This window comes from Castor canadensis, chromosome 10 (assembly GCF_047511655.1).
Source record: "Castor canadensis chromosome 10, mCasCan1.hap1v2, whole genome shotgun sequence".
Taxonomy (NCBI): domain Eukaryota; kingdom Metazoa; phylum Chordata; class Mammalia; order Rodentia; family Castoridae; genus Castor; species Castor canadensis.
In genome coordinates, this window is record NC_133395.1 from 148,122,466 (window position 1) to 148,351,007 (window position 228,542).

The 228,542-nt window shown below is 45.2% G+C and overlaps 6 protein-coding genes, 1 long non-coding RNA gene and 1 other non-coding gene across 14 annotated transcripts; 3 read left to right on the forward strand and 5 right to left on the reverse strand.

Moving 5' to 3' along the window:
• Positions 1–35,185: 35,185 nt before the first annotated feature.
• Positions 35,186–100,136, forward strand: Rab7a (RAB7A, member RAS oncogene family). 2 transcript variants are annotated; one of them, XM_020179549.2, is made up of 6 exons: positions 35,186–35,380; positions 81,962–82,022; positions 84,732–84,858; positions 93,192–93,410; positions 94,239–94,367; positions 98,725–100,136. In XM_020179549.2, the coding sequence occupies exons 2-6, from the start codon at positions 81,970–81,972 to the stop codon at positions 98,818–98,820; spliced, it is 624 nt and encodes a 207-aa protein (XP_020035138.1). In that variant the 5' UTR covers positions 35,186–35,380; positions 81,962–81,969; the 3' UTR covers positions 98,821–100,136. The 2 variants fall into 2 exon arrangements, with proteins under 2 accessions (XP_020035138.1, XP_020035139.1); XM_020179550.2 differs by having other exon boundaries at positions 35,189–35,315.
• On the reverse strand, positions 82,297–82,400 carry LOC141413110 (U6 spliceosomal RNA). The gene has a single exon (XR_012437934.1). It is a non-coding gene; the product is annotated as a U6 spliceosomal RNA (small nuclear RNA).
• Positions 98,743–115,458, reverse strand: LOC109696475 (uncharacterized). Its single transcript, XM_074042900.1, has 3 exons — positions 115,393–115,458; positions 113,836–115,303; positions 98,743–113,133 (listed from the first exon to the last, which is right to left on the reverse strand). Exons 1-2 carry the CDS (start codon positions 115,456–115,458, stop codon positions 114,548–114,550), a joined length of 822 nt encoding a protein of 273 aa, XP_073899001.1. The 3' UTR covers positions 98,743–113,133; positions 113,836–114,547.
• H1-10 (H1.10 linker histone) lies at positions 115,257–116,204 on the forward strand. Its single transcript, XM_020179546.2, has one exon. The coding sequence runs from the start codon at positions 115,457–115,459 to the stop codon at positions 116,063–116,065; it is 609 nt and encodes a 202-aa protein (XP_020035135.1). The 5' UTR covers positions 115,257–115,456; the 3' UTR covers positions 116,066–116,204.
• A 42-nt stretch (positions 116,205–116,246) lies between these two features.
• On the reverse strand, positions 116,247–121,222 carry LOC141411557 (uncharacterized). The gene is made up of 3 exons (XR_012436408.1): positions 121,126–121,222; positions 120,935–121,039; positions 116,247–120,832 (listed from the first exon to the last, which is right to left on the reverse strand). It is a non-coding gene; the product is annotated as an uncharacterized lncRNA (long non-coding RNA).
• A 3,767-nt stretch (positions 121,223–124,989) lies between these two features.
• Positions 124,990–140,871, reverse strand: Hmces (5-hydroxymethylcytosine binding, ES cell specific). Of its 3 annotated transcripts, XM_020179542.2 has the most exons (7): positions 140,708–140,866; positions 140,277–140,491; positions 135,934–136,077; positions 134,622–134,747; positions 128,902–129,083; positions 128,048–128,240; positions 124,990–125,576 (listed from the first exon to the last, which is right to left on the reverse strand). In XM_020179542.2, exons 2-7 carry the CDS (start codon positions 140,457–140,459, stop codon positions 125,355–125,357), a joined length of 1,050 nt encoding a protein of 349 aa, XP_020035131.1. In that variant the 5' UTR covers positions 140,460–140,491; positions 140,708–140,866; the 3' UTR covers positions 124,990–125,354. The 3 variants fall into 3 exon arrangements, with proteins under 3 accessions (XP_020035131.1, XP_073900698.1, XP_020035133.1); XM_074044597.1 differs by having other exon boundaries at positions 140,277–140,866; XM_020179544.2 differs by lacking the exon at positions 134,622–134,747 and having other exon boundaries at positions 140,277–140,871.
• Positions 140,872–141,627: 756 nt separating this feature from the next.
• Copg1 (COPI coat complex subunit gamma 1) lies at positions 141,628–165,039 on the reverse strand. The gene is made up of 24 exons (XM_020179535.2): positions 164,862–165,039; positions 163,906–163,958; positions 163,431–163,511; positions 163,110–163,181; positions 162,857–162,936; positions 161,694–161,769; positions 161,408–161,500; positions 160,991–161,077; positions 159,900–160,057; positions 159,668–159,801; positions 157,917–157,984; positions 157,516–157,704; positions 155,597–155,692; positions 152,732–152,975; positions 151,575–151,650; positions 149,990–150,093; positions 149,438–149,563; positions 149,108–149,176; positions 146,709–146,851; positions 146,308–146,479; positions 145,675–145,772; positions 144,316–144,454; positions 143,802–143,900; positions 141,628–142,034 (listed from the first exon to the last, which is right to left on the reverse strand). Exons 1-24 carry the CDS (start codon positions 164,896–164,898, stop codon positions 141,904–141,906), a joined length of 2,625 nt encoding a protein of 874 aa, XP_020035124.1. The 5' UTR covers positions 164,899–165,039; the 3' UTR covers positions 141,628–141,903.
• A 43,156-nt stretch (positions 165,040–208,195) lies between these two features.
• Positions 208,196–219,780, forward strand: Cnbp (CCHC-type zinc finger nucleic acid binding protein). 4 transcript variants are annotated; one of them, XM_020179539.2, is made up of 5 exons: positions 208,196–208,356; positions 216,884–217,021; positions 217,120–217,212; positions 217,382–217,580; positions 218,788–219,780. In XM_020179539.2, the coding sequence occupies exons 2-5, from the start codon at positions 216,898–216,900 to the stop codon at positions 218,903–218,905; spliced, it is 534 nt and encodes a 177-aa protein (XP_020035128.1). In that variant the 5' UTR covers positions 208,196–208,356; positions 216,884–216,897; the 3' UTR covers positions 218,906–219,780. The 4 variants fall into 4 exon arrangements, with proteins under 4 accessions (XP_020035128.1, XP_073900701.1, XP_020035130.1 ...); XM_074044600.1 differs by having other exon boundaries at positions 217,120–217,210; positions 217,377–217,580; XM_020179541.2 differs by having other exon boundaries at positions 216,884–217,000.
• The last annotated feature ends 8,762 nt before the right edge of the window (positions 219,781–228,542 follow it).

Here is a 228,542-nt window from a genome sequence, read left to right on the forward strand (position 1 = left end):
ACTGAAACTAGATCCATGTATATCACCCTATACCAAGATTAACTCAAAATGGATCAAGGATCTTAATATCAGAACACAAACTCTAAAGTTGATACAGGAAAGAGTAGGAAATACTCTGGAGTTAGTAGGTATAGGTAAGAACTTTCTCAATGGAACCCCAGCAGCTCAGCAACTAAGAGATAGCATAGATAAATGGGACCTCATAAAACTAAAAAGCTTCTGTTCATCAAAAGAAATGGTCTCTAAACTGAAGAGAACACCCACAGAGTGGGAGAAAATATTTGCCAACTATACATCAGACAAAGGACTGATAACCAGAATATACAGGGAACTTAAAAAACTAAATTCTCCCAAAACTAATGAACCAATAAAGAAATGGGCAAGTGAACTAAACAGAACTTTCTCAAAAGAAGAAATTCAAATGGCCAAAAAACACATGAAAAAATGCTCACCATCTCTAGCAATAAAGGAAATGCAAATTAAAACCACACTAAGATTCCACCTCACCCCTGTTAGAATAGCCATCATCAGCAACACCACCAACAACAGGTGTTGGCGAGGATGCGGGGGAAAAAGGAACTCTCTTACACTGTTGGTGGGAATGTAAACTAGTACAACCACTCTGGAAAAAAATTTGGAGGCTACTTAAAAAGCTAAACATTGATCTACCATTTGATCCAGCAATACCACTCTTGGGGATATACCCAAAAGACTGTGACACAGGTTACTCCAGAGGCACCTGCACACCCATGTTTATTGCGGCACTATTCACAATAGCCAAGTTATGGAAACAGCCAAGATGCCCCACCACTGATGAATGGATTAAGAAAATGTGGTATCTATACACAATGGAATTTTATGCAGCCATGAAGAAGAACAAAATGTTATCATTCACTGGTAAATGGATGGAATTGGAGAACATCATTCTGAGTGAGGTTAGCCTGGCCCAAAAGACCAAAAATCGTATGTTTTCCCTCATATGTGGACATTAGATCAAGGGCAAACACAACAAGGGGATTGGACTTTGAGCACATGATAAAATCGAGAGCACACAAGGGAGGGGTGAGGATAGGTAAGACACCTAAAAAACTAGCTAGCATTTGTTGCCCTTAACACAGAGAAACTAAAGCAGATACCTTAAAAGCAACTGAGGCCAATAGGAAAAGGGGACCAGGAACTAGAGAAAAGGTTAGATCAAAAAGAATTAACCTAGAAGGTAACACACACGCACAGGAAATCAATGTGAGTCAATGCCCTATATAGCTATCCTTATCTCAACCAGCAAAAACCCTTGTTCCTTCCTATTATGGCTTATACTCTCTCTTCAACAAAATTAGAAATAAGGGCAAAATAGTTTCTGCTGGGTATTGAGGGGGTGGGGAGAGAGGGAGGGGGTGGAGTGGGTGGTAAGGGAGGGGGTGGTGGCAGGGGGGAGAAATGACCCAAGCCTTGTATGCACATATGAATAATAAAATTTAAAAAATAAATAAAATAAAAATAAATAAATAAAAAAATAAAATAAGAGGGTGGACTTGTACATCCTGTATCTGGATGTACTGTCCTTTGTCTGGACGAGGATATAGGATGCTAACACTACACCCAAGACTAGTTTCCCTAAATTTACTTTAAAGATTTGGCTAATAACAAAGTCATTATTATTAGAGATTATTAAAGATACCCTTTAGAGGTAAACCTAAAGCCTTCAATATCTGAGTGCACTCGGAATTAATGTAATTGTTTTGTGCATCATCATGTGAATTCTGTGTCTCTTGTATGATTAACTTATTAAGAGACAAAAATCTGATAGCTATGGCAACAGTCTTATTGGAGACTGAGACTGACTCAAAACACTTTCCTAGAATTGATGCTTCAGCTATCAAGCCACTCAAAATGAGTCCTAAAAGAACAGAATGGGACACATCTCAATCTGCTCCTAAAAGTTTTGTACTTGTGGCCACTTAGGTTTTACACGTTCTTGAGCTCTTGCACATTTAAATTGACATTTATAGCATGCCAGATTTAAAGCTTTTTGCATATGCGTGTGTTTGAACATCTTCAGGATGATTGTTATTAGAGATAATGTAAAAAAATACTTCTGTTACCTTCTCTCTCCCACCCCTTCTGCTGCTACTTTTAAGAAAAAACAGTTTTTCAAAGTTTTATGTCAATCAGGTCTAACTAAAATACAGGCATTATTTTATGGACAGTAACATTAATCTGTTTTTGTCATAAGTGTAATTTTCATTCAAGTCTTTTATAATTAGACTTTAACAACAGTGTCTTTGAGTTACTTATTGTATAGACAAACAGTTCAAAGTTGCCTTTGTTCATGATAGTAAAAATACAAGGCCAATTGGAGAAACAATTTTATTTAAATTTAAAATTCTTATAAAAGTTACTTTAGAATACAAGTTACAAAGTCAACAAGTAGAAAGTCATTGAGTATGGATTTGGGGAACAGAATGTCGTATGACGGTCCTGAGTAAGTCTTAAAAAAGTGTATGATAAAAGCTTTGGTGTGTGATTAAGTTGACTATAATTTAAGAGTTACCTAGGGCTGGTGGAGTGGCTCAAGTGGTAGAGAGCCTGCCTAGCAAGTATGAGGCCCTGAGTTCAAACCCCAGTACCATGTCACGCTAAATGAAATAAACCAGTCATGAAATACAAACAACTGTACACTTCAGTCATCTAAGACACCTAAAGTGGTCACAGTCCTGAAGACAGAAGGAATGCTGGTTACCAGGGGACCGGGGAAGGCGGGAAGCCCAGCTATTATTTAAAAAAAAGAAAGGAGTTACCTAAGAGATTTTCTAAGGTCATGTTAAACTAGAACCTGATTCTCTATGTCCAAAAAATGACAAGCTATCTTAATATTGCCTTGCTCTGAGTAATATCAGTTAAAAAAAAACTGGTTTAGGGAAAGATTTTATCAAAATAATCATGTTTTCTGTTATCTTGTCAAGCTTTTAAATACTTAAAAAACTAAACCTTAAATAAATCAAAGTTAATTTAAATATTTGCTCCTGTAAAGTTAAAAGTATCAGTTTATGTAAAACGACCAGCTAAAGCTAGCTCTCTTTTATCCAAACACATTACATCTAAACCTTTGGCACATAAAATGGTTAATAAAGCTTTTGACAGTTGTGCTGTTTGTAATCAGTAACATTCAGAAAAATTTTGCCATTTGGCAGTCCAGCTATTTAAAACATGCCTATATTTGTCTTAGTCAAATGTATAATGTACTTGTTGTGCATTAGAAAATAAGGCTATTTGGGATCCCAGACACTGTCGCCCTAACTAAAGAGATCTAAAATTAATGATGCTAGACGTTTGCAAGCTTGTGTCCATGTGTTCCTAATTGAAACAAGGAGCATTTAGTGCTGCTGTTTTAATGCTGTTAGTCCTAATTCTTTTCCTAAAAATGCAGTCAGCATGGAAATAACTAAATGATCTGACAATTCCCAAACTCTTTTTTAGTATTTTAACCATGGCTATTCTAAGTCTTGTCATTCATAGCCTGGGTCCTTCTTTGGAGCATTTGCAATCAAACCCCAAAAATGACTCTACCAAGTACATATTTCAATTGAGTCAGCCTTTAAGATGTTTGCTTTTGTTGGTTTTTTGCAAAACTTTTAACTGTCATCTGTTGACATTCTGCAGCTTTTTTTTTTCAGTACCAGGGCTTGAACTCAGGGCCTACACCTTGATCCACTCCATCAGCCCTTTTTTGTGTTAGATATTTTCAAGATAGGGTCTCATGTCTCATGAACTGCTTGCCCAGGCTGGCTTTGAACCTCAATCCTCCTGATCTCTGTCTCCTGAGTAGCTAGGATTACAGGCATGATCCACCAGTGCCCGGCATTCTGAAGCATTTTAAAGTTGTCAGGATATCATCTATAGTCCAGACAGAATTAAAAATGGATCCCAGATAGGCCCACTTCTTCTAAACCTCTTTTGTTGCTTATTATTTGGCCAAATTGGTCTTAATTGGCACTGATTCCCACCTAACCTGCCTGATGCTTCCCCTCCAATGTCAAAAACATACAGGAAAGCTATTCTTGCACCGAGAGACTTTCATTAACCAGAATGGTTAATTGAGAAATTCTTCAGAGGAGACTCTTCAGAGACAGTTTGGAGACAAGAGGGGAAAGCTGTCACAATCCAGATGGACTCACCTGTGCCAGACCCCACAAAATTTACTAAAGCCAAGAGGTTTTAAAGAAGTGATCTTACACAGGGCTACTAGACATCCAAGCCCTTGCAGGCACCTCTGACAGAAGGCAAACTCATATTTTTGGCCAAGGCCTTCTATTTAAGTAAAGACAAGTTATTTTTGCTGGCTCTAAACTTACCTTTTTAGAAGTCCATGCTCATGGAGTTATTTTCCTCTATGCAGTATATTTAACTGAGAGTATCTGGACTATTCTATCAAGTATTTGACTTGATAAAGGTGTTTCCAGTTTTAGACTTAAGTACTTATGACTTAGACTTAAACTGCTTTTGCTGAAGAATGAAACATCTTCCAGATAACTCCAGAATCTCTCCCAAAACAAAAACTGATATAATGACCAACCAGGCCACAACTGTGGCTGGGACTATTTACTCTACATACCTTTGTCCCCTGCCCACATTTCTTTTGTCTACTTAAACTTATAGCCAATATCTGTGCCCCAAGGGATCTTGGTTTTTCTTTTCATGCTGATTACCATTGGCCCATGTGTGTTTAACTGCATGCCTCACTTTATCTCCTGAAGGCTACATTCCTGCACACAGGTTGCCACTCAAAACCTTGTCCAAAGAATGTTGTTTTTATGTCAATGCTGCTTTTATGTCAACCAGTCAAGGATCGTTCATAATGCCACTAAAAGACTTCAGGAACATGTCACCTATCTCCAACAATGAACAACAGACAACTGGGAACAGTGGTCTTCCTGGGCTAAGTGGATGCCAGAGGTACTCCCTCTGCTGGGACCCCTTATTTTTTCCCATTGTGACCTTGCTCCCTTTGTTTCCCAGAGGCTCCAGGCTTTTGTCCAGGACACCACCCACAAGCAGATCAACACAGTTTGGTTCTCCAACAGGCCCGCTACAATTGTCTAAAGCAAGAATACCCGCTGATACCCTCTCCCCTTAAGAGACCTCAATGCCCCTGTTCAGCAAAAGCAGATAGAGGATCAGCACCCTTTCTCATCAAAAGGCAGGAATGTTACAGCAAACAAAAGGAAGCCATGTTGGAATTGGACCCTCCTCCTCTTTGAAGGTGACCTATTGAAAACGCTCCACCGGGCCCTAAAGAAAAATAGACATCCACCTTAAGCCATGACCCACCTGAAAGCCATTATCTTGGGAAGGTCAGAGGGTCGTTGAGGATTATCCTATCCAGTGATCTTCCTGGGACTTCTCTGCCCACCTCCTTTATCTGTCCCCAGTCTGTAAGTGGCTGTGGGCTCCAACTCTCTTGCTGGGGTCCCCCTCCACAGCGCCACTTCTCCATAATAAACCCTCTGCTGGTGTATGAGCTGTCTTCCTGTCTCTCCATTCTGTACTTTATTTCATTCTAATAGATAGCTTCTATAAAGATATATGGCAACCGGTATCCATCTGTTGACTATTTTAGATGGTAATGTTCAAGTCACAGTTATCCTCTGTGGATAATATTTTTTTCTGTCAAGAGTAATTTATGTTAGTTAGAGCCAGGATCATACTTAATTATGCGGAGTGGGGGGGGTCATTGGTTTTTCCCTTGTAAGGGTAAAGTTGTTTATAGGGCCCACTGAAGTTACAATATTTCTATAAACAAAAGTTATATTGTAAAAAGTTACAGTACTAGCCTTACAATCAAATATAAATAAACTTCCATCTTTAATGAAAACAAATAATGTTCCTGGAATTATGGCTCCCTTAAGTAATTTTTGATCCAGCAATACCACTCTTGGGGATATACCCAAAAGACTGTGACACAGGTTACTCCAGAGGCACCTGCACACCCATGTTTATTGCGGCACTATTCACAATAGCCAAGTTATGGGAACAGCCAAGATGCCCCACCACTGATGAATGGATTAAGAAAATGTGGTATCTATACACAATGGAATTTTATGCAGCCATGAAGAAGAACAAAATGTTATCATTCACTGGTAAATGGATGGAATTGGAGAACATCATTCTGAGTGAGGTTAGCCTGGCCCAAAAGACCAAAAATTGTATGTTCTCCCTCATATGTGGACATTAGATCAAGGGCAAACACAACAAGGGGATTGGACTTTGAGTACATGATAAAAGCTTTAGCACACAAGGGAGGGGTGAGGATAGGTAAGACACCTAAAAAATTAGCTAGCATTTGTTGTCCTTAACGCAGAGAAACTAAAGCAGATACCTTAAAAGCAACTGAGGCCAATAGGAAAAGGGGACCAGGAACTAGAGAAAAGGTGAGATCAAAAAAAATTAACTTAGAAGGCAACACACATACAGGAAATTAATGTGAGTCAACTCCCCGTATAGCTATCCTTATCTCAACCAGGAACACTTGTTCCTTCCTATTATTGCCTATACTCTTTCTTCAACAAAACGAGAGATAAGGGCAAAATAGTTTATGCTGGGTATTGAGGGGATGGGGGGAGAGGGAGCAGGAGGGGGCGGAGTGGGTGGTAAGGGAGAGGGTGGGGGCAGGGGGGAGAAATGACGCAAGCCTTATATGTACATATGAATAATAAAACAATAAAAAAGTAAGAGAAAACATAAAAAAATTTAAAAAATTAAATATTTAAAAAAAAAAGTGATTTTTTTCTGTCTTACAGCTGGGATAATCTTGTAGGCCTTCAGGGGGAAGAGGAATGCCTGCACAGTCCTGGGTGTTTCTATCCTATAACAAGTCACATTTGCTTCCCCGTGGTCATAGGGAAATGATTCTGGTGGGGGCCCATCATAGCAGTGGCCTCAATTTTAAGAAGGTCCCTCCTTTCAGGGGCAAGAGTTAGTTACAATGTGGCCAGGTAATTCACCTTTAGTTGGGAGATCTGAGCCTTTTTGTGGAGAGGCCCAGTACTATGTAGATCCCAGGAATTTAAGATCATCTGCATACTGTAGTAAGACTCAAAAGTTTGGAAATTGCCTTAAACAAAAATCTGACATACTACACTGAATTATAGAGGACAAAATTTTATTAGGGTACAGCATTAGATTTAATGTTTTTATCCCTTGCAAAAATAAAACCAAAATAGTAATTAACAATTGAGGTATCATGATGGAGTAGATTTCATTGCTAAGAATAAAACCTCTAATTAAATTGCCTATTCCAAATACCCACACATAAGGACCCATTCTTTTTAACCTCTTGACTTGACTTGGGAAGGAGTGGCAGGAGTGAGTCCATTTTGCTGTTGGTTTACTTACAGGGCCTTGTTACATAGTTTAGGTTGGTGGAGAACTCACGCGGTAGCCCAGGCTGGCCTTAACTCATGATCCTCCTGTTTAGCCTCCCAGTCATTTGGATTACAGGCATGTACCATCATATGCAGCATGAATTTATTTTTATTCTGACAATTTTCTCCTTGTTTCTAAATAGTTTCCTTTTGAAGATATCTATTGGCCAATCACTCTGGCCTGGCTTTAATTTTCCCTGTTGTCAGGATGATCTGATGTGATCCCAAGTTGGGGACAAGTGTCACATAGGTTGAGTCAGAGCTAACAAAAACTTTCTGTGATCTATTTAAGCAAACTGAGAGGTTTAGAAGAAGCCTTTATGCTGGATGTATAAGGCACCCATTTTTAAGTTTAATTTTTTTGCTCTGTAGGTAGCATGTTAGCATTTTTAAAAATGCTATTTATGTTGTACTTCTGCAAAATGTTACACAGAACAGTTACAGTTTTACTAGGAGAATACAAAAGAAAACCAATAAGTGCAAATATTTAAATAGACAAATGTTTGAGAAATAGATACTTGCTAGATACATGTTCTGGGCATTTGATTATAATTGCCTCAAAGAAGGATCCAAACTGTAGATTACAAAAACATTTAGGATAGTCACTGTTAAAGTGTTTGTAAATGTTTAACAATCAAGACAATTTTTATTGCATACAGCATTTTAGGATAATTATGATGGATAACATTAAGTAGTACCATTAAGCTCTCCTTATCTCTGAAGTATATATTTAAAACTCTTATTTTAGTGTAAAAAATGACATAATATACATCTTATTAATAAAGTAAGCTCCCCTTTTAATTTTTTTCTCTTGAATAATTTTAAATAAGTTACAATATGCTTTTTATTACAGATGTACTTAATGGATGGTCAATGTTCAACCCTTAAATAAGTAACATGGCTTATTGTCATTTTAGAGAACACGCTCAGAGAATGTAAGTACATTTAACATTTAAAGAAGCAATGGTTAGCACCACAGCCACACACATCATTATGTGTTGATTTGGATTTTACCTTTTAAGGAGGATTTAGGATTGTGGCTAAGTAAGATAATAGGTATGCAGCACTAACAGAAGTCAAAGTTTTTAGACCTCTTACATGCTTACTGAGACAGTGCCAAGGCCCCCCAAATAGACTTGTCTTCCTCTTTTTTTTTTTTTCTTTTTTCTTTTTTGGTGATACTGGCATTTGAACTCAGGGCCTTCATCTTGAGCCACTCCACCAGCCCTTTTAGTAATGGGTATTTTTGAGATAGGATCTCACGAACTATTTACCCAGGCTGGCTTTGAACCACAGTCCTCCTGAGTAGCTAGGATTACCAGCATGAGTCACTGGCACTCAACTTAGACTCCTCTTTTATTGAAAAAGCACTGGTCACTTTGTATTAAACTTATATTATTTTTAACCCTGTAAACTTTTGTATAGCATATACATCAAGTTTAGACATATTTTTAGGGTGTCAATGTATTAAAATCACTGAAAGACAGATACTTAAATAAACTGATTTGGTTAGGACCCAGTTTCCTACAGAGTTAAAAGCCTGATGAATTCCACAAGCAATTAATTATCTTGATAAAACATTAAATCTCTCCTATAAGCCAGTTTTTAGCAAATATTACTAAAAGCAGAATATTTTTAAGATAAAATTGGATGCTAGCTTTACATTTTACTAGATTTTGGCCTACTCGTAAATTTTGCTGCCTTTTTAACATTGAGGTTTTGGAACAAGCCTTAGAACAAATCTTACCCTATAAAATCCTTTATTTAAAAGTCATTTTTTTCTGCCTTTAACTTTTCTTTCCCAAAAATATACCCAATACCTTTTTGTATTTTTTTTACTTGCCAAAATCTTTTAATTTCTATTAAATGTTTAATAACATAAATAAAATTTATTTTCCAATAGAATACAGTACTTTTAATCCTATAATTTAATAGGATTAAAATAATCCTTTACAGAAGACCTGTAAAGAAAGCAATCTTATTTCTTTAAATGACAATCTATAAAAACACATTTGCTATACACCCAAATATTTTAAGAGTAGGATCTGAATTATAATTTCAATAGAATTAAACACATTAGGGTCACTTGTCCACATGTATTTAAGCTGTTTTGTATCGCTTCATTTAAAATAATTTTTACTTTAATCTTAGTTAAAAGTTACCTCTAGAATACCTGTTTTGTTAACCTTGAATATCACTTTAACCTTATAGCAGCAGTTTAAGAATCATTTTGAAGATGTTTTTGTACATACACGCGCACACACACACACACACACACAGAGTTTTATGAATTAGGCATATCAATTTAAGTGCACATAAGAATTCCAGGAGCAAATTAAGTTTTTGCCCAATGCTGTTTTAGAACTCATTTTCTTAGAGGCTTATTTGGGTGCTAAAGCAAAAGTAAATCTCTAACAAACTGTTGTCTTTAGAATCTTAGCTTCATATAAGTCAATCATAAACACAAGACTATTAGACATACACAGAATGACAATAAAAGCAATTAAATGCACTCTCAGAAAAACCTTTCAAACCATAGGTGTAAGTTAGATTTTTTCTTAGGGTGGAAACAAGGTAAGCTCATATATACATATCACAACAGATATCCTTAAACTTCTTATTTTAGTGTGTAACATCCCTTTCCTGCTAAAGACCAACACAGAACCCAAATTTCCCTTTTAGACAAACTGCAGAAAATCAAAATCAGTTTAAAAGTACACAAATGGCTCTTAATACCAAAGTTGCAATTAGTGTCTTTTAAGGCCCAATTTTGGGGCATTTTAACCTCAGGTTTAGCCATACATTTTTTCTCTTCATGCTTCCTTTTAAAAATTTTACACATTTATTAGTACTCTTGGTGCAGTAAGCAGCACTCATAAAATCCTGAGGGAGAGTCACCAGTACTACATTTTCTCCTATATTGTCTCAATTTGTGCCTGGAGGAGGAAGAAAAGAAAGAAATTGAGCCGTGCATAGCTGCAACATTCGCAGGGTGATTGGGGAAGATTCCTTCCCCCCACCTATGCCTCTCGTTCCCTTATTTGAAAAAATTAATCTATACCCTCAGGCAAATCATATTTTAAAGCCAGCCCGGGCAAATAGTTCCAAGACCTTATCTTGAAAACAACCCTTCATACAAAAAAAGTGCTGGTGGAGTGGCTCAAGGTGTAGGCCCTGAGTTCAAACCCCAGTACCAAAAAAAAAAAGTTAATTTCAGAGAAGGGGCCTCTCATAATCATAAAAACCCAAATGCCTTATTGGATCCATAGCAGAACCCAAGAAGGGGGCTGTCCTTGTTGCATTTTAGCTAATGCCATAACTTGGAATATTTAGGTCCCAATTTTAAATACACGGAGCTTAGGTAGAAAATTGAAATTCCCACTTTGGTCCCTCCAGCTTGTGTGCACATGAGGCTGAGGGCATGGGTCTGTCACCCCAACCGCGTGGTGCCTTGGCCCAGGAGAGCCAATGGGCCAGCCCAGGGTTGCTGCCTGCAGGGACCTGGATATGACCTGTTCCCTCTCCTGGTCTTGACGTGTCTGCAGTGGGAGAACGACCCATCTCAAAAACAAGACTAAAGGAGAAAACTGCTATGGAAAGGTGGATTTAGAGACTTAGCATGAGGTGGAAAAATCCATGAGTCACCCAAGAGGCTGAGAAAACTGCAATGCAACTTGAGCAGGACTTCGCACCTTTCCTCTCATCCATCTTTGTTTCTGTTGTGCTCATTCGGGTGGCCAGTCTTGGAGTGGAGACAGGAGCAGGCTATGGAGGAAGGGACGTGAAAGAAATCTCCAGCATAGCTAAGACAGATTCAGAGAGAAAAGTTCAAAAGCTAAGGGCTTTCTGTACATTGTGAGACTGAACTCCAGGCTCCAGCTCACCAATTTATGTCACCAGAAGATGGATGAAGGGGTTCCCACAGCTTCCCATTTTCCATGCAAAATCATGGGTCCTTAAGATTCACGAATATGAAAAGCATTTTGTTAGATTGAAAAAAAAAAGGTGTGGAATGAGAGATGGCTCAATGTGTCAAAGCAACCTGTGGGGGTAGTTTCCAGCAAGAGAGCTAGAACCGACTTGCTTACAGACTTGGGGGTAGTTATAGGAGGTTAGTGGGAAAGTGCCAGGAAACTGGTTAGGCCAAGAAACTTTTTGTGATTGACTTGTTGCTAGGGGTAGCAAAGGGGATAAGTGGTGATTAGGTCAGTCGGTTGCTTAACTGACTCCTCCCCCCACCCATTTCATTGGTATAAGATATATTTCTATTATTCTTTGGGGCCAGATGTGATTTTTCTGTTAAGTGGTGTGGGTATGGGGTCTGGTCCTAACATGGCAGTTCTGTATTCACCCTAGAGCATTTCATGGTGTCTCACAACAAGGAGTCTTAGAAGGTGGAAGTTTTAGCAAGGATTTATTTTAGTACAACAGGATAAAGTATAGGCAAGGTGGGGGAGGATGCAGAAAGAAAAACATTTCCTGTTCCCCATGCAGGAAATGGGAGCAAAGACTCAAAATGGTGGTTTGGTGTCTATGGTCTTATACTTTTTTAAGAGAAGAGAATCCACATTTCCAGAAGCCTAGCAATGCTAACCATTAGATAATTGTTCTGAGTACCCAAGATGGGTGCTGTTTATTCTTGTGAAATATGGCGATATTACCTAGACCCACACAAAACACAGGGACAATAGATGAACTTTAAGACTTCTTTCTGCCTTTTCTCCAACCAATTCAGGGATCCTTGCAACTTGTTAACATCTCAAATAGGAAAGCAGAAGCAGATAACATGTTTCCCTGTACCTGTAACTCAACATCTAAAAGGAGATGGGAGGGGGTAACTGCTCTGCCTCTCCAGCCTTTACTTCCTTCTTCCAATGTCTGAGCTTGTCCCTTTAAATATTTATTAAACTAATATAATTTCCCTGACTCCTCATTTATCTCTCCTGCCTCATTTTCAATGCTTAAAACTAAAGTAGAGCTAGGAGTGATGACTCATACCTATAATTTCAGCCACTCCAGACACACCACCCGAAGCATAAACATGAGACCCTACCTGAAAAATAACTAATACAAAAAAGAGGTGGGGGCATATCTCAAGGGACAGAGCGCCTGCCTAGCAAGTGGGAGGCCCTGAGTTCAAACCCCAGTACCAACAAAAGAATACATACAAATAAGGTAGTAGCAGTTTGCAAATTGGCATTGGTCTTGGGAGTAACATTCAAGTGTGAAAGAAGTATCCCAAAGCAGCTGACCATACTTGAAACTGGAGTTTTGGACCCAAGACCCAAACTCCTGGGATTCCACCTGCCAGTCCACCCACTTAGCACTCTATGCCAAATAAAGAGGCAAGGCAGAGAGAGGAGATTGATTACACAGTTCAGGACACGCAGTGGGAAGAGTAAAGCACTCAGCCCATCTTCAGCCACCTTCCAGGGACAGATGTGAGCTTTAGCTTTAAACAGACAAAGAACTGGAGGCAGGGGACCAAAGGTATGCAAAGGTAAAACAGTCCTCATCACAGGTGTGACCTTGTTCTTCTGGAGATCCAGACAGGTTGTTAACCACAGTCAGGTGACAATGAGGAGGAGGCTCTACTGTGAGGGGTAGTTTTGGTCCCCTGTCATGAAGATGTTAGTGTTACTGGATGGGTGGTCTCTGGAGACTCTGGCCAGAAGATTTCAGGTACTTAGACCCTGAATGAGAAAAATTCAAGCAAGGCTAAAAAATGTAAAGTTTATTGAAAGTAAGGGGAAGGCGCCGCAAGACAAAGCAATGGAGGGCCTGGCCAGGTGAGATAGAAGCAAGCCCTTTTTGACTTTGAGATAGGGTCTCTTTATATGGCCCGAGTGGGGCCTTGTGCCTCAGCCTCCAGAGTAACTATGATTACTGTTAGGGTGAACAAAAGGAACAAAAGCCGGGCACAGTGGCTCACACCTGTAATCCTAGTTACTCAAAGGCTGAGATTGGGGGATCACTGTTCAAGACCAGCCCAGACAAAAAGTTCTTGAGACCCTATCTCAACAGAAAAAGCTGGGCATGAGAGTGTGTGTCTGTCATTCCATCCACAGCAGGAGGATGTCTTCCCAACACCAGAACCAAATTCTGTGTTTAGAGTATGAGTTCGAAGTTTGGAAGATGCTTAACAACCATCCTGTGCTCTCAAGTCTTTCCCTCCTCTGCAGTGCCCAGTCTCCCTTGCACCCAAGCAGCAGGGTGCTCTCTCACTCACAGGAGGCCTGCTCCATTTTGGAGGTACTCTGGCTTTAGGAAAGATTCTCCCAACTGGGCCCAAACTGATCTTCATTTTCGTCCTCAGAGAGGTGCTAGATATGTCTGTCCAGACTGGGGCAGGCACTAAGGGGCTAGCGGAGTGTCCACTGTGAAGCCTATGGTCTGTTCTTTGCTAGGTCAGATCTCTTTCCCAAGCTCCAGACTCACACACCTGTCTCTCTCCTCTTCTACATTTGGGTGTCCCACAGGATCCTCAGACTCAGCATTTCTAGTGGGTACCCAAAACCTGAGTGTAGTAAGTGCTATTTATTGTAAAACCAGCAAACAAATTAGAGCTTTATTTTTCTCCTTTGTAAAATAAATTTGGATTTATGCTGATGTGATAGTCCATGGTGCAACCAACGACCTAGAATCCTCTGTTTTTTTGACAGAAAACTCAGCCCTTGGGCTGGGGGTGTAGCACACGGGAGGCCTGAGTTCGTCTACATCCCCAGGCTGCGTCCCAAATGAACTCAACACATAATGACTTAGCCAAATATGGATTTCACTTTTCTCATAGATTGAGTACAGTCACCATAGAGCCATCAGGAACCAGAGCCATTTTTGTGCTTTTACCCTGTGGGTTTCACCCTCATACGTGTTACCTCAGGATCACAAGATGACTGCGCCACTTCCGCTATCACATCCATGTTTCAGAAAGGAGGAAGGGGGAGCAAAATAGCAAACTGCACTTTCTAGCTGAGTCAGCCCTTCTTTTTCTGAACTTCTTGGGAAGCCACACCCAGCAACTTCCACTTACATCTCCCTGCTTAGAACCCTGTCACCTGGCCACCTTTCCCTGCAGGGAGAGGTGTAATTCCTTATCTGGACACATCATTGCTGGGAACAGACCAGGGTTCTGTCAGAAGAATAAATCCAAGTAGATACATACCGTGGATACAAAAGTGAGCAGTGCCTGTCACAATGTTACAGTAACTCCATTTTATAACTGCAGGACTTCTCAAAGCCTTTAAAATCCCAGTGTTTGCCAGGGGCCAGAGTCTCACACCTATAACCCTAGCTACTCAGGAGGCAGAGATCAGGAGGATCATGGTTCAAAGCCAGCCAGGGCAAATAGTTCATGAGACCCTATCTTGAGAAAAAGCAAAAAAGGGCTAGTAGAGTATCTCAAGGTATAGACCCTGAGTTCAAATCCCAGTACCGAAAAAAAATCCCAGTGTTCAGTGGGATGCTTCAGGAAAAGATTTGCATTCACAGAACCCTTTCTACAATGGTCATATCACAGTAATAGTGTTTTATAGCCCGTGTTTCAGGAACTAAAGAATGAGCCACCCCAGCGGAGTGGCTCAAGTGTAGACTGTGCCTAGCAAGCATGAGACCCAGAGTTCAAACTCCAATACCACCAAAAAATAAAAAACAAACAAACAAACAAACAAAACACCTATTTCATCACCCAAGGGGTGGTGAAGCAAGAAGACAGATGGGAACTCTGTGTCTGATTTTCTTTTTTTAATTTATTTTTTGGTAGTACTGAGGTTTGAACTCAGGGCCTTGTGCTTGCTAGGCAGGTGTTCTATCATTTGAGCCACTCTGCGAGCCCTTTTTTGTGTTGAGTATTTTTGACAAAGGATTTTATGAACTATTTTCCTGGGCTGCCTTTGAACCTCATCCTCCTGATCTCTGCCTCCTAGTAACTAGTATTACAGGCATAAGCTACTGGTGCTGGACTGTCATTGAAATAGTTTAAAATTGATCATCACAACATACAATTCCAGCTAACAGAAAAAGGAAAAGACAAAGGGCATATTCCTCTTTTAAAAAATTTTTTTTTCAGTGCTACAGATTGAACCTAGGGCTGTGTTAAGGCCAGGCAAATGCTCTTGTGTAAGACCCTGGGTTCAATCCCCAGTCAAGGGGCACATAGCATGAGTGTACTTTCTGTCTGTGAGACAGAGGAAAACCAGAGTATTTTCTCCTACTCTTGGTCAACCCTTATGACACCAGCTGTGGGACTGGGTCCTTACACACCAAACTGTCAATTCCGCCCATCCTCCAGCAGACACAGCTGGTGTGCTCTAATTCAATTCAGTCTGACACTACCTGGAAGTAGTGTTGGATCTCACAGGTTGAGAACTCAGACCCACAAGAGAGGACCTACCTTCAGATGTCAGATACAAGCATAGACTGTGGCCTGTGTCTCAGACTGACAACGGTAAATCAGGGTTTCTACAGCCCCTCCCTGGGTTCAATGAATTTGCTACAACAGCTCATAAAACTGACATTTACCCATTTATTATAAGATAAACAGCTACATGAAAGGGATGCAGAGGGTGAAGCAAGAAGACGGGTACAGAGCCTCCATGCCCTGTCCAGGCAGGCCTGCAGCCCTCCAAGAGTGGCTACACGTCCATGTCAGGAAGCTCTCCAAATCCCATCCTTTGAGTTTTTATGAGGTTTCATTATATACCCATGACTGATGACATCATTAAGCACTGATGACCAACTCCACCTTCAGCTTCCCCAAGATTTGCTTTACTAACATCAGGTTACTTCAGGTTATTTTCCTTTCCTGGAATAAAGCAGAGAGAACTTCCTTATTTTGCTGGCTCTGGTTGAGTGGACCCTGTTTAGTTGGGGCAACTGTTTGATTGGAAAACTGGATAGTTTAGGTGTTCATCTAAGTTTCTCAGAAAGGCAGGGATTTGGGGTTTGTTTGTTGTATGTTTGTCTGTCGCAATGCTGGGGATCAAACCTAGGGCCTCACACATGTTAGGCAAGCACTCTATCACTGAGCCACAAAAGATGCTCCAACCACCTGGGAATTCCAAGGGTAACAGTTAGTAACTGTGTCAGGAAAGGGGTAGTCAAAGATGTAATGTCAGAACAAAAGCTGTACTAGCACCTCCATCATCATTCAGGAAATTGAAAAGGGTTCCAGACCTTTGGGTCCAGATTGGAGGCAGAGACCAATATGTATATTTCTTATGATCTCCCAACACCATTGAGAGCACACTAAAAAAATCTCACACTGTTCAGTACACATTATGGAACAATGCTCTTAAAACAGTCAAAATGGTAAATTTTGTTGTGCATATTTTTCCAGGAAAAGGCCAGCAAGGACACTGTTTCCATTTTTCTTCAGCTTTCAGCATTCAGCATGCCAGAGCGCCATGCTTTCAGGTTCCTTGTTTTTTCTGTGGTGCTAGGGATTGAACCCAGGCCCAATGACACACTAGGCAAGTGTGTTAACCACTTGAGTCATGCCCGCATCTCGTAGGTGCTACTTTCTGAGCCTGACATTTGCTCAGTGCGTTTGCTGAACTCATTCTGTAAAGTCTGAAGTCTTTGTTAGCACTCAGCTGCCTGGGGTCCTCATGCTCTTCCTGATAGAGCTCTTCCAGCTTTGGCACTCAGGGCCCTCGAGTGCCCAAGGCCTAGGGGCTGCACTACAGACCCAGAGGCCCACAGCTCCAGGTTTTAGCCGCAGAGACCATGGCTCTAGGCGCCCAGCTTGGAGGCTCTGCTAATACTCAGTGACAGCGGAAATGTGGTACCTGCTAAAGTTTCAGCTCCTGAAAGTGCCTGAGACATAGGGACCCTCTGGTGCCATTACTGCTCTGCTGTTCCTGTTTATGTTAATAGCTCAGAGTACCCTACCTATAATAAAAACCACTCAGAAGCCTCTTATCCGACCTAATGTTCCCCCACCAAGAGAAGCACAAAGAAGTGTGCCCATGTGGACTCAAAAAGTGGACACACAGCCTGTTTATATAGTCAGAAGGGGGGTGTGGCAAGGGTGTTTGCACCAATCACAACAGATTTTCATGCAAATAAGGCCTTTGCACCAATCACAGCAGCCGCTCCTGTACAGGAAGGACTGTTTGTGGACCAATCACAGGCCTTCTGCTGGGCCACAGGAGAACAGCGCCCCCTCGGGCCTGGGTGGGAATGGCTGCAGGTCATCCAGACTTCAGGAGGTTTGCAATGGCAAAAACCTGGGCACTAGCTGTTTGAAACACTGTGACAGGGACAGTGTCTTCTGGAGCTGGAGCTGCACTGTGGTCACAGTGTGGCTTCCTCAAGGCCTCCGTGGAGTGTTCAAAGCAGCGGGGCTGCTATGAGGAAAGGATGACCAGCTGCTGGGCTGACAGTCCTCTGCTCAGGCCAGCGGGGCACCAGGGAAGTCTAAAATTGTCAGTTAGGGAGTTGAGTCACCCCGACCCCCCGCCCCAGCATCTTAGCTTATTTACAGGAAAAAGGGTGCTTTTGTTGGAGGAGTTTTAAGAGTAGAGCACCTGCCTAGTAAGCATGAGGCCTTGAGTTCAAACCCCATTGCTGCCAAAACAAAAGGTGGGGGGTACTTATGATAAAGGGTCCAATGTTCACATTAACACATGCTGACAGTATTTAGGGAGCTCTAACAATGCTTAGCTCCATGCCTCCAGTCCATTTCTTGCTGTGTTTATTTTGGAGATAGGGTCTCTCCAACTATTTGCTGAGTTTGCCTGAAACCACGATCCTCCTGAGAAGCTACGGTTACAGGTGTGAGCCAGCAGCCACCGGTCAAGTTTTATTCTATTTTTTTACTTTTGTGGTGCTGGGGGTCCAATCCAGTGCCCTAGGCATGTACTTGAACACCAAGCTACAGCTCCCAAATCCTTTTTTATTTTTGGTGTGAATTATATATTTTTTAAAGTAAATGCCTAAGATTAAAAAAAAAAAACCTAAATAATATTAAAGGATTTTAATAAAGGCCTTTGCCTACCCATGCCTGTCCCCAGGCTTGTTACTCTGAACAATCACCCATCACTGTGTTTTGCTTGTCAATTTTGCTGTCCTGGTGCTTGTTCTGCAGCTGTAAATAATGTGTTCTTCTTGCTATTTCTGGTTACATTGGAACAAGGCAATTGGCTTCCCTCTCCATCTGGGAGTTTGGCAGCATTTTCAGTCCTTCTTGCAAGTAGACCCTAGTGTTTTATTTCTCGCCCTATCAACTGGAGACAGTATCTGAGTCCCAATTTTATAAGACATGGCTATCTGGCTTCTCTTTACCGGGGCTCATGACCTGCTATTCAAAGCGTGCTCTCTGCCATGCTGAGCACCTTGAGCTGAAGGACATTAGAAGGGTCTCAGCAGCAATGTCTCTTTCTGACCTTCTGCTGTTCTTTCTCCTGCTTCCCTTTCTCCTCCAAGACAAATCATAGGAAGCTGAATTCCTCTTCCCCAACATGGGTCATAGAGACTAGAGCCCCTCTTCCCCAAAGCCAGCCACAAAAACTGTAAGTGTTTGTCTAATCTTCTCCACCTTTCTGTGTTGGAGCTGGCTGTGAAGATCTTTTCTGACCTACTTGAGTGAAGGTGGCTTGTAAAGCCCTCATTCCAGAAGGTCCTGCCCTGTGCCAGAGGGAGGACTGCCATGAAGAGAGGCCCAGGAGACTGGTAGGCCTTGCTGGGTTTCCCCTTCTCTGTTTGTTAGCATTGGATCATTCGTGTTTTACAGAGTCACATTTCTACTTGGCTTTCCATTCTTCATCATCTCCAAGTTCAAACATGAAAACAGACCATTTTTCCTGAGTCTTGGGGGTCTTCCTTTCTGACTACTTAGATTAAGTAAATCTGTTGTGCTTTTCTCTTAGTAATTAATCTGACTTTACCTTATAGGAATGTCATTGCCTGTGACACTTAGGATTGAGTGAGGAAAGGTGTAACACCTCTTCACGCCTCCACAAACAGTACTCGACAGCACAATCAGTAATCACAAATCCTGAGGAAGATTGGTACAATGACAGTTTTAAAACCGGGACCATCAAAACCTTGGAGAGCTGCTTCTGATAACGACTGAAAGCAGCAAGGCCCAGCCCAGAAACAGCTGCCCAAGGAGAATAAAAGGAGTCTCCCCAAATCCCTGGAGTGGGGGGACACCTGGTTTTCAGACCCTGCTGCTCCAAGCACTTCTCTGTGTAAGGGCAGCCTTTCACTTTCACTTTTTGGCAAAAAACCCTTTCTGTCTTTTCCTTTGCTGGAGTTTTCTATCTTCAATTCATTAATGCTGTAGAAAATAAGCTGTGTTGGCTGAGCGCAGCACACCCATGCCTCATTTCTTGGTGGCCTTTATGGGGATTCTTCCACTTCACAGCATCTCTATCACTGGTCCAAGGTCAGAATGAGTCATGCCAAACTGGGGAGAATGCCTAGGAAGTGACCGTGATTGTCTGGTACTCCAATGGACTTCTCCAGGGCTTTCCCCCCGACCATGGCTTAGCTATAGCCGAAATCCCTGGCTCCCTGGCTGACTGATCCTGTCTCTCTCTCTCTCTCTCTCTCTCTCTCCCTCTTCTCTCTGGCTTTCCTCCCAGGGAATGACAGAAGCTTCTCCTGAACTCACTTTGGCTACTCCAGCGGCAGCCAGCCTGTGTCACCCAGGAGTTTATTCTGGGTCACCTACAGTTCATGAACAGGAGCCCACTATCCTCAAAGAGAGGATGGGGTTCAGAGCAACTGCCTGATCCGGAAGCTTTCTCTCTCATGACCACCCTATTCCCTCTGCCTTCCCAGGATGAGTGGCTGACCTCTCTGTCACAGACCACAGTGGGTCAAAACTACCCCACCCTCAGTAGGGACTCTTGAGGCCCATCTATGTCCCCAGAAAAAGCTTTGTCCCTTCTGTGATGCCTCCTTTGACTGGAGTCTCCTGTCAGACTTCCAGTTTGCCACATACAGTAGGCACCTAATTGAGCACGACTCCATGCAGCACCAACAGAGAAAGAGATTTTTCTTTGTCCCCGAGAGATGATTGTGTTTGTATCTCCTCCCCCTTACATTATTAGCAGGGGGCTTTCCCCTCCCCACTGAGGGAAGAGTTTATCTGCAATATTTCCTAGGCAGACATTATCTGTGAACAACAATCCAGTCCAGTGTCAAAACTGGGGGTTTGTCTGTCCTGGATATTTCAGCCCAGAACCAAGACTCTATGGCTTTCCTGCACCTTTCGTTTCCAGCCCTCCTGGGGTTTGACAAAGACCTCTATTAAATATCGAAAACCAGGCACCTGCCAGCCAGTTACATGTGAATAACAGGAGTTGTTGGTTTAAAGACTCTGAGTGTGATGCTTTGCTGGGATATGTCAGCTCAATCCCCCGGCCAGATTTCCCTCCAGTTTCCTTTAAGAGCTAATTTTCCAGGGAGGGGATCAGCAAATGGCCAGTGAAACGGAAGTTTCCCTTCCAGCTGAAAGGGTACTTTGGCTGGGGCGGCTCCCCAGTGGGACCCAAAGGCTGAAGGAGCAACTTCCTGGCCCGTCCTGAGGCCCCAAAGTGCCTGAGTATCAGAACCCCACCAGGTGTCCCTGAGCTACACAGACAATCAGATCTCTGCTCTTCTTTCACAGCTCCTGTGGCCTAGGAGTGGAGGCCGCCTCACTCTCAGTGCTCCGACACTGCACTGCCTCTGGCGGATCAACCCGGGAAGAAGTGGTGTAATAATCCAATAATGCGCTGAGCCTGGAGGCTCTCTCTCTCTCTCTCTCTCTCTCTCTCTCTCTCTCTTCCTCCTTTCCTCCCTCGCTCCCTCCCTCCCTCCCACTGCCCAGCTTTCTTGTGTTCTCCCTAAGGATCCCTTATAACCTCTCTTCTTGCTCTATTTACTTGTCATTGCAGAGGGAGGGATTAAAAAAAAAAAAGGATTTCATAACTGGCAAAAGTTATCAGGTACTTTTCTTAAATGTAGGGGCTACAAGAAATTCTCCCACAGGGTGATGGAGCCTAATCTTGGGCCCCTCCATGTGGTTTGGAAATTAATGGATTGGACCTGTAAGATGATTATATTTCCTAGTGGCCCCTGGAGGAATATCAAAGCTTCTGACTCAGGCTCTGGGTATATGTAACCCAAAGGCGGACTCTGCCATCTGAGACAAGCTCCGCTGTCATTAGACATTTTTCAGAATTACCTCTTGATGCAAGGGGCTCATTTACTGGCCCTACCAAAAGCAAAAAAGCACCCATTTCCTATAGATTAAATACCACACTCCAGAAGAAAGAATATTTTTGTGCAGACCCACAGCTTGACTTTTCAGGCAGATGCAGCTGTTTTAGGACCTTCAGATGCATGACTAATGACCCCCACCAGGAACAAATGGGAGCAGGTTTTCTCTCCCTTAAAGTTGAACTTCCAGTCTTCTGGTTAGGAGGAAGGAGTCCTCAAGAAGGCTTGATTAAAAAATGCAAAAGGACACAGTGACACAGTGGGCACTGTACACAGTACTTAGCAGAACATGTTTTTGTGGTCTCCCTCTTAGGGAAACAGCTTAGACTCCAGAGGCGTGATACTCCCAAGGAATGCACAGCACTGTTTATGGGTTTTATCTCAGGTATCAAAATGTAGCCACCTCTGTACCCTGATGATCTATGCACTCCCATTCCACAATGTCCTGGGACCCATGTTACATGGGCCCTCTTCAAGAAAATTCTTCCCCTAACATCTATGCTAGCTCTCCTTGCTGTCCTGAGACCCATTTTCAATAGAATCATGTTTAAACTAGAGGCTCTTAATAATTGGAAAATGGCTAGATATACAGGTCATAAAATAAATAAGGGAAACTTGGTCAGGGTCACACCAGTACCATCTAAGATGTCCTCTTTTGCAGTCAGTTTTTTTTTTTTTTCTGGCTGTATGGGGTTTGAACTCAGGGCCTCATGCTTGCCCTGAGAGAGTCAGGCACTCTCCAATTGAACCACTTCCTCTGGCCCTCAGTCAATCTTTACTTCAACTGCCCACCTCATTCCTTGTGGTGTAATTCTGCTGTCTTAACAAATATCACTCTTTTAAAATAATAAAATAAAACGTCACATTTTAGCCAGGTGTGCTGGTGTGCAATCACCTCTAGTCTCACAGACTCAGGAGGCTGAGGTGGAAGGGTCAGGAGCCCAGGAACTTGAGACCAGCCTGAGCAACATAGAGAGACCCCCATCTCAAAAAACAAAAAACAAAAAAACCGACTTGGTGGTGTACAGCTATAATTCCAGATACTCAGACAGTGGAGATTTGAGATTCAAAGAGTCATGTTTCAAGGCTAGCCTGGGCAAAAAATTAGCTTAACCAACAAACTGAGAGCAGTGGTTTGTGTCTGTAATCCTAGCTACCCAGGAGGTATAGGTAGGAGGACGGAGGTCTGAGGCTGGCCCCAGGTAAAAACACAAGACCCTGTCTTAAAAATAACTAAAGCAAAAAAGGGATGGGAGCATGGCTCACGTGATAGAGTGCCTGACTAGCAAGTGTGAGGCCCTGAGTTCAAAGCTCAGCAGTTACCTTTAGGTTATGTGATTGTTGGTGCTGTATTTTCTTGTTCGCAGACTCCTAATTTTTTCAAAAGATTCAGTAATGAACATATATTGCTGAAGGAAACTCAGACAAATACTTCTTCAGAGTGTCTCCTTTGAATATTGAGTCCATCGTTGTGGTGATACTCGATTCTTAGCTACGCTTGGCTAGAATACTAAAACAAAGGAAGGTTGAATAGCAGGTGTTGGGGGAGCAGTGGGTCAGGCCCTGGAAAGGGCTGGGATGATTATTCTACCTGGCTGCAGGGAACAGGGTCAGGTGGGAGGATCAGGAGGCCAGAGGGGAGAATGTTCTGGAGGATACCCTGCACATAAAGAACCCTGGGAAGGGAGACTAGGGTACTGTTTCACAGTGCCAGCGTAACTGATAGCAGGTCATTTTGAAAGTTTACATCGCCATTTAGGAACAGAGACCTGGACTTCCAGTTAGTTCAGCAATGCACACAGTGGAAGAGAAATGTGTACATGGGGGGACAGTGTTGTTTGGTGTTCGTCACACTACAGTGTGATGTAACCAAGGGGACCTCGCCAGAGGCTGAATTGATGGAGCCACCCAATCTTGAACTTTCAGCTTCCAAAACTGTGAGTTAAGCAAACAAACCTCTTTTCTTTATCATTATCATCCTTGGGTATTTTGTTGTAGTGATGACAAATGGACTTACAGGTTGGATGTGGCCTGCAGTCTCCACGCTGGCCCAGCGACCCTGTCTTCCTGTTTTTCCTGTCTCTTCTCACGCTGAACCAGAGCTGTGTGGTTGCTGCGTGTGCTGAGCACCCCACAGGGTGTGGCCTCTGAGGCCTGGTAGTACCAGGCATTGCAGCTTTTGCATGGTCCTTTGGATTGCTCCCTCCAGGGGAAGGTCAGCATCGACATCGTGAGCCCACTCAGGAGCCCAGTGGGTAGGCACCAGGTGGCCAGCTTTGTTGGGGGCTGCCTTGAAAGCTGATGCTCCAGCTCCCAGCAAGCCTTGAGAAGGTCCCAGGCCCTGCCTCTGGAGCCTTGTAGCTGAAGCTCCAGACATGAGGAGTAGAGATAACGCACGAGATAATAAATAAATTAATAAATGACTGTTGCTTTATGGTACTAAGTTCTCAGAGGTTAGTTTTGCAGCTGTCACTAACTAGAACCACAGTTCCAGCCCTCTACCCCTGGGCCCAGACTGACTCTGGGCAAACCCCACACATTAGCCTCCCTTCCTCCTCTCCTTTCCTGCTGCAGGGGCAGGGGGCATGGGGCAGAGGTCAAGGTCAGCCCGTCTGCTGCCCAGTCACAAGCTCCCTGGGAAGGAGATGCCCATCCCCCTGGCTTGCCCTCCCCCCATCACACATACCCTTTAGGAGCAAAGCTCTTAGAATCATTGTGTGGACAATGCGGGGGAAGGAGAGGCCCAAGCCGATACTGCCCACCCAGGGGCAATGGCCTGCATGGACACCTCTCCTGGCCTCACCTCTCATGCCGGCTCACACTGGGCATGTGAGGACTGATTGTGGCAGGCAGGGCTCTGCCACCACGTGGTGCATTCATGGGACCAGTTCTTTCCCATCTTCACTGACATCCTCTAATCATCCTTTAGATGTGACGTTTGTGTCACGCCGCCCTCTGGATTGCCATCGTCAATAACAGGAAAACTGAAAAAGTTCTGTCAACATCCCAGGCTCAGCTTGCAAGACCTCCATGACTTGGTCTCTGCTGGGGTTTCCTTTCCTCTCTGTTCCCTCGGCAATGTGTACATCAGTTCTGAAGTGACACGGTCTTAGCTCCATACCTCTGCACACGTGTGTCCCTCTGTTGGCAAAGACCTTCCTCTTCCTTTGTTGGCAGATCTTTGCTTGGTCTTCATGAGTCACCTGAGTGCTGTCTTCTATGGGAAGACTTCCTGGACTACAGGATAATCTTCTGGGTTATCCTAGCTCCTTTCTCCTTTATTATGCTGGATTTGCGGTACAGGCAGAAAGTTGTCCACCAACAATTACTCTTCTTCCACAGCATGGGGTGATGGCTGGAAAGCACCTGCCCTCAGAAGTGCTGGTTCCCACTGCATGTAGGTGTGACCACACGGCCAGCTCCTGCAAAGGTGTGCCAAATCCACACTGAGGCTTTTGGGAAGTGGGTGTGCTGCTCCCCACTACCCCATTACCAGCCATACTTACAGGACTACACGCCCACGGGAATGGAATTGCCTCAAGGTGGGAAGGGTGCAGACCCAGGATCATGGATGGAAGAAAGCCACCTGCTTCTGTTTTATTTGAAATAGAATTTCCTGGAGCTGTATTTGTGTAGCAGCTAGCATTGTCTGACTTAGTGTGTTATGGTAATTCATGTTCCCTCCTTGCTAGACAGGTCTTAAATGAAAATGGGGAAGGGTCAGAAGAGCGATGACCATTTCCGTCTGTGGTTCCATGTGTTCTGCTGTGTACCAGTCATGTCCCTGGGCACTGCTGCAGGCTGACAAGGCCTGGATCTCATGGATCTGAGCTCTTGGGACATTGAGCACTGAATACCTCGTGGAGGATCTTTCTGAGTGCAGCAACTGGAGAAAACGGTGTAAGAAGTAAAGAGTGGCCAGGAAATGGCATTTGATGGGTGATCTGTGAAAGACCCCTGTGATGCAAACTGAGGGGAGCCTGGGATGTCAAGAGAGAGCCAGCCGGGTAGCCATCTTTGCAGGGGGAAGGGGGAGGGAAGAAGCTGCCTGTCCTGGATATAAGAACTGGAAGAATGCCCCAAAACTCATGTTGGAGTTTAATCCTCATTGTGAGGTATGAAGAAGATGGAAACACTCCAGCTTTGGTATTTGAAGGTGGAACCCTTAGGGGTGACTGAGATTAGATAAAGTCATCAGGTGGAACCCCAGTATTGATTCCTGATGGCTTTGTAAGAAGAGAAAGCAGTATGGGCATGATGGTACAAACCTGTAATCCCAGCACTCAGGAAGCTGAAGCAGGAAGACCATGAGTCCAAGGCCAGCCTGGGCTGCATAGAGAGACCCCGTTTCAAAAAGAAAAAAGGAAGCTAGGTGCCAGGGGTTCATGCCTCTAATTGTAGACTCAGTAGGCAGAGATCAGGAGGTTTGAGGTTTGATGCCAACACCAGTTTGAGAGACCCAATCATGAAAATACCCAATGGAAAGAGTGGCTCAAGCGGTAGAGCACCTGCTTAGCAAGTGTGAGGCCCTGAGTTCAAACCCCAGTGGCACCAAAAAAAGAAAATAGAAAAGAAGAGGAAGAGAGACCAGAAGACAGGCACGTGACATCCTGCAAGAGGCCGGCACCAGATGTGGCCCCTCCTCCTTGTACCAGAACCATGAGCCAAAATAAAGCTCTTTTCTTTATAACTTACCCAGTCTATGGTATCCTGTTATTACCAACAGAAAACTGACTAAGATGAAGGGGAAAGGCTGAGGGCAGGAATGAGCTTGATGTGCCGGAGAACAGGAAAAAAGTGCCACAGACAGAAGACCAGGGTTGCTCCCCAGCCTGCTCCCCAGCTTGGTTTTCTGCATTGCAGTCATCACTGTCTATGAGCTATGTATTTCCCTTCTTTTTCTGTCTCTTCCACCAGAACGCAAGCTCTGTGAGGGCAGGGGTTCTTGTCTGCTTTGTTTGTTGAGGTCTCTTGGTAGACAGTGCACTCATGGGACCTGTTCTTTCCCATCTTAACAGACACCCTCTAATCATCCTTCAGATGTGACGTCATGCCTGCCACATGGTAGGTTCGAGCCATGCTTGTTGAGTGCATAAATAAGTGAAAGATAGATCCAGGTCAGATCACATAGGGCCTTCAAACCTCAGGGTCTTTCTAGGCAAAGGGAATCAGAGGCACACACAGGTGGACCAGGAAAAACCACCCTGGTTTTACAGTCAGGAGGAGCCAGAGGGACTTAAATCCTCATGGTAGAAATACTTGGTAGTAGGAAGCCATTCTGGCTCCATTGACACTCGCTAGTGTGATGTGCAAAGCCTCAGGCAGACAACTGAGGTGGTCTGATGAAGTAGTGTGAGGGGAGACATCACCTGGGTGGAGGGACTGAAAGGAGCCCACGGCCACAGTCACTCCCCACTGAGGCCCATTGGCTCAGTGTGGCCGGGGCAGCTCTGGGGCGCAGGCTCCCGCTTTCTGGGATGTTAGCATTTGGATAGTGTACAGCATGGACCCCATCTGGTGGCACTGGTGAGAGATGACTGGGTCATGAGGGTGCCAACCTTGTCATCAGGCTAACCCACTGATGAGTTCGTACTAGATGGACTGTGAGTAGGAAGGGCCTGTTGGAGGAGTAGGTCACAGACATGTGCCTTTGAAGGGCATACCTTGTCCCTGGCACACACACACCCCAGCCCCCCTGCTTGCTGCCTGCCTCCAGGTGAGCAGTTTTTCTCTGCCATGCCTTCTGCCAGGATGTGCCAGCCTTGCCTCCTTCCTCCCTTAATTTGTTTAGGTCCAGCTTTCTGTCACAGAGATGGCAAAGTGACTAACACACAGGGTGACTCCAGTGGCCTGTTAGCCCTGGGGTACCTGCCCAGGAATTGCTATCCTCAACCCATGGAAGAGGGAGCCATGGTGAAGTTTTCATCGTAAGAACTCTTTCAGATGCTTGGGTCGGCTTGTCTACACTCGGCTGCCTTGAAAACAGAGCCTGAGACCAAGCCCAGCAAGCTGTCACTTCACTGTGGTTCAGTCCTGAAACAGTAAGAGCAGAGGAAGTAGATGAATGAAGGACCGGTGGTGAGGAGGAGGAAACATAGACACAAGGGGTTAACTGACTGGCTGCAGATTCTCAGCAAACACAGCTGGGCGCTGGTGCCCATTGAGGACTGCCAGGTCAAATGCCAGCTAAATTTGAGTTTTAGATGAATGCAAATAATATGTTAGCATAAGCATTGATATTTGCTGATTCTGACAACCCTGGTTCCTGTGAGATGCCTCCTGGGAGGTAGCACAGAACAGTCCCCTGGGGAGGACTACATTTCTTAGCACCTCTGCAAATCCTGAGTCTCAGTGCTCAGAGTTTTGTGTTCGTAACAACAAAGAATTGTATTGTCAGCTTTCCCTCACAAGAACAAATGCCTAAGATGAGCATCTTAGAAAGAGAAAAGGTTTATTTTGGTTCACAGGGCCAGAGGTTCCAGTCCATGCTCTGTTGGTCCCGTTGCCGCTGGGCCTGTGTTGAGACAGCACACCATGGTGGGAGCACATGGTGGAGCAAAGCCACTCACAGCATGGCCAGGGAGCAAGAGACAATTCAAGGCCACATCATAACTAACCTGAAGACCTCCCACCAGGCCCACCTCCCAGTACTACCATTGTGGGGCAAAACAGGGGCCATTGTGAGGCCCAAACTCCAGCAGGAATGCTCCTTTTCCTGCACTTCTGGGTTCTGTCACTGACTCTTCTGGGTAGCTGCTACAAAGGCCAAGACTTCTATCTGTCCATTCTGGTAGGACCTGGGCACTCACTGCTGCTGTCTTGCTGAGATCAGCAAGAGGTGAGGAACTGAAAATGGGTGTAGAGACCAAGAGGGAAGGGAGAGGGCAGGTGGACTCCAGCATGGCTGGGTGGAGGTGCCCAGAATTTTAGCACCACAACAAGTCCATCTCCTTGTTTTCCTTATTTTGATTTTGGCTCCTTCTATGGCCTAAATGGTGGTGTCTTCCCACCCTCACCAAATATATATGTTGAAATGTAGCCCAATATGGTGTCTTGAAGAGATGGGGACTCTAGGAGTTGACTAGGTCATAAGGGTAGAGCCCTTATGAGTAGGATTAAGAGCCTTATAAAATGGCTAGAGGGAGCCTAAGGGGCTTTCTGCCCCTCTGCCAGTAAGGATGCAGCAAGAAGGCCCCATTTTAGGGGAGAGGGCAAGCTCTTAACAGACACAGAATCTGCTGATCCCTTGAACTTGGACTTCCCAGCCTCCAGAGCTATGAGAAATAATCTTCTATGGTCACAAGTCTCCCTGCCTAAGGTATGTCATTAAAGCCAGCAGTCATTTCTCTCCAGGTGACAAAAGTCCCTCAGCAATATTAGACATGTCTTACTCTTTATTTCTTCCAACAGATGTGCCTCCTTCCACACCATAAAAGGAGACTTGAATTATTGGCCTGGATTGCCCTCAATGAGGTCAAGTGCCCACCCCTAAAAGTCAGTATGGGGAGGGGCTGCAGGATGCAGGAAGGTTTTCCAGAGGCAGCTGTGGTCAGTGTGCATGAGGAAGAGTGGGGTCACACGGTGGTGTGATGTGTGCTTGTCTTTCTGTGATGTCCCACGCATTCACAGAACTGGAATCCAGAGCACCAGGACTGTAAGTAGTTCACCTTTGATCCTAGGACCATACCCTGGAAGTTAAACATTGATGACTTTATTTATTTATTTATTTGGTTGGTTGGTTTTTTTTGTTTTCTTTTTTTTTTGGTGGTACTGGGGTTTGAACTCAGGGCCTCCCACTTGCTAGGCAGGCGCTCTACCACCTGAGCCAATCTGTCAGCCCTTTTTTGTGTAGGGTATTTTTGGGATGGGGGTCTTATGAGCTATGTGCCAGGGCTGGCTTCAAACCTTGACCCTCCTGATCTCTGCCTCCTCAGTAGCTAGGATTACAGGCGTGAGTCACTGGAGCCCCACTATGACTGATCACTTTTGAATGAATTAATGAATGAATAAACCTTCACTTCCTTATAATATCTAGTCGAAAATTGCCTGAAGCCACCTGGGATTCCCCTCACTGGCAACTGTCATAGACTGTCCATCGTCCCTGTGATGTGATAGAGCCTGCTAAAAATCACACTCACATCTGATTCTCACAGTAACTCTGAGGGGAGGTTACTGTCACCATATCAAGTGGAAATGAGTAAACTGAGGCTCAGAGAGTTCAAGGGAATTTCTCCAAGACACAGGAACTCAGCCTGGAAGCTGGGCTGGGCAGGGCCAAGGATGAAGGCAAGGCTGGGGCTAGGCGTGTGGGCACAGTGGCTCCTGGGTTATAAAAGTCCCCGGGGAGGAATCCTGGAGCAAAGCCAGCTGCTGTAATGTGATTTCTTTCTCTTTTTTATTTGCATATATTAATTGTGCAAAATAATGGATTTCATTGCTATGTACCTTCATCATACTCACACCTGTCCCCTCTGTTACCACCCCTTTCCCTACCCTGGTCCCCACCCTCTTCCCAAGCAGTCCTTCTTCTACTTTCATGTTTTTCTTTTCTAGATTCTGCATATGAGAGAAAAGATGCACAATTTGTCTTCCTGATAAATCTGTCTGGTTTATTTCTGTTAACAGTAGGATCTCCAGTTCCATACATTTTCCCACATGACATGGTTTCATTCTTCTTTATGGCTGAATAATACTCCATTTGTATATACCACATTTTCTTTACGCTTTCTTCAACTGATGGGGACCTAGGTTGATTCCATACTTGGGTATTGTGGATAGTCCTCCCTAGTGCTGAGATTGCAGGTGTGCACCATGATGCCTGGCTTCTTTTTGTTTTGTTGATGATAGCCATTCTCACTCAGGTGAGATGAAATCTCAATGAAGGTTTTTTGGGTTTTTTTTTGTAGTACTGGTTTGAACTCAGGGCCTACACTTTGAAGGGTTTTTTCAAGATAGGGTGTCTCCAGATATTTGCCTGGGGCTGGCTTCAAACATGATCCTCCTGATCTCTGTCTCCTGAGTAGCTGGGATCACAGATGTGAGCCACTGGTGTCCACCTCAAGACAGTCTTGATTTTCATTTCCCTGGTGACTAAAGATGTTGGACCTTTTTTCATGTATGAATACCATTTCAAATAGGAAATTCAGAGAACTTTATAAATTATGCAGGGCTTGGAGGCATGGCTTGAGTGGTAGAGCACCTGCCCAGTGAGCCTGAGGCTAAGTTCAAACCCCTGTACTGAAAGAAAAGGAAGGAAGGAAGGAAGGAGGAGAGAGAGAGAGAGAGAGAGAGAGAGAGAGAGAGAGAGAGAGAGAGAGAGAGAGAGAAGACAGAGAGAAAGAGAAAGGAAGAAAAAGAAAGAAACCATGAAGAACTATGTCATGAGAAGACACCCAGTGCTCTGCTCGGTGTGAATTGCTCAATCACATGTTCAAACTTGCCCATGGGTGCTGGGGACATTGAGGCAGAACAGAGCAAGTCTGGCTCTCCAGGAGCCCCAGGCAGATGAATAAACAGAGGGTGAGTGAGCTGTGCCTGGGGCTGTGGAAGGGAGACCAGGGCTGTGCAGCTCACTGTGAGCAAAGAGGAGGAAAGGGAAAGACACATATTACATAGTCACACACCTCACACCATACATGTCATACACCACACACCGCACACCATATACACCACACATGGTTGCACACCTCACACATGGTCACACACAGTCACACACCTCACCCACGGACACGTCTGACACACAGTCACACATCTCTGCTTAGAACTGAGCAGGGCACAAACTTGCACAGCCTTACCATGACCTGGGACACGCTCTGGTGTCCCACCTGCCCACTTCTCTCTCTCCCCCACTTGCCCACGTCTCTCCCCTGCCCCCTCTGCCCAGCCTCTTGTCTCTGAGCAGAGCTCCTGCTGTCTGTCTACCTGTTCCTGTGTTCTCAGTAGGCTGGCTCTATGTCAGCAGGTCTGCTCTAGTGTCACCTCCTCACAGAGGACTCTCTGGCCTCTGGGTTTTACTACTTAGCCCAAGGCTTGAGCTCCAGCCTTCTGAGTGCTAGGATTATAACAGTGAACCACTATGCCCAGCTCCATAACCACATTTTAGCAGCTGCACCCTATTTCTCACTTACAGATTCCTTTTCAGCAATTGCAACATTTGATAGTTAATATGATCTCATGGTTAAAGATAATACGTGTGCACCGAGAGCTGTCCTACCCGTTTCATATTCAGGTCTAGTGACGTTTTGTGTGTTGAAGCTGGAGCCTCATGTCCCAGAATTCTCTTCTCCAGGTGAATCTGTGTTTGCATTGGTCATAACAGAAAGTTTGCATGAGCTTGGGAAGGGAAAGTGAACCAGTGATCATGGTGTTTGTGCTCTGAAGGTCCCGCAGCATGCCAGGCTCTAGAGCAGCTCCTCACAGAGTCACTAGTCTGCTGGTTGTTGGCATGGGGTGGCACCTGGACCTGCATCTCCTCCAGCCCCCAAATCCCCCCTCTGTTTCTCTGAGGCCAGCGCCCAGCATGTGCACAGAAAGTGCCAGGTTCTGCGGCAGGTCACCCCAGGCCACTGAGGTCGAAGGTGATGACACAGGTTCCAGCTGTCCTTGTGGGTGTCTCCCACTGTCCTCCTTGGTCCAGTGTGACATTGTTCTCACCCATGTCCAGCTTTCCTCCTGAATGTTGGTCTAACTAGCCTGTAGGGGCTGCAACACTAGACAGAGACTTTCCATCCTCTCCCAAGATTGCATAAGGTCCGACTCCTGCCATCAACCCCTACCCCAGTCACTCAGAGGGGCTCCCTGATTAACCTTATTTATTTTTTTTTTTGGCAGCACTGGGGTTTGAACTCAGGCCCTCATGCTTGCTAGGCGGGCGCTCTACCACTTGAGCCCCCCTGCCAGCCCTCCTGATTAACTCTTGCCAGACCACATAACCCCATACATTCTCGTCGGCACCTTGCACTATACAAGGTCTATCTTTTTTGGGTGGGACTTGGGTTTGAACTTAGGGCTTTGTGCAAAAGCAGGTTCTCCACTGCATGAGCTGTACCGCACCTCCAGTCTGTTTTGGAGATGGGGTCTTGCAAACTATTTGCCCTTCAGGCTGGTCACAAACCACAATCGTCTTCTCAGCCTTCCAAGTAGCTAGGATTACATGAAATTCTCTCTTGGAGGTCTTTCCAGACTGATGATGAGAATTCCCCTTTCTAATTTAGAGTTCCATAGTATTCCACTGACCCAGCACACCATACTTTAGCCAGTTCCCCCTGAAGGAAGTTTGGGTAAAATTCTCCTGTGTGTGTTCATGGTACACAAGGACCTCTTTTCTCCGGTGTTCTAACAGGCTCTCAGGAGGCAGTCTGCAGGAAGGAGGCACCTCCACACTTTCTCCATGGGGGAGCTTTTGTCCTATTACTTTCATTCCCATCTACGCCCAAACCTCTTTTCCAGCCCAGGATATCCCGAAGGACTCAGAAAACCAACTGCCCCATCTCTGCCTCTGTCTAACACACCTGTCACCTCCAAGGTGCTTCATCTTGGTGTTTCCAAAACTGAGCTCATGGTAAACGTTTTCCAGCCCACTGCTCCTTCTAGGCTCCAATCATCCCCCCAGTTTTTTTTTTGTAGTACTCGGGTTTAATCCCAGGGCGTTACACCTTGAGCCGCTCCGCCAGCCCTCCACTTATCAGCCACTCCAGATAGGCTCTCATGAACTATTTTGTCCAGGCTGGCTTGGAACAGTGAGCCTCCTGATCTCTGCCTCCACAGTAGCTAGGATTACAGGCGTGAGTCACCTGTGCCCAGCCCATTTTTCCCCTTTGATCTGTTAAGCTCGTCCAAATACCAAGTGTTCCATCCATGTTCCACAGATGTGACAGGCTTACGTAATCCTTCCTTTTTTTTTTTTTTCCTGAGCTGGGAATTGAACCCAAGGCCTGGCATATGTAAGCATTCTACCACAAAGCCTCCCTCTGCCCTTACTACAGAATTCTAAGCAGCTGTGATAATGTCATTTCCCTAGCTAACAACTGTGAGATACATTCCTAACAACCTGCTGTGCTGAAGGATTTTACACACCTCTACCCTTCCTGTCCTGGCTGTCCACTGCCGAGGAGCCAGCAGCCTGCTGTGGTTGGATGTGGTTTGGGTATGTCCCCCTTGAGTTCCTGTGTAGGAGGCTTGGTCCTCAGTTGGTGGTGTTGGGAGGTGATGGAACCTTTGAGGGTTAGCACAAGGTCACTAGGAGTGCTAGCCTTGGAAGGGGTCTATACTGGTCTGTTGGATGAGTTAGTTCCTGAGCGAGTTATTATAAAAGTTATGAAAGAAAAAGATTGAGCCAGATGCAGTGGTACTCCCCTGTAGTTCCAGTCACTCAAGGGGCTGTGGGAGGAGGATCACTTGAGTCCAGAAGTTTGAGACCGACTGGGGAAACATAGGAAGTCACTGTTTTATTATTTGGTGGTACCACAGTTTGTCCTCAGGGCCTCAGACTTGCTAAGCAGGCAGGCACTCTACCACTTGGGCCACTCTGCCAGCCCTGTTTTGTGATGGGTATTTTTGAGATAGGGTCTCATGAGCTATTTGCCCTGGCTTGCCTCAAACCTCAGTCCTCCTGACCTCTGCCTCCCTAGTAGCTGGGAGACATGGGTGTGCAGCTTTACTTTTTATTTTGTACAAAAGCTAACGATAAGGCTGGCCCACTAGTAAGAGCTCTGCCAGGTCCATTTTTTTGCAGCTCTGATTTATTTATTTGGAGACAGGGTCTTGCTATGTAGCCCATCCTGGCCTCGAACCCCTGCCACTGCTTCCCAAGCGCTGGGATTACAGGTGTGCCCCACCAGGCCCAGTCTTTTGTGTGCCTTACTTGAGTTGAGAGAGCCATCAGCTGCTTTTCCATTTTATCGGGCACTCTCTGGTCCCCACCACACTCCACGCAGTCAGTCGTCTAAGGTACCCTGGAAAGGTGACAGACCTTGGTCCCATCCTCGTTCTGCTACTTGCAGTGTGAGCTAGGTCCTGGATCCCCATTCTTCTTGGAAAGTGGTGATAACAATCTTTCCTCAAGTAGTTAAGTGGCACAAATGGGAACAACCCAAAAGGAGGAGTGCGATGCACAATAAACACGACTGCCCTCCTTTCTGCTCTGTGCGTCCGTTAATGACAGCGGGCTCTCTCCCACTCAGCTCTCCATGGGAAAGTCCTTTTCTACAGCATGGGGCACAGTGGGACTCCTTGGAGTCCTGGTCGGTGCACTTTGCAGGGAGACGCTCCTGGGAGGGGGAGGGGGAGGGGGAGAGGGAGGGGGAGAGGGAGGGGGAGAGGGAGGGGCCCACCCACCCTCACTCTCTCTTCCCTGGTATTCTTTAGGCGGAGGAATCGGTTCTGGATCCAACATGGCGCCGTCCTGTTCTGTACGGAATTCAAAGATGGCGGCTATCACAGGGGGCGGACATGTTCGCGCTACGTAACGCAGGCGCGGGCCCGCGAAGGCCGGAACGTGACGCAAGGTTGGGGCGGGGCTCCTGTCCGTACTTTAGCGTCGCGCGTCTCGTGACAGGCACTTCCGCTCGGGGCGGCGGCGGTGGCGGAAGTGGGAGCGGGCCCGGAGCCTTGGCCATAAAGCCCGAGGCGGCGACGGCGGCGGCGTTGGAGGCTGGTAGAGCGCAGAGGAGTCCGCTGGTGCCGGTATTTGGACTTCTCTGCCCCGTCCTCTGTTGCGTCTCCTCGGCGAGCCCCGCGCAGCGGCCGCGGTGAGCAGCGGGCCCGCTTGGCCGACGGCCTGCCCATCCCCCGCCGCGGCCCCGGATCGCCGGGCCTGGCGTCCTCCGGCCCGGGCCTCACGGGGCGTCACGGCGTCACTCGGGCCCCGAGCGGTGGGCGGGTCGCGCCCGGGCGGGGAGAGGTCAGGGGTCTCCAGGTGACCTCCGGCGGTGAAGTCGAGGCTGGGCCCGGGGTTCCGAGCTGGCGGCCCGGGTCCTCGGAGCCGAGCCTTGCCGGACCGGGCCCCGCCTGCTGGCCTGCGGTGGGAGAGGTTCCCCGCGGCAACTGAGTCAGGGCGGCCAGCCGCGTCACGTGGCCTGCCCTCCGCGAGCACGGGTGTCCGTGCGCCGTGCAGCCGGCTGGGAGACGCGAGCCGTCGTAAGCGTGTAGCCCAACCTGAGGAGTTTGCAAAGTTCCTGCGGGAGAGGAGAGGAGAGGAGAGGAGGGGAGAGGTGCTGGCGGGCCGAGGGCAGTGCTGATGGGTTCATGAAGGGGTACCGAAGGGTGATCGCAAAGGTCCGAGCCACAGACCGTCCTGTCTAGTTCTCGGAAGGACCCCTGCCGTGCCGCCTACAGAGGGACGGGACAACAGAGAGGTTAAGTTATTTGCCCAAGGTCACACTGTCGATGCCGTCTAGCCCCGGCACCAGACTCCGCGCTCGCATTGCTTTTAAATGCCCTAGCAGCTTGCCACCTGGTGCCTGTCCATCACCGCCTCCCTCCACCTCCCGTGTTTCTAGTGCTGTCACTTGAGAGCCTCGCTGGTAGTAGGACTTCTACCTCACAGCCATGTTTCGTTTGCAGTTGTGACTTGCAAGGCATGTTACCGTAGTGTAGTGTCACCAGATTAGAAGCTCTGGAACGCTGGCAAGTGGTTAATTGAGATTTTCAGGCTTTTGCCATCTAAATCTTTTCTCCTTTGAGTTAGGTCTGGCAGACTTGCCATGTGAATCTTTCCATTATTATTGATCGTGCCCAGCTCTTTGGTTCTTCCTGTGACAACACTGCATCTTGGGAGTCCAAAAGAACAGGCTCTTGTCTTTTCCTTGTGACTTAAGCAGCTGATTAGCCGCATGACTTCTCATCCATTAATAAAGTATCCTGTTAGTGTGTTTCTCTCTACAAACTTTGGAGGGTTTCTTGAGATCTGAGTCTAAAAACTGGGGAGTTATGAGTCCCTCTTCTGAAGATAGCTGTCCAAGCTAAAGCTCAGTCCTCACAACTCTTTTTTTTTTTTTTTTCGTGGACTGAGCTTTGCAATTGGGGCTTCTTGCTTGCAAAAACAAGTCTACTATCTCCTGTTGTCTGTTGTTTTTTTACCTTGCTAGCCAGGCTGGTATATTAAGTGAGTAATAAGTGCTGCAGACTTATGTAATGTTTTGAGTGTAGAGAAGAGCAACGATGAGCACCGTTTCACTCATTCATGAAATGTTTTGAGTATCTGCCATGTGAGGATCAGACATTGCTGGACACTGACTCAAGGAGTTTTAAAGTGGGGTGTGATAATGGCCAGGAACACTGATATGGAATGACTTGGGGATAAAACGTGAGGCTTTTGTAAAGGAGTTATTTCCCATTTGTGTAGGTGGAACATAGTAATCCGAATGGCCTGGTGTTCTGGCTAACTTGAAAGCTGTGTTAATTTTAATAATAGCATATATATGGTTTGCTCTTGAAAGTGTGTAGGAGATAGTACTAATTCCTAATTGGTTAGAACTTTTGAAGAATAACCTTCAACACTAAACTTGTTCCTCTTGTTGTGCTAGTGGCATTGTTTGTTCACTCCAGGGAATCCGTGCATGGTTATAACATTGCACTACGGTGTCTTTGAGCAAATGCAAATGGGACATGCTGGATTTTTTTCCTTCAGCTGACAGAAAAGCTTAACATAGTCCCTACCGGACACAGTATCAATGCCATTCTAGATAAGAACCCTCTGCTTCTGATTTTTTTTGCCTGTGATACCCTATCTCCCACAACTTTCTCTAAAGGGGGATCTGGGTTTTAAGTTTGTGGTAGAGCTTCATGAGTAAACAAACAGAAGGGTGGAATGAGATGGAGTCACTCTAAAAATAATTTTATTAGCACAGACAAACCTCCAGGTAATTCTGCACAACTGCTTGGGGTGACTTTTTTTTCTTCTTTTTGTTCCTCTTTTTTCCCCTTAAAGGCCAACTGTGCTCCATTTATCAGAGCACTTAAGCCCCATAATTGAAGAGCATTCCTTAACCTACAGTTTTGAATCTAGTTTTCTGGCTCAACCAAAACTTTGGTCGTTTGGTTAGCTTTTAATATGTTTTCAAAAAGATGTGCACTGCTAACACTTTTGCCCTTACACTTGGCATTAACCTTTCTGTGCAAAGGTGGGGCAAACCTAGACCACTCATGAATGACAGTTATCTCTGGGTTTAACATAAATCCTTTCCCATTTTTTGTATGATAAGAATTTAACTCTATGCCTATTTAATCAGCAAGTATGGCTAAGAGAAATTGTTAAGCTGGGCACCAGTGCCTCATGCCTGTAATCCTAGCAATTTAGGAGGCAGAGATCAGGAGGAAGCCAGTCCAGATAAATAGTTCCACAGACTCTGTCTCCAAAAGCCCATCACAAAAAAAGGACTGGTGGAGTGGCTTAAAGTATAGGCCCTGAGTTTAAACCCCAGTAACACACACACACACACACACACACACACACACACACACACACGCTTAAAGTATAGGCCCTGAGTTTAAACCCCAGTAACACACACACACACACACGCTTAAAGTATAGGCCCTGAGTTTAAACCCCAGTAACACACACACACGCACATACACACACACACACACTCTTAAAGTATAGGCCCTGAGTTTAAACCCCAGTAACACACACACACACACACTCTTAAAGTATAGGCCCTGAGTTTAAACCCCAGTAACACACACACACACACACGCTTAAAGTATAGGCCCTGAGTTTAAACCCCAGTAACACACACACACACACACTCTTAAAGTATAGGCCCTGAGTTTAAACCCCAGTAACACACACACACACACACACACACACACACACACACGCCAAGACTTGGCTGGGAACTTCAGGCAAGGTTTTCCTCGAGAAATAAGGAATCGGGGGCGTCCTGCTCAGGATGAGTAGTGGCTCCCCTCCCCGCCCCCCCAATTTTTTGGCCGCTGGCTTTCTGCTGATTCTTGCCTCCCTATAGGGTTGCCATTCCATTCTCAGGTATCCATTCCTTTGGGTTATCAAAACACTTATTTGTTAATGTCATCTAATAGGTCTTTGTGTGTCGCTGTCTGCAGTTTCTACAGAAACATTTTGCAGTGTGTTCAGTTATTTGCTCTCACATCTTCCTTGATTTTTTTTTTTTTTTTTGGTGGTGGTGGTACTGGGGCCCTCATCCTTGCTAGGCAGGCACTCTACCATTGGAGCCATTCCACCAGCCCCTTTCCTCGTATTTTTTTTTTTCTCATACATACACCATTAAAGACTGGCAAATACTATGCATTAATATTTTTAAAACTTAAAAATTAAAAAAAAATTTTTTTTTGGTGGTACTACGGTGTGAATTCAGGGCCTCATGCTTGTTAGGCAGTCACTCTATCACTTGAGCCATGCCACCAGCCCCCCCTACAACCACTGTGGTGGTTGTGGACGGTGACTTGTAAATCACAGGTGACTTGAAATCAAAACAGGCTTCTCAGGAGCCTTTCTAACTAACTACTTTCAATTTTAGTACTACAGACTGATTCCAAAAACAAATTGAAGACTAGCTACTTGGACAGTGTCTCCTTGGGGGAGGAAGAAGGCTTGGGAATTGGTTCCATTGGTGACATACCTTATTGGTTTATTCATTTGCTTGAAGATAGAGTACTTAATGCACAGGCTTTCAGTCCACAGGGGCTCTCTCTGTCTTGGTGACATCATCACTGCTATGGAGATCTGTTGGCTTGATTCTGTTGTCCATTTCCTCGTTGCCTAGGACTGCCTGGATTGGCACGGAATAAATCTGAGGAAGTATACTAAAGTCTGAGAACCTGGGCAGTCCGTACGAACTGGCGGCCTTGCTTTCTTATGTGACTGCTGCCAAATAGAGTGAAGGCAGTTGGTTTTCTGTGCTCCTCCAGCCTTTTAAGTAAAGAGGGCTTGCTTCTTACTGAGAGTTTCTCATTTCACTTCAGGGGCCCTTTAAAAATTACTGAATGAGGTAAATGGTTACACCATCTGTTTCCAGTCTCTTGCATGTCAGTGTGATTTTTTTAAAAGTTGATTTCCATTTGATAAACTTTTTAATTTGAATTGTCTTAAGAGTGTGTAATGATAAAGTTACTATGCATTAATCTTTAAAAAATCTAGCATGGGCTTTATAAGAAAAATGGTACCTCTTAAATACAGTCTACCAACAGTTCTTCATGCACTTACAGATCTTGGGACCTTTGAAATAGCTGTGGGTTGGCTCAGCCAACCTTGATAAAAGAGACACTCTTAAATTCTACAACATGTGCTTGCCATTCAGTCCATGGTTAAGAGAGCAGGAACTTTCCTACCGCACATTTGTGTGGTGTGTACAGTTTATGTGTGATCTCACTTTGTACTCACAGCTCTGTGTTCTTGGTGGAGGCTGGTCTTAGGTGGTAAAGCTGGAAAGGGAACCTCAGTGTGCTGATACGCTTAGGGTTCTGTACCCCTGGCTGCCTCTACCATTCTTATTGTACATGGTACTATTAAGGCCTCTGCAGTTGTAACCATGTATCTTTCTACTACATATTATTTAAAATCACACCTCTTTTTGCCTGTTTTAAAATTAAAAAAATAAACTCTGAAGTATAAAGGAGAAGGATTTGCAATTCACTATCTAGAGGAAGACCACAGTGTAAATTGGTTATTTTCTTCCTTTGAATATACTTTCTTTAAAGAAATTGAGCCCCCAGTAGTGGAGCTTTTAATTGTGGAGGAGATTGATGTTCTTGGATACTTTGACCTGTACTGCCTCTCTTGTTAGACCTCAATGACACAAAGTCAGGGATTTTGCCACTTGCATTGAGCCTGCACCTAGCAGTAAATATTACTACCTAGTAGTAACATTTTTCACATGTTTAGTGGTGACAGGTGAAGAACCTGAGGTATCCAGCACCAGAATCAGGTTTATTTGCCATGGTAACACTAGGTAAGTAAAGTGTTGCCCTTTTATGTGATTTATGTTTCCGTATTTTAGTAATCGTGTATCCATTTAGAAAAGTACACAAACAGGTGAATGACTTGGGGAGTTTTCATAAGTTCAGAAGCCCCCTTGTGTCTTGTGCTGTTGCCTTCCCTCTACCCTGGGTACTGATTTTTTTTTTCTTTTTGACAGTACTGGGGTTGAACTCAGGGTTTCATGCTTGCTCGGTAGGTGCTCTACCCCTTGAGCTATGCCTCTATTCTTAAGTATTGTTTTAGTGTGCTGATTTTTATTTTTTAATTTTTAAAAAATTTAAAACTTTTATCCTTAATTAACTTTTTTTTTTTAAATATTGTTGTGCTGGAGTTACATTGTGGCATTTACAAGTTCTTACAATATATCAATAGTTGAATTCATCCGCTCCATCATTCTCCTTTTTCCTTCCCCCTCCCCCGCAAATGTTGATTTTTAACACTGACTAATTTTGCTTGATTTGGACTTTGTGTAAACAATGGAATCATACACTATGTATTCTTCTGTATCTGGCTTCTTGGACTGTGTTTGTGAGACTTCGTGTTATTTTGTACAGTTTTAATTCCATTTTTATTGTTCCATAATATTCCGTTATGTGATGTATCATAATGTTTTTAAAATCAACTAGATTGTGTGACCTGCTGAGAATCTCCCTGCCCTTAATTTTGTGAAAATAAACCTCGCAAAAAGCCAGTGGTGTTCAGAAAGCAAAGTAAAAGTTATGGTAGTCCTCTTACACCAAAAAGGGCACGTTGTAATGTGCTTAATTTAAGAAATAAAGTGAAAATTTGAGGTTTAGTGGAAGTTGGTCAGCGTTACGGGAAAAATGAGTCAAGCACCTACACTATAGTAACATCTTGAGCATTTTCAAGTTTTTCCACAACCACCGTCTCCTTGGAATCACATGTGTACAGATACTAAGGGTCTACTGTAAATAAAATTAAATAGAAAGCCTGAGGTTTATTAAAATTTTTGTGGCAATACTGGATTTTGAGCTCAGGGTCTTGTGCTTGTTAGACAGGTGCTCTACCAATTGAGCCATGCCCCCTGCCCAAGGATGAGTTATAGGATATGTATGTGTATTTGTTTGCAAGAGCTTTCTTAAATACCATGGACTGGGTGGCTTAAACAAAAGAAATTTACTTCCTCAATTCTGGAGGCTATAAATCTGGGATTAAGGGGCTGGTAGAATTGGTTTCTTCTAAACCCCTCTTGGCTGCTGATGACTATGGTCTTTCCCCTTATCATCTCATGGTCTTCTCTTCTTTGTGGCAGTGTCCTCCTCTTGACACCAATCATTGATTAAGGGCCACGCTGATGGCCTCACTTAACTTTAATTGCTCCTTTAAAGGTCCTGTCTGCAAGCAAGTCACATCTGAGGTAGTGGAGGTTGGGATTTTAATAAATGAATTTGGAGGTTGGGGCGGGGCGGGGCGGGGCGGGGGGGGGGCACAGTTCAGCCTGTAACAGTATTCTGCTTTAGTGGATAGTATCAGTTGTACCAGTTTACATGCATAGGGGAACTCCAAATATTCCACATCCTTGCTAACGGTTGTTACTTTCTGTCTTTTTCATTTTAGCGGTTTGGTAGGAACCTGTTTTTTTTTTTTTTTTTTTTTTTACGGCTCCATAATATAGCCTGTTTCTTTACAAGGGTAGGGAAACCTTAAGGAAGTGGGGAAGTTGTTCCTAGAGTAAAATGTGTCGTAGTTTGAGATTCTTACCGTGCTATTTAGGTGTGTTGAGGTTAAGATTGAAGCTGTAGCTTCAGTGTTAGAGTGTTTGCTTAGCCTTTGTGAGGCCCTGGATTTGATCCCTGCCATCACAAAAATGGAAAAAAATGATAAATTGAGGTTAGACAAGCAGAATGGCTCAGTCTGTTAAGTGAGCAGATAGCCCTCTATACTTGTGGGCAGCTTTGCTTTTATAATCTGGACCCATTCCTCATGGAATTGGCCCAAAAGAATCATTTGTGGGGTATAAATCTAGCCATAGCAGACAGTATTTCATACAAACTTATTTTGGTTCTTAAAATACTGAATTTCCTCATATATATGTAAGAAGTAGGCCTGTTTTGCATGCGCTGATTGACCATTCAGATATTAGCTGGCACCTGACCACCAGCTTTTTGCCTTGATCTTGATCTGTGAACATCCACTTTAGACCTTAGTGTGAATGAAATACATGATTCTGCCCTTTCCCAGCTCTCAGCCCCTGGAGGGCACGGACGAACCATTCTCATGTAAAGGATATTGAAATACTACTAGCTAAATTTTTGCTTTAAAATCTTGCAGTTCTAACTTTGCAAAGTAAGTTACTGTTTATAACTTGTAAGTTATGCTTCTGGGCAGGTGATTAATATGTATAGCCTTTGTGAATAATAAACTGTGTTTTGTGCTTCCTTTTATTGTCTGCTATAAGAAAACACTGCTGGCAGCTGTGGGAAATGTAAAATAAGAGCCTTGGAGGTTCCAGAATAATTGCAAAAACAGGGCAAATGAGAGTCATACAAATAGTTTAAGAAAATGCTAGAGTTGTTTTGATGTCTGGAGTGGGGTAGGGAGGGGCTCCAGATTTCTTGATTCAGTTGATATGGGGGGGACTTGGGAAAAACATTATATTTGGATGGAATGGATGCACGGATTACAGTGTCTCCACCACAATGCCATGTTAAAACTATTATTTTTAACAAAGTGATGCTTCATTTGGTAATGCCACACTGTGTAGAATTCTCCCTTGACCTTATGACCCTTTTGAATAAGTAAGATGGTAGCCCAGTTCTGGGTGAAGACTTACTTTGATATGGTCATTTGTCTAAAAAAAATTAGATTAGTGGGGGATGGGCAAGGTGGTACATACCTGTAATCCTAGCACCAGAGAGGCAGAGGCAGGAGGATTGAAAGTTCAAGGCCAGCCTGGACTATAGGGACACCCTGTCTCAGAAAACAAAGCATAACAAACAAAACCCTAGGAGATTAGCGGTGCCAGGATTGAAGGTAAGTGTTGTGCTGGGATGTTGTTCTGAAGTGCTTCCTCATAATTGCCTTTTAATAGTAAGCTAAAAGAGCTGATTTCGGGGAGGATAGGATGGAGGAAGAGAGCAGTTAGTTTTGTATTTCCTCTTTAGCCAGCCAGCCAGCTATGTGGCTTCTCTTAGTGATTTATGGTCAATCTGCTTTATTGGTTGAAATGCCTGTCAATACCTAGAGTTGATACCAAACCCTTTGAGCTATTGAAAATAGTCCTTATGTACCTGCCTGTGTACTCGCTGTCTGCTTTCCAGTCTTGTTGTCTTACCAAAAAGATAAAAAGGCACCATCACCTTTGTCTCTTCTTAAATAAAACACTCTTGACTCTTGGTTTGGTACCTGGATTTAGAAAACTTTGAACAGGACTGGGGATTCAGATATGTGGTAGAGCCCAGAAAGTGCAAGTCCCTGTGTTGGATCGCCAGCACAGCCAACAAACAAACAGAAACCACAGCTGAGAATAATAGGAGAATCACATTCAAGAGTCCCTTGTTTTGGTCTGGGGCATGACCCAAATGGTAAGAGTGCTAAAGGTCCTGAATTCAAACTCCAATACTGGCCAAAAAAAAAAAAAAAAGAAAGACTATTGTTCTGAGGCAAAGACCTTTTAGCAAAAATTGCTTTCAAGGAACTTGATGCTTTGTGAATTTGCCTTTGGCCTGTCCACCCCCCCCCCCACCCCGCCCCTGCCCCTGCCATGGGAATGTGCTATCTGGAACAAAGTGTATATGTGGACAGTCCCTGTATGTTTTGTAGAGCACAACTGTTACTTCATTCAAGCTTCGTAAGTTCAAACTAGGCGGCCTGATTTGTCACCCTCTTTCAGATGAGGAAACTGGTGGCAAAGAGACAGGCAGGGTCAGGGATCACTGGGTAGTGGGGCTGGGACCAGCACCTAGAGTTCCAAATTTGCAGATGGTCCAGTAACCCCAGTATGGAATTTTATCCTTCATTTTTACTTAAGGGTTTCTTAAAGTCAGTTGCTTCGTAGAGTATACATTTCAGGTGGTGAATTTTCAAGCAGTGACAGATACCACAACCTCAGTGGGCCTTGTGCATGCAAGGCAAGCACTGTACCATTGAGCTACACCTCCTTTTTTCTGCCCTTGCTGCATGTTCAGTTTTTTCAGAGGCTCTGTCTGCTCCTTCCTTTCTTCCTTCCTTCTTTCCTCCCTCCTTCCCCACCTTCCTTTCATTCTCTCCCTCTCTCATTCTTTCTCTCCCTCCCTTCCTCTCTTCCTTCCTTCCTTCCTTCCTTCCTTCCTTCCTTCCTTCCTTCCTCCCTCCCTTCCTTCTGCTAGCGGTGGAACCCAGAGCCTCACACTTGCACTAGGAAAGTGCTCCACCACTAAGCTATATCCCCAGCCCTATATCATTCTTACTCCTGATGGACTGCTCAGTGGGAGTGTAGCTGGGTGTCTTGGCAAAGGGAGAAAGAACTACTGGAGGCTCTTGCTAAGGTTAATCATTCTAACCTGGAAGTGACATATCACTTCTGCTTACAGCTCATTGGCCAGAATGAGTCACCCATAAAAGTCATCAGGAAGTGTGATACCACTGTGTATTCACCAGGCCCAGAATTGGAAGAATGGGGAGCACAATAGTGTCAGATGTAGGTTGTGGCATAATAACTGTTGGAGGAAAGAAGCTCTCTTTGGGGGTTCTTGTTCCTGGCAGCTGGCAATTTTTTTTTTTGATAGTTCTCGGGTTTGAACTCAGGACTTTGTGCTTGCTAGGCAGACTCTGTACTTAAACCACACCTGTCATGCACACCTGGCAATTTAAATGCTAAAAAGAAGCCAGGTGCTGTGGCTCATACCTGTAATCCTTAGCTACTCAGGCAGCAGATAGCAGAAGGATCACGATTCAAGGCCAGCTTGGGCAAATAGTTCACAAGACCCTCTCTCGAAAAAACCCTTCACAAACAAGGCTGGTGGAGTGGCTCAAGGTGTAGGCTCTGAGTTCAAACCCCAGTACCACACACAAAAGAAAAAAGTGCTAACTAGAGCTTAGTTCTTTGTGGGTTGTTTGTTTGGTTTTGTATTTGTTTATTTTTTGGTGGTACTGGAGTTTGAACTCAGGACCTTACACTTGCTAGGCAGGCGCTCTATCACTTGAGCCACTCTACCAGCCATGTTTGTTTGTTTTTGAGACAAGGTCTCCATATGTAACATTAGGCTTGCCTTACATCCTCCTGCCTCAGCCTCTGAGTGCTGGGATTACAGCTAAGCAGCACTGTTCTAGTCTCCAGAGTTTAGTTCTGGATACCAAGTGGCTTATCTTCACTTATTACTCTTCTTCATATCTGAAGAAATTTGTTCCTTTTCAGTGATTAAGTGTGATAACCTCAATTCACATGCCTTGGAGTGTCCTTTGCACAAAGTAAGCATGAAAGAAATAATCCAGTCTGAGCCCTCCCTTGCCTTCCATAGTTTTTAATGTTGAAATCCTAGACACTCTGGGTATCTTTTTACTGATTCCTACCACCTTCCCACCCCATTTTTCTTGAAAGTGCTTCTAGACAGTCTTGAAATCTTAGGTCCTCCTGTGTTTTGAACCCTGTGTTTTCCCATTGCCCTTGGTTGAGGCCCTTTACAAACTGTCTCCAGCTTACCTTCCTGACTTTGTCCTTCTTTTGATACAGACCCCCTGCCCTGAGTTGTTTTGCTCACCTTTCTCTTACCATATTTTGTTTCCTGCTTCCTTCATCTTGATTCTTCCTGCTTTGCTTCATCTCTGTGCTCCAATTCCAGTTCGCTCTACTTGTCGGCATTTGCCTGACACAGTACCAGCTCCGTTTTTAGTGCTTTTCCTGACCTCTTAATACTACTTTTACTGAATCCCTGTGAGTTGCCACAGATCATGTGGCTGGATTTTGTATGTGTTATAGCCTGCGCTAGGAGAGAGGGCCTTTAAGGGTAGGTCTGGACTGATTGGTTATTTTTCCCCAAAGCTTCACCATTTTGAAAGAAGTGAAAGTGTGTTCCACAAGTGACTTTTGATAAAAACATACACATTTACATTTGTCATGATCCTTGGCTGAAAAAAGAAATACCTATAACTTCTTCACATTGTTTGAAATTAGTGGTTCAGAAGCTGTAGGATTTCAGAAGCTTTTGTATGCAGAACCACAGCTTGGTTCTTAAGTGTGTCACTAAGCTTCAGTCTCCACTCTGAAAAACAAGAGAAGTAGATTACCTGCCCTTTTGCATTCTGACCACTCTTGGGTGCTTCATAATTGAGGTGGCTTTTGCAATATCCTAACTGGGAACATGACACCATCAGAAACTTAAAGGATCCTGCTATAGCCATCTTTAAAGCAACCTATGTAGAGCCTTGTCCATTCACTTCTTCATGAGAGGCAAGGATAGTCCTGTTGCTGGGCAGTTAGATTGGCCTCAAAAAATGGACTGTTTCTAAGTTATAGAAGCAGTATAGAAATCTTTCATGGATTTTTGTTGTTTGCAATACTGGGATTAAAACTCAAGACTGAGCTTGCTTAGGCAGGTGCTCTACCATTTGAGTCCTACTCCCAGCCGTTTTTTTTTTTTTTTTTGCTTTATTTTTTGAATAGGATCTCATGTTTATGCCAGGGCGAGCCTGGACTGTGATCCTCTTGTTTATGTTTCCTATATAACTGTAATCACAGGTGTGAACCACCATGCCCAGTTTTTATTTTTGAGATGGGGTCTTCTGAGAACTTTGTGCCCAAGTTGGCCTTGAATCCGCTCCTCATAACTAGGATTATAGCTGTGAGCCACCATGCCTGGCTCTTTCATGTTTTTTTGGTCTCACTATTTACTTTAAGCTAGTCTGAAACTTTTTTTTTTTTTTGGTGGTACTGGGGTTTGAACTTAGGGCCTACACTTTGAGCCATTTTACCAGCCCTTTTTTTGTGATGGATTTTTTTTCAGGATAGGGTCTTGTCATCTATTTGCCTAGGCTGGCCTTGAACTGTGATCCTCCTGATTTCTGCCTCCTGAGTAGCTAGGATTACAGGTGTTAGCCACCAGCACCTGCCTTGTTCTGAAACTCTTGATCTTCCTGCCTCAACCTCCCAGATGCTGGGATTACAGGGGTGTACCACCATGATCAGTTAGTATAGAAATCTTAATTTAAAGTCAATAGTTTTCTCCATTATCCTTCTGGATAATTGATGATAATTCAAAACTTATCATTTAAATGGGATCACACAGTACACACTCTTCTGCAACTTGTGTTTAAAAAATTCCACAGTATATAGTAGAAGTTTTTCCTTATAATTACATACTGTTGCTAGTATTGTGTTTTCATGGTACTGGGGATGAAACCCAGGACCTCACATCTGCTAGGCAAACACTGTACCTCTGAGCCATATCTCTGGTCCAGTTCATACTGTTAATGCTTTCATGATACTGCATTTACCATCATTTGTTTAGCCACCTTCTAAATGAACATTTCACTATTTCCTGCTCGCTGTAAGAAAGTTATTTAATGTTTACCTTTTTTCACTTATTCAACCATTTTCTTAAGGTACAGAAATATATATTACTCATAGTTAGCATTTGGTTTTCTTTGGCAAGTGGCCTCTAGGAAGGTGGAATACTTAACATTTGTAGTTTGAGAATTCCATTTATGTTTAAGTCTTTGCTGGTTTAATAAATGGGAAGGTTTCAAATGATGCCTCAAAAACTTGTATTTCTTTGATAGTTAAAGTTTTAAAAATATATCCATTAACCATTTATATTCTGTGAATTGGCTCTTGTACTCCAAAGCCCAAGTGAGGTGCCCCTCCCCCATTTATAATTGTTTCAAATGGCAAGAATTTTGATAGTTTTTCATGTTGTAGACATTGCTCTTGGCTTGTTTCTCTTGCTTTGGTTGGCCAGCTTGTCTAGTATATGTCACATCTGCCAATGTGTTTTATTTTGTGAGTTTGATATTATATGATCTTTTTCCCATCCCAAGAGAATAAAGCATGTTTTCTTCTAGTCCTTGGCCCACTTGAAATTTTCTGTGTGATGCCTGCTTGAGGATAGTTTTCCCAGTCTTTACTGTATTGTCACCCTTTCTTCACTGACTAGAATTTATTTTATCACACACTAATTTCCCACCTACACGTGTCTTTTTTAAATTCTTCTGTTCCATTCGTTGCCTTTGGGACATTTCCACTGCCTTATTGCTTCTGCTTCATAATGTATTTTAATAAGCCTGGCAATTTCCCATCTTTTACAAAACTCTGCTGAAGTTGAGCTCAAATGCAGACTTGCTTCCAGTCCTATTTCTGTGCTTTGTCCTGGTCTTTGAATCAGTTTGCCCAGAAGACTGCTTCATCTAGAGGTTCAGAGGAACCTTTCCTAAGGTACCCCAGCAATGTCTCTGGGACAAATATAAAATGGTTTTATTGAGAAAATTCCCTAGGCCTTGTGAAAGTAGTAACTGTATAAATGGTAGAAAACCTATTCCTAACCCCCAAGGAGCCCTGGGTTGTCTGGGCAGCAGTGCATATCTTTTAATCGGGTATATATTGCTCAAGAAGTGGATTGAATCCAAGTATTAGATTTTAATTTATGTTCATGAAGAATCTAAGCATTTCATGTTTTGCCTTTCTTGGTCTTTTCTTGCTGTATTTGAATTTACACAGTCACTTTGTAATCTGTTTAGGTGGATTGTTTGCTGTTAGTCTAACTGATGGGGAATTAGATTTTTTTTTTTTTTAGTGGTACTAGGGTTTGAACTCAGGGCTTTGCACTTGGTGTGCAGGTGCTGTACCACCTGAACCACTTCTGTAGTTCTTTTTGCTTTGGTTATTTTGGAGATAGTGTCTCACTTTTTGCCTGGGCTGGCTTGGATAGTGATCTTCCTTTTTATACTTCCACCAAAGCTGAGATGATAGGCTCATGACACCACACCCAGCTTCTTTCCATTGAAATGAGGTCTTAGAACGTTTTTTGCCCAGGTTGACCTGGAACCAGGATCCTCTAGATCTCAGCCTCTCATGTAGCTTGTAATGACAGGTGTATGCCATTGTACCCAGCTGTTGGTTGAGATAGGGGTCTTACTAACTTTTTGCTTGGACTGCCTTGAATGCCATCCTCCCAATCTCAGCCTCCCAAGTAGCAAGGATTATAGGTGTCACTCCCAGTGCCTGACTGAATTAAATTTACCACTCCTGACAGAGGGTTGCTAATGGTGGATTCCATACAAATGTCCCTGGCTTTGCATACTTTAAAAACGTTTTCTTTCTGCTTTGTTACCAATTTTGACAGATAAAGTGGGGTTTAATTAATTTTCACAGATAAAGTAGACCTTTAGGCCAAGGCTTTTGAGGGGACGCTGGTAGGTGAATTGGGGAAAATAGCTTCTAGATGGGAAGAGAGTGCACTGAGTCAACCACATCTTCTCTTTGCTTTCTGGTTATCTTTCGAAGGTGTACTAGTCATTTCTGCATGTTGGTATGTGAAATCCCATATACATGCAGCTCTCCAGCTTCTGCCAAATGGCTGGCTGTGGCTTGAGGTTCTTCTAAAGTTGCAGAGCGCCCATGATCTGCTGTGGACCAGCCTTATGGCCAGGTTTCTATTAGCCAAGTGGGCAGGTGAGCCTGGGAGTATTAAAACGATTTCCTTTATGAGTGTATGAGAGGGAGGAGGTTGTGTGCTGGCCAGCTCTGTACTACAGCCCCCCCAGATGGTGTGTACAGTTAATGAATAACTTCACCTGTTCAAACAATGGTTGTCAGAAACTGAGAAGTGAGTTGGTTTTCCTGCTTCCCACTGCTGCTGTCAGGAACAGCAAGTTCTAGACCTGGGGATGCAAGGGAAGTGGAAATGTAGTCAACACGCAAACCACTCTCAGGACAAATTGTGCTGGGTGCTGTGTTCAGAGAGGCCCAAGGAAGGAGGCAGTTTGTGCCCTGGGGAATTTTTCTGCTTGACATTTGACAGGTGAAGTCATCTATAAGAGAAAGATGATGAGATGATGTAGTATGAGAGAAGTTAAGATTTGGTAGTGGACTTCAGGACAGTTTTATTGTTGTTTTACTACTATTATAGTTTTGAGAATTGATCAGAGTACCCTAGGCATTTTTAGGCAAGGTACTCTACCACTAAGTTCACTAAGTTCTCCAGTCCTCCTCCCTACTTCCTCGTGAATAGAGAATGGTACATTGATAGATCAGTTACACAGAAGGAAAGGACATCTTGAAAACAAGTCTTTGTCTCATTTCATTCTGTACCTACTAGGAGACAATGCTGATTCCTATAAAATCTTTGGGTTTTGATCTACCAAAATGATGGCTTTACAGAATAATAAACACAAAAGGGAACACAACTTGTTTTGTAACCTACTTAAAATATTTATATATGTATGTGTACATGCATATTTGTACAGAATGTTTGCTAATAATACATGTAAGTCAGGCTTACCTACAATAGGTGTTTTGGATTGAAGTAGGGGCAGAGATTTTCCCCCAAGTTGGCTTTCCTTGATCTAGAGGGTATGTGCAGAGCAGGTTGAGAGGTGGACCCATGACTTTTCAAATGCATGCACATTGCAGAACCTGGAGCTGACATCTAGGTAAGCAGCCACTCTTGGGCAGAGATCTGTGATGGTGGTAAGCATTGCAAATGAGGAGAACTCAGACCTGACTGCAGTGAGAGAACGTGGCCTGCACACTGCTCAATGATCTCAGGTGGGCTTCACCGTTCTCAGGAAGTGCTGTGATATGGTTAAAAGCAAAGGTTTGCGGTACTCATTTCCACTTTACCATGTTTCTTCATGATCATCTGCCTAAAGGAGTTGAAAATGAGAGCTGAGGGAGATTATTCTGGAAGAAAGGATTTGCAGCTGAAATAGCACAGGTGTGAGATGTGGCTGTGACTGTAAAACACAGGAAGCCTGTTGGACAGGCTGTGCAGAGGTGGGCATGGGCAAGCTCAGCGCAGCCAGGCGATGCAGGCCTGACAGCTCCTGAAATCAGGACTAACATCGGAGCTGGGCAGCCCAGGTGCGGTGTGTTCCCTGCTGCATGTCAGTTTCCAGTGCTTCAGAATGGAGGCTGTTTGCTTCCCCTGTTGCTGTTTGTGTCATATGCGTGGCCACAACTCCCCTGCTGCTGTTTGTATCATATGCATGGCAGTGCTGGCTGTTTTGGGAGAAAGAACTTTAGTGAGAATTGCTAAGTAGAAGTTAGAACATCAATTTTCCAAATATGTAAGTCTTAGTTTACACTGCTCACACAAATTAGTCACCTCAAAAAAAGGCATGTTTTGTGAGCACTATGGTGCACTCCTATAATTCTAGCTGCTTGTAAGGCGGAGATTGGGAGGATCCAAGTTCAAGGCCTGCCCAAATGGCAACCAGGTGTTGAGTGCAGTGACTAATGCCTGTCATACCATCTGCACATGAAGCATAAATAGGATCCCAAATTTTTTTTTTTTTTTGCAGTACTGGGGTTTAAACTCAGGGCCTACACCTTGAGCCACTGTACCAGTCTTTTTTTTTTTTTTTTTTTTTTTTTTTTTTGTGAAGTGTTTTTTTGAGACAGGGTCTTGTGAACTATTTGCTATTTGCCTGGGCTGGCTTCAAATTGCAATCCTCCTGATCTCTGCCTCCTGAGTAGCTAGGATTACTGTTTTTTTTTTTTTTTAAAGAGATAGATAAGTAAATTATTTATTTATTTACTTATTTAAGATGGAAAGAACTTGAATGTTTTATTTTTATTTTTGGTGGAACTAGGGTTTGAACTCAGGGCTTCATGCTTACAAAGCAGGCGCTTTACCATGTGGGCCATACCTCCAGTGTAACCTTCCTTATATGTAGAAAGGATGCTAAATATTTCAGCAAAATGTTAAAGTTCTAATGTGCTGGTTCCTGCAGCATCAGACCACTGGGCCCTTGTTTCTAGAATAAAGCCTCTTCAAAGCCTGGTGTGGTTGTGCATGCCTGTAGTCTTAACACTGGAGGTTGAGGTAGCAGGATCTTGAGTTCTAAGCCAGCCTGGGCTACATAGTGAGACCCTGTCTCAATGAATGAATGAATGAATGAATAAGTAAAGTAAGTATCTTGATATAAATTCTGTCATCTTCCTTCTCAACCATCTCTCTCTCTCTCTCTCTCTCCCTCTTTTTTTTTTTTGAGATGGTCTTGCTCTGTAGCCCAGGCTGGTCTAGAACTTGAGAACCTCCTGTCTCAGCTTCCTGAGTGCTGGATTATGGGCATATGTTCAGCACTAATCTGTGTCTCTCTTCTCCCTCCCCCCCCTTTTTTTTTCCATTACTGTAGCTTGAACTCGCGGTCTCACACCTGCTAGGCAGGCGCTCTACCACTTTAGCCACTCCACAGCCTTCTTGTCTTCCTCTTCTCCCTCTCCTTTGTGTTTCTGTCTCTGTTTCTTTTGTCAGTGCTGGGCATGGAGCCCAGGGCCACACATATGCTAGGCAAAAGCCATACCCAGCCATCTCTTTTTTTTGGGGGGGGGGGGCGGGGAGGGTACTGGGGTTTGAATTCAGGACCTTGCACCTGCTAGGCAGGTGCTCCCTACTTAGCCATGCCTCTAGTCCTTTTTTGCTTTAGCTATTTTTTGAATAGGGTTTTACATTTATTCTCCAGGCTGACCTGAACCATGATTCACCTATTTATGATTCCTGCATAGCTGGGATGACAGGTGTGCCCCACTTGGCCTTCAACTGCAATCTTCCTGACCACCTCCTGGGTAGCTAGGATTACAAACGTGAGCTGCCTCACCCAGCTTTAGCCACCTCTTTAATATTTTTTTTTAGTTCTGGGATCTGGACTTAGGGCTTCATGCTTGCTCGGCAGGCATTCTGCTGCCCAAGCCACATCTTCAACCCCAAATTTCTTTTTCTTTTAGTACTGTATATTGTTTCTAGTATTTTAAACAGTGCCTAAACCCAGGATCTTCTTAGTTTGACATATTGAGCCTTTTTTTTTTTTAATTACTGTTACTAGACTATCTTTCTTTCTGCCGCATTTCAGATCCTTTCCTGTAGTAGTCTTCTGTATTCACACATGTATGGAAAGAGTTACATTAGTGACTCATGACCTTCCTTTATGGCATCTAGAAAACAGATTGTCCAACTGGAATGCACAGACTAGCATTTTCTACTGAGAGAATTAGAGATTCAGTAATTGAATGAGTTTGGTCAAGGTCTGAAATCAGAATGGACCACTGGTAGTTAAATTAGAAGACTCCATTCTGCGCATGTGTCATTCAGAAAGGGTGGAATAGGAAGGTCTAAGGATTGGTCTCTTCACCAAATGGAGCTGGAAAAAGTGATTGGCGTCAACTGTTTTGGAACTCTAACCTGATTGGGCACTTCCAACAACCCTGGGAGAGCTGCGTGAAGGAGAGGCTGCTGACAGACTGTTCCAGCTCTCGACAAGCAATAATCAGCAATCTAAAATGTAGGAGAATCACATTTCCAGATTACCCCATTTTTATAATATTCAGAACATTCATTTCTTAACAACAAAATGGCAAAATATGCAAGGAAACAGAGTATGGCCCATTTGCAAGAGGAAAGAAATTGATACTCTTCAGGAAGCTTGGATTTTGGAATTATTAGTCAAAGACATGAAGTATATGCTTAGGGGGGGGCTGAAGGAAATATTGGAGAAAGAGCTAAAGGAGATCTGGAATATAGTCTTTGAACAAAATAAATTCTAAAGTCCTAAGAAAGACATGAATTAAAGAGATACAGAAAAGGCTGGACAACATGGTATGTGCCTGTGGTCTCAGCTACTCAGGAGGCTAAGTTGGGAGGATTACTTGAGCACAGGCATTGGGGTCAGCCTGCACAACATAGTGAGACCCTGTCTCAGAGGGAAAAAAGGTGAGAAAAGAACCTGGAGTAATACTGGAGTAGAGAACTACCATGTGGTAGTCTCCCCTTCCCCCAGGACACATTCTAAGACACATGTGTACACCAGTGGATGCCTAAACCCTCAGCTAGAACTGAGCCCTGACAAGTCATGTGCTGAGTAATGATGTTTTGGTCATGTTTACTGCATTCATGATGGTGATCCCATGAGGTTATGTTGCCTTGTGACCTTGTAGCCCTCTTAGTCTGTGAGTACACCCTATGACATTTTGCACAGGGATGAAATTGCCTAATAACATATTTCTCAAAACAATCTTGTCTTTAAGCAATGTGCGACTGTATGCATGTACAGTGTTGTCCGACACAAAACGTTCTGTCAGTTGGAACATGTTTTCTGTCCATGTCCTTCACTCATAAATTTAATGCCTTTTCCACCACAATATGTACTGTGGCTGCAACTTTTGCAGTTTGAGGTATGATGACATAATAGCACAAATTTCTTTTTTCTTTACAATTTGACAGATTTCCTCTTACATAGATCTTTGCAACCTCAGAATGTGATTTTTTTTTTCTTATCATTTTCTTTGGCAGTACCGGGATTTGAACTCAGGGCATTGAGCTTGCTAAGCAGGTACTCTATCACTTGAGCAACACTCCCAGCCTTCCCTCCCATATTAAATTGGGAACTTTCACCTTTTTACTTACAGGAACCACTTTATGGCTTCTCTAGCATATCTGAATTGCCAGTACTACTTGTTTGCTTTGGGGCCATCAGCAGTAAGGGTTGATTGAGCATCAGCACTGCTATGTTGTGGCAGTCTGAGAACTGAGAGGATTGCTGAGTGACTGATGGGTGGGGAGCATACATAGTGCGTGTATGCTGGACAAAGAGTGCTTTTCATTTTGTTTTTTCAGATTAACTCCAAATACTATGTTATTACTGTGCACTGCTGTAACTGAAGGGAACATACCCCCACTTTTGTGCGAGGAGGATGTGAAACAGCAGAATATCTATGGTCTGTTTTTATCATCAAAACTCTAAGTTTGAAGCCAGATGCCAGTGGCTCACGCCTGTAATCATAGCTACTTAGGAGGTAGGAGGATCAGTGTTCGAAGCCAGCCTGGACAAATAGTTTGTGAGACCCTATCTCAAAAAACTCATCACAAAAAAAGGCTGGTGGGTGGCTCAAGGTGAAGGCCCTGAGTTCAAACCCCAGTAGTGGAAAAAAGCAAAAAACAAGCAAAAACTGTAAGATTTGGAAGAAGCAGTAATTTACTAGGAACCTTCTCCCCTTGCCCAGAATCACAGAAGAAAACAAAGGGAAGAGCCAGGCAGGGGAAAGTGTCCCAGGAAATGGTCCTGTGGTCTGCTGTATCTTGCCGGTGAGGCAGATGGGTGGCTTGTCTCCAGGCTGCTCCAGACCATGCTTTCACCTCCCTCTCCACACACAGGGTGCTTTGGAAACTAGGTGCCCTCCTGGCTGAAATCCCATGTCGAGAAGACTGCAGCAGTTTGTGCACCACCTTCCTAAGCTGCCCAGAAGCCTCTGGGCTGGGCTGGCTGAGCACACAGCATGTGGCACGTCCTCCCTGACTCCCGGCTGCAGCTGTTTGAGTCCACACCTGGCTGATCCTCCACACCACAACATCAGGATCCATGGTTCTCAGAGTCTTCTTGCTCTCCATTTAAAATGCAAGGAGACATTTGATATTTCTCTGTTTTTATCATCAAAACTCTTAAGATTTGAAGCCAGATGCCGGTGGCTCATGTCTGTAGTCCTAGCTACTTAGGAGGCAGGAGGATCAGGGTTTGAAGCCAGCCTGGGCAAATAGTTTGTGAGACCCTATCTCAAAAAACCCATCACAAAAAAAAGGGCTTTTTGGTATATGCAGTGCTTTATTATTGACTGTACTCACCATGCATTGCAAACAGATTGTATCCTCTTATCTATCTGAAGCTTTGTACCCACAGACCAACCACTCCCCATTCACCTTCCCCACCCTCTAGCTACAGTAACTATCATTCTGCTTTCTATTTCTGTGGGTTCATCTTGTGGATTCCACAAGTAAGTGAGGTCATATGGTTTTTATCATCATATGATTAAAAACTTCTTTCTGAAGTTAATAGATAATGTTAATTAACTTGGTTTAATCATTCTACATTGTATATGTAGCTAACATTTCATTGCAACCCATTAATATACAGCATTATAACTTGCCAGTTAAAAATAGTATTAATAAAAACAAAAAAATAAAATTCAGAAAGTATGACTTGACCAACTTCCTACTTGACTTATGTCTCTCTTCTTTCTTCTTTTAGTTCTTGTTTTCATTTACAAACCCTTGTGTTGAGGGCTGACTTTCAATAGATTGCAGCAAGGGAGCTGCTCTGCAACATTTGAAACCCTGACCTAGAAGCATGCAGGTCGTCTAGGAATGGTTTAGCACCAGATTCCACACGAACATGTGATGGGTGAGAGGGTGGCTGACCTTTGCGGCTGCACCCCATTTCCCAGGACGAAGGGCTCTCTGCACTGGATCTCTGGTATCAACGCAGAGTGCAGGGTGGCCTCTGCTGCTGACAGGTTCCGGAGGGGACAACAGGGGAATGGCTATCCGAGGCTAACTGAGGTTCCTCAGGTGCTGCTGTATTGTGCCTGGGCGGGGTTCTGATTTAGAGGCATTCAGTCATAATTCCACAGATGGTAGCTTTGCCCCATTGGCTCCTCAGCCAAGCACTTGGCTTATGTCTCTGCCTCTGTAGGCATGATGGCTCTTTTGTTGCCCTCTGCCCTGACTGTGGTCCTCCTTAGGCATTGCTGTTCAGAGGGTGTGAAGGGGAAGTGGGAGGGAAGGACAGCCTCACCAGCACCCCTCTCTAGGTGGAGAGAGGTGGTGGGTTGAATTGGGGATGGGGAAAGACTGAGCTGCTGGTTGGATCTGCTGAAGCAGGGGCTTCATTGTGGTGGTGGAGTCTTCCACCTCTAGTTTCTTACAGCTTAGTGTTAGGCACAAAGCCGTGGCTTTATCATATTCCTGGCTCAGCAGATTCTAGTCTGATTCCTGGGTCTGGTATGATGCCATTCATACTGTGAGCTCAGTGACTCAGTGGATCCTGGTAGTTGGAGAGTGACCTTAGTGTCTCTTCCTGGCCTGTGTCATCCAGGACTGCCCTGTGATGTGGTCTAGGATGGGCCTCTCCCTAGGGTCAAGGGTCAGAAATTTGTTCATGAGGCTTTCCAGTTCTAAGGAAATGAAGAGCAGGTTCTCGTATGTTCCAGACAGTATCTGCTCCTTCAGCTCCACAGTCTCCAACAAATGGCAGGTACCTGGTGACCATGGTATGGAGAGTGACTTTTAGGCCCCATGTATACATGGGGCCATTACACTTTTTGAGGACATTATTACTGACTACAGAAATGATTTTTGTAAAAGAGTACTAAGAACATCTGTTTGCCAATTAATCAGGTGACCTAGAACCTAGCACCTGCCTAGTAATGAGATTGAATTAGGTACAAAAAAAAAATCCCGATGATGAAAAGTCCTGGACCTGATGACTTCCCTGGGGAATTTGAACAGTTAAAGAACTTAGACCTGTCCTTCTCAAACTCTTAAACTAAGAGGAAGGAATGCTTCCTAATTTTGTTAGGCCAGCATTGCCTTGATATCAAAGTTACTGCAAGAAGACAAAACAATAGACAAATGTCTCTTATGAACATAGATGCAGCAATCCTCAACAAAGTACCAGCAGTCCTAATTTAACAGCACATTAAAAGAGTTTTATGCAGGATGACCAAATGGGATTTATTCCTGGAATGTAAGGGTAGCTGAGCATCCAGAAAGTGCTCTGTATAATGCATTAACAGAATGAAAGGGAAATAAACCACATGGTTTTGATTGTGATTGGTGTACAAAACACATTTGACACAATTTAACATCCTTTCATGATAAAAATCTTAACAAATTACCTCAATATGGTAAAGACCATATATAGAAAACCCACATCATTTTCAGTGGTGAAAGACTGCAGGTTTTCCCTCTAAGGTCAAGAACAGGCAAAGATGCTTCTGCTCGTCTGTTCAGCATAGTGCTGGAGGTTCTAACCAGAATAGTTAGGCATGAAAAAGAAAAAAAGCACATCCACACTAGAAAAGAAACTGCAAAATTGTCTTGTCTGCAGGTGACATGATCTTAATGTAAACATCTATAAAGATTTCACAAAAAGAACCTTGAGGCCTGATAAACTAATTCAGCAAAGTTGCAGGATACAAAATCCACATGCCAAAACCAGTTGCATTTCTGTACACAATCTCAAAAGGAAATTAAAATAATTTCATTTATAACAGCATAGAAAAGGATAAAGTACTTGGGAATAAATTTAACCAGATAGGTAGATGAAAACCTTGCACACCACAAAACTTCGCTGATACACACACACAGCAGAGCATTTGCCTGTCATGCATGAGGCTCTGTGTTTGATCCCTAGCACCTCGAAAGGGAGGAAAGGAAGATGGACTGAACAAGTGGACACACATTTCATGTGCATTGATTAGAAAATTTGCCATTATAGGGGTCACATTACTACCTAAAGTAACAGACTCAGTGCACTCCTTATGAAAATTTCAGTGCTGTCTTTTGGTACAGATGGGAATACCCATCCTAGCCAGGTGTGGTGGTGGGATCCAGCACTCTGGAGTCTGAGGCAGGAAGATGGTGAGTTTTGAGTTTGAGGCCAGCCTGGCTGCAGAGTGAGACTCTCAAAAAAAAAAGAAAAGAAAAGAAAGGGCTATGGGCATGGTTCAAATGGAAGAACTCCTGCCTAGCCATCATGAGGCCCTGAGTTCAAATCTCAGTACCACCAAAAGAGAGAGTGAAACCCATCCTAAAGTGGATATGGAAAATCATGAGTTCCCAGATAGCCAAAGTAATCTTGACAGCTCAGAACTAAGTTGTGGAGGTGTCATTTCCCTGATTTCAAAACTTACCACAAGGCTACACTAATGAAAGCAGTGTGGTAGTGGTACAGGGGTTCAGACTTGACTTAGGGTCTTTTTTTCTCCTTAATATTAGTACTGATAATAGTAACAATAACAAATGTGCCAGGTATAATTTTTTATTGTGATAGAATGTATGTAATAATGTAAAATTTCCCATTTAGCCCTTTTTATTTTGTGGTGCTGGGGATATTCTATCTTTTTGTTTAGTTTTTTGAGACAGGGTCTCACTGTATAATCCAGTCTGGCTTTGAACTTTAGATCCCACTGCGTCAGCGTCCTGAGTGCTGGTGCTTGGGTACTTTAGAGTTTACTGTTTCTTTAAGGAGACTAAAACTTTGCATCAACAAGTAGACTGGATTGAAATGAGGAGAGACAGGGATGCAGTCTGGAAAAAGACTTTAGTTGTTCCCTAGAGTAACCTTAAAGAAAATGGTGAATACTGTTAAGTATGGCAACAGAAGTTGCAGGGCTTGGTCATGACTGATTTGAAAGAATAGGGAAAAGTCAAAGTTCTGTATAAGGTTTCATACTGAAGGAGTGTGAGGGTCATGAAATGAGCCTAAAGAGACAATTCCTTTCGAAAGAGGGACTGTTGGGATGTGTTAAGTTTGCATGTCAGGTAAGTAGACATGGAGAGGATTGTCTTCTGTCCCTTTAAACTGTTTTGTAGTAAAGTCACTTTTGAAATACAAGCAAAGTGTTGTGAAACTTTTGACATTCTGTTCCTTAGTACTTCCTCCTCAGCCTAGAGGTCTTGAGTTATGTTTAAGCATTGCAACAACCCTATACCTCAAGTGGGTGCTTAGCTAGGTTTTCATGTCTATCTAGGGGGTGGTTGTTAGTTTTATGTGTCAGCTTGACATCTGGTGCCCAGATGTTTGGTTAAAACATTGTCCTGTGTCTGTGAGGTGAGAGTCTGAATAGTACTGAGTGAGGTAGGCTGCCTTCCCTAATATGGGCCAGCCTCATCTAATAGAGGCCTGAGTAGAACAGAAGGCTGAAAGTGATTTTGTTCTCTCTGCCTGAGAGTCTTTCAGATTGGATATTTGAATTCTCTAGCCTTTGGACTGTGGACTCTGACTGGAAGTTGTGTTATCAGCCCTCTTGGGTCTCAGTCCTGTGGACTGCAGATCCCGGGACCTCCCAGGCTCCACAATTGTGTGGGGCAGTTCCTCATAACATACCTCTTTATACAGAACTTTGTTGGTTCTGTTCTGAGGAGAGCCCTCCCACTCACACTTTTCCTAGAGATGTGTTTTGTTTCAGAGCATCCTGATGTGGATCCTTTCTATACCTCCACTTTACAACTGGTGCTTGCAGGGCACGTCAGGGAGGTCTGTGAGTGCCCAGATGGACTGGTAAAAAGGTGCTTCAGTGTTGGTCACCTAACCAGCTCCTTGGTTGTTGAGCCAGTGTGTGAGAGTGAGGAAGGTCATCCACGAACCGTAATAGGCAAAATGCAGAAATGAAATAAAAGGTGGCTTACAGTTGCTTTGCAAGAGCTTCAGAGATGCGCTAAGCCAAGTTAGGAACATAGGGGACTAGTGGTGGTCTTGAAGTCCTTTCTGGTCTAGTCCCTTGCTTAGAAGACCACCTGTATGTACAGCTGAGAACTCAGCATAAAGATAGCACTCTTTCTGAAAGCTTTCTCTGAGCCCTCACGTAAGATTGGGCTACATGGTTTCTCATCACTTTCAGCCTTTTATTTTGCATTGAGAGTTTCTTTTTATTACAGTTGCTCATTATTTTAAAAGTTCAACTATGGCAACTAATCTATATACTTGTAAAAGTCAGAGTCCTCTATAGTTCCCATGTCCTTTTTTCAGAAGAAGCATTGAGCAGGGTGCTGGTAGGTCATGCCTATAATCCTAGCTACTCAGGAGGCAGAGATCAGGAGGCTCGTGGTTCAAAGCCAGCCAGGGCAAATAAATTGCAAGACCCTATCTCAAAACTCTTCACACACACAAAAAAAGCAAAACTAGGGCTGGTAGAGTGGCTCAAGGTGAAGGCCCTGAGTTCAAGCTCCAGTACCTCCCCCGCCAAAAAAAAAAAAAAAAGCATCGACTATATTCCTCTGACATCACACGGACATCATTATCTCCCTGTTTGTTTAGGTGCTGTCTCATTAAGCCAGACTCAGAGCAGGGAGTCTCTTAGTTAACTTTGTAACTAGCAGTTGGCCTTCTGCAGGTGCTTGGGAAATGGATCGCTGCCATCCCAAGGTCACCAACCTCTGGATAGACCTATGTTTCAGGGCTTCTCCAAGTTAGCATGACCTCTGAGCTAGCGATCCGCTATTTAGGTCTTCAAGACTAGGTTTTATGCAGCAGATTCTTCTGCAAAGATGAGGCACATCTACTTTACAGCAGTAGCTGTCAGTTTGTAAATTATGCTTTAAAAAATAATCGGAATTCTAGTTAAATTACAGGGACAGGTTTTTACAAAATTCAAGTAGTATGTTGAAATAGTGATCTGAGTAAGATCACCAGGCATTGCTGGAAGGCAGTGGAGCATTTAATGTTCTCATTTGTGTCCATGCCTGCCAACCTGTGGCATCATTCCCATTGGCAGACATTCGTGATGTCTTACTGTGCAGAGTTTAGAGCTTGTGCCTTAAGGTGTTTTCCTCCCCGGACTGGGCTCCATGTCTAATCCCCTGTTTTGCTAGTTGCCTTAACATGAGGTTTTAAATATTGTAAAGATAGAAATAAACATCCTGATACCTAATGCCCACTGCATTGTACACCTACCAGTGGTTAAAATAGTAAATTTTATGGACATTTTACCACAGTAAGTTATATGAGTTATAATAAAGAAGGAATATTTTCTGTAACTTTATAGTAATTATTTGAAATCTAGAGGGAACATTCTCCTGGCAGTGTATAACTAAATGATGGGGCAGTTTGTCCTAGGCTATAGGTAGACTTTGCTGTGTGATTCAATATTAAGAAGGCTATGGGGAAGGAAAGGGGAAAAAGTTTTTACTATTCCTCAAGAATTGGAAAGAGTACTTACAAAATGTGCCATTTCCCATTAAGGTTCCCTCTTCCAACACAGTAAACCAGCCAAGTCACATTATTTATTATAAATCATATATTTTTCTTAACTTCCTGAAGGCTTATCCTTTCCCAGCCCCCTCCCCTAAAAAAAAAAAAAAAAGCTGGGGAGAATTAGGAAAGACTTGAAGGACTACTTAAAGTTGAATGAGGAGTGAATGCTTTGACTTCTGGAAGTGGGATAGGGTAGGGCAAATGTGTTAGCTAAACTTTACACTTTGCACTTGGCAAGGTTTCTACTTGTTGAAATTATTTGGACCAAGTCTGCCTATCCCAGCTGTTGTGATCTCTGACATGCAGTAGCCATCTTGTTAACATACAGAAAGTACTCATGTGCACCCCCCACCAGTTTCGACAGTTAATGTTTTGTCTGCTCTCTTGGTTGAAGTAGTACGAAGGAAAGTTGAACACCATGATGCTTTACCTGTACATACATAATCTGGAATGTGGTCTCCCTTCTCTTTTTATGTCACTAAGTTTGAAAGTATAAAGTTAGGTGGCTTAACATAATGCTCCAAATTCTAGTTTTGGCCAGTTGCTTTTTTCTTTTTTTGGCAGTACTGGGGCTTGAACTCCGATCCTACATCTTGAGCCACTCCCTCCACCAGCCCATTTTTGTGAAGGGTTCTTTTGAGATAGATTCTCACGAACTGGGCTGGCTTCGAGCCTCGGTCCTCCTGATCTCTGCCTCCTGAGTAGCGAGGATTACAGGTGTGAGGCTCCAGTGCCTAGCAAGTTGTGTCTTTGTGATGTTTAATGTGTTTCTCTGTTCCTCGTGTCTCTTGTGAAATGGGTATAGGTAAAGGCTTGGGTAGATTTAGTATATATATTTTAGTGTATATATAATATATATAGTGTTTTGACAAGAATACTTGAAGATATTTCATAATGTTTGATCCACTATTAGTGACCATAGCCCATAATCTTAATCACTGTATTAAGGTAGCCACAGCCATATCACTGCATTGTGAACATGTTCTTCCTGCCCTTCTTGTATGTAATCTCTGATCATGAAGTGATCTGCGGGGTGTCAAGCTTCAGTTTCCCATCCATCTTTTACCCTATTGTATTAGCATCATTGATGATCTTTGCCTGAATCTTTTGCTTTTTTAAGGATTGCAAAATTATTTCATTCTGATGCCTTTTTTATACTGGTATTCCCCTGTTAACCCTCCCACACATGCACAACATCTACTGATATAGGGAGTTATTGTGTGAGGTATTCATCATTAATGAAATACTCTTGTTCATCAGAATGTATGCCTTGTTGGTCTTGAGTATAATTTTTGGTTCAGGAAAGTCATGGTCAGCTTCTGATTTTTATTGAAACAGTCTTGGAAGCTGATTTTAAAGTCATGAAGGAGTCACACAGTACAGTCCATTCTTGGGCCATCTGCTCTGATGAAAGACCCATGTTCTGCTTCCCATGACAGTACTTTGTGGGCTGTCCCACTTTTGTTGAGAAACAGGTAGTTACTCTGTTTTGTTGACTTGGAATCTGCTGGTTGAACAACTGGCTCAGGTTCTGTCTTTTTGAAGCAATGCAATTTAGCAAACATTTTTATATCATGAGGTGTCTTGTTTGAATTCCTCTTTTTTTTTTTTGGCAGTGGTACTGGGGTTTGAACTCAGGGCCTCACATTTGCTAGGCAGGCACTCTACCACTGAGCCATACCACCAGTCCTTGAATTCCTGTATTCAGTGGAGCACGTCAGAGTAATGATTTTTTTAAATTGTTTTTTCTTTTACTCACATGTGTGTACATTACTTGGCCCCCTCCCCATGATTTTTTTTTTACATTTGTTCATATATACTCTGAATATTGGTCACCCCTTTTCCAAAATTCACATGCTCTGATAGTATCCAGAGGTAGGGCCTTTTGGAAAGTGACTAAGTCATAAGGGGTATGAATGGGGTTAGTGCTCTTATCAAAGAGGTTGAAGGGAGCTACCTTATCCCCTCTGCTATCTGTGAGGAATGGCCCTCCCCAGACACCAAATCTACTGGTACCTTGATCTTGGGCTTCCTTGCCTCCTGAACGGTGAGCATTTAATTTCTGTTTTTTATAACTTATCCAGCCTAAGGTATTTTATTATAGCAGCTCAGAAGAACTAAGACAGAGACCAACTAAGTAGGCGGGTGAATATGAGCAGCAAGGATGGTAAGGAGTGGCAGGAGGATTGCTCCATGTAAACACAGTGTCACGGGCAGAGTCAGAGGTAGAAAAGTCTAAGGCCCTGGAGCAGGGACTGATTTGGCAGTAGTGAGAAAGCCGTGGCTAGAGAAGCTGTTTCAGGGGCACAGATGGTGTGTAGTCACTTGTATTGGCTTGGTGGGAAGAGCTCTGGGGAAGACACAGGGAAACTCAGTTGGATTTAAGTTGCTGGATTTAAGTCACAGAGCATAAGAGATGCCCCTTCTAGGAGTGTGGGGCTGGGAAAATGTGGCAAGGCTGGTTGAGATGGAAGAGGAAATTGGGTATGGCAAGCAGGTAGATAGACCTGTACAGTGTGTGCCTCAAAAGGGATGTGTCACCAAGCTCTTACAGACCTGAGGAATTAGCCCATGGACCTCTGACTCAGTAGCTAGTCCTGTATGTGACAAAGCAGGCTAGAGTTGAGTGGAGGGAACCTGGGATAAGAAGTCAGGCTTGAAATCTAGTGTCTTGGGAGGTGGAAGCAGGAAGATTAAGAGTTCAAGGGCAGAGGCCAGCCTTTGGTTGTACAAATGGAAATAAGAGATTTGGAGATTTGTATAGGTGGAACTAGACCAGCTGTGATGGTTGGGATACAGGAGATGGTTTAGACTGTGAGAACAACAGAATGTCCTTAGGACAGATTTGGGCAAGTAGAAGCAGCTGTGTGCAATGTGATGCTAGGTCCTAACAGAACACATGGTACAGGTGTACGTGGCAGATCATTATGGGTTGCCTCAACTGGAGTCCAGATTTGGCAACTTAAATGAAGTGCAGAGTGAAGACCACTGCTGCTTCTATGTCATCTCTCAGATATCTGTAGGCTGTTAGCCACTTGAGCCACTCTTCCAGCCCTCCATTTTCTAAGAACAACCAAATTGGAGTATAATTGCTATACACTTTTAAATTATATACTTTGGGTTTTGGCATAAGTGTATGTCTGTGAAATCACTGCCACAATCAAGATACCATGAAACAATCCATTATCCTCAGTTTCCCAAGACTCCTTTGTAATTCCCTCCTGCTCGCTCCCCATTGGCTCCTCTTCCTCCCCTGATAACCACTGATCTGCTTTCTGATTTGGGTTTTAATATGTGAGTGGTGTTTCATTCACATAATTTCATTGTTTATTATTTCATTTATCACAATTTGTTTAGCTATTGTGATGATGGACATTTGGTTGATTCTCATTCCTGTCTGTTACAGCTGAAGCTACCATGAACGTTAGTACAAATCTCTATCTGGACCTGCATTCTCATGTCCTTCGGGTAGATATTTCAGAATGGAATGGTTTGGATGTATGTTTAACTTAGTTTGAAACATTGAAACAGTTCATATAACATGGAGTTTGTGCAGTTGAGTGCTTTTTTAAAATACATTCCCAAGGCCATGTAGCTACCACCACTGTCTGATTGGAGAACATTTTTATCACCCTAAAGTGTATGTCTGTACTGGAGGTGTGGCTAAAGCTACAGAATGCCACACCCCCACTACAAGCACAAATTCCCAGTACTGCCCCCTCAAATAAAAGAATTTTTAAAATGATTTATAATCACACACCTACCAGCAAGCAGTGCATGAGAGCATTGCAGTTTGTTCTATATCCTTGTGCTTGGAATGACCATTAAGAGTTCTCAGCCATTCTGATGAGTGTGGCAGTATTGTAAGGCTTCAGTTTGTGTTTCCTCATGGGAAATAATATTGGACAGCTTTTTACTTGGTCTTTCTTCTTCTTTTTTTTTTTTTCTTACTGAGTTTGAGAGTTCTTTTTATGTTTCATGTTGATTACATGTCTTTTGTCAGGTAAAAGATTTGCAATGTTTTCTGTATGTCTTTCCATTCTATTAACAGTGAATTTAGAAGAGCAGAAGTTCTTAATTTTGATGATGTCCAGTTTGTCAATCTTCCTGTAGAACATTCTTTTGGTGTAATAGCTAAGAAATCTTTGCTTAAACCTAGGTTCAGATCACCTTTTGAAATAGGACTAGTTTAAGTTACATGTCATTTTCCCATAAGGAAATTCCCAAAGGATTCAGAAGCTTGTGGAAGAGGAGTGAAAGGTAGTTCCAGTGTCAGTTACTGAAGTGTTGTCATCAGTATGTGCAGCATGTCTCTAGCCAGCTGACAAGATGTGAACTTCCCTGACTCCCCATCTGCCTCCGTGACCTTGGGTTTTTTCTCTCTCTCTCCCTCTCTCCCTCTCTCTTTCTCTCTCTCTCCCTCTTCTTCCAGGGTCTTGCTATGTTGCCTAGGCTGGTCTTGAACTCGTAGGCTTCAATGATGTGATCTCCTGCCTCAGCCTTATGAGTAGCTGGGTCTACAGGTGTATGGCATGATACCAGGATGACCTTCTTGTTGTTGTTTTCCTACAGGAAAGCAAATAATGACATCATTTTCTGTGAATGTTGGAGAGCTGATGGCTTGTTAAGGAAACTTGAATGCTCTGCTGCTCTCTCCCCTAATCTTTAAGTGTTAGGAAAAGAAATGTGACAGTTTAAGTTCTGTATCTAGTGGGAAATTTCCTCAGTTTTGGTACTTGTCTTCAGCAAGGAGAGTGGAAAACTAAGTAGGTTGTGTAGGGCTGTGGTTAGAGGACAGTGAACCCCACTGCACTGGCTGGAGATGCTGAGCTGGGTGATAAGGGCTCAGGTCATCTCTCTAGTGACCAGCAGTGTCCAGCTTCAGGATCCCAAGAGGTAACTCCTGTGCCTGATAGCTGTGAGGCACCACTTGCTGGCTCCTTTACACCTTTGCTCCCATGCCTTTGTGGAGTGCACAAAGATTAAACCACCCACCTTGCATAGATTTAGGAATTCAGTGTAAGGCCCAAGGAGGCCAAATTGCTCAACTTCTGCTTGCACAGCTAATAAGTTTCAGAGCCTTGATGTGAACCAGAGCCTCTCAGATCCCAAACTTTTGGTAGGTCTGCTACACCAGAGTTATCTTGTTTGTTGTAGTAGCCTCATGAATTTAAGTCCTCATGGTGACATGTTAGGCTTAATTTGTTAATTTATTTGGTGCTGGGATGGAACTCTGGGCCTCCACATGCTAGGCTCTCCACATGGTAGAGCACATGCTCTGCCACTTAGCTGCAGCCCCCACCACCGTGATATTTATTTTAAGGGTGATACACTTGGAAGCATTTTTTGCTTTACCTATCTGTTCTGAGGATGACAGCCACACAATGAACTTCAGTCCTTTTGATAGATTGTCAGAGTTGTAGTAGTCCTGTGTTTGTATCTGATTTGGAAGACTTGGTTAAGAAAGAGTTTAGAAGCCTGTTGACCCTTAAACTGTTAGATAAGAGTTTGCTGTTCTAACCCCTTCCTTCCCTCTTCCTAATGTCAGAGAAATAAAGCCTGTATGCCCAAAGTCTTGATTCTCTTGATCATACTCTGTGTGTGTGTATATATATGGAAGTGATGGGATGATGGCACAAAAATTCACCTGAAGAAACAAAGTAGGCTTCCAGCTGTCCCACCTGCTGAACTAAGGGCTCTTGGATACCCTGACAGGAACATTGACAGAAAGCCCTTTCTGTGCCTTTCAGGTCAGTGTGAAAGAAGTGGGCCGTTGTGTGGGATGAGCCCTGGTTAGCACCTTGATTGGAGAATATCTGGAATTCTGGGGGTAGAGACGGGATGAAGTCTTGACATTTGTAGGGTGGTCTTTGTCCATGGATGTGTAAGATGGGAACTGAAGGGTTCTCTGACTGTAGCCAGGCTCTTCACCTTGTCTTGTTTTGAGCCCATTTGTCCTGGTCATCTCTGCTTCAGTCTGTCTTGTCAGTATCTGCCCTTTCCTCCACCATGCTTGCCTTCGTGTGGCACAGCAGCCTTGTCTCTTCCACTGCTGACCTCCTTTCTCAGGAGCAGTGCTGGACCATTCTCAGAACTCTGGGTCATGAGTAAGAGGAGTTACAGTGTTACAGTTGGCATCATTTGCTGTGCTGATTTTGGAACTTTAAAAAGTTTCAAGTGAGGTCTGGTGGAGTGGCTCAAGTGGTAGAGCATCTGCCTAGTAGGCTTGAGGCCCTGAGTTCAAGCCCCAGTACCACAAAAAAAAAAAAAAAAATTGCAAGTGAGAGCCTGGCGCCAGTGGCTCATGCCTATAATCCTAGCTACTCAGGAGGCAGAGATCAGGAGGATTGCAGTTCAAAGCCAGCACGGGCAGATAGTTCTGCGAGACCCTATCTTGAAAAACCCTTCACAAAAATAGGGCTAGTGGAGTGGCTCAAGGTGAAGGTCCTGAGTTCAAGCCCCAGTACTGTAAAAAAAAAAAAAAAAAAAATTCAAGTGAGGTTGGAGGCATGGCTCAAGTGGTAGAACACTTGCCTAGCAAGCACAAGGCCCTGAGTTAAAGCCCTCATACTGGGGGGAAAAAATTCCATGTGATAGGTGGGTGCCCATTGCTTATACCTTTAATCCTAGCTACTTGGGAGGCAGAGATCTGGAGGATCATGGATCGAAGCCAGCCCTGGGCAAATAGTTCATGAGATCCTATCTTGAAAAAAAAAAAGCAACACAAAAGGAACTGGCAGAGTTGCTCCAGTGGTAGAGCGCCTGCCTAGCAAGCATGAGACCCTGAGTTCAAACCCCAGTACAACCAAAAATAAAAAGTTCCAGGTGAGGAGACAGGTAGACAGGATTTACCTGACTGAGTTTATTTTACTTGAGGATGGTATTCAGAAAGTAAGCAGAAAGAGTTTGTTTTGGAGTAGAAATCTAGCCATGTGAAGTGCCTCACTCAGTTCACTGTGGTTGCTGTTCTTAAAAAAGAAAAAAAACTTTAATGAAAGTATACACATTGGCTATATCAAGCTATGTGATGTTATCACATTCCACTTTTTTGTGATGAGAACACTTAATCTTTCTCAGCGCTTTTCAAGCATGCAATGTGTTGTTACCAACTTAGTCACCAGGTCATACAACCATTCTCTTTAACTTACTCTTTTTGTCCAACTGGATTTTGTTCAATCCTTTGAACAACATCTCCCTAACCCCCTCACCCCCACCCCCGACCAGTAGTCATCATAGTCTCCCCCAACTTCCGTAGCCACCAGTTACACTCTGCTTATGTTGCTTTGACTTCTTTAGATCTCACATGTAAGATCATGATGTATTATCTTTCTGTGCCTGGTGTATTTCACTTAACATAATGTTTTTCAGATTCATCTATGTTGTTGCAAATGACAGGATTTCCTCCTTTAAGGCTGAATGGTGTTCCAGTATGAATATATTCATTAGTTGAGGGATACTTAGGTTGATTTCCTTATCTTTGCTATTATGAATAATGCTGCAATGAACATGGAAGTGCAGCTCTCCAACTTATTCTTCATAGCCTTTGAATATACAGCCAGTAATGGAATTGCTACATTATTTGCTAGTTCTGTTTTTATTTCTTTTGAGGAGCCCCCATCTTGTTTTCTGTGATAGCTGTATTAATTTACATTCCCACCTACATAGTGGAAGGGTTTCCTTTTCTGCACACCCTTGCCAATACTTAACCTTTTGTCCTTTTTTTTTTCAGCCCATCCCTCCTCCCTTTTGTCTTTTTGATTAACTGCCATTCTAACACAGCTTATTTGGTTTTTAAGTCATAATTCCTGGTAATTAGTGATACTGAGCATTTTTCATTCATCATTACCTATTTTCCATTCATATGTCTTTAAAATTTTTCTGTTAATGTGTTAATCCCATTTATATATTAATTTGATTTAGTGATTTTCCATATATGCATATCGTGTGCACTGATCAAACTCAGTCTCCTTTTTCCCACACTCCTCCAAACCCTTCCCATTCTCTAGTAATTGCTATTCTACTTTGAAGTTTAGTGTTTTTTAGCTTCCACATATGAAGGAGAACATGGGATACTTGTCTTTCTGTGTCTGGCTTATTTCACTTAACATAATGTCCTCCAGTTTCATCCATTTTGCTGCAAACAACAGATTTCATTCTTCTTTATGGCTGAATAATATCATTTTCTTTATCCATTCATCTGTTGATAGACTCCAAGACTGATTCTCTCTCTTTTATTGTGCAGAGTGGAAGTACTTTGTGGCATTTACAAAAGTTCTTATATCAGATATATCGTACTTGAATTCACTCCTTCCATCATTCTCCTTCATTCCCCCTCCATCCAGCTGTTGTGAGTAGTACCACAGTGAACATGGGTATGTGCAAACATCTCTTTGACTATTGTATATCTTCTCAAAAGACAGATATACACCTGTTTGGGCTCTTTGCCCATTTCTAAATTGGGTGATTTGTTTTCATGCTATGAATTATTTGAGTTCCCTATATATTTTGTCATAACCATTTTTATTTTACTTTATTTTATTATTTTATAGTACTGAAGTTTGAATTCAGGGCCTCACGCTTGCTAGGCAGGTGCTTTACCACTTGAGCCACTCTCCTGGCCCCTATATGTTTTGAATATTAACCCCTTATCACCTTTCTGTAGGTGTCTCTTCACTTTGCCAACTGTTCCTCGTGGATTATGTACTTGATAATGAAACTCGTGTGGCATATGTGACTGCTTGCAGATTTCACAGAATTCTTAAGAGGATCTTCTCCAATCTGTTGAGACTGTGTAAACTGTCACTAGCCAACTTTCACACCTAATGAGGGAAGAATTGGTGTTATGCACAATTGTAAAAACTTGCATTAGGTTTTACTCAGCCAAGGATCCTATAAAAACTGTACCACTTAGTGTGCTCAGTTCTGGTCCTCCATGTTCCTTGTGTATCCGAGTGGAGCTTGGCTGCTGTGCTTGCTTCAGGGATGACTGAAACAGTCAGCTACTAAAGCACAGTCTCAGTGGGTTGCAGATGATCTCAGCACAGGGTTTTGATGCTTTTCTTCTGCTAGGACAGTGTACAATACTATGAAGTGCTTATGATGCAGCCATTATCCTGCTGTTCATAGCATAGTATTCTGATGAAGAAGTCACGTTAAATAATACCTAAAGTTTGCCATTGAAGAACCAGTGTCTGTACTGTGCTTTCAGGAGTCATTCTAATAATGAAACAAGAAATGGTCATAAATTGAGACTTGAGATGTCTAGCTAAGATGCCCCAGAATGTTTAGACCAACACTGTACAGTAGAACCTTTTCTGCAATGTGGACACGTTCAGTACCTTCACTACCTTGTATAGTAGCTTCTAATGACTGGTAGTTATTAGAGTGCTTAAAGTGTGGCTAGTAGGACTGAGGAACTGTATTTGATGTCACTAAATACAGCCACTATGGCTAGTAACTCCTGTATACGTCAGCTCAGGTCTCAACTAGTGTTTCTTGACCCTTTTTCATTGTGCCTCCCTCCTGCCCCGTAAGTGTTTTCAGACTTTTTTACTTTTTCCCTAATGTCTCCCCTGCCCCAGAACTCTACCACTGAGCTACATCTCCAGCCCCCACTGAAAATTTTAATACCTCAGATGTGCTGTGTATGCACTGTGGCTATTAGGTCTAGGGCTACAAATCACTGAATAGCACCCTTTTGGGAAATGCATGATCCAGACTAATTGAGGGGTAACATCATAGTGAAGCTTACCCAAATGTTGTATATACATGTTGGGCGTCATAATGACTATTAATATGTGACTAGTACAATTCTGAACTTCAAAGCTTAGAAAGATTTTGGAGGGTTTGTAAAATTCTCAAACTTTTTTGTGCTTAGGTGACATTCTTACAGTATCATGCTGTTTTAGTAGTGGATAATACTTGCACAAAGATGTAGGCTTTTTAAGAGACATACTAGTTGGTCAGGCCTGGTAGTTCATACCTGTAAATCCAGTTACTCTGGAGGCAGAGATCAAGAGGATCGAGGTTCTACACCAGGATGGGCAAAAGGTTAGCAGAACTCCATCTCAATCAGTAAGCTGGATGTGGTGGTTCACGCCTGAGGTCAAAGATACTTGGGAGGCCATAGATAGGAGGATTGTGATCTGAGGCTGGCCCCAGGCAAAAACATGAGACCCTACCTGCAAAATAACTAAAGCAAAGGCTGGGGGCATGGTTCAAGTGGTTGAGCAACTGCCTAACAAGCCGGAGGTCCTGAGTTCAACCCCCAGTTATTGCCAAAAAAAAACAAAAACAGAGAGAGAGAGATTGTAAATCTCATTCAACCAGATATGTAGGCAGCCAGGAAGCTAGGGATCTAGAAGCACCAAATTTCGTGGAGGACAGTTGGGAAACCCAGTAATGTTCAGCATGCTGGTGGAGAGGGTGCACATCCCCAACCGAAGAAAGATGAGGTCAGTATGGCACCACTTCATACAACGTGGTAGGTAGACCAATCTGATTTGCTAGATCACAGAAGGTGGGGTGTCTCATCGTTCCTGGAAGTGTTGTGGGCCAGGTATCTCAACTGGTGGAGAGTTGAGATAAAATGACTTCTAACCATCCCTTTATGGTTGAGTTTAGCATGCTTTGCGTTTGTTCTGCAACTGGCATATTTCTAAATACATACAGTTGCATAGATTCTCTGGTCCAGTAAGGAGTTGTGAAGTAGCCACTGAATTTAACCATTGAAGTTTCCACTTAACAGCTTAATAGAGAACTAAGATGGCCTCCTTTTGATGTATAGAGGAACTTGTATTTTCTGTGGTTCACCCTTGTCATCCAGTCCAGTAATGGACACTTCATGGGTATCAGCAAGTGTTAGAACTGAACTAGGGCTGGAGATGTGGTTCAAGCAGTAGAGTGCCTGCTTAGAGAGTACAAAGCACTGAGTTCAAATCCAAATACCACCATAAAAAGAAAAGAAAATGTCAACAACCACTGGGTCATGGCCAGTGATCACTGCTCCAAAATTTAAAATGGGAGCATGTGATTGGATATGTAAACTCTAATCAGTGGATTGTAGAGGAGGGATGTCAAGGTTTTCACCCTGGATTGACAGGATCATGTGAGCAGTGACCATGCCCTGAGGAGTTGGTGCCTATGAGAAGGCTCTATACTGGTCTGTGGGAATGAGTCATAGAGACCCAGGGCCCATGCTTCCAGTGCTGCTTTGTTTTTCTGTTTTGGTTAGTTAGAATTTCATAATGGTTTCTGTGTAGCCTTCTCAGTTGACAGGAGGCTTAATGCTAACGACAAGTCTCTGCTAACATATGATGCATTGCATCCAAGCTGATTATGTTAGGGCTTGGGGTAGTCCATGAGTGAATGTGTACTATATTAGAATGTAAGTAATACAAATATCAGACATGTAGAAATAGCAGAAATCATAAAGTTTGCATGAGACTGCGGTCATGCGATTTGGAAGGAGGAATAATGCTTGCTGATTAGGTACATTGTTCATCTAAGAAAAGCCCTCATGTTAAGTTCCTTAAGCATCTTCTCTGAGCAGAGCAGTCAGCCAGAAGTATGAAGTACAGGCTAGCTTGCTGTCAGGCTCTCAGATGCCCATGAATGTTTGAATGCTAGAGAAGGGTTCTTGTAGGAAGATACCATTTAAGAGCATGGACTTGAGCTAGACGGCCCATGTTCACATGCTGGCTTTCCAGATGACTAGCTATGGAGTTAAGCAGGTTACTTTGCTGTTCTTTGAATCCCTTGAGTACTAAGCAACATTTGAGTGGAAGCATGCACCAGACACTGCCTTTACTGGGGGGAGAAGGGGTATGCATAAAAAAGGTAATATTTCTACCTTTTTAAGTGAGAGCACAGACAGTACTTACTGCTATTGCAGCTTGATCAGAGCTGTTAACTACTTGGTGTGGTGTTTGTGATGTCTTAAACTCTTAAACTCTTCTTTTGAAGAAGAGAGAAAACCTTGCATCTCCAGTCATTAGGCCAGAAGGCACTCATGGGGCTGCATCCTAACAATGTGCATCTCAAGGAAGAAAGATTACTGTTGGCTATTGTCCTTTCCTTGGCCTCTGGGTGTGTGTACTGCCAGTACAGTAGTTGTTTACGAAGCCCTTGACTTCCTGCTATGAGCACTGAGGGAGATGGGAATTTAGGGTGAAGGGGAGCACGTCTTCAAGGAAGCGTCTCCTCCTGCCTGCCTCTCTTCCCTACAGGTGTTCCCTGCTCCCAGTCAGGTAGGAGTCATGATCTGGTATGTAAGTGGTTGGTGTCCAGGAGGACGGGCTTTCCAGACTATCTGGAGTTTCTCTGTGGTAGTCATGCTCCTTGGAGAAGAGCAGGTCTGCCCCTGGGCATGAAGTGTTTGGGACTGGAGAGAGGTGGATTCTGAAGAAAGGTTGTGAAGTGTGACTGTTTGTCACCCTCAGCATGTCATTTCCCTGTTCAGTCTCAGGCCACCTGCCATGGTGGACCCAGGTCCTCTGGCCTTGTTCCTGCCTCCCACATGTCTCCATGGCCTCCTCCTCACCCCCATACTCAGCTGCATTCTAGACCTGGACCCTGGCAAAGGTCCTTTTTAACCTTTTCTACTGTGCTTTCAGGAATTCCTTAGAACCTTATAAAGGATTAATAACAAGTAAAATGTCTTGACCAATTATTTTAGAAGGAATGATCAATCTTGCTTTTGAAAGTATTCAGGTTTCTGCTATTAAGTTTTCTCACCTTTTCTGTGCTGTACTTGTACTGCCTGTGTTGCAATTATGTCATCTGGCCCCCAGACAGCAAACCCTCTAGAAGGCAGGTCCTGCCATCTGCTTCCTTTTATGCTGCATTCTGTGTCTGCTGAATGCTGACATTCCCAGTTTAGCACAGGCCTCTAGACTTCAGTGGTAAAAATCTAGCACAAACAAACATTCCCTCAGCTAACAGAGAAATTTAGGATGCAACTGAATACATCCCTGCCTCCCCCCAGTCTCATGATGTAGCTTGGGCTGACCTCAAACTCTAGATCTTCCTGCCTCAACCTCCCAGGTGCTAGGATTGCAAGCGTATACCACCATGTGTAGCCAACCATATAAATTTGGTTGCTAGATTACCCCCAGGTGATAACATTTACCTGAGCTGCTATTTTTCATAGTATAGGAAGTTCCTATAAATTGTAGCATGGAGATAACTGAACATGAACTTGAAGGTGTTCCATACCAAATCCTTGAGTCCATTGAAGCAGTGGATTTTAAATCATCCAGAGGATGCAATCCTTTGGCAGGGTGATCAGTTTCACAGGCCCTGGTCTGTGTGTTCAGGGGTGACCTCCTCTTTTGGCAGAGTCCACTCTGGTCACAGCTTGGCCTCACCCACAGTGTCTGCTTTTAGTGGATCCTTCCTTGCAGTGTAAATTAACTGTTAAATCAGATCAGTTGTCACTTCTGTGTGTGGGTCGTCTGCCTTCCTCACTTACACACTAGATACTGAGTGCATGAACCAAATAAAGCATGGAGTAATGAGTAGAGACTCTCTTTGTTGTTGAAAGGTACCTCAAATTTAACATGCCTAAAACTAATCTTCCCCCGACTAAAAAAAAAAAGACTCTTCAGAGTTCTCAGGCCTAAAAAATGTGCTTGGTCTCAAGAGACACAGACCCAGGCGACCTGCTTGGTGTTTCCCGTACTTCCCACCCCTTCTTTCTAGCCCATTGCCTTTGTTGTCCACCTTTCCTTTGCCCCTGAAGTGTCTGTTTGCCTCCTCCTACTTTCACCACTGCTGTAATAGTCCTGGTACCTCCCTAGAATGAGCCTCCTCGAACTCCTGGACTCTGTGGCTGTGGCTTCCTCCATTTTTTCCCCCTCCTTCACTTTCTTGTATAGAACCTGCATTTGGTTCCTTCATTTGGTGCCATCCAAATACGGGATTTCCAAACATCTCCAGTTTGTCTTTTTTGGTGGTTGTTTAATTGGTAGGAAATTTTTGTTACTGTTTGAAATTATGGTTTCAGTTTTAATTCTCTAGCTTCCCATTATTTAATGATAATGTTTTTCTTGCCTCTCCCCTGGCTTAGAAATTGTAAGCCATTTTTATTTGCAAGTCAACCCTGTCATGTTCCTGTCTCCTTTCCTCTTCCTTGTAATAGTTTTTTTCTGGATTTGCTTAACTCTTGGTTATTGAAGTGGCCACTCATCAGCTCTGCCCCTCAAAGCAAGTGCTGACATCCTTAAACTCCTTCATCTGTGGCACTAAGTTGTCTTAACTGGCTTCCCCAGATGAGACAGTACAGGTATGACTCATACCTGGAGACAAGCAGGCCAGGCCATTGGTGAGGAGGGCTTGTGCATATCACAGTGGTTCTTCCTGAGTGGGGCCCTTGCTGCTGCCAGTCTTCCTTCACTGTTTTTCACCAGCCTGTTCTGCTACTTCACAGCCCACAGCATGCATTTAGCCATCAGAATCGATGGCTGGTATTTGTTGAAGTCTTACTTGTTCCAACTTTTCTTAAGCCCTGCTGGTATTCATAATACCTCTTTCTCCCATTCTTCCACAAGCTCATTTTAGAAGCTACCTGTTTTTGTCACAACCATAACAAGTTTTTACTTAGATTTCCTTCTTAGAAGGTATATATATGCTAGAGGCAGTGGCAAAACTGTCTTGCTCCACCTCTAAGCCAAGGGCTGATTATCAGAGATAGGCAGAGAGGATTATCAAGGCTTAATGTGGGATACACTTGCCACAGAAGTTTGTCAAAGGCTTTTTTTTTTTTTTTTTGCAATGCTAGGAATGGAACCTAGGCCTTGTGCAAGCTAACCAAGCACTATACCACAGAGATGCACTCCCAGCCCCTATCAGTATTTTTATTAATGAAAAATAATTTTTTACATTCTTTATTTTTCTTATTAATATTCCTGGTTAAAGTATGAATTGCATTTAAATTTTATATGAAAAATTTCAAAAGTAATGGGAACTGTATTTATAAGCCCTTTGTACTCATTGTCAGCCTCAGTTACCAGCTCATGCTGGTTTTGTCTGTCTGTGGCTCCATCTCAGCCTCTGGAGTATCTTGCAGCATGAAATACCTTTTTATCTTGATACACTTTCCCTCCCTCCCTTCCTTCTCCGTTTTTCTTCTTCTCCTTTGTTTTTTCAGTACTGGGGATCAAACCCAGGGCCTTGTGCATGTTAGGCAAACACTTAACCACTGAGCTAGCCCCCAAATGGGATTTGTTTATTTATTTATTTATCTATCTATTTTGTGGTTCTGGGTTTGAACCCAGGGCCCTTTGCTTGCTAGGCAGACACTCTACCACTTGAGCCACTCCACCAGCCAGGAACACAGTTTTAATAGACTGAAAGTGGGTCATCTCAAGAATGAGAACGGAAAAAAAAAAAAATGAGAACAAGAACTACCTGTCCATTGGTTTTGAGAACAGAGTGACTGCTGGTCTTATCTCATGGTCAGGTACGGAGCATAGAGTCTTAGAAGATAATAGAATGGAGAGACATGTAGCAGTGTTTCAGACTTTTTAAAGTGTAGGATGGTACTTTAGAATCTGCACAGAAGCCTGTACTGGGTGTACCAGTACTTGCCTGTGGTTCCAGTTATTCAGGAGGCAGAGGCTGGAGGATGGCTGGAGCCCAGGAATTTGTGGCCAGCTGGGCAGCATAGCAAGACCCCATCTTAAAAAAATGGGTGGTGGTCTGTGGGGTGTAGCTTAGTGGTAGAGTGCTTACTTAGCACTCTGGAGACCCTGGACTCAACCCACAGCACCACAAAAAAAGTGGGAGATGAGGGAGGTCACACTACCAAAATGATGTCCCCTCCAGTGCTGTGTTTAGGTCAAGTGTGCAATAAGTCATAGCCTAGCAAGTGATGACAATGACCATCATCAGCAAACTGAGCAACAGTACATGCTTGCAGTGTTCTCATCAGAAGTGCAAGTCAGTACTTTTGACCCTCTTGCCCAGCTGTCTGAGTAACACTAATTGTGCTTGTGATAGCTGGAGTGTGGTGAGATGGGAATGCTGGATCACTGCTGCAAGGGGGTGAAAGTAAAGGTGTTCTAGAAAAATAACTTGTTGATCCATGTCAAGGGCCTTTACTTCTACTGTTTAGCTAAGTGATCACAATTTGTTGAACCTTTGGTTTGTTCAGGTATCTAGTGCCACTACTGCAGTTTCTGACATACAAGTCAGAAGCGTGGTTGTAGACTTTATGTTAGTGGTTACCAGACCCAGGATGGATGAGGAGTGCTCAGTCTCTTGTGAGAGCTAGAGAATGGCATGGTAGGGAATTGTGACATGCCTGATAACTCCAGCTCTGCCACTCAATTGCTGTGTGACTCTGGACATGTAAACTACCTGGCTCAGTTTCATTCCCTGCATCTTACACTGTCATCTCAATGGCTTTGCAAACACTTTGCTTCCCATCCCTCAGTCCTGCAGTACCACAAAGCCTCCACCTGCACTTGAGCAGTCACTGTGAGGTCTGACAATCACAGAATTGTTATCTCAAGAGGTCAGACTCCCGACATTGCCCACTGGCCCCAGCTTCTACCCCTCTCTGCTGGTCCCACATTTACCATATGGTCCACTGCTCTTACTGCCATTTCCTGCAAACCCCCTTTCTGACCACTGACCTCTGCCTGGCTCAGGCCCTTGAGCAGTATTTTCTCTGGCCTGTGTATCTGTTGGTGTCTCCTTATTTTGTCCACTTAGATGGCCATTGGGCTTCTTTGCCTCATATGAATGTGGTTGGCTGGGCATGGTGGTGCACACCTGTAATCCCAGCACTGGGGAGGCTGAGGCAGGAGGATCTTGAGTTTGAGGTCAGCCTGAGCTGAAACCGTCTCAAAAAAACAGGGGGAGAAAAAAAAAAAAGGTGTTAGCAGGTGGTATGGTACCTATAAGCTGGCGGAGGAGGTGTCTAGCTTTTGATTTGTTATGATGTGAGAAGCATAACATCAATCAAAAGAATAGTTTCATCATATTCTTAGCAACTTCTTCCAAAGCACACCAAAGGGCTTGATGTGACAGCTACAGGAAGAAAGTGTATTCCAGTCAGAAATTGTAAAATTTGAGGCTGAAGGCTTGGCTTTCAATGGTAGAGCACCTACCTAGCAAGCATGAAGCCCTGAGTTCAAACTCCAGTACTACCAAAAAATAAATCGTTTTTCAAAATTTGTAGGATTTTAAAAAATGATTTCAGTCTTCAGAAACTCATGAAGGTGGCAGTAGAAATGTATAACAGAAGCAGAAACCGCCGGTGGACATTTTGAAACCACCTCTGAGAGAAGACTGTTTGAACTTGTTTTTTTCTTAGCTGTCCTGTAGAAGCAAGCATCTCATTCTTGATCCTGGAGAACATTAAATACAAAAATACAGCTCTGAACTTTTGCCCTATTAATGCTGTCAGTGTCCTGGTGAAAGCAGGTGTGGGGTTCCTTTGGAGTGACTGTTGACTACCATTCTACCATTTGCAATAACTCTGAAAGATTTAGCAAGTCTTCAGTGAAGGTGACAATCTGTGTCCCAGGATAGTTTGTTTTCCATGCTGAGTAAGGAAGATTTTTATCAGAAAAATTTTTGAAGAAAGTCTACAGATTTGACACATTTTCTCTTTCTACCCAAACTTGCTAATATTTGTGTGCAACCCTTTTACTTCATTTACAGCCATCTTTATACTTCATCTTTACTGCTTTGGGAATCTCTTTTTGGAAGATCAGTGTTGGGACTCTAACCTTCATTAAAACTTTTTGACTCCCATTATTTAGGGAATTTTTTACCTTTTCACAACTGAATTTTACAATACTGTGTTTCTCAAAATCATTCACTTCTGAACTCTTTGATTTAGCCCTATTCCCACCCCACACTGTTGACATTGTTTTTTGTTGTGTTTTACTTTTGAGCCAGGAGCTTGCTATGTTGCTCAGGCTTATCTCAGAACTCCTGGGCTCAAACAGTCTTCTTGCCTCAGTGTCCTGAGTTCTGAGAGAGAGGACTGTGGGCGCATGCCGCCACCACTGTGTCCAGCTTGATGCTGTATTTTTATAAATTCTTTCTAAGATTCTTAGGGAAAGACCCTTTACCCCTTTAGGTGAGGAAGAAAGGAGGGACTTTTTGACTGTCTATCTATTTATTTATTTATTGATTGATTGATTGATTGCCATACCGGGGCTTGAACTCAGGGCCTACCCCTTGAGTCACTCCACCAGCCTTTTTTATTTATTTATTTTCAAGAAAGTCTTTTAATGCTCTAAAGTTTATATTACTGGTGACCAGATATTTCTTTTTATTTTTTTATTATTCATATGTGCATACAATGCTTGGATCATTTCTCACCCCTGCCCCCACCCCCTCCCTTACCACCCACTCCGCCCCCTCCCTCTCTCCCCCACCCTCTCAATACCCGGCAGAAACTATTTTGCCCTTATCTCTAATTTTGTTGAAGAAACCGTATAAGCAATAATAGAAGGAACAAGGGTTTTTTGCTGGTTGAGATAAGGATAGCTATACAGGGAGTTGACTCACATTGATTTCCTGTGCGTGTGTGTTACCTTCTAGGTTAATTCTTTTTGATCTCACCTTTTCTCTAGTTCCTGGTCCCCTTTTCCTATTGGCCTCAGTTGCTTTTAAGGTATCTGCTTTAGTTTCTCTGCATTGAGGGCAACAAATGCTATCTAGTTTTTTGGGTGTCTTACCTATCCTCACCCCTCCCTTGTGTGCTCTCGCTTTATCATGTGCTCAAAGTCCAGTCCCGTTGTTGTGTTTGCCCTTGATCTAATGTCCACATATGAGGGAGAACATACGATTTTTGGTCTTTTGAGCCAGGCTAACCTCACTCAGAATGATGTTCTCCAATTCCATCCATTTACCAGCGAATGATAACATTTCGTTCTTCTTCATGGCTGCATAAAATTCCATTGTGTATAGATACCACATTTTCTTAATCCATTCGTCAGTGGTGGGGCATCTTGGCTGTTTCCATAACTTGGCTATTGTGAATAGTGCCGCAATAAACATGGGTGTGCAGGTGCCTCTGGAGTAACCTGTGTCACAGTCTTTTGGGTATATCCCCAAGAGTGGTATTGCTTCCACCAGCCCTTTTTGTGTTAGGTATTTTCAATAGAGTCTTGTGGTCTGTTTGCCCAGGGCTGGCTTCAAACCGTGATCCTCCTGATCTCTGCCTCCTGAATAGCTAGGATTACAGGTATGAGCCACTGGTGCCCGGTGTGGACTGAGCTCTTGAGTCAATTTGGAGCATTGATCCAAAGTGCTAGTTCCACAAATGGAACTAGTATCTTCCTTCATCCTCTTCACAACCCCTGCCTTATTGTCTTGCCAAGAATACTGTTTATCATCAGGACTCCCTGGGTGCTAGGAACCCTGCTGTTGGGCTGTGTAGAATGGCTATGCAATGGGTGATTGCTCTGTGTTGGTGTTTCCTCAGCTCACTGTGCTTTCTCCTTTCCTCCTGTAGTTTGAAGGATGACCTCTAGGAAGAAAGTGTTGCTGAAGGTTATCATCCTGGGAGATTCAGGGTAAGTGTCTCTCATGAATTTGAGCTGTCATTTGCAGAGCCTACCCTTGCAGGCTGGCTAATGTTAGCACATGATGCTCTGGGCCTTTCTGCTCCCTGGTGTTGGGGCACAGCAGAAATTTGATGATCCCTCGATATGTACCTGTGTACCCTGTTTTTATTTTAGTGCTGAGGAGAGGCTGTTTAATTAACTGTTTTTAAGGATGAGGGGAGACTATTTGAACTTAACTACTGATGGTCATTTTCACAAATCCCCTTTTGTTTTCTTTTTTTTTTTTAATATGGAACACTTGAATTTGAGTGTCTTCCTTGCGCAGGGGCCATGCTAATCTTCTCTGTATTGTTCCAGTTTTAGTGTATGTGCTGCCAAAGCGAGCACCACAAATCCCCTTTTCTCCAAGCTGGCCAGACTGGGGATCTGTTGCCACTGGCATCCTGTGCACCAGATACGGGTTTTGCATGTACTATGTATTGTATTCCTCCTGCTGTGCCTGATTAAGGCCTGTGTGTGGAAGAGCAGGGACAGAGAACTGGCTTCTGATTCCAGATATGCTACTAACCATGTAACATTAACTTTTTACAGGCTCTTAAGATTTTTTGGTTGGCTTTTCAGACTTGGTCTCTCATGTGACCCATGGTTTTGGTTTTTTTTTGTTTTTGTTTTTGTTTTTTGGGTACTGGTGTTTGAACTGAGGGCTTCACACTTGCGAGGAAGGCACTCTCCCACTTGAGCCACACCTCCAGCAGTATTTTAAAAAAATAATAAGCATACTGGAGTTGTGGCTCAGGTAGACAAGGAACTGCCAGACAAGTGTGAAGGCCTCAGTTCAAACCTCAGTACCATACTGTAGCACAAAAAAAAAACAATAAGAAACAGCAGCAGCAGCAGCTACTGTCACTGCCACTATTTTGCCGTGCTGCTAGTGCATACCTGTAGTCCAAGCTACTCCAGAAGCTGAGAACAGTACCAGGAGTTTGAGGCTAGCCTGTACAACATAATGAGGTCCTATCTCAAAGTAATAATAATCAAGGCAGATATGCCCCTGTGTTCCATAGTTCCTTCCCCAGCCTTCAAAAAGCCAGTGATTTTCCTGTGGTGCTGGGCTTATTTGAATTGCTTGAGGAAGCTTTAATGAGTTAACATTTGCCTAGCTCCAGACCAGTGGGATGGGGTCTAGGTACATGCTCCCCTGCACTGTTGCTGTCAGGATTGACAGATACAGCTTTCGGACCTGTGTTGTCCAACCTTGCTTGAAAAGAGTCACCAAGCTCTTGTGGATTTCACTCTCTCCCTTAGAAGTTCTTTTGTTGTTGTTTGCAGCACTAGGGACCCCACACATCCTGGGTACATAAGTACTCTACGCCTCCCCAGACCGCTCCCTCCAAGTTGTGATGCAGGTGGTCTGGGTTGCGTAGCACTGCCTCAGGCTGTGTACGTCCATGTCCTCTGCCTACGAAAATGAACTTGTTCCTTTGTGAGAAAGTGAGGTAATGTTACTGGCTGTAAAGAAGGCTTGTATATTATCTTTAGGTTGCATTATCCTTTTTTTTTTTGGCAGTACTGACTGGGGTTTGAAATCAGGGCCTCATTCTTGCTAGGCAGGTGCTCTACCACTCGAGCCACTCCACCAGCCCTTTTTTAAGTAGGATCTCAAAAACTACTTGCTTGGGCTGGCTTTGAACCATAATTCTCCTGTTGTCTGCCTCCTAAATAGCTAGGATTACAGGCATGAGCCACTGGCGCCTGGCTGGGTTGTGTTATCTTGACCCTGCCCTCACCGTACAAAAAAAAAAATCCCATATCATCTTAGCGAGTTTTCTTACCTTGTAAATAAAACCTCTTTGGAGAAACATGATTTTATTTTTTAATTTTACTTATTTTTTTGAGGCAGCATCTTGCTATGTAGCTGGTGCTCACCTTGAAATTGTGATCCACCTGCCTCAGCCTCCCAAGTGCTGGGATTACAGGTGTGTCCAGTGTGCCTGGCTTGGAGGAGCATGCTTTGTGGTGGGATCTGGTCTTGTTACATACTATTGTTTTCTCAGCTTTGGATCTTAAACTTTTTTTTTTTTTTTGGTGTATGTGAAGGCTACTAGGGTTTAAACTCATGCCTCACACTCTACCACTTGAGCCACTCCCTAAACACTGTATTTTAAAGTTTAAGCAGCATGTCAGCCAAGTAGTGTGCATGTCTGCTTGAAGCCAGTGGCTTCCTCCTGGTATTACTTCATCAAACCGGATAACAACCACTAAATGGAAAAACACCCAAGACTGCAGTGGTATTTTTGGATGTTCCTTTTAGGAGTGTATTTGCTGACATCCTTTGGGAAGGGAGAAGAATAAGAATAGATTCTACCATCTGAGTTGCCTTTACCAAAAACTTAGAAACAGCTTTTCAACATGCAGTGCACATCTGTGTCCTGTTTTGTTTTTGTTTGTTTTGCAGTGCTAGGGGTGGAGCCCAGGACCTGGAATATTGCTAGGCAGGCTCCACCCTCCCCTCCCCCTCCTCCCCCCCCCCCCCCCCCCCGCAGCCACACCCTGTATTTTTGTCCCAGGAAAGCACAGAATTCCCATGTGTGACACTGGCACTGCCTTCTGCTGTGCGGTCAAGATAGGCCGGTTCCTTTTAAAGCTGCAGGTGTCACAGTTGTTTTATTCTCTTCCTATTTGACTTAGACTTGTGTTTTTTTTTTTTTCCAATTTCAGTGTTGGTAAGACATCACTCATGAACCAATATGTGAATAAGAAGTTCAGTAACCAGTACAAAGCCACAATAGGAGCAGACTTTCTGACCAAGGAGGTGATGGTGGATGACAGACTAGTTACCATGCAGGTAAGCCACCAGTCAACTGTGTTAGCCAACCTTTGTTAGCTTGTGTAGTCTTAACCCTTTTTTCATTCCTAGACATTTTCTTTCCCTCTTTCTCAAACCCCAGTATTATATTCATGGATAATTGGCTACAGATAGGATTATCAAGTAAAATACAAGTCACCCAGTTTAAATTAGATTATGTGTGTGTGTTGCAGGGAATAGAACACAGGGCCTCATATATGCTAAGCACACACTTCACTGCTGAGCTACAACTCCATCCTGAAATTTGAATTTTGTATCATACTAAGACATACTGAAACTTTGGTAAAATTTAAATTTAATTAGGCTTCTTTTTTCCCCTGTCTCTCGCTCTCTTTTTTTCAGTACTGGATATTGAGCTTTGTGCATGCTAGACAAGCACTCAATCACTTAAGCCATATCATGCCCCCGCCCTTTTGTTTTTGAAATAGGATCTCCCTAACTTAGCCCAGGATGTCCTTGAATTTGAGATCTTTCTGCATTTGCCTCCAGAGTAGCTGGAACCACATGTGGCTAACACTGTACCCCACTAGGCTTCCTTATTTTTTGTTGTCTGTTTAGGATTTTTCTAAATTTGGCATCCTATAGGTTCCTACCTGTGTTCTAAAATGTCTGACTTACCCTTATTTATTTTCCTGATGCTTTCAGTCAGAAATCTTTGTGTTTCTCCTAAATTCTTACAATAAACATTAAGGTAGTTTCCTTATTTTTCTGATTTTTAAAACCTATCCTCTCTGTAGTCTCAGAAGTTGGGTTTCTATTAAGCCAGTCTGGGTCTTTCATGTTACCAGCTTTATCTTCCAAAGGTTTCCCTTTTGAAAACTTCTATACTGGCTATAAGCTTATTTTTTTGTCCACTGAGACAGAGAGAGAGAATGTGTGTGTGACATCCCAAAGAAAAGAATGAAAGAATGTCAGGATTTTTTTTACCTTGTACATTTTTGTCTTGTTTCTTTGTGGTTCACAATACCAGCTGAGGTTGTTGGTACTGTGACACCAAATTAACAGGACAGGAAGAGGCAGATTATTCTGTTGCCTTTTTTTTTTTTTTTTGCAGTACTGAGGCTTGAACTCAGGGCCTTCACCTTGAGTCACTCTACCAGCCTTTTTGTGAAAGGTTTTTCAAGATAGGTTCTCACAAACTATTTGCCCAGGCTGGCTTCAAACCTTGATCCTCCTGATCTCTGCCTGCTGACTAGCTAGAATTATAGGTGTGGGCCACCAGCACCCGACGTCTGTTGTTTTTCTCTATGTTGAATTGCACATCAAATCTGAGGCCAGTCACTCCACAGTTGTTGGACCTGCCTGTGACGTGTACAGTGTAACCATGAATCATTATCCTAGTTGGAGGCTGGCATGGCCGGCAGAGTGGCTCAAGCGGGAAGAGAACCTACCTAGCAAGTGTGAGACCCTAAGTTCAAACTGCAGCACCACCAAAAAAACAAAGTCTACTAATTAGAGACTGGCCCATGACTTTAGTATGGCCTTTAAGAACTGGCACCTTGCTTCTCTTCCTTAGCATTGTTGATGTACCTGAGAGCATCAGCCAAGGTATCCATGCACCCCTGTGGCAGCATAGAGTGTGGAAAGAGCTATTATCCCCTTCTTGGTTTCCTGCCAATCCTTAGTCATGTACTGCTCTCACTGACCTGCCTTGTGTGTGTTTCTGCAGCCCACAGGCCCTTTTCTCATATCCACTCCTGTCTTGAAGACTCCAGTGTTTAGCTAGATGGTATCTTTGACACTTGTGTCCCCATAGCGGTTGTTCCTTCCTGTGTCACCCAGATGTCATCCCTGGAAGACCCAGTCTCTAGAGTGTTCTTACGCCTGCTACAGTTCTAGCAAACCTCTGGCAAGGAGCAGGGGCGTGGGAAAATGTGCGAATAATGCAGAATAAAAGTAGATGCTTCAGGCTGGGGGGTGAGGAGGGGGGCTCAGTGGCAGGACACTTGCCCAGCACACGCAAGGCCCTGGGTTCCATCCCAGCACTACAAGGGGAAAAAAGCTTTTACATGTGTTGGCCTCAAGCTGTGGCATACCTCTAGAGCATAAGGGTTCTTAACACCTAATTGACCACACTTCCAGAAGAGACTAATACAGCTCTCCTCATCCTACTCACACATATGCGGAGAGATTTTCAGAATATACCTAAAGTTTAAAGAAGTCAAACTTGGGCCATGGCTCAAGTGCTAGAGTGCTCGAGACCCTGACTTCAAACCCCAGTACTACCAAAAAAAAACTTGGGAGAAAGCAAGGTTCTAGACTGAAGGAACAAAGAGGAAGTGGAAGCAGTGACAGGGTCAGGAGCTCCTGCTGGTTACTGGGTGTTTATAAGACAGAGTGGCTTTCTCAGCCACCTGGGGCATGAGTAGGGCTAGACACCGTGTGGGCCTGAGGAAGGGTGTAAAAGCAGGACTGAGAGACCTGAGGCCAAGGACATAGCAAAGCTTGTGGGAAGCAAATGTGGTGTTTGCCTCCTAGTTGGAGACTTCAGTCCCACTGAGATTCCACCTGTGTGGATGCTAAGTTTGTACTCTGCAAGGATTTAGCATAAACTCCTGTCATTGCTGGCAAAAGCAAAGACCATGCTACAGGGACATTTGATAGATGGACTCATTTCCATTTGAGGAGATAATGTAGTACAAGAATGCTCATAACAACTAGTTTAAAAAAAAAAAGGATAGAAACCATAATGAAAATGGACACCATGAAATGAGGATATGGAAAACTCAGAACTTCAAGAAGTGAGAAAATAGTATTGAAATAAAGTAAACGAACAGTTAAGTTACAGAAAACGGTAAATTTTTTTTTTTTTTTGTGGCACTGTGCTTTGTACTCAGTGCCTCACACTTGCTAGGCATGAGCTCTACCACATGAGCCACCCCACCAGCCCTTTTTGTGTTGAGTATTTTTGAGATAGGGGCTCTCGAACTAGTTGCCTGAGCTGGCCATGAACCACACCCCTCCTGATCTCTTCCTCCTGAGCAGCTAGGATTACAGCTAGAGCTGAGCACATTTCTTAAAACTTTCAATTGCACAACACCAAGAGGCAGAAATCTCTCAGAACAAAGGAGCAGTGATTAGATTGAGGAGTTCTCCACCACAGTAGAGGCTGCGGGGAGCAGAGGGGCTTTCGGGTGCTAGGGAAGGTGCAGACTGAAGACTTTCTGAGTACCAGCAACAGCACCTGTGTCCCAAGAGAAAGGGACTTGTGAAACTGAGGTGTGGTTTTGCAGCCCTGTGGGCAGAGGGATTCAGAAGTCAGAGGCCAGCTCCTACTAAGTTAGAGCCTTGAGAGCTACAGGGCATGGAGTGGGGAAAGGCCTCACACTCCTGAATGGAAAGGCTGGTCCTCGTGCTTGTGCAGCCAGGTTCTCAATAGAGAAGCCAATGGAAGCCGTCATCACCTGTGATCAAGGAGTCATCATCATGATCTGAGAGCCCCATGTCATTTTCAGTCAAAGATAATAAAAGTAAGAAAGCAAGACATCGTCATAAAGAACAGCAGAACCCTTCATGGTGATTCAGACTGTTTTTTCTATTTTAGAAACAAAGTAGAAACAGAACTTTAGTTACCCAAGATGAGTGAGTCCTAGAGAGCTGGTGCCAGTGGCTCACGCCTGTAATCCCAACTGCTTAGGAGGCAGAGATCAGGAAGATCACAGTTCAAGGCCAGCAGGCAAAAGTTAATGAGACCTTATCTCAAAAAATACCCAACACAAAAAGGGATGGTAGGGTGGCTAGCAAGCGTGAGGCCCTGAGTTCAAACCCTGTTACTGCCAAAAAAAGAAAAAAATAAGTTCTAGAGAGTTGTACAGCACAGTGCCTGTAGTTATAATGCTGTGTTGCAAAAATTTTAGGTAAAGTCGATTTTATATTGTGTATTAGGCATACCTCAATTAACTGGTTTTTAATTAAAAAAAAAAAAAAAAAAAAAAGCCCTGCCCAGGCACATTATGGCTCATGCCTATAATCCTAGCTATTTGGGAGGCTGAGATTGGGAGGATTATGGTTTGAGGTTGGTCCAGGCAAATCGTTCACAAGACCCCATCTCCAAAATAACCAGAGCAAAATGGACTGGAAGTGTGACTGAAGAGGTAGAGTACCTGCTTTGCAAGTACAAAGCCCTGAGTTCAAACCCCAGTCCTACCAAAAAGAAAAAAAGCACATTGCATCTGAAGAGAAGAAACCCAGCACTGTCCTCATCAAATAAACAAAAAGCAGGCAATGTAGATTTGGGGGAAAATAAATAGAGCCTTTGAAAATGAAATACAGTAATACAATAACCAAAATTTGGAAATTCCAAGTTTTAACAGCAGGTTGTATATATCAGAAAAAGTCTGGAAGGAAGGAAGATGTCAGGAAGCATGATGAGGAAAGAAGATTCAATGAGGTCAGGTCCATTTTTAGGGGTGTGTGTGCTGGGGCCTTGTACATGCTAGGTACAAAAGAGACTCAAAAGCACCAGGGAAAAAGCAGAGCTGGGAAGGAGCAGTGGTGAAGCTGATGCTGATCTTCCCGTAGCAGGGGCAAAGACCACGGGCTGAGGATGGTGCTGGAAGGAATGGCCCCTACTGGAAGCACTTGCATGGGGGAAGACTCCATCATAGATGCTAGTGTCAGAGGTTAAAGGATGTACCTCAGTCAGAGGAGAGTGATCTCACGTAGGGATGTCTGCCATATGGAAGTAAACTGACCAGTAGAATTATAACTCTAATCTTAAAGAGTACAGGGTTGAAGTATAGCTGACTGGTAGAGTGCTAGCCTAGCATATGGGAAGCCCTGGTTTCCATCCCTATAGCACTACCAAAAAAAAAAGTATGTAACCTGTATACTATTGCAGTTGTCCCTTGGTATACACTCTAGGACTTCTAGGACATCCCTACTCCCACAGACACCAAATTCCAGAATGCCTGAGTCTCTTGTATAAAATGGCTATGCTGTATTGTTTAGGAAATAATGAAATGACAAGGAAAAAGAAGTCTTTATATCCATATCAATGCCATGGTTACACTCCTCAGGTACGGATCCCAGAGATGGAGGGCCAACTATGTAAGGAAACCAAGATTGGAAGCATCTATTTTAATGTGCAGGAGAGATGAGTGACTACTGTGTTTTTGCTTTTTTAAGTTCCTGATATTGTTCAGGAAGAAGCTAGCAATCAGTTAGTATTAGAGATTGATAGAATCAACTGTGTGAAAACTTTAAAGGGAACTTAGGAAGCTATAGTAATTTAAGCAGTGGTACTGGTACAGAGGTACAGATGAATCATCAGATGGAGGATGTGGACATAAAGCTCACCTTGCCCAGAATGCTGTCAGACAGGGAGAAAAGAGTTGTGTCTGGAGGGCCAGATAGCCAGAGGCTGCAGGACTTCAAGGTGGAAAACCACAAGTGAAAGCTTTCAGATAGAAAGTACAGACTATTTTTGACCTTGGGCATTTAAAGTAGAGTAAACACAAATTGTAAAAGATTGAGAATTGATAATAGACCACATGAAATTAAACATCTGAGCAATAAGATTCCCAAATAATAAAAATAAGCCACCAAGCCAGGAGCATAGTAGCACCCAAATGACACAGCTTGTGGATAAATGAGCAAATGACCTCAAGAGGAAACTCACAGGAGAAACCTTTATGACCCAGTGGCCTGATTTCAGTGAACACCAAATTTAAGAAGCTGGCAAAACCAAGTTTTGGCCAGGCATGGAGACTCATACCTATGATCCCAGCACTTGGGAAAATGTGGCAGGAGGATGAGAATTCAAAGCCAGCCTGGCTACATAGCAAGACCCCATCTCTAAAGGAAAAAAAATAAATAAAGATTTTGTCTAGAGTGTAGGTAGGAAAGCATTGTCCTTGCGGAGAGTATGGATGAATGGATGTGGTTTGGCTCTTCACTGTGGACATGGCTTCACCAGCAGTCTGGCCGTCCTGCCTAGGCCATGGGCACAGGGTAAGAAGATTGTTCACTGCAGCCTTATATGAGCTAGTGAAAAGCTACAAGTAACTCAGGTAACTGGGAATAAGTTGTAGTGTATGAAGACCCTGGAATACTATATAGCTTTAACTTTGAAAATACCATTTGGGTAAAACATTTCCTCAGGAGCCATTTACTTCTGGGGAGGAAGGAAAGGAATGCCACAGTGAAGATTTTACAATGGCAGGTGTTATATTTGCCACCTCAGGGCTGGGAGTGTGGCTCATGGTTAACAGTGCACTTAGCATGCTTAAAACTCTGAGTACCATCTCTAGCAACACCCCAAAGAGAAAGTTTTGTCACATCAGAGTTAGTGGGTGAATAAATATGGGTGTACTATTGAATGTAGAAAACAAAAATATTTTATATAATAAAATATTTAATTTAGATTGCATGCAGCTCAGTGGTGGAGTGCTTGCCTCGCATGTGTAAGACACTAGGTCCCACCCCAGCACCACAAAAAAAAAAAAAAAAAAAGATCACAGTAGACATGGGATTGAAGTTTAATGTTGGTAACTTAGTAGAAATAACCCCTAATTTTCCAACTTTTCTTTCTTTTTTTTTTTGCAGTATTGGGGCTTGAACTCAGGCCTTATGCTTGCTAGACATGTGCTCTACTGCTTGATTCAGTCCATCAGCCACCAACTTTTCTTTTTTTTCTTCATTCTGTGTATCTGAATTCCAAATAACCATTTGGTTCTACCTGAGAGCAACAGAGTTCTCATGCAGTACTTGTCCTGAGATTCTGTATAAGGATGTTTGAAATGCAGAAAGAGCTCCATATATGAATGTTCATTGCTGGGTTACTTTTGATCATGGGAAATTGACTGTAGTGTTTTTTAAAAATAGGAATGGGTGCTTAACTGAGTTTTTTTGAGATAGCAAGGCCATGACATGAGCTGTTGTGGGAGAGCATGCCACGGTGTCCTGCAGGGCAGAGTATGAGTGACACAGGAGGGCGTGGAGGTGGGCACAAGGTGTCAGCTCAGTCCAGAAAGGCCATGACAGGTTGCGGGAAAGAAACTTGCCTCCTGAGGAGCTCCATATGGGAGAATACCAGAGGCCCCTTTATTTTTTGTTTTTGTTTTTACTTTTGCAAAAAGCATCTTTACCAAATGTTTGCATAATATTGTTACTTCCCTAATGGTCATTTTTAAAAATTTGTCCAAGCCTAGATTTGAGTTCTGTTTTTAAAACTTTGTTTTCTACTTTCCCTTTAGAGAAATAACGGTCTGTTTCTACTTTCCCTGTGTCTGACACAGTTCTTGATTTTGTTCCACCTTGGTACCCTTCTATGAGAAAAGGGTCATTTTTCCACGCACACAGGAGGAACATTGGGAAATGAGAAAAGCACAGAGACAGCACCACAGTGACCCCTGTGGTCTGCACTGTCCCTGCAGATCCTGTCTATCTCCGTGTCCTCCCTGTTGTGATTCCTCTTGTCCTCACGTCATCGTCACATGTCTCATTCAGTCTGGATGGCTGCCAGTGATCTCAGTGATGAGGAGATCCAGCCTTGGTTTTTGAACCCTTGGATGTACTGTGGGGTGAAAGTCGCCACAGGTCTCTAGAACATGCTGTTAGCTTTAGTGTGTGCTCTTCTCATCTTTCTCCAGCTCTGTCAGGAGTTTGGGATGATTTTGTTTTTTAATTAAGTTATAAATGAAGTAAAGCATACTGAACTTTTGTTTATGTAAAAACATATAAAAGTACAATTGAGCGGGGGCTGGGGGGAGTAGCAATACTTTAAACTCAGGGCCTCATGCTTGCTATGCAGGCTCTCTGCCACTTGAACCACCCCTATAAATGCCAATTCAGTGAGTAATCACCTCCTTTTATTTCCATTACCCCTATAAAGGCTGGGCATGGTGGTGCACATCTTGTAATCCCCACACGGGTAAGGCTGAGGCAGGAAGATCCTAAGTTCCAGGCCAGCCAGGCTGCATGGTGAAACCCTGTCTCAAAAACAAACAAACAAAAAACCCCAAAACCACACCCCTATAAATTTCCCAGAGTATGTAAGTCCACAGCTTAGATTTTACATACATACCTACCCATGTGATTGCTACCTAGGACAAAATGGAAAAATTTCTAAAGTTCTAGATAAGGAACTCAGTTTCCCCCATTCAGAGATGTGCACACTTTCTCGTAAGTTGTCAGGGCCGGCTGTTTTGCATACTGTGGTGCTGAAATCTTCCTGAAGTCACTTGTCTTTGTAGGTAGCCTACAGTTGGGCTTGTTTCTGTCATACCGAGCATTCATACTCACTCATACGAATTCTCTCTCTCCTCTGGTGCTCTGCCTATATCCCCCAAGTTGCAAATGTTCTCTTGCAGATCTGGGACACAGCCGGTCAGGAACGGTTCCAGTCTCTTGGTGTGGCCTTCTACAGAGGTGCAGACTGCTGCGTTCTGGTGTTTGACGTGACTGCCCCCAACACGTTCAAAACTCTTGATAGCTGGAGAGATGAGTTTCTCATTCAGGCCAGTCCCCGGGATCCTGAAAATTTCCCTTTTGTTGTATTGGGAAACAAGATTGACCTTGAAAACAGACAAGTAAGTGCAAAAGATGGCAGGAGTTGTCACAGACACCTGCTCCTCCCATGCCTTTGGATTTGGAGGGTTCTCTATTTGACCTAGATGGTTTGGGAAGGTGCTGGTGGGAGAGCTCATCATCCTGGGGGGTGCCCCCCTCAGCCCAGCCACCTTTTGAGAATCTGGGTCAGCTGGCTTGGTTTTAAGTCCCCAAGGTGCCCCCAGCCAGCCATTGCTCCCTGAGCCTAAATTCCCTTTCTGCATTCTGAAGGGGAGGGAGTTAGGTTTTGTCATTCTCAGAGGCCAGCATGGGTCTCCATGTATGCAGATTGCTACGGGCTTTGAATAGAATCGCTCTGTTGTGTTTTCAGACATTTCTGCTGGAAACATATTCTTTCATTAATTATACCTGTTTATTTCTGACCATCTTCCTCTTTGCCCCTTCCTAAGACTTAATGCTTGTCTCTTGGCTGAAGTGGGTGGGGAGGGGGAAGGAATGAGAATGTGTGAGGCACAAGAGTTATGGAATCCTGCCACAAGTGTGTGTGACCCAGGTGCAGGAGAAAGCATTGCAACACAACACCAAGCTGCTGGGGACTCAGGAGAGACAGTTCCCTTCCTACTCCACTGCTCTTGTTCCTTCACAAATGGCTTTGAGTTTGGATTTGGATCCCAGCTGTGCTGATAAGAGCCAGCATAGTGACTTGGCAGGTCTGCCCCACATCCTCACTCCAGCTGTTTTCTCACCTGTGTACTGCAGAACAGGGATGTGACCCTTCCTGGGAGGACTGATTCAGTGCCTGCTGCATATGTTAGGAGTGCACATATGCCCTGCTTTTCCCCTTGCAGGTGGCTACAAAGAGGGCACAGGCCTGGTGCTACAGCAAAAACAACATTCCCTACTTTGAGACCAGTGCCAAGGAGGCCATCAATGTTGAGCAGGCCTTCCAGACAATTGCAAGGAATGCCCTTAAGCAGGTAAGTCTTCAGGCTCTGCAGCTGTCTGGCACCCTCTACTGATGGTCTGGCACTGATCAAGCCCTGCCTGGTATTTGTCTTTGATCATATGTGCTTATCTGGGAAGGCAATGGTGTGTTCCACCTAAGTCCCAGGAGATCCACTCTTGTGGATCTGATGACATCAGAGTCATCTGATGCCAGGAGGCCCCTGACCAGATTGCTGCTTCTGTTTAAACACCAGCCAGCCCTGCTATCACTTGTTAGATCTTGTTTTGTTGGTGGTGCGACTGGGATTTGAACTTAGGGCTTTAATCTTGATCCACACCCCCAGTCCATTTTGCTTTGGTTATTTTGGAGGTGGGTTTTCAGAAACCATTTGCCCGGGCTAGCCTTGAACCTTGATCCTCAATCCTCCTGATCTCAGCATCCAGAGTAGCTAGTATTACAGGTGTGAGACACCAGTGCCCACCTAGATCTTGTTTTTATTTGTTTAACTTTTTTTTTGGCAGTACTGGGGTTTAAACTCAGGGTCTCATGCTTGCTAGGCAGGCAGTCTACCACTTGAGCCACTCTGCCAGCCCTTTTTTGTGTTGGGTGTTTTTAAGATAGGGTTTCATGAACTGTTTCCTCGGGCTGGCCTGGAACTGTGATCCTCCTGATCTCTGCCTTTCAAGTACCTAGGATTACAGACATGAGCCACTGGTGCCCGCTTAGATCTTGTTTTTAAAGTCACACCTGCACTTCTGTCCTTCACCTGCTTTTCAGGGAGTGGCAGTGATTACATGAGGTGGACGCACTCGACTCATAGACCAGGAAGCCCCTTTTCCCTGGGATACCTAAGGAATACAGACAAGAAGTAAAATGCAGGAAAACTCCTGTGATGTGAGCTCTGTGTGCAACAATACATTAAGGCAGGTCATGAGGTAGTCACATGTGATACAGTAGGTGTGGGGCTGCAGAGAACACTTAGGAGCCAGGTGGTGGCTATAAAGGACAAGGCAGGTTCTGCTGTTGATAGCATTGGTTCTCAGCTGGACAGGACATCTGGCTATGTGGGTGGGAGATATTTGGGACAGGTTGTTCCAACAGAATCTTGGCATGAAGTAGCTGCACAAAGTGCTGTGTGATGAAAGGGACAGGCCTGCCCAACGAGGGTTGGGCACTCAAACACCAGGAGAGACCCTCCAGGAAACAGTCTACAGGTTGACTTCCATGCAAACCTGGGACCCTCCTGCACAAAAACACTTGTAGGGAAGTTTTTTCCACCTATCCTTTGTTGACCAGCATTGCTGTCAGTTTCTCCCTTACCCTAACTGTTCCTACAGCCTTGCAGTACTCGGTGATTTGAACTAAGCTGGTTCAAGTGCAGGATGTGTTTCATCACTAAGAGATGATGCCAGGTCGCTTTCTCCGGAGAGCTAGCCACCAGCTCCATCTTAGCAATGTGGGTTTTCTTTCTCCTGCCTTTCTACCAGCAAGAGATGAGCGTCATCTGTAACTGATACTGTGGCAGGCTCTGGGCATCAGTTGCTGCTTTTGGGGCTATTGTCCTCTGAGCTTCTCTCCCTGGGTTGGCTACTGGGTCCCCCTGGGTGATGGCCACCACATAGCACTTGGGAGGGCCTGTAGAAGTTCTCATCAGCTCTGATTGAATTAAAATTAACTTCACCTTCCTTCCAGGGGACTTTTCAAAGTCTGGTGGCTTTTTTTTTTCTTGCAGTACCAGGGTCTGAACTTGGATTTGCACTTGCTAGACAGGTGCTCTGCTTGAGTCACACCTTCAGCCCCTCTGCTGATTTTTACATCTTTCAGCCATAGAAAGTAAGTCATCTGCCAGGCCCCAGTGGCTCATGCTGTATGTAATCCCAGGTTCTTGGGAGGCTGAAATCAGGAGGATTGCACTTTGAGTCAGCTTGGGCAAATAGTTCACGAGACCCCATCTCCAGAATTGCCAAAGCAAAATGGACTAGAGGTATGGTCAAGTAGTAAAGTACCTGCTTTGCAATTGTGAAACCCTGAGTTCAAACCCAGTCCCATCAAAAATAAAATAAGTAATCTTAGCCAGGCATCGTGGTGCACACCTCTAACCCCAGCAATGGGGAGGTTGAGGCAAGAGGATTGTGAATTTGAGGACAGCTTAGGCTACATACTGGAAGTCTGACTTAAAAAATATGAATGTGTTATTCTGTAATCCAGCTGGAATTTGCTTTGAGTTGTGGCAAGGAATAGGAATACGCCTTTTTATTTCAGAGAACTAGCCAGTTTTTCCAATATTAGTAAGTATTGTGAAATAAATCTTTTCCTCCACCCTGTTGAGCTGAACCATGACCTGTGTTAATTTTGTTGCATTTCTGCCTTTTCCTCCCTTGACACCCCCTCCCCCAAGTAAAATCCTGCTGAAATTTTTTTCTGTTTTGGTGCTGGGATCAAACTTACCATCTCAGGCATGCTAGGCAGGCTCCCTACCACTGATGGGCTCCATCCCAGCCCATTCTGGTGAGATTTTTGTTGGATTGCATTAGTCTTGGGCTGCCATAAGATAGTACCACAGATGGTGGTATAAAGAGCAGACATCTTACTTTCCTACAGTTCTGGAGACCAGGATTATGGTGCTGGCAAACTGGATATCTGGTGAGGGCTGTCTCTCTTCCTGACTTCTGTATTCTCACAGGGACTGCCCTTGAGAGGGCAAAGGCCAGCAGGCCCTTTGGGTGTCCCCTCTCAAGAAGAGCACTAACCCTGTGGGACCAAACCTTACTCAGATAACCTAGTTTAACCTTTATTATTCTAAACAAAGCACACTGGGGTTGGGTCATCAGCACACCAAGTTGGGGGGTGGGGAGAGGGGGCACCACCATTCTGCCCACAGGAGCTATTATTTTAGGTTTCACTTTATATCGTTCAGTAAGGTAATTTCTCGAACCCTTTGCCTTTTATGTTAAATGTATTCCTAGGCACTAGTGGGAAATACAAAATGTTGCTATCTATAATAGGCAAAAAGTAGAATCACCTCAAATATCCCACCAACTGATGAGTGAATAAACAAAAGTGGTTTGTCATGTGCTAGATGTCCTTCCACCATAAGAAGGATGAAGCACTGATGATGATGCTGCGTGGAGGCCAAGTGAGGGGAGGCCAGTCGCAGAAGACCCCAGAAGTGTGTGGGGCTGGAGTGCAGCTCAGTGGCACAGTGCTTGCTTAGCATGTCTGAGGCTCTGGCTTCGATCCCCAGCACTGCCAAAAGAAAAAAAACCATTGAGACAGCAGCCTGGGTGTGGGGTGGCTGCTAATGAGCACAGGATTGCTTTTTGGGGTGATTGAAGAGGACAGTAAATACACTACAACCACTATTGTGCACTGTATGATACGTAAGTTACACCCCAGTAAAGCTTTTATTTTTTTTCTTAAATATGTATTTCCAGGTGCTTTCTACTTTTATAGCTATTCAGTACTTTCTAAAGAACTTTTTTTGTGGTTCTGAAGATGGAAACCCATGCTAGGCAAGCTGGTCTACTACTTGCTGTATCCCTGCCCTAGAGAACTCTGGATGAATAGAAACAGACCCTATAGTATCTTCAGAGCTGAGAGTGGTGGCTGGCACACAGGTACTCTGTGATGGTGTTACACAGTATTTCCTGCACCCAAACTTGCAGCCCTGCTTCTCACTGGAAACAGGTTCCTTCAGTATCAGGTCCCCACTCTGGTCTCATCATATGGGGAGTGAAATCACCTGCAGGTCTCCTCTGCTCCTGAACCTGCAGCGTTTGAGAGGCAAACCTCTATCAGACCTTGGGGAGAAAAGGAAAGTACACTGTGCACTATCAGCCCAGAAAAATGAGTGGGAGGCTGGGTGCTAGTAGCTCATGCCTATAATCTTAACAACTTGAGAGGTTGAGATTGGGAGAATTGTACTTTGAGGCATCCGGGGCAAATAGTTCGTGAGACCTCTATCTCCAAAATAACCAGAGCAAAATGGACTGGAGGTGTAGCTCAGCTTTGTAAGTGCTAAGAGTGGGAGGTGGGGATATAGGGGTACTCTGGGACCCAGATGGTATCAAGCATGGCTCCAGCCCCTCACCTATGGGAACTCTGGCCAAGGGTTGCAGGAATCCAGATCATGGTAAGTCACTAAGTACTGGCAACTTTATAAGCCATACAGAAAGCATCTGTCAGCTGGATGTGGTCTTTGAGCCACCTGACTCCGTCCTCACAAAGCATGTCTACTTCTACATGTCCTTCCAGGACGGTTAGGCTCTGTCTCTACTCCCTGCTGTGTCTGGGCAGAGGTGTGCCACTCTAGGGCAGAAAGGGCCCAAGCTGAGAACTGCAATGTCCCTATTCCTGAATCACCAACCTTTCTCTTTCTTGCTGTCCAGGAGACAGAGGTGGAGCTGTACAATGAATTCCCTGAACCCATCAAACTGGACAAAAACGACCGGGCCAAGGCCTCAGCAGAGAGCTGCAGTTGCTGAAGGGGCAGTGAGTGCAGAGCACAGAGTCCTTCACAAACCAAGAACACACGTAGGCCTTCAAACACAAGCCCCTCCTCTTCTAAACAAAACAGAAAGTGATCTCTCACATCCAGCTGCCAAAAGAAGTCCCACCAAACACGGTCCCCACATATACACAACACAAGCAGACAAACTCCAGCCCATGCCTGCAAGGGCTCCTGGAGTCAGCCACCCACCCTATGTGTGGCAACAGGACGGGTGCTGTAGACCCCGCTCTGGTGTGCAATCAGCATTGGAAGCTTATTGTTTTTGTCCACTGGAGAGAGAGAACTGTTTACAGTTAATCTGTCTAATTAGTTATCTGATTTTTTAATGGTCTTGTGGTTCCCGTCCTGTCCCCCTCTTTTCCTCCCCCAAAGGTCCCCTTGGGAAGGCTGGTGCCCATGCTTCATTACAGGCTCACACCCAGTCTGGTCAGGCTGAGTTTTGTATGTATCTGTTAATGCTTGTTACTTTTAACTAATCAGATCTTTTTACAGTATCCATTTATTATGTAATGCTTCTTAGAAAAGAATCTTATAGTACATGTTAATATATGAAACCAATTAAAAAATGTATAAATTAGTGTGAGGAATTCTTGGATTATGTGTTTAAGTCCTGTAACGCAGGTGTGTAAGGCGGAGGGTTGGACCCTGTCTGGATTGCAGAGTGTAAAGAGATGCAGAATTTGGAAATCCAGCTGGCGGCAGTATTGTGTACAGCAGACACAAGAATTACGTACGCCTTTTATCAAAGACTTAAGAGCCAAAAAGCTTTTCATCTCTCCAGAGGGAGAACTGAACTAGACAGTTCCTTTCTGTGTCTAAATTTTCCAAAAGGTTGATTTGCATAATACAGTGGTGTGTGCAATGGATAATGGCTGTTATTTCAGAAATTAAAATTCTCCCCCCCCCCTTTTTTTCCCTTCTCCACACTTCAGAACTCCCGTTTGATCAGCACCCTAGTTAGATCAGCACCCTACTCTCCGAGGAAAGGAGAGCCCTAGCAGACCTGTCCTAGTGACTCTACCTTTGTTCTAGAAGGCGCTCCTTTCAGGGTTGTGGTGTCCTAGGTTAGCAGACCTTTTCCTTCTCCCCTCCCCGTGTGGCCCAGCACTAGTCACCTGTCTCTTCAGTTGAGCCCTGGCAGCCCTGCTCCCTCCCTAGGACCTGCCCTGCATCCTGGCTTGCTTGATGGAGCACTTCCCTTTGTCCAGAGGTCTATGTTCTAGGGTGTGGGCCGAGTTCTTCTGTAAAGAGATGAACGTGATGCCAATAAAACTTAACAAGAACAAAGAATAGCTGCCTCTGCCCTGTCTTTTCTCCTTCCTGTAAACTGTTGACACTCTGGAGACAGACGGTAGCTGGTCACAGCCAGTGCTCATCAGGCAGAAGTGCCTCTTGTCACTGAGCCCTTCAAAGCAGCCCTTTAGTACCTGCCCTGGTGTTGTCTTTCTTTGTAATCTCCGTATTGGAGAGTCGGCTCCTGAACAGAGAAAGCATCGTCCCTCTGTAGTTGTACCACAATGGCTGGCCACTCCTGGCCATGTCTTGCCACAAGTGTGACCCCGTGTGTGTGTGTGTGTGTCTACAAGTGTAACCCCGTGTGTGTGCGTGTGTGCAAGTGTAACCCCGTGTGTGTGCGTGTGTGTACACAAGTGTAACCCCATGTATGTGTGTACACAAGTGTGACCCCGTGTGTGTGTGCAAGTGTAACCCCTTGTGTGTGTGTGCAAGTGTAACCCTGTGTGTGTGTAAGTGTAACCCCGTGTGTGTGTACTGTGCAAGTGTAACCCCGTGTGTGTACACAAGTGTAACCCTGTGTATGTGTGTACACAAGTGTGACCCTGTGTGTGTGTGTACACAAGTGTAACCCCGTGTGTGTACACAAGTGTGACCCTGTGTGTGTGTGTGTACACAAGTGTAACCCCGTGTGTGTGTGAGAGAGACAGAAGAGAACGAACTGGCTTAGTTGCTAAAAGGTGTCACATAGCACTGCACTTTTCACAAAAGAGGAAGATTGGGTCCCCAAGGACCTGTATCCTGACATATAAGACATGATGGGGCTTAAGGTGGGCCTCCAGTGGTAAAGCTCCTGCCTAGCAAGCATGAGGCCCTGAGTTCAAACTCCAGTACTACCAAAAAAAGGAAGAAGATCGTTCTAAAAGAGGAGCCACCTGGAAGCATTTTTATAAAAATAGTTCAGCAGTTGGTTCCTCTAGGTTGTGCCAACATGCCCACTAACTTAACCCCTAACATCTCCTGTGCTTCTCAGACTCCCAGTACTTGATTTCTTCCTGCCTCCTCTTGGCCCATGCTTCATGTGTGAAAGAGCATTCCAGCAGCAGTCACAGTGGTGTGTACCCTGCATTCAGCTACTCGGGAGACTGAGGCAGGATTACTTGAACCTGGGCATTGGGGCCAGCCTGGACAACACAGCCAGTCCCTGTGTCAAAACAAACGAAACACAGACCTTTCCAGGTCATGCTGATGTGTAACAAGAGTTGAACTGATAAAAATACTTTCTTTGAGCAGGGTGTACTTGTACACATGTAATCCTAGCAGTGGGGTGGCTATATAATGTGTAAGGCCCATTGCTAGTTCCTAAAACACAGAAGTTTGGCCCTTAGGAGAAATAATAAAGGCATCTCCAATGTGTGCTCCAGCCCTCGCCGCCACCAAGTTGCAACCCTGTACATATTTTGCTTGACCCACTTTCCAACTGACATGTTTTGTCTTTTCTATTGGGGATTGAGATTGCTAGAAACTACCACTTGAGCCAGTCCTCCAACCAGTATTGTTTCATTGGAAGTTCACACTCCAAATCCACTTTTCTAGCCTCTTTTTAAAAATTTGAAGAAAACATAATGATTGCTTTCCTGAATTTCTCAGTAATGAGTAATTGAGCTCTGACTTCATTAACCACCTCGGGGCGGCGGGGCCGGGGGTGGGGGTTGTGCTGCCAGTGTGGCTCAGAAGTTCAGCACTTGCCTAGCACGGGGGTGGCCCTAGATTCCATCCCAGCCCTGCAAAAACGAGATAAACTGACTGGTTTCAGTGATTGATAGTGACAAGTGAGTGGAGTGGGCTTGCTTCTGGAGACCTGCCTTGTGAGTGGCCACCACTCACAAGTTTCTCTGTGACTGCCGGGTTTCCTGGCCATTTGGAAGATATGGAAGTTTGGAGGGTATCTCAAGAGCCTGGTATGCCTTGTCCATGGCCCTTCCTGGGCCCCCTCCTCTTCTTAACAGAAGTCCAGCCTCAGTGCACATCACGGGGCTAGGGGTGTGTGTCTCCTGCTAGCCTCTCATATGCCAAGCTGTGCTACTGGCTATACCTTCAGCCCCTCAGTATATGTATTTTTGCTGGAGTTCTCAGAAACCAGTCCTGGAATTTTACCTTGTTAGAGCCTAGTTGTGGATCATTGGCGAATTTTTACTCCCTATTGTAGACCAGGAAGAGAAAGGGTAATGGCCATAAAAGCATCCCTTGCTTGGGTTGAGTGTGGTTCAGTGCTACAACACATCAACATGAGGCCCTGACTTTGGAAGGAAGAATCACTGCTGAGCTGAGGTGGTGGGTTCAGTAGTTAGAGTTCCATCTGAATCTGTGGCTCCCCCCACTCTTTGCACTCAAGGGCCTTGGACTTGCTAGACCAGCGCTCTTCCACTCGAGCCACACCCCCAACCCTGTACAGTGATTTCTGCCTTCAGAAGCAGGGTAGACTTGCATTTTGAAAAAGTGCTGGTGTTCTCTGGTCGCCTCTGTACCCCAGGAGGCCTGTGGGGAGTGTGAAGGATGGGAAAACAGTACCATCTTCCCTGCCATGGAATAAAAACCTCCAGTCATGTGATAGCAACTTCATGTGGAAAGTCCCAGAACCCTGTTCTGGTCACTGATTCTGTCGCTACTTCTCCTAGAAGAAGAAAGCTTCTGAAGCAAGTTCACATGCCATGACCAAGTGAGATTTATTCCTAGAAAACAAGGATGGTTTAAGCAACATGGCATCAGTAGAAAAAGAAAACACAATAACCATGTGATACAGAAAGCATTTGACAAAATTCAACAGCCCTGAGCTGCTGGAGTGGTTCAACTGGTAAGAGTGCCTGCCTAGCAAGCATGAGGCCCTGAGTTCAAGCCCCCAGTACTGCCATATTTTTAAGAAAAAAAACAAAACTCACAAATCTTGATGTCCAGGCCCTACCTTCTGCGTGTTTGTCTCACCTGGCCAATGTGAGTGCACAGCAGAGTCTAGCCAGGGGTTCCACATCCCCAAATCCTTGGCCCTGTGAGACAACAGGTTGGACAAGAGAGATATTAGTGGGCACAGAACACAGAAGGTGGTCTGTATTCCTCCTTTGTGCTCCTGTGTAGGAAAGGAATCCTGTCTTGTTAGTGGTTTTTCTTTTTTTTGTTTTGTTTTTTGTTGTGGGACTGAAGATTGTACTCTGAGCTTTGCACTTACAAAGCAGGTGTTCTATTACTTGAACCACAACTCCAATCCAATTTGCTCTCATTTTGGAGATGGGGGTCTCATGAACTATGTGCCTAGGCTGACCTCAAACCTTGATCCTCCTGATCTGAGCCTCTCAAGTAGGATAATAGGCGTGAGCCATCAGATCTTATGTCCCGCACGAGCTTGTCCTAGAACCCTGGGGACGATGGGAAATGCTTGAAAAGACAACAGACAGAAGACCAAACATAAAGCTGGGACCAGGTAGGCTGGGTGCTAGGATGGAGACACACCAGCCCCTCCACCTCCAGTGAGTTTATTATATACAATGGAAACACGAGGTGGAGAGGCAATTCTCCAGGGAGGGGGCGTGACACCGTGATCCTTGGGAACAGGAGGAACTTGTGACAGCTTCTCTCTGAACGTAAACATCTCAGGAAAAACAGCTGTACTGCATCTTGCCCACTTCAGCTGAGGCTGTGCCAATCAAGGGTGCAATTTTACTGGTCATAACTATACTTGCTCCCCTCTGCGGTTTGGAGCTGTGCCAAACTCAAACACGTAGCTTATTCTATACACCTGTTGGCTCCCAACAACCAAGTTACTATTATTTTTTAACCCAGAGCCTCATGCTGACTAACGGTCTCTCACGAGAGTCCCTTGCATGTGTGCATGTGTGTGAATATGGTCACTGAGGTTGCTGTACTATCCCCAGACCCTCCGTGTGCTGCCCTGGGGTGCTGCACTGTGCATGGAGACAGGCCCCAGTTGGCACATAAGGCCACAGGGGCCCAAGGCTTAGTAGTAGGTTTCCAGGGCTGTGTGTGACAATCTAGGCAGGCCTGTGGAAGGGTTTTATTTCCACAGTTTTTCTTTAACCTGAGTTCTTAAGACCAATGTTTAAACACACACACACACACACGATTACACATTATAAAACTCTCAAGTCCCACTTTTCTCCAAAATGTCTTGCAGCCTGAGGCTAACATTGTGCTTGGCAGAGCAGTGAGAGCCTCAGTGGCTCCATCACAGGCACACCATATCCTCCCCACATCATCCCTCACAGAGAATTATCTGCCTGGTGAGGTAGGCCTGAAAGTTTGTGGACCCTCGGAAGAGTTTAATAAGTGCTTTTGTCAGTGGGGCATGTCACCTGTAATCCCTGCTACTAGGAGGCAGTGGCAGGAGGATTGCTAATTGTAGGCCAGCATAGGCTCAAAAACAAAACACAAGCAAAAGGGCTGGGGAGGGGGCAGGAGGGGAGCTGGCAGAGTGGCTCAGTGGTAGAGCACCAACCTAGCAAGCATGAGGTCCCGAGTTCAAACCCCAGTAGCACAAAACAGAAAAAAAAACAATAAAGGGCTTGGGGTTCATAACTGGAACATGGCTCAAATGATAGATGTGCCAAGCCCTGGGTTCCATCTCCAGTACCAAAAAATAATTGCTTTTTTATTTGCTTTGCTTTTGGGTTTGTTGTTTTGGTTTTAGGAGTGTCTTGTTTTTATGTTTTGCATACTTGGGACAAAACCAGCGTGGTGGCTCAAGCCTGTAACTCTAGTTACTCTGGAAGCTAAGATCAAAAGGATCACAGTTGGAACCCAGCCCCAGCAAATAGTTCTAGAAACCCCACCTCAAAAAAAAAAAAACAACACAAAAAAGGGCTGGTGGAGTGGCTTAAATGGCAGAGTGCCTGCCTAGCATGTGAGGCCCTGAGTTCAAACCCCAGTACAGCCTTCCCTTCACCAAAAAAAATGTAAGTGAAAAAACATCTCAGACCTCTGACAGACAAGAAGGGCCTTGAGGTGTGCAGCGTGACAGTTGTGTCAATGTGTCCAGATGGCTTTATGATCGTCTGGAAACACTTGTCCCAGGGCTGCTGTGGATATGTAGTCCAGAGGAGCCAGCAGATGCCATCACACCCGTCTGGGAGACACACCAGGAACGGCCTTTGTCCTCTGCTAGGTGGCCCTCAGTGGGGTGGCAGTCTGACTCTGCCTGGGCATCCTGAAGACGCGCTTCCGGGTTGACCGACCCCTTTGGAACTCTATTTGGAACTCTGGACATTTAAACATCTGAGCAGGAGGTCTCGCAGCCTTGGCAGTGTCCCCACCTGAGGACCACAGATGGTGTTGTGTTTTTTCAACCTTGTAGGTGAACCTTGCTGAGCTTCAGTGACGGCCGCTAGCTGGAGGGTGAGTCTCCAAAGCAGGAAGGCCTTCCCTGGAGCTTAGGGGACCCTCCTAGGCCTGGTTTCGGCCCCGCCCCGGGGACACAGATAACCACGAGACTGCAGTGCAGGCCACCGCAGAAGGGGTCCCAGGGCCAGCATGGTGGCCGGGTGGCTGCGCGGGTCCTAAATGACGCGCGGGACACCCAGGCACTGTGCAGCGGAGGGGCCCCCGCAGGGAGAGAAGCCAGCGGTCTCCATGGAGACGGGGGCGGGGCATCGCCTGTGGGCGGGGCTAGCCCCCAACGACTAACCGCTGCCAGCAGTCGTCGTCCGCAGTCGGCGGAGGTCAGTGAGGAGGAAGGCGGGGAGCTGGGGGAGGTCACTGCTGTCGCCTCGACGTCGGGACGACGTCTCCCGGGGATCTTTTCCTTTCGCCCCAGTCCTCCCGTGGGGCCTCGCCGTCTCCTACTAAAGTAAACGTTTACTAAGCGTCCACTGTGCGCCAGGCACGGGCAGGGACAGCATGGCTGCCTGGGGACACAGAGGTAGCACGGAAATGCGAGCACTCCAAGGAGTGACGAGTACCCTGAAGGAAGAAATGCGATGACCCTACTTCAGATGGGGTGTTTAGGGAGGGCTGATCTGGGGTGGGCACAAATAGGGGAACCAGGCCCAGGCCTGGGCTGGAAAGTGGGGCTGGCAAGGACACGCCGGGACTTCCAGGCTGGGGGAGACTGTAGATTTACTCTAAGTGGAGCTTCAAGAATGCCCTCGGCCTCTGAAGATCCGGCAACCTAAGACCCATTTGGATGGAGACAATATCCAGTTCTGGAAGTTTTGCCATCCAGACCTACAAAGGAGCCCAGAAGTCCTCTCCCATGGACCTGACCCGTGCCCAAGCCACTTGAAAGGCTGCAGATCCAGCAGCCTTCAAGCTGCCAAGATGGACGTCCGGGTGATAGAAGAGAAGAAACCCCTGCCCAGCCCACTGGATGGAGGGTTCCCCTCCACACACACCTTTTACCTTGGCTCCGACATGGGAACGGTATATATTTTTTTAAAAGCCTCTTAAACTACCTTAGAGCTGGAGACATAAGTGATTTTTGAGCCACATCAATGCAAAGGTTGTCCTTGTGTGGAAATAAACCATGTTGTACTGCCAAAGTTAGACCAAAAAAAAGCAATGACCGGGGGTCCTCATTACGTAGACAAGAACATTAGTCCCTGCTTATGCTTACTAGGTAAATAATGGTATTCCAAAGCCTTTTAACCACCATCAACATGAGCACTGACAAACCACGGGCACAAGTGCCCACCGACTAGTTTGGACGTCCCTGGCCCTTGTGATGGGGGTGGAGGGGACAGACCTATTTGAGATCTAGGCACAGTTCCAACTGACTTGGCAAGAACCCCACTCTCTAGGCTGAAATCCTCTTGGGCCACTTTTTTTTTTGCTGGGACTGTTGTTTGAACTCAAGGCTTTGCTCTTGCAAAGCAGGTGCTCTACTTCTTGAGCTACACCTCCAGCCCATTTTGCTCTGGTTATTTTTTTTATTCATTTATTCACATGTGCACATATTGTTTGGGTCATTTCTCCCCCTTGTCCCCTGTCCCTACCCTTTTCCCCCAGCTCTGGTTATTTTGGAGATGGGATCCAGGCTGGCCTCAAACCGTGGTCCTCCCATATCTCAGCCTCCTAGTTAGGATTATAGGCATGAGCCACCGGCACCAGGCTGATGCTTTCATATGTCACAGAACAAACACTAGTCTCAGGCATCTTTTGCACTTTACAGTGAAATTAGTTTTAACTCCAATTTGGTTGAAAACTTCCTGAGGGAGAAAACAGAGTATGTGGTATTGATAAAAGGACTTGAAACTTTTTTTTGGCAGTAGTGGTGCCTCCTGCAAGTGCCGTCCCACTGGCTTACACTCCTAGACCCTGGGTATTAAATGTTTTTAGAGTAAAGATGTTTAGTTGGACTACAGGCTTGAGGTTCATGTGCATTGTTACCTCATTTTGATTTGTTTGTCCAGGTCAGGGCCTGAATCGTTTTGGAGGAGGTGGAAGAATTCAATTATTTTTCTATAATGAAAGCATTTTCCACCAAAATGAGCCTCATACCTGAATGCAATACGTATCTTACTGAGGAAAAGAAGCAAACTGCCTTTCCATCACTGTGTACAGGTTCATTGTCTTGAACCCTCTCAAATGCTTGTTTTGCTTTGGATAGTATTTTGTTTACAAGGAACTAACCTCATATAGACTCTAAAATAGAAAAAATTGTGTCCTCTGTTATGAGCTCTTGTTTTGGCACTAAAAATCCTTACTGCTTTCTTTAGAAAAAAAAAAAAAAAAAAGATGCCACCAAGGCCTTCTCAACCTTCTACAAGGAGACTGTGGGAAGGGCAAAAGGGGTGACCAGAATGCTCTGCAGTCATCAGAATAGCGCTTGTCCCTTCCCACAGTCTCAGTTCCTGGGGCTACCTCCAGAGAGAGGGTGCCCAGACCCTTGGTGGAACCTTTGCCCAGGAGTAGGCTGAAAGAGCCACACCCCACCTTGTGGCCTCTCCCGTCCTGTGGCCAGTCCAGTGCCCCTTCCCTGGCCTCTTGCTAACTGCAGCAGATGGGGGAAGGACACAAGACCACTGGACTGGGAACTAGGCTTGGAACAGGATCAAAAGCCCTGCCCAGGCCTCACCTCTTCTCTGGACCTCAGCTTCATGTAAAATGGGTACCAGGAGAAGGACAAGGGACCTCTAAGCCCTGCAGTGCACCCCTGGCAATGGCTCTAGACCATTTCCTGAGGGCCTTTTTCAAGAAGAATGCCCTGGTCCAAGGGGAACAAAAGAAACATCTTTTGAGAACAGCTTTGATTTTGCAAATGCAAGTCCAAGTTAGACTGGATTTGTAGGTGTCCATTACTTGATGTGGCAAGAGATAGGGCAGGGGACTGGATATCAGCAGAAAGTAAAAGGTAATTTAGCAAGAGCATAGGTAAAAAGGAATCAAGATGACTAAGGAATGGCAAAGGAGTTGGGGGCTGGAGGGGTGGGGTGCTGACAGAAGCAGAGGGGGACAAGCGAAGAGGCGGCCTGGGGGCACCCTGGAGGGTTCCGAGCAGGACAGCATGCTCTGGCTACCTTCCTGCAAGGTGGTCTGCAGCCTCTGAGTGGAGGAAGGACGGCACTGGAGCAGGTGGGGGCCTAGGAAGCAAGGGTCCACTCAGGACACAGGCAGGGCTGTGGCTCAGGCACCTGGCCACCCTCCTACCCAATGTCTGTAGTGGCAATGAAAGGACTGGGTCTGATGTCAGGGTGTCAAGGAAGTGGTTACTAACTGGCCTGGACTAGTCGGGAGGGGGTTCAAGACCCCTCCAGATTGGGTGAGCCAGTAACTGCGTTATTTAAGTACTGTGAGCTTTATGGGCCCCAGTCCCCCAAACTAGGTGACCTGCACAGCCCCATGCTAGCCCTGCCCAATACCTGGACCCAGTAATGGAGCCCTTGATTGTCACCAGGAGGGCTGGTGGAATGAGGGACACACAGAGATGCCCAAGTCGGCCCGTGGCTTTGCATTCCATCACATTCATTCAACAAATATTTATTGAGGGTCTACTATCTGCCAGGCCCTATGTAGGAAGGGAATTGTTTCAGGGTTCCTGGGGGAGGGATGACAAGCACAAACAGGGCACTCCTGAAAGCGATGTGGAACCAAGCAGAGCACTAGGAAGTGGCTGTCTGAATGGAGTCGGCCAGCAAACAATTTGCCATCTTCTGGACACCAGCCAACCCCTCAAGTCTGCACCGTGGAGCGAGGACTGACCATACCTTCCAGTGCCATTACTGCTCTCCGCCCTGACCTTCACCTCCTTCCAAGGTCTCCCCAACTGAGCAGGGGCCGGCCCAGGTGGATCCTGGAAAATGGTCTCTTGTATTACGGCTTAGTGCCTGAGCCCAGGCTTCAGAGAAGAAACGTGAAACCAGACTACCGTCACTTCCAAGGGGAGGAGGGCAAGTGAAGGGTCCTGTGGGGGGGACTCAAGCAGGGCCACCTGGGGCCTAGGAGACCCTTGCAAAAGGAAATCCCAAGAAGGCTTGGGTGGAAAGGTGGACAGGCTGGGTCTGCCTGCCCTGCTGCCCTTAGGAGCCTTTACTCACTGGGCCTTCTCCCCTCCTCACTGTTCCCAGCCAAGGGCACAAAAGATGCAGCTTTCTTAGCACAGGAAATGAGGCCTAGGGGGCTCCCTAACTGGAAGGGGCCATCCCCTCCCTCCACACCCACCAGCTGCAGGGATGGAGCCAGGGACACTGGGGAGGACCAGGAAGTGTCTACTGAGACTGGGGAAAGGCAGGCATGGGAGCTGCTTCGGAGGCACTGCAAGAGGTGGGGCTGAAGGAGAGGAAGTCAGGAGCCAAGTGGGAGGGACCTGGTCTGAGGGCGGACCTTTCCAGAGAGCAGGAGGCTGGTGGGTTGTGATGGCAGCAACTTGAAAGGGGCCGAGGGGTCACAGAGGCCAACAGGAAGTGATGAACCCTGCAGCTCCTGCAAGTGGAACGGGCACCAATCAACCTACACACAGGAAGGAGACCCTCGTGTCCATCCTGTTAAAGTAACGTGGCGCTGCCATGATCTGCCATGATCACAATCAGCTCAAAAGCTGATGGACAAAGCAAAATTTACTTCTGCAGAAGGGGGTGTGGGTCTTGACCTAAATCAGGCAAGCCAGCACACACACACAGGCGGAAGGACTGCCTTTTTATCCTGACACAGGATTGCTGCCCCTTGCTCTAAGGAGGGAGCTCGGGTTCACAGCCTTCACAACTGGCTAACATCGAGGTTTAGGGGAGGGCATGGGGAAAAGCAGACAGGATTGGAGAGCACAGACATGAGACTTAATTTGATTGGTGTACCCAAAGACAAAAAGCGGTAACCCATAAGGCAGGAATTCCAGGATTCTGGGGAAACTGAGGCCTGATAACTTTGACCTGGAATGGCAGCACCAAGTATGTAATTAACCCTTGGGCCAAAGGGACCTTGAAGCAGAGATTCCTCTGGACAATGATTATCCTAAGACTAGCAGTTTGTTTTAGGATATTGATGACAGACAATTCTCTGCTTAAAAGCAGAAACTTTACAGTCAAGCAACGTGCCACCGAGCACACAGACAACTGGGGAAATTACTAAATCCACACAATGACAGCCATTCCATGCTGTGATACTGGGCGGGCGGGGTCAAACCCAGGACCCTGAGTCATTGTACCAACTGAGCTAGCTCTTTGACAAAAAGACCCAATCCAGTTGATTCCCACACTCTTCCAGTCTCTGCACAGCCCTGCACAGCTCCTGGGGAAATGACAGGGCAGGGGCATCACCTCCCTCCTGGAACAGTGATGTGTGCGTGTTGAGGGTGACAGACTCGAATCCCCAAATCCCCAACCCCCAGCCTTTCAGGACCAACAGTCCTGGGCTGAAGACTTACTCAGCGGTCCCCAGGGTGGAGCCCTGCCCTGTCCTTCTCCAGTGCTAACCTTCCCCAAGGACCACTGGGGTTCTCTTCAGGAGCACCCCCTCAACACATCAGAGCCTTCTGCTGTGTCCTGAGCACGGCCCAGCTCATTTGTTGTTGGGGCACAGTACCCCTATCTGGAGCCCCACTTCAGCCCCTCTGCTGACCCCCAGGTCTGGAAGGCCCCCACATTTGCATCTTAGGCTCAGCCTCCACTTGCTTTGATCACTTGACCTCTCAGAACACGCCACCCAAGCCCAGGGGGCTCTAGACAAGGTCCCCACTCGGGGCACAGTTACACACTTGCATGTTGAAGGCAGCCTTCCCCTGGGCCCCTCATCCTCCCTCCTACCTTACACCTACAGGAAGGTTGGCCCCTCTCTTCCGGAAGGAGGGGCACAAAGCCCACAGCCTGGTGAGTGGCCCTGTGCATCCCCTTTACAGACGCACCCCACAGGGCACGAAGACCCAAGGCTTTGGGATTCCAGTCCCCAAGTCTGTGTCCTGGGTGTGTGGAGCTCTTCAGCCAGGCTGGGAGTCCTCTCTTCTCGTGGAGCCTTGCTTCTCTTGTATCTACCTCCTCTGCTCAGAAGCCCACAAGAACCAGACTGCCATGGCAAGAAGGGCCACTTAAGTGCCGCACACCCAGCCCAAATTGGGAAACTGAGACTGGGAAGTGGAGGCGTAGGGTATCTGTCTCACAGGGTTTGTGGGGAGGCCAAGGGCTCCTGCCTCCCAGTGCTCAGGTCAGACGGATAACTGCACCCTTGGTCACACCAGTACGGAGTGCCCAGTGCTGGGGCTTCACCAGGAAGCACAACAGAGCAAGGTTCACAGTTCATGAATAAGTAGACAAAGCGGTGTCCAGCGGTGCTAAGTGCTATGAAGGAAATAAAGCAGGGGTCTTAGCAGGCTGGGAAGGCCTGCCATAGCACCACCCGCCCAGAAAAGACCTGAGGCAGGAGCCGAAAGGGCCAGCATGGCTGACAAAGACTGGAAGAGCTGAGGTGGAGTCTCACCCAAGTCTGATGATGGCCATTGGAGCCTTTCAGCAGACATCAGGGAGGGGGGAGGGGGAGGGGGGGAGGAAAAAGAGGGCTGAACTAGGGTCTGGGGGGAACAGCAGGTTCCCTGGAGTGAGAAGCAGTGTTGTCAACCTATGGATGGTTTTTGGAGCCCTCAGGCCAGCAGCAGAGTCCCCACCCCACTGAACTGTGCAGGGCTGTCCTCTACAGTGTCTGGTAGAAAAGTGTCGTCGACTTGGGTGCTGGCTCTGTGAAGCCCTGGCCTAATGACCCCCTCCCCTTTCTTTTTTGGTGGGACTGGGGTTTGAACTCAGATGCACCCTTTTTTGTTGTGTCATTTTTTGTTGGCCACTCAGGGCCTTCCTTCCTCACCATGGTTTCCTGTGGGGTCATTGGGGAGGGGCACCATAGGAGTGGGGTTTGAGAGGGTGTGAAGGCTGGCAGGGCCCCAGTCTGTGTGCCTATCTGGGTAAAGCCTCTGACTGCCTCCCCCAGGCGTCTTTCCTCCCCATCCTATGAGACCAGTGAGCTGGGACCACTTGTCCCTGCCAGCTCAGAGAGCCTCAAGTTACAGCTGTCCTGAGCCCTGGTCCACTCACAGGCCAGGCAGCAGCCTGAAGCCCACTTGCCCACCAAGGTTGGTGTCAACTCTGAGCTGCATCTTCTGTGTCCTCCGTGACCTGGTCACAATGCCTGCCAGCACTACCCCCTGCTCCACTGGTGTTCCATACTCCAGTTATGGCCAGGCCTCCCCCAGAAGAACCTCCCCCAAACCACCTCCTGCACTGCCTTGCTCGCCCTGGAGGGTGTTACTCAGGCCCTGTCCTCTTGTGCTCCCCCCCCAGTAAATTTTCAGATGTTTTGGGGGAAACCTAAAATGTGGGCTGCATTTTCCTTGAATCGTGTGTGTTTTAATCCTGTCATTTAGGTTTCATAAAGTGGAGTGTCAAGAGTTGGGAGCGTCTCAGGGCAATGAGTGACCCCTGGAAGCTGGGAGCCCGTGGTAGGTCTCCCCAGCTCTGCAGGACCTGCTTCACTGCCAGGGTCCACCTTGTGAGGGGTGGACTGTGAATAATCAGTTCTTGGTTCTTGAAACTCTGTCCTCTTCAGCTTCCAGGCCACAGCCATACCTGGCTTCTCTCTGTGAGAAATAAAGTCTTTTCTGTCAAAGTGTATGTCGCCATTTTAACTGCCTGTATTTGCAGCTTCTCTGTCTGGATTTCTGGTGAGCCCCCTCTACCTGTGAGAACTGCTCACTTAAGATAACCCCAAGTAGGTACAGAATTTCAGGTAGTCAAGAAGCGTGTGAACTTTTGGCCAACCCAGGTCAAGAGGCAGGCTATTCTGTTAGGGATATAAGGGGGATATAAGGGGGAACAGATTGCCCACCCTCTTGTGCTGGTTTTGCCCACGTGCAGGCTGGCACCCTTCTGGCCAAAAGTAAAGTTTAGTGTCGCTGAGACAGTTCTTTGCGCCCATGTCTTTCATCGGAATATTCACTTCTGGCACCTCCTTCCTTGGTCTCCATTGGAAGCCTCCCCTACTGCCCTCCTTTAACTAAACCTTTCCTGCCCCACAGATGAACTGAGAGACCATTCTGCCCCCCTCACCCGATCCACTCTTCTAGCCACCTGCCCTCCCTACTCTGGCCACATTCATAGGGGTGATAGCCTGGCTGCCAAAATGCGATTTCAACTGGGTCATCCACCTCTGCTCCCCTGACTCTCAAGACCCAAGCACAGGTCTCTCCTGGCCAGTCACCTGGCTGCCTCCCCTCCCCTCACCATCCACCTCATCTCTGCACCCCGGTCCACCCCTCAATGAGGCTACCACATTCACCAACCTGGGCTCAGCCTGGAATGGCACTGTTACCGAGGTCTGCCTCCATCTTGCTGCCTCTTTGGAACAGGGGCACCTTTCATGATGCCTGGCCTGGAAACACTGCATTTCCCGAAGAGTCTGTGTCAAGCTGTGCAGTCTCCGGAAGGCCCTTTCAGCTCTGAGGGCCTTGGCTCCATAGCACTTGAACTCCTGATAGGAAGTTCTGCTTCACTTTAATTACTGTGGCTGAGGACCGGGACCCTCAAGGTTTTCTTCTCCGGCCTTAGCAGGTGGTCCACTCATTGGCCCTTCTTTCTGCGGGGAGTGTTTGACCTTTGCAGGGTCTTGGGCCGCAATCTACCTTCTCTCCTTGTAGCTATTGTGCTGGGACTCTCAGCTCTTCCCTGGCTCAAACTCCTGACCTATCCGCAAAGACTCCCACCTTCAGGGTCCCCACCCGAAAACCATTTCCCCCCGAGCATCATGCCTTGGTCTCAGCTTCCCCCAGGGCAGGCTTCTTTGGCCTATCACCTCTGCACACCCAGCACTGGAGCCAGCAGCCCCGGTAGCACGTCACCGGCGCCTTGGGGTGGGTGTGGAGCAGGGCCAGCAACTAAGAGCAAGTCCCCGCCCAAACGCTCCCACCCTGGAACCTCCATTTGGCTTTAGGGGGATTAGAAGCGACTCTTTACGCATCACAAAATGGGGGTACTTGGAGCATCAGGGAGCGGCCATCAATGTCCCCGGAGAGGCTCTGTGTGCCAGGTCCCCAGGCCCATGATCCCAGACACGCAAGCCGAGGGCCGGCGCCCCCCAACCGCTCCACTCGTCTTGGGGGAGCCCCCCGCGCAGCCGTCCTTGCACTCTCGACGTTGCGGGGGCCGACCGCATGAGGGCGCGCCCTGTGTTAGTTCGGACAAGTTAAAGCTCGTCCCGCGGGCAGGCCCGGGGGTCCCGGGCCACGGCGGGGCTCGAGTGCTCGGGGCGCACTCTCGGCTACCGCCGCCAAGGCTCGGGGCCTTGGTGCCTCTTCCGGGACCCGCGCTATTCGCTCCCAAACGGGACGCCCCCCTGCTCCGCACTCCCGCAGCCCAGGGGCGCGCCTCTCTGTGCCCCCTCGCCGCGCCCGTCCGGGACGCGGGACGCCTCTCGGCCGCACCGGGAGCTCGAGCCCAGTCCAGGGCGCACGGCTGCGGCCGCGGCGGCGCCAGGGAGGCGCGGGCCAAGGAGCCAGCGGCCGCGGAAGGTGCTCCAAGAAGCACAAGTTGGCGCTGGCCCCGGCCCAGGCTGTTGTTGTTCTCAACGTGGTCCGCCATGGAGAAATAAAAGCGGAGCAGGGCGCCCTCCTCTCCAGAAGGCAGCGCGCACGCCCAGAGCTCCGGTGCCGCGCGGCGCGGCGCGCTCTCCGCCAGGTCTCCGGCGCTCGGACCCCGCTCCTCGCCCCGGCCCCAGCCGGGACCCTCGCCCGCACCCCCGCCCCCACCCCAGCCCTGCCGCCCGGCCCCAGGCCCGGCCGCGGCCGCTCCCGCCTGGAGCCGCCGCGCGCCTCCAGCCCCCCGGCGCCGCCTCGGCCCCTCGCCTTCCTCTTCCCGGCGCGGCCCCCCGGCTTCCGCGCGCCGCCCGCCACCAACCCGCTGGCCACCATGTCGGTGGAGCTGGAGGAGGCCCTACCGCCGACGAGCGCCGAGGGGGCGGCCCGGAAGGCGGCCAAGGCGGGCGGCCCTGCGGCGCCGTCCCCTTCCAGGAAGAGGAAGAGCAGGAAGAAGAACCAACCGGGCAAGTACAGCCAGCTGGTGGTGGAGACGATCCGCAGGCTGGGCGAGCGCGGCGGCTCGTCGCTGGCCCGGATCTACGCGGAGGCCAAGAAGGTGGCGTGGTTCGATCAGCAGAACGGGCGCACCTACCTCAAGTACTCGATCCGGGCGCTGGTGCAGAACGACACGCTGCTGCAGGTGAAGGGCACCGGCGCCAACGGCTCGTTCAAGCTGAACCGCAAGAAGCTGGAGGGCGGCTCGGAGCGACGCGGGGTCCCCGCGGCCGCCGCCAGCCCCGCGCCCGGCGCGCACAGGGCCGGGAAGGCGGCGGCCGGCGGACGCGCGGACAGGAAGCCGGCCAGGGCGGCGAAGCCCGAGAGTCGCGCGCACAAGAAGGGCAAGGGCGGCGCGGCCAAGAAGGCGGCGGCCGCCGGGGCCAAGAAGGTGAAGAAGGCGGCCAAGCCCAGCGTCCCCAAGGTGCCGAAGGGCCGCAAGTGAGCGCGACAGACCCGAACGCCCCTGTCCCGTGGCCTACTGGCATTTCGGTTTCTCCACCCCACTGCGTTCGGTTCTGTACGGTTCGGCCCGGCCCGCGCCGGCCTGGTACCCTTGCCCCCGCCCCTCCCCCCGCCCAGCGATGTCGCCTTCTGTTGTTTGCTTTAGGTTTTTGAAACGGCCCTGGCGACGCCCCCATTGGCTCTCGCCCTTGGCAACGGCCGTCGCCATAGTTACCGGCCCTGCGGCGCCAATGGCCTGGCGGCGCCCGGGCCGCGGCTGTCCACCCCAAACCTTGTGCGTGCAACGCCCCCCTCCGCGCGTCGGTCTCCTGGGGCGCAATAAAGTGTTCAAACCAACGCCCGCCTTGTTGTCTGGGGAGCGGGAGCGGCGCGGGCTTCACTAGGCCCAGAGCCTTGTGGGGCTGTCGGGGTGCCGGCCGGGCTGGTCGCGAAGGGGTTATGGGGAGGGTTGGGTAGGACCCGCCCGTGGCGGGAGACCGGGAGGTACAGCCACCTGAAGGGATGGGCAAGTTACCCTTGCACCGGCCATGGGCAGCGGCGAGGGGGCCTTGGAGGTCTCCAGGAAGCCCAACCCGCGCCCACGGTGCTTAGTCGTACTTTTTGGGTTTCACTTTGCATCTGAGATGGAACGGTGGCTCTCAGGCTCGGCCTCCCCTGGACCACAACCTGAGGTGTGCCCTAGCCCGCTGGCCAACGCAGAGTAATTTAAAGGAAGCGAGTTGGCCGCACGGTTAGGGATAGGGACTATTCTGCAAATGGGGGAGCACAGTAGCTATGCACACCCCGGTGGGGTGAGCCGAAGCCAGGATTAGGTGAAATGTAGTGACAAGGTGGTACCTGATCTATCCCTGGCAGCCAGTGCCCTCCCCTGAGAGGGTGGTCATGTGGAGGATCCTCAGCCACCTGCCTCTTGAAGTCTTTTCGTGCCTGACTATTGGCTCCTCTGGGAATAGCAGGGCCAGATGCCTTAGCCAGTTCCAGGTAGCCTGAGCCTGCCCTGCCCAGCTTTGGGTCAGTTGGGGTATAAGTCACAGACACGGCTCAGCTGGTCATTGCCCACCTAGCAGAAGTTGAGAGATCTGGTGACAGTTGCCTGTGCATGGGTGCGCCATTACAGGTAACAGCTAGTCCACATCTGCATCCCTAGGACTGGTCTCCATCGGCTACCCGGGTAGCTCTGAGGCCCCCAATGGGCTACGAAGGGTTGTTCCTGTGCCTGCCCCATTGTTTCCAAGAACTACCACCCATCTTAGCAACTGCTCTCTCAACTAGAGTCCTGCCCACTCATTCTGGCCTGTCCATTGCATCGTCTTAGGAGCTCCTGGGCCCCTTCCCCTTGTCCTTATTCTTCATAGTCCTTCCATCTTTCTCCCCACCCCACACATCCTTCTGCCCTTTGCTCTTCACACCACCGACTAAGTCAGTTGTTGATTGGCCCCAGTGATTGGGCCAGAAATGTGGTTTCGGCCCCAGTGAATTAAATGTCAGTCAATCCTGGGACCTTCTGGAGCTACTAGAAATAGGTGCTCTTTTCCCCAGAATCACTAGATGGTAGGGACATGGGGCCAGAATTGCTAGTGACTATGTTTTGTTAACATACGGGAGAGCCTGCTTGAAAAAGGAGCCAAGACAGGGAAAGCTGGGGGGCAGTAAATGAGCTGAAGACATGGACTCTGGATCCAGCCATGCCTGAAGCTCAGACAGACTGACTCTGGGCTTTGTGTCCAAGCCACTTTGAGTTGGGTTTCTGTCACTTGCACTCCTTTGACTCACCTTCCCTCCCACAACTGCAATCCTGGACGTTGTCATCCCTCCAAACTACCAGTCCAGTGTCCCCAGGCCCCTTACCACAGCTTGCTCATGCAGCCCCTCCAGCTGGGCTACTTTACAGGATTTCCCAAGGTGGGTCGAAGTCTGTGTCCTGGAGGGGCACCCCAGGTCAAAGTCATAAGGCCCCAAACAGACGCCCTTGAGTACCTGCTGTGGGCCAGGTGCTGGGAGGAGGGCTGCAGAGTCAGCCTTGAAGCAGTCCAGCAGGAAGGTGAGTACAGGTGACTACCCATGCAGCTGCTTCATCAGCCACTAAGCAGGTCAGGATTCAAACTGTCATACCTGACTCCAAAGCCTGTGTTTCTTCCCTGAAACTACGTCTACCTCGTGCACTGGTCGGGGGAGTCTATGATCCAGTTCCTTACTGTGTGTCCTGGACCTGGCCCTAACCAGCCTCAATTCCAGTTGAACACTAAAGGCACCTGACACTCAGGCAAAGGAGAAGGGCTTCCTGGGAGAGGTGGCTTGGTGCAGCCTGGAGGCAAAGGATTTGTCTGTAAACAGCCAGGGTCTGAGCACTTCTGCATCCATTAATTAGGAGGTGTCAGACAGAGCCAGTACCCCCCCACACACACCCTCCACAAGGGGTTTGGTTGTCAGATGCTCACACCAAAAATATTTTAAAGTGGAAACTAAACTATTTTTGTGTAATTTCCACTTTTCAAATATGGGCTTAAAAAAATAAACACTCCATCTCATGTCCACTAGCATGGCTACTACTAAGACAAGAGCAGAACAGAACAAGCTGGGGAGGGTGAGGACACTAGAGATACCATGCACATTCGTGGGAAGGTAAGAGGGTGCAGCCACCACAAGAAATGGTACGATGGCTCCATAAAAAGTCAAACAGAATTAATGTGCAACTCAGCAACTGCACTTCTGGACACATCCCAAATAACTAAGGGTAGTGACTTGGAGAGTTCCTCGAACATCTGTATTCATGGCCACACGACTCACGACAGCCAAGATGTAGAAGTGACCAGAAAACCCATGACAGATGAATGGCTAAAGCCAATGTGGTCTATCTGTGCAATGGAGTACTATTCAGTCTTAAGAAAGGAAGGAAATTCTAATGCTTGCTGCCACATGGACCTGAAGATAGTTAAGCAGACACAACAAATGGACAGACTGTACGGGTCCACTTATTTGAAGTATTGGCAGTAGTCAGATTCAGAGTGAAATGGCAGTTATCAAGGGCTGAGGAGAGGAAAATGGGAAGTCACTCAATGGGTCAAGAGTCTAAGTTCCACAAGACAGAACAGTCAGAGACTGGTTGCACAGTAATGTGAATATAACTAACACTGTTGAACTGTACACTCGAAAGTGGTTAAGATGGTGAATTTTATGTCATGTGTATTTACCACAATTAAGGAAAAACACTATGTGGGCCAGACAAGATCAGTGTGCCATGTGCCTGCCGCCCACCAGTTCTGAGATCGCTCAGCCTGAGTGTCCATGACCAGGGCTGAGAGCTGGAGGCCTGGGTGCTGTGCCTCCCAGAGGGCCCTTTCCTTGACATCTCAGCCCAGACTGGCTGTACTTTAAAACCCAACCTGTTGTGTTCGTCAGTGACTGTCCAGCACCCTTGACGCCCCAGTTGATCCATTGCCACCCCTGCCCCAAGCTTCTGTTGTCAGCTGGGAGTGCCACCTATGGAGCTGAAGCCTGCCTCTCCTCTCTGAGCCCTGGCCACAGTCAGGTCCTCACCTCACCATCTGCACGAGCGGCACCGCTCCTAGTAGGTCCTGGGTCTCCCCCAGCAACCAGCATGTGTTGCTCTGGGGTGCTGTCAGTTTGGTATGGTGACCTCCCCAGAGAGGGCGAAAGGCTTAATGAAGATTTTACACCTTGTGGGGCAGCGCTCCTCTCCCTGGAGACAGGTCTCAGCATTCCCTCCACTTGGTCCTCTCCAAGAAGAGGGTGGTGGGCAAGCTGGGATACAGGGTCTCCAAGAGATGCCTCTCTGCTCTTCTGTGGCCTCTCCATCAGTTCATTTCACATATACATGGGGATCTTCACAAGAGATGAAGTCTGAAGAAATGACAGAGCAAGACATGTTTATACTCTGTAGAGAAAAAGAACAAGAAGTCAGTGAAGCAGTGGCAGAGCAAATGGATCTCTGGGCTAGAGGTCCAGTTCTAGAGATGGTAGAAGATACACATGGAGGAGGGAGGTAGAAGCTGGGGGCAGATAAGGGCCAGTGCAGCTCCACCTACCACCTGTGATGGTACATCCCCCAGAAGAAACTTCGTCTTGCTGTGCACAGGAAAAGACAGACCCAGTGGTCATTAATGAAGTTACAGTTCCTCAAGCAGTTTCAGCTTCAAGTTATCAATATACCACCACCTCAGCATGTTTTGAAGGCCCAGGTGGGGCTCAAGGAGTCCCAGGCCAAGGCTGCTCTTGTCTCTAGCTCCCACCAGAGCACCTGTCCTCCAGACCTTTCCAGGCAACATGCAGGATCTTGTCCAGCTTCTCCAGCTGAGACCTCTGCCCACGCCCTTGGATTTGTCCTCAGTGTACCTGTGCCAAGCTCCTCCCTTGACGGGTCTGCTTTTGCCTCAGTACGAAGCAGGACTGGGCTTTAGGCAGACAAGCTGTGCCTGCAGTATTGCTGCAGATGGACTGCGGGCAGGCGTGAGGACAGGGCGGCACTGTGTGTGGCAGGACCAGGAGCAGGGGCCTCTAGGCTGCAGCACAGGAAAGAATCCCTGGAGTCAAGCCTGGTGGCTGCTGTAGGGGACTGGGGAGAAGGTGGGGAGGTGGCCATCTGGGAGGCCAGCCAGCGGATTCTAGGGCTGCTCCTGATCCATGAAGGCGGGGCCCCGGCTTACCTGGCCACACCCGGATAGGCAGGTGAGGGCTGTGCGGCCTGATCTCAATAAGGTTGAAAGGAGGCCAGCGCCAGTGACCAGCACTAAATATGGGCGAGGAGGGGACACGGGGATCCACTCGCTGCGAGCAGGGGGAGCACGGGGGCGTCCCGCCCCGGCCCTCGCCAGCAGCGGCGTCCACGCACCCGCAAGTCACGCAGGAATGTGCCTCCGACGCCACGTGTGTGGGACGGGTCACTTTGTGAGCCTGGTCCTCCTTCCTGTTAAGAACCCACAAGCGAATCTGCAGCCTTGGAGAACAGTGGAGCGATTGAAAACAAAGGGAGTTTCACTTATCAAATGACGCAAATATGAAAGTAGGTCGTCCAGTAAATACCTGGCTCAAGTTTGAAAAGTCCGTTAATAAAACGACCGAGCACCAGCAAATCAGCCCCGAAGCGCCCGCGGGCGGAAGGCCAGGGTCAGAGGCAGCGCCCCCGGCTCCGCCCCGCCCGGCCGGGTCTGCGCGGCGGCGCCTCCGATTGGCGGAATCCCGGATCCCTGATTTGCATAGGGCGCGAAGCGCGCCGCCCGCGTGGGGGGCGGTTCCACCCCGGCCGGATGCCGGCCGCGCGGCCGAGGGGGGCTGGCGCTCCGCCCACCGCCCTGCTTCTCCCACCCGGAAGCCGCGGCACCGGCTGTGCAGACCCCGCGCCTTCCTCCCGACGGCTGCGGGGAGCCGGTACTCAACTGCAAGGTGTGGTCCCCAGCTCATCAATACCTGGCAGGGCCGCACATAGCAAAAAAGCAGCGTTTTAACAAACATTTGTACCTGTTGACAATGAGAAAAACAATGGTGAGAAGTGACCCCTGCGTCCATGGATCTGACGATTCGCGCAGGGGTGGACAGAAAACATTCCAAAAGACTCATGAGTGATTCGGTGCCCCAGGAAAGCCACTAAGAAGGGGCGCCCTGTCCCCTGTAGCCTCGTGATTGTGTGTTGTTGGAAACAGAGCCCACTTGGGTCACAACTGAGTGTTCAGTGCCCATGCCCACCATAGGTCAATGGGATAGCCCCTATTTTCATTCAGACCACAGGCTCCTGGGGGCCCAATAGAATGGAACCAGCTCTGTCCTATCCCTCCTCATGGCCTTCCAGGGATGTCAGACGACAGTGTTTTCCTCTCTGGCCCCCCCCCCCCCCCCCCCCCGTGAATGGGCTGATATTTCCCCTGGACGACCTGGCCTCTGCTTCTGGTCTGGGGGGTCTTGGGAGTCCCTGGCCCATTGGGGACATTCACTTGTCCAGTGCCCTTCCTGACGACAGTAGGCACATTGATTTCGCCCTGGCTCCTCCCTAGGGTGGAGGCATCCTGGGGGCATTGGTCACCGTCTGTGGTGACTGCCTGTGCCTCTGCCTGGATTAGCTCACGGGGGCTGCCTAACTGTTCAGCAAGGGCTGCTGCAAGGAGGTCCACTTTCCTTTTCATCTTCCTGTCAGCCTCCCGTCTTGCCTCCCGTCTCAATTGACAAAAACCTTTGTGGCCACCCCCAGAAGCTGGCTGGCATTCATTCCAGTGAATCCCTCCAGTTTCTGTCATTTTTGCCTTATGTGCCCCCGGGCCTGGCCAACAAAAGTGGAGTTAGTCATCACTGGTTTCCAGTGGCTTTCGGGTCAAAGGGGGTGTACAGGTGGAAGGCCTCACACAGACGCTCATAGAACTGGCTGGGACTCTCTTCTGGCCCTTGGAGGAGCTCTGATGTTTTGCTCACATTCATGGCCTTTCTCCCTCCTTCCATCATGCCTCCCAGTAATGCCTCCTGATGCCGTTCAAGCCACTGGTAATCTCGGCTATTATTGGGGTCCAGTGGGGGTCCTCCTCAGGGGAACTGGGCCTGAGCGTATGCTTGGGTGTCTAGGGTGCCCTCAGGGACATGGTCTTCTAACCACTTTAGAGCTGCCAACATTATACGGCGTTGCTCTTCAGTATTTATTAAATAGAGTCAGGAGAAGCTGTCGACAGTCTGCCCAGGTGGGTTTGTGAGTCTGGATGATAGACTGCATCAAATCAATCAGAGTCTGAGGCTTTTCCGTGAAGGAGGGGTATGATGCTTTCCAGTTGAGGAGCTTTGTGGGAGGAAAAGGCTGGTACACAAATGTCCACCCTCCTTGTATTTGATCATCCTGGTCATAATACACTGGGCTCTGGTCTTCCCTCAGGGGCATCTACAGGGCAGTGGGAGTCTGAGGAGACTGGCTAGATGTTCCTGATCGAGTGCGGGATGGGGGGTGAGCACTAGCAGAGTTGGAGTGGACATGGGGTCCACAGGACTCAGTGAGGTCAGGGCAGTTGAGGCCCCAGAGGCTTCCAGACCAGATTTTACAGGTGTGACTGTCCCTCGGGCTTCCCCATCCAATGTTGAAGGTGAGGGTGTGGAACTGGGCACTGGTGGCAGAGGTGGGTAAAGCAGCACATAGGGTGGTGGAATTTCCTCGGGTTCCTTGGCCAATTACAGGCTCCTTTGTTTTCTCTCTACACTTGGAAGTTACAGCCACCCTGGCTACCATAGTCCTACAGGCCTCTTCCAGACAGGGCCTTAGCCATGTGGGCTGGCTGAGGACAGCACCCTGCCAGCAGTCAATATAGGGAAACTGATCTGGGTGCCCAGGCTTCCCTAGAATTACCCTAGAAACTTCATTAACCACAGTTTTACCTAGTGACCCTTCCGGGCCCTACACCAAAAGCAGGCCAATCTACTTCACAAAGGGCCTTAAGCTTGTTAGGAGTTAACTCCACAGTCTCCATTAAATCTCTTTTTAAAGTTTTTTAACCATACACTCCAAGGGAGTGTTTTTACTCTGATTTCCACCCATTTCCTCCCATTACCAGACTGTCAGACAGACACAAAGGGGTAGGAGTTTTGGAGAAGGGGGGGGCCCTATTCTTCCACACACAAGGGAGAATATGCGCCCCTTATTGGTGACCTGGATTGGTTGCTCGGCCAGGAATTGCACCTACACAGTGTCCTCACTTGCTTCATCCCTCCCATGCTGCTCCCCTTATGGGGATTTAGGCATCTCTTAGCCATAGTGTCTGTATAAACCCGGAACCGGAGGCCCTGTTAGGGCTCACCCTAGACCATATGGCCTCCTCCCTGCTACAGAGCCACAATGCCAGCCCATTTTTGTGATAGGTTTTTTGATAGGGTCTCTATTTGCCTGGGGCTGGTTTCAGAATGTGATCCTTCTAAGCTCTGCCTCCTGAGTAGCCAGGATTACAGACATGAGCCACAGGTGCCCAGGTCAAGTGGTCTTTTCTTAACTACTTTTGATTTGTATCATTAGTACAGTAGCTGGAGCTGTTACCATGTGCAGAAGATTGTGGAAGCCCAGCAGCAGAGTGGTGACAGGGAATACCAATGAGAAGACAGCCAGAGTTCCAGAGTAGCCAAGGCAGAAATGATAAGCAGAGGCAACAGACAAGGAGGGTCGTGAAGGCTGAAGATGAGACAGTGCAGGCCCTTTGCTGGAAAGGTTCCAGAGAGCTGCCCACTCTCTGGGACCAAGGGTCTCAGAAACCCTGAGGTGTCACTGTAGACTGAAACAGCACCTGAGGCTTGTATGAGAGCTGTAACTAGACAGTGCCACCCACCACTGCCCAGGATTACAACAGTGGACTGTACTGCCCAGGGGTTGAAACCCAGAATAAGCCTCCCACTGCAGTGAGTACCTGGGAACAGGCCCTTAGCTCTCAGAGCCTGCAGCTGAAAGCCTCTGGGTCTGCCTGTCCAGGCCCTAGCCCTTGGGCAGTCACCTACTATTATTTCTATCAGAGGAGAGCAGAAACATCCCAGACGACTAGTAACAGGAGCCAGGAGAGCATAATCACAGGGGCTCTCACATTTACCAGTGGCCTTAGTTGTAGGCCTCAGAAGGCAGCCCAAGCCCATGTCACTGCTGGGCCCTGCTGTACCCAGATCTTATGCTCACCATGTGTCCTCTGCATCCCATTCTCCCCCAAGTCCCTCAGCTAAGTATGGCAGCCACTCCACTCCGGCTGGTTTTAAGCTAAAGGATTCAGACAACTTCCAAGTATTAAGTGTGAAAAGAGATGAAATGAGGAAGCCCTAGCCCTTGTGTAGATGTTTTCTGAGGTGCCCCCTTTATAATAAAATCCATTCTGTAGGACAGATGCCAGGAAAAACTGGGTAAGTTCAGAATTCTCCCCACCAGCATACTTTTCCAAAATGTAGGCCACGGTTTATGAAATGTAATTTATTCAGAACAAAATCACATTGTAAGAACTTGAATCTTTTTAAATGACATAAAGAGCCCAGAAGTTGAGAAGAAAACAATCTGCTAGAACAGCAGGCTGGGTCTGACCAAAGCCAGGTAAGGCTTGGAGGAAAGGGCACTAGGCACAGGGCCCCTAGGAGACCACAGGTAAAGACAGCTGGCTCAACTCCCTGGCTGCCCTACTGAGAGCCACTTGCCTCATAATCTCTTTAAGTGTCAGTTAACACTATGTCACTTTTTCCCCAAGCAGGTATACTCAACTGCAACACAAGAGCCTGTTATGAGCAGCAGTACTGAGTGCAGACCACAGTGGGTCTCTGAAGTCCTGTTACTGATTGTGAGGCCGCTTGGCCTCGGGCTCCTCCTTATCCTGTTTCAGCCATCGCTCCAGAAGTCCTGCGCTGCCTCTCTTGGTGGAAAATGTGCTCTTCTGCAGGAACTGGCTGGACCACTGGGGTACATCCAACTCCTCCTTCTGTGGTGTTTTGGGGACTTCCTTTCTGGGTGACTTTGTGGCCAGCCACTGCCTGCTGCCACTTGCTTTGGGCTCCTAGAAGAGAGAAGGCAGCCCTCACATCCAGCTTTAGCTTTTGAGAGAAGATGGACTCAGAGAAGAGACTGAGGAGAAGGCATTAGTCACTGGCCCAGGTCTGGACAATGGGAAGGGAGGGGCCACTCTGTATTCCAAGGGTAGGGGAGTAACACTTGGAGAAGGCTTCACAGAGGACACCAGTGAGAGAAGAGAACTGAAGAGCATTCCAAACTTGTGCAGAGAAGGAAGCAGTCTCCAGGAAATAATGTAACCCAGTGAGGCTACAGAGTGTGTTGGAAAATCAAGCTGGGGAAATATGGATGAGTTTCCAAAAGCCACTACAATCAGGGATACACAGGCTAAACTTTGTGTCTCCTCAATTGTCAGTACTCCCCTCTGCTCCTACCCCCAAACTGAGATGTTAGCGTAACGCAACCACTCCAGAATGTGACTCCGTGTAGAAGGAAGTCTATGGCAGAAATGGAGCAATGCTGGATGCCGGAGGCTCACGCCTGTAATCCTAGCTACAGAGGATGCAGAGATCAGGAGGAATGTGGTTCGAAGCCAGCCCAGGCAAATAGTTCATGAAGCCCTATCTCAAAAATACCCAACACAAAAAAGGGCTGGTGGAGTGGCTCAAGTGGTAGAGTGACTGCCTGCTTAGCAAGTGTGAGGCCCTGAGTTCAAACCCCAGTACTGCTCCCTCCCCCAAAAGGAGCAATGTCCAGTGTAAAAGGAATATACATAGCTACATTCATTCACTCATTTATTTATTTATTGATGGCCCTGGTGTTTGAACTCAGGGCCTCATGCTTGCTAGGCAGACACTCTTACCACTTGAGCCACTCTGCTGGTCCTGTAACTTCATTTTTAGAGAAAAAAAAGCATCAGGGTTGTGAAAGTTTGCAGAGAACTGATACAAAAGAAAAAAAAGGTGACAGTGATCACAAGTATAGAAAACAAAAAGAGAAACGGGGAAGAAGAGGCAGCTAATCCCACAGTCCTCCTTGATCCTGCTCAGGTCTATTTTTTTTTTTCTTCCTTGGCACTGGGGTTTGAACTCATGGCCTCAATGCTTGCTAGCCTGGTGCTCTTACTGCTTGAGCCAGTCCACAAGCCCTTTTGTGATTTTTTTTTTTTTTTTTTTTTTGAAGATAGGGTCTCATGAACTGTTTGCCCAAGCTGGCTTCAAACTGCAATCCTCCTGAGTAGCTAGGATTATAGGCATGAGCCACCAGCACCTGGCTGAGACATCTGTTCTTAGAACATTTTGAGCATGTCCTGCTTCATGACCCTCCATGCCACCTAGAGACAATCACTACTCCTGAAGGTCAGTGGGCCAAATTTATGCTATGGGGTTTCCTACCACACTCAAGCCTTTTCCCTGGTCAGACCCTTGCTAATTCTGAGAAGTTTCAGTGCATGGCAGGAAGGCTCTCAAATGCGTCCAGAGACTGAGGGCTGGAGCTACTCAAACTTGTACTTGGAAAACAGACATTAAAAATAAGTCAGCAGGTAATGAAGCTGTAACAAAGGCTGCTTTTTCTCACACTCACCCTTGAGATTAGAAGTCCTTTGGCTTATCAACCACACCAAAGAAGTTTCTTAATGATAAAGAAGCTCAAACCACGCCCTGAATACTGATTGGGGATATCTAGATAAGGTCCAGTCTTTATTTTGTGTGTGTGCATGCACACATGGTGCTGTGGATGGAATCCAGGGTCTCACACATGTTAAAAAAGTGCTCTGTCATTAAGCCACACTTTGAGTCCCAACATTTCCATTTTGGAAGAGCTTTCCAACAGCTGGATTTGAGAATCACTGTTCTAGTCTATCTTGCAGGCCCAATTTTTTGTTTGTTTGTTTTTATGGTACGGGGTTGAACTCAGGGCCTATGCCTTGAGCCATTCCACCAGCTCTTTTTTGTGAAGGGTTTTTTCGAGATAGGGTCTCGTGAACTATTTGCCCAGGCTGGCTTTGAACCATGATCCTCCTGATCTTTGCTTTGTGAGTAGCTAGGTTATAGGCATGAGCTACTGGCACCTGGTGAAAATGAAAGCTTTTGGTGGTTTAAAATTCTGACTGTGATGAAATGACCCAAACATTGTATGCACATACGAATATAATAAAAAAAGAAAAGAAAATTCTGACTGTGAGCTGGGTGCTGATGGCTCACGCCTGTAACCTACCTAGCTACTTAGCAGGCAGAGATCAGGAGGATCGCAGTTCACAGCCAGCCCAGGCAAATAGTTCACGAGACCCTATCTCGAAAAAACCCTTCACAAAAATAGGGCTGCTGGAGTGGCTCAAGATGAAGTCCCTGAATTCAAGCCCCAGTACCACAAAAAGAAAAAAAAAAAAAGATGGAAAGAAAGAAAAAAGTTCTGACTATGAAAGCTGTATCCTGAAATAAAAAGGCCACACTGACAGAAGACAAAGGACTGAAAAGACTGAAAAGACTCAGAGGACTGAAAGCCATAAACCCTTACCTTTTTAACTACCAAGTCAGCAGGAGCCAGACACTCAGGAGTGTTGTTTCGAGAGTTGTTCACGATTATAGACACTGGATGGAAAGTGATGTTCTCTGTGGGGTGTATTAACTTCAGAGCTTCCTGGGTTGAGACCTGGCCGAAGTCAAGCCATTTGGAGACTGCCTCCTCTCCATCTAGTATGGCAGGCATCCTAGACAGGGAGATTAATAAGGACAGTCAGGACCCAATGAGGGTGGAGAAAGGAGAGACGTGAGTTGCTGATAATGCAGCCACCACAGGGGACCACGGCCCCTGCTCTGCACCTCACATGCTGTCTCAGCCACACACTCCCCCATGCAACGTGACAGGACATTACGCTCGATGCCTGGAGAGCTAGCCACACTGTAAAGCTTCATGGTGGAGGCAATGAGCAGTGCTACAGAAGGATCTATTGCATGCCAGTGTTAACTCTAGCAAACTGGTGAATTTCTACAGTGCTCTTGAGAAAGAACAAGCCTGGAGTTCAAATCCTAGTCTCATTAAAAAAAAAATTGTGTGTGTGTGTAGGGTTAGGATGTAACTCAATGGCAAATTCTTGTTGACCATGCCCAAGGCTCTGGGCTTCATACCCAGCATGGAGGGAAAAAAAAAGAAGAAAACACACACACACACACACACACACACACACACACGAGAAACCCAGGGCCTTGGGCATGACAGACACATGTTCAACCATAGGCTATACTCCCAGCCCCTAAAAATGTTAAATCTCTGAAATCCACGTGTACAATTATAATCAGCCAAACCAACTCTAATAATATCTTAAACAAGTTAAACTTCCTGCTCTCTAGAGAGGAAAGGAAGTGGCTTGCCTGTGGTGGATGTCACGCAAGGCTTTGCAGGAGTCCACAGTGATGATGGTGTAGGAATACAGGAGGTCCCCTCCCTCTGGGGGCTCCCAGCAGTCAAAGATCCCCGCCATTGTCAGCAGCCTCCAGCTGTCCCAAACCTTCTCCCAGTGCTTGGGGCTGTCAGCAGCACCACTGCTGGCCGACTGGAAGTAGAACGGGCAGATTAGACACTCAGCAATCCTCTTGCTAGCACATGGGTGCTGCAAACCAACAGCAAGGCGGCCATTTAGAAGTCATTTAGCCCATTCCTGACTGACCCACCCCACCTGCTGTCACCAACAAAGTGCTGTGAAGCTAATGCCAACGAACTGAGCCTGAAGGCAGCTGGATTCTTTAACACAAGGGCTCCAAAGCCATAGGTTTTGGCCTCCTAATACTCTCAGAATTGAAAACCTTCACTTGGCATTCAGACCTTCAACTGCACATCAGTCTGAACCCAAGCCAGTCATTTGCAAATGAAACTCTCCCACTACTCCATGGTGTGTCCTGCAGAAGCAACCCTCCTCTGCCCCAGAGTTTCTTCCCACCCTTGTTCTCATCATACCAGCTCCTACTTACTGTTTAAGATTCAGTTTAAACCTAGAATATAGGAAGCTGAGAGAACATCACTTCTACCTAACAGTAAGAAAAAAGCTGGGTAATTTACATAATTTGTCTTAAACTTATCAGCGAACTGATGTTGCTAGACAACCCATAAACTTGCAATTTGAGGACAGATGCACCTCTAAGGGGAGATAGAATGCATACACTAGCTTGTTGGTTGCAACAGAAGGAAAACAGGGCCTTCATACAAGCAGAAGAGAATTCAGATATAATTACCATCAAAATTCTAAATAAAAGTAGAGCATGGGTTTGTTTGAGTACAGATCACTGGGCACTGCAGACATCAGGGGAACTTGCCCTGTCTGACAGGTTGGGAAGCCTGCAGGAGGCCTTCCTTGCTGTTGCCGCCTAGAATGGAGGGAGAGCTTTCTGCAGCACTTCTCCCCTGGGGACTCCTCTTCAGCTGCCAGGGAAAAGAGTGGTATTCTCTGAGCCCCTAGGTACAGTGAAAAACCCACTGAGGCTGGGGAACGATAAAAAGACCCCTCCCCCCCAGCCCCCCGCCCTGGGAAAGAGCAGGATAGTGAGAAAGCCTGAGCCAACAACTAGAGACCTATTCTGCCTAAGACTGAACCCTGGCAAACAGCTACTTCCACCCATCAGATTAGCCAGCACCAGTGGCAAGCAGAGGCACTCCATCTACTTCTGGAGGTGAGGCAAGACCTCACTAAGGCACAGGCTCCCACAAAATCCTACTGCTGAGGAGAACAAGGCTACTGAGAAAAACCTGCTGGAAAGTCAACACTTACTCCAAACCCTAAGAAACACCAGGAACTGAAACCCTGTGCTGAACAATGGCAACAATAACAAACCCAACCTAGTTTCATTTCTTGCAAGACTGACTTGATCTCACACATTAAAAATCTAATAGAAGAATTCCCAGAAATAAATATTACTTATCTTGGTCTCTGCCGTACATATTATGTCTGACAACAGATAAAACTTGTAAGACAGGGGGCTGGTGGAGTGGCTCAAGTTGTAGAGTGCCTGCCTAGAAAGTTCATAAGGCCCTGAGTTCAGACCCCACTACTACCAAGAAAAAGTTGTCTGTAATCCTAGCTACTTGGAAGGCTGAAATCAGAAGGACCACAGTTCAAGGCCAGCCTGGGGAAATCGGTCATAAGATCCCATCTCCAAAAATAACCAGAGCAAAAATGGACTGGAGGTATAGCTTAGATGGTAGAGTACCCGCTTTGTAAACACAAAGCCCCGAGTTCAAACCCCAGTACCACCAAAAATACATAATTGTAAGACACACAAAAAGGCTAGAAAAAAAAATACTGCCAAGAGATATTGAAATCAACACAACCACACTCAAGACTTGACTGCATTTCCCAGGTGAGGAATATTTAATCACATTAAAGGCTCTGGTGGAAAGGTGGACAACATATTGGAACAGGTAAGGAATTTCAAGAGAGATACAAACTGCAAACAGAAGCAGAGAACTTGAAGAAAAGTCAGTGAAAATTACTCAAAGCCAAATACAAAGAAGACACCATCCAAGAACTAGAGGAGATATCAAACTGCAGGTAGGCAGAGTGTGTGCTTGGCATGTGCAAGGCCCTGGCTCCAATTCCTGCCAAAAACAAGGCTGGATGCATGGTTCGAGTGGTAGTGCCTGCCTAGCAAGTGTAAAGTCCTGAATTCAAATTCCAGTACTGCCAGACAACAACAAAAAAGCCCAGGAAGGGAAGAGAAAATAGAGTAGAAGAAATATTTGATGCAGTAATGGCTAAGAATTTCCCAAAAATTATGAAAAGACATCAAGCCATACATCCGTGTAGCTCACAAAATAGGCCAAAATATACACACACAAAACCATCATCATAGTCAAACTAATAAAAACCAAAGAGAAAATCTTGTAGACAGTGGGATGAGGTGGGAAATCAAGTGGAGGTTAAATGCAATTGTTAAAAAAAAAAACAAAGACAAAAACAAAACCTCAATCCAAAAGTAGAAAAGGAACAAGGAGTTGATGGAATAAATAGAAAACAATTAGCAAAATAATGGATTTTAACCCAGTCACGTCAGTGACTATATTAAATGTGCATGTTCAAAACACAAGAGTGCACATCAGATTGTATAAAAAAGACATAGCTATGTACGATGGGCAGCCTTCTGCTGTGCCTATCTGAATGACTTGTCCTGAACTCTCGTATGTAACCATACCAGCATGCCTTCCGCCAGCATTTACCACCACACAATGTTATTTTAACTTTCACTGACCTTTCGTGAACCTAGCATGGCACATGGCATATGTTCACTGAACAACAGATGCATTTTTGTAAGAAAAACACTAATTGTACAAAAGCAAACAAGGTACCATCCTATTTCACCCACGTGCCTAACAGACTCTCAAGAAGACTGCCAGAGAAAAGAGGCTCTTTTGAATGCATAATTCCTCGTGCAATGATGGAGAATTAAAGAAATAGAAACCTTACGGAGTGGTTCTCCCAAGTAATAAGCTCAAGCCGGGCATGGTGGTGCTCACCTACTTGGGAGAAAGACGGATCATTTGAGCCCAAGAGTTTGAGGCCAGCCTGGGCAACATAGACCTTGTCTGAAAAAGAAAAGAAAGAAAGAAACCCCATAAATTCTGAATTATAGTTAAACAGAAAAATGGTTGTGCAGAATTTGAATGCACAGCCTTGACCCCATCCCTGGAATAATGCATAGCCAGGACTAGCAAGCTGGTTCCTCTGTGCCAAGAGGAAGGGCCAGTGAGAAGGCTGGGACCAGACAGCATCATGGAGCCAGACCTGCCTGTTCACTATGTGTGACCTGTAAATGGACTGCAGGCACCTCATCTCTCCAGCTGAAGAACTGATTGGACACCAGCAAAATCAGAAATGGTTCTGTCTCATACAACTCAGCAGTTTGCCACTGTTGAAAACCCTAAATGTGTACATACTGAAATGAACAAGCCAGCAAAGAAAAATTCAAGCTTACATAGAGAAATGAGAAGAGACGGAGTTAAAAAACCAAAACAAACCAAAATGAAACAAACATAAGGCTAATGGAAAAGAGGAAACAACTAGGGTAGAAAGATAAAGTTATCCAACAAATGATTTGGAATAACCAACTAGATATCTGGAGGAAAAACAAGCCCCTTCACCACTCCTGTGTCAGACAAACAAAACCAAACCAGACCAGTGATTCCCCAGTCCGTGCACATTTCTCTTTTGATGGTCCTGGCTCACACTTGCGAGGCAGGTGCTCCACTATGTGAGCCTCTCCACCAATCACCTAGCACGCTTCTCCTGCCCACTTTCTCCTCTCCTGATGATCACTCAATACTTTCCTCTTCTCGTAAAACTGCACTCCCATTTTGATTTCTCACCATAAAACAGCACAAATTCCTATGTCTTGCTCAGCGCTTACTCAGAAGCAAGCCTTCAATAACTGTGTGATGAATGAATAGCTCTTAGGTAAAGTTAAGAGTCTCAGAGGACAAGACAGATTTTATGCTTTCTTCATCTATAAAACGAGAATAACGGTACTTTCTTTACAGGTTATTAAAAGTACTAATTAACATGAATTAAACTGACATACAGGACCATCCCTGTCAGGGACCTGACTCACAGTAAGTACATAATATTTGCTAACTACCATAATTAGTAGATTGTAGATTAAACAATCTTTTTTTTTTTTTTTTTTGGCAGCACTGAAGGGTCTCAGGCTTGCTATAGGCAGGTGCTCTTACTGCTTCAGCCATTCCACCAGCCCTTTTTTGTGATGATTTTTTCAAGACAAGGTGTCAGGAACTATTTGCCTGGGGCTGGCTTTGAACCACAATCCTGGGCCCTCCTATCTCTGTGTACCAAGTAGCTTGGATTTCAGGGATGAGCCCAGCTAGATTCAACAGTCTTACTTTCTACCTTGTCACTTGTGTGTGGTTAGACTGGCAGTCGGGATTGTCTATAGATGAAGCAAAACCCCTAAGAGAAGTCCCCCAAATGAGATGACAGCTAAAGAAAAATAACTCCTCTTTCACAAAGCAAACTGGAGAGCGAGCTCAAATGCTTTAGCAATGCCAGACTAAAGCATGATGTTGGTATGTCTGGTTTGATTTCGACCTCCTGACAACTTTATGCGAACAAATCAAATTATGTGTCTTACAAAGAGTTCTAGGAGAGAACTGTTGGCCACAGAAGACTGAACTGTATTTCTAGGCATGTATCAGTGCAGAACCTTGTACATGGCAGTTCATAGCAACATCACCCATAACAGCTGAAACGTACAGACAATCCAAGTGTCTATCCATACATGAACTATTAGCCATAAAAATAAAGGAAGCACTGATCCATGCCAAGCATGGATAACCCATGAAAACGTGCTGACAGAAGCCTGTTATAAAAGACCACACATACTGTATGTAGGATTCCATTTTTATGAAAAGACCAAAATAGCAAATCTACAGAAGACAGAAAATGGGTTGGTGGTATAGGGTGTGTGGGAGTACAGCTTGGGGACAGTGACTACTTACTTCACAGATGTGAAGCTGCTTTCTGAATTGATGAAATGTTGTAAAATTAAGACATGCCTATAATCCCAGCACTTGGGAGGTTGAGACAAGAGGGTTCAGAGTTCTGGTTAGCCTGGGCTACACAGTGAAAGCCTGTCTCAAAAACAAAAACAAAAACAAAAAAAGGGCTGGGGGCATGGCTCAAGTGGTAGAGCACCTGCCTAGTGAGAGTGATGCCCTGAATTTAAACCTCAGTGCCACCATAAAAAACAAATTCAGTGGTAATGGTTGTACAACATAGAATATACTAAAATATCGGTGAATTGTGCACTTTAAAAATGGGGAGTTTTAGGGGTTTTGTTTTGAGACCGGGTCTCACTAGGCTGGCTTCAACAAGGGCCTCCTTCCTCAGCCTTCTGAGTGGTGGGATTTTAGAGACATGCACTACCATTTATTTTTTATTTTAGAATAAATCTCTATGAGGGAAGAAAAAATTGCTATTCTTTATATTACAGTCATGTATTGATTGCTTAATGATGGGAGAGTTCTGAGAAGACCTTGACTTGTTTCTCAGTCTTTTCCAAATATATACCGCTGGTGCAGCTAATGATACCTCTTCAGTCTTGCTTTGGGGGAAGTAGATGAAGTATGGCTGCCTCTGGCCTGTGCCCTGACATCGCTGCCACTCGTAGAATCCATCTGCCAAAACAACACAGCGTCTTCCCTTTCCCAGAGGCTCCTGAGAGAAAGTGAGCAAGGCATGGTCTTAGAGATGCAGTCATGCTTCACAGGATCCACTAAAGGATTTGAGTTAAAAAGTCTCAGGTCAGTGGTGGAGCGCTTGCCTTGCATGCCCATAGCCCTTGGTTCCATCCCCAGCAATGCACAAAATAAAGTAAAATGAAAATGTTAGGTCCATGTGTGACCTTAGAGGAGTTATCTTTGTGTGTGTGTGTGTGTGCGTGTGTGTGTGTGTGCGTGCTGCAGGGGATGGAACCCAAGGCCTTGGGCATGCGAGGCAGGCACTCCCACTGAGCCACATCCCCAGCTCCAGAGGAGTTTAATTTCTCTGCATCTCATTTTTCTTATGTGTAAAGTCACTACTCTATTACACAGATGCTGAAAAGGTTACATAATTCTGAAAGGCTTACTAAGATCTGGTCTCTAAAGCTAGCACCCCATGCAGTCAGTCCCCTCCCACAGTGAATTGGGCTGGCCCCATGCAACTGATAGAACACAGCAGAAGTGATGCTACATGGTGGCCAAGGCTAGTTCACAAGGCTTAGCAGTTCCTCCTGTCCTATCTTCTTGGATCATGAGCTGTGTGGTAAAAGAGCTGCCAGATTGGAAGCTGGACTACCCTGAGCCCTCAAGCTAGGAATGTGGAAAGGCATCCAGTTGTTCTGGCCAAGTATGAGAAGTAGGTAAAGAAACCACCTTGGACCTTCACCTCCTTCTACCATCTGATTACAAGTACATCAGTATCTCTACATGAAAAACGCACAATCCATAGAATATGAGATAAATACTTTGTTTTAAACCATGAAGTCTGACATGGCTGGCTTGTCACACAGTAATAAACAGAATGGCACTCAACATTAACAATGGAGCTGGGTGCCTGTGGCTCACACCTGTAATCCTAGCTACTCAGGAGGCAGAGATCAGGAGGATTGCAGTTTGAAGCCAGCCTAGTCAAACAGTTCATGAAACCCTATCTTGAAAAAGCCCATCATAATAAAGAGCTGATGGAGTGGCTCAAGGCGTAGACCTTGAGTTCAAACCCCAGTCCCACAAAAAAACAAAAAAAAACAAGTGAGCATACTCTTTGGAACCTTATTTTATTTCTCAGGCATACAAGGGGTACAACAGTAGACAAAAGGAACAAAAACAGAGTGTATGCCATTTCCCTAAGACCTGCTACCCACCTTGAACGACCGTTTCTCCATTATGGTATCGCTGCGACAGTTGGAAGTGTTGAACTGCAGCTTGGAAGGATCACTTTCCCTGAACCATGATGGGACCAGGCCCCACCGCATGGGGGCAATGACCCGCTCTGATGGGTCTGCATCCTGCCACAGAAGGAAAGGTTAAGACTACAAGGAGACACAATGAAATTAAAGCCAAAAAATAAATTTAGCACATGTATTACATAATCTTTAGAACTGAAGTACAAAGACTGTAAGATTATTCAAGGAGAAAGGACCAGCCAAACGTGGTACCTCAGGCCTGCGATCCCAGCACTGGGGGGTGGGGTGGGGCAGATAAGGCAGGAGGATAGTGAGTTCGAGGCCAGCTTGGCCTTCATAGTGAGATCCTATCACAAAAACCAAACCAAAAAAAAAAAGCAGGGGGGAGTGTATTTAAAAGGAAATTTTAATGATTTATCACAATATGGATAATCCAAGTTCTTTTCTTTTGAAACAGGGTCTCACTACACAGTCCTGTGGTACATGACATGATAGGTTAGAAGAGACCAGTAAACAGACTACATTTTGGGTGCAACTGTAATGGTTCAGATAGAAAAAGAAAAAACAAGTTTTCAAGTCTTGAAGAGTAAAATAATGATTTTTTTGTTTTTTGATATAGAGCTCACTATATAGCCCAGACTGGCCTTGAACATATTATAATGTAGTTCAGGCTGGCTTCAAACTCATGATCCTCCAGCACCAGCCTCCCTGGTACTGATATTTCAGGTGTGTGTCACCACAGCTGCCAGAAACAATGACATTACTGGGCCAGGGGTGTAGCTCATGGGTAGAGTGCTCGCCTAGCATGCATGAGGCCCTGGATTCAATCCCCAACACTGCAAAAAGAAAGAAAAGTGTATTACTACCTGACAAGAGAGAAAAATCTGAAGAGTTTGGTTTGGGGGAAGATCACTGGGTAAACTTCTGACACTCATAAGGTCTGTGGCAGTTTCAACTGTATTGAGTTGGGTTTTCTCCTTGTATCTGGATGGGTTAGGAACTAACAAACAGAATATGGCACAAGTGAACTGTATGATTTCCAAGGCTGTTAAAAAGGGTGTTGTTGACATATTGCTTTTGGTGCCCTGAGCTGCCATGTAAGAAATCCAGTTACCCTAAGTCTGCCATGCTGTGAGGAAGCCCAGACTAACTGAAGAAACCTCATGTAGGTGCTTTGGTCCATAGCCCCAAATGATGGCCCACATCAACTGCCAACTAAGTGAGTAAAGATCCCTCTAGATCAGGGGTTGACCACCTTTTTGGTAAAAGGCCAGTTAGTAAGTATTTCAGGGCTTTATAAGTTACAGTGTGTTGCAACTCTGTTGTCACAGTGACAAAGCAACCATAGTCAATTGATAAATGACTAAATGTTGATGTGTTCCACAAAATTTCATTTAAGAAACAGAGCACCCTAATGTTCTGACTCCTGTTGCAGATGATTTGAATCTCCCCAGGAAAAGCCCTAGATATCAGGGAGGGTACAGACCATGCCATCTATACCCTGTGCTAACCCCTCACTGATGAACTGGTGGGAAGGGGTTTAAGCCACCAGGGAACAGGGGTTCACTATATCCAACACACACTCACAGATGCAGATAAAGCTTAGGAGAAAGGCAGCCGAGGTACAGAGAAGGAACAGAGCTGGGTTCCAGCAGCTCACGCCTATAATCCTGGCTACTAGAGAGGCTAAAATTGGGAGGACTGAGGTTCAAGGTTAACCCAGGCAAATAGTTTATGAGACCCCATATCCAAAACACCAGAGCAAAATGGACTGGAGGTATGATACAAAGCCCTGACTTTAAACCCTACTCCCCACCCCCAAAAAAATAGAACGAGGAATAGTGAAGAAAGGGTGGAATTCCAAGAAAGGAATGGAAGTATCTCAGCAGGGCTTCTCTGTTTAAAGAAAATCAACTCCATTGTGCTGATAATCCTGCATCTATCAGTTAATTCCTTATATGCAGTAGTTAGCTTCTGTAGTCACCTTGAGTGAACTGCTGTTGCTCTTAGAGAAATACAAGGTTAAGTTTTATTCTGACATGTCCCTCCCACCGCCCATGGACTCCTGACAGCTCAAGGGACATTTCTGGTTGTTCTGACTGGGGCTGCTATGAGTATCAATTTAGTGGATACAGGCCAGGGATGCTGCTCAACGTTCTACAAAGTACAGTACAGCTCCTCACAACAAAGATCTACCCTGCCCAATCAATAGTGCTGAGGTTGAGATGTCTTGTTCTCACAATTCTGTTGTCCGCTTTTAACTTGAGTGTGTTCATTAGACCACTGTAACCAAACCGAAACATGAGGGTAATGAACACAAAGTGCGAGAAGCCAAAATACTCAAAATATTGCCCAGTATTAGTCATATGGTCCTCTACCATTTTTAGACTTCTAAACAGAACAGCTGGTGGCACTAAGGTAGATAAATGAAAGAGGAAGTAATTTGCAAGTCAGTGGTTTTAAATGCAAATGTTGCAATTTATACACATATGCTGCCACTGGTGATTTGGATAAAGGAACTGCTGAAATGCTTCTAATTTATAAGCTTGAGAAAACAAAATATCAACTATTTATCAAATTAAGAAACCCTAGCAATCTTAAAACTTATTACAGATATGCAGTCAAACACAACAGCAGCAAATTCAAACCCTGGACCCAAAGGAGGGCTCCACCTCCTGGTTCCAAGATGGGTCTACTAGAATAGGGTCCTGGTCTGCATCTCAGTTCCAGCTTGGTCTCTCACTGACTGGGTGACTAGGAGTCACAGTCTTTCTATACTTCCGTCTTTATGTCTGTTAAACAAATCTTTCTTCCAGTTAACATTATTCTGTAATTCTACAAAGATATCAAGAAGAGAACTAGGGCTCAAAAGGAATAAAATACTTAATCCTTCTCTCCCTTCTCACTTTAAATTATGTCTTCCTTTGCAACATTTTCTCTTGCTTTTCTTGTCAAGGTTCTCCATGTTTGTCTTGATTTCTTTCTCATTAAAAATAAAAAAATCTTCAATAGGGAAGTATTCACCCTCTAAAAATGACTGAAGAATAAACTGTGATGTAAATGGCTTCAATCAACCAAGAAGATCAATGTTGGGAACAGTAGTGCAGCTCAGTGGTAGAATGAGTGCTTAGCACCACAAGGCCCTGGGTTCCATCACCAGAAAAAAAAAATTAATGCTGTGATCCCTGTAATGTAGAGGTGAGTACTCTGTGACTACCATAGTATCACAAGAGTTTTGAAGAGTATGTATCAACTTTATAAACTGATCTCAGCATCATGGATCAAATACAATCAAAACCCAAGGGTGGGCTAAGGGTACAGCAGCTCCGTAGAGTGCCTGCCTAGCATGCCTGATGACACTCTGGGTTCAATCACCATCACACACACACAACCCAAACTAAAGAAACTTTGGGATGGAAATAATCAAGATTTTTAAAACTGATTTTTTTTTGGCAGCACTGAGATTTTAACTTGGGGCCTCATGCTTGCTAGGCAGGCGCTCTTACTGTGTGAGCCTTTTTTTGTGATGGATTTTTTTTGAGATAGGGTCTTGGGAACTATTTGCCCAGGGCTGACTTTGAACCTTGATCCTCCTGAATAGCTACAATTACAAGCAAGAGCCACTGACACCAGTAATCTCAGCACTCAGGAGACTAACGCAGGGAGATCAAGGTCAACCTGGGCTATGAAGCAAACCGTTACTTATTAAGCGCTGCTGGAGGATGAACCAAGAGCCTGGAGCATGCTCCCTATGCATGCCACCTACCAATCATGGTTTTTTTTTTTTGATGGGACTGAGGTTTGAACTCAGGGCTTAGCACTTACAAAGCAGGCACTCTACTGCTTGCGTCACACCTCCAGTCCATTTTGTTCTGGTTATTTTGAAGATGGGAGCCTCACTAACTTCATTAACCATTTGCCCCGGCTGGCCTCAAATGGTTATCTTCTGGATCTCAGCCTTCCAAGTAGCCAGGATTACACCAGCATCCGGCCCAGTCATGATTTTTAAACAAAATATGGAGAAACGACTGCTTTTTGGAGCAGGCAATCAGGTAAACAAGGAAGACATGATTGTACAATTACGGGTCTCTCCAACGCTGTAGGGATAAATACTGCCAATACCATAAATGAGCTTAAACTTAAAACCGAGACGGTTCCACTCAAAGAGCAGAAGCTTGTCAGTGCTCAAGAAATACTGGACGTGTTTTAGCTTGGCTGACCACGGGCCTGGCCTGCCAGGAGGTTCGGCCTAGCCGCCTGGCGAGGGGCGTGGGCCGCCGTGTGAAGGACGGCGTGGTTACCTTGTCCACGTGCAGCCGAGAGAGCAGCACCGGGCCGCGGGCCTGCGGGCTCTGGTTGTAGGACGGGCGGTACTGGTCGGGGTCCCTCCACCGCGGAAGCCGCAGCTGTCCCTGCGGGTCGCGGTAGGCGCAGGCTCTGGTGAGGACATCCCTGGGGAGGTGGCAGGACGTGCGGCCGCACATGCTGCCGTCCGAGGCCGCGGTCGCGCCTGGCCCTGGGCGGGGGCGAGGGCCGGTCAGGCCGCAGCGGAGGCCGCGGGGCCCGGAGACCCGCTAGGCCGGTCCACGGTTCCGCCGAGGGACACGCGGGGGGCCGCCCCTCCGGTCCCTGCTCCTTCTCCTCTCCCCTCCGCGTCCTCACAAACCCGCCCCCTCGCCCACCGGCCGGCCGGCTCCGCTCCCGGGAGCAGCCGTCCCAGGGGTCGGCTGACCTCGGGGCCGCGCCTTCCCGTCCCCCGCGCCGCCTGCCTAAGCCCGAACGCCGGCTCCGGGCGCCCTGCCGCCCACGGGCCCGGTTCCGCTGAGCGTCGCCTCCCCTCGCGTGCGCCGAGCCCGGTGCCCCGCAGCCCGCGCTCCCCGGGTTGTCCGCCCGGCCTCGCCCCTCGCCCCTCGCCCCGCCCCCTCGCTCCTCGCCCCGCCCCCGCCGGCGCGCCGTCCGCGTCAACCTCCCGGAAGCGCCGCAGGAGGGCGGAGGACACGCATGGCGGGGCTGCGGGAGCCAAGCCCTGGGTCCACCGTCGCCCCGAGCTCCCCAAGTGACAGCCCACCCCCAGGCCGTCCCGCCGGTAACCGACCTGAAACCGAGAACCCTGTTCTGTCCTCACAGCCCTGCTAGTGACCTCAGTGTCGGGACAACCGCCGGGCGTCACACAAATCACCCGCAAGCGTGACGGGCACCAGAACAGACCTTGAAGAGTTCCCCGGGTACTCAGGACCCAAATCACTGAGGGTAAGGGAGGCCCACTTTTAAAAGGCTACCCAGGTGTACTGAGGCCACTTAAGACCACCTGGCTGTAGTTTAAAGCCTGCTTGTCTGGTTCAAGTGAAAGTTCCCGGAACTGGACCGAACAGGACTCAGGATCTCCAGGGCACGCTGCACCTCGGAGCTGATGCTGCCTGACTTCTAGGAAGGAGCGGGGTGTGAGAAGGCATGAAGATGACTGGGACCTCAGCCTGCACACTTGTACTGCTCCTTCCACCTTGGGACCAAGAGAAGGAACCAGTGTCACAGGGCTGTGGTGCCAAGACTTGGTGGAGGGAGGTCTTCTGACTTTCAGAAGAAGCTATCATTCATAAATACAGGTTCATTTATTGTACAGATAAGATGGTTTCTTTAGGGATAAATTCAAGAGAAGGTGCAAACATTTTATTCATTTGTGATGTCCTTTCCCTTGCAGGCAAGGCAGCTAGAGCTGGGACAAGCTAAACAAATACCCTATTTTTAAACATATAACCCTAGCAGTCCTGGATGAAGGGGCAGATTTAAAAAAAAAAAAATCACAATGATTCCTGATTGTTTTTGAACACAGAAGCTCAGGAAGGAGCTCTTTCACTTTGTTGGGGGAGGTGTGACTTCTTCGTGGTGTGGGGGTAAAAGGTAGGAGCAGGGCTGATCATGGCTGGACCCTTAGCCCACAGATGCTAAGATGATGTCGACTGGCAGCTCCTCTGTACTTCTAGCTGTCACCTGCATTGTCACTGTGTCCAAAAGCAGCAGCCGAGAACGCACGAGGATGTCATGACCGCCCCGAAACACACCTGGAAAGGAAGAGAGAAATAGAAGTGTGTGGCAGTGGAAGCTAGGTTGAGGGTGGTGTCAGGAAGTTCTGGTGCAGCGAAGTGGGACAGGAGAGCTGGAGTGAGATGGGGTGAGGCCTGTGCCAGTCAGTTTATCTCTGAGCTCTAGAACCCTCAACACAGTGGTGGGAATAGTAATGCTACTGTATTTCAGGCTCCTGCAAAGCTCAAGTGAATCCCTGAGCACATGGGCCTTGCACCTGATGTCACAGAGGTTCTCACACATGGTGGCTGAATCAGAGCACAGATGAAGGGGACAGCCCCAGCAAGAGAAAACCACAAGACCCAGGGGACTGAGTTGCTTCAATATGACCAGGAAGGATGGGCTGTCAGCTGTGAGCATGCACTGAAGCACAGCGTCCTTCCAACCTGTTTATAAACACTTGGGGGGGACAAAAAAAACCACCCAGGCTGGGGGTGTGACTTAGCTGTAGAGCATCTGCCTAGCAGACACAGGCCCTGGATTATACACCAAGGGAAAAAAAATCCCTTTCTTTTGGGGGCAGAAAGCACAGTACTGGAGTTTGAACTCAGGGCCCTGAGCTTACCTACACAAGAACTATTGAGCCATTCCACCAGACCAAGTAACTTGTGTGTGTGTGTGGTACTGGGGTTTGAACTCAGGTCAGCACTTAAGTCACTCCTCCAGCCCCCATTTCCTTTTGTTAATTGCTTTCGGTATGATTATTGTATTGCCCTTTTTATGTTAAATATAGGGTCATTCTCTCTTGTAAGAAACATAGCTACAAAAACATTTACATTTGAATTATATCCAGGAAATTGCATGAAAATAGTTCGGAGGAGAGAGCCTTGGGTAGTATGGACAATGGAACAGGTAGGAGTAGGTAGGGTTGGTTCATTACACTGTTCAGTTTTGGGGTATGTGTGAAAATGTGTAAGATAAAATGCATAACTGTCCATTCTTGTTAGAAAATGCCGACCAGCCCATTAGACATTTAGAAAAAGGACAATCAAGTCATAGAAAAGGGAATAAGTGGAAGATGCTTAACTTCATGCAAAATGCACAAGTGTGATGATACACTGTGTTGTCTAGGGTGTGAAGGACCGGTGCCTGATTCCTATGGAGGACAGCTGGAAATCGCTTATCAGAATGAGAAATGCAAACCACCTTGACCTGTTTGCACAGTAGTGCGTAATATGCATAATACCACTGAACACTTAAAAGTGGTTAAAATAGTAAATCTATGTTCTGTGTATTTTAGCACAATTAAAAGAAGAAGAAAGCTCTACATGTTGACAGATTATCACGCAAATGCACTGTAATGTAAAAAGCAAAGTGCAGAACAACGCATATTATTTCCACATAAACAAGTGCATTAACAAAGGGGATGGCAGCCAGGTGGGTGATGCACACCCTGCAATCCCAGCTCTCAGGAGGCTGAGGCAGGAGGATCCCGAGTTTGATGCCTACCTGGGCTGCATATGCAGACACTGTCTCAAAACAAGGGGCGGGGAATGGGTGAGAACCGTGGTCCTGTCAGTTGTGTACCAGCCACAGAATGACTAGACGTGCAGGTGCTGTTCGTAACAGCGACACTGGTCCTGTTGGAAGGGAAGCTGGATTGCTGGTGGCAAAGGTTGGGGGTGGGGGAGGCATGGTCTTATTATAGAGCTTAAAGTGTACTTTCCCAGTGAAGTCCGCCTGAGAGCTAGTGGCATTCCCACCTGTGAGCTAGCCTGGCCTTCCTGACCAGAGATGCTGCTTACCGGCCAGGAGCAGTGTGTGGGTGTTCTTGTTATCTGGCACTTTGTCCGACCTCTCACAGGGGTGCATTCCCAGAAACTTCACGATATTGCCTACAGCCTCTGTGAGGAGAAAACGCAGCAACATTAAGTCACATACATGCGTACACACACACACACACATGTAAGTTTTTTCTTTTGGTGTTGGGGGTTGAACCCAGGGTCTCAAGCATGCTAAGTATTGACTCTACCACTGAGCTACACTACATCCCAGCCCCCACCCCACCACCATGCTCTGAAGGGCTTTTAGTTAAGTGGCATTTGACATATGTGCTGTAGATGTGGCCCTGGAGCCCTGGAAGGAAGAGGGGAGGGAGTTAGCAGGGTCCCCCCGCGGGGGACCGCCGCCCTCCAGAGAGACCCCCGGCTTGCAGCGACCACCGCGGCCACCCTCCCCCGCCCCATCTCCCCTCCCCCCAGCAGTAGCCAGGGGTTCTGAAAGGCAGGCAGTCTAGAGGTGGCAGCCCCGGGATTTTACCCTCGAGTGTCTTGATGGTAGACAAGGTGAATGCTTCTTCCTTCTCAAACGCAGCCCCTACCTCATCCCAGGCTGCTTCGAAGTTCAGTTTCATGACTTTTTGGATGTGATCAGCTACAGTGACTTCTAGATCTTCCAGCTGGACAGAAGAAAGTAGATGTTAGACACCCATCTCCGGAGGAGAGACTCCCTGCTCCATGTATTTAGAAATGGCCTCTACTCTAGCCTCATGCACTCATCCCTGCCCGGAAGCTACCTCAGCAGGTGCTTGCCAGGTGTGCTGAGTACTGGCCAGCTCTGGGGCACAGTGACTCGGCCAGGTTACCCTTTCTTGAGGTGCTCATGGCCAGTGGTAGGCTTTGGCAGCAGCCACTTCGGCCTTGGCAGATACTCCCTGTAGCTCTGATGTATCCTCTAGCCTGACATGTTCTGGGCCCCATCTCCATCTCAGCTGTGAACTTGACACATACTACTCCCACCCACCTACCTTGGACTGACTGCATGTATCTTAGGGTTCTCCTTTCATTCACCCAGCAGGTTTTCACTGAAGCCCTACTCCTGTGGTGTAAGGTGCACACGGGCAAGACGCAGTTGAAAGAAGGGACGCCTCAGCCACAGCTCTTACAAGGGGAAAAGTCTTATGGCAATCCCTACCTTAGAGTCACTACGACCTGTTGCTTTCCACAGTGACTGTCCCTCTCTGGTCATAAGGAGCTCTAACAACATGTCCCCAGGCTGAACATAATGGTCTATACTTGGATGGCATCAAGTGTTGAATCACCTCCCCTTGGCCGACCCTCCAAGGGATCCCTTGCTCAGAGAGGAGGATTTGAAAGGGCTACATTAGTTCACAAAAAGACTGTTCAGCAAATGGGTTCAATTTATCTAGAATGTAACTTGACAATTAAGTCTTAAAATCATGCCTGCCCTGTCACCCAATTACTCTCCTCAGAATGCATCCTGAGCAGAGGGGTTTTAATGCTGTGGTAGACCAAAGCCATTAGAAACTAGTGAGTATGTACCATGTGCAAGGCACTCCCCTATCCCCTTCAAAAAAGGGGAAGTACTTGTAATGGTTTCAAGTGAAAACAGCAAGATCTATAATGCACACATGACCTCAAATATATGACTTCCCCCACAGAAGGACTCCTAAGGATTATAGATAGCATTCTCCTGTTTCTTTATACTTTTTTATTTCTCATGTTTTCTTTTTATACATGAACATGTATTTTTGTAAGTTAAAAAAAATTCTTTTAAAGAGAACTGTAAACCAAAACAGCAAGATTTGGTCTGGTTATCAGCTCCCATAGGGAGCTGCTCTGTAATCTTGAGCACTAAATGGGCCTCCCACAAGCTTACCACATACTCATCCTCATAGCCTTCATCGTCGGTCTCCCCTGTGGTGGGGTCACAGTCCTTGACAGTGAACTTCATCATGCAGCTAAATGTGCAGGCCACTGTAAGGAGGAACAGCTGAGTGGTCAGGAAGTCCCCAGCCTGCAGGCAGATGAGTCCTCCACAGGCGGGTGGCCACAGTCTGCTCTCCAGGCCTCTACTATCTGCAGCAGTGACATGCCATCCAATCCCAGCAAGTTTGTAGGACAGGAAAGTCAAGTCAAAAGTCCAAGGTAAAGAGAGAAGAAAGCAAAGCCGATGCAGAATGCTGTGTCCATGTGGGTCATTAGGCCACGGTCCAAGGTATGGAAAAAGAAGCTAGTTTCCTTGGGAGGAGTGGATTTGGGCTCTTTGTAGTTTATGCCGATCTTTGAGAGAGAAAGTGGCATAATGAAAAAGTACTGATTTGAGTACCAAATGGGCCTTGGTGCTAACGAAGACAATTCATTTAACCTGAGCCTGTTTCCTCACCTATGAACAGGAATGGGAGTACTTACACGAAAAGCACAAGGGCCTATTCTTAGGACTGAATCGAGGAGCTGCCCGCTCCATCCTCACCCTCCCACAAGGCCAGGATGGCATCTAGAAAGTGCTCACCAGCTGTGGGGTCCTCCTTGGGCAGGGCCACCAGCGTGTAGCATGTCCCAGGCTGGTTGTACGGCAGGCTCCGGGCAGGCACATAACAAAGCACCTCGTAGGCTTCAGTGGGTTCCATCTGTACTGTGACGTTCTCCAGAGTCTGGTCATTGAGCGTGTTTGTGCAGTCAAACTGCAGGATGGGGGAAACTCAGACACTGCTCAGGTCCAAACCATACTGCACAGGAAGAGCCAGGAGGTGCCCCCCGCCATGGGCCAAGTGGACCGCCCCCCAGCCCCTGCCTCAGGCTCTGTCTGGCTGAAGGAGCCAGAGAGGTCCTGGTTCAAGAGGTTAGAGGCACATCACACCTTGGACCACTCTCTGGGTGCCTGTGCCAGCAGCTTCTGCCTGCCCTGCTCACCTGAAACACCATGTGGTCAGCGAAAGTGTGCTTGGTGCAGCGGATAACATACTCTGTCTCCGACTCAGTGAGGGCCACTGGCTCGGGTGAGGACTTGAAGAGGGGCCCGAGCCCATGGAACTCTGGAACCGCTGCCAACTGCTCTGAAACCCACAGGCCACATTCACTTGGCTTCTTAATTGCCACACCAACATGGGATGGGTTTTTGTTGTTGTTATTGTTCTTGTTTTGAGACAGGGTCTTGCTATGTAGCTGATGCTGGCTTTGAACTTGTGATCCTCCTGCCCTGGCCCTCTGAGTACTGAGATTACAGATTTATACCACCATGCCTAGCTTTTCATGATATCTCATAAATTCCCACACCAGTTCTCAAGATCTTACACCATACCTGTTTGTGTACAGCTGGCTACTCGTTTCCTGAATATATTTGCACATTTTCTCATTTCTCGTTCAAGCTGTACCACCCCCGACCAGAAATGTTCTCCTCCCCTCTGTCCTATGAAAGCCCTCAGGAGCAGCAAGTCGACTAGAAGATCCCTGTGTCCCAGGCCTCATCCCATTTGGAGATTCCCTCACCTTTAGAGGCTCAGCAAGGATTCTTAGGAGGTGGAGATTGGGAAGAACTAGGAGGCTGTGGTACACACTGTTACAGCTACAAAATCAGGAGAAAGAGCAAAGTGGTCCTACCATTGGCTGCTTAAGACAAATGTATGATGGAGAACTACTCTGTTTTTTGGGTTTTTTTTTCCTGAGACAGGGTCTCACTATGTAGCTCAGGCTGGCCTTGAAGTCATGATCCTCGTGCCTCAGCCTCCCAAGTGCTGGGATTACAGGCATGGCCACCATGCCTCACAAAGAGCTCCTTCAGAATCAGAATGTTGCAGAAAACCCTACTCAAAAGGGCCCATGGGTACCTGGTAAGGCCTCTCCCTACACGAGATAACCAGGTTCTGGCACTGGGCTGCTCAGGAAGAGCCATAGCTAGGGTCACAGGACATCTGCATGGGCAAGTATTGGTATTCCTTGCGGGCTGAAGGTAATAATGCAGACGAACGAGGCATTTGGCAGGTGTCCACCTATAATGGCTTCGGCTGCTGCTCTCTTACCTGTTCTACAGATTTCTCAACTGTGTTCATGAGCCGCCTGTGTTAAGCCACTGAGCTTGTGGCACTGTGTTACAGTGGCAATAGGAAACTGATACAGATCAAGAGATTTCAGGACAGAGTCAACTCAAGTTAACTCAAGATACAAGTCTCTCTTAGTTTCAAAAGTGACATGTTAAGAAAGACAGGATTCTGGAATTGAAGGGAAAAGGGGAGATTTCACTTAATAATGACTGGAAGCCTGCTTTGAGGAAGGCAGGCCCTGTACTAAGTGCTACAGCAGACAACATCTGAAGAACTTTTCAGACAGAGCAGGAGTGAAAGTGAAGAGCTCAGGAGAGCAGGAAGGATTTCCTGAAGGAAGAGGTGCCTGGGCTAGTCCTTGAAGTAGAATTCATTGGAGAAACTGGTATGTGATTAGACCCAGCCTCTCCTCTTAAATAAAGTGCAAGACTAGCCAGGCACCAAGTGGCTTATGCCTGTAATCCTAGCTACTCAGGAGGCAGAGACCAGGAGGATCACGGTTCAAAACCAGCCTGGGCAAACAGATACATGAGACCCTATCTCGAAAAAACCCATTACAAAAAAGGACTGGTGTAGGCCCTGAGTTCAAACTCCAGTACTACAAAAAAAAAAAAAAAAAAAAAAAAAAAAGCAAGACTAGGCTGAGGGTATAGCTCAGTTGTAGCTCGCTTGCCTAGCATGAGCAAGAGGACCTGGATTCTATCCCCAACACACACACACACACACACACACACGAGATAAAAAAACCTTACAAGATAATGTGGACTGATACATACAGAATCTAAAACCAGTATCAGTACCTCTGACCACAGCTGTGCTCCATCAGACATCTTGAACTGGCCTGGTACCTAGGGACCTGAGCCCTCACAATTTGGGCAAGAAGGCAGCTCTGAGGCAGTTTGATCTGGGATAATTCCAGCCATTCCATTTCCTATCTATGCAACCATGGGCAAATCACTTTACTCTCTCATCTGTGATTCCAAGATTCCAAATGGACCCACTGTGCCTGAGGGTCAAAAGTGTCAAAAGGCCTCCAGTCTCCAGGGCTCAGCACTCAGGAGAAACCTAATAAAGTTTTTATTCTTTTTTCTTTTTCTTTTTGGAAGTAGGGGTGGAACCCAGGACCTTGCTCATGCAAGCATTTACCGCAGAACCACACCTCCAGCCTCTAAAGTTCTTCCTCTTAGTCCTGGGCCATCAGTAGCATTAGGCTCTGGGAAGTACATGACCCCACACCATCTCACTGCTGGATTCCTGGGCAGCACTACTCACCCTGGAAGATCTCCTGCCGGGTGGCGGCCACTTTCTCAGGCTGTTTGGCTGCTGTGACTGGCGTGTTTTCTGTAGAGCAAACATACCTGGTGACCACAGGTCCTGTCACAGTATGGTGTGGACCCTGTTGCTATTACTTAGATATTATAAATTCCAGTGCTCCCAAGTGTGTGGAGCGTGTGAGGAAGAGCATCTGGGGCTCCATCTCCTGGGATGGAGGAGGGAAAGGTCAGACCCTCTGAGCACAGCACCACACATCCTGGTTCAATCAGCACCTTGGCAATGAGGCTGCGACCTGAGGACTTGGTGAATGGGGGTTGCAGGCCTTACCTGTTCTCTGCTCTGCCATAGGTGTGGTGGCCAGGGGCACAGACTTCAGGTCAAAAGGTTTTTCCGATGGTTCTAGAGTGTACTGCTGCAGAGCCCTCTCCAGACCAGGGATGGACACTGTTAGACCTAGAAGGCAGTGAGAGAGCAGTCCCTCTGTCTGGATGGCACCAGAAACACCCTTGGAAGACTTAGGCCTTGGGATCTCCCATTATGAATGCTAGGTGGTTTGACCCTGAGAAAATCACAACCCTCTGGGTCTCACTCCTTATCTTCACCCTCCTATCCAGAGTTGGTGTGGGGAGTAAACACAGATACAAAGCAGTTCATAAAAGGTAAAGTGCTGTGAAAACCAAAGTTTTTATTAATAATGATGGTTTAAAAATTAAAACACTAAGTTCTTTCCACTGAGATGGGAGTGACCTGCATGACCTATCTTCCAAGGTCATAGCAACGTAGCCAAGAGTATTTTGTCTTGACTTTTGCCTGCTCTGGAGCCACAGGAAAGACCAGAGCTCCCGCAAGATGCTGGGTCAGATGGCCGGGAAGACTCACCATTTAGAATATAGCCTGCATTGAGGACCTTCTGCTTCTGCTCCAGGACATTCAGGTAGAAGGTGGCTCGGTCCCTGACTTCATTGTCATCGTCCATCACACACCTGCAGCCGGGACACAAGGTGCTACTGACTGGGGCCCAGTAAGGGTGGCAGGAAGGGCCCTACAGGGCTGCATAGGGGTGGTGGGGGAAGCAGGCTCTTAGCCTGGCTGGCCTGGAACTCATGATCCTCCTACCTCAGCCTCCTCAGTGCTGGGATTACAGGTGTGCACCACCACACCAAGCAACCTTGTCTCTTAAAAAAATTAAAATTAAGTTGGGAACTAGTGGCTCATGCCTATAACTTTAGCTACTTGACAGGCTGAGATCAGGAGGCTTGAGGTTTGAGGTCAGTCCAAGAGACCCCATCGCCAAAATAACCAAAGCAAAATGGACTAGAGGTGTGTCTCAAGCAGTAGAGCAACTGCTTTGCAAGCATGATGCCCTGAGTTCAAACCCCAGTCCCACAAAAAAATAAATAAATAAAACATATAGGTATGGTGGAAGTTTAAGGTCAGCCTGAAACTTGCTGTTTTTTTGAAAAAATGTCTCAAAATAAATAAAATTGCTTGGTGTGTTTGGCCCTGTATTTGATCCACAGCAATGAAAAAATATAAAAAAATAGTCAGGTACTGGTGGCTCACACCTGTAATTCTAGCTAATCAGGGGGCAGAGATCAGGAGGACCGAGGTTCAAAGCCAGTGCAAGCAAATAGTTTGTGAGACCCTATCTTGAAAATACCCAACAGTAAACAGGGCTGGCAGAGTGGCTCAAGTGGTAGAATGCCTGCTTAGCAAGCATGAGGCCATGAGTTCAAACCGCAGCACCACCAAAAACAAACGAACAAACAATGGGCTGGTAACTTCCTGGGACTGAAGGTTGACTAATGGACACAGGTTTCTCTTGGGGTGATTAAAATGTTTGAGACTGACTGAGGTCATGGTTCACAACAAACTGAATATGCTACAAAGCACTTACGTGTTAAGTGTTAAATGCATGAGCTGTATGGTGCCACTCATTTCTCAATGTAGCTGTTTCTAACATTATCAATGGCCATGTCTCAGTGGTGGGCTTTGCATATGATTTTAATCTTTCCTATGCTTTCTGTTTTTTTGAGGGGGTGGGGGGACAGCCTTGGGGTTTGAATTCAGGGCCTCACGCTTGCTAGGCAGGCATTCTACCACTAGAACCACTCCACCAGCCCTGTTTTGTATTGAGTATTTTGAGATAGGGTCTCATGAAATATTGGCCAGGGCTGGCCTCAAACTGTGATCCTCCTCAATAGTTAGGATTTACAGGCATGAACCACCAGTGCCTTGCTTCTATCATATCATATTTTTTAGTTTTTGGTGGTATTGGGTCTTGAACTCAGGGACTTGTGCTTGCTAGGCAGATGTTCTACTACTTGAGCCACTCCACTAACCCTACTGGTTTTTTTTTTTTAAACAATTAATAGCTGTGTATTTTTTCTCCCCTTTGTAGCTGGTAAAAAAAAAAAAAAAAGACAAGGGAACACTGTAATCCACTAAGGTCCTCCATACTCACCTCTTAAGCAGTACCAAGATACTGGGTAGCATCTCTTCATTCTGGGCTCCAAACTTGGCCAGAGCACTCACAGCGCCTGTGTTTATGAAGCAAATGTGATTTACCCAAAGTGCCTGGATGCTCACCATTTCAGTGCTCAGGGTAGGTCTTTAGGCAGAAGAGACAAGAGGCTCAAAGTCACCACCTCTCCAATGAGTGGCTTTGGGCAGATCCTGGCACCTCACCTATGCTCCCATTCTAGGAGCAATTCTCAAATTAGCAATGACAAGGTCACAGAAATAGCTTACAGCACCAGGCCCGGCGCTTCCAAAGGCCTCAATTTGCAGTTAAAGCTAGATCAATACAAATTAGAAAATAAAGTATTAAGGGTTTTTTTGGGCAGCATTGAACTCTGGGTCTCCTACTTGCTAGGCAAGTGCTCTATCACTTGAGCCACTATGCCAGCAATTTTTTGTGACAGGTTTTTTTTGAGGTAGGGTCTTGGGTTGCCTGTGGCTGGCCTTGAACTGAGATCCTCCTGATCTGTGCCTCTTGAGTAGATGGGATTATCAGTGAGCCACTGGAGCCGGGCACTATTACTTAATGATACCAATTTCTAAGAGAAATTTGCCCAGTCAGGATATAAAAATAAAGAAACTGAAAACAAAACTAAGATAATAATGAGATTGTTGCTCACTCTATTGTACATATTTTACAGAAAAAGGTAAATTTATTTATTTTTTTGGCAGTACTGGGTGTGGGATTCAGGGTCTCATGCTTACTAGGCATGTGCTCTAACACTTGAACCACGCCTCAGTCCTAAAAGGGTAAACTTTAATGTGTGTGAATTGTATCTGAAGAAGTTACTACTTGAAAAAATTTTTAAGCTCCACCTGGTGGTGCAGGCCTATGCACCTGGAGGCTGAGGCAGGGCCATGACTTCAAGGCCAGCCTAAGCTACGTAGCAAGACCCTGCCTCAAAAAAAAAAAAATGCCACCTCATCCCCCACCAAAAAAAAAAAAAAAAAAACCCAACATAAAAAAGAACTAAAAAAATCAACAAATCATCAAGGTCCCGTCCATTCAAGCAGATAATATCTAAGACCATTGCTCCAATGTTGCAGAAGACGGTTATGAGGCAGGACATCACTGAAGAAGGTGAAGAAGATCAGACCTACCCGCGCGGACCTCCTCGTGTTCCAAGACCACGCGGTTGTAGATGAAGCGGATGTACTTGGAAGGGTTGTTGGTCTTGGGGCCCTCCTGGCCCAGCAGGTGCAGTATGCGGGTGGCTAGCACAGTGAACTCACAATCCTCGATGAACTCGCACAGGTGTGACAGCCCCGTTTCCTTGCTCTCTGAGTTCTCCTCAATGATGCTGATTATGCAGTCCACGATGGCACGTTTGTACTCAAAGCCGCCCTGTGGAGGGAGAGGTTGAGTTGGCCTTGGAGCCTGCTCCCTTCAGAGACAAATGAGGCCCAGAGCCACTGCTCCCAACTGAGCCTGGAGGCAAGGCTCCTGGGTAAAACAAAAGGCTTGGTTTTCTAGTTCTTACAGAAGGCAGTTTAGGGTAGAGTGGCTCAAGTAGGAGTGCCTGCCTAGCAAACATGAGGCGCTGAGTTCAAACCCCAGTACCACACACACAAAAAAGAGTCTAGTGGAAACAGTTTGGATTGTATTTTCCTTCCTGACTTTGAGGTAAGACAACAGGCAGAATAGGTGGTACAGCTGCTATGGAAAACACTATGGCAGTTCCTTGTAAGGTTAAGCATAGTAATTCTACTTCCGGTATAGACAAAAAGAAACTGAAATCAGAGAGCTGAACTCAGGTTCACAGCAGCATTCCTCATACCAGCTAAAACATGGAAGCGACTTAAGTGTCCACCAATGAACAAATGGATAGATGAACAAAACATGAGCTACCTATGAAGGAGTACCATTCAGCCTTAAAAGGAAGGAAATTCGGACACAAGTTACAACCTGGATGAACACTGAAGACATCATGCTAAATGAAATAAACAGAAGAAAGTCAGGCACCAGCGGCTCACACCCGCAATCCTACCTACCCAGGAGGCAGAGATCAGGAGACCTTATCTCAAAAAAAACCCTTCACCAAAAAGGACTGGTGGAGTGGCTCAAGGTGTAGGCCCTGAGTTCAAACCCCAGCAACACACACACACACACACACACACACACACAGGCTGGATTGCTGCCGTTCACAGGGAACTTGTTACACACAGTCTCAGTCTGACCATGCAAGGCCAGGAACTCCCCTGCCTGACATGTAGGAGGAGTTTGTAACATGGGACACTGAGTACACAGACCCCAAGAGAAGCATGGGATCTTTAGACCGTCAGGGCAGCTGCTCCTTCTTGAGCCTGCCCTCCCACCTGAAGAATGCACTTTCACTGTACTCATGCTCGCTTTTGCACTAATAAACCTGCTCCTGCTTAAGTCTCCTCTGTGTCCATCCTTGATCTTTTTACATTGACACTAAGAACCTTCTGGCCCCAGGACCCAGTGCCCCGAATCTGGTAATAGAGGTACACACTTGTAATCACAGAAGTAGGCAGGCTGAAGCAGGATTGAGTTTATGGTCAGCCTACACTACATATTGAGACCCCCATCTCATCTCAGCCACCACTCCCAAAAAAGATTAAGATGGAGAGGTTGGTGATATAGCTCAGTGGTAGAATGTGCTTAGCATGTGTGAGGCCCGGGGTTCCATACCCAGCACCACAAAAAAGAAAAGAAAAAGACTAAGATGGTAAATTTTCTATCCTTCTAATTCAAAATGTTTTAAACTGTACAATCCAAGGGACTGGGCTGAGCTGAGGGTTTAGCTCAGTAGTACAGTACTTGCCTCATATGCACAAAGCCCTGGTCTGATCCCCAGCACACACACAAAGAGCAAATAAAACTTGAGAGCCAGGTGTGACCACTGTTCCCAGATTACAGCTTCTGTTTTATGGCCATTGGTAAGTCGGTTTCCTTCTGTGAGACTCGGGCCATTGGTGTGTTTACCTCACAGGGTATTCTGAAAAGCATTCTGCGCGTATGCAAATGATGATTCAACAAAGCTGTTTCAGGGGTAGGTGCGCTTTAAACCTCAAACACTACTTTTAATCTCAGGACTACAGTGAGCCAGTCTGGCAGGTTCTGAGAGGTCCAGTCACTAAGCATCCAGGCTTTTGTGGGCACAGGTTTGATTAGAGATAAGCTGTCCTCATGTCTGAGTGCAGCAATCTCACCTGACTATTGCATGGAGACGTGTATCTTTCTGGGAGGTTGGGAGGTCCAAGAAGAAGAGCTCAGGCTTTGGACCCAGATGGATCTGGGCTCAGATAATTGGTCAGGTGTTCATAGGAAGGTCTCTTTGCTCTGAGCTTCAGATTCCTTACTCTTTTTTTGCAGTACTGTTATTGAATCCAGGACCTCACACATCCTAAGCAAGTGCTCTACCACTGAGCTACACCCCCAGGCAGATCGCTCATCTGAAGGTAAAAAAAGGTTTGATGACAAGGCCCCAGGAGGAGGATAATGAGGCTGCATGTACAGCATGCTGTCTCTGAGGTGCCAAGCCACAGCTGAGGGTTCACTGAGCACTAGTGCCCTTCTCCCTTCTAACACTCCTGAGAAACCCCAAACACCCAAGGCAATGGTTCTGTTGAGATATCCAAGAAATGAAATCACTAATTCACATCAGGAGCAGAGTACAACACATGTCACATTATTAGCACCAATTCCACAAAAGGGCCTGGAACACTTCTGCACTGGATTCCTTCAGTGGAGAGCATGCATTTCCCCACCTTCTGCCCAGGCATGTCCCTGGAGCATCTGCTATGCCTTCAATGCCAGGCTGGCGCACCTGTGGTCAAGACTGGAACCACTAGCAATCAGTGTGGGTCTGTACCATCTGTCCACAGGAGTAGAAAGGGCTGCAGGCATCACTGGGTCACAGAGTGACCTGAGCACACTCTCACAAAGGAGGCTGAGCCTGGAACCAGGAAAGCTGGCCTGCCCGAGAGCCCCAGTCTTACCTCTTCCCGAAGCATGGTGAACAGGAAGCTCATAAGGACAGCATGTTTGCGAGGGTACTTCTGACACAAGGTGCTGATGGCCTGGACAACCACCACCTGCATCAAACAGACCAGCATGAACAACAGCCCTGCCACCAGGCAGGTGACTCAGTTCACTAAATGCCAATTGAGTCTCCTTAGGTCAGGCCAGGTCTTGGCACACAGCACAAGGGCAAAGAGATAAGAGGAGTCCACTACACACTGGAGGCAACGTTTCCTGGCCTACCCAGAGCAGGTGGCACATGGCAGCCCCCAAAGCCCCAGTCAGATTCTGAGTCCCCCAAACCATGCTTTTGTACTGAAATGTCAGGGTGGGTCTCACCTCCCTGCTTGTCCCACCTCCTTCTTGCTCCCCAGGGTTCCCACATGTCCCCTCTGCTGGCTCTGCTTCCATCCTGCTGGTCTCTTTCTAATCTGTCCTCTGCTCTAGTCTCAGTCTCTTTGGCAATCTTATTTCCTGTCTTGGCTTTCACCTCCTTTTTTTGAATATTTGAGACAGGGTCCTCCTTTGTAGCTCAGGCTGGCCTTGAACTCTCGATCCTCTCACCTCTGCCTCCCAAGTGCTAGGACTACAGGCACACATCACCATGCCTTTCTTCACCTCCTCTTGTATGCCAGTGACACCCACATCTAGATCTGCATCTTCTGCTGTCTACTAGACAGTACTGCCATGTCTGCAGGCACCCCAAGCTCAACAGTCTACAACCACAATCATTATTCCTCAGGCTGGAAGCGGCACTGCCAACCTAAAGTAAAAATGGTGGCGTCATTGCTGTATTCACCTGCTTAGCCCTCAGGCTACACCCAGCTGAAAGCTGGCTCCTCACATGATTCTCCCCACCCCTCTCTCCTGCTCCAGAAAGGGGTTCTAATGTGCAACTCTCACCCCGCCATCAGTCTAACAGTGTTCTTGTAACCCACAGGGAGAGCAGATTCTACTCTGCATCACCATGCCATAGAATCTATCCTGCTGTGTTCTAATTGTACATGCTATTTATTGTCGCTCTGACTAAAACTCTCCAATAACACACTACGTGGTTCCATTTATATAACACTGTGAAATAACAGAGGGGGTGCTCAGACCTTTTAATTTATTTGTTTGCATCTTTCTATGATTTATTTCAAAATAAAAGTATAAAAAGTACTACAAAAGCTGGGTGTGGTGAGTCAGGCCTATAATCCTGGCACTCAAGAGTCTGAGGCAGGATTGTGAGTTGAGGCTAGACTGGGCTACATGAGATGTCTCAGGGGGTTAAAAAAAAGGACTATAAAAACCAAACCAAAACGAAACACATTCTCACTTTTCCAAATGTCTTCCTTGCAATCGAAACTCTTTCATGAGCTGTAGACCCCAAGTGATTCAGCCCACCTGCTCTGCCATCATCACCTCCACCAGCCCCAAACACCTATCCCCAGCTGGTCTCTGTTCCTGTGCATTCTCCCACACCTCTGGCTGGTTCACCTCAGAATGGCCTTCTTGGCCAGGCTCTCTGGCAACTTCTACTTTATTTGTGGATCTTCACTGAATTACATGTTTACTTGCTAATGGCATACCTCCCCTGACAGAAGGAATTTCCATGATTGCAGGCTCCTGTCCTGCTCACTGCTCGGTCTCCTCTCCTGAGATTCCATAGTCTCTCCTCAGTGCCCCATAAATACTTCGAGAGAAATAAATGAACCTGGCTGGCCTGGCAGCCACTGTTCTTGGGGTTCAAAGGGACTGGGGATGAAGGCCCAGAAGCAGGGCTGTGCATATGCCCGGGTCCAATCCCCACAAAGGCAACTGCCCACCCTCCACCAAGCCTCAGGCCACCCAGTCCTCAGGCCACTCCCAGCACAAGGCCTACAGATGTGGACGGCAGGTAGAGGGTGTGGTGTACCTTGAACTCATCCGAGATCTCTGACATGAAGGAAGAGATCTGCTTCATGAGGCGGTCAATGCTGCTCTCACTGCCCGTTTTGAGGAGTGTGGTGATAGCCAGTGTGGCAATGCTGCGATTCGCGTCTGTGACCAGGTTCTCCAGGTCCAGATTACAAGCTGTCACAGCTGATGGGTGCTTCATGGCCACCTGTTTGCAGAGGTCAGAGACACAGAGAGGGCAGGATCTACTCTGTCACTTCAGAGGAAGGGCTGGCCTGGTCATATGTCCTCAACAGGTTCACTTCCTCAATCTGAACAAATAATGAGGACCAGCTCTCTCCCATCCCCTAGCTCTGGCCTGCCTCCCTGAACCCTGGCCAAGAGGCCAGGCCCTCATTCTCCACACTCCTGGGCCCTTACCTTATTAAGGGTGCGGACAGCAGCGTAGCGAAGGGCAGCCTTGGGTGAACTGCAGAAAAGCTGGAGCACTGTGGGAGACAGATGCCATGTGCCAGCCACACTCGGGGATGGGCAGCTGGAAGACTCAGGCCTCCCAGGAGCACACACATCAAGGGTGTGTGAGCACTGTCAGGCAGGTAAGACAAACCCTCTGTTCAGCGAACAACTACAACAAATAGATCCTCATGCTGGGTCACTGAGCCATGAGCAGAGGCCTGGACATGTTGGCAAGGACCCACAGCCTCATGAATGGCTGTTACTGAGCACCAGTGGTGTGCTAGGCCTCACTGAGTGGTGAGCTTCGTCTCACCAGGAGCAACTACTATGACAACCCCTATTTTACAAATAGGCAAGTTGAGGCACAAAAGCCAACTCTAGGCTTGCTGCACTGAGTGCAGACGCAGTGTTAAAACCCAGCACTGAAGCTGGGTGCTGGTGGCTCATGCCTGTAATCCTAGCTACTCAGGAGGCAGAGATCAGGAGGATCACAGCTCGAACCCAGCCCAGGCAAATACTTTGTGAGACCCTATCTTGAAAAACCTTTCACAAAGAAAAGACTCGTGGAGTGGCTCAAGGTGAAGGCCAAGTTCAACCTCCACTACTAAAAGAAAACAAACCAACACTGCACGCGCTATAAAGTAAAAATCCACCAATCTCTCCTGTCAGGTCCACGGGAACCAACACAACTTCCCTTTGGTGCCAAGTGCTGTCAGGCACCATATCCATCTCTCTGCCTGGGTGCCAGAAGCTCAGGGCTAAGCTTTATGCTAAAACACAGTCCTGAATATGATAACTGTATTCTGGAATTCCATGTTCCTCTCCATGATATTTTAAATTTTTTTTCTTAAAATAGTATATTTATTTTGAAGCCTCTACTTTATGTCTTTCAATGTTCTGGAAATATGGGTGATAAAGGAATTAATGACTACCCAATTCAGCGGATGAATTCATTGCTTCTCTGGTTTGTTTCTGAGGAGGGAGACTTGACCTTCCACAATGACCCCATCTCTCTCCCCAACTAGGCTCATCAGCACTGTGGGGAATATTAGGAAAATACTCTTAACACTTCTGCCTCATCTTTGCTTTCCAGAGTGCTCTCTTCTCTTCCACTCTGAATCCAAGCCTCTCCTTTTCTAACCCTAAACATATCCCGTCCAGAACCAGTCCCTTAGCATTCTACCCACGCTCACTGCTCTCACCCCAGCACCAGCACAGGGGCCTGCAGATGAGACACCGAACACTACCAGCTGAGGCTGCTGGATTCTCCAATAACCACAAATGCACCCTCATGCTGTGCCCACTACAGTGCTGCATCTGCTCTGGTGCCAGGCAGGTCACACATTTTCTGCCTACCATAGTTCTGCATAATAGGCACAATCATCCTCCACATTTCAGAGAGGAAGTAAGGCTTGGGGAGCTTATCTGCAAAGGGCAGCGCTAGGACTCAAGCCCAGCTGTCAGGCTCTAGTGCTCAGGCTGGCAACATCCCTCATACTGCTCTCTCCTGAAGCTGGCAGCTCAGCCCCACCAAGCATGCAGGGCCTACTCCAAAACATAATGCCTGTGACAGTGCCTAACAGAGTGGTGCCCCTGTGGGCCCTGGCTCCTTAACACAAGACCATGACTGCTTGAGGGCATTTTCTCCCCCGACCTGATGCTTGGTTCCCAGTAGGCAAAGACAAATGCAGCTGGGTGAAGAAATGCATGCTGACCTGACACAGCGGGGGCCAGCTCTTTGGCACTGCAGCCTGGCAAGTTGACGATGGCTGAGGCAGCTTCATATACCACCATCTCATACTTATTGCGCAAGCAGCTCTCGATGAAATCAAACAGTGGGCTGTCACGACTATAAAGAACAAGGGTGGCAAAAGAAGTTGTGGACAGTCTGGCGTGGCAGAATGAATGAGGCATCATCCAGCTGGCAGGAGACAAAAGAGTCCTCACCTGCCGTCCTCCTCTTCCAGCTGTTTGCTGGCCACTCGGATCATCATGCAGTAGGCAAAGGGAGACTTGAGGCCGTGCCGGGTAAACTTGCTAATCATCTTACTGACAGCCAGGCGGTCATTCTTCCGCACATGGTACAGGAGCCCCAGTGCGTGGTACTAGAGAATAGAGGTAGCAAGAGACAAAGGCATGTGAGCCCCAAGTCTACCTGCCATGCAGCTCTGGGCTTCATGGGCTCTGTGTTGTAACCACACAGAGGGTTGCAACATGCCCCAGATACTCTGTGTACACAGCCTGCAGTACAGTGCTCAACACACACAAACATGTCTGTAGGTCTTGTTTCCAGCCCAATTTTGCAAGGACCTCGATTGGCATGGTGACTATGGATGTGGAGGGGACAAGACATCAAACCTGAAAGGAATGGCTGGAGACCCAGTGTCATCCACCAAGAGGTGGGACGGAGTTATGCACCGTGTGGTACCAGATAGGACCCAGTGGACAGGAAACCTTACAACTGCCATGGGGACCAACCTGCTTATCCCTGCTCGCTTGCCCAGACTCATGGCCAAGCTGGGCCTGGGGGACTGGAAATCCAGGGAGCCCCCTCTGGAGATGTGAGGTACCACAGCCACTTCCTGTCCCCCCTGTTCCTTTGTTTCCTAGCCACGTGATATGTGAGGGCCAGGACCTGGCAGCTGCTTTCCATGTGCGAGTGTGTCTGACCCTCAGAGGTGTTTGGAGGGGTTGTGTGAGGTGAGACCCTTCACCTACGTTTTACAGACAAGGAAACCAGGCCTGAGTCACTGAGGAGAGCTGTGCAGACAGAAGCCCTACCAAGAAGTTCCAACATTTTGCTTGCAAAGCCAGCCTGGCAAAGGCCTGAACAAAGGCACCCTCTGCCTGCCAGGGCCCAGATGAGCTGTGACAGCCATGCTACAAACAAGCTCTGCCGGCTACCAGCCCCCAAGCATTGCCCTCAAGGTAATAACAAAAGGACTAAAGCCTGCTGTGGCCAGGAGCCACCAGGCTCTTGTGGCCAGTGGACGCCCACTGTCAGAGTGTCCTCTGCACCACTCTTGCCCATACCTTACCTGGACCATAATGTTATCACTGGACGCTGCCTCCTGGGCCTCATTCACCCAACGTTTGACCACGTCAAAACTACACTTCAGCAGGTGCTGTGGGCAACAGGGCATATCATGGGGCTGGCAGGAATGTCTCCCTATACCCCATCACACTCCTGGGCTGGACCTCCCCACCATCCTGGTCCTGAGACCATGACAGACAGCACAGCTGCCACCCTCATTCTCCCCCGCTGGCAGATTTCCTGCCAGCAATCTGTCACCCCAGGATGAGCTAAGGCTACCCACCCGGCCCTTCCCAATCAACCCTGAGTTCCTGTGGTCTTCACTGAGAAAACAGGACTCTTAGACTTGAGGAAAACCAAACTATGGCATTTATTTCAGTCTCCCACTACCCCCTACAGGGCCCCAGCTACAGTTACATACCAGGGAAGACACCAAGGCAGAGCTGGAGACACTTGGAACCTTGTCCACGATGGCCTGTTTCATGTAGCGCTCAATGGCCTGCAGCATGGTACTCTGTGGGGACAAGGAGCAGGCGGGAGGGGCCCTCAGGAGTGCAGGCGATGGGGTACAGAGGAGTATGGGAAAATGGAGGAAAAGTTTTTCAAATATTCCTGTACACCACTCTCACCCTACCCCACCTAGCTCAGTGAGCTGGGGTAGCCTTCAATCAAGAGCCTGGGAAGCAGGAAATGGGCAGCTCACTCACATCAGTGATCTGGCAAAGTGCTCGCACAGCTGGGCCCCGGTAGTTGTCTTCTTTCCCAGTCATGTCCTTTGTCAGGCTGCAGCAGGGAGAAGGCTCTGTTGACATGCAGGGAGCCTGGGCCTGCCCACTCGTCCCAGCTCCTGTCGGCATTCACCTGGATTACTACACAAGTGCTTCTCTTCTATTCTTACCTCTGCAAGCCAAATCCAACTCACACAGCAGGTGGAGGGATTTTTGTAAAACTCAAAACTGACCAGGTCACTCCCCTGCTTTTATTAAGACATTTCCATAATTCCTAATGCACAAAACAGAGGAGTTCCCCAACAGACTCCACTCTTTCCTCTCGAGTCTGCATGTGTTGCTGCCTCAGCCTGGAGCAATTTCATCTCTCATCTCCACCTCCATCCTGCAATTTTTTCATCCTTCAGAACTCCACACACACCATTCTCCTGGAAGGTCTCTTCTGGTCCAAAGTCAAGCTGGTGCCTTTCTTTTTCCTTTTCTTTCTTTTTTAAAAAGCTGGTGTCTTTCTGATCTGTTCTTACAGCCCATCCCACTTCCAATAAGTCATTTCACACTGCATCTTAAGGGCTGCCTGGTTATTTCCCTCTAAATTCTGAGGCTTCTGAGGCTGCTGAGGCCATGGCTGTCTTGTTTGCTGCTATATTCCCAGAGCTACACATGGACTTATATACACTAAAATATTTTTTTAAATGCACCTACACATGAACATATGGACTCCCAGGCCCCCACTGACACACTGTGGCAAGAAAAAAAATACAGGAATTGAGCACCATTTCTCAAGGACAGGGATTATATTTTACTGACACCTGTCCCCTAAATCACTCAGCCTAATGCAGGAACCAGTATTTGGCAAGCAGACATGCTCATGTGCCTCTTGCCCTCTCTATGTCTGTTTTCATGAGGTCTCTCTTAGTACTAACCAAAGTCTTTCTGAACATATGAGGCTAGATGGGTTGACTAAAAAGAATGAAGAGAAGTAGGGTTTGTGCCCAAGTCCAGGAAAAGGAAAGAGAAGCAGGATGTGCTAGAGGCTGGCACAGGATGGGCAGGAGTAACCGAGGACGAGGACACAGGAGGAAAGGGCACCTGGCCTCTCAGTGGAACTTATCAGAAGAGCCATGCACTACCCAAAGACTCACCTGCTGGTGACAATGATGACATCCTCTGCAATGCAAGCCATCTCCTTGATGGTCAAATAGCACATCCGACGGAGTGTGGGCTGGGAAAGACATGGGGGAAAGCCCTATGTGTTCTGCTCAGCAATAAGGCAGACTGAAGAAGAGACCTCTGATCTACTGAAGCATTCGATGCTGAATGGGGTCAGGTCCCCTTGGCCCTCCCACCACCCTGTCATGCTGCTACCTCTCCAAGAGAGCTGGGACCAGCACTTACATCATTGGACTGAAAGAGCTTGGTCATGGCAAAGAATGCCTCGGTTGCTTCAGTGGTCCCCAGGTGCTCCCCCTGTGTTGACAGAGAAAGAAGCCTCAGCTTGGGACAGAGATCAGATGGTTCTTTCTGCTGGTCAGCACAGACCAGATCCTCAGCCCCTGCAAGGGCTCTACCAAAGGCAACATACCAGAGCTAGGGGCTCAGGGGATCCAGACTGGGGCTGTTTACTATAACCACACAGCCTAAGGGTGTATTCGGACTTGTGCACCCCTTTCAACAGTCTCAGCTTCCCTTTTCCCTGCCCCACTCTCACCCTGTTACCTGGTTAATGAGGTAAAGGATCTTGGTGAGGATGTGGGCACATTTCCGAGGGTTGATGGGAGTTTCATTAAAGACACGGGCCTAAGAAGAAACAACCAAGGATATTACCTTACAGGCCAGTTCACTTCTCTTCCACCCCAAGTACACACGGGGTCTGAGAGGTCATAGAGTAAATAATGCACCTGCCTAGCCAAGCTTATTCTCATGAGGAAAGAGTTCATTTTTCTCACCTCACCTATTAACAATTCCTGAAATCTCACCTAATAATTAGGGGTGTGCTGACTTACTAGTTACTTAGCAATCAATCAGTTAGCCAGAAAGAGAAATGAACGGACTCGTAATAAACTGTCTTCTGGAATAATACTTTTCTCTTCCCAGGTACAGGTTCCTGAAGCCAGCACTCTAGATGTTTGAGTATTCTGACTGCACTTATGGTGAGTGTTCACAAGGAAGACAGAGGACAAATGACACTTGCCTCCTGGAGTACCGAACTTTTCTCCAGGTGCTGGAATGGGTTGGAGCCTCCACCTACAGCCAAGGAGAACATGGAAGACTGATTACACATTGTGACCCCAAGTTTAACTCTTAGACTCAGGTCAGGGAAAGATGTCCTTATTACCTACCAAGTAAAGTCCAAACACCTCAGGAATGGCAAACCAGGCTCTTCAATCTGTCTAGACCCTGCCACTCTTGCTAAGGAGGTTCCACTTCTGGAGACCCCTTACCAGCAGGACTGGGTCAGGCTTCCTGGGCCTTCTTTTGTGTCCTGTCTTGCATCCATTCATGCAACCTGAACTTAGTCCACTCCCTATGTGCCAGGAACCACCAACTACCTGTAACCAAGTGTCCCTGATGGCAAATGGCACGTTTGTAATTAATTACGTGTGTGATTACCTAGTTGATGTCTGTCTCTTGAACTGTACGGGCATTCTAACATTCCCAGATCAGGCCCTGAGGGTCCCACTTGCTCTACTACAGTATCTAAACACAGGACAGTGCTTAGCATTCAGTAAGTGCTCAATATATGTTTGCTGAATGAATGAATGAATGAAAGGGCCAGTGTTCCCAGCCACAGGACAATGGCTCTGCAGTTTACGTCCTAGGATGGCCAGCACCAACACAACCCTGGCACACACCAAAAAGTCAGATGAAAAAAGCACCAGGTAGCATCCAGCCCCGCACCCTCCTCTGAGGGATGGGGAAACCGAGGCCCAGAGAGGACCGTGACCCGCACAAGGTCACCCAGCAATCAGAGTGGGGGCGGCGGAGCACCTGCTACTGGGGTCTCCGAGCCCTGCCGCTGACCAGCTGCGGACCCTGGCACAAGCCCTTACCCCTCCCTGGGCCTCGGCCTGCGGGTGCGGACAGAGATCCCGAAGGAGGGCGCCCAGGGAGGGTCGGGCCTCCCCAAGCCTCCCACGAGCCCCTCACCCGACTCCTCGTCCTTCTTGTCGAATTTCTTCAACATGCTGGTGCCAGCGGGGGCAATGCAGCAGAGAAGGAGCAGCCAACTCGGCTCACAGCAACGGTGCGCAGCAGCTTCTCACCGTCCACTTCCGGGCTCGGGCCGGCCACGTCGCCATGCGCTCTGCGCCTGCGCACTCTGCATTCTGCGCCTGCGCATACTCAGCCGCCCCTGCCGCGCCAACCTCGACCCCGTCCTTGGACCGGGGAGAGGCGGGGCCTGGGAGGGCGTGGTCTGGGGTGGGTGGGCGGGGCCTTGAGAGGCGGGGCCTGCAGCCGGGACTGCGCGGATCTCTGTGCCCTTCTGTATTGCAGGCGTTTGCGGTCGCCTCGCGTGGTCGTGGCTGAGTTTAAAGGGCTGTCGTATGGGTGTGTCGCAGCGCACCGGCCCGTAGAAGTCGCCCCATTAATGTTACCTGTTGTTATTTTATTACTATCACTTCCGAGGGAGGTCTCGCTAGCTTCTCTTTACTTTCAGTTCCCCTCCCCTGCCGGATTTTCCTTCCTAGCTTGAGTGACCATCAAACACCCTATATTTTTACTTTCTTGCTTGTGTTGACTCTGATTCACTGCTGGGGGGGTAACGGTGGCCCCTAGTAGTTGCTCGGCAAGTTCTTTTTTTTTTTTTTCAGTACGGGAGACTGAACCCAGGGCCTTGCAGGGCCTTGCTCTTGCTCTCAGCAAGTTCTTGTTGAGTGAATCAATGCTTTTATAACGCACCTCTGCCTCTGCCCCTGGCGCAGACTTAAGTTATTTTGGCTTGATTTGGCTTCTGGAAACAGGCCCTCAGTCTGTAGCTCAGGCTGCCTCCTGCCTCCGCCTCCCGAGTGCTGGAATTACAGGCGTGCGCCACCATGCCTGGCATAGCAAATTGTTCTGTAGCTTCATTACCCGGGATCGAAGGACTAGCGTGAGGCTGGGGGCAAGAAGAGACACGTCTCTCAGGGATGATCTCCCTAGTGCCTCAGGGACGCACAGAGCAGCCGAGGTGCCAAACTGGGCGTCAGGACAGCCCAGTACGCCCTGGAAGGAACAGAGCCTGAACCGCATGGCGCGAAGGCAGGGGCTGGGTCACAGATGGCAGGGGGACGGGAACATAACATCTTCCAGTAAGGTGAAACTGTCAGAGGCCAAAAGTTCAAAATCTAACTTGTAACCCCACCCCTTATCCGGAGGAAATCACGCAAAAGAAGAAACCAAAATTGTTCACTGCTGCAGTTTGCTGCCAGATAGTCAGAACCCCCTAAATGTCCATCAGGAACAGGCGGCTAAGGGATATTTCTAGTCGGGCGTGGTGATGCATACTTGTAATCTCTGCTTCCTTAGGGCTGGTGATGTAGCTCAGTGGTAGAGGACTTGCCTACATGTGCAGGCCCCAGGTTTCATCCCCAGCACCCCACCCAAAGTTATTTTAGCTTTTAGAATTTGAGATACGCTTCACATAACTTAAAATTCACCGTTTTACAGCCAGGCACGGGCTAGTACTCAGGAGACAGAGATCAATCAGGAGGATTGCGGTTTGGGGCCAGCCTGGGCAAATAGTTTATGAGACCCTATCTTGAACAAAAAAATCACAAAAAGGGCTGGCGGAATGGCTCAAGGTATAGGTCCTGAGTTCAAACCCCAGTACCGAAAAGAAAAAAAAATCACCTTTTTACAGTGTATGATTCTGTGGTCTTTAGTATACTTGAAAAGTTATTGGGGCTAGGGGTGTAGCTGGGTGGTAGAATGCTTGCTAGTGTGCACAAGTCCCTGGGTTCACTCCTCTGCACTGAAAAAAGAAAAAGAAAAAAGCACAGTGTGCACCTATCACCACTAATTCCAGAACATTTCCATCACCTCAAAAGCCTTCATCACTTCTCCCAGCCCTGGCAAGTGTTCATCTACTTTCTGTCTCTACAAATTTGCATATTCCAGGGCTAGTTTTTAGCTCAGTGCTAGTGTTACTGGAGCCAGCGAGGCTCCAGGGAGGAGGTCTCCAAAGGGGAAAAGGCCTCTGCCTGGTCCATGGGTACCGAGTTCAGGACATTGTGGCAAAAATGAATTTAGGACATATAGAGGTAGAGACCAAGAAAGTTTATTAGTAAAGCAAAGCAAAGAGATGACAGTACACAGCCCAGACATGGGCATGGGCACATTTGCTAAGAGGTGCCCAGCATGCTGTGACATAGGGGGTAATTATGGCAAAAAGGTGGGTTGATATTTGGCTCAAATTTGCCTTAGGATGAGTGTTTCCCTCTGTTCTAGACGCCTGATACAGCTGAGCGTTCCAGCAGTTACACCGTCCTGACATACCATATGCACCAGAGATACAAGTCTGCTCAGTTTACTAAATTTTGAGATATTATAACATAGATGTGTGAGTATCTTTAAGCAAAGAATGAGTCAGGTGCTGGTGGCTCACACCTATAATCCTAGCTACTCAGGAGGATCGAAGTTCAAAGCCAGCCCAGGCAAATAGTTTGTGAGACCCTATATTGAAAAGGAAAAAAAAAAAACCCCAAAAAAGGGCTGGTGGAGTGGCTCAAGGTATAGGTCCTGAGTTCAAATCCCAGTACTGCCAATAAATTAAATAGATAAATAACAAAGGATTGTCTCTGTCAGAATGTTCCTGTCAAGACAGATGTCCTGCCTTAAGATAATTTGTGGTTCAGGCCTATAACCCTAGCTACTTGGGAGGCTGAGATTGGGAGGATCACGGTTCGAGGCCAGCCTGGACAAATAGTTTTGGGGTCTCCAATTCCAAAATAACCAGAAGAAAATGGGCTGGAAGTGTGGCTCAAGAGGTAGAGCGCCTGTTTTACATGTGTGAAACCCTGAGTACCAAAAAAAAAAAGATAATTTTTCCTTCTTTGCAAATACTTCTGTGCCCAAAGGAGTTTTTCCTCCAAGAGAAGTGTCTTTCTTTAAGATAATTTTACTCTAAGGTGATGGAAAAGTCTGCTTTCAGATGGTTTCATAGGGTCAATAACTAATTGTACAATATTTTAAGATTTACTTGTCTGAAAAGGCATTTGCTTATGCTGCACAAGTTAAATTTATAAAATCCTTATGGGAGTGACTGTATTTTTGTTTATTTCATTTCTGTATATCAGAATAAATTTATGCTTTATTTTGATTTTAAAAAAAGATAATTTTACTGAGTTCCCAGAGTGTGGTAATCATTCATGCAAGGTCCAAGGGAAACAGTTACTCTCTTCTATTTCTTTTCTTTTTTAACTAAATGTTGCAGCTTAGCAAGGGAGTGTGTGGCACAAGGAAAATAGTGCCTGTGTGTTTTTAGTCAAGCTGTTCATCAGCACTGTAGAGTGTTTGTCTCTGAATTCCTGGTTCCTGTTTCCCAGGCCTCGTTTTCCTGTCTATACTGCCTCCGTAGAACATGTGTTTAGCACGCACAAGGCCCTGGGTTCAATCCCCAGGCTCCCCCCAAAACAGACTTACCTGTCCTGGATATTTCCTGTGAGTAGAATCATATATCATGTGGCCTTCAGTGTGTTTGATGCCTACCCATCCATGCTGCAGCATGAACCTGTACTTCATTCTGCTTTATGGCTGAGTAATATTTCATTTATGGATATATCATATTTTGTTTATTTACCAGTTGGTGAACATTTGGGTTGTTTTCACTTTGGGGCTCTTGGGAACAATGCTGCTATAAACATTCCTGTACAAGTTTTTGTGAAGACACTTTTTTTTTCATCTGTAAGAGTAAAAAAAAAAAGTGGAATTTCTAGGTCCTATGGCAACTACATTTAACTTTTTGAAAGCAGGCTGTTTTCTCCAAAGCACCAGCACCACTGTGCATTCTACCAGCAGTGTGTGAGTGAGGGTTGTATTTGGTTATAGTCATTCTGGTTGGGTGTGAAGAGTGTATTGGCCATTTGTAAATCTTCTTAGAGGAAATGCTACCATTAAGCTACATTCCCCAACCCTTCTTACCTTGAGACAGGGCTTGCAATGATGCCCAGGTTGGCCTTGAACACAAGACCCTCTTGCCTCTACCTCAGGACTGCTGGAATTACCACCACATGCAGCTCTCCACTTTCTTGGTAGTGTCTTTGCACAAAACTTTTTCAGTTTCAATGAAGTGTAGTTGGTTGGGTGGTTCATGCCTGTAATCCCAGCACTAGGGAGGCAGAGGCAGGAGGATCTCAAGTTTAAGGTCAGTTTGGGCTACATAGATAAGGCTACCCTATTTCAAAAATTTTTTATGAAATTCTACTTATCTATCTTTTTCTTTCATTGTTTGGGCTTTTGGTGTTATATCTAAGAAATCATTGCGTAAGCAAAATCATTAAGTTTTACTCCGTGTTTTATTTTACAGTGTTACTCCTTACATGTAGGTCTCTGACTTTTGGTTTAGGTTGGTATTGGCAGGTGGGGCCAGCCCTATCCTTTCACATGGGAATAGTAATTACCAGCACAGTCATTGCAAAGACCATTCATTCCTTCCCGCATGAATTGTGTGGCAGCCTTGTTGAAAGTCAGTTGACCGTAAAGCCCTGGGCTCCTTTCAGGACTCTTTGTTCTATTGCATTGATGTTATAAGATGTTACAAGATGTTACCTGTGGAGGAAACCGAGCAAAGGGTAAAATGATCTCTCTGTATTATTTCTTCTAACTGTATGTGAATCTACAATTATCCAAATAAACATTTAATTTAAAAATCAGAGATCATTATTTCAATGACTTATCACCACCATTCCCAAATGGAAAACAAACAAACAAAAAACAAAAATCCTGAAAAATAATTCTAAGAATTTCCCATCTTGCCTTGAGATGGCCTCCCTTGCCCTCCAGGTGGCGCCACCTCCATCTTTCTGTTCTAGTTAGGGGCAGGGTCCCCCCGTGGTGGTGATCCTCTGCACACGTCCTTCTGACACCACTGTTGCATAATGGTTGCAAACATGTGTGAGCTTTGATGAGTAAAACAGAGCTGGGCGTGCAGCTCGGCGTGAGCCTGTTCAGTCCCCGGTGCCACAAGAAGTAGACAAACTGAAAGGCATCTTTAAAATAAAATAATGGACATAACACAGTATGCTGAGGATGACCACTGCTGGGGCAGGGAGGTCACAGGACAAGGGCTGGCATTTACCAAGGATACCCAGGAGACAGACATTTCACCCACCAAGGAAAGCTCAAGGGAGATGTCACCATGCTTTTATTCCAGAACAGTGAGTCTCAGAGGGGTAAAGAACAGTCCTGAGGAAGCTCCAGAGTGACAGACTAGGCTCCTGGGTCTCCAAAGACTGCTACTGTTCCCAAACCCAGCCGGAGTGCTCTACCACTGAACAATACCCCAGCCCCAAATCTTGTATTTTTCCACTTTAATAAAAATGGCGTTGTTCCATGGGTACTAACCTAGGACTTTTAATAGTCATCATTTTTCTTTCTGCTGCTGCGTAATCCCTCAGAATGATCATATCACTTCCTGTTTTCTCATTGCTTAGCATTCAGCTTGTTTCCGTTTTTTATTCCACTGCTATGAGCATTCCTATGCCTGTCTTCTGGTGCATACATGGTGTATATGTATCTATATATGTACATTGTTGCTTGTGTGTGTCTACCCTTGTACCAAGGAGAGGATTGCCTAGGATATTCAAATTTACACGACAATGCCTGTGTTTCTCCCAAACTTTGTGGCCACTATGCAGCTGCATCCTCTCAACTTGTATTCTTGGCCAATTTCATGAGTATAAATGGCATCTTACTGGAGTCTGATCTGCTTTTATTAAGGTGGAAAACCACTGTTCTATTTATTGGGCAATTGTGATGCTTCTCTGAAGCTGAGGGACTGAGGCCACCCACTCTAGGGAGGCCCAGTCTGCTTTATGCAGACACTGATTTAAGTACTAACCTCCTCCAGAACAACCCTCACAGAACCACCCAGAATAATACTTGGCCAAATGTCTGGCACTTTGAGGCGCAGTTAAAAGACATCTTGAACTTGCTGGGTGCTGGTGACTCACCCTTCAGCTAGTAATCCTAGCTACTCAGGAGCCAGAGATCAGGAGGATTTTGGTTTGAAGCCAGCCCAGGAAATAGTTCGAGAGACCCTATCTTGAAAAAAACACAAAAAAGGACCAGTGCAGTGGCTCAGGTGGTAGAGCACCTGCCTAGCGAGTGTGAGGCCCTGAGTTCAAACCCCAGTACTGCCAAAAAAAAAAAAAAAAAAAAGAGGCTCCTAAAGTTAACCATCACACTTATCATCTCCTCACCACCTGTAGCAGTCCTTTGTCTGCTATATCCCCAGAGCTGCCTGGCTCATAATAGGAGCTCATAGATATCAGTGAAATGAAAGAATGACAGAACCCAGATTCCAGCAACTCCAGGTCTATTCTTTTTCTGCAGTAATAAATTCTTTCTAGCTGAGCGCCAGTGGCTCACGCCTGTGATCCTAGATACTCAGGAGGCAGAGATCAGGAGGATTGAAGTTCGAAGCCAGCCAGGGCAAATAGTTCATGAGACCCTATCTTGAAAACACCTAACACAAAAAAAGGGCTGGTAGAGTGGCTCAAGATGTAGGCCATGAGTTCAAGCCCCAGTACTGCAATAAAGAAATAAAGTCAAATAGTAAATAAACTCCTTCAGACTGGGGGTGTAGCTCAGTTGCAGAGCAGCTGCCTAGTATGCACTAGGCCCTGGATTCCATCCCCAACACTGCAAAGAAAAGAAAAGAAAGGGAAATACAAGAGAAAGAAAAGAGAAAATGAAGGGGGAAAGGGGGAGGGAAGGGAAGGGAAAGAAATTCTCTCATGCTGATCAGTCTAGGTTTACTGAAAAAAAAAAAAAAAGCCACAACACCCAAGTGAGATGCATGTCTGCATGCAGATAGGTGAGTTTCATTTCATGTGACAAAGTCACAAGAGCCCGGTTGGCGATGTGAGGCAGTAATGGGCTTCTGGTGGTCCCTTGGCTCCTCAGTGGTAACATTACTCCTTCTTGGTCTTCTGCAAAGCTGCAGAGGTTCTGCGAGCAGCTCTCCTTCCCTGGGGAGTAGGAGGAGAAGGCTTTACCCACCCTCCAAAAGGGGTGGTGTGAGGAACAGCTCTCGGTGACTCACCAGGAGCTGGTGACAATGAGTAGAAAGGGCTTGAAACATCTCCACCCACTAGCAGTCTGAAGAATAAGGAAGTCTCATAAACCCAGAGGGGGTGCCTGACATGAGGGCTCCCAGGCCAGTCCCTCCCTACTTGTGGTGAGTTCTTCACCAAGGCACTGGGCTGTGCCCAGTCGATGGATTTGTAGTCAGTGGACCTCTTTCCACAACAGCTAAAACACACACATGAGCTGTGGAACATGCACAATGAAACTGAATAAAGCAGGCACATGTTTTCACATATGAGAAGCTTCACAATTGCCCAATAAATAGGAAAGGCAAATTAGAACCCAGTGAGATACCATTTATACTCATGAGACGCTCCAGCAATGGTACCAGTGCACTGACTCCCTGAAGGGCACCAGCTTGTGAGGGGCTTGGACCTGCAAATCCCAAGGAAGCTCAATCACTGGAGTGATTTTGTTTCTTGTTCAAAACCATCACTAGGGATTCAGTGGTCAACGTTTGCCTAGCACACACAAGGCCCTGGGTTCTATCCTCAACACTGCAAGAAGAAAAAACAGAAAGCCCCACATCACTTAGGACCTCCTATACTTGCCTCTGAAAAGACCTGACAAGAGTTGGTAGGGGCAGGAGTGGGGGGAAGAAGGGCACAGAGCTAGATTGCCATGAGGCAAAATATAATAAAAACATATTTGCACACGGGCCAACCAGGAAAACCCAGAAGAAGAGGAAGGAATGAGGAGGGAGGATATTTAATAATAATTAAATATTTGATATTTACTCCCCCAAAAGACTCACAACAGTGATCAAAAGATTGGTAGCTGGGCATGGTAGTGCACATCTCAATTTGGGAGGCTAAAGCAGGAGAACCTTGAGTTTGAGGCCAAGATTTGGGCTACAAAACAAGATCCTGTCTGAGAGAAAGGGAGAAAGGAAGGGAGGGAGAAATCAGCATATGTTATATGAATCTTATTTGTTTATTTTTAGAGATGGAGTATCACCATGTTGCCCAGGCTGATCTCAAGCTCCTGGATTCAAGGGACCCTCCAGCCTCAGCCTCCTGAACAGCTGGTACTACAAGTACCTGACATCACACTGGGCTTATTATTGTATTTTAAATTTTGCTTCAGGGTTAGGCAAGCCAGCAAAACATTCTTGGTAGATGTGCTAAGTCAGGAGCTATTCCGCCTGGCTTCCAGTTGCAACCATGTCATGGGTGCTTAAACGTGACTGGTTCTTTTCTGTAAGGAGATAAAACACTCCCTTTGATCATCCCTCCATTTACCTGTCCTTCACAGGAAAGAATATAGACAATCCATAAAGATCATAGAGATGGCTCCTTAGAAGAGTAGCCCTTATTCCTATCTCTGCCTCTTTTCCTCTGGCTGGCTACCTCTCTGCTCAAAGTCTTTGTCCACTGTGACATTCTGAAGACTTGGTGTCCTGTCCTTTCCCCTCTTCCTCAACCTTTCAGCAGCATTCGAAATCAATAACTCCAAACCTTGGAACTCACGAAAATGAAATACTGTATTACTTATCTGCTATTGGCCAAAAATTACCATAAAAGCCAGGAGTGTGGGCACATGCCTGTAATCCCAGCAACGAGAGAGGCAGGCACAAGAGGATTGCAAGTTTGAGGCTAGCCTGGGCAAAAAATGGTGAATCCCTGTCTCAGAAAGAAAAATGCAAACAACCTCAGAAGGTAGAGTTCTTGCCTAGCATGGCGAGGCCCTAGGTTCAGTAGCTGCTTAAAACAGCACACATTTAATAAGACGCCGCCTCTCGCCCATTAAGACGGCCACATCAAGAGAGAACACGAGTGTTGGCAAGGATGTAGAGAAACCAGAACCCTGTGCACTGTTGTTGGGAATGTAAAATGTGCAGCTTATATGGAAAACAGTGCTGCAGTGACTCAAAAAGTTACACTTAAAATCACGACACACTCCATCAATTTTTGTTGTAGTTACTACATATTTAAATAAAAATGTATCTATTCTGATGGACATATATGATAAATTAAAAAAATCACAATACAATGCAGCAATTGTACTTCTGGATATATATGCTAAAGAATGAAAATCAGGGTTTTGAAGAAATAGTTGCACACCCACGTTCACTGAGGTTTTATTCACAATAGCTAAACAGTGAAAAAAACCAAGTGCCCATCAATGGATGGATGGATAAGCAAAATGTGCTGTATACCCACAAGGGAATGTTATTCAGCCCTAAAAAGGAAGGAAATCCTGTCACACAATGAAATATAGATGAACTTGAGGACAGTAACCTAAGTAAATTAAGCCTCTCATACAAAAACCAAACTGACAGGGCATCGTGGTACACATCAGCTATTCAGGAAGTGAAGGCAGGAAGTTCCCAAGTTCAAGGCCATCCCAGGCACAGCTGGTAAGACCTTAACTCAAAAACAAAGTACAAACCAAAGGGCAGGGATTGTGGCTCAAGGCGTAGAGTGCTTGCCCAGCATCCATGAGGCCCTGGGTTCAATCATGATACCATGGGAGAAAAGAACAAGCATCTATTGTATGATTGCACTTATTTGCTGTATTTAAAGTAGTCAAACTCTTAGAAACAGAAAGTAGAATGGTGATTACCAGTGGCTGGGAGAGAGGGCAATAGGAAAACAATTTTTATTTTTTTGAGTCAGGGTATCAATGGAGCCCAATCTGGCCTTGAACTCAAAATCCTCCTGTCTCTGCCTCCCAAATGCTACGATTACAGCAGTACCATCACACCCATTTGAAATACATTAATTAAAAAATTTTAAAGTTGGGCGCTGGTGGCTCACACCTGTAATCCTAGCTACTTAGGAGGCAGAGATCAGGAGGAGCACAGTTTGAAGCCAGCTTGGGAAAATAGTTTGAGAGACCCTATCTCAAAAAAAAAAAAAAATCACAGAAAAGGACTGGTGGAGTGGCCTCAAGGTATAGGCCCTCAGTTCAAACCTCAATACTGAAAAAAAAAAATTAACCACTAATTCAAAATGTTTTAAAATATAGTGCATGCTAAGAAGGTGCAGACCAACAGGTATCGGCTCTGTGGTAGAGGGTTTGTTTCATTTGCTCAAAGCCCTGGGTTGGATCCCAGTACTGCAAAAATAATTGGCAGCCAGGGCATGGTGGTTCACATCTGTAATCCCAGCTACTCTAAGGACTGCCCTTTTTTTTTCAGTACTGAGGCTTGAACTCAAGGCCTTCACCTTGAGCCACTCTGCCAGCCCTATTTTTGTGAAGGGTTTTTCAAGATAGGGTCTCTCAAACTATTTGCCTGGGCTGGCTTCGAAACACAGTCCTCCTGATCTCTGCCTCCTGAGTAGCTAGGATTACAGGTGTTCTCTGCTGCTTTGCTGGATCCTTTCTCGTGGCCATGCATTAGGTGTTGGCATTGCTTTTGGCTTTGGCCCAGGTCCTCTCTTTTCACACTTAGTTTACCACCTGTGGGCTGACAATGCCCAGTCTAGGTCCACCACCCAAACCTGAGCTTCCAGACGGGATGCAACTCCCTGACTCAACTCTATTTTCTCTAACTCTGTCCCCAGTCTACCCAAAATGACTGACCTCTCCTAATGGCACTGCCCAGCTGTAGGAGCCAGAAACCTAGAGGCATCACTGACATCTCTTCTGTCACCTACCAAGGTGACAAGAGGGTTTAAAGCAGTCCCCTTAGCTGTGGGGTTATCAGCAGAGTGGGATCACCAGAACTACTTGAGCTGACTATGTAATGTCTTAGAGCAGGGTCAGCACACAATCAGCACTCAACAAACACTAATCTTGTTGGAGGAAGTCAGCAAACCCATTGTAATAATCAGGTGTTGTCACTTGACAGAAACAAGTTAGCCTCCAAAGGACTGATTTGGGGTCATTGTGGTAGGGAGGGCATGGTGGAGCAGAGCAGCTCACATCATGGCAACCAGGAAGCAGAAAGAGAAAACCCACACTGACTTTCTCCTTTCCCCCTTTTATTCCACCTGGGCCTCCAGCCTGTGGGATGTGCACCCACATTCAGGATGGGTCTTCCTGCCTTAGTTAATCCTCTCTGGAAACACCTCACAGACACACCCAGGGGGTGCTTTACTAATCTCCTAGCAGCTCTCAATCCAATCAATTTGATAGTCAGGATTAACAATCACAGAGGGTGCTGTGGAAGGGGACAAGAGGGAGGACCAACTCTTACCAGGAAATGTAATTTTCATAAGGGTTCAAATGGGGCTCCTGGGGAGTGACCAGACTGTTTACTTTGGCCTTGTTCCAGTGTCCTGACACTGCACCACCCTTCGTAGCCCTGCTTGAGAACTACACTGCAGGCAGGCATCACCATCTCTATTTTATAGCTGAGGAAATTTAGGGACTTGAACAGAAAGGGAGGGAGGGGAATGAGTGAAGAGAAAGGGCAGGAATGCAGGATTTTCCACTGGCAGCATGCACGGAAGGTTCTGCAAAAGACTTCCAGGGCAGGAAGAGTGCAGCCGGGCGAAGAGCAAAGAAGCATAGGACCTTAGTGAGTGCAGTACGTTCTTTATGAATTCCACACAGCAAATAATTTCCTCCTGCCTGGAGCTGCATTTCCTTCCTCAGTCAAATCTCTCCCCCAAGCCTCTCCCTGGAAAGACAGGGGTTCATTCACAGCACAAGTTGTTTGCACAGAATCCTCACTGTCTTTCCTTCCCTCCTCTTCCTGACTAGGTGGACTTGCAGCTATGGTTCTCTTCTAATTTTCATGTCCTTCATTTGGTGCTGGTCAGGGTGGTCTTTACCAGCTTGCAAATGCACAGCACAGTGATTTAATCACACAACCTCAGAATCCAAGCAGTTGGGCTTCCTCCCAGAATGGCTTTAAACACAGCTTCAAGTGACACTGGCTTTACACATTTGTCCTGGCCTTCGGGGAGCACAAAGCCCTTTTGCTTCCCAACCCCTACATTAGGACTTGCACCCTAACAGACTTTCCTGCACTCCCAGAAATAGATTCTGTCTAAATATAGTTAATTTCTTAGATGTGATTTTCTGTGATGGCTATATATGAGAATTGAAATTACTTTTTTTTTGGTCTGTTTGTTTTGCAGCACTGGGGCTTGAACTCAGGGCCTCACACTTGCTGGGCAAGGCACTCTACCACTTGAGTAACTCCACCAGCTATTTTTTGAATTGGGTATTTTTGAGATAGGGTCTGGCAAACTGTTTGCCTAGGCTGGCCTTGAACTGCAATCCTCCTGATCTCTGCCTCCTGAGTAGCTAGGATTACAGGCATGAGTCTCTGGTGCCTAGGTGAAAATTACTTCTGAAAACACACACATGCACATACATGGCAATTTATTTTATTAACAATTGTTGGTTCTTTCAACTTTTCTTTTCGGCAGTACTGGGGTTTTGAACTCAGGGTCTCTCAGTTGCTTAGTCAGGTTCTCTACCATTGGAGCCACACCACCAGCCCTTAAGTTTTTTGTATGTTTGTCTTTTTCTTTCTTTCTTTCTCTCTGTACTGGGGATGGAGTCAGAGAAGAGAAACTAGGGCTGTGATGTACCTTAGTGTAGAGTGCTTGACTAGCATGCACAAGGCTCTTGGTTCATGCCATAAAAAAAAAGTAGAGAAAGAGAGAGAGACAGAAGATAAACTTCAGGCCTGGTCACTGGAAGAGTTCCAGGGAACTGCTGAGTCTTAAGGGAGAAGGGTCTGGTCACCCTGGCCCAAGAGGTATAGGAGCTGAAGGTCCCTGAAGCTCCGAGGCCCACCCAGGAGCTGTAACACTAGCAGGTGCTGCCTACTGCTGGCTGGAAGCCAAGGGTTACATGCTGAGGCCCCTGCTGGTTAAAGCCCAGAGCAATAAGCCCCAAACTGAGCACCTAGAGCTGTAAGCCTAGGCATCTCCTTCTTCATGATTAGGAGACTTTAATAGTTGTAACTATAGTGTTTGTCAAAATGAAAACTGAAAACAAGTATACAAAACAGTTGATTACTAGTCATGTACCAAGAGGAGTAAGAAGTTTCCGGACAGAAAATAAACAGTTCTGCAGTTTCCCAAAGACATGGGTCTAGAGTGGACTGGTTCTTCAAGCTCAAACTTGCTCCTGCTGGGGAGACCCAGGCCTCCCACCAGTACGTCTGAGCAGGCCCTGGGAACACACAGCCTTCTGTTCGCTCAGCCAACCAAGGGTGAGGCCCAGCCCTGCAAGCCTGCGACAGCACCCAGAATACCCTTAGAGGGCCATGTGGAATGCAGGTGACCCAAGACAGGCTAGTCACAGGGGCTGTACCGTAATCTAGCGGACAGTGGTTTACTTCTATTTCTTGGGTTCCTAACAGGCAACGGCAATCCCATGGGCTAGCATTCAGGCCATTATCTGATGGGCATAGTCTTCCTTCTGTCTGTTCAAGGTTCTTATCTTGCATTTTGAACTATTTTAAAAAATAGTTCAGATGCCCACATGCCCAAATCCCTTCTAAGTACTGACAGTGAATTGATTCTCTTTTTACAATAAAAATCTCAGTAATACTACATAGCCTGACTGCAGGCTGTGTCTACATGTCTGCACCAACCCATGGAGATATCATTTGACACTCGGGACCACAGAGTTGCATATTTGCCACAGGCGAGGAAAGCAGAGGGCAGAGAGAAGGAAGTGTGTGTGTGGGGGGGGGGGTTCAGGCTCACATCTGGTTCCCTCAGGAGCCTGTTCCTGCTGGTGGCATATGCCAGTTTCTGTGATGTAGAGAGTGCAGCCCCAGCTTGTCTGTGACTTCAGCCATGTTAATGGCTTCAGAAGGAGGATGGCATCCTGGAGTCCTCCTTGGTCAGCCTCCTCATGAGCTTCACACAGGTCTGGGCCACATGCTCTTTCATTACTGTCTACCACAAAGATCAAGTTTGGGGGCTGAAGTAGAGGCACCACAGCAGACACCTAGACACCCAGTCCCACAGGTGAAGCTGATGTTCTTGCACTGTGGTGGAAATGGGGGTCATGATTTCACACAGCTTCTGTTCTTCGTGGCATCCAGGCCCACCATGAGGATATGCACTTCTTTTTCGCCAAGAAGTCCCTAGAAGAGGTTCACAAAGATCTTTCCTATGCTTGTGGACAGGTGGAAGCAACACTGGCCAGGCCAGAGATGTCAGCTGCAGCTACTCCCAGCCAGGCTTTGGTTTCCCACAAGATCAAAGTGACTAGAGCCATAAGTCTCAGCTGCTAGAGCCCAGCAGAACAAGCCCCTTGCTGTCAGGCCTGGAGCTGCAGCCTTGCTACTTGGCCTTGGGCACTCAAGGGCTAGGGACTGCCAGCATTAGAAGGGCTTCTCATCTAAGCATGATTTCCATCTGGGGAGAGCAGGAGGTCGTAGCCAGCTGATTGGAAACAGTTGGCCTCTTTACAAGGTAATTCAGGACCCCTAAGAGACTGTTCCAAGAGTCCCTCAACGACATAACACTGGACAGTGTTTCGATGAACACACTCCGTGTAATTATCTACCACATGAGAATAAACAAACTGGCAGGAATCACCAAAGAGGAAGTGTCATTCTGCTATAACGATGTCACACAGAGCTGAGGCTCTGGTGGCTCATGCCTATAATCCTAGCTACATGGGAGGCTGAGATCTGGAGAATTGTGGTTCCAAGCCAACTCGGGTAAATCCAGCTCCAAACTAACCAGAGAAAAGTGGGCTGGAGGTGTGGCTCAAGAGGAAGAGCACAGGCTGGCAGGGTGGTTCAAGTGGTAAGAGCTCCTGCCTAGCAAGTGTGAGGCCCAGAGTTCAAACCCCCTGTGAATGAACAATTAGATCTCCTCTTATGCCTGGTAGCCTGACGCTAGGGACCATCAGCTGAGCAGCCCCTTCTGTGGCAACTGGCTGGACTGTCCTCTTGCCAGTCCAGCTGTTTTGGACATTTTCCAGTCATTCTGAGAACACTCCAGCCCCAAGGACCACTCCCACTAAAGCCGTAACACCAGCCTGGTGGGACTTTAATGACACTGCAGCTGTTCTCACTCAAGATAGGAAGAGGAACATCTCTTGAGCAACTCAGTTCTAAGCCAGAGACTGGTGGAACCGAAAGCTGTGCTGTGATTGGTGCATATATAATCCTTCATTTGCACACCACGCCTTCCCTCCTGCTTATATAAGCTGTTCAACTCACTTTTTGAGTCAACTGATAGACACATTTCTGTCCTATTCTCAGGCCCAATTTTGCCTAATCACAGGCTGCCAAGCTTTGAAAGCTGAGGGATCCCACACTTAATGCTTAAGAGCACTGGCTTCTGTATGAGCCTGGAGTCCTGACAAGACTCTAGCGCTGACTTCTCATGGCATGAGAAGGATGGTGGTTCGATGCCAGCTTGGGGAAATAGTTCACAAGACCCTATCTTGAAAAAACCTTTCACTAAAAAGGACAGGTGGAGTGGCTCAAGGTGTAGGTCCTCAGTTCAAGCTCCAGTACTGCAAAAAAAAAAAAAAAAAAAAGAAAAGAAAAGAAGAAAAAAGTAGGAGAGGAAGGAGTAGATGAGGGAGCAGGCAGTGCACTTGTAAGGACTGAGAGTCGACCTGTGATCCTCAGCTCCTTATCTATCAGCTTTCCTCTTACTGCTCTCTTTTGTATCTCCAGAACCATTCTGAGAGGCTAGGTAGAGTGGGGACTGCTCAAAGGGGAGGGGCTCATAGGAAAGTTAAAAAGCCTGTAGCCTTTGAGGGTTAACATCGCATCACAGGCACTGCCAGCCCTGCCCCCAATGGACATGGTGTCTAGACTTAGGCTAGGGCCTTGTCTAACTTCTAATTATAACTAACATTTGTTTCACATACATCGTCCAACATTATCATTGCATCCAGCCATGGGGACAAATGTTTGAGCAACCTATGTGCTAAGTCCCATCCCAAGGGGTTTCCTGTGCCTTATCTTGGTTAATCTTCCCCAGCACCCTGTGAAGGTTTTGTTACTATCTCTATCTTGCCGTGGAGGACATAGGCTCAGAGTCCACACAAGAAACAGCAGAACTGCAGTTCCAACCTGAGTCCTTTAATTTGAGTCACAGGCTCCATGGACTCTCTGCAGCTCTGGCTTTCTCAGAGCAGAGCCAGCAGTGGGCAGGCAGCCAGGCTTGTGCCTTCTCCAAGAACACTCCCATACAAGGGTGTGCATGAGTCAGAGATGCACTCAGAGGATTAAAACACATTGATCATATTACTTTGAGTTTGTTTTCCTTTTTCAAACCAGAACACCTGGAGTTCAATACATAGTTTATATAAAGAATGCATAAAACTTCCTTTTACATTTACTAATGTTTTAAATTTACAGATGATTTATTTATTTATTTTTGTATTGTGAAGATTCACTGAAGCATATTTTGTAAATATGAACTTATATATGAGATGTGTATTTAATTTATTTATTTTGGTGGCACTGGGGTTTGAACTTAAGGCCTCACACTTGTGAGGCAGGCACTCTATCACTTAAACCACTCCACCAGCCATTAGAGGTGCCTTAATTGAAAAGGTGGCTAGAAGAAAAAAATACTAGGGTTAGGGGAATGTAGCTCAGTGGTAAAGCTAGGCATGAGGCCCTAGGTTCAATTCCCACCACTGAAAGAAAGAAAGAAAGAGAGAGAGAGAAAGAAAAAAAGGAAGGAAGAAAGGAAGAAAGGAAGGAAGGAACATATTATTTTAATATGTAGTTAATACACTTTTTTAAGATAAGTTTGTTGGTTATGGTGGCACATACCTGTAATCCAACTCTTGGAAGTCTGAACAAGAAGATCAGACTGGGCTATATAGTGAGACCCTGTGTCTAAATAAATAAATAAATAGTTAACAAAAGGTTTATTCTGTTTCCAAACTTAAAAAATCTACATATCCCAGTCAGATGCTGGTGGCTTATTGCCTGTACCCTAGTCACTCACAAGAAAAAGATCAGGAGGATCGAGGTTTGAAGCTAGCCCAGGGAAATAGTTCAAGAGACCCTATGTCGAAAATACCTATCACAAAATAAAGGGCTGGTGGAGTGGCTCAAGGAGTAGGCTCCGAGGTACTGAGTTCAAACCTCAGTACCACAAAAAAAAAAGAAAAAGAAAAAGAAAATACCTAACAGGGCTGGTGGAGTGGCTCAAGTGGTAGAGCACCTGCTGAGCCAGTGTGAGGCCCTGAGTTCAAGCCCCAGTACCACACAAAAAAAAAAAAAGTAAACAAAACAAAACAAAAAAACTACATATCCCAAAAAGCTAATGCATACATCTCCACCCATGTTTATAAAATTGGAAGTTATTAAAGAGTACTATTATGAGTGCAATGGTTAAATAAGCAACTGTTTATTATTTAAAATAAACACTTAAAATATTCCACTATTTTAACTTTTTGGCAGTACTAGGAATTGAACTCAGGGCTTTGCACTCTATCACTGAACTATACTCCTGGCCTCTACCACAAATTTTAAACTGAGTTGGTGATTTCTTCAGGCCCAAGTCTCTCTCAACCCCTGGGAGGCCCTGCTCCAGCTGATTTGAACCATGTCAAGTCTAGTATTAACTTTTTTAGCATGCGAGGGAAAGGATCCATTTGGATCATGTTCAATTTGCAGTCCAGGTTTAGACATGGCAAAACACACTGAGCAGTTGGCCAGCCTGGTGCAGCCTGCTGAGGAAGTCCTGTGGCTTCCTTCCTGAGCCCAGCCTGGGCAGCATGTCCCAATGACCCTACTGGCCCCAGGCTGGGCTGCAACTGAGCAAGAGGCTGTGCCCTAAATAACTTTCACAGCAGCCGAACCTGATTACAATTCTTTCTCAATATAGTCTTTGATTTGCTTTCCAAAGGTCAGAGCTGTGTTAATGAGTTTCAAGGGTGTCCGATCAGCTTGTATTTAGAAAGGGGAATTGTTTGTGTCATATGCCTGAGACCCCCAGCACAGGATTGATTGAGGATCATAACATAAATATAAAATAAATTTAAAATAAAAAGGAAATTTTTGCAATTGGAGAAAGAAAATAGAGCTTTCAGGAAATAGAAAACCATCCCAAAAGCGCCTCCCCAGCTGGGGGTCTGGTTGCTAGTGGTGGAGCCCTTGCTGGCAGGTGTATGTCTCTTGGCAGTACTGGGGTTTGAACTCAGGGCCTTCACCATGAGCCACCCTACAGCACTTTTTTGTAATGAGTTTTTTCGAGATAGGGTCTCACAAGCTGTTTGCCCAGCCTGAAAAGCTAGAATTACAGGCTAAAGCAAGAATTTCAAATTAACATTTTATTCTATCATTTTATATTTTAAAATTTCCTCATAATATTTGTTATTTTTTCTAAATTTTCCTTAAGGCTTGAAAGGACTGCAAAAGTAATTCATGCTTATTGGTCTCAAGCAAAATAATCTCAATTTATGTGAAAGAAAAATTACATCTGCCCAACACCTTACCCCAGTTCCACCCTCTGAAGTGATCAATACTAACAGCTTAAAGTACACAATCTCATAACTTTCTATATTTCAAATATAAATAATATAAACAAATACATGCCTTAGCTGGGTGCCGGTGGCTCACACCTGTAATCCGAGCTACTCAGGAGGCAGAGATCAGGAGGATTGCAGTTCGAAGTCAGCCTGGGCAAATAGTTTGAGAGATCCTATCTCAAAAAACCCTTCACAAAAATGGGCTGGTGGAGTGGCTCAAACGTGTAGGCCCAGAGTCCAGTACTGAAAAAAAAATTATAGATATATAGATATGCCTTAAAAAACAAAACAAAAACCAGGTGTGGATGTGCACATCTGTGATCCCAGCAGTGGGGAGGCTGAGGCAGGAGGAATGTGGAGTTCGAGGCCAGCCCGGGTACATAACTAGACTTACTGTCTCTGTCTCCCTCCTGCACACGGTACACTAGGTACATTTCTTGGCAAGTATTTTTTTTTTTTTGGAGCATTTTTCCTGCTCAGTAGATATGAATTTATTAATTTAATAGGATCATCATATTCTATGGTAAGGATCCACCATAATTTACTCAACATTTTCCTAACTAGAGCATGTCTACTGTTTTCAGTTTTCACTTCTATCGCAATGCTACTTAAACACCCATCTATTTGTACCCTTCTATTCTGCAGGGTTTAAATGACCAGGTACGTTGTGCGCGTGGGTGGTGCATTGCAGGGATTGAACCCAGGCCTTGGCGCTGGCTTGGGGTGGGAAGGAAGCTGATAGCTGGTGGTTCGGATGCTGACAGGCACATACTCTCATCTCACTTTCTCACTGAGCTACACCCCCAGCTCCAAATTTCTTTTGAAAAAGGTTTACGGTAGGTCGCATTCCCACAGGACCAGGAATGTATTTTTCCTGAGTCTTAACAAGCACTGGGCGTCATGTCCCTTTTTGGTTTGTCAATGGCAGTAGTGGATATTAGCATCTCATTGCTTCGATCTTCATTTCTCTCTCTACTGAGGTTGCATATCTTAGATTTTCTCTTTTGTAAGTTGTATTTTAATTTGCAGGTACTTTTGATACACTAAGGATATTAACCTTTGTTGTAGATTTTTTTTTTCCCCATGGTACTGGGGTTTGAACGCAGGACCTCACACTTGCTAGGCAGGTGCTCTACTGCTTGAGTCACTCCACCAGACTGTTGTAGATTTTATTTTATTTTTTCCAATGTTGCTGTTAAGTTTTATTCAGGCTAGAGGGTAAAGACACTGTTGAGATTTGACTCATTATGGTTCCACAACTTGGAAATGTTTACGACGGCGTCTTCCTGAGATTTCTGGTGACCATTCTACTCTTCATGCATTCTGGTTACAGGTTGGTTAGTGTTTTGGAAAGTCTGCCTTGCTCTTACGAGAAACTCACGTACATGTGTCGACACTGTGTCCCCTCTGCTTTTGATAGCACTTTTGTACATGTCTGTGCCTGTCACCTGTGCTCTGTTAGCCCAGAGCACTCACAGCTCAGCGATACCCTTAGCACTCTGAGATGTGTCACTCATGTCCATATCTACTTGTCTCCTTTCTGGCCTGCCATTCTTTCTTTCTTTCTTTTTTTATTGTTTTATTATTCCTATGTGCATACAAGGCTTGGGTCATTTCTCCCCCTGCCCCCACCCTCTCCCTTACCACCCACTCCGCCCCCTCCCTCTTCCCCCCACCCCCTCAATACCCAGCAGAAACTATTTTGCCCTTTGTTGTAGATTTTATAACTTTTTTCTGTTCTATATTCCATCCTTTGACTTAATAGTATCTTTTGTTGTGAAGTGTAGAAGTTTTAAGTAGTGGGGCTGGAGATGGGCTCAGTGGGACAGCATGTGCTTTGTATATGTGAGGCCCTGAGTTTGACCCCCAGCACTGCAAAAGAATTAAGCAGTCAAATATATATATATATATATATATATATATATATATATATCTATCTTTGCTTTCATAGCTTTAGGATACCCTGATAAGCATCATGTGTGCTTTTGTATTCCATTTCTTCACTTAAGATATAAGCATTTCTACTGGAAATGTGGCTCAAGCAGTAGAGCACCTGCTTTGAAAGCATGAAACTCTGACTTCAAACCCCAGTATGCCAATACATGCATACGTATATATGTATGTATTTGCCATTTGTGACAGGGTCTTGCTGTGTTGGTAGGTAGCCCAGGCTAGCCTTGAACCCATGATCCTCCTGCCCCCACCTCCTGAGTGTTGGTATTACAAGCTCATGCCACCATGTCTAGCTATAATTATAATTGTTAATGGCTGTGTATTGTCCCATCCAATGGATAGTTCATAAGTTAATTAAAAGGATTTTTTCTTGGATAGTTAATTTTCCATCTTTAACTGAAACATCTTTGTGCACATGCCTTTTTCTATTTATTTAGCTAATTACTTTCAGTAATTTTCCAGGAGGAATACCCTGGGTGTTGAATGTCATTTAAAGACTGTACCTATAATTTAGAAAAACATTACCATGGCATCATTAGTGATTTCATGGTTGAATATGAGATGAGGCCTGTCATATATGCAGGGCTTCAAAGAATGGCCACATGGGTCCAAGTGTGTCTGGAGCCCACTGCCTCCTGACTTGGTACAGGAAGGATGCTGAGAGGCGTGCACTCTCATGCCACTTAAGTGTCCTGCCCACCATCTCTTCTTCTTTCCCAGCTAGCTAAGACATCCCGGAACTGAGGAGCTAAGTCCAGAGTGGCACCTGTGACTCTGAAGCCCACTGTTTGTTTTCTGCGCCTGTGGGTAAGGGTAACAGGTAGTTTGTAAGTGCATGTTCCGGTTTTCAAAAGCCCCTTCCCAGCCTCCCCTCCTCCTTGCTTTGAACATGCCCCTCTTGGAATCTGCTGTCTATTCTCAGCCCAGTGAAGTTCTTCTAGACTCAGATGCAGGGTTGAGTGTAGCTTAGTGGTGTAGCGCTTGCCTAGCACGTGTGAGGCCCTGGGCTCCATCCCCAGCACTGCAAAAAATAAGAAAATAGGGCCAGTGGCTCACGCCTGTAGTTCTAGCTACTCAGGAGGCAGAAATCAGAAGGATCGTGGTTCAAAGCCAGCCCTGGCAAATAGTTCATGAGACCCATCTCAAAAATACCCTTCACAAAAAAGGGTTGGTGGAGTGGCTCAAGGTGAAGGCCCTGAGTTCAAACCCTACTACAGCAAAAAAAAAAAAAAAGACATCGTCAAAGTCATTTAGTGAAGTGAGTCACTTTGATGATATGATGATAGGAAATGGAGACAGTGTTTCGAATTACTCACATTTATTACAAGTTACTCACCAAAAGGTTGGCCAGTGTAAGAGCATGTGATTGTGATGGTCTGAATGTGTTGGAAACTTGATCCTAATGCAGAGTTGGGAGGTGGAGCTGATAGGTGATTTAGTCATGGGGGCTCTGCCCTCAGGAATGGCTTGATGTTGTTGCTATGGAGCAGGTTAGTTGTAAGTGGGCTTGTGGTAAAACCACAGCACACACAGGCATACTTCTGTGGGGTGGATGAAGGCCACAGACAGTACCTTTTAAATTCTAGGTCACTGTCATGTTGGGAACAACCTCCCTGCAGCTACTTAGGGGCTGGTTCATTGTGGACTAGATCCCATACAAGGGAGGGGCCAGAACCTTTGCCAGAGGCTCTGTCTACTTTCAAGATCAGGAGAGTGGGGACAGTCTGTCACCCTACTGCAGTGGGTATGAGTGCCATCAACCTCTGAAGGGTTGAGGTGCTTGTGCTCTGGAGTGGGTTACTTTCTGATACCAATTTGCTTAGGGTTCCTGCAAACTAATAACCCCAAGTGTGCTGGTCCTAGATAAGACTTGTGCACCTCTGGCCCTGTGGTGGATTTTGAAGATGCAGGTGGGTGGCCCAGTGTGTTGACATGGATAAGGTGCTGTGCCCAGAACTGGGACTTAGTCAGAGTGCACATATCACTCCACCTACATATGTAAAAGGAGAAATCTTTTTTTTTTTTTTTTGGCAGTACTGGGGTTTGAACTCAGAGCCTTGTGCTTCCCAGGTAGGTGTTCTACTATTTGACACACTCCTCCAGCCCTATAAACATAAAAGAAAAGGAAGAAATAATACTTTCTCATAGTCTCAACACCACTAGCAATTTGGAGATTGTATAATATATTTATAGTAATATATAACACCATATGTAGTACTATTTAATTTAAATATATTTATATTACATACCATTTATATTTGAGATATATCCAGCATATGTATTGATAAACTGCTAATGTGCGCATTCTTGCCATGTTTGATATGTCTGACCATAGACCCATTAAGACAAAAAATACAGCAGTAAGTGTAAGATAATGCTACCCAGCACTGGTGGTCACGCCTGTAATCTTAGCTACTCAGGAGGCAGAGATCAGGAGGATCAAAGCCAGCCTTGACAGATAGTTTGAGAGACCCTATCTTGAAAAACCCAACACAAAAAATATAGGGCTGGTAAGGTGGCTCAAGGTATAGGCCCTGAGCTAAAACCTCAGTATTGCCAAAAAAGAAAAAAAAAGAAAAAGAAAAGAATAGGGTAATGCCATAGATACTACAGGACAGCTTTCTTTCACTTAAACGAATATTAAAGGGCATACTTTTGAGTTTGCCTAGAAGTGACTGGGTCGGCAGTCCTGAGAAGGTTACCAAAGCTCCGTAGGCCTCTGTGTTCTCACTTATGGAAAGAAAAGTAAGAGTAGTTTATCACAAGGAACTATAGTTTGATAAATGGGATAAAACCTATGAAGTGCTGGTCATGGTAGCCCATACCTATAATCCTAGAACTTGGGAGGCTGAAGTAGGAGGATCTCAAATTTCAGGCCAACCTGGGCTACACAGTGAAATCTTGTCTCAAAAAAAACCCATCTCAGGCTCAAGTGGCTCAAGTGGGGTGTAGCTCAAGCGGTAAGCGCCTGCTTCGTAAGCCCAAAGTCCTAAATTCAAACTGCAGTTCCACCAAAATAAATAAATAGATAAATAAATAAATAAAATAGCCAGGGGCAGTGTCATGGCTCCTGCCTCAAATCGTGGCTACTCAGGAGCTGGAGATTGGGAGGATCAAGGTTTGAGGCCAGCCTCATCTCAATCAATAAAAAGCTGGATGTGGTGGTCATCACCCCAGCTATGCAGGAAACATAAATAGGATAATTGCAGTCCAGGTTGGCCTGGGCATAAACAGGAGACCCTAGTCCAAAAATAACTGAGGCTAAAGGGGTAGGGGTGTGGCTCAAGTGGTAGAGCGCCTGCCTAGCATGCGCAAGGCCAGATCCAGATGAACCACGAAGAGCAGGAAGATGGTAAGGAGTGATTTATTAGGAAAGTGAAAGTACACCTGGAGGGTGAGGGGGCCAGGTCAGATAGAGTGACTGCATGCAATCTGTTGGGATTGGGTTTTTTCCAATAGGGTGGGGTTACTAGGTGTGGTGCCACTCTTTGTGGCCCTCCAGGGTGGAAAATACGTTTGATTCTCTTTTTCTTTCCCAGTTTAATCTGAGATGGGGAGTGGGCTCCATAAGGAGGATATGGCCCATTATCTTAACTGTGGCCTAGGGTGTGGGTGATCACATCAATCACTGCTCCAGGTGTGGGCCACCTGGGAGTTTAACTTTGTGTGTGTGTGTGTGTGTGTGTTACTGAGTTTGAACTCAGAGCTCTACCACTTGAGCTACATCTCCTGAAGTCTTGTAGTCTGGGGTTCTTGCTCATGTCATACCCATTTGCCAACGATAACAAAATAGATGAGTTAAATAAAATAATATTTTAAATTTTTTTCCAGTTGTGTCATATTATATTTTCAGTAGCAAAGTGGGAACCCAAGCTGGAATGTGGTAGAATCAGGAACAGCAGTGTGGATGGGATGAAGGGTGTCATCCAGTCTGTGATTGTGAGACTTATCACATTCTGTAGGCCATTGTTTCTGTTTGTTTTCATCACTGTGTAGTATTCCACAGCTGCACCCATTTTGCTGTCTCCTTTTTGTTGCTTCTACCTTTCAATTATGCATTACTAATATGCACATCCTGTCCAATGCCTTTGGATAATTTCTTTTGTGAAAACCCTAATACCACAATGAACACCAATATTATTGAGTAAGTCAGCATCAGAATTATGTTTTGGTGGGCTAAAGTTATTATTTTTTCTTTTTTTTCTCCCAAGAAACCTTTAAAAATTGACTTCAGTGCCCCAGTAAGAATAAAATCATCAGCTGGACATTTGTCCTTTGAAGGTTACTTTAATCTTGCTGTACTCTGATACTATTTTTAGTAATAAAACCCCTGTGAAAGGACAGACTTACAACAGTCTAGCTGAAAAATCTTACTTGGCCTTATTCTCAATTCTAAAATCCAGCAGACAAGCACTGTAGTGCATGCCTGTTATTCCAGCTACTTGGGAGGCTGTGGTGGGAGGATCACTTGAGCCCAGGAGATAAAGGCCAGACTAGGAACTTGGCAAGCAATACAGATATAGGGGGTAGGCAGGGAGTTAGGAAACCTGACGCCAAGACAATGGCTTGCATGTTGATAACTGGCTCTGCTAATGGAATGACTTGTGACACACGGTAGGGTCTTGCTGGCCCACAGAAAATAACAAGTTCAGTCTGACCATTCAAGGCCAAGACAAGACCTCTGCCTGCCCAACATGTGGGAGGAGCTGATGACACAATGGCCTAGTCTTTGAAAGTTAATGACGCATTACTCGGTTTTCTAAGTCTGACACACTGATGTCCACAGACCCCAATAAAAGCTTGAGATCTTGGGAGCTCCACCACAGTGCTTCTTGAGCCTGCCACCCTCCCACCTGGAGGGTGCACTTTGCTTTGCTTTTGCTTTGCATTAATAGACTTGCTCCTGCTTACATCTTCTCTGTGTCCATCCTTAAATTCTCTCTGGAGAGTCCAGAACTTTCTGGCCCTGGTCCCGGTGACCTAAATCTGATAAAAAACTAAGCCAGGAGAGACAAGGAGACCCCCTACTCAGGAGCAGGTGACTTTATTCTAATTCTAGTAAGCCTGACTGATTGCTTATCGATGTGGGGAACACCTTTTAGTTTTGCTCTCATTCTGGACTGTTACCTTGCAAAACTTGCTCAACAATGGAGATTTACTACTCTTGTCTCCTGTGTCTAGAAAGACCGAATAATCACCCATCAATTTGCCCTTTGTACCCTAAGCTGCATCTACAGGGTTCACATGCAAAGATTTTGGGGTCTGTATGTCTTTTTTCTCCTTTCTCCTTCTTGCTGTACTAAGATGGTTTTGCTGTTCAAGGTTGTTTGGGAGTTTTGTGATCTCGGCCAGCCCTAGCTGGAATGTAACATTCTCTAACTCCTAGACTCAAAAGGAAAAAATGTGTAAGGGCAGCTTTCAAAATTGCAAGGGCAGTAAAGTCTGCACAATATCTGCAGCCATGTAGACAGGTGATCTTTATTTGTTTTGTTCTGTCAAAGTTAGGGTGAAAAGGAAGTAACAGGTATGAGATGAGCTGTAAAAGAGTCTATAAAGAAAAAGAGCATTTGGGATAAGAAAAGACTTTGTACATAAATAGGCTTCTGTCCTAAAAACAAAGGGTTGTTCCAAAATGGGAATAGACAGAAAAGGGGAAAACCAGGAGGGTAAAACCTTGTTGCAGGAGGACTGTGTTAGGGTTTATGCTGAGATGCAATGGATGGAATATGGTAGGGCATAATGAGGCATAACCAAGTTATAAGTAAGAGGACATCTTCTGGATAAGGAGGTTTTTAAATGATAAAATAAGTTTTCATCTTAAAGAATTGTTCCAAAATGGGAATGGGCAGATTGGAATAAAACCAGGTGGATAAAAGCATGTTGAAGGATTGTGGTAGGGTTTATAATAAGATAGGATATGTAAAAGCTCCGATGCTCTTAATAAATTTACAAAGGTCTCTACAAAGCTCCTTTAAACTTCAGAAAAGTGGGGATCCAGAAAGTGCATGGTCAGTCTCCCTTCTGAGAAGACCTGCTGTCCTCTATGGGGGCATAGCCCTCCTTTTCTTGATAACTTCACAATTCTTCATAAAATGTGTTACCACTTTCGCTATACTTTACTTTGGGGTAAGCAGGTACGCTTACCATGCGAGCCACTATGCCAGCCCTACATTTCATCTAGTCCTTGCTTGAAATCTTCTCTCATGGGATGTGAAAACTGAAGACCCTGACAGACACTCCCAGTAATAAGACCATGTTTCAAAAGTAAAATAAAGCTGAGCATGGTGGCACATGCCTGTCATTCCAGCACTAGGGATATGACAAAAGTATCACCCGTTCTAGGCCAGCTTGGGCTACATAGGGAGAGCCTATCTCAAAAAATAAACAAGTAAAATAAAATCACAGGCAACACTTCATTCCACAAAATAAAGTGTCTCAATGGTCCAAGAGAAGGAAATTGGTTTTGTGGATAGAAAAGGGCGTGAAAAAAGCAGAAATGAAACCAAAAGTGATTGGCCATTTCAAAGACATCTGCCTTGTAAGTCAGAAGTATCCAGAGCAGTAGGGACATAACTGACTGGTTAACACACGTTACTTCTGTGTAAAGCAGGGGGCTGCATTGTCATGCCCATTGAAACTGGCCTGTTTGGGAAACTGGGCTGCTATCTCTCTAATCCTTACTTCATAGAAGGTCAGATAAACAGCTAGTTTTCAGTTTGGTGATGTGGAATCTTAGTGTGAGTGACTCCATTCTGATTTTTAGCCTGGTCTGTTGGGGCCTGAGGCAGGAGCTTAGTCCAAAACAGTGGCCTCCTGGCAGGGGTGTGGCTCAGTGATAGAATTTAGCATAGTGGAAAGCCTGGGTTCAAACTAGAGCACCAAAACAAAAACAATAAAACCCCAGTGGCTTCCTATAATTTTTATTTAACACCTGGAATGGAAAACACCCTTGGAGATCCAATGTGTCCTCTGGGGAGGTGGCCCCTCCATCTTCTCTGTTTGCTGGTGGTAGACACCGGTCCATCAGCCTTGCTACTGAGTGCCATGCATTTCCTGAGGCCAGCCCTGCCTTGCATGTAGTCCTTCCTCTTTCTCTTGATTACTGAGCAGAAAATCCTAGGCAAGCCCAGATGACTCAAGAGGGTAAGGGTGGGGCAGCGGGTGGCACAGGAGTACTCAGGAGGGAGGAACTCAGACAGGGAGCCAGAGGAGGCTCTGCCTGAGCTGGGCCACAAGGACTGGGCTCAGGCCAAGCTTAACCTAAAAGCTGTACAGGAGGTTCTAGGGAGGCAGGTCTGGGAAGAGAAGCCCAGAAGATTGGACACAGCCAGCATGGAGCCTGTTAGTCACAGTGCTGTGGAGTTTTAGTTCTGCAAATTTGTGGAGCCACAGAAAGGTAGCTTTTGTTTTTGTCGAATATTATTTTTGTGGTCAATTATTATGACATAAAATTTGACATTTTAGCCATTTTAAGTATGAAATTCAGTGGCATTAATCACAATGTTGTGCAACTGTCACCATTATTTCCAAAAAATTTCCATCAAAAAGAAAATCTGTTTAAGCAATAGCTCCCTATTTGCCCTGCCCCCAGCTGCTGGTAACCCCATCTGTCTCTATGAATTTGCCTACTTCAGGTAGTTGATGTAAGTAGAATTTACAGTATTTGTCCTTTTGTGTCTGGCACATTTCACTTAGAAATGTTGTTAAGGATAGGTGTGGTAGGATATGTCTATAATCCCAGCATTCAGAGGCTGAGGCAGGAGTCTCCTAAATTCAAGGCCAACCTTGGCTACACAGTAAGACCCTGTTTCAAGCAACCAAGATTGGAGGCATGGCTCAAGTGTTAGAGTGCTTGCTTAGCAAGTGCTACGGCCAAGTTCAAACTCTACTACTACCAGAATAAATATATAAATAAGTTAGCAACTAAAAAAAAGTTCCCAAAAAAACGTTTTTTTCCTTTATTTGAGGGGGTACTAAATATGCTGTATTTTTTGTTATTGTTTTGTTTTTATTTTTATCTTCTTGAGATAGGGTCTTGCTATGTAGCCCAGGTTGGCCTTGGCCTCAGCCCGGATCACAGGCCACCACATCAAGCTCATTGAATATTCTGACAAGCTATCTTTTACTTTATGAGATTTACACATTTGAGGGTAATCTTTTAAATTCATTCAATACCAGTAAATGCTATATTTTACATATATATGACAAACACATAACAATAACTCACTGTAAGAAAGCTGTGTTTTTCCTCTTGGATTGTTTTTTAGAGGCACCAGAAATTATTGTTTTTACTTCACCTTAATTAAATTACAACAGGAAGAGGTGATAAAATTACTGAACTTGGAAGATACATCAAAGTTGTTAGAATATTAAAGTGCAGGAATAAAATAGAAATGCTTTCTGTATTGCCATTTTCACTTCCTACCACCAGTTAATGTATGTTTTTATAAAGATTTATATAATGCAGTAAAATCCATAATTTATTCTGAATTGGCATGTTCTAGACTAGAAAGCCTGACATATTTCATATATGGACTTTGCCGACTCACTCATTTTTATTTCTCAGAAAAACAGTTCTAGAACTCAGGTTGATTGAGAGCCTACCGGATAAAGTAAAATACATAAAGCAAACAATCTTTACAGTTCCTCTGATTCAGCAGAATTAAGATTTTCTTTTGGCAAAGAAAACTAAATAATGCTCTGAAACTTCTCCAGCACAGTCAAGAGCAAGCTTTGAACTCCTCCAAATGACCATCCTATATAGGCAGCCTCTGGGGACATAGCCAGAGACCAGCTTGCACTGGCTGTGCCAGAGGTCAGCCTTGGCATGTTTATCTGCAAAATCAGGACTCACTATTTAAATCTGAAGCAGAATGAGGAGATTAAAATGCAGATAGACTTAAAAAGGAAGGGAATTCTGATATAGGCTACCATGTGGGCGACGCAAGCATGGTGCAGTGTCAGATGCAGGGTCCCTTCTTCTGCCATGTCCCAGGATGTAGTAACTAATGGGAGTCCTAGCCTGCCTTGCATGCCCTGTCCCTTTTCATCTAGATGAGACTGGGTGTGTTCAGGGTGGTATGGCCGCAGACTGTCCCTTTCCATTTAACAGATGGCCACAGCCCCCACTCTAGGAAACCCTAGGAAGCACTAGGAAGGCAGAAAAACATTTGTGACCCAACCTTGTCCCTCAGACACACACAACAGTCAACCTTTTGGAAATCCAACTTGCATTCTAACAAGACCTTCAGCCTAGCACACAGCACACCACACACTGATGGAATGGCAGCCTGGATGGGCATCTCCTGCTGAGTGAGCACTGTCTGCAGAGTCCATGTTTAAACCAAAGGATGAGGAGCTGCCAGAGTGGTCCAAGTGGTAAGAGCACCTGTCTAGCAAGCATGAGGCCCTCAGTTCAAACCCCAGGGCTGCCCTCCCCACCCCCCCAAAAAAGAAAAGAAACCAAAAGATGAGATGATGTTTAAACCAAATTGATGTTTGAACTAGCATGAAAGTCCCCAGAGGTCAGGGGAGAGGGAAAGAGTGAAAGAGTGAGGGTCTTGCTGGCAGAGCAAATAGCATGTGCTTAGAGCAGGAACCACCCAGAAAACTCTGCAGCCCAGTGTGGTTGCAGAAGAGGCTGGAGGGTCTGGAAGGGTTAGATTGTAATCTGTGGGCAGGAACAGTCTCTCTTTAGTCCCTAGGGGTTCTAAAGTAAATGCATGCTGTTAAATTAAACATGTCACTACTTATAAGCAGACCCAGGTTCATGGCTAATGCAGAAATAATTTCTGCCAATCTAACTTTTTACATTCATCTTCATAACACAAATCAAGTAATATCTACTTTTTATTCTAAGCTACATGATTCTAAATCATGTATTTTACTTAATTGCATAGTTTTTAAAAAAGTTTCAACTAATTAAGATTTCCTAACTTTATTTTGATTTTGGATAATTTATACAGTGGTAATTCATACTCAAGCTGTATGTAATCCAGTACTTTTCCCATTAAATGTTATCTATTTTTATTTATTTTTGCATTGCTGGGGATCTACCCAGGGACTCACACGTGCTAGGCAAGCACTGTATCACTGAGCTATACCTCTAGCCCTCCATGTCAATTTAAAAGCATTTCTGACTTTGTATAATAGAAGCACAGGGGGAGGTGGAATTGATAATAGTAAGTGGCCACTAAACACCAGCTCCAGCTGGACACTTTTATATATGTTAGCTCACCCACTTAAGCCTCACAAAGGTTGTGAAGGTGATCTATGTTTTACTTGTTCTGGGCAGTAGTGGGATTTGAACTCAGGGCCTGATACTTGCTAGGCAGGCATTCTACCACTTGAGCCACTCCACCAGCCCTGTATTGAGTATTTTTGAGATAGGGTCTCAAGAACTATTTGCCCAAGGCTGTCTTTGAACTGTGATCCTCCTGATCTCTGCCTCCTGAGTAGGTAGGATTACCAGTGGAAGACCCTATTTGATCATCTTGTGGCAGCCAGGAAGCAGAAAGTAACATGGTGGGGCTAGGGACAAATAGCTTTCCAGGGCATGCTTCCAGTGACCTACTTCCCCCACCTTCTACAGTTCTACACCTTTCAGTAATCTATTTAAAAATTGAATCCACCAATGGATTGATTCATTGATGAAGTTAAGAGACCTCATGATCCAATCACCTCCCCAAAGCCCCACCTCTGAACACTGCTGCATTGGGAACCACACCTTCAACACAGGAGCCTTTTGGGGGATACCTTATGTCTAACCACAACATTTAGGAAATGTTGTTTTGTAAATACTTGTCCTATTCCACACATAGACACAACCCTTGCAGAACCTGCACTGCTGCTTTCCAACCTTGGAAGATGCTCAGTAAATGCTTTAATGAAGGAACTGCAGATGAGAGACAGAGCAGAGAGAAGGGCCACAGGGAACTCCAGGCTTCTACTCCAGACAAACAGATGGGTTGTGGCCAAAACAGACTTTAAAATGGGAAGCAGGTTTGGTTTCCTTTGTATGTTGAGTAAGTATACCCTGGAACAAACTGTCAAGAAGTTTGTGGAATATCCAGGTAAATTTATTCACATTTTCATGAAAAATAGAGATCCTGGGGCTTGAAATCTAGCTCGATGGCTTGCCTAGCATGCGTGAGGCACCAAAACCCAAATAAGAATAACAGATCTCAGGATCTAGAAAGAGGGGGGATAAAGACGGGAAAAGTGTAGCCAGTGACAAGTTGCAAACCAGTAGTCAGTGCCAAATCCACGCTATGAAAAGGGTTCCTTTGGTCAGAGCAGTTTGCTTAATAAGTTGTCAGCTGTTGAAAATTGGGAGATTTCCCCAAAATATCAATGATCGGGGCTGCTCAGTGGAAGAGCACTTGCCTACCATGCACAAGACTTTGGAGTCTTCCTCAGCATTGAAAAACATTTCTTTTATTCCTTTTTCTCTTTTCCAACAGAAGTTTACTGGAAGTCAGAAAATGAATTCACTCTGGTAAAACTGTGGCTTGGATAATAAATAGGAAGTGCTGAACTATTTTGCCAAAATGATTAACTGACCAAAATGCTGATGAACCACTGCTTTGTCTGTAGGGTAAACAGCTGGAATAATTACTCTGTTATTTTCTGTTACAACAAAAACAAAATGTGATTAGTACTTTACAATGTAAAAAATAATTTTTGAGACAAGGTCTTGATATGTAGCCCAGGCTGGCCTCGAACTTGTGAACATCCTGTTTCAGCTCCCAAGGTCTGGGATTACGGGAATGCATCACCATTCCTGGCTCAAAAGTACTTCTGGGACTGAAGGTGTGGCTCAGCAGTAGAGCCACTGCTTTCCAAGAGCAAACCGTGAGTTTGAATACCAGTTCCACAAAAAAAGACAAATAAAAGTACTTCTGATCTACATTGTTCTAAACTTGCAACCCTCCTGTGAGTAAGTACCAGCTTTCTTATTACATGGTAGCTCCACTTGTGTGGAGATTCTGGAGATTCCAGATCTGTACCATTTGCACAGGCCAGAACAAGCCAACTGCTGTCACCAGCAAATCAAGACTGGAAGTATTTGAAAAACAGGAAAAGCATGAGGAAAATGCCTTGCATTAGTGACTCTCAAGTGCAATGTCACTTGAACAATGTTCATTGTCTTAGAAAAATGAACAAATTGGGCAATCCCAGGTGTGATGCTGAGGGGGGAAATAAAAATTCATTCACTCAATAATAATTCACTGAAGATCATGTTCCAGGTACTCTGTCAAATACTAGGGTTATGAAAATTGGTAATACCTTGCTTACTGTTGACCTTGAAGGGTCTGTAATACAGAATCATATAATGAAGCTCAGATTTGTTTTCAGATTTCCTATGATTTTTAACTTTTAGTCATCTGTTTTATCCATTGTAGATTTTTTTTTGAGACAGGGTTTCACTATGTAGCCTAGTCTGTTCTCAAACTTTTTTTTGGTGGTATTGAGGCTTGAAATCAGGGCCGGCACTCTACTGCTTGAACCACTCTGCCTTTTTTGTGTGTTGGGTATTTTTGAGATAGGGTCTCACTTTTTGCCCAGGGTGGCCTCAAGTCTTGGTCCTCCTTGATGTCTGACTCCTGAGCAGCTAGAATTATAGGTATGAGCCATGGGTGCCCCAAATGCCTTGGCCTCTTGAGTGCTGGGATTACATGTGTGGGCCACCATGCCCAGTGCCCTGTTGTGTATCTTAAACTAGTTTCATCTTTGATGTTCCTATATGATAACCCAATATACTGTCATTTATATAGGAATATATAAAAGTAGGCAGAGGGCTGGGCTGTAACAGCTCACTGGCAGAGCACTTGGTTAGCATGTTCGAGGCCCGAGGTTTGATTCTTGGCATTGCAGAAACCCAACAAAACAAGTGTGTAGAAGGAAAAGGTGAGAAAAGAGCTGTGGATATGATGTGTGAAAACCTGAGACAGTTCCTTTATGAAATCTACTATGAGGGTTTTAATGGGGTCATCCAGGAAGACCCATGGTCAAAACTCTGGAAGAGCCTGGGAAGACCAATGTCTCCAAACCTCTCCAAGGGATGTTACTTATTGAGTCTTTTTCAACTAGGACCATTACTCAAGAGCTCTAGAAAGATAAAAGGCAGGGAAGAGAGAGATGTAAAAAAAAAAAGACAGAAATCAAAGACGAATCTCAACCTCCATCTGTGCCTCAGTTTCTCTGAGTGCCCATCAATAATGCTCTGTGCTGTTGATCTTGAGAGGAGGGTTTATCCTCCCATGCTACCCATCCACACCAAGGTGCTGTGTGCTGGTACCCACACCCACACACCCACACCACACCCCACACAGTTTGATGGTTGTTCTGAATCTTAGCCTGAGATTAACAATCAGTCCTAACACCGACACTTAGGTTTTTAGACATGCACTCCATGTAGGTGCTGAAATTCTCAAATATTCCTCTGTTAGCACCTCACCTCCTTGACTACCCCCTGTCCAACTGCCCCACAGACATTTTTCTGGGAGCACAAGACAGCAGGAAAAGCCTGTGGAGCCGTGGGTGTGCAGAACTTTGCAGGTTCCTGTACCAGCCCTGCACCACACTCAAGGTTTCTGCTCCAGCTCCACAGGCAGGAATAGGAGACCAATCTTTCCCCTGAAGGTAAAAACATTGCTAACCCTCAAGGACAGCTGGCCGAAGTGTTAGGATTACTCTACAGTTACTGCTATATTCACAGGAAAAAACGATGTTGTATTTTACTCCCCCACCACATGCTGGGGAGCCAAGGTCTCTAGCATGCTAGGCAAGTCCTCATCAATGAGCTGCACCTCCAGCCCCTTGTTTTACTTTTCATGGCAATAATGCATTTCTTGAGACTCTCATCTTTGAACATTATCATCACATGAATTACCCAACAGCTGCCCCTCTGTCCCTGTAAGTCTGAAGGCATATGCCAATACTGTCTTAGGTGAGACGCTATGGGTCACCCAGAAAAAACTTCCTTTTGGGTAAGTCTTCAACACCAGTAACATTTAGAGTCTTTTTTTTTTCTCATTTTCCTTATTCTCTTCCTCCTTCTTTGAGGTGCTGGGAATGGAACCCAGGGTCCTATGCTAGACAAACAGCACTGACCCACACTCCCTGCCCTATAGTCATATATATATATATTTTTTTTTGTGCTCATGGCTTCACGCTTGCAAAGCAGGCACTTTACCCACTTGTGCCACACCTACAGTCCATTTTGCTCTGGTTATTTTGGAGATGGGGGAGGGGAGTTCACAAATTATTTGTCTGGACTGGCTTCAAACCGTGATCCTCCCAATCTCATGCAGGCATGAAGCACTGGCACCTGGCTTAGTTAGTTTCAGTCCCTTGAGAATATTGAATTAATGCAGAAGCCAATGTAAATAAGAATATTGCCTTAAGGTGGAACACTGTTCTCTAAATGCAACAGAAATAGTATGGTTGCCTATTCATGTGTCTAAAATATTTCCTTTATATGTAATAGATCAGAGTAGAAAAGGAATTGCATGACTTGGAGGGATGAGGCCTACAGAAATTTACCTTAATCTATTACCTTGATAAAACACTTCGGAATTTGCAAAGCACTTTGATATATTATACCTTATTTAACCCTCAGACAGCCCTTTAAAAATATCCAAAACCCCTTTCTTAACATTATTTGGAACAAACAGGCATAAATTCCGTGCTCCTAGTGATACTAGCCTAATACTTGTCTTTGTGTTTTTGCTGTGGCTTGAGGGGAAATTAGTAAAACTTTTTCTTTCTCTTTTTATTTTCAGAAATTTTGCACCTCAGTTTCTCCATGGGTTAATTTGGAGAACTGCAATATTAATATAAATAAACTAGTAAAGTTATGTTAAGTAAGATAAGCCAGAGGCAGAAAGACAAATGTCACATATTCTTACTCATATGTAGAAGCTAAAAAAGCTGATTTTGAGGAAGAGGGTACAGCAATGATTACTAGGGACCAGGCAGGAGAGGCAGAGATGTTGGATAATGGATTAAGTAAAGGAACAAGTTGTAGCATTCCAAGCATAGTGCAGTAACTATCGTCTATTTAATGAAGAACTAGGAAAGAGGAACTTGAAGGCTCCAAACAAAAAGAAATGATAATGAGATGGAAATGCTGATTACCCTCATTTTACCAATATACATACACATATGTATGTACTGAAATGTCACACTATGCACATCAATTATACAATTCTTATGAATCCACTAAAAAGAAAAAAATACAACAAACAAATCAGTCAAGGCAATTGGTCCACAAACGTCTTAATCTGTTGAAATGAGAGTTAATGTTTGACAGCACTACAGACTGTCTTAAGAGTAAGCCTTGCACCACAGCTCGCCCCCTCAGTACAGGTCAGAAGGATGAGTCATTGAGCTCAGGAGGACAGAACTGCTGTGCCAGCTTGAACAAGCCACAACTTCATGGCCAGGACTGCAGAACTGTGGCTTTTGCTTCTGGCAAGGCAGAAAAAAGCAGCAGCTGAGCAGATGAGAAAGTAAGAAAAAGGAAAAGGCTGTCTGTTACCTGAAATCACACTGGGTTTTGGCTGGTCCAAAAGCTATTTCTCCTTTCAAAGTCACTTTGTGAGCATTGACCATACTAGAATAATCAGCATTCTCTGTGGCTGGCTGAAGCGTGAGTCAGGATTCTAAATTCTGGCTGCAGTGCTGGGGAAAATGGAAGCATCAGGGAAAGAGGATCATGATGTCAGCAGTTTCCCAGGCCTGTCAAAATGCTGAAAAACAAGGCTAGTTTTTGCAATGCAATGAGCACATCATGATGCCTCAAAAACTAAGGCAAAACATTTGACAAAAGCAAATCTGAGGGTTTTGGGCACCTGTCCTCAAGCAGGTAGAAGTTTTGATATGCTCTGCCTAGCACAGAACCTCTGCAGCAATTAAAGCATACCACTGGCACTTAATGATGGAAGAGCAATAAAGGCTATGAAGTATGGGGGCATCAGTGTGCACAAATTCAAAATAAATGAAGCTCCCACTCCTATAACTGACAAAGGATTGATAATTCAGAGCATATAAAAACCTTGGGATAGGGATGTAGCTCAATGGTAGTACTTGTCTAGCATCCCTGAGGCCCTGGGTTCCATCCCTAGCACCATGAGCAAACAAAAACACAAAGTAGTAAGAAAAAGACAAACAACCCAATAGAAGAAAAATGTTCAACTCCATTGGTAATCCAGGAATGCTAACTGAAAAATGATGCCAAATGGAAGTTTATGTTCACACAAAAACCTGTACATGAGGGCTGGCAGAATACCTGCCTAGCAATCGTGAGGCCCTGAGTTCAAAACCCAGTGCCGCCAAGAAACCCTGTACACCAATGTTCATAACAACTTTATTTATCATAGCCAAAATCCAGAAATAATATAGGGGGTCCCTCAATGTGTGGTGGTTAAGCACATGTGCATACCACAGGATATCAGCACCAAAGGAATGGATTGTTGAGATATGCAATAACTTGGATGGATCTCCAAGGAATTTTTGCTGAAGGAAAAAAGCCAACCTCAAAAGGCTACATACTGTTTATATATGTTTATATATATATATATATGTATATATGTTTATATATATATGTTTATATATATAAATTTATATATAACAAATGCCTGGCTACATAGTATTTTTAAAAGGATAAAATTTTGGGAATGGAGAACAGGGATTAAAGAGGAGGAGGAGGGAAGGAGGGAAGTAGATATGGCTATAAAAAAGCAACAGGAGGCTACCCACTGGTGGCCTGTAATTCCAGCTACTCAGGAGGAGGCAGAGAGCAGAAGGGTTGCAGTTTGAAACCAGCCTGGGCAAATAGTTCATGAGACCCTGTCTTGAAAAAAACCAATCACAAAAAGGGGCTGGTGGAGTGGCTCAAGGTGTAGGCCCTGAGTTCAAGCCCCAGCACTGCAAAAAAAAAAAAGAAAAAGCAGCAGGAAAGATACTCAAGACCTTATGCCTCATGCTTGCTAGGCTCTACCACTTGAGCCACACACCCAGTATATAGGAGTGATAATTATGTGGAACCTGTTCTGAATCTTGAATGTGGAAGTATATACATGGACTGACTTACACAAAAGCTGTACAACTAAGTAACACACACACACACATACACTCACACAAAAAGTGAGTACAAATAAAACTGGGGAAATCTGAACAAAACAGTAGATTGTATCAATTTATTTGTTTGACCTTTTATTTTTTGGCAGTACTGGAGTTTGAACTCGGGGCCTCATGCTTGGTAGGCAGGCACTCTACACTTGAGCCACTCCATCAGAACCTATATATTTTAGTTACCTAAAACAAAAATGTTCTCTTTTGTAGTTACAATTTGTAATTGAAAGACATTTTCACCATATAAACATTTAGAGTCAAATCTAGGTGTCGTTGGCTCACACCTATAATCCTAGCTACTTGAGAGGCTGGGATGAGAGGATCCTGATTTGAGGCTAGCCTGGAGAAAGAGTTCTCGAGACCCCATCTCCAAAATAACCAGAGCAAAACTGAGTAGAGGTGTGGCTCAAGCTGTAAATCACCTGCTTTGCCGGTGTGAAACACTGAGGTCAAACCTTAGGCCCATTAAAAAAGAAAAAAAAAAGTCTAATGTTAGTTTTTCTTAAATTGAAGTCTGAGCATGCTTCTAAACTAAGGTATTCTTTTTCCTTGTTATCTAAAACTAGGTATTTACTGATTCATTCTTACCAAACTCACAAGTGACTAATTTATAAATTGGAAGTTTCATTGTGTTAATGTCCAAAGCAAAGGGCTGAAGACACAATGAACAAATAGGTAGTATGAGATGTGGGCTCTGCTTTTCTTCTCATCTTTGTAATTAGTTGCATTACTCAGGTCTCAAGCATAGGTAACAGCCTCTTATGAGATATGGGTGGCACCATGTTAAAAGCATCAGCTCTTTTTTGGATTTGTAGAACCCTTTACAACTTTGTAAGTCTCCCTTTCTCATTTAAAATGAAGAGATACTTTTCTAAATCTTAGATTCTAATTCACCTAATTATATAGTAATTTTTAAAATTAAACTTTAAAACTGGTTATATTATTTTTGTAGATTATGGCACTTCATGTCAACTTTTTTTTTTTTTTGGTGGGACTGGGGTTTGACCTCAGGGTTTTGAATTTGTAAAGCAGGTGCTCTACTGCTTGAGCCACACCTCCAGTCTATTTTGCTCCAGATATTTTGGAAATGGGGTCTTGTCTTGAACTTCAATTCTCCTGATCTAAGCCTTCCGAGTAGCTAGGATTACAGGCATGAGGAAATGGCACTCAGTTGATATGAAATTACTTTTTAAAATTCTTATTCTATTTTATTTATTTTTTGTGGTTCTGGGGATCAAACTCAGGACTTTGTGCATGGTAGGCAAGTGTTCTACCACTGAACTATATTCCTAGCCCACTTTCTGTCTCTTTTTGTTTTTAAATGAATGCATCTACTTTTAAGGAGAAAAAAAGAAGTTTTGCTCTGAAACTTTAAAAACTATTTCCAAATAAAGCTTTTCTCTAACCAGTTAGTTCACTGTAGAGTTTGTTCCAATTCGAGGGCACAGAGGCGGCTTGTTAACTGATGGAACACTCCCACAGTTGTGAAGTGTTTCACATTTTTCTTGTCCCTGTAAAGAATCAGTGGGAAATTGTAGAATTAGGTCTCAATGAACACCAGGAGGCCAGAAGCATTGTGGTTATGCATACAGGCAGCCTGTGTGTGAAGCATGGTCAGTCATTTATTCACTTTCTTACCCTGGGCAGATTACTTAAACTCTCTGAACACTTTCCTCCTGCGGATAATGAAAGCACTTATTGCATAGGGGCTTTGTGAAAAGTTCAGAAAGGTTATGAAAAGTGGCACATAGTACTCAATAAACAAAATCAGATGGGACTGTAATAGTAATTACTTGAGGCAGGCATTGTTATAAGAGCTCTCTGTATCTGCATATATGGTTTTAATGATTAGCATTCTCTGTAGTACAGATCCCTGTTTCAGGCATTGTCTCAGTCACTGATTCTGCTTCAGAAGAGGTAGAAATAAAGTTATTCTCCACAACCTTAGCTTAGAACACACTTTCCAAGTAAAGCCATAGAGCACAGTTTCCCTGCTGGCAGAGAAAACAAGACAGGGGAAGATTTATCTGTCATCTCGACTTAACTGCAGAGCCTAAGGCATGTGCCATGCAGCTGGGCATTTAAACTGCAATGAAGAGTGGAGAAGTGTTGTTGCTTAACTGCTTTGAGCAGGAATCTTGGATCATGCTGAGTCACAGCATTTTAGCTGGCCTTCTCCCAAATGATACTTTTTTTGTGGTGTTGGGGATAGAACCTCAGGCCTTGTACACACTAGGCAAGTGCTCTACCGCTGAACCCCAGTCCTTAAGCTTTTGAAACAAGGTCTCACTATGTAGTTCAGACTGGCCTTAAACTTGTGATCCTCCTTCCTCAGCCTCCTATGTGCTGGAATTACAGGCATGTATACCATGTCTGGAAAACACTTAATATTTTCTTATGATCCTTAATATACTGCATGTTCATCAAGGGCAAGGTCTAAGTCATAACTAGTTACTGGACTGGGGTGGGGACTGTACGCAGGTGCTCATGCTTGCTAGGCAGGCACTCTACCACTTGTCAGCCCATTTCTGGAGGGAGTATTTTTGAGATAGGGTCTCACTTTTTTTTTCTTACCCCCTCAGGCTGGCTTCAAATAGCTATCCTCCTGATCTCTGCCTCCTGAGTAGTTAGGATTACAGGTGTGAGCCACTCGTGCCTGGTGACTAGTCACATTTGTAACCCTTGCAATGCCAAGTACAACACCTGGTTTACCTGGCTAAGATCAAACACAGGAGGGAAGTGGGAGATTAAATATATTTCCAAGGGATAAAATGGCTTTTTTCTTATTTTCAAATATCTCTAGTGCAACAGAGTACCCCAGGGCACATCCAGGTATTGAAAGTACTGTGGTTATGTGGACTATCATAATGCCTCTTAAACAGTTTGGCTCTAGTAATAATCACCATTACAGATGTAATCATTATTACACCAGGTAAAGAGGCATTCGCTGTTAGTACTCCCAGAACCAAGCAGTAAACACATTTTGTTTCTGTTTCTTCTACTTCAGTTTTGTAAAACTTACAGAACATCATGTCTGATACCTCTATTTCATACACTCTGAATTTCTTCAACTAGTTTAAAATTTTCATTTTACTTATTATTTATTTTGGTGGCATTGGGATTTGAACTCAGGGCAGGTGCTCTTACCACTTGAGTCACTCTGCCAGCTACTTATTTATTTTTGAAACAGGGTTTTATTTTTTTTTTATTTTTCATGTGTGCATACAAGGCTTGGTTCATTTCTCCCCCTGCCCCCACCCCCTCCCTTACCACCCACTCCGCCCCCTCCCTCTCCCCTCCACCCCCTCAATACCCAGCAGAAACTATTTTGCCTTTATTTCTAATTTTGTTGTAGAGAGAGTATAAGCAATAATAGGAAGGAACAAGGGTTTTTGCTGGTTGAGATAAGGATAGCTATACAGGGAGTTGACTCACATTAATTTCCTGTGCGTGGGTGTTACCTTCTAGGTTAATTCTTTTTGATCTAACCTTTTCTCTAGTTCGAAACAGGGTTTTATTGTTAGCCCAGAATGGTCTCGAACTTGTGATCTTTCTGCCTCAGGCTTCAAGTGCTGAGATTATAGGTGAGTACCACCATGCCTGGTTTAAATTTTTTTTCTTAATATTAGGAACATTCCATCCTGGGTCTATAATGAAAAACATTTTACATAGGACTGTGTTTGGAATGGTAAGCAAAAATCAAGTCAGGAAATAGTAATTCCTTTTCCCTGATAGTCTTAACATGCCTTCGTGAAGTGTTGTATGTACACAGGTTGGACTTTGTACATAGCCTCTTGCATTCTATTTACTCATTGCCAGAGCTTAGGAAGATACTACTTAAGTGTCTGCAATTGCCTTTACCTCCAGGTATTAATCAGATTAAGGAGGGACAACTATAGATCTATAAAGCTGTGTAAGCTTCTTAGTCATAAAATGAAGTAAGGTACAAAATACTATTTCATTATTGTTCAAATCTGGTGTTATGGCTCAATACATAAACTGCAAAGGATCTTTTTATTCAACCTGAATGAACATGTGGCCCTTTCCCCCAAGTATTGGGTATTGAACCTTTTTTTTTTAAAAGAAATTTTTATTTATTTTATTGGTGGGACTGGGGTTTGAACTCAGGGGTTCATACTTAAATAGCAGGTGCTCTACTGCTTGAGCCTCACCTTCAGTCCATTTTGCTCTGGTTATTTTGGAAATGGGGTCTTGTGAACTATTTGCTTGGCCTGAAACTGCAATCCTCCTGATCTCAGTCTCCCAAGTAGCAAGGATTACAGGTGTGAGCCACCTGTGCCCAGTGTTTATTTTATTTTTGAGATAGGCTCTGGCTAACTTTGCCTGAACTGGCCTTGAGTTTGCAATTCTGCCTATACTTCCAGAGTAGCTGGGATTACAACATATGCTACCACACCAGGCAAAATGTGGGCTTTTCATAAACACTTTTAGAGTTGATGGAGTGGCTCAAGCCATGAGAGGGGCTTTCTAAAAACTTTTAGATTTCCTTTAAAAGTTTAAAAATAGCACTGGTCCTTAAAATTGTACATTCACTTGGTAACTTATCAAGTGACACTCTGTTAAATACAATCTGCTAAAATGTTTTGCAATGACTTAAGCACTAGTGATATGAACCCAGGTGTCATGCCAGAGTCTCAACCACTCATAGCCTTGGGTCTTGTTGGATCCAGATAAAACCATGGACAAAAGAATAATTCAAGTCCACACAGACACCAACAGAACTAATGCTGGCAACAAGGTCTGTTCATCCTACTTTTAACTTCTTAATAGATTTGTGCACTTAACTTCAAAGCATAGTCATTAAAGGAATCAAGGGCCCATTGCTGGGGCACAGCAGCCACAATAGTGACCGTATTAAGTTTAGTACAAGACTCTATTAATTTCAATGCCTTTTGAAGCTCTAGAGACTTGAGAATCTTCCACTTTTTTCATGCTTCTAATAAAAAAGCCACTCCAAATGGGACACAGAATTCTAGAATATTTTAGTCTTTTGGTGGTGCTGGGGATCAAACCCAGGGCCTACACTGAATAATTTGAATGGTGGGAGGCTTTTGATATCTGCGACTACACATACAACCTCTTCTGGAGAAAGCAGCAAATCCAATTAAAGGCCATTCCTGATCAAATGGTTCTCATAGCCCTTTGTCGCCAGAATCCTAGGGGATGTCACAAGAGCATTGTGACAGTCTCAGTATTGTCTCTTTGCCATCCCCATCCTAAGCGGGAGGATGGATCAGTTCGGTTAGGTGAGAAGCCGGGTCGGCGGGGTCTGCCCGGGCTACAAACACCGAAACAAACCTCACGGCCCGGCCTACGCCACCACTTTTCCCCAAGCTTAAAGGCGCGTGTCAGGAAACCGGCCCGGATCCGGGTCACAAAGCCAGGGGAAGCCCAGGAAGGGATAGAAATCGTCCTTGGCTCCCGTCAACCGCTGACACTGCCCGGGACGGTCTCCTGGAGGGTCAGCGGACTTCCAGCCCGTCGGAAGGGGCAGCCACCGGCGAGCCGAGGCCCGAGGGGACAGAACTAAGATGCGGGCGGGAAAGGCGGCGCGCAAGGAACGACGGGAGAGAACGCGGCGCGCAGAGGAAGCGTGCACCCCGCCCGTCAAGGCACCGCGCAACGCTCGCGCTAGGCGGTGCTCCCCGCGGACGGTTCTGATTGGATGATCAAGCCCCGCGCCCTGATTGGTCGCGTGGGCGAGGCGGAGAAGAGCCGTGCGCAGCAGCGTGTGTGGGGCCGTGTGCAGATCCGCGTGTGGCGCAGGCAAGGACCCTGAAAATAAACAGCCGCTTCCTTGCGAGTCGCCTTTCCTGGGCCCGCGTCCGAGTCTCCACCGCAGCGGGCCGCTCAGACGCCTAAGGTGAGAGCTGAGGGTGAGGACGGGCCCTGGGAGGCCGCGGTGCGGGTCGGGCCAGGCAGAGGAGGACCGAGGGGTAGGAGCGGCGAGGCGCGATGGCGGCCGCACCTCGGCCTGCGCCCTGCTGCGTCAGGCGGACAGCTCGGCCGCGCTGCCGCGTCGGACCCGGCTTTTCGTTCCGCCGCCGGCCAACCCCTCCGCCCCTCCTTCAGTCTGGGAGTCCGGGCGCCCAGGCCGCGCCGGGCCGCAGGGCGGGCGCAGGAGGCCCCGGCGCCCTTGGGGTGAGGCCGGAGCCTCGCGGTCGCGGAGCGGGGCCCCGAGGGCGGGCGCGGCGGGGTCGCGCCGGAGGGCGGCGGCGCGGCGGGAGGCCGGGGTGGGCGCTCGCGCGGGCCGTGTGCCAAGGCCGGCGCCCGGGGGCAGGGCCGGGGGGACCCCCGCCGGAAGGCCCAGCGTCCTTCGGAGTTTACTCTCCGTGCCCTGTAGCTTCCCTGTTCTCGAACTGTCGTTTATGGCGTCGTAAGTCGCTCTTCTCACACTGCCAGTGAAAAGGGGCTGATGGGAACCACTTTGTCTGCATCAACAAGATCTGAGTTACAGGAGCCCTTCAACTCCATTGTCAGAGAAAACCCGTGCATTTTCCAAGTCTTTTTGCCATTACTTCTCAGATTAGACGAATGTAGATTACAAGGGAGTCGTGAGGTTAAGTAGCTAGGTCCTGTCTGGATTTTCCTTAGCGTGAGAGCCTGCTTTGGACGGGCATAGTCGCCCCCACTTGGACTTGGGTCTGGGTTTATCTTGGGTAAAGCTTAAGCTTGTTGCCACATGTTAAGCACATGGCCTGAGCCGCAGGGCCCTTCCAAAGGAAGTGACCTCATCTGATCTTGGGGGTCGTAGAGAAAGAAAACATTGCTCAGTGGTCATCTGTGACTTGAGGTGGTGCTGTTGCGCGTCAGTCTGAAGGGCCACAGAACGGCCAAGACGCTAGTTTGTCTTAAAGTGAAAGAGGACTAATGTACGTCTCTATCTTGCCCCCAAAATTATACTTTATAAAACATTTCCCTCCTTTCCTGTTCAACCCAATTTTGGAGAAGAAAGTAAACATCTAGTACTTGCATCAATGAACTAGTCTGAGTTTAGATTAGCAATTTTGTCACCCATTTGCTCAATATAAATTGAGTATGAGGCTTTAAGGATTTTAAAGAGGCATGAGATGTAGTTCTTATTTCTTAGCCCCCTCCCACCCAAACATTTTTTTGAATGTTAAAGGTTTATAAATAGTAACTGCCGCAGCCTTGGGTATATGTTTATAGCTTGTTGGGCCTGAATCTTCTCTTCAAGGAACTCTTTGTGAATTAGAATATAAAGGGAATAATTTATTGGAATCCCAAGGGCCCAATTAAGGACTTAAACCTTTTTTCCCTCCAAATTACAACTTTTTAAACAAAGCCTAAGAGTCTATTTTTGCCGGATTATCTACTGCTAAATTTACATTAGAAAACTTGGTAAGCAAAGATCCATATTTCTTTTTCATTTTGATAACAAGGGGTGATTTATTTCAAACAGATGTGCAGTCTAAAATATTTTCAGTCAGATCAATGGGAGACCATTTGTTACACTGGCAATTGAACATCCGGAGCAGGCAAAATGATTTCTTTTTTAAGGTATTATAAATGAATTTTGTAACAGGTTTATGATTGGATTCTTTTTACCTTTTCTTTTTTTTTTCTTTTTTGGTGACACTGGGGTTTGAACTAAGGGCCTCATGCTTGCAAGGCAGGCTCTCTTACCACTTGAGTCACTTTTCTTTTAAAACTTAAAAATATGAGGCAGGTATATGGGAAGACACCACATTGGTGCCTTGGAGGCAATAGAACTACTTTTGAACTAGCTGGAACTAATGGCCTGTTGGCTAAACATTTGACCACAGAGGGATTTTTTGCCTTTTTTTTTTTTTTTTTTTTTCTTTTCCTGCAGAAGCAAGGGCTTAAAAACAAAACAAACGCCACCACCGCAAAACCCTGTTGGCTCTTTTTCTCTTCCTAGCCTCCTGACAGTAATTGGAGAACCAGAAGACTAATACCAGGGCATCTGGCCTGCTTTGACGAATGCTCTTTCGGTACCTTCTCTTAATAGAGTTCCTTATTCTGGCAGTGTCAGATGCTGCTGTAGTAACGGAGTCCAAGTAAGAGGTTGCAGAGAGCTGTACAATAATTCTCACGCTGTAAAAAAACTGTTGGGATAATAAAATGAGAGGTTATGGACACCAAAATTCAGGTTAAGCTTTTGTTAACTAGGAATATGATCATTTGGAGTGATTCCATGGTTACAAATGAGGGTATAGTGACTCCATAGTTAGAAGTGAGGATATTAGCTGGTGAAATCAAGTTGCCTATGTTTGTGTGTGTTTGTGGTGACACGCCCATGTTCTGCCTCAAAGAGTTAGGAAAAGAATTACCTTGGTTTAAAATTCAGCAGAGCTGTGTGAAGGTATAATGTAAGTACATTCGGAGTATGATAGTAGATTTTTAAAAAGTTCTGTTCTATTTTTATATTGTTTATCTAAGAAAATACTTTTTGTTTAACATTCAAATTAACTTTCAAAAGCTAATTTGCTTTGTACATGTTTATGTAATACTTTTGAAGTAGGGGAATGACTTGGTGAACTCTAGTAGTACTAGCTTTTTTGTGTCCTCTATCACTTACATATTAACAGAGGTCTCTGCAGAGGATTTTATAACCAGATCCTTGAAATCCTGATTCTCTACTTTCTAGCTTTATGGTTTTGAATAAGTTACTTGGTTTTGGATTTTGTTTCCTATTAAAAGGGATCAAGAATAACTTGTAGAGTTGGAAGGTTATAGGCGATGTATTTATTAATGCTTGACTCATAGTAGATTTCAGAGATAATCAGGGCAGGCGGAAATGGATGTAATTAACCAAGGTCAGGCAGTAAATGTAGGGACCAGAATAAGAATGAAGTTTGCTCCCAGTTTATGAACTGTTTTTTCATTATTCTGGACAGAATGTAGGTAATGCAGAGTGTATCTTGCTTCCTCTTATTTTATCAGTAGTTTTATTTTTCAGTACCAGGTTGAGATACCAAATTGACTTACTGGAGCATAATAATGAGTGAGTACACTGAGTGGGAAGAAGCTCCAGTGTGGTCTAAGTGCATTTGGGCCAACAACACTGAAAAGGCCAGAATAACTCTGAGCTAGGGAAAATAGCATAAGGATATACAGTGTACAAATGTGAATGCGTACAGCTGTGTTGGAAAAACCATATAAAACAATAGTTAGGTATACGCACATCATACTTTGCTAGTCTTGTTTATCCCCAGTAGTCCTGTTACATAATTAAAATGTATTTTCTAGGATGGAGCCATGATCTTTTGTTTTGCTGTGCTGGGAATTGAACCCTTCTGTATGCTGAACAAGAGCTACATCCCTTGCACAGTTATGGTTGTTTTATTTATTGGAACTCTTATTAAAGTTAGTCTTGATCATATCCTGTTCAGTTTAGGTAGTTTACTAACTTCGTTCTTAATATCAAAAGTGAGGCACAGCCGGGTGCCAGTGGCTCATGCCTGTAATCCTAGCTACTCAGGAAGTAGAGATCAGGAGGATCACGATTGGAAGCCAGCCTTGGCAAATAGTTCTGAGACTCTGTCTCGAAAATACCTAACACAAAAAGGGCTGGCGGAGTGGCTCTAAGGTGGAGGCCCTGAGTTCCAGCCACAGTATGGCCAAAAAAAAAAGTGTGGTACAGTACTGATGCTGATGAAGGCAATGTAGCATAACAGTATTTTTATGAATGCTAGGATTTAATCTGTGAAGTACATGTAAGAGCAAAATCTGCTTGTAAAATAGTCAAACCTCTTAGTTTAGCATGTAAGATAACATTCTATCTTTTCCAAGCTTATCTTGACTATTGGGCATACTCCTCCTGACTGGCGTGTCCTGTGCTTCTATCATTAAGTGGTGTTTCTGTCATGAAAATATGATACATTCTAACTGAAGCTTAGAAATAGATAATTGATTTTTAGTAGTTGGAAAGCACCTATTTTTCTCTTAACCTCTCCCCCATTCTTTCAGGAAATAGACTTTGAAACTTCAGTATAAGCAGTTAGCTATGCTAAGCTAATATGTAGGCATTGGACCCAGCTCTAATGTATGTATCCTGTAACTAATCTAATTGGGGGAAGGGTGGAAAGGAAAGAATAACTGTATGCAGAGGACATAAACCTTTATAGGTTTTTAAACTGAGCATATAGGCAGGGTGCTGGTGGCTCATGCCTGTAATCCTAATTACTCAGGAGGATCTTGAAGCCAGTGTTTTTCAAGACCCTATCAAAAAAACCCAACACTAAAAAAAAAAAAAAAAAAAAAGGCTGATGGAGTGGCTCAAGGAGTATGCCCTGAGTTCAAACTCCAGTAATGCAAAAAACAAAAACTGAGCATATAAAGCACCAGGTATCTTGTAACAATTGTGACTACAGATAGTTTGGTCATCTCCTTTTTACAAATAAGAGACAGGAGAGAAACCATATGTCTTTTGGGGGGTTGGGGTCTTGTCTCGGCGGGGTTGTCCAGGCTGTCCTTGACTTTGCACTCCTGCCTCAGCCTCCCTGTAGTGCACCACTAGTTACGTCTGCCTGACAACAGTGGAAAGGGAGTGTTCTGGTTTTTTTTTTGTTTTTTTTTTATTGTGGCTGTGCAGGGGTTGAACTCAGGGCTTCAAGCTTGCAAAGCAGGTGCTCTGCCACTTGAGCCATGCCTCCAGTCTTAATGTATTCTAAGTCTTACATTGACATGTTTTGTAGCATTTCATATAATACAGAAACTGAGTTGATTGTGAATTAATAGGAAGAGCTTGGGTGACAAGTTAAGGATTCTGACCTAGCTGCTGACTTTTGGGACCCCTGGTGGAAATTTTTCAGCCGCTTGTGGGGCTAGATAGATAATATGAAATAAATACTCTAATTTTCATTGTTTTTATCATTCAGATGTTTAGATTAATTACAGATCCAAATCTCAAAAACAACGTTAAAAATGCAAATCACAGCTGGTGTGATGATTCTAATCAGTGCCTGTAATCCCAGCACTCTGGGAGGCTGAGGCAAGAGGATTGTGAATACAAGGTCAGTGTGGGCTACATAGTGAGATGCTTTAAAAAATAAAAAACAAAAGCAAAAAAAACCTCAAAACAGTGGAAGTTAGTTGTGTTTATAAGTTATTCTTTTTAGTTAGTATTGTCTTTAGAGTATTGGGCCTTAATCCTTATTAGAAGCTGAAAGCCATGATCCTGAAAAACCATTTGTAGAGAATTGCACCTGTGATTGCAAAAAGCTGAGTTTCAGAGTAATAGTAGCTTTAATGAGTACACAATTGAAGACACATTGCTACTTTACTTTTTTTTTTTTGGTGGGTGGTACTGGGGTTTGAACTCAGGGCTTTATGCTTGCTAGGCAGGAGCTCTGCCACTTGAGCCATGCCCCCAGCTCTCACATTACTACTTTAAATTAGTGATGCAGTAAATTTTGTGAGTGATAGCAAGGATTTAGTTGCTTTATTGTTAGTACTTCATTAGATTGGATTGGGTCTGTACAAGATACACAATTGACTCAGCAAATGACTAGAAGGCTTTTTTACTGTGCAAAAAAGCAATCGAAGTGCTGAGTTATGTAACTGCTACTAAAAGGGTAGCTGTATGGAGTGTTAGGATGATTCAAAGGTGAATTACTTGGTCTCTCACCTCAAGAATTATGATAGAAGGGAATATAGTGATGCGATTAGACGATTAACAGTGTCCTGAGTCTTTAATAGAAAGGAGAGTTCCAGGCTGTGAGATGTGTTCAGGTTTTTTTTAATAGTTGGCCCTTGAAAGGTTGGAAAAGGATGCGACAGGTGGTAGAGGACAGTGCAGGAAAATCCAGCCAGTGTCAGTTATAGGCAGTCAGAATCATGTAACCACAGTTCTTAGCTCATAGTTTTCCTAAGGAATAATGTCAAATTCTGTAAAGACCTTCTAACTAAATTTAGTTGTACATAAGATAAATGTTAGGATGGGCACTTGCCTTCTAGGATAGATAGCATGCCTCTAACACAAGGTGGGAATCATTAGTTTACTACTGGTAATAAAGAGACAAATTTCTCAAAAGGGACCAGTTATTCAGTGAAAATGTAGACCAGCTAATTCATTGTTTGAGATTTGCTTGGCCAAAGGGAGAAGGCAGATTGCATGTACATTATCTAAGCCCACGGGAGAGACTCCCCCCACTCCCTGTCCCCACCCCAGCACTGGGGCTTGAACTCAGGGCCTACACCTTGAGTCACTCTACCAACCCTTTTTGTGAAGGTTTTTTTTGAGGTAGGGTCTTGAGAGCTATTTACCTTGAATCATGATCTTCCTGTTCTCTTCCTCCTGAGTAGCTAGGATTACAGACGTGAGCCACCAGCACCTGGCTGGAGAGACCTTTTTAAAAAGCATGTGTTATACTGATTCTGAGTCTTTGGAATATTATTAATGAAGTTAATATTTTCCCCTTTAAGACATATAGAGCTTTGTACCCGCCCTTTTCTTCCTTAATTTATTGTACTAAAGAATAATGTGAGACAAAATTTGTTGACACCAAAACAAACCTCCTACAATGTATGAAATTCTGGGTTTGCCACTGAGAGGTGCATATTGATTTTGCAGAATAGTTTAATGGCAATCATTGAAGATACTGTTATCAGTATTGTCTATTTTTGTTTTATTTTTAATTGGAGAAATTCTGTTTAAATGAGATTGTAGCATGTACTGAAATATCACATATTAACCAGCTTTCAGTTGGGAATTAGGATAGAGTGAAGTATAGCTTAGTAGTTAATCTTAAAATGTTAATTTAGCTAATTGTTTGGTTTTTAGAAATTTTTTTTTTTTTTTTATGTCATTCTCCCTCACTCATACACTTTGGATCTGGGTCCCTCCCATGTGTAGTTAAAACAAGATAAAATGGAGAAAAAGAAACAGTTGGGGGAAAAAAAAACCTTCATTGGTTAGTGAGTTTTCTAGTAGCTGATTTTTTTCAAATTAGTATTTATATAGTGAAAGTAAACCTAAAGTTTTAAAGTATCTGATGATTCATTATGCTTTATGTTTGTACTTTCAATTTTGAAATAAACAAATCTTTCTAAATTATTTTAAAGGAAAAATCAGGAACGGTCATTTGTTACAGCTTCAGAAATACATTGTATATTGGATAATCGTATTTGTCTTTTCTGTTTAAATTTTTTTTTACATTTTTATCTAATGCATCTTAATAGGCTGGTTTCTTCTGACTAGAAATGTACATTATATATCTAAACAAGTATAAAAGCATCCTAAAGCTTTTTTTGTGGAGGAGGGGGAATGCACTCTTAGGCAAGTGGCAAGAGTTGGTAGAAAGGTTCCTCTGGAAGCTTATTCAGAATCAGATTGCAGAGTGGACAAGTGTTGACTTTGGATTATTTGACAGTGGAAACTTTTTAAAACTAACCTTGACAGGGAGAGCCATGCTACTTTTCTAACTGCTTTTTTTGGGTGTTGGTACTGTGGTTGGTTTACCTAATTCTATCCAGTTAGTCTTACTCATTTGAAACAGCATGTTTTTCTAGGTTATAGTGCCATTGCTTACCTTTGAGAGAGTATTTTTAAAACTTTGTGTACCATTGCTTAACACTGGAATTAAAGGTAAGAATATTTAGATATGGAAGTGAGAAAATAAAACGTTATACATTCTCAATGTATTCCATTTCATTCTGTTCTAGGAATAGCCTTGGATCAGTTTTAGATTGTTACATAAAGAAGTACAAAATCCATTTATTTTATGGGAGTTTTATTATTTTAAATGATAATTTAATAAAGGAACCTACTATGAAACAGTTCAAGTAGCTTTGTTTTAAATGTGAAATTAAATTATGGAAACATTGGGAGAAGGAAAAAAAAGAGGAAAATACAAGTGTTCTCAGTTTTTTGGGCACTATTAGCACTTTGTACCTCCTTGTTTTCCTAATATTTCTAATATGCTGTGCCTGCTAGAGATAATTTTTTAGAATATCTTTTAACATATACCTGCATTAAAGACTTTTGGTCTTCAGGCATGTGTTATGGTATAACTAGGTGAGATGATTTTTCCTTACTGACCTCACCCTCAGAATCTATTGTACTGCTTCATTAGTTTGGGTTGTTCCAATTTTGTGATCAGTAAATAACTTCCAGTTGGCCAAAGTAAAGCTTTCTGGCTTATAGCCATGAAAATGTGTCTGTTAAGCTAGACCTGGAATTAAGTATCACTGGATTATTTCTAGTACTGAATATTCAGTAAATTCCATCACCTCCTCAATAACTACTAACTTGCCTATTAATCCATTTGTGCTTCACTTGAATGGTTTTGAAGACCCCATTTTATAATAGGTACACAATACGGGAGTATGTAGGTATGATTATTTTTGTAACTTATATAAAGTAGTTTGAAGGCTTTAATGTTATCTTTTTTAATATTTCCAAGCTTTGACTGCAGCCATGAGCAGCAATGAGTGCTTCAAGTGTGGACGATCTGGCCACTGGGCCAGGGAATGCCCTACTGGTGGAGGCCGGGGTCGTGGAATGAGAAGCCGTGGCAGAGGTGGTTTTACCTCGGATAGAGGTATTTTTGTCGAATAAAAAAATTCTGAAGTATTTAAATATTCGTTAGTATAAAGACTGGTCTAATTAGCCAAATTTTTTTGTTTTTGATCAAAATAGGTTTCCAGTTTGTTTCCTCATCTCTTCCAGACATCTGTTATCGCTGTGGTGAGTCTGGTCATCTTGCCAAGGATTGTGATCTTCAGGAGGATGGTAAGTATTTAATACTTCAAACCCTTTTACAGTTTGGAGATGTGAGCATGTACTACTGCACAGAGCATTGGGAAAGATTTCCACCTTTGAAGTTTTGCATCATATGTTTGACACATAATACCATAAGGGTTTTATAGTCTTGGTTTGCTTCTTTTCCTTATTGTTGAAGCCTGCTATAACTGCGGCAGAGGTGGCCACATTGCCAAGGACTGCAAGGAGCCCAAGAGAGAGCGAGAGCAATGCTGCTACAACTGTGGCAAACCAGGCCATCTGGCTCGTGACTGTGACCACGCGGATGAGCAGAAGTGCTATTCTTGCGGAGAATTTGGACACATTCAAAAAGACTGCACCAAAGTGAAGTGCTACAGGTGAGTTACCAGAATGTTGCTAACGGGAAACTCATTGCAGATTCTTACAGAGGTGAGTTAGGTGTAAGTGGAAGGACCTTGTGGGTCAGTGCATTCAGGAAAGTTGCTTGTAACCAGAGAACAGTGCCAGCAGCTTATGTTCATGTTAATATGTATTCTGTCATGATAACCTCTGGTTTAAGGCATCTAAATACATGGCACAAGCATGGAACTTGTGAAAATAAAAAAAAAAAATGAGTGTTAAAATAACTTGAAGCTTCCAGACAATTTATGAAAAGCTGTATAATGTCATAAATTTTGTGTAACCAGAAATAATTGGTGTTTGAATGTAGCTTGATAAATTGTACATATTTGAAGTGTACAATTTGGTAAGTTTTAGGGTATGTGTGTATGAAACCTTAGGTCTTAATTTGCACACGACAGCATCTTGGCTAATGATTTTTATTTGTTAATTTTTGGTACTGGGGTTTGAACTTAGGGCTTTGATCTACCACTTGAGCCACTCTGCCAGCTCATGATTTGGATTTTTTGGATTTGATGTTTATCTCTTAGAGGCAAGATTTGGTGTTTTGTTTTGAGACTGGGTCTAGCTAGGTGGCTTTGAACTTTTACATTCTCCTACCTCAGCCTCCCTAGTGCTGGGGGAATTACAGGAGTGTTTAACCACACCTGGCAGAATTTTTTGTGTATCAAATTCGTCCTTCCTGTTAGTTTATTAATATGAAGGTTTATAGTCTTAACTGGGTGGTGTGGTGGGGTACCTGTAAATCCTAGCACTCAGGAGGTTGAGGTAGATGAATTGAGTTCAAGACCAGCCTGGGCTACAATAGTGAGACATTATCTCCATAAAAAAGATCCATAGTCTTAAAGAAAACTGTATTTCTTTCTTTCTTTTTTTTTTTTTTTTTTGCCAGTACTGGGATTTGAACTCAGGGCCCTACACCTTGAGCCACTCCACCAGTCCTTTTTTTTTTTTCCTTTTTTTTCTATTTTCAAGATGCAGTCTTGCAGACTGTTTGCCCAAGATGGCTTTGAACCACGATCCTCCTGATTTCTGCCTCCTGAATAGCTAGGATTACAGGCGTGAGCCACTGGCATGAGGTTGAAAAATGTATTTCTTGTTAATGGCTTTTTATTGCTTCACTAGAATGTTTTACTTGTTCCTAGCACCATTGTAAGAACTAATTTTTTTTTTTTTTTTTTAAAGGTGTGGTGAAACTGGTCATGTAGCCATCAATTGCAGCAAGACAAGTGAAGTCAACTGTTACCGCTGTGGCGAGTCAGGGCATCTTGCACGGGAATGCACGATTGAGGCTACAGCCTAATTATTTTCCTTTGTCGCCCCTCCTTTTTCTGATTGATGGTTGTATTGTTTTCTCTGAATCCTCTTCACTGGCCAAAGGTTGGCAGATAGAGGCTACTCCCAGGCCAGTGAGCTTTACTTGCCGTGTAAAAGGAGGAAAGGGGTGGAAAAAAACCGACTTTCTGCATTTAACTACAAAAAAAAGTTTATGTTTAGTTTGGTAGAGGTGTTATGTATAATGCTTTGTTAAAGAACCCCCTTTCCGTGCCACTGGTGAATAGGGATTGATGAATGGGAAGAGTTGAGTCAGACCATTAAGCCCGTTTTGGGTTTCTTGAATATGTTCCCATGTAGGAGGTAAAACCAATTCTGGAAGTGTCTATGAACTTCCATAAATAACTTTAATTTTAGCATAATGATGGCCTTGGATTGTCTGACCTCAGTAGCTATTAAATAACATCAAGTAACATCTGTATCAGGCCCTCATAAACATACAGTTGAGTGGGAGTAAACAAAATGAAAGACATATACGTGTTAATGGCTGTGCGAGAGAAATCGGGATGAAAGCCTAAATAGGAGCAGCTTCATTGCAGCGTTGATGCTGGACATACAGATGGTGATGGTAAAGGTTTAGAATACATATTTTCAAAGACTAAATCTAAAACCCAGAGTAAACATCAATGCTCAGAGTTAGCATAATTTGGAGCTATTCAGGAATTGCAGAGAAATGCATTTTCACAGAAATCAAGATGTTATTTTTGTATACTATATCACTTAGACAACTGTTTCATTTGCTGTAATCAGTTTTTAAAAGTCAGATGGAAAAAGCAACTGAAGTCCTAGAAAATAGAAAATGTAATTTTAAACTATTCCAATAAAGCTGGAGGAGGAAGGGGAGTTTGACTAAAGTTCTTTTTGTTTGTTTAAAATTTTCATTAACATGAAATGCCACATTAAAGAGGGAACTATAGAGGGACTGCAAGCCACCAGCTGCACGTTTTGTACTAATTTAGTCATGTCTTCAGTAAGGAGTTGCTGACACAAGGACACATAGGTTTGGATAATTTGGTGATGCTTGTTTGCAGTTATAATGCTCTAATCCATTGTAATGATGTCCTGTTTGGTTCTGTGTTCATTTGGAAGAGTTTTAATACCATGGCTGGTTTTTAGCATTTATTTTTCCTGTGCTTCCTAAGGATCTGAAATGTTGGATTCTTTCTGCCACATTCCCCACCCCACCCCCCCAATTGAGATCCTAGAAACTGAGTTTAGAGTTGAGGTGGATTTTAGAAATTAACTGGGTTAGCTGAATTTACTTTGAAGATGAATTAATAAAAGCTTAGCTTGCTTGAAGGATGTAAATATCTTGTTAGGGCCTAGAACCAACCCCGAGCATACTTCCTACGCCCTCCCTCTGATGCATTCTGTCCCTGCTGCCATGTGCTTCTTCACCCTTGGTGTTAAGGTGCTGGTGTCTCAGCTATGCTGTACCCATTCCAACTGTCAAGAAAACATGGTTACAGCATAGTCTTCTATCCTTATGAGTACAATCTTTTAGAATTTTTTTTTGTGTGTGTGTGGTACTGGACTTTGAACTCGGGACCTAAACCTTGAGCCCCTCCACCAGCTGTTTTTTGTGATGAGCTTTTTCAAGATGGGGTTTCATGAGGTATTTGCCCAGGCTGGCCTCGAACTGATCCTCCTGATCTCTGCCTACTAAGTAGCTGGGAATACAGGCGTGAGCCACTAACACCTGGCTAGCATCTTTTTATTGTGATGTTTTTACTCAGCAAATGGTGTATCTCAGATGTTAACCAAGCACATTAGATGTGTTAATAATTTTATTTTCTACCATAGGTAGGAAACCTGTTTTCAAAGATACCACTGTTAAGTGGAGTTGATTATGAGGGTTTGGGGACTGGTGGAGGTTTTTTGTCTCATGTAGGAAAACCTAAAATTTAGCAGCTGAAATACCCTGTGGCCCTTTAGGTGAACTGAGTTCTAATTATTAGTAGTGTTCTCTCTGCTATGTTTCACTCAGCTTTGTGTATTGGGAAAGAGGGTTTGTTAAAATTTAGAACTGCTTTGCCTCACCATTTCTGCATTTGTGATATGATACCTGCTTTTTGTTTTGCAACTCAAAGTTAAGAACTGACCTTCAACTACCGACAGAACACAAAGTGTTCCTTTATAAAAGATAGAATTTCTTTAGCTAACATGACCTTGATGATTGGAAGAAACTTAACATGCATTTGTATTTCACAGGGAAATCAAGTTAATTTACAGGAGCCAGCATACATTCATCCTGACGGATGTTAAATTACAGTCTGTTGCCAGGTGCTGGTGGCTCACGCCTGTAATCCACCACATCTGGGTTCTTTTTTGTTGTTGCTGTTACTTATTTACTTATTTTTTGGAGACTAGACTTCACTATGTAACCCAGGTTGACTTGGAACTCACCTCTACCTCCCAAGCTGGAATTACAAATGTGTACCACCATACCCAGAATTGAAGGTTTTTGTGAGACCTTTTCATTACGTAGCCCAGACTAGTGATCCTTTTGCCTCATCTCCGGAGTACTGGGATTACAGGAGAGTGCCATGGAAGTTTTAGATTACTAGTTATTTTATCTTTGTTTTGTTTTGTTTTTCCTTGTTTTGCTTTTACCCCAGTGCTGGGGAAGGAATAGGGCATTACAAGTGCTAGCCAATTGTCCTCGTTTCTTTCTTTTTTTTTTTTTTTTTGTGGGACTGGAGTTTGCTGGCTTTGCACTTGCAAAGCAGCTGCTCTCCTGTCTACTGCTTGAGCCACATTTCCACTTCATCTCTCCCCTCCCCGCCTTAATAATTAGAAGTGATTTCGAATTTGGGAAACATCTAGATAAAAACTTTTTTTTACTTCTCGTGGAGTTCAGGGGATTAAAGGAAAGATAGATATTGCAGTGAGTTTTGTATTATCTAGTGGATAAAATTTTTTAACTGCCTTTTTGCCACCTTGGTTTTAATTTATTTGTTCTGGCAATACATGGTTTGAACTAGGCTTCACACTTGCCAGATGGGCGATGTACTGCTTTGAGTCAGGCCTCAAGTCTGACTACCTTTAAGATAGCTACGCTGTCCACCTCTTGAAGCTGCTTCATCAGTGCCATAACATGACCAAATTTGTAGGCTCTTGCCTACGGATTTATTTTTGAAGACTTTGGAGAATTTCAAAAGGAACAGTTAAAAGGAATGATGAGTGTGTACAAACACTTGAGTAAACTTACTAGATTGGACAAGTAAAGGTATAGAAATGACCTTATTGATATCTCTATAAGAAGTATCAATGTTATCATACTTGATAAATTTGGTATCCCCAGGAAGAGGCTGGAAACCAGGATCTAGTGTGAATTGCCTTTGCATTTGGTTAATGTTTTGGATTCTCCAGTTTATAGTTCGCATTTTCCCCTGCATAGTCTTGATTTTGAAGAGACCACAACTGTTCTCTTTTAGTGGTATTGGGGTTTTGAACTAAGGGCCTTGCACTTACTAGGCAGGTGCTCTACCTCTTGAGCCCGTGCCCCTAACCCTCAAAACAGTTTTCTTGAATATTGTATTTAACTGTATTGCTTGCTTACAGTGTCATTAGCTTTTCTGCATTCCCATTTATTTTCTAGTCTAATTGCTTGATCATTAGTTTCAGCTTAAAAAAAAAAATGTGTTTTTTTTCCAGAACTGGGATTTGAACTCGGCCTTTCATTTGTCAGGTAGCCAGCACTTTACGGCTTGAACCACACCCCTGGTGCTTTTTTGCTCTAGTTATTTTTCATGTAGGGTCAGGTGATTTTGCCTGGGCCAGCCTCAACTGTGATCCTCCTATTTAACTCCTCTGGCATAACTGGGATGACAGGCCGTGCTACCACGGCCAGCTTTTTTTTTGTTGTCGAGATGGGTCTAGTTAACTTTTGCCTGGGCTGGCTTGAACCATGATCCTCATGATCTCTGCCTCCTGATAGCTGGGATTACAGGTGTGGACCACAACGGCCAGCCCTCTTACCTAGCAAGAACAATTTTTAGACAATGTGTTAATTTGACTGGCTTCTGCATTTTTCCCTAGACATTTCAAATTTCCCCTTTTCCCTGTGGTGGGTAACTGCTCTTGTACACTTTATTGCACAGAAACTTATCGAATTACTGACACATTGGTTCCATCCAAGGCATGCCTGTGTTACCATTTTGCATTTTATGGAATCCAGTGAAACACTTAGACAGTTTCCTTGGATCATTACAATAGGGTTTTGGATTGCTGACTGCAGGTTGAGCTCACAGATACCAAAAGTCCAAAACTTTAAGTGTGGATGTGATACCACAAGTAGTAAATTTATATCAAAGCTCATGATGGGCCAAAGCCCAGTTAACTAGAAATGTATAAAATTACTTCTGGGCTATGTGGGTAAAGGCTTAAATGAATCAAATGAATTTCGTGATTTGGGACCCATACTCCACCATCTCTCATGTATACACATACATTCCAAAATCTACCACACTGGTTCCGAGCATTTCAGATAAGAATACCTGTTTTCTAGGAATCACTTTGATTGGGAATATGGAGCAGATAAATTTCAACTTTAGCTATTTAAAAAGACCTGAAGGATTTTGTTTTGGGGTTTGAATTTAGGGTTCCGTGCTTGTTAGGCAGTTGCTATGCCACTTGAGCCACTCCCTGGAGTGCTTTTGGTGTCAGAGAGGAGCTTTATTTTGAGGGTTGGGGGTGGTGGTATTTGGATTGAACTCAGGGCCTCATGCTTGCTAGGCAGGCACACTAACACTGGAGCCATTCAGACAGCCCAAAGAAGAGCTTTTTAAGGGCATGGTTGTCTTTTACCATGTTCTTTTCTGCAATCAGAATGCTCTACCATTGAGCTATACCCTTTAGTTCTCTTCTGTATATGTTTGTGTTTATGGTGAGGTTGATAGTGTAATTTAATTCTCCATTGTTGGAAGAGCAATGGTGGCTCACATCTGTAATCATAGATTCTCAAGAGGCAAAGTTCAGGAGGATTTCAGTTCAAAGGTAGCCCAAGTAAACAGTTCGTGAGACCCTATCTCAAAAACAAAAAACAAAAGTCCTGGCCGAGAGGTTAAGGCGATAACTCAAAAGTTGCAAGTTTTCTAAAACATTTTGATCAACATTGCTTTTGCAGTGGATTTTAGTGTGTAATAATCCTGAAGTATTTGGGGCTATGGCAGTGACCAGTAAATGCTTACTTTGCAAAGCGTAGTATAAAACCTCAGGACAGTACTGTTCTGGATAGAACTGTGCATACAGTTTCAAAGCAAAAATCCTAACAATTTCATGTAGTAGTTAGTCACAGGCATTTGACTTAGCATTTTTTAGGGGTAGATCCTCAGCCACTCATATTTTACCGACTTCCAGATGGTTCTAAGGTGCTATAATATTGAAAATTACTGGATTAGATAACTCAAGGTTGTAGTTGCAGAGTTGGAATTTGAGAACAGCCCCGGTACTTATGCTCTTAATTGCTGTGGTGTACATTTAATTACCCTTTTTGCTTGCCTTAGAATTTAAGTTACACTCATTACACATAACTTTCATAGCTATCTATTTTCAGCCACTCTACAGAGTCTTTACGAGGAAGTTTACTGTTACTTGCGATTCCTTAGTGAAGGTTTTGATAGCAAACTGGTATTCCCTAATGTATCTGAAGCTCTTGGGGACCTTCTGGTAAAGAATGGATTAAACTTGAATAGTTCATGATCAGGAAACTGCCTGATCTAGGGATAAACCCTAAATGAATTCTTGTTCAGTACTTGGGGGGGGGAGGGTGTGACATAAAATATATTTGGTTTTGTGTGTTGTTCATGTGGTATTTTTAACTTGGAAAAATATATGTAAGTGATAAATGTCCAGTAACAGGTGAGGTAACATCTCCAAGCTGTGACTATTTGCTCACTAATATTTTATGTGATTGTTTACACACACTGAATCTGATTTGATAAAATGGCAAAACTTAGAAATTCCATTCATAGGCCTTTTTTCTGTGGAGGACAAAAATTTGGAGGCAGGGTTTTTTTTTTTTTTTTTTTTTTTTTTTTAATACTCAAACAGTACACCTAAGAGCAGAAGCAAGAACTTAATTTGTTGTTGACTTTCAATTTCAAACACTTGCTAATTCTATATTGTGGGTGGAAGAGAGTGAATATTCCAGTATGTGTAACTGTAACCTAGGATTTGTGATTCCAGGAATTAGATCATGATCTTAGCTGCCAAGTTTTTATCTACTCTTTATAAAACGTCATTAAGTAGGTTTTTGAATCATAGGTCAACAACAAAAAATGCCTTAGAATTGGAATATTTACAAAATAAGTGATTAGGTGTATAAATGTCTTCCATATCAACTTTAAAAATATGTTTTATTAAATGGATACTTTTTTTTAAAAGATTTCAAAAAATGTGGGATTCATCCATTAGACAGGAGACTCTTCTATAGATGGAGCTGGGATAATCTTATCTCTATTCCTGGCTTCTGTCTAGATGGTTGGGGATCTGTGAGTCACCTGTTTCTAAAGATGTTCTGATCTTTTGATCTTTTTGGGTCAGTAGAAAATGGTTGCCCAGTTGTACCTTTGACTTTTATCCTCAGAGCACACTTGACAGAATCCTCTAATTTTAGCGTCTTTTGCAAAATAGGTCTTCCCTTATTTTGTCTTTTACAGCATTTTACTAAAATTTGTTTTGTTTTTTTTGTGGCACTGGTGAATGAACCTAAAGCAAGTGCTCTACCATGATCTACATCCGAACCCCTCATATTTTACTGTATGAAAGAAACCAGGAAACTTGAGTTTAATATCCAGTTTTGTGTATAAGTTCTGTTTCTCACATAACTAGTAGGACACAGGCCAGCTTAAGTTTCTGCTATTATTTAAGGATCCCCTTTCCAGTTTCCAGTAACATGTTCCTTGCTGTGTGTCGCTTCTCAGGTCTAATCCCAGCAGCACTTGGGAGTCTGAGGAAGGAGGATCAAGAGTTCTAGGCTACCCTGAGCTATGTAGATTATATCTCAAAAAAAAAAAAAAATCCAATGAATGTTTCTCAAGTTCCTTGAGTCCTTGCCAGAATATCTCTTACTGTCCACATCTCATTTAGAGTTTTTATGATGGTCTCAGCATCTTCTGAGACCAAGCTCTCTCTCTTGTGCTCTTCATTTCCTTCTGAGTCCTCACTAGCAGGGTTGATAACATCTGTTTTTCATCTGACAATCTGGATAGATCATTTTAGGCTTTGTCATCAGGATTCCTTAGCTTCTGCCCATAGCCCAATTTCAAAGCCCCTCCTCCACTTTTAGTTATTTGTTACAGCAGCACTCCATTCCTAGGTATCAGAATCATATTGCTGCTGTAACAAATGACCACAAGCCTTGTGGCTTAAAACAGTACAAGCTTAAAGTGCTGGGAGTCAAGTTTAAGTGGGTATTATGAAATGGAAAGTGTTGGCAGATTGCTTTCCTTGTGGAAGCTCAAGAGAAGAATATTTTCCTTACCTTTTCCAGCAGCCAGAGGCTGTCTTCATTCCTTGGCTCACATATCATAGTCACATCTCTGACTCTGGCCTTGATCACCTCTTCGAGGCGGATCTTTGTGATACACTGCTAGATAATCTGTAATGGTCTTCCAGCTCAAGGTCCTTTTGCCCTGTAAAGTAACAATTCACAGGTTTTGGGGATATACTTAGGGGCGGTTTTCCTGCCTACCACACCTCCAGCAAATACTTAAAATAGTGAAGAACAGTATTTGAAGCCCTTAGAAGGCTAAGTGACATCCATGAGTTTTAAGCAAAATTTCTGCCTCTGATTTATGGGTTGGACAGCTGAGGATATTTCTGATACTGAAAGGTTTATTTCACCCAGTGTAAGTACATTACATTATTCTACCATGCTTACAATATGGACTGATAAGACAAATTTTCACCTGTGTTGATGGTTGCTATGCAGGAATGTGGGTTAGATTCTTAGGTGAGTTTTTCTAATTTCTATAATGGTGTAAGTTAAAGCATCCCTGTAGGTATAATTGGGGCCTGCTGGCCCCAAGTTTACAACTCCTGTCTTAACAGGTTAGTGAGTAGATCTAATAATAGATCACTGATCTAATCATGGATCACAGGTATATAAAAATAGTACCTTGGTAACGAGTACAGAAACAAAAATGCTGTGACTAGGAAGCAATGTAAATTGGAGCCATTAGTACAGAAAGAAGGCAAGGTAGTGCCTTTGTTTCTGCTTTATTATTTCAGTCATCAAATCATATATGGCAGACTTACGCCAGGTGGAGATAGAGATGAAAAATGATATAATTTGAGTAGTAAATCTTGTTTGTTGAAGTCCTGCAAGGCACTGAGCATAGCCTCGCTGACTACACATAGGGGCTAGGTAAGGCCTCAATATATCTGACTGTAGAGCATCAGGTTTTTGTTTTTGAAATAGCTACTGAGAACGTTGCATAGGTCTGTTTTTAACACTTTATATAGTGTTTCAATTTAATGGAAGAGGTAAAAGAAGTGAAAAGGTAAACATTATTATGCCAGCTACATAGCAGAAAATTACAAGATTGAGTAAAATACCAGAGCCCAGAAAGCTAGTAAGTGGTTGAACCAGGTTATGAATCCAAGCAGGATAAACTCAAAGAAGTAGGTGGCAACCACGCAGATCAGTCATTTGGGAAGGGGTTGGGGAAAGGATGTTGCAGGGAAAAGGAACAACATGGAGAAAGGCAGGATCAGTGTGAGCAAAGGAAAGGCTCACATTGCATCGAGAAATGGCATAATCAGGATGTTGTGACTTTCAAGAACCTGGAAAGCCCTTACCGGTTTTAAAACCAAAAGGAATTTACTGGTTCAGATAACTGAAGATTGAATAGCAGGCTTGAGGTAAGATCTCACTGATCAACTGTGTTGTCACCAAATGTTCTGAGTTCTAAAGTTGGACTGCAGCACATATGAATATAATAAAGAAAATTAAAATGGGACAGCCAAAAAAAAAAGTTGGACTGCAAAATGGATTCTGTGTAGCACTGCAAGTCCTGAGGCTGACTGGTTACCTTGGGTCTTGGGCATATCAGTCATTGCCTAGTGAGATCAACTTCACCTATCTTCCCTGTTTCACTCTTAAACCTAGGAATGCAGTTCCCTCCCCAGAACTGAAGGTTCCTCAAATAGAATTCAGGTAAATGGGTAGGGAGAATGGATTTTAGGACAACATAGATTAAGGCCCTCAAATCCTGCAGACTGTGCCCTTCAGTCAAATATGTAGATTCTGCATCCTAGAGCAGAATGGGGATGTCTTGAGGAATGGCAATACTTGTTTGGGATCAGATATTTAAGGTAATGGTAAACTGTAACAAGATACAACCCCCCCCCCCCCCCGCCAATGCAATGGCTTAAACAAGAAATTTATTTCTCATTTGACAGAATTCAGGTTTCAGACCACAGGGACTCTGGCATGCATTTATTTATTTTTTTGTGGTTTGAACTGAGGGCCTCGCACTTGCTAGAACTGCACCCTACCACTTGAGCCATGCCCTCAATCCACAATACATTAATTTCTGTAACATTTTTGAGAATTCATCCGGGAAGGGCTGCAGCAGAAATCTCAGGCTCCTGGGCAC

Coding starts and splice junctions, on each gene's coding strand:
- Copg1 (XM_020179535.2), bottom strand. CDS start 164,898: ATGTTGAAGAAATTCGACAAGAAGGACGAGGAGTCGG. Junction 161,501..161,693: donor CACTTTGCCAGATCACTGAT/GTGAGTGAGCTG, acceptor TTGTCCCCACAG/AGTACCATGCTGCAGGCCAT. Junction 143,901..144,315: donor TACCATCAAGACACTCGAGG/GTAAAATCCCGG, acceptor TTCTCCTCACAG/AGGCTGTAGGCAATATCGTG.
- Rab7a (XM_020179549.2), top strand. CDS start 81,970: ATGACCTCTAGGAAGAAAGTGTTGCTGAAGGTTATCATCCTGGGAGAT. Junction 84,859..93,191: donor ACAGACTAGTTACCATGCAG/GTAAGCCACCAG, acceptor GTTCTCTTGCAG/ATCTGGGACACAGCCGGTCA. Junction 94,368..98,724: donor CAAGGAATGCCCTTAAGCAG/GTAAGTCTTCAG, acceptor CTTGCTGTCCAG/GAGACAGAGGTGGAGCTGTA.
- H1-10 (XM_020179546.2), top strand. CDS start 115,457: ATGTCGGTGGAGCTGGAGGAGGCCCTACCGCCGACGAGCGCCGAGGGG.
- LOC109696475 (XM_074042900.1), bottom strand. CDS start 115,458: ATGGTGGCCAGCGGGTTGGTGGCGGGCGGCGCGCGGAAGCCGGGGGGC. Junction 115,304..115,392: donor GCCGCGCCGGGAAGAGGAAG/GCGAGGGGCCGA, acceptor GCCGGGCGGCAG/GGCTGGGGTGGGGGCGGGGG.
- Hmces (XM_020179542.2), bottom strand. CDS start 140,459: ATGTGCGGCCGCACGTCCTGCCACCTCCCCAGGGATGTCCTCACCAGA. Junction 136,078..140,276: donor CTCGGCTGCACGTGGACAAG/GTAACCACGCCG, acceptor CTTCTGTGGCAG/GATGCAGACCCATCAGAGCG. Junction 125,577..128,047: donor CTGACTTGGTAGTTAAAAAG/GTAAGGGTTTAT, acceptor TCTCTCTTCTAG/GAGCCCAAAGCAAGTGGCAG.
- Cnbp (XM_074044600.1), top strand. CDS start 216,898: ATGAGCAGCAATGAGTGCTTCAAGTGTGGACGATCTGGCCACTGGGCC. Junction 217,211..217,376: donor GATTGTGATCTTCAGGAGGA/TGGTAAGTATTT, acceptor TTTCCTTATTGT/TGAAGCCTGCTATAACTGCG. Junction 217,581..218,787: donor ACCAAAGTGAAGTGCTACAG/GTGAGTTACCAG, acceptor TTTTTTTTAAAG/GTGTGGTGAAACTGGTCATG.